The 217,809-nt window shown below is 44.3% G+C and overlaps 6 protein-coding genes across 16 annotated transcripts; 5 read left to right on the forward strand and 1 right to left on the reverse strand.

Annotated features, from left to right (window-relative positions):
- The first annotated feature begins 653 nt into the window (after positions 1–653).
- On the forward strand, positions 654–34,328 carry SPSB1 (splA/ryanodine receptor domain and SOCS box containing 1). Its single transcript, XM_052691782.1, has 3 exons — positions 654–751; positions 27,389–28,217; positions 32,209–34,328. The coding sequence occupies exons 2-3, from the start codon at positions 27,524–27,526 to the stop codon at positions 32,334–32,336; spliced, it is 822 nt and encodes a 273-aa protein (XP_052547742.1). The 5' UTR covers positions 654–751; positions 27,389–27,523; the 3' UTR covers positions 32,337–34,328.
- A 47,784-nt stretch (positions 34,329–82,112) lies between these two features.
- On the forward strand, positions 82,113–100,560 carry SLC25A33 (solute carrier family 25 member 33). Of its 2 annotated transcripts, none has more exons than XM_052691460.1 (7): positions 82,113–82,237; positions 90,575–90,754; positions 94,738–94,815; positions 95,697–95,797; positions 97,624–97,690; positions 99,033–99,316; positions 100,110–100,560. In XM_052691460.1, the coding sequence occupies exons 1-7, from the start codon at positions 82,188–82,190 to the stop codon at positions 100,310–100,312; spliced, it is 963 nt and encodes a 320-aa protein (XP_052547420.1). In that variant the 5' UTR covers positions 82,113–82,187; the 3' UTR covers positions 100,313–100,560. The 2 variants fall into 2 exon arrangements, with proteins under 2 accessions (XP_052547420.1, XP_052547421.1); XM_052691461.1 differs by lacking the exon at positions 82,113–82,237 and adding an exon at positions 83,100–83,158.
- Positions 100,561–104,866: 4,306 nt separating this feature from the next.
- TMEM201 (transmembrane protein 201) lies at positions 104,867–128,973 on the forward strand. The gene is made up of 11 exons (XM_052691457.1): positions 104,867–105,005; positions 109,892–110,012; positions 110,566–110,760; positions 111,280–111,456; positions 112,043–112,434; positions 112,899–113,102; positions 123,212–123,429; positions 123,714–123,785; positions 124,441–124,731; positions 125,180–125,311; positions 125,744–128,973. The coding sequence occupies exons 1-11, from the start codon at positions 104,902–104,904 to the stop codon at positions 125,839–125,841; spliced, it is 2,004 nt and encodes a 667-aa protein (XP_052547417.1). The 5' UTR covers positions 104,867–104,901; the 3' UTR covers positions 125,842–128,973.
- Positions 128,974–130,935: 1,962 nt separating this feature from the next.
- Positions 130,936–131,950, forward strand: LOC128084846 (forkhead box protein E3-like). Its single transcript, XM_052691468.1, has one exon. It carries the CDS (start codon positions 130,946–130,948, stop codon positions 131,675–131,677), a length of 732 nt encoding a protein of 243 aa, XP_052547428.1. The 5' UTR covers positions 130,936–130,945; the 3' UTR covers positions 131,678–131,950.
- A 1,373-nt stretch (positions 131,951–133,323) lies between these two features.
- Positions 133,324–176,339, forward strand: PIK3CD (phosphatidylinositol-4,5-bisphosphate 3-kinase catalytic subunit delta). Of its 6 annotated transcripts, XR_008208701.1 has the most exons (24): positions 148,179–148,264; positions 153,046–153,209; positions 154,566–154,794; positions 155,252–155,481; positions 156,116–156,295; positions 156,931–157,080; positions 157,399–157,488; positions 158,494–158,715; positions 161,931–162,027; positions 162,416–162,546; positions 163,416–163,475; positions 163,677–163,844; positions 164,348–164,469; positions 164,635–164,778; positions 165,479–165,578; positions 166,427–166,605; positions 166,845–166,954; positions 167,543–167,621; positions 168,638–168,805; positions 169,224–169,347; positions 170,498–170,643; positions 171,309–171,441; positions 172,004–172,400; positions 173,476–176,339. XR_008208701.1 is itself a non-coding variant. In XM_052691447.1 (23 exons), exons 2-23 carry the CDS (start codon positions 153,069–153,071, stop codon positions 172,139–172,141), a joined length of 3,141 nt encoding a protein of 1,046 aa, XP_052547407.1. In that variant the 5' UTR covers positions 133,324–133,455; positions 153,046–153,068; the 3' UTR covers positions 172,142–176,339. The 6 variants fall into 6 exon arrangements, 5 of the variants coding, with proteins under 5 accessions (XP_052547407.1, XP_052547409.1, XP_052547406.1 ...); XM_052691447.1 differs by lacking the exon at positions 148,179–148,264 and adding an exon at positions 133,324–133,455 and having other exon boundaries at positions 172,004–176,339; XM_052691449.1 differs by lacking the exon at positions 148,179–148,264 and adding an exon at positions 136,035–136,089 and having other exon boundaries at positions 172,004–176,339.
- Positions 175,985–211,022, reverse strand: CLSTN1 (calsyntenin 1). 5 transcript variants are annotated; one of them, XM_052691451.1, is made up of 19 exons: positions 210,773–211,022; positions 201,906–202,028; positions 196,343–196,372; positions 194,736–194,931; positions 192,290–192,498; positions 191,170–191,319; positions 190,889–191,074; positions 190,143–190,391; positions 189,499–189,620; positions 188,307–188,469; positions 186,346–186,396; positions 184,393–184,550; positions 183,614–183,762; positions 182,925–183,151; positions 182,374–182,544; positions 181,654–181,799; positions 180,056–180,191; positions 179,332–179,516; positions 175,985–178,616 (listed from the first exon to the last, which is right to left on the reverse strand). In XM_052691451.1, the coding sequence occupies exons 1-19, from the start codon at positions 210,840–210,842 to the stop codon at positions 178,422–178,424; spliced, it is 2,916 nt and encodes a 971-aa protein (XP_052547411.1). In that variant the 5' UTR covers positions 210,843–211,022; the 3' UTR covers positions 175,985–178,421. The 5 variants fall into 5 exon arrangements, with proteins under 5 accessions (XP_052547411.1, XP_052547415.1, XP_052547413.1 ...); XM_052691455.1 differs by lacking the exon at positions 210,773–211,022 and adding an exon at positions 206,496–206,523; XM_052691453.1 differs by lacking the exon at positions 186,346–186,396.
- Between the last annotated feature and the right edge of the window lie 6,787 nt (positions 211,023–217,809).

A 217,809-nucleotide genomic window follows, 5' to 3' on the forward strand; every position in this document is an offset into this window, starting at 1 on the left:
ACCCTGTGCTGCAAAGGAGCTTTGACAGGGACAAAAGCAAAGCACTGTGCAAGCAGGGACATGCAAATAAAGACACCCAGCTACATGGCTCACCTCATTTATGACAATTCACCCCTTTATAGCTGCAAGCTTTATCACTACAGACACCGAAAACACCGAAACTGCACCATCTCAGAGATGTTACCTGGCCATTTGCTTGTTGGAATGAACAGTCGTATTTCACTGATTCATATTTCTAAACAAATCAGTTTTAAAAAAGGGAACACATCTCCCGAGAGCTTTTGCAATGCAAATGTTGCAACGGTGCGTCCACCCATCAGGATGAAATTCATTGAACAGCGGCTAGACCGAGCAGCGCTCTTTTTCCCCACAAAGACCGAAACAGAGAGCGGACGAAAGGCGCCGTTTCGGTCATTCCTGGCGCAGAAAGGACAGGGCGGACTCCGACGAGCTTCCACCCCGACCCCACCGGGGCCACAGCGGAGCCCGCGGCCGCCCGCTGGGCAAACACGGCGGGGCCGCGGGCGGGGCGGCGGGCGGGGCGGTGCAAGGGGCGGGCGCGGCGCGGGCGCTCGCTGGGCCATGTGACGCGCGGCGCCCCACTCGCCGCGTCTGGCGCCGGGAGGAGCCGGGTGCTGCGGCTGCAGCCTGCCCGCCGTGGCGGGGGCGGAGGGACGGGCGCTCGGCGGGGCGGCCCGCGAGCGGGACCCGGCGCGGCCGCTGCCATGGGCCGGCGGGCGCCCTGGGAACGGTAGGAGCCGGCGGGGGCGGGCGGCGGGGGCTCGGTGGCCTTTCCCCGGGGCGGCGGCCGGCGAGCTCCGGGCTGCGGCGGCCTCTCTTTCCCCGCTTCCTTCTGCAGCGGCGCTTCTCTCGGCCGTGCGAGCTGCCAGAAATCCGCGCCGGCTCCGAGATGACAATAACTAGAAAAACGAACGAGCCGCCGGGCTGAGACCGGGTTTAGCCAGCCGGCGGTGCGGCTCGGGGGCTCTCGCAAGCTCGGCGCGCTTCTGGCACCGTCAGCCCCCGAGTTGACGTGGGGCCCGACCTGGGGCTGCCGGGGTGCGGGTGGGCTGCGGGAACGGCTGGCACGGCTGGCACGGCAGCGTGCGGGTTTGCAGGATAAACGCTGCTAGTGTCTCTTAGGCGATGACTTGAAGTAAGTTGGGCTCTTGAGGAAGTGGCGTTGTTTGTTCAGCGTCTGTGGTTGCAGCGCTGCGTTTGGTGGTCTCTGGAGCACGCCTTGCAGGGGTGAATTTACATGTCAGCTTCTTTAGGGTTTTTTTTTTTTTTTTTTTTTTACTGTTGGTATAATGGGAGCCTAGATAATCCTCTAGCTGAAGTACCTGGAGCGTTATTTTAAAGGGAGAGTAAAGCTGCCATAGCCTGGTGCAGATGTGGGATCTGTTGTGCCTGATGGAGAAGCAGGCAGGCTGTGACTGATGGGCACAAAGGCCGTGCCTGGTTGGAAATCTTCGCACTGAGCCATTGCTCCAGATAAGGAGGTTTACAGAATGGTTACAAAGATGAAAGCTGCTGCCTTAAAAAAAAGATTGATTTTTCTTTCACTGGAAGTGATGCAGGAGGAGTTTATGATCCTTTTGTCCCAGATGTGATCTTTTTCAGGTCTGGTTATAGAATCGACAGGGTCAAAGTACCTATTCTTAGCCTAGGAAGAAGGTTGTTTCTGCAGCGAGTCGGTCGGGAGGCAACTGGGAATGTGATGGAGCTGTGCTGCTGTTTACAAAGCAAGTGGCACGGTGAGAGGCACTTGACTGGCTTTGGAGCAGTCTTCCCTGGCCAACCGGCTGCTGGTGCGCCTGTCCCCTCCCCACTCATCAGCATGCCTGGCCCCCAGCCCTGGTGTGGCTCTCAGGGGTTCTGATGATGGATGCGCAAAGCTGCAATTTACTCTTCTCTCCTTAGTTCTATTGAGGACAAGGGATGAACTTCAGCAGCGTATTCCTCTGGGGGGCATTGTGTTGTTGCAGTACATCAGCAGAGAGCTTTCACAGCCCCTGTCCTGCTTTAGAGGTTACTGAATTGCACTGTGATGTGATTGGAGTTTGTTTGTAAACTCATGTTAGATGTTTCAGAGATGTGGTTTTGTGTTCCAGGAACTGGCTCGCTGAGATGTGCTGTGTTTGTGCGGAGTCAGATCCCTGCAGCTGGATACTGGATGTGGAAAATATGCTCTGCTTGCTGCTCTTCTCTCTCTCTGCCCCTCTATGTTTCCTTCCCTCAGAAAAAGTGACTGAAGTCTGCAAAGGCTGCTTGTCTCTTCTAATCTGTCTTGAGGGTTAATTAAAAAGTCATGGAAGTAGCCAAATTAAAAATCTGTCAACAGTGAGCCAGTCAGGATGTGGTGTATGCCGAGCTTTGTGAATGAGTGCAGACCACTGACAACCAATCTTCCAAGTTAGTGTTCTTGCAGAATGTAGGATGTGAAAGAGAGTATGCTCTGTGGCTCTGTGATGTTCATGTTTCAGTCACATCTCATGGCTGATGCTCCTGAATTGATGGAAGTGGTGTTTGAAGGCCAGTTGAGGCTGGCAAGATCTGATACACCCATATGAGCTGTGCGTACAGTTTTGGGATGAAGCCCCCCCCAATATATATATATATTTATTATTATTTATATATATACACACATAATACATACACTGATTCAGTCTGGAGTCAGAGCTTATGTTGACAGGAGAAAGGATTAGCTGGTGTTGGCAAGGGCTATCAATGAGCCCTCAGCAGGGCTATGCAGAAGTGCTCTGTTGATGCAGCTTATTTTGCTGTCATGTGGAGAGAAACTTCTGCTTGTATTATCTGGTAGAGTTATGGCAGCATTATAGCAGCACCTATATTAGACTCGCATGGATTATACTAACAAGCTCTTGACCAAAGGCTGATACACAAGGCTGGCTGTGAAACTTGCTGCTCTGCTCCTCCATATTTGCAGGCATGTGACAGGAGTTAGCAAACTAAGCTGCTGGTGCAAGATACAAGTAAGACACCAGTTGCTTTCAGGCAGAGATGTCTAATGCCTGCAGAATGCCAGTGAGTAAATGTCTGAGAACCAAGGTTGCCAAACTGCAGTCACCACTGCTTTGCTGGTGGTCACTGTAGGATGGGTTGATGTCAGGGTGCTGATTCACTTCCAATTACTACACAGCTCTGAACAACAGAGCTTCCCCTGAGTTTATACTCCATATGAGTAACTGTGACAGCTGCCAGTGTTTCAGTAAATAATTACTGGGAGTGAAGCCATCCTTGGTGAGGATGGGGTATATGCTGGAAGAAAAAGTCAAACACTTAGCAGAGTGAGGAAAACCTAGGTTAGTACTAACTTCCAAGTGTGTGGAGAGGAATACTAAGCAGCGTCACTTTTTCAAATAAAATAAAAATGGAGAAGGGATTGTTATCAATTCTGCACCGTAGGTAATGCTTTGGGAGCACCTGAGCTAGAATAAATCAGCATGCTGGGTTGAGCAGGAAATTCTCTTCTGGCTGATCACTGGGTTGGGTGAAGCAGGGCCATCCAGCTTTCTGGGTGGGAAGCTGAGTATCACAGGAGGCTGAAGGAAATTAATTATTGTGCATGGAAGGGTGCCTTCCTGAGGGAATTACAGTTTTACACTTAATGCCCTTCTTAATTTTCACTGAAGTCTAATGTATAAACGGTCAAAACAGGTTTTGGACTTGCTTTTTTAAAAACTAGAACCCTATCAAGTCCAGATGAAAGGTGCAGCACCAAGATCTAGAACTTCAGTCTGTCATAATGCTGTGCTGAGCCATAAAAGAACACCTGTTTCTGGCGCATGGGTAAGGGATGATCTTCAGCAGTTTAGCTTATTGATTTGTTCTAGGCAATCCCCAGCTGTGAGCTATTGCATTTTTTTGTTTAGTAAATGTGCAGATCTGTCTAGGGCTGTGGATTGTTTATTGTGGCTCGGGTTAAGAAGTGCTGGAACATTTGGGTGGCAACAAGACTGCTTGATATCACTGCAGGGTCCAAGAGAAGTCTTAATATTTATTCTTGTTTATAAAGATATCTGAAATTACCTCTGGCTCAAGCTGATGAGGTTTTTGACAGCTGTGTGTGCCTGTCTAGGCACACCAACTTGTTTCTGATAAAGACTCCGTCAAAGGGAAACTCTAAATCAAGAAGTCTCTCTACTCCAGCTCAGGCAGCCACTGGAGTCAGTCCTTGCCCATACAGATTCTGAAGTTTGAGACCCTCTTAGCTGTATCTCTGTTCTTAGTGTCTTGAACATTGGCATATTCAGTTTTGGGAGACACCAACTGCTTTGCTTCAGCTAAATAGTTTTATAGGGATTTAAAAACCAGTGACTTTCTGAATAGTGGTTTATCAGCTAGTCACTAAATCTGCCCCATCCCCCTGAAATGGAGCTGCAGTGTGATCTTGGAACAAACCTGCCTGAGAGCTCTGGAAGAAGCAGACTGAATTAGTGTGGCACTGATCCTGAAAGGGCTCAGGAGTTGCTGATGCTCCAGTGTTGCCCATCTGGAAACTGTGTGTGACTGAGGAATGTTCTTACACACAGATTGCGGCTTAAATCCCAACTCTGGGTGTTCTGTAGCTTTGGGGTGATGTGAGCTGCCTCAGCTCTGTAGCATTTGAGGGAAGGAAGTACAAGCAGACTTTCCCTGATAAGATGGATGTGATGTGAGCTGGATGCTATCTTGAGGTCCACCCCCTGCATACAGAGGGGGTGAGTAACAGTACCGAGAGAACATCAGCTGAGCTGTGATTAATGTCCTGCTGTCAAGTTGAAGTGGAGTAAAACTGACCTGGCTCTATGGACTGGTACTGCAGGCTGCCTTTTCCCCCTCTTTGGAAAGAGTATGGAGAGAAGAGCGGTTCTTTAGCTTGTTTACTGTGTTTGTGCTCTGGGCACAGACAATTGGCACAGACAGATTTTTATTTTTTTTTTGTGGCATGTTGCCATGCCTGGGATGGGGCTTAAAGGTCCAGAGCTTTCTAGGCCAGCTGGTGCTTGTAGCAGTCTGACAGTGTTGTGTGTGCCCCAGGGAGTGTGGTTCAGAGGGATGAGTGCACGGCTGTGAGCCAGGGACAGCTGTAGGCTAATCCTTTCTATACATCTGGCTTGATGTGTGGCCTTGCTTCAGTCTTCAGTTGCTCGGTGTTTTGCTTTAAGGCTTTCAGGAAAGGAGAAAATAAAGCGAACGTTTTTCTTATCTGATCACCTTTGGCAAGGATGGTTGCTAAAACCAGGTTTTGTTTAATGGTATCTACCCTGTGGCTCATCCAAGCAGTTGGAGTAGGAAAGATTTAGGATGCATGGATTTGTGAGAGTGGGATGGGGGTGACTCAAAATCTTTCCCTGTGCACAGCTTAGAAGCATCGCAGCTGAGAGGGTGCTGTGGGCTTTCTGTTTGATTCATATGCTAGAAGACTTGCCTGCTCCTGATTGCATTGTTTAAGCAGGAAGACTTTTTCAGAATGAGCTTCTTTCTGATCCTAATAGAAGCAGTCACCTGCCCTTGCCTTACCTGTTCTTCTTAACTCTGGAGAATCTTGTTCACTAACTTTCTCTTACCAACTGTAAGCTTTGCTGGTATTTTTCCTCTGCTAAAAAGAAAAGTGAAAATGGATTTGTGTGTGTGTGTGTGTGTGTGTGTGTGTGTTGAAGGAGTGTTGCTACTGTGTAACACTGAAGCTTTTAACCTGCAAAACCTCCCCTGGGAGCCAGAAGCTTTTAACATTTACAGAAAGCACAGCACACAAACATCTGCCTGATTTCAAAGCCGGAGCTTTTGACTTGAAGGAAGGTAGAGTCTGAATATGGAGTTACGAAACATGGGCTTTTTTTTCTTCAAGCCTAGGAGGGGAGTTTGATGAAGCTTGTAAGTTGGAGCAGCTGCGTAGATGTTAGTTTCAGAATGATTGTTTTTGGATCACCAGTATGTTATCACGTCAGGAATCTGTCCTGAGGAGACTGCAGATGGGACCTTGATACCATAAATGTACAAAGGCACTTGGATGCACAAAAGCTACAGAAATAACTTGATTCTAAAGAACATGAGCCACTGATGGTAAACAGCCAACAAAATCAAGCGAGGGCTAAGGCTGGGCTGCTCTCTACATGAGAAGACTGCATTGGTCTCAGATGTTTAGAAATCTTTAGTTTAAACTATTGGCAACTTCACTGTGGATAACTTCTGGTTTTAAGGACCTTTTGGAAGCTAAACCCTGCGTTAAGCAGCAGTGTGAAACACGTCTGGATTCCAGCTATGGTGTCTGAAGGCTTGAAGTGTCCTGGAGTTGGGCTGAGTGCATTTCTCACTTAGTCACTATGATTCTTTTTCATGTGGTGTTTAGGATCTTTGCATCTGCAGAATTGCAGCAGGGTGGGCTGTGTGGCAGGGAAGCAAGCAGAGGACTGCTTCTTAGTGTAAAGGATAACGACTCTTGAAATACTTCCAGACAGTAGTCTTGGTCTGCACTGTGGAGGAACTGGGACCTCAGGTACGTGGTATGGAGGGGCTGCTGCTGTGTTGTCAGCTGTTCTGCATGAGACTATTTCAAGTCAGTTTTTTCATGGTTACTTAAAAGGCTGAGCATACCATGTTATTGAACTTGGGTGATGAGGGAGGGATTGCTTTGTCCTATTCCAGTGCCAGGGCGCTGTGTGTTGGGACGTGAAGCTTCAGGTGGTGTCTGTGTGAAGAAACAACTGCTAGTTTGTGGAGCAGTTAGCTGCAGGGGAAGCTGAAACTGGAGGACCAGTACTGAGGAACGTGAGTAGTTGCAGAAGAAATCCACTGACACTTCTGCTGAAAAGAGATCTGTGGATTGTATAGATTCACAAAGAACCTGACTTGTCAAGGTATGGGCAGGCATTGCAGCTGCTTAGACTGTCTGTTCTGGGGCTACTGATAGCCCTGAGCTGCTGCAGGTTGATGTGCTGTGGTGTTACCTGATAGCTTGCTGTCACAGCTGTGTGCTAATGGCTTGAGGGCTTGACTTCCTTGCTGGGTGTCTCACAGTCTCACTAGTACTGGCGTGGGATGTTCCACTTGGCGTATTGTGCACTTCTAGCTGGAACAAACTGGAGGTGGGTGGTGGGAGTGAATCAACCTGAACATTTCTTCTTGTGTGAGCCAAGGCGTTGCTTTCCTCCCTACTATATCACAGCTGTGTCTCTCTTGCAGCAAGGATCAGATAGACATAAGTGGTTTCAGCCTCAGATTTGGCTCTGGTATTGATTCAGGCACATGCGTGTCTTAGATTTTGCTAGTGTAGCTTAGTTTGCAGCCTGAGAAGAAAAGGGCAGAAGGACTGCATGCATGGCGCTGATTCCAGCAGGATATTGCTGTGAGGTTAGGTATGTGGCATGCTGTCTTGCCAATGTTCAGCTGTTGCTAGCTTTTGTAGAAGTAGGAAAAAAAAAAAACAACTCAGTTAATCTGATGTGAAGTAGCTGTGAGTTTGGGTAATAGTGAAAATCCAGGGGAGTAGGGGCAAACCAACACAGTAATGTGCTACTGGTTGTCCAAGTTGTGGGTTTGATTTGTTGCATGTTGGCATTTGGGAGAGAGGAAAAAAGGGAAAAGTGTTACTCTCATGTTTCTTAATGCAAGCAAACTTAAGTGGCTAAGGTTCATCCTGGAATTTGGCAATGCTATCATCTTTTTATCTTTCTGAGTTTACCAGCTTCATGATACACTCGAGGACCAACAAACTGCAGAGCAGCTTAACTTTCTGAATTCTGTGCTTGCAAGAAGGTACTGAAGGAACTCTGCTCTCCAGGAAGGTTCACTCCACACATTTCCTTATGTGCTTTTGATCCTCTGGGAGAGATGTGTGCCATGTGACTGAAAGATGCTGCCTTCCAGTGAGATTGTTGGGAGGGGAGGTTCATGGGCCGGCACAGGCCGAATTCTGCGCTTCTGGCAGGAATCACATTAGAACTCCAGCTTGGTATCTGAGTAATCGGGTGGTTGCCCAGTATGCGGACCCTGAACTGGATTTGCAAGAGGCACAGCTTTGTGTCAACACTTTAAGTGGGAGGGGACATCAGATGAGAGTGAGCCTGGAAGGAGCAGTAGCCCACGTCTCCAGGCAGACGGATTGTGCAACTATCCTTGAGCTTGCTCCACAGCAAGAGCACTACATGGTTTAACTAGACTTAACTAAACTTGCCAAGTGCGCTGTCACTCCAGGATGGCAGGTATGTCCAGATGTTCACCTACAAAGAATTCCAGTGAATCTGCTGCATTAGTGACTTTGTCGGGCTCAGAAGAGAATTTTGCTATTAGGTGTACTTATCTGTATACTCGATGGTATTTTTTCTAAGGATTTCTTGCTGTTCACTTTTTTCCAGATATGGGTTTGGTTGCAACTCGTGAGGTGCCTTCAGTCTGCCCTTTGCTGTAGGGATGCTTTGATGTTCTCTCCCCAGACAGGGGACTCGGTACAAGGGATCAGCTTGCTGCTGTGGGCACTGTTACTGGTGTGGGCAAGCAGAAATTCCATCAACTAAACTTTGCTGTTGGGACGTACGCCGTGTCCTACTGACTTTAGTAGAGAGAAGCAGGTTTGGGCTTTATGCCAGAGAGGTGACTTGCTTTCTGTTAGGCATCTGGAAGCATACAAGAGTGAGTTACATGGCTTATCCTCAGCTGGACTCTTATGGGTTAAATGCAACAACACTTCTGTCAAGTTGGAGGATGACTGTTAATGGTTTTTCTGTGTCTGGGAAGAGACAAGAATTGAATGGCTCTTAGTTTTAAGTGGGAGGTAGTTTTCTGATGCAGGTAAAACCTTAGTTGGAGCACTGGGGAACTGAGTGAGCTGTAGATCATGCATTAAGAAGGATGATTAATCTTCCCTTTGTATTTGAGGTCGGAGAATTACTTTCTATCTAATGGTCATTAAGGTGAATGAGAAGTAGTGCAGGAGTACCTGTTTGGAGCAGTGTGCTCTTATGTTGTCAGAATTCGGCTCTTGTCAAACCTTCAGAAATAAAATTGCCAGCCAATCTCAGTTTTAAGACTGTTCTTGAAAGAACTCTTGGCCTCATGGGAATTTCTGTTTCAAGATGAAGTAGTCGAGCAGGAGGCCTGCCAGTGACTTCACTGCTGAAACAGCTTTTGTGCTAATGAAGTGTTCCACATACTGTTAAATCTTGTTTTAGCATGTCTAAACCACTCACAAAGCAAGCTGGTCATGGCAATCCAGTTTGATCCAGGGTTGTGGTGCTGAATGGGCATCAGGTGGAAGTCCTCAGCATCCCTGAGTAGACAGACAAAGCAGGTGGCCCAGCAGGTGGCAGGACAGCAGTGGTGAGGTGGCTTTTCAGTTTGCTGAATGTAACCCTTTTTGCCTTCAAGTTTGATAGAAAAGCTGGGCAGTGTAGTCAGCACCTTCTAGATGCCTTTAGCCAGCCTGAAGATTTCTGCACCAGTTTTAAGTCCTATGCTGGGTCCTGGGTGGTATCCCAGAGCATTGGGGTTATCAGCCAAGAATAGGTGTAGGATGAGTAAGTAGTTAATGCAATGAATTGACTGCAGAAACAATATAGCATGCTAAGTTTTGTCTGATGTGAGGCGTTTAAGGAATCAAATACGGTTGGGTGTGGTGGCTTTACTTGATATTCTAGGCTTCGGATATCCTGGACTGCATGTGCTTATTCCGTGTTTGGAAGGCTGTGGTGGACTGAACGGTGGGTGGCAGTGGCCGCCTTATTGCTTTTAAATTAGTGCTTGTATGCAGCAAATCTTGGCTAAGCTGTATGAACCAGCTGGCCTCCTCAAAAGGAGTCAGGACTTCAGTGGCAGCTGAAAAAGAGGTGAACGTACTTTGGCTGAGGCTGGCCAGCCTTAGACAGGAGAGAAGCTTAGAGAAGGGTTTAGTAGCTAGATAACTGTTTCTTAAGAATTCTCACTTGTTAAGCTGAAAATTCAAGGCGTCTCATCTTTTTCTCCTCGCTCCCAGGTATACTGCGTTTTAAGAACAGATCTCTTGTTTCTTCCTCTTTATATACACTTCTTAAGTTCTTTTCATGTACTTCAAACTCAGTTTCCTAATTGGAAACTTTCCACTGATGTCATGGGAGCTTTCTGTGGCCCACATCAAATAGTTGGGTTCACCAGGAATTAAGTGACTGTGCAAATGTTTGTATTAAACACTTATTTAGAAGACATGTTGATTTATGAGGACTTACGATGACTACGGTACGTTGGGAGGATAGGTTGACTGTACAGGCTCTTGTGTTGTCTTTGAACTGTAAAAAGTACCAGCAGCTGTTTAATGCTCAGATAAGACAACGGAGGGCTGCTTACATCTAATGCACTTGCTCCATCACTGACTCTTGCAGTGTTTCTTATCTCTCACACTGGAGAGCCTTTTGAACATGTAACCTTAATGGAAAAGACTCAGACAGCAATGTCTGGAATAGCCAGAGTAGAAAGCAGCCAGCTTAATTGCAGGTACTGGAATTTCTGTTCTTGAGAGGAAACCCACAGTTTAGTCTGCTGAGAATCCCTAGGGAAGGAAGTAGAAGATGGTGAACATCTATGTTCTTCAAACTGCGCTCACTCAGGCTTCTGTGGTGGTGTCAGGGCACTTGAAAAGTAGAAAGAAAAGGAATAAATACTATCTTGGAATTTCCCCCAGTACACCTCTGACATTGAGGACCACCATCTCTTTCCTTCCCTGAAGGTGATTGCGCTCCTTTAAAATTGAAAGGAAAGACCTCTGGAGAGCTGCTTGTGGTATGGAGCCTTCCTTATGAACGTATGTGCTAGTAGGAGTCTTCAATAAAGCCCAAACTGTGTTCAGTTACTTCACAGAGGGCAAAATACTTTTGAAAACTTAATGTTTTATCTGCATTACAGGAAGATTAAGATTAAGGCTGTAGGTATAGCTTTGGTTTCTGCCATTGAGCTTATTGGTGGGCAGAAACTTTTCAGGCAAAGCGTACATAGATGCTTTTCCTTACTCTTTCCAGTAGTTACAATACTGGACTGCTGTCAGACTGAACCAACTAAAAAGCCAAAAGCATCCATACATAAACTGAGACCTCTAGGATGTTACTCTGCCTTGAAAGCAGGCTAACTGCTTGATCCCTAAAGGGGATTCTATTCCCTTTACACACATTTTCCTTACAGTATCCTTTCTGTTGTAAAAGCTGTCATGGCTACTTCATTTTACAGAGCTTGCGCAAGTAGGACTGTTCAGGAATGTATTTTTGAGTTTGACCTGAGACTAAGGGACAAATTCCACTGCCAGCCTCTTGAATAGCCCCTCTGGACACTAACCAGTGTAGTGGAGCAGCTGTGCAGTGTTGTGGCTACACGTCTTAGTTGTGTTTTCATCCCCACTTGCTCTGTATTACTGAAACTGTTATTTCCAGGAAAAAGTTGCTTTTGGGTATCTGGCCACCTACAGAGCATATATATATATATATATATATATATATACATACATACATTCTTGTCACCACAGTTTGTGTGCTTCAGTCCATTTCACTTCTCTGGTTTTGAATTTGATTTGTCTTGTTGCACTTAAATGGGGACAAACCTTCAGACAGCCAGGCTGGAGCAGCTTTCAGAAGTTCTGCTGTTGTGTGAAGCCTTGTGCAATTCAGGGTGATGTAAGAACCCAGCTGAAGCTTTTGGTAACCCTGCTTATCTCAAACAGTTGTAGTGATTTCCAAGGACCCTATCGGGTAATGGTGAAAGCAAAACATTGCATCATGTTGAGACTGCCCAGCTGTAGCCTTCATTCAGATGTGCAGCGTCTCTTCCTAATTACGGTATGTCCCAGGTCAATTATATTTAAGCACAGTCTAACCATGCCCTTAATTTTTTTTTGGCTAATGACAAGGCAGAAATGTAGTGAGGCATCATCCCAGAATGCTGTGCTTTGGGGAGTTTGTGTAAGTTCCAGTAAAGCTGGCAGTGTGAGCTGTCTCTTGTGTAATCTGTCTGCCAGGAGTATCCTCTTAGCTCAGCACTTTATTGAGAGTGGTTGTGGGGTGGTTTGTTGCCTTTGAGCGTGCTGATGGAGTGGTTTGCTAAATGTTGACAAATATATCAGCACTAGTTTGCATATTTATCTGGTTATCTCTGTGAATTTTTGCTCACGTAAACAGTTTGAGTTGCATTGCTTCTGGTTGCTACTTCACGAGTGAGGTTAGCACGTCATTTCCAGAGGATGGCAATGAATTGGGTCAGGCTGAGTGCACTGTGTTGGTTTCTCTTTTTTGCTCAATTGTTTCAAACATTTTAAAGGTTAGATAGAAAGACAGGTTTCTGTGTTAGCTGTAGAAGTAACTAGTGAAAGGATGGAGATCATCAATGCCCTTGCAGAAATCCTTGGCTGAAATCAAAACAAATGTGTACACATGGTAGTTGAACGTGGGCAGCCAAAGCATACACACAGCATTTAGATTTTGTAAATCATATGGTGGATCCATGTTTTAGAGATAATTTTCATGCGAACTGCTTGCACTTTGTACTGTTGTTCTGACTGGTCCCTTATGGGTCCTTCCATCAGGGGGTCCTTCCATCAAGCCTTCATAGGTAAAACTTTCTGCTGCTTAAAAGGTAGAGGAAGAAAGACAAGGAAGCCTTTTCTCCACCAAAAATATCAGGATGGCAGGTTGTGAGTCTGTGTAAGAGGTGCTTGGAGGGACTTATCTCAAAGGTACTGAGGCCGGAAGAACAAGGTGTTTAGATATTCTTCTCCCTCTTTCAGTTGTGTGAGCAGAACATAAGCTCTCATTTGGTTACTTCCCAATGAAAGCCCATTGTACAGCACGAGGTGGCTGCACTTCCTCATAGCTTTTCGACGCTAGGAAGGTTGCTGTCCTCTGCCCTGTAAATCTGATTAAAGGTTATGGAGATGCAGAGCAGAGTTGTTGTACCCTTGATGCACTTCTGTGACAAACTTCAGTGCCTCTCTGTTGCTGTTACAGGTCTGGACTTGAGCACAGTATCTAAAAATTTGTATTATATAACAAACATGGTGATCCTGACTTGACTTTTTGCAGAGAACAGACAGTTCTAGGCAGACAAGAAATGCCAATGTTTTTTTCCTTTCTTCACTGGCTGTGTTGCAAACCATTTATGCCAAAACATTCTGGAGGCGTTCTGCCATGGTGTGACTCCGCTTCCTTTCTGCTGAGGGAGATCCCTAGGAAACTGCTTTCACTCTGGAGGCTTGGAAAGGAAGAGGGAATTGAAAGCTGTGGAGGGGGATGTTGTGGACTGAAGCAAGCCAAGGTGCTTGATTACACTGGGTAGCAGGTTTAGATTTATCTAGGTTCTTTACTTCAACTGGCTGTTGCAGTGGCTGGAGAAGAAAAATTGCATCTTCTGGCTATGTTGTTGGATTTAGAACGGGTTTTTCCATGGCTTTTATTATGTTTTAAGGCTTGTTGTTGTTCCCAGGTCAAACTTGAATAGAAAACATAAGACTGCTGCCAGCTTTCTGTCACTGACACCTTTTATCTTGCATTCATCTCTTCCAAGCAGATGCTGCTTTTACTTCTACTTCTTCCTACAGGACTGAAAGTAACAGCCCTTTGATGTAGAGGGAGAAATTGTATTTCAAAGCAAAGTACCTAGTGATCTTTGATAATAGAACTGTTTTTTGTATTGGAGTTAATTCTGCATTCCTGCTGTGAAATTAATCTGAATGGTGGAAGCTCCCGGTCCCTGTTTGCTCAGAGCTATCCATCCCTGCTTGGGGACATCATTGGCTGTTCTGTTTGGGTTAAGAGGTACAGATGGAGCTGGGCTCATCATCCTGGGGCTGCGCATGGCAAAGGCAGCCGCTGGTGTGATGCAGTGTCCCTGCAGATTGCTTTCTTCCCAGCTGATAAGGTGCAGTGCATGGTTTAGTATTGCAAGAGTGGCAGCCACGTAGCTCAAGGTGGAGCACAGCAGAAGAAAGGAGCTGAGGAGAAAAGTCTTCGGACACTTGGCTGTGGTAGTGAAGCAATCCATAGCCACTAGCCAGACAGCCTTCTTCCCAGTCCACCCTGCCCTCCTAGCCTTCCTGTCTTCAAAGACTCGCACTGAGCGTGAGGTTTGTGTGAACATCCAGCTTTTGGCTTTCATCTTTTCCACTTAAAAAGATGAGTTCTGTTCCTGTAAGGTGGAGCACTTCCTAAAGGGTGATGTGGCTGAACTGCATGCATGAGAGTATTGTTTCCAAGGGGTGTGCTAAGCCTCGCAGGGAGGGCCACTGATGGATAAGTGTGAGCCACAGGATTGTTCGTGGAGCAGGTGGCTCAGGGAAATGGAGAATTCCAAAATTTAAGCTCTGACTGGTTTGGCAAGCGGTCAGGATACAGAAGAAATGATTGGCTGCCTTTATATGGCATGTTACAGGAGCTATCTGATGCAGAGTAGGTGCATCCTAAGCATAGGTTACTCAAGAATAGAGGCTGGGGGGATAATCCAAAAGTCTCTGGAGATGAATTGTAAAAGGCATTAGTTTGCAAGTGAATGTGCTTTTTGCTGTCTTTTTGTTTGTCAGACTTACTGAAGGAGGCTGGAGAAAGCTTTTTTTCAGATAGTCAGATGCTGGAGGTATTAAAGAATCTGACCAGCTTTCAGGTTAGGAAGCCTGAACTTGATTTAAAGAGGCTGGGGTAATTGTGTGAACTTGTGCTTTGGATGCACGTGCAGGGGTGTTGATTTCTGAAAACATCCTTTGGCTAAGTGAATAGAACAGCTTTCTAAACAGTCTGTGAAAAAAGATCACTTCCTCAGTGACTCAACTGTCTCCTCTTGTGAGGTTTTTGTCTTCAGTAGCGACACCCTCAGTCTCCACAGACCTCAGGACAGGAAGGGCCTGAATTTATAGTCTGAGTAAGCTGGGAAAGATCTACTGGGTGTTCGTACATCAGGATGTGCCTTCATTCCTCTTTTTCAACATTTAACAAGCCCAGGATGAAGTGATCTGGGTAAATAGTGTAGGGAAAGGCTGAGTTTTTTCCATGTGACAAGGTAAGATGACAAAGACCTGTGAATACTTTAAATGTATGTTTAAATTGCTTAGTAATTCACTGTTGATTACAAAGGCTGTACTACATGTTCTAAGATTTATTTGACCTGAGGATTAACGCTAAGTGAAGCCTGAAACTAGCTGATTAAACTGGAATGACTTGAACGGAGAGGAGGATATATAATGCGAAGTGTAAAATTTCTCACCACAAAGAGAGCAAACGGTTGGAACAGTCTGTCCATGGGTTGTGCAGTCTCTGTTTGTGAAGGCTTATCAGAGTAAACCAGATAAAGCTCTGAGGAATCTTGTCCAACTCTGCTTTGAGGAAGAGACTGAACTAGAGATCTCCGGAGTTCCTTCTCACCCTGAATTATGTAACGATTCTATGTGAGCATCTTGCTGCAGTGCTGTCAGTTGATTTTTGTAAATGGGTGCTGTCTTATTAGCTGAGAGACAACAGGACTTAAATGTACTGCCAGGCTGTAACTTGTGGTTTTTTGGCTGCTTGTTTCCCAGAAGGAAGCTAGTCAAAAAACCTTTCATAATTGACTCCTGTCCTATAAATCCCACAAACACATGAATTACTTTTTTCAATTTCAGCATCACCTCTGCTTTTAATCTCTTATTAAAGACTTCTATGAACTGAAACTCTCTTGTCATCTTATCTCAATGCCACAAGTGAGCTGCAAATGAAAACTTGATGCTGATTTCACTTAAGCTGCTCCCATCCTACAGCACTGCACACGTAGTCATGGTGAGTCCTTTTGGCACTGATAGTACACATGGTGCTGGTTTTAGTGTCACTGAGTTTGCAGTTCTGTCCTCTTTTGTTTTGCAGCATTCTGTTTGTGGTGCATTAGGAACCTAAAGCACTGGTGGGAGGGAGCAGAGATCCACTGTTGGAATGGGCTGAGGTTTTTTTTCTCCTTTGTGGCCCAAATTTCAGTTTTCTGTAGTGCTGATGAGCAGCACCAGTCACTTGCACAACTTCCCCTTTAGTGTAGTTGTATTTGATGTAGATGTGTACTGTAACTTCAGACCCAGTAAGCCTATTTGAGGGCAGCAGGCTGAGTAATCCAGAGCTTGGCAGCTGGGGGGATTTTTGCTTTACTGCTAGCAGTGCTTGTGACATCTTTAAATGAAAAGAGGAAGGAGGAGGCTGTAGCTGGGCAACCTTAATATTGAAATAGCTCAAACTGCAGATGGTTTTCCTATGAGAAAAGAATCCTGCTGGCTTATGCATGGCTGCAGATTGAATTGACCGTGTTGCTTTAAGGAGTGGGACTTGAGACCCTTACTGTATCTTACATTTTTCAAGTTATGTATTTGAAAAGTGCTTTGTGGACTGGAATACTTGGGTATATGTGGTACGATACAGTGAGGTGTAACTTGTCAGCCTATGGCTGACAAGCCAAAGCAAGCTGGGATCCATGCTGCTTTCCCTGTTCCTTCAAACACCACATATTTGAGAAAGACTTTCTAAAAGTCTGCTTATAGGCCAAGGGTAGCTAGAATAGGAGGCTGACCTCCCCTGGACTTGGAGAGGATAGCACAAGATGCAGCTGTACAAGTTGATCTGTTCTTTCTTGCTGTTGCCTATGAAGGCAGGAGAAAGATGGGGAGTTCTGGTAAATGACTGCTGGGACTTTTAACATAGATCTCTTTTAACAGGATTGATGCTAGCATTAAACCACGATGTGATCCCTTATTTAACTCAGCTCAAAGGGGAAGGAGGGATTGTAACTGGATCGTTTGTCTTATTGCCTTGTTTTGTCCCATCTTGCAGTCTTTGCAGAAAAGAGCTTCTAGTACAAGAATGGATACTTTCAACAGAGGTGGAAACATCAAGTTTCGTTCTTCTGACTCACTGTTCTCTTCCACGTTTTCATTCCTTAGTATTTTCTTATCAGAAGATACGTAAATGGATGTGAGGGCTGGGCAGTGAGTTGTGCAGAGTGTAAACTAGTAAACAGAGAAGTAACTGCAAACATGGAGTTCTGCATGAGGAGGTGTGTCATTATGGATGAGATGGACTTCTTTAATGCAAATAGCTCTGTACATGAACATCTGCTGTCTATAACCAGTGGTCCAGTTGCGGAGGAAATGCTTTTCTAAATGCAGCTTATGTAGGGATGTTGCAGCTTCAGTGCCAGAGGGAAGGAGAAAGAAACAAGAGGCAGGAATGGCCACTTGGCCAGGTGCTTATTTTATACTTTGAATACCAGTGCTAAACAGTTGGTTGCTCCATCTATTGATTGTCTTCTGGAACGTAGTGCCAGCCTAAATAATTGTTGCTTGCTTTACTGGAGTTCATGATCAGTGGAAGTGAGACTTGGTTTGCGCAGCTATCTAACCTACAGGTCCTGAAGAGTTCTTAGGTATTTCCCTGCTGGTTGCATTACTACTTGGCTGTCTTGGAGCTGCTAAATTCTTAGTATGGTCTAAGGGTGATGTTATATGGTATCTGATCAGAAGCCTCGGTGAAATTCTTGGTTACAGAAGGGTTTTGCTGTTTTTGTCTTTTTGTTTGTTTGTTTTTTAAAAGAGGGGGGTGCTCTTTAATTTGATGACAATGTGGCAATAGAAAGGCAGCATGGAGTTGGTTGCTAAGGAAGAGGGAAGTTGTAAGACAAGTACTGTTAGACAGCGTGCTTGGTAGTTCAGTCCCACAAACTAGTCTTTCAAGTGCAGCTTGTTTATAAAACTGGGGCTTTCTGTGCTTGCTGTGTGCCAAACAGATTTCAGCCTCACTGGGATGGGAGGCATCCCCTGGAAACACCACTTGTTTACATGCAGAGTCTCAATAACATGAGAAAAAGTGCCTGAGGTGGTCAGACGGGTTCAAAAGTATAGGAAAGGTGATCCTTTGGGGGTGGTGAAAGAGTCATGTGGTCTGCCTTCCTGCTAGCTGTGTGACTGGTTTCCCATAGTCTGCAAACAGATCAGAGCTGTCTCTTGAGAGCATGCAAGGAAATTGAAGCTGTGAAAAGCCTGTGTGTTGTGCAGGTGATTTCTGCTGCTGGAATCTGTATGCTAGCTTAGCTTTTCTCCTTGGAGTAAGCTCTCCCAAAACTCCAAGACACTAGTGCTTTCCCTTAAGGCAGAGACTACACTGAACACTGCTTCCACATTGATTCAGTACAGCTCTACCAAAAAACGTTTATCTCAGTATAAGGGAATCCCATCCCCACAGAATGTATTCTTGACACAAGTAGAAGAATCATTTGTCTGACAGATCTTGGCTGAAGGTGATGCTAGGATGTCTAGTATCTGACCAGATGTGGCCAGTGAGATGATAACATGGTATGCAGGAATTGTCTTGCCTGGTCTGTGCCGTATTTGATCCTGTGCTTCTGTGTTCTTCAGATGGGTATCTGCATGCTGAAACACTGGAGGGCAAGATGCTCAGACAAGTGCCTCAGTGCTTCAGGTGGTAACAGCTTATGCTGCAGAATGACTGCTGATGGCTAACGTGTGCAAAGCTCTTTGAGCAGGAATTGGGCTGAGCATAAGAGCACAGTAATTGTAGTAATTCAGTAGTTTTTCTCCAGGCTTTCGTCTGTGTTAGCTCTGCTGCTTTGTGACCTTGCTGCCATTTGTCCCCTCTGCCTTTCTCAGAGGAATAAGGGGCTTGTGTGGGTTTTCCTACTTCTATAAAGACTATATGCAGGTGTTGTCCTCGCTCAGATATAACTGCCAAGCCACAGCTTTCTCGCTATTTCATCCAAAAGAATTGATCTCCAAAAGTGCAGTGCTGTGGCTCAAAGCTGAACTCGCTGTTTCTGATCTTAAGTAGCAGCAACATATCCCTCCTACAGCCTGTCCACATCATCAGTGTTTAAAGTGAGGAATGTCTGCAATGCACTTCCATGCATTGTTAACTTGAGAGCTGCAGAGAGAGAGTTGTTAGGCTGCTAGCTGAGCTGACCATCATCTGAGCATATGCCAATCTGTCCTGTAGCATCAAGCTTGGTTTACACATTGTTTAGATTAGTTCTACCTGGAACTGGAGTTCATCCAATCAGTTCCCCGTGTTTGTAACAGCTGTCTGTAAATACTTGCTGGAAACTGTAAGTTTGAAGCTGCTCCTGGAAAATAGCATTTCACCAGTTGGCTACAGACAGATCCTCTAGACCAGCAGGATGTTGGAGAAGAGCAAAGGGGAGAGGTGTAAGGAAGGTCACTTACTGCAGCTGCAGATGTGGGACATGGGAAGGGACTCTGGCTATGTTTCTCAGCCCTTGGCTAAGATGCAGAGCTGTCAGTTGTGTGGGATGGTGAACTCAGGACTCCATCCTGTTTTACAAAGGAAGAGCTCAAGTCACTGGCTTTCTGTTCTGTTCAGTCAGTCCCTGCTCACTGTGTATTTTACCCTGTCTTCTCTAAGGTCCCAAGATCAACTCAGCTGCACTTACTGTGCCATGTAGTGCTTATCCTGTCATGCAGGTGCTTGTATGCCTATGTGGCAGTGTTCTGCAAAGTGAGGGATGTTTGGAGTTGAGTTCTGCTGTGTACTTGCATGCTGGAAAACCACAGCAAATTGCCTGACTCCTTTTATCATGTCTGCTACAAGACCAATACACAAAGTATTTCTAGCCAAAGTCTCACTCTCATGAGTTTAGCACAGTGTTGGCTCTGTAACTGCCCCCGTCCATGAGTAAGAATGGAAAGGAAATGGACACAAGGTAAGACAAGGAGGTAAGAAGAAACTGCTGTAGTGTAATGCAGAGGTCTGCAGCCAGCTTTGCTACCTTTTATCCTTGAAGGAAAGGCAGATCTCCGGCCCAGTATGTGTTAAGAAACAGTGCTGTCTGCAATACACTGGAGTATGTTCAGGCATGTGGGGTGGATGAGAGGTTATAGATTGTGCTGGTGGGCAAAGTCATTATGTCAGTATACATGCTGATCGTAGCGCTGTGCCTGTGAGTACATGTTAGTCATAAATGGGAGAGGCTGTGGCAGAACACGTGTTCTGCTGTGGTTCTAAAAGCTCATTAAGGAAGAGTCTGTCACTAAGTGCATGGTTTGAGTGAAAAATAGAGCCCGACAACTGCAAGCCTTGTCTGTATTAAGACTTAATGCCTGCCAAAGATGGGATCACCAGAGTAGTCAGATGGTTCCGATCTGCCTCTGAGAAGCTGCTTTACAGAGCCTTGAAGAAACACCTTGTCTGCTCTGTGACTTGACATTGGCATTCACGAGCTATCTGGGAGCTGTAAAGAATCTGATGACTTTCCTGAAATACCTACTAAATTTCCTCTGTAAGGAAAACCATCTTGAGTTCAACTCAAAGAAATACCATAGTTTCTCTGAGAGGGGGGAAAAAGGAAGAATAGTTGTCATTTGTAGCTAGCATTCAACTGCTGGGACCTCTGGCAGAACTTTCTGCTTGAGCTCCTTCCATCATTACAAACACTTTGCAGAGTAACCTCTTTCAATGCTGCTAGATTAGGCAGCACTGCAGCTAGCAGGAGGTTGCTAGGTAGGTGGATAGTGGAAACTTTAGTTGGTTTCTAGTAGGTGGCTTACTTGAGGATGGGTTGTCCCTTTTTTCCCCCCAACTTTTACCTCACTCGGATGTACTGATTTCCAAGTAACTTTAGTGCTCTGGAGACCCAACCACTCCATATAGGGTGTAAGAGGTCATGTTGTCTTCATCACACTGCCTTTCAATGTTTCCAAAACAGCTAGAAAGCTTCTGCAGAAACATCTGATCCAAGGAGTGGATCACTGCATGGTACAAGCTGGTTCACAGCTGTAAGTGTTATTCAGTGACAGGCTTGTGGCTTTCTTCTTCAGCCTTTGCTGGTGCATCTCATGGTTATGCTAGCTGCTTAATGTACAAGACAGCAGAGCTCTTGGTGTCTAGGACCACAAAATGAGTTGCTTAGTAGCTGAATGAGCATGCTGCCTTAGCGATGTGGCTTGTTAGCTTTGTAGCCTAGGTAGGTCACTGCCAAATACTAAGCATCTTGTTCTCTCCATCCCTTGCATATCTTGTGCACAGATATTTGCCAAGAGCCTCATTTTACTGGAGGATTTTCCTGTTTGCTGGCACTTGTGCATCTTACGTTTACTTGCCCTACCTTTCACGGTCTTGGTGAAAGTTTCACTTTCTTGAAGAGCAAGCAGCCCTGCCAACAGCTGAACAAACTGAGCCAAGCTGCTTCTGCTCTTCAGTGGGTGAGGATGGGGAAGATGCCCCTGCAGCAATATCAGCCTTCTACACAGAATAAGACAGCAAGGTTTGTCAGTGCTGCCCAAACCGCTGCTCTGCAGTGAGGGTTGTCTGCTCAGCCCTGATCCAAGCGCAACTGCAACACTCAGACATGAGCTCCAGCCACATTGCTAGTAGAACTGTTCCTGCTGTCTGCTTTGTAGCTACTTGTTCTCTGCTAATGCAGCACTGCAAAACTTCCTTGGCATAGGTGAGCTTACTTCCTCTGCAAAGTTTTGATCAGCATTTTAGGGAGAGTGGGAAGGGTGTTCAAACTAGAGTGCTGCTGAAATGGTTGCATCAGGGCTGCAGGTGGGGGTGTCACAGCTATCTTGTGATCAGCTTCTGCAGTTGGCAGGAACACACAATTCAAGCAAGGCAGTAGATTTAATGCTAAGAATTAATGTCAAGAAAAAGAGGGAATCCTGATTCTTTGGGACAAAGGCTTGGATGCTGTTTACATTTGAGGTGTGCGAGTTCTTTTCCCCACCCAGTTAGTATGTTATGTAGCACTGATGATCCTGCTTGGCTTTATATGTTGGTGATGAAGAGACTTGTTCTTCTCAGCATATAGAGGAAAAACTCGTGCCTAAGCAGCTCCTGGAGTTCACAGCAAAGAAAGAGGACATTGGGGGAAGTTTGTCTGCAGGCAGCATGTCAGATAGCTGAAGAATTTGCTAAGGTGTGAATCTAGGTGAGCTGCTGTCAGCAAGCTAGCAGTAGCTCATATATGATTTTGTCTACTAGTTTGTGGGATGAATATTCAGCCCAAGAAAATTGACTATATATACTTAATGTTTTCTTAATGAAGTCATGGAAACCTGAGTGAAACTGCATTTGTTTTTGTGGTCTCATTTTACAGGGGCTGTCTCTTTTAGTTCAGCTTTCCAGAGGAGTAAGCAAGTAAATGATTGTGCAGAATGTTTTATCTCCTGCTGAGGCACTCTTGAGACTGAAAATCTTCGGGGTGTTGATTGACTCTCTGTAGACCATGCCGTGTGTTTAATGGTGTGGACTCTTCCCTGTAGAAGTTCTCTTCATAAATGTGGGGGAAGTTAGGCCACAGTAAACTTAATAGGAGAGTAAGCCTGAGTCGGAGATCAAGGAATTTCAGGGTCTTCATATAATCTTGTAACTGATGTTCCAGATGAATGTCCATGTTGAGCAGGGCTGAGATTTTTGCACTGTTACCAGACTTTTGTTACTGTCTGAAGTGCTTCTGGTCTTTCTTTCTAGTGAAGTTTGTAACTGAGTGAGAATGGCTTGCCAATACTTGACCTAATGAAAACATCTGTTTTCAGTGGCCGATTGAGTGCCTCACAGGTGCTTAAGCATCAGCATGAGCTTTCCACTAAGTGTTTTTTGCTTTTCATTGTTTTGGTTGGGCTACTTCTGGAACTCTGAATGCTCTTTTGGGTTTTGAGTTGTGAACATCCATGCTAAATGGAAACGTCAGCTCAGGGCTTGTTAATGGAACCAGCAGTGACAGTGAGTTTCGGAATGGCTGGTACAAATACTGGGGATGTGTGACTGGGACTTCAAGGGCTTTTGCTGCTAAGCTGCTTTCAAATATGAAAATATGCACACTACCTTGTTAAAATTCCTGTGTCACTTGGCGATACAGATACCTGAAATAGCCTCCTACTGTGTGATAAAACTTACAGGGGAGCAGTCTCGTGGCTTCAGATGAAACAGTGAGGGCAGCTTGGGTGAGTGTTCTTTGGCTTACATACAGCGCATCGATAGCCTAGATTGCGTTTGTTGTGTGCTTAGATGAGGTGAATGAGTTTGAGTGCTGACACAGATAGGAATGAAGTGAATTGACTTGAAATGTTAAGCAATGTTTTGAGTGTGGATGGCTTTTTTTAATCTAGCCATGTGAAATCATGTCTTGAGATTTTCCCCATGGGATCCGGGTGACATTCAGGAAGCAACTGAGGTTGATTTGATACCAGGAAACAATCTCCTGTTGTGGATATCAAAGGCTGCTGTCTGCATGGCGTCAGCATGATTGGGTTCTTGGTTGCATTTGGCCATCAGCTTAAGGGGCCATGGGCACAGCAGAGGATGTTTCTGCTTTATTGTACACAACATTTTGGTGAAGTGAAATGACTGCCTCGGTTTGGAGATGTCTGTAGTAGGTAAACACGTGGCCTGATTCGTGCAGATTGCTAAACAGAAGAAGCTGGAAACCAGCTCTGCGCTGACTACCGTGCGTGTTCATTTCTTTACAAAGCTCTGCAAAAAGCCATGTCTTTCCCATTGAGCTGCAAGGACTCTGACACTTTCAATTGAAATGGTTAATCTCCTACCGTGATCTGTTTCTGATAAGCAGATGCTCTGAAGCTTAGGATGTCTTTATAGTACAGCAGATCATCTTGCTGTGAATAGCTAAACTGAGGGGATGCCTAACTCCCTGAAATGAATAGTGAATGCTTTGCTCTGGGACCCTTTTGTAATTGTTCCAAAGCTTTTTAAGTCTAGAAGGCTTACAGAAAAACTGAAAATAGCATGGGAATAAAATAGTGCCATGGGAATGGGCATATATTTATAAAGCAGAGCAGAATTCCAGAGAGCCTGAGCTGTTGATGTGGTAGATAAAAGTCTCTGTGTTTGCATTTGTACTTAAACCTCTAGTGTTCAGAAGTTTTGGAGTAGCTGGATCCGTAATGTATCCTTTCATTTACGGCTGGCTGTATCTCATGTCAAGATAACCAGAGCATTAATCCATTAGTTAGGAAGGTCAGCATCTGTCTGTCCTGCAGTTGTAGGTCAGATTAGTGCCAGGACAGTGGAGCCAGCTCTGAACAGACATGGCTGTCTTCCCCTAATTAGGAGCTGTGTTGCACCTGAATTTTGGCACATGCTCAGTATCTGATCTGCTCAGTCTAGTTGACCTCTTTGTTGCAATCTCTTTCCCCCTTTATTTCTCTTTTTTCTAGCTACAGTCCATCTTGTTATTAGGTTATTTGGGGAAAGAGTCATAACTAAGGCAAGTGATGAATGCTTGAGTTCAGGAAAGGGTGCTTTCTTGAAGCAAGCAGTGAGGCATATTCTACCAAGTGTGTTTCAGTTGTCTGTGTTGTCTTTAACTGTGGTGATTCCCTTTGAGGTACAGCAGCCTTGAGAAAAATATGATAAAAGCTTATGTTGGCAGGAGGCAAAATAAATCGTAATGAATGAAGCATTGTTTTGCTAATGGAGAGTACTGAATTATATTCTCTTACTTCTCTTGAGCATTACGCTTCAAAATAGTCTGCAGCAATACTCCTGCAGTCTGGCAGCCTGCTTTGTTTTGCTTGTTGCTTCCTATACAGTGTTTTCACATGTACTGTACAGCTCTCAGGAAATCTCTGCCTCTTCTCCTCCTGCCAATGTTTTGTTCCTTTATCCTAATCAATGTTCCAACAGCTGAACTTGCCTGTAGGCTTCCAAGTGTGCTGTAGCCAACACCTTGTTGACAGCCTTTGTCCATGTGCCATAGGCCTTGGGAATGCCAGATAGTTCTTCTGGTTCTTTCTGCAGAACAACACATGAGTCATTTGCAGCAGCCTGATGGTTTTTCTCCCAGCCTAAGCAAATTAGTTGCACCGAAACTTTTTAATAACCGTAGCATCCAGTCAGCATTAATGTGCATCTCCTTGGAAAGGGAGAACTCCCAGCAGCGATTTCAGAAGCCTTATAATGGATTTGGTGTCAGCTTTGAGGTGTAAAACTGAGGATTTGAGCTCATACAAACATGTGGACTTAAAGACGGGACAGTGAGGACTGTCCCATCAGTGCCACTGCGCCTGAAGTCCATGAATAGTTTGCAATTAGCTATATTACAGCTTAGTAATGTTTGTTGGGGTGACACTTCTAAAGGATATCAAGGATTTTTCCTTTTTGCACTTCATGAATGATAAAGTAACAAGGAAAGGAAGAGGAATCTTCTTTCTTTTTAAGAATTACCAGATTTGAGCGTGCTGTTCCCACAGCATCCCCCACATTGCAGTAAGAAGCTGTAGGGAGGCTGATGAATTGATCCCTAACCTATGGCATACGTAAACCTTCCCTGTTACCTTCAAGCCGAAGCCTTGCTGCTTATGTCCAGTAACCTTATTTTTAAACCAGACCTGATTCATGCTCTATTTTCTATGCCAGATGAGGTCCTGGTTGTGAGTAAGTGTTGTGACTGTAGCTGGCAGCGGCCCCGAGTGATTGCCTCACTTCAGGAAATGTTAAAATAACACTTTTTTTCTTAGAAAGCTAGTTCGCTCCCCTCCCACTTTTAATTCTCCTAATAGCTGCCCCCAGTTTGGCAGCTGCCTGACAGAGGGTTGTTTGTGTTGCTGAGCGAGAGCAGAGCCACTCCAGTGGTTGCAGTGCTACAGTAGAGGCACGAGAAGTGAGCTAGGAGGCAAGCTGGCTTCAGCTCTTTAGAGGGTTCTCTGAAATCTGGAAGGAAAACTGCTAAACTGTGAGAAGAATCTTGTTCCTCCCTCTGCACTCTGCATCTCAGGCTGTGATTTTTATTTTTATTTTTCTCCTGGAGAAGAGGAGCTGAAGCTGCTTGCTTGAGATGGGCCATATGGAGGTGTAACTGCTCTTAGCACTACAGCAGTCCAGTGGAGTTAACAGTTGCTGGAATGGGTGTTGCCTGAGGCTGGATTCAGCAGGTTTCATCTGCTGTTTTGTACTTGCACAGTCAGGCCTTCAAGGTACTTTGCAAAGCTGGAGTGGGGCTAAGGAGAACTCTCCTCCACCCTGTATCCATGGCTGTTTGGTCAGCTGATCCAGGGAAGGTTTGTAATTCTTCAAGAGGATAAACTCTCATTTTATTGCCCAGCTCCTGCCTTGTTTGATCACTGTTCTGGTGAGATGGTTTGTGTTCAGTGCTGTTTTTATTTACCTTTTGGAACTGTTTGATTGCTGAGGGAGGAATAAAAGCTATTTATGGCTGGATAACCCTGCCTGGCAATCCCTGTGTTTGCATGTCTGGGGCATATAGCCTTAACTTTTGGGGATGCTTGCATTGTAGGGGTTCCCCAAGAACTTCCATTTACAAATGTTAGCCAGAAAAGCCCTGGCATCTGTCAGATCTGGAAGCACTGTGCAGGAAGCACTGGAGTACCTGCTAGGAGAATGCCAAGTGCTGATCCTGTGTGTTGTGTGAATAAGTTATTTCGGACCTGAAAAAAACATTGTAGGAACCAAGATTGTTTGCAATGCCTGTTCTACTTGCAAACCTTAACTGTGATCCTCTTCTTGAGTTGGAATGTGAATGTATCCATCCTGAAATGCACCCTGCTTTCCTTTTCCTGTAATGGAAACTGTATTGTGAGTGACTTGCTTTCTCCTGAAGGCCAGTTCCAGCACTAAAGCTGCAGAGAACTTTTTGCTGCTAGGGATGGCTCAGATCAAAGCTCTGCAGAGTAGTTTTCTGTATAAACCAGTCCCTTGTACTGGTCAGCTCTAGCAGGTTACTACGGGGCCCAAAAACACTAAACTCAGATGTATATTCTAGAAATTTACTAAAGCTGTTTGGATTCTTTTTCTGGGTATTAAATGCCTCGTGACTTCTTGCTCCTTCATGGAGCCTCAGCTTGGAGGACTTCTCTAAGGGGGTTGGAAGGAGGTGGAATAACATCAGTGGGCAGTCTGGTACTTCACTGAGAGGTTGTGCTCAGCCTGTCCTTGTTGTAGGAAGAGCTGGTAGAAAAGCAAAGACAGTCCAGGAGTGCTGTAATCTCAGGCATTACTGCTCTCAGTCTTCTGTTAGAGGAGAAATCCTTTGCTCAAATTCTCCAGCTTGGATAATGATGTAAAACCAGGGACAGCTGTACAGTCTGACCATAGATGAGCTCTCAAAGTTTAATAGTGTGGTAGTAAGGAGCAGTGCATTCACTGGAAGAAGATGAGCTCCAGTAGCTGAATCCATACCTCCTTTAGACAAGGGAGGAGGAATTCAAGTGCTTTTCTGAAGAGGACATGAGTGACTTGACTTAGCACAGTGCCTGTTTCATTTCTGTCTCTGCTTTGCAGGGTGCAGTGCTTAGGTGGTATGCGTTACCTTCGCTGATGGAAAGGAAGGATGGATTGATAAACAGGTCGATACTGTGCTCTGTAAATGTTGCATGCAAGGCTGTGTGGCAGTGTTTAACTTGTCTCTTGTTTTTCTTTCCATCCATTAGGCAATACTGACTAGTGGACATCTTGACAAGGTCTCCGAGCAACGTTTTCTGTAGAGCTGAATGAAAGCAGAAGCAGCTGGGTGAATTGATGAGCTTGCCTTGGGAGCCTCTAAGTAGGCAAAATTGGAACCCACGATGGGTCAAAAGGTCACAGGTGGGATAAAGACTGTGGATATGAGGGACCCGGTGTACAGACCGTTGAAGCAGGAGCTCCACAGACTTGACTACAGCAAACCCACGCGTCTGGACTTGCTACTGGACATGCCTCCTGTATCCTATGAAGTCCAGTTATTGCATTCATGGAACAATGATGATCGCTCGCTGAATGTATTTGTGAAGGAGGACGATAAACTCATATTTCACCGGCATCCGGTGGCTCAGAGCACAGACGCTATCAGAGGCAAAGTGGGATACACACGAGGACTGCATGTGTGGCAGATAACGTGGGCAATGCGGCAGCGAGGCACACATGCTGTGGTAGGGGTGGCAACAGCAGATGCCCCTTTGCATTCTGTAGGGTACACCACACTTGTAGGAAATAACCATGAATCGTGGGGATGGGACCTTGGGCGTAACAGACTGTACCACGATGGCAAGAACCAGCCGAGTAAAACCTATCCTGCCTTCCTAGAACCAGATGAAACTTTCATTGTGCCGGATTCCTTCCTGGTGGTTCTGGACATGGATGATGGGACACTGAGTTTCATTGTAGATGGGCAATATATGGGTGTTGCCTTTCGGGGACTTAAAGGGAAAAAGCTGTATCCAGTGGTCAGCGCAGTGTGGGGACACTGTGAAATAAGGATGCGCTACTTGAACGGACTTGACCGTGAGTATAACCTCTGTATTAGTTCTATCAGCCCAAATCTGTGTGCTGCTTACGTGCAAGTTTACTGCACTGCTGAGGGTTTTCACTTTTGTGGAAGAGATGAGCATTTCATGTCAGCAGTAGGATTTAATTTCTGAATGCTTAATGGCAATTGAAATAGAGCTTGTCTGACTAGGTAACATGTGCTGCTACTAATGCATTGCAGGGAGCAAGTGAAATTTAGGAAAGCAGTATAATGAGAGAGGGTAATGCCAGTTGTTTATCTGGACTGACAAGCCTTTTATACTGCTACCAAAATGTCAAGAAAAGGACATTCCTGATGACAGTTACAATGTTTGCAATGTAATCCTGGTGCTTCTTTACAGGGAGCAGTCTCTGAGGGACAATTCTGGTAATTCCTTATGGAAGGACTTTGAAAATTCCCTGCAGGAAGGAGTGGGAAGATTTGGTCCCTGTCTGAGGAAGTGGGAATGTCTCATCTTTGAAGAAAGTAGCTTGCCTCTTTCATGGCAGGCTGTTCTCATTTCTAGTGTGGGGGCTGGATATTGTAGCCAGGCCGACTTGCATGCTAGGTCTTTTAGTAATAATAACATCAATCCCTTGCTAAGCTTAGTAATAGGTTTGGCTGCCGACGTGTGCTGAAGTTTTATCTCTCATAAAGGTTTCCATTGGGCCAGATTGTGACTCTGGATAGGATCCTCTGGATAGGATGGAGAAGAGATGTGAAGGAAGTGGATGAAAATCTGGATGGTTGTTACTGAAATAAAAATCAGGTGGTAAATTGATAATAAAAAAGGTAGAGATTCCCTTGCATTTCAGAACAGTGCCTGTCCAAAGGCTGTGGCACACTTGGCTTTTATTTGTGCTCAGAATGTATTTGTTCTAATGCTGGGCCAGCAGTGGCAAGCTCCTAGTGCTGGTGATGTGAGGTGCAGCCAAGTGGCACTGGGCACCAGACTAACCAGAAAAGCCTTGTGAGGACATCGGTGTACAGTCCACAAGTACTTTCAGAAACATGCTAAAACTCAGACAAGGTACCAATACTGATACTTGCATACCTGATGTGCCCTGTCTTAATGTGGTTAGAAAGCAACACGTCCTGGTCAGACCAGGGAAAAAGGGCCATATAGCATCTCCTGCTGCTTCAATGCTCTGACCAACTATTTATTCAGTGGTACGATAGCTATTCACTAACACTTCAGAGGAAGTTACTTTAAGGAACTTCTGGAAGTCAAAGTAAACGCTTACTGTAGGGATGTTGAAAAACTCTCCTAATGCTCAGTAAAAGATGTATTCTTTCCATATTTTTTTTTTCCTTCCTACAGTCAGCCTTCTTTCCATCAGCATTTTAGTGGATGAGCTTTTAGAGCAGGAGAGGCTGAATAACCCAGGAGAATTGCAGTCTTTTGAACTGAGAGCTCCTGGCAAAGCATTTTCTCACCAACAAAAAGAAAGAACCTAGCTTATCCTGCCATGGCAGCAGCTCCAGTAACCAGGTTTTTGGTAGGGTCAAATCCAAAACTTGCAGCTCCTTTCAGAGCCAGCAAGCCTGTGGAGCTGTCTGTGCAGAACTGCACTTAATAGGGAAACAGCCACCTCCTGTATTGGATTTGGTTGTAATGTGCTCTCGGCATAGGAGTGAATCATGGGCATAAGGCCAGGAATGACAGGACGCTATTTTGGCACACGTAGAAAGGAGGTGTCTGGCTCTAACCACTTCTCAGCATTCAATAGCTGCACTGTGTCCAGTGATTGTAGTGCTTGTGAATGGAAGAAGGTCAGATATGTGTGTGCCTTTTCTTCCGGTCTATCTTTGCAAAGACTGGATTATCAGAGCAAACTAGGTGAGGACAAAGTTCTTTTTCTTAACCTCTGTGGGAAGGTGATCTTCTCAGCTTTTAAGACTGTTAAATGGGAATTATTTATTAAGTTGATGCCTGTAGCCTTTGAAAGTCCAGACCCCTTGTCCCCTATGGCCACTGTCCTCTGGCTAGACAATATCTGTCCAAGCTATCTCTGTACAGAGCAAGAGGAGCTGGGACAGATTTGGAATAGGGTGTATTTGTACTTCAGAGGGTACAGGTTTTAAGGGTAAGCTACACTGGCAAGTGCCAAAGGAATGTTGCCAGTAATAAGTTTCTCTGGTAGTATCACAGCCAGAACTGAGACGTGTAGTCCTGCTGTACAGAGAGACCTGTGCCTGCCAAGGAGGCAGCATGGATCTTGAAGTAGGTCATGAGCAGGCAAGAGCAGCAGTGCCTCGAGCTGAGTGTAGCTATGCTCTGCAGGAAGCACTGAGCAGCCCTGGGGCCACTCTCGGCACAGAACACGGGTGACAAATTGTAGGGCTTGGGAAGGAGCAGCAGTGCCCTGACAGATCTGTTTGATTGCTCTCCACCCACCAATTTCTGCTGAAGAGGTGTACTTACAGAGGCATGATGCCTCATTAATAATGCTCGAAGCACAAGGGCAACTCTGGAGAACTGCTGTAAACAAACAAACAAAAACATTGTGCTGCAGCTTCCTCTGCAGAAGGTGGTAGTTTGTGATACTTAGCAGGGGTTGACTGAGGGAAATAAGGCATTGGTCCAGCTCTCTGCTAACTAGAGGAGTTGGACCAATTTGAGTGCAACTCCTGTTACCAAGTCTCTCTTCAGCAAGCAAGTTCTCTTCAGAATTCTTGCCAAAAACCAGATAAATTGCTTTCTCTGTTGCTTATTTGAAATGTTTTGGTTTTTTTTAATGTGGAGCAGTGAGATTGTTTACTTTTTCCAAAGTAGAATCAGGAGTGGTCTGATCAGAGACTACTGACAGCACTTCTATCTGAGCTTTTTAGTGTTAGTTATTATCCTTGAGCCTGGAAGGAAGGGATTTGTGTCCACCTTATTGACAGAATGGCTTCTGTAAGAAATACAGTAATATGATCATGTGTAGAAAATAAGAGAGACTAGGAAAGCTTAAAGCAGCTGTATGAACAATCAGATTAATTTGGGTTGTAGTAGAAGCTGAAGCCGGTTGGCATCTATCAAAGTTTGTAAAAATTGCAGCTTCTCAACCAAACTTATCCACAAAAATGCAAGTCTTTAGGTGTGTTTGGTCTAAGATGTCTCTAATCTTTCTAATGATGCGTGCTGAGCATCGTTACTTGGCTCGAGATGCCTTTGTTTTAGCTGTCTCTTGGGGTAGGAAGAAACCCCCACCCCCTTGAGCAGTGTGCAGGTGAGCTTGGACAGACTTGGTTTCTCACAGCTTCTGTTGGTAATCTGTACATTCCTTCTGTGCAGCTGTAATGTGTTCACTCTGGCTCTGACCTCGATCTCTTATGCTACAAATGACTCTTCAGCAACAAAGGACCCCACATACCCTGCCTGAAAAACTAGTATCATCTTGTTCAATAAGCGTGTAAGATGCCAACATAGTAGCCAAAGGCTTGTATTTTTCCCAGGTTTTTGATGTATTGTGGCATTTCCCATCAGGGTATTTCTTCCTACGAGTAATGACATGAAGCTCTGACATACGGTTTTGCTTTCTTCTTGGGAAGTATGTAGCATAAATGAAAGGGGGGACAGTTGTTATCCTATTATGTAAAAAACACATCAGTACTTCCTGGGTACTTTTACCACATGATGCTATCAAACTGCAGTCTTTCATTTCAGTAAATCTTGTAAAGCTTTTTGGATTCTGCAGCAGAAGGCACAAACTAGACCTTGTGCTCTAACTTTAATGAATGGTATTGCAGAGTGTAAACTTTCTTCAGGGAATCTGAGTATCTTTTCCTTCACGCAGTTCTACAGTGCTGTCATGCTCTGCCTGCATGTTTGATGAGCTGAAGCTGCTGATTTGTGAATGCTGAATGGCTTGGGTTTTGTGAACAGGCCAGGCGTTGCTCATCCTGCTCAGTTTTTGTGGGGGGAGGGATTTTTAGAGTTAACAAAATGAATACGTAGCTTGTAGGTTGAGATGTTAATGTCTCGGGTCTTCTCTTTTCCAGCTGAACCACTGCCTCTGATGGACTTGTGTCGGCGAGCTGTGAGGCTTGCTCTGGGCAAGGAAAGACTGAATGAGATCCCTACCCTGCCACTGCCAGCCTCCCTCAAGAGTTACCTGCTCTACCAATGACCTTCATGTTGTGGGACAGAGAGTTGAAACCAAGGCAAAATGTCTGGAGCTGACCCACTGGGCAGTGGGTTCACCACCCTCGTGTCATTGCTACTGTTGGAAATCCTTGGCCAAAGTACTCCTGTTACTGCTAAAAATCTCCATGTGCCCTTAATGGCAAGCTCTCGAGTAGTCTTTATTTTGCGATGGAGTGTTTTGTTCTTTGGAAGTCACTTCCCCAGCACAGTTTAAAAAAGGAAACTTAACAGAAGCTCTGTGCTTCCCTGCTTCTCCTGATAAAAGGCTGTACTGCATCCTTGGGGTCACAGACCACTGGGAGTGAGCCCTTCTGTAACAGTTTAAGGGAAGAGCATAGCTGGGGGAAGGGAAGGCACTAGGAGTGATCTTAAGACTAGGTGCTAAGAATGGAAAGGCATGGGGTGGCCAGTGGAATTGGGAAGAGTCTGGAATACCAAGAGAAAATCATTGCTGAGTTCTTTAAAAACCAAAAAAAACCACAAAACCCTAACACCAAAACCAAGAACCCTTTCACCAGGATGCTTTATTGGAAGGAACTGGCTATATTGCTCATGTCTGTCTCTGCCAGGACCTCTCACCATGTTCTGATGTTACTTCATAAAAAGTGAATCTTGCTTTCCTGTTTATCACCATCACCTTCTCAGTTCTCCTGCTCCATTCTCTGTCCTGCAGCTTCTGAGTGGGTGTCAGCTGATTGAGCAGCCACCCCATGTCTTCTCCTGCCCTCTTCCTCTTGAATGAAAGCTGTAGGTTTTAGTTTGGGATTCCTTGCTGATGTGGGGACAAAGAAGGGGCAAATGTTTTCTGCAAAGCACTTCTTGGTGAGACAGGCTGGATGAGCTCTGACACTTGTGTCAGACAGCTGTAGGTCTTGCCATCTTAGGTCTGCTTTCTGTTTAGCCCGTTCCAGGCTAAAGCTGTAGAGAAACATAGTGGTTCTCTAATGACTTCCAGGAAATTTTCTTCCTGAATAGATCACTTAGTCACCCAAACCAGGCTTTCTTCTGCTGTAGACCATCAGCATGATCTCCACTTAGCTATGCAGCAGGAATAGTTCTGTTTCTTGCTTGGGGTTGGGGAAGTCATCCCAGAGAAGGCGGTAGCAACGTGACTACAGTAGTGCCATAGGAAGACCAGGAATGCAGAAAGTGGCTGCAGAATGTAACATGTGAGACTTTGGTGGGGTGTTCTTTAGCAAGGAGAGAACCTCCCCAGAGCTGGGGTTTGGCAGGGGAGATCTTCAATAAACAGGACTAGCAATTCAGGCAAAATCAGCACATCCCAAATAGATTCTTGCCTCAGTAGCCAGGTAAAGAGAGGATGACACTCCTTTACTAGCAGGAGCTGCTCTCTTGACCTCTCTGCAGGTTACTATGCTGCCTTTCTGAGGTTATTTTGCACATTTCTTTGTCTTGAAAAAATGTTTGTATGGTTGGTTTTTTTTTTTTTTTTTTTGCTCTTGAGTTATTCCCTCAGTTCTGTGTAGGTACAAATGAGTTTAGTTGTTGAAAATGTTAATATATATATTTGTGGTGTATGTATAAGAACATGTTTTAAACAGCTGCTGTAGGGTACCTTTTTAAAATTAAACTACTTGCATAGTATATTTTTAAAGCACAGAATTGGTGCCAAGACTGGGTGGGGTGTGATATGCCCCTTTCTTTTTTAAAACTAATATTTTATGATTTTTTTTTTAACATAGGGGTTTGTACTAGTTTCTGTTGCAGGGTGGGACACAAATTGCACAATAAAATACAGTGTGTATGGAACTCTACATGGTTGCCTTCAGCTGAACCAGTGTCTTCCCTAACTGCTGGGAAGCAGCTGTGTTCTCCCCACTTCTAATACTCTTACGCTCCTTTGTCTCCATCTCTTCTCACTTCTCCATTACATTTTGTACAGTTTTAAACTCTCACATCCTATTTTATGGCTGTAGATAATACTCAATAACCTAATAAACTTTATTAAATATTGCTTGATGATACATTTATTTGTATGAAGCGCTCAGTGTTTTCTGCCCCTAATGTCTGTGTGAATGGTGAGCTTCCTACTAAGAACCCAACCCCAACAGGAAGAACATCTCAAAGCTGGCACGTAAAAGTGATGTGGATGGCAAGGTGCAGCTAAGGTAGGGAGTGGGAACCTGAGATTATGAGTCTGCTCATAATAAAAGACAGCTATTCAAGGTGGAGCTGAAGAAAATTCATGACTCATTACTCCGCTCCTGTATGAGTGGATTCAATAGACTGGGGCTCCAGTTATCTTGTCAAACTTTATTCCTCTATTGCAGCAGACAAGCATTATTTTTCTTCCAGGAGAGAGGCTCATGTGGAACCAAGGCTCTAACCTACCGCTTCAGTTTGCCACCTGACTGCTCCTTTCCATCTTAGGAGGGGAGACAGTGAACAAAAGAAAGTAAAATAAAACGGATCCTCAAGCCAGTAGCACAGCATGCAAACTAGTGGAAGTGCTGTGGCGGGTCAAGCCAAGTGGTGGGAGCTGGCACTGGATCACATGCACTCAAGAAGTCTGACTTCAGTGCATTCTGGATACTCTCAGCTTACCAGCTTGATTTACTCAAGTCACCTGAGTCATTCCCTACCCACTGCTGTAAATTGTGGTCAATTTCAACAGATCTGTTTGCACAGGAGGCTTCATTCCTGGGCTGTGAAGTGTTGTGGATTATACTGTTTCTGGAGCAGAAACTGTCTCTTGCTTGCTCCTTCGGTCTTCAATGGCTTCCACTTTCAATCTGAGCAGTATATGGGTGCTCTCAAATTCTATCAGCAGCTCCAGCCAGACCAGAGCTGAGATGGCTTTGAACTTAACATCAGTTATGACAAAGGTTTTATTTCTGCTTCGTGTCCTCATACTTTTCCATCTTGCCTGCAGCTACTAACTTGCGAGTGAAAAGCAAATGATTTCATCAGTTCACATAAACACTACAAAATGTGAGGCTCAACTAAAGCTCAGAGGTATGCTTGTGAACTTCCTTATAAGGGTACTGGGTGAGAGAGATTTAAAAAAAAAAAAAAAAGTTGTTTCTTATCCATCTCCAATCATGGCAATAATTTTTTGGATTTTGGAAGTCTTCATCTTGTTTGTTTTTTCCATTCATAGAAGACAATTGTTTGTGGATCCTAAGTTAAGTAGCCAGCATGCTGAATAATTGCTGTTTTGTTCTGCTGTGAATAGTGGGTGACCTGAGTGAAACATGTTTCTTGCCAGCTTCAGGGTAAGGCTGCCTTTGCTTTGCTAAAGTGTGACTTGGAGGGTTGCTGGGAGCGCAGCAGGCTGGGGAGGGCCCGTAAGGTGGGGCAAGTGCAGAAGACTGAGAAATTAGTTCATGCTCGGCTCCAGACACCCAAACAGGCTTGTGTTCCAACTGCATGGAATATTTGAAATAAATGACCTGCTCCAGGCTGGGAGTTCGCAATGTTTATGTACAGCGCCATGGTGACAGCGGAGGAAGTCATGAGATGGGGATTGGGCCTGCTGGAATCAACAAATGATATCACAGATTAGCAAATCCTAATGAATCAGTGGCTTTCTGCTTCCCCTCCTATTGCCTGCATGTGGCAGGCAGGCCTGCTCCTTTGTATGAGCAACATTAAAAATTACAAGTCCTGGTTATACTGACTAGAGCCTCCTTGAAAACTAATGCTCTTCCACTGGCCAGCATCTCTTATCCCTCTGATGTTGCTGGCTAACCATATTTGTGCATGTGGAACTTAGCTTCATGTTTTATAGGTTTCTGGCTTTAGTAGTTTGATTGCTGTTGCCTTGCTGGTGATGCAGGAGAACTGTGACAATCCTGCAGAGAATCTGGCTGTCGTGTTGCTGCCATGGGTAAGCAGGAGCATAGCTTTTGTTCAAGCTGAGGCTTTGGTAAAAGTTATTTGAGTTTAGAAGTGTGAAGAGGAAGCTTTCTCTGGATGCCTTCAGTAGCTGATAAGGAAGTATGCCAGTACTGTAGCAGTCATGTCAAAATTCCTTTTAAAAATAAAGCTGTTCTTGGGTGCAGGTTAGCATGTAGCACGTCAGTGCCAGTAAGCATTCCTGCTGTAGGTCTTGGCCAAAGTTATGACAACGTAAACAAAACAAAATTGTGAGGAGGGGAAGGACAGTTGCTGATTTTCTCCTTTATCTGCAGCGCTGACGCACATTGCTAATGAAACGATTTCTCTGAGCTCAAGCAATCTCCTGAACAGAGCCCAGCTATCAGGCTCTACCTGTCACATTCCTACCCAATCTCTTCCAGACAGTCTTCCTGTTCCCTGTGCCTGAGATGTACAAACTAGAAGCATTTGCATTATGCATTTTTTTTTTAACATCACAGTTGCACTTTCTTGCCTGAAGAAGTTAATACAATCATGACAAACTTGCTAGCATGACTCTCCCATGTGCTTCCTATGCAGAGCTAATGCTGTTGATCTTCTGCCAACAACCATGTTGCAGTTGACTGGAGAGGGAAATACATAGTGATTTATTTAGTAAAGTTGATTAAAATTAAAAACCTAACCCAAAGCACTGCCTTTCTTGGCGTATGAAACAGTCCTGAAGGAAACAAAACCCATTCAATTCTTGCACAAAGCACACTGAGCATTGATCCTATCCTTGCACGTGTTTTGATTTGAGATTATTGCAGGCTTGTCTGCCCTTCAGACAGAGAACTATTTGAAGCGGCTGCCAGATGTTTTGTCTGACTTGTGTTTTACAGCTTGCTTACTGCTTAGCATTGCTCTTCCCATCGGCTGTTCATGCTGCCCTTGTGCATTCTGTTCCTGTGGCATCTCAGTGCCGGTTTCCTGCCCGTCGCACTGCTCACATCCACACGTAGCACAGGGAAGGTACAAGTCTGTGTGTTTTATTCATAGGCTCCGTATTGCACGTCTGCTGCCCAATCTGCTGGCCTCATCTGGGACCTTTTCTGGGACTAGCACAGACCAGCCACATTCCTTTGCTCACATGTTGCCGCAGTGTATAAAAGTTAAGGTGGTTTGCAGTCTCTTAAAAAAAGCAGCCGTGGCCTGCACAACCAACCTTATTTGTATTCAGACCGTTCTATACAACACTGACCAGCTGCACTTTCTTCATGGCTCGGGCTGCCTTTTGGGTTACTGTAACTTAGCTGAGCAGCAAAACTTTCCCTCTGTAAGTGAAGTGAGCAACAGATTCCCAAACGCAACGAAGCAGATCAAATGCCTCAGTATTTTTTCATAATTATGATACACTCGAGTCAAGCAGGAGATGTCCCAGCTCAGCAGGGATGCCTTCCTGTTTCCCTGGGCTCACCCAGTTCCAGCAGCATCCCAGCCAGTTACAGTTTGTGTAAAGCCACTTGGCTGGGAGCAATGCGATGTGCCTGCGGATGTCTGTGCTGCTGTTCCACTCACACATTCTTCCAAAGCCTCACGCAAATACAGTCTCTTAAGGCACAGAATGCATTTAATCTGTGTTTTTTCACTTTGCTCAGACTTGCATCTCATAGGAATCAGGGGGCTTCTCAGGTGCCTTGTGCTGTGTTTTCACATCTTGTATGATTGCTCCGCAGTCAGCAGCTCGTGTCCCAGAGAAGCCTTGTGGTAAGGTGGTACTGGGGGGCACAGGCCAAGAAAGAGATGCTACTTCTGGATAACCTTCTTGGTTGTCCTGGGAGTTCCAAAATACCTATTCTTATGGGCATCTATCCACGTTTCACCTCACTACCTCTTGCAGAGCCACTAACTATTATTTAGAAGGATCTAGCAGAATAGTACTGTCTGAAGCCTGCATACGAAAACATACCTTGCAACTTCCTACTACATGGGGCAAGTAAGAAGAGCAGGCAAGGAAAAAAAACACCTGCCTAAGATGGCATCAGGCCAGGATGCAGGTGTTACTTTTCTTTTTCCTCTTACAAAAAGTACTGCAGGTTTCCCACAGTTGAAGCTCTGACCAATTTGTTTGCTACCTTTTCCCAAAGCAGGCACCTTGGAAGGGCAGGACTTCCTTGTAGACTGACCAGGTGGTTCATTGATCTGAAAGGTGAAGTGCTGCCTACTGAATCAATAACTTAATTTCCTGCCACACACGAGATGTTTCCTTTGGAATTGGACCACCTAGCTTTGATAGGGTCTGTTCCTACTTAATTTGAGGTCCTACAAGAGGGAGACTTGAGGAGTAACAGCTGTAACCTCTGAATGCCATCTGTATTTTTCAAACTGTCTAGACATCTGGGTGGATTGCACACATTACCAGCAAAGCCAGTTGATCATGTCAAACTTTTTCTTTCTGTATAAGCCCCTTTTTGTTTTGTTTAATGAGCTATAAAGAAACCCAAGGGAAACTGACTTCAGTAGACAAGTGGGGAAATCTCATCGTTACTGCTGAGATTTTGACATTCTTCATTCTTACCTGGTGTACACAGTGCACAAATTCCAGGATTTCAGAAATTATTGGCTGCGGTGTTTGATAATGATACTCTGACCCACTGAGGCCTTGAAACAGGAAGATATATTTCTGCATGACATAGGCTCTGTGAAATGCTGTTACATGAAAAGATGACTGAAACAGTGCAGCACAGTAAGAAATTACAGCGCTGAAAATGAGATTTATGGAATGCTAAAAATGAAGTTTTAAATTGATTTAGTAAAGGAAAAGCTGGAAGAATGAGCACTCTTGACTCCTAACGAGGCATACTTCTTAGACAAATACAGAGGTTTTCAATTGTTCTTAACTGTTCTAAGAGATGCCAAGTATCTGTTCCAAAGTGATAAGATCATCATCATTAGAAAGCAGGTGACTTTTCATACACACTCTGATGCGCTAGTTTGAATTACAAAATAGCCTTTAAAAATGCAAATAATCTTGGGGTTAAATTGTAGACAGACATTTCTGGATAGGAAGCCATTCTGAGAAGATGCATCCTAAAGTTAGGACAGACTTCAGGTCGGTATGTAGATCTACGTGCAAGCAATGCCACACTACATGCCTAGCATTTAGCACTTGTGTTTTCTTGTTTTTATGTCTGTGTTTACTGTTTTTAAGACGTCGTAATCAAGACTTTAACCCTGACCTTCACAAATAAACCTGTTTTGTTCTTCAGGGCTGCCTGGCAGTAACACTGATCTCAAATACAGTTCAACAAAGACAAAGCATTTATGATTCTCAATAAAGAGTAATGCAAATAAAGTATATTACGGTCATACAGGTAGGATCTCTGCAATCTAAACAAGCTACAGAGCATTTCAAGTAAGTTTAACTTTGAGACTAGAAGGATCGGGTCCATCATTAAATACTGTCTCTTGAGATGTGTGTTAAACTGTGCTTTCTGGAAGGGGCAAACACTGGAAAAGCAGGTTTAGCTTCAGAAAAACCCAACATGCAAAGAGATTCTCGGTCAGAAAAAGACTTATTAATCTCTTAACAGATGCATCCGGCAAAGGCTCAGGATTGCCCCTGGGAAAATGAAGAAGAGGAAGGGATTTGGCCTGAGAGCTGGTTTGGTGCACATGGGCCCAGCTATTTGAAGAAGGTCAGTAGGTATAAGCTGGCAAGTGAAAATAGGCCTGTGACCTTGTGGCATTTGTGAAATGGCAGGCTGGGAACCTGATCAACATTTATGGTGTTTTTCTTTGGTTGTTTTCCCAATAGTCAGCTGCTCCAAATGGTGCTAGAAATAGAGTGAGAGATGCTGCAGGGCTGCTCTCCATTTCTAAACCTTCTCAGATATCTCTCTTGCCAAATTCTCTTGGAGGGAGATTGTGTAATCAAACCGAGTTGCATGTAAAAACACGCTTGTGTACGTCCAGGCATGCAGGGTATTGCCAAAGTGGACAGACTGTCCTACTTGTGCCTGCCAGAAAAGTTGTGTTTTGTCCAGCGGAAAAGAAAACATCCTTTTCTCTCTGCACTTTGGAATTTGCCTCTTCAGGCTCTGATCTCATTAGCATTTCCATACCATGACAAATTCGGCCATCTTGGGTCAGGACCATGGTTCAGCAAATTGAATCTTGCAACAGTAGCCAAAAGTCAACCCTTCCCCAGAAAGTGGCAGAGACATTCTCAGTATTGTGACTCAGGCTTCAAGGATGGCTGAGAGCGTGCAGAGGAAGGGAGCAGGCAATTGTGTTGTAACACACGCAGGCTCTTGTGCTGGTTGTTCTTTGTGCTTTAAAAGGAAGTCTCTGCCTATCAATAAAGTAGACAACAGTATAGAATAGTTCAGTTTCATGGCTAATATGTTCAATAGATCAATTTTGTAACTCAGAGAATTGAGATAACTTGCACAATGCTGTATGTGAGCTCTGTATCACAACTGGAATGCTCCAGGTGCACTCTGCAACCATCTTTCCTTGTAGGCTGCGCCATGCATCTGAAGAGGCTGATTTTTCAAGAACCTGATACCTAAATACAGCAAAGTTTTTGCTTTGTCATGATTTCAACACTGATCCTAATTCAACATTGACTTTTTGTTCCCTTCTTCACTGTTGCAGTGGATGGGCAGATTTCTTAAGGTTGTATTTAAACATCTTACTGACTCAACAGTGCCTGCGTGGTTTGAGCACTGTAGCGCTTCTCTAGCCAAGCAGTTATGCACAAAGTCCAATGGTTCACTTAAATTGATCTGAACTTTCTGTTTCAACAAGGAGCCACTGGTTCTCTGTAAAATGGGTAGATCTCGTACCTTACTGCACTTTGTCTCCAAAGTTCAGCAGCTGCTGTGTAAAATCATACTCGATCAAACTCTTTTTACACACTCTCATGGGTGATGGGACATGGCTCATTCAAGGGAAGAGAGCAGATGGAGCCCAGAACTTTGTTTTGCTCTTTTCCTGCTTAGTTTCACATCTGGAAACCTTCTATGCCTGCCAAACGGCAGTGAAAATGAGAGTGGTGTGAAGGCCATACAGATGAGGTGGTCAGATGAGCCATTCCAAATGCAGCAGGCACTGATCTTACCTGGCAGAGCCTCTGTGGAAGCAAAAGGAGGAGACAAAATTCCTGCTAGCTTGCTTTGATTATTTTGCTCCAAGCAGAAATGAACACATTGTCAGAGATGGCAACGTTATGTTTTGCTGCAACTGTGACAACCAGAGTCTCCCTGCACAAAAACATAGCAGCTCCCATCTCCCAGGATTCTCTTAGATGAGTAAGGGCTGCTCTTCCTATCCCTCTTTTCAGTTGGGTGAGTGACCAGTTTGTTTGGAAGATTCATTGTTTGCAGGCATATTGAAAGCAGCCAAACAAAGATGGGGAGAAAGCAAAAGATGTTTTCCTAAAGCCAAATTGTTGGGTTTCTTTTGTTTTGTTATGGTTTGGGTTTTTTTGGAGGGGGATGTATCTGAGAGATGGAAGTTGTTTTGTTTGGTTTTGAGAGAAAACATCTCCATGGCCAAGACAAATGCAGATGCCTGCTCTAGATCTTGTTACCTTTGGTCTCTTTGGGCCTCATGTCAGTTCCCAGATTACTTTTACGAACTGTTTAATCTCATGGCTTTTATTTCCCCTCTAAATAAATGGTATTTCAAATTCCAGGATAACTTCAGATACTAATACCAGCTGTCTAGACAAAGAGCAGCCCACAGACATGGTCATAAATAAAAACAGTCTTGGGGCTTTGGGCTTTTTTTCTTCCTTCTCTTGACAAACTAACTTGCAGACATGGAGTGGCAGGAGAGGCTGGCTGTGTGAAGGCAGACACAGCCCTCTGCCATCTCCTGGAGGAGATCAGATCTAGCTGGGGCCATGCCATGGGATGCTTGGCATCTCAGAAGCGTTTTGTTTCTCCACATGTAAATAGTTTTCAGATAAGGAACCAGCAGATAAAGCTCGCCCTTACACAGCACAGCTCCCAAGTTTCACAGAGCACAGCAGATGTTTTTATGCCTTCCATGGCTTCCACTATACACATCTTTCAGCTGGCTTGTCCTGCTGAACGGAGGGTTTCATACAGCTTCTGTTCCTCAGCACAGCAGTGCAGAGCCGCCGTGCAGCACGCTCCAGAACTCATCACCCTCAAGCTCTGAGAGGATACAGGAACGAACACTGTGCTAAGACCTACATTTGTTAATTGTGAAAATCAGCAACCTTTATAAAATGTGGACACGTAGCTCAGATTATCAAGAGAAATAGTGCATTTCTGACTTTTTGACAGCCTTTTTCTGTGCACCTGCAGACTTCTACTCAATCTACTGAGCAGCATCAATTGCCAGAAGTTTCTTTTGTAAGGTCTTTCAAAGCAAGTTGCAGTCAGTAAATACTTATTTTCCAGATTTAGCATCCAGTCTCACAAGATTGTTAGTAAGACCTGTTTTTTATGAAGTGGGAAAATTTTGGAAGAGAACAAATTATATGACTAATCTAAACAAAATCTCCAAGTCTGTGACAGAGAGATGAGTTGGACCAAGGACTGCTCTGCCTTTGCAGAGAAGATCTCTGATCTCAATAGTTGTCTTGTTAAATTTCCTTTTCTGATTCTACTTAACAAAGAGTGGATGCTCGTTTACCTAAGCATGCACAGATCTGCTTCTAACGGCTGAGCTGATGCCGAAGTGCACCAGGGGCTGAAGAAATAGATCATTTATTCCTGGAGTTATTCCACAGCTGATAATAGCACACTTTCACATTCTCCTTGGACCTGCCAATGGCTTCTCTGCAGGGCACACACAGCCTGTCACAGATGGATGGGGGCACGCACACTGAGACAGCTTTCAGGTGCTTGACCTACCTTTTGGTACCAAAATGCACGAGAAAGGAAGGCAGGAGGGAAAATATGGGCCATAAAGAATTGCAGAATTGTCTGATGGCTTGTTGGCCTGCACTGTGCTTGCTGCCACATGCCATTGCTGTAAGCATTTTGTTGCAGAAGAAAATTCTGTTTTTTTCCTCTTAACTGTGTGGTTTCTATTTTTAGGAAAACACAAACATTCGGAGCTGTCCCCATGTGTCCTACTTTTTGTGAGCCTGCTAGGAAGCTTTGGTGAACGCCTCCCAGGGGGAGCAGGCAGGGTGATGACTCTTGTGCTGCTAGGAACAGCTCACAGCCAGCTTCCTAAAAAAACATGCTATCCGGACATCTGATGTGAGAGTTCAGTGCTAACAGTCAACGGGAGGGCTGCCTGGAACAAAGATGCAGAGCTGGCAAGAGCAAAGCCTGTAGGAGAACATGCTACATAAATATTATCACAGAACAGTCATCTACAGTAACAGCTCCCACTGAAGTGCTGCCTGCATGTTAAAAAAAATGATGGCACTTAAAACGGAATAAGGAAAAAGAAACTAGGATTATACATGTCCTGATTATAGGAAATTCAAGATGCAGTACTGTAAGTTTCATACAGCAAATTCAGATTCCTGGCAAAAGAAGCACATACGTATGTGACATATCTTTTACAAACACACGTACAAGTTCACTCTCAGCTGTTCAACATTAAGAAATTGTATTTCTAGCTGCTTGGCAACAGAGTTGATTTATGCTCTTTGTTTCAAACTAGGGAGATATGCACAAGGCTGTGTGAGAAGTGGTGTCTAAATCAGCCCATTGATGTTCTTACCTTCTTTTTATTGGGCTCTGCTTTCTAGATATTACACCCCCGGCTCATTGGTGACCACCCAAGCTTCCTCACAGAAGGTATTGGCTCTCATGTGATTCTGAACCACTCTCTTAGCACTGGAAGGATTCTCCCACCTGCATGCATTTCTCCTCAGCAATCCCAGACACTGCCTCACCTCAGGAAGGCCTCTGCAGCAGCTGCCCTACAGCCCACCAGCCCAGCAGCAGAGAGGAGTCTAACCCCCTGCCATGATCCTGAAGTCGCTGTAAGAGAGGCACCCCATACTGATTCCCTTCCCATCTGCCCAAACAAGAGAGCTTAACTTCTGTTTGTATGAGTAAGAGAATTAAAAACACAACTGAAACTCCATTGTTTTTGGCTTTGTTTTTGTTGTTGTTGTGTTTCAGTGCAATCTGCAGCACCTCCCTGTGCTGGGCTCTGTGCAGTAAGCAGTTACCTATACTTCATGTGAAGGGGGTACAGATGGAAGGGAAGGAAACTGAAGCTGTTGCAGAAGAGGTATGATTAGCTGAGAATTCTACATATTTATATACTTTTCTTATCATTGTCAACACACTTATTAGCTTTAGTTGTTTAAAATAACCCCTCATTTTCCAGACAAGCACACTGTGCAAGTTAGTATTATACACACATTGCAAACAACTGCTCACTCGTTCCCCCAACACATCTGAATTTTCTATTACAATGCAAAGAAAACAATCAACTTCCTACCTATCAGTAGCATCTCCTTCTGTCCAAAAGTTTCATGGAAATAGTTAACATGAATTGAAAGAACTAACTTAGAGCCCTAAGCAAAGTCTTTTCAGATTTTCACAGGAGAAGGCATGATAGAGGCTGTCAGGACCCCGAGCAGTATGCCTCACCAGGGACCTGAACAGATCTTTCCAACAGGCCTCTTACAATAGGAATAGTTGAGCAGGAACCATTACAAAGGAACATCCGTCACTGTCCTCACTCCCAGTGATGACTCATGTGGCCTTTGCTAAGTTGTGTAGAAGGGACGGAATTTATTGCTTGACTCTGGAAGACAGGACTGAGGGACTCAGGAGAGGAGCTGGAACTGCCATGCTCTGAAGTAGACAAGATACTTGTGCACAACACACATGTCCTTCTGATCTGAAATAGCAGCTGTTCTTTACAAAGAACAGATGAGCAAGGCTACAGTGGCTACAGGCTACACAGGGCTTGTGCACTCACATAAACAGGAGATAATCGGCATACAACTGGACCCAGATATCTGGAAGACAAGGACTTGTTTTAAGGACTATTGTAATTAGGAACAGCCTTATGCTAAAGCCTACTGCTGTCAGTGGCAAAGCTAGATTAGCAGCCTCAGCCTTTGCCTTTCTTTGGCCTCAGCACAGGAACACACTTTTTCCAGATCTCAGTACACTGTCCAATTTAAACACTCACATAGGTGATGTCTGTAAAGAACACCTGAACTGGCTGTTACTGCCACCAGTTTAAAAGCAGTGCTCCTAAGAGAGTATAGGCAGGAAAAAAGACACACCAAGAGGATCAGAAAGCTTAAGGAGCTTTCTGGGGATTGCTTTCTTTTGACAAACAAGTAGGCAGTTATGTATTACAGGGCAAAAAAACACAAGGTTAAAACATTTATGTTCTCTTCTGTTTACATTTGAAGAATCATTCCCACACAATCGTATTCAACACAGATATTATTTCAAAAGAAGCAAAGTGATACAGCCTAATGGTTCCTGGCCAGAAAGAAATTCAGAACTCTCCTTTTGTGGGAAATGTCAACATTTCAACATTTTTTCCAATACTGCCGTTTTTAAGAAATCCCCAAATTCCTGCTGCTGACCAACCTTCCTGGCCAGCACTATGAGCCACAATGCCAAAACCCAGCAGAAAGGCTGCCTTTTCACAGTGCGCACGCACCATGTTTACAAAACCTGCACTCCGTTCTTAGCTGACTCTTCAGGAGGATCTACAATTTCCTCAGCATTTCATTCCCAAAGTTCTCCACAAGCACGGGGCATTCCGAGCCGGATGTGCACCAAGGCAACCATCAATCAACCCGACAAGAGGATCTCTTTTCCTCTGCGTTGCTTCCCCAGGACAACGTTCTGGGGAGCACAATGTCAGCACTGTGTATGCACCACTGGCCCCTGCAGGGTCCTTTCTTCAGGGTTGTGATCTCAAGTAGTTTTTAAATAACAGTTCTATGGAAAAGGCCTGTACACCACGTGTACCCATGGAGCCTGTTGTGGCACTGCTAAGGGAAATGGCATTGTGATGTGAGGGCACTGACAGACATGACAGAAAACTATTTTTGGCATCATTTCACTCATGATCTTAACAGGATGCAAAATCTAGATCTAGAGCTTTGTTCCAAATTGGACTGTCCAAAGGATAGGAATCCTTTGTCCTAGGAATATATGTGAGAATTTGCTGGAGCTGGAGCAAGGAAAAGATCTGAAATTCTTTTCCCAACTACAGTGAAAGACCTGAAAGGCCAGGGTGTTTTTTCCCTTCCTGTAGGAGACTGTCTGGCCCTCTTAGCCTTTCCAGAAGGTGTTGGCAGGTAATGGAAATAGTATGGAGATGAGGAAGAGAACACTTTTTCTATGGGCCAGTGTTGTTTCTAGACCGCTACACATCACTACAGGGCAGCATCTGGATGGTGATCCCACAACACAGATTTCTGTAGGCCAGGGAAGAACTCATAAGTAATGAAATGTGTCCTACCATGGGATGTGATGCTCCTGCCAAAAAGATGTTCTGTCTCATGGCTGCCGGGTGCTTCCTCCTCTGGGCATCGGATGAGATCTGCTTTTTTTCCTCTAGGAAGGTGAGGCGAGACTGGCCAGGAAGCTGGTGCCATTACAGCTGTCTCAGGAATTTCCCCATTCCCCAAGCAGCCAAGGCAGAGGAACAGGGAAAGGAGGGGGAACCCGCAGATGGATTTTCCAGGTAACACCTGGTGAAAGAGGGACGATACAGTCTCACTCAGAACAATGGATTTGTTTTGAGCTGCTGGTCAGGAACTGACCTCTTTCCCCTCTCATCCTCTAAGCAAGTGATCTTCGAGGTCCTTGTTTTCTGTCTGCCCTCCCTCTCTGAGATGACCCTTTCCTCTCACTCAAAGCAGTGACGCACACAGTGTCCATCAGATTCCTCTGACATCAGCAACTCTAGGCTAGTTTCTTCCCAGTGTCTCTCAGGGTGTTGAAAGGCTGAGGGTGGACGCTGCTTGCAGAGGTCAGGTTATAGTCAGTTCTCTCTTAAACTGTGCTCCAGCTGTCTCTTCTTGCAGACAACCCAAGGCTTTTGGCAGATAAGTTGCCAAGTGAGGGCAGACATGTTTAGTTCCTGCTGAGCGCTTTCTGCAGGGTACGTACACTTGGGAGATCAGTTGTCACTGGTGCTGCAAGGAGAGGTGCAGCACTTGTTTGTGCTGTGGAGAAGGAAAGTGCAAGTGCAAACCTGGTTGGGAGGATACAGCTGCATCCGCTTGAGTGTACAGGCTGTAGAGGATACGGCCCTCCCTGTCAGGGACCTATTGCAGTTCCACTGGCTGCTTTCTCCGGAAGCCATAGCTGTGATACACCCACTAGGAATGAATGCAGCTCACAATCACTGCAATTAAAATATTATCTGAGCCCACAGTTACAGCACATCCCCTACCCACAGCCCCTCTGCTGAAATCCCAGCCGAAGAAATGAAGCATGGCTAAGAGGCAAGGGAGCAAAATAAGGACAGGGCTCTGCTGCTCACAAGTGTGGTGGCTCTGTGAGTTGTGAGAAGGGTCCCAATGCTGCGTTTACCATCATGGCATCCACATGTCTGCCTCTTGCCTCTCAGTATGGATGTGCCCTCTGGGTGCCATAGGACACACAACACTGGCCCATTGCTGCTGTGGGATTTCAGCAGGTTGAGCTGTTATCACACAGACCTCGCTGTGCTGGCTGCTAGCCCAGGCTGTTGGATTAAGGCTGTAGTAGCACTCAATTTCACGAGTCCTGCAGCACAGTAACCACTGCCACACCAACACGATGCTGTTAGGTCCCAGAGACGTGCCAAACAGACTGCATCCAGTTTTACTGCTCCTCTCTACAGCTTGGGCATTGGCTGCGTGAGCAAAACGCCATCCCGGGCTTGCCTCCTCACATCCTTCATCACCTGAGCAGATCCCTCGTGCCTTCACTGCCTTCTTGTCTCTGGGGGAGCCGGATCCCTGCCCGGGCTGCAGCCTGCTCCCGTGAGAGCGCCGGCTCCGCACCGACCCCCTCAGCGCCCGCCCGGCTCTGTGAGGGCGGGAAGGAGCGGCGCGTGGCTGCGGTGCTCTGAAGGCGGGAAACACTGGCGCGCGACTGTGGGCTCTGAGGGCGGGAAGGGTCGGCGCGTGGCTGCGGGACGCGGAGGAGCCGCTACAGGGGAGTTGGGCGAAGCTCCACGTTCACCTTCCCACAGCAGGGGAGATGGGTCAGTTCGGAAGCACGGTGAGTGGGTTTAGCTGAGAGGCTGAATCACTGGAGCAGCATTCTGATGGCTGCCTGGCCTGTGCTGAGGGCAGGGGGGGCGTCCCCGTGGTCCTCGCTGGTTGAAGCCTGACACAGGTTGATTGAATCATTAGCCTCCCCCCTGCGCTCAGACCTCATGGCTGACAGCAATAGTGGGTTCTGGAAGCCCTCAGAGGAAGATGAGGGCTGCCATCACCTGACACTTGCCAAGTCTTGGTGCTCTTAGCCAGCCACAAAATGGCTGCGGTGCCTGGAGTGCCTGGTGAAGAAGGCCTGGGTGGGTGGGCAGAAGGATGTGAAGGTAGAGCTGCCTTGTAAATGGGAGTGGTGGAGGTCGTGCCTTCACACACATGGGAAATAAATTGCAGTGGAGTTTTTCAGGTAAGTTGTATGGTTGGTAGGGTCCTTGTCACAGGGAAGGGTATCAGCACTGTGTCACAGTGTGCTTCATCCTGCTTTACAGTAAAATATAAAAAGAAAGAAAATAAAAGAGAAAAAAGCCTGGTTGTGCTGTCTGTATGAAGTAAAGGTTTCTTCTTATTCTTTGTACAGAGAAATAAACCTGGGAATGCTACCAGCAGCCAAAATGAGAGCTGTTTCCCAGTTGTTGTGCTTCCCGGAGTTGGCTGTCAGCAGTTCCCACCACGCAGGCAGGAGAGCTGGGTACACCTGACTGAGCAAGGAAGTGACTGGAGCTTTCAGCTGTTCTTCATTGCTGAGGCCTGCCAGCATGGCCTCTGCGTAGAAATTCTCCTGGGAAGAGGCCAGAAAGGTAGTTTTCAGATTTTATGGTAACTGAAATCACAGAAAAAGGCACAAAGAAGGGAAAGAGGTTTTTTATCGTCTATATATTTTTATATTTTATTTTATTTTTTGTAAAACTTGGCTTGGTTCTAATTAGATGATGCAAATTCTTCAGATGAACTCTGGGTCTGAGGGGGATATAAGGTTTTACAGTGCCCGGCGTGAGGCTGTGTGTTTTGTACCTTGTCTCCTAGCAGCAAAAACCACATGGATGTGAGAGGCTGTTTTATGATCCGCCAGGGCTGTTGTTGGACAGGTTACAGTGAGCAGAGTTATTCCAGCCGCGTTGGAATTGCTGTTCCCTCCCTCCTCTCATTCACTCACTCTCCCTCTCTTTTCCCTTTCCACCTTTGCTTTCTTTTTTTCTTCTTTTTTTCTTCACCAAGCAAGTGTGAGAGAGGAGAGAGGATGGATGCTTTCATTCTCTCTGTGTCAGAACTCTCCCACTGGACTTGGCTTCAACCTCCATCTCATCTCCCTTTTCCCTTGCTGGCTAGAATTTCACCAGGAATTTCTAAAGAGACAGTAAACTATGTTGGTTATTCTTTCATTTATTCACTTCTTCAGTATCTCAAAAAAAAAAAACCAACCCAAAAAAACACAACAAAACAACTTTGTGCTCATGCTATGCAGCAACTTCTGTCAGAGGATTTCTAAACAGCTTGGCAAACGTTAATCAGTTGAGCCTCATAATGTCCCTGTGTAGGAGGGAAGAGCTGTCTATTCCACAGCTGGGGAAACTTGAGGTGTAAAGAAGCAAAAACATTTTGGGTACACAGCATCTAATTCTCCCTTGACCTGGTTGATTTCTTCCTGGTGCTTTAACCTGCTCAAATTCATTCACTTCTTACCCCTTACTCTCTGACTGCAGTTTTTCCTGTCACTCAGTCTGGTGGCTTTGCAAGTTGTGATTACAGAAACATCTTCCCACCTCTCTCTGCTATCCCACCCTCAGTCAGTGCTGCACAGACCTGCCACTGAACTACATGAATATTTCATTTTGTTAGTAAGGAGCTTTCAGAGAGAGTAGTTTGATCTTCATCAAAGCACCACAACAGCCTCCTGTATAGTTTGTTTCACACCATTTTCCTTATGCTGCCTTTGCTCTCCTATCTTCTGTTTGTTAGGCCAGAACTATATATTGACATTATCTTTGCATTTAGCACCAGTTCTGGTTGAGCCATTCAGTGTAAGGCACTACTGAATCGTTCCCCCTGGCTTTGGAAATATCACCTGCTCAATCTTTTCAGCTCACCTGAAGCTCAATCCAAAGAAAACTGAAAGCACTGTGACGGTTTCCATAGGCTTTAGAAGGCTTTTGGGTTGTAATCCAAGCCACATACTGAAAGATTTCAGAGGCTTTTGAGTAAGAACCTTCCCTACCCTTCTCTTGAATTCACAAGGCTTCATGACAGATAATTCCCAGCTTCTTCACTGTTCTGCAAAACATAGAGGAGAAAAGTCCCAACAGAGGAAATGCGATTGCAGTGTAACTTCCTCTCTGTGGAATGCTTTTGACCTGTTGGATCAGCTTTCACCCACGCTTCTGCACAAGACTGAAATAATTAGTCAGGACAGGAGGGAGCAGAGAGCTGGAGGCATGGGCTAGGAGGCGGATTCGTGATTGAAGATGAGATGCTGAGATGAGTGCTGTCTCCAGACAATTAGAGATGCAGATGCAGAACACAAATCATGGTTATGGATGAAGAGCTGATAACATCAGATATGAAGTGTGGGTGCCCCTCCAAAGACATGTGTGACCCAGCAGTGCAGTGATGAATGGTGTTGACTGCAGAGAGTAATTTTCATTACTTTTACCACTTCATTTAATTTAACCTGGATTTAGGCCCTTTGACCATCTGTCTTACCAAGCAGCTGTTAGCCCATTGCAGATGATTCTAACGAGAAGTTTTTATGTCTTTAAGTTCTTGCAAGTTTGATTGAAATGGCACCTGATCGAGGACAGAGCTCCTTGTTGTAAAAATCTCTGCTGGGAAAGAGTGGTTCAGTTCTCACCGGAAACTCTGGAATTAAATTTTGCTTCCAACAAAGGAGCTGCAGCTTTTTACACTTGAAAAGATCCCAATCATGAAATGTACATCCACAAGAAACAAGGCTTCAATTAGATCCTCTGCTAATACAGAGATATATTTACAAAGAACAGATCTGAAAGCTCTTGTAGACGAGGAATCGCTTGCTGCTTGTTATATAGAGAGAATTGATTTGATTTTCAGGCTAGCTTCTACATATCAGTTGACTTTTAAGTCTGTTGTGTTGCTGTATCCTGTAAGATGCGTAACCTGTGGTGTGACACAATTATTTAGTCTTTGAGGGTGCTAAGCACACTGCCTACCATGAAGCTACAGGGACTTAGGGTTGCTCAGCATCGCTGAAGCCTAAGCTAGAAATGCAAGCTCCCAGTCTTCTGCACATATCTTCCATCCAAAGATCTCTTGCACACAGTAAAGGGTGGGCAAAGAATTATCAGCCCTATTTTGCAGCTGAGGAAGCCGACACAGAAGGTCCCAAGATGAGCCAGATGTAAAGCTTGAAAGCAGTTCAGTGGGAATCTGACTGCATTCCAGCTTATGTGTTGGGCTTCACAAGTCAGTGTTAGTGGGCAGTTGAAATAGTGGTAAGGTGGCAGCTGCTCTGTCACACACCCGAAACTTGGCCATCTCTAACTCATCTATTGAGTAAGGGGGTAAATCAGGAGAAGGATCACAACATGCATGTAATCTACTTTGTATTATTTCCTTAAGTATGTTACTGACCACTGTCAAAGAAAGAGACTTATTAGAAAAACAGTCCCAATGTCTTTTGGGACTCCAATGGCATTTATTATGTCTTTATGAATCCTGGAGCAGGAAGAAAACAGAAATCAGCTTATCTCTTTCCTACTCTTTAGATGGGGAAACTCTGCGTGGTCCATGCCTTGTTGTAAGTGGAAACAGGCTGCTTACAGAAAGAAAGTCTGTTCTGAGATGAAACCATCTGGCTCAGATCAGTCTTATCCAGCACAGGCTGGGATTTGCACAAGTTGTTATTGGAATCCTCTGAGTGCTTGTTTCTATTCTGCCAAGGCTAGCACCAAGCTTTAATTCATAGTGGGGGTGTTATTCACAATATATATGTCTAGATGGGGGTAGGGAGGACTTGATTGATGGTGGTGATGGCTGATTGTAACAACAGCTACGTCCCATCATCAGTAAACTTACGGCCAGGCTACAACACATCCATGTCTCTCAGCATAAATACCAGAGATGCCCTTTCAGTCCTACGCACAAAGGATATGAAGGTGAGAACCCTGTAGGCTGAGCTCTTGCCTTCACTCCTTAGATGGTTTTGGACCAGGGGAAACATTTTCATTTGTAAATGTCCTGAATGTGAGGACACAGCTCTGCCTGGATGATTCCTGGACTGCAGTGAAAAGTGATGATACCACTTAAGTTCAGGGGCTCCTTGGCTCACTGGTGCTTGCTGGTGGTACGGAATTTGACAAGATTAATTTTCCGCTGCTGGAGGAAATATCCATTAGGAGCTGTTTTCCCTGCACAATCTGTTTACTATGTGTGAAACAAGTCAGGTCGCAAGTCAAGCAGAGTGAGAAGCTTCCGAAAGAAACAGACTCCAAAGGGTTTGACTGTTTTATTTGTGATCTTGAGGATACGTGATTCAGCATGTTAGAGACTGCAACCCAAAGCACTACTTAGGGATATTTTGAATACAGCTCTGCTCTTCTTCACACTGGTATAAGATGTTAGTTCCTTCCTGGCGATGATAGAAGTACAACTGGCTCTTTTGGGGCATGAATAAATCACCAGGGAAGTCAGCTGAGTGATGGGGACAATCAGCAAAGTTCTCTGTGGAGCAGAGCTGCTCCCTGTTTTCTGCCAGGGTAAGACTGCCAGATGTGCATATGATACCTGCACACAGCTGGTGGCCAAATGCCACCCAGACTAAGGATCAGAGAGAAAAAATAGCTTTGCTTAGGAAGAGAAGGACAAGCATAAGAAATCCCCCTAATTATTGCAAATTACAGCCAAAACCACTTGAAAGCAGAGTAGTTCATGCTGGTTAAGCAGACTTCATAGGTTGAAAATGTCATGTTTAATTAGTAAATCATTTTCTCAGAGTCACACAGACAGACTGGTGTAAACAACATATGGCCCCAGCAAGAGGTGCACGTCACGGTTGCTGGAAGCAAGCTGGATGTGCAGGAACCTCAGTGATGTGTTGTCTTAGGAGCCCTGTAACAGCTGGTGTTCTAGATTTAGGTAGAAGAGATGCTTCCAGGAGCAGAGTCGACACTTGGAAATGTTGGGAGCACAACTGGTATATTTGTAGGATCTCATCTAGCACGTAGAAGCATAGCTGGCTAAATTCATAGTGAATGGGCATCCACTACCCTTTTCTTAGCACATCCTCACTTCTTGAACAGTCTCCAACTGGAGGTCATCTAGAGTTTGTACTACAAACTATTCTTAGAACTCCGAATTATTCAGGATTGGAGGTCTGTGTTATGGGAATCCCTTGTTCTTTTTTAGGTTGGGTTCAGTCTCTGCCCTTCGGTGTAGGTGTTGCTCTGGAGCACAGTGTGGTTCCAGAGGGACAAGCAGCCATGGTTTGCAAGGCTTCCCTTCACCTCTGATTAAGTACAACAAATACCATGTGTATCTGCAACTAGCAACAAACATCCTTGTGATGTTCTGTATAGGAGAAACGTCTTTTGTGAGCCAGGGTCCCTGTTACATTCCTTTTGCATGGCTCCTGACCATCAGGGAGAAGAGAACAAAAGAGGTTACTTACTACATGCTGACTTCTTACCCATATCTCTAATTTTAAACGCTGGTAGAAGTTAGTGGGATGGATGGCACTGACTTCAGCAATCTCTTATGCTCACCTGCTCCAAAGTGAGAGGGCATAAGATGCAGTCAAATCCAACCGCATTGGAATGTCTGTCTGCTGACACAGATGAATTGATACCACAAGTGGAGTTGATCCAGCTCCTCAGACTGGTTCATCGCAACATCTTTGAAGTGATTCATGCTCATTTTTGATGTGATTTATACTAACAGCTGGAGTCACTTTTGCTGCCCTGCCCCCTTGCTTTTGTTCTTCCTTGCCTCTTTCCCACTTTATCCTCTTCCTCTCTGTGCAGGTCTCCCCTCTGCTGTCCTACTCTGCTTCCCTCCTTTTTCCACTGCAAGTGGGGAGGATGACATCCACCTCCTGCTACCTCGGAGCGCTCTGTGCTGGGAGCAGGAGGGCTTCCTGCCAGAGTAGGGGCCAGACAGGTCACTGCTTCAGTCCTGTCCTGGCTCTGCTTCAGAGAACTGAGGCAGACAGCATTGCGCGAGTGGTGCAGCCCACATGGCTTTGTGAAGACGCAAGAAATGGGCTGTAACTAATCAGGATTACACCACGATTAAATAAAAGGCAGGGAGAGAGAAGTGGTGCCCTGCGTAAAGGAGAGAAAGAATAGCTGCAAGGTCCCCGAGGCCCTGATCTGCACAGGGAAGTACTGCTGTGATATTCTGTGGTGCCTTTTAGCCCCAGACATTGCCCATATTTTCACTAAGACTGTTACTGCCATCCTTGTATACCTCAAGCAAAAAAATAAAATACGTTTTTCTACTTACTGGGTCAGAACTAACCTGGTCTATCGGGGCCATGTTACTATTTTAAAGAAATTGTGTTGTACTTCATGTTCAGATCCATGGGGACTCATCTGGCCTCTCTGTGTTGTTCTGGATTTCTAGCTCTGCTCTGCTCTCAGGAGACCTATGAGCAGTCATTAGCAGTTTGTATACATGCTGTCCCATCTCGTATTGTCTATCTATTCAGCAGTGGCTAAAATACACAGCACAGCTTGTCTTTCCACTTACAATGTCTTTTCAGTAGTAGGGACAGGTGCATTTATTTTTTGTGTTTGGTTCATGTGTAGGCAGTTCAAGGGAAACAGAGTGAGGAAACATGATCTAGTGCAGTGGTGTTTTCTAGACGTATGCCAACATGCTATGCCTGACACTGTATATAGTATATATACTGTATAGTTTTTTGAGTGCTCCCTAACACAGGACATGGCACCAATAGAAAACTTCCAAGCTTTTGAAGAAATGCTTCCGCATTGCTGTGCATTGTACCAAAGCTGATGCACTTCTTTTTTCTTTCGCTAAGAAGTAGTTTTTGCATTTGCCTGCATCACAAGAGCAGTGTATGCAGTAAAGCAAGACAGAAACAAGCCTGCTGTGGAGGGAGTGGGAGTGATTTCAGTTTCTCTACTGCCAGGAATATTTCATTTCTGTGTGAGGATATCACTTCTGTGTGAAATCCATTGGCCACCCACAAAGGCAGAGCCCTAAAGGCACCCTTCTGTTACATGATGTCTTTAAATCCTCTCAGTTCCACAGAGAGGAAAGCCGATGCGAGGCTTGCCAGTAGCATCTTCTGCACTAGTGTTCTCTAGCAGAGTGCATGAGGCTGGCCAGCTGGTACAGCTGCCAGACACATTTTATCTGCAGCTATTATGCAGTGTTGGCACCCACAACTGATACTAGCAAATAGGGCTGGTGTCCATTCCTGGCACTTCCTGGATTGCGTGGGAGAGTTTTCTGTAACTTACTGTCAGGGAAGAATGTGCTCGTTAATTACTGCAGATGCAGATAGAGGCCTGCACTGTCGTCTTCTGATTTTATAGCACCCTGCAAGTCTGGCATGTAAATCTTCTCTACCTAGGGAGGGAACTACTCAGACCACAAATGCGGCTCTCAGACTGCTGGGCTCTCATTGTACCCCTGCCACCAGACCCAGACAGATGCTCTGAGCCCACGTAGCCTCCATGGAGCTGCTTTAAAAATCATTTGCTCAGTGATCTCTCTTTGAGAGTTTCCTGTTCATTTCAGGAGGCAAATCATCGCCTGGTAAGACTGGCCATAATAACGAGGACAAGAGCCTTGTGCAGATCCTACATTAACACACTTTGTTGGCCTCACTTAGTCAACACTTCCTTAGTAGGATTAGGAAGAGCGGTGGATGATGTTTAACACGCGGAATTTTTCTACAGCTCTCTTTGTTTCATCCTCTTTACTTGTTGGAAGTAGACTGGATTTTATTCTTCTCTTTGCTATACTTAAATAGTAGTTTTTAAAGGAATCCATCCAAAAGACAGTTTCCAATCCAAACTCTGTTGATGTCAAGGAAGAATTTCTGTAATTTCGCAAGGAGAAAGTAGCTAACAGAATTAACTGCAACTCTAGCAGACCCTTCTCTTGGATTTCCTGCATAAATTGGTTAATTTTGATCACAGGGTCAACCTTTGCTTTTGCATAAAGTGTAGAATAACCTTATTACTGCCTTACAGAACTACTCTGTTTCCTACATGCAAGAGGGTGTGTATCTGATCTCATTTATTTCCAATTACGTCCACATGTGCCCATTTATCCTCACTCTTGCAGGAGACTTTCATGCACTGCTAATTTCACAGTGCATACAGAAGGTATTGTAATATCACCCTCAAATGCAATACGGCAACTGCTTTACTTTCCTCGTGCAGAAAGAGAAAAACCATTTTCTCTTCCGTAGTTCTTCTAAAATGTTTTTTATAGTGTTGTGCCTATGTATCTGAGATCTTGAAGGAGAAGCACCTTTCTCAATGGCAGCATCCTCAAAAAATGTGAGCCTAGCAGAAGCCAAACCTTATTTTGAGATAAACCTTGGGTTTGTCCAGGCCATCTGCTGTCAGGTGTTGCTGCAGATGATCAGCCACAGAGCTGGGGGAGTTTCCAATAAACATGGTTTCAGTCTCTCACATATAAGCTATGCACTAACCACAACCACAGGCTATGGCAACTGTGGCAGCAGCAGACAGGAAGCAAGGAACATCTGGCCTTTAACTTCCTTTAAAGAGATTTAGTTTTAAGTTGTTTTGTTTCATCTCTCTGTTGTCTTTACTGCTGTTCAGTAGGATCAAGCAGAAGACAGAATCTGAAACTGCATACCTTGAGGTGCCAGAAGAGACAGACACTAGGGTCAGCCCAGCTTCTGCTGTGCCTCCATGAAGCCATCACTGAGGGAGGGCTGGCTCCTGACATGGCCCTGTGAAGGCCCTCTTTACATACCCCTTCTTCTCCTCCCCAGCTAAAAGAGTTCATTTCTGTGCCATTTCCATTTTCCTATGCTCCTCAAATCAAACACAGCCTCATGGACACAATAACAGCTCTATTCACGAGATGCTTTTTGTGCAATTAGGAATTTGCTTGGGCAGGATGTCACCTAGCCAAATAAATCTCTTTGTCTGAAATGTTTTAATTTGTTTTTTTACTTCCTGACTGGTGAACTTGTGGTTCATTTACGTATTTGTATATATTTTTGCCTTTTATTCTCAGGAGAAATACAGGATCCTCTAGAAAGAACAAAGTCTATCAAGTGCATTGGGTACAGAGATCATGCTGAGGCTGAATCAGGCCAACCTGATCAGTGTTGAGGAGTAGACTCCCAAGATGCCTGTTACAGAAGGAAACTGAGGCACAGATCAATGAATTGACTCATTGAACAGCAGTGAAAAGGACAGTATAGAGTTAGGAACAGAGCCACAGTCCCTTGAACTCCTGCCCAGATCTTTTTTCACAGGGACACAGTGCTTCTGGGTTTGGATGTTGTAGTTTTTATGTTACTCTGTCTGCACAGGAAGCAGTTTACTCAAGTCATGAATAAACGTGAAAAGTGCTCAGCTTGATTTTTCTGTTTTCTTTCTAAACGGCAGTCTCCCAAAATAAATGTTCCCTTGAGTCGGTTCAACTTCTGGTAGGAAGAGTTTCCACAAAGACAAGACCTTTACCACTAGAAGGGTACAAATGAGTGAGTCAAAACTTAAAAGCAGAATAGCCTGCGATCATATAACATGCTATATTAAGAACTCTTGTAATCAAGTCTTCTGCTCAGTAACTTCTGAGAAAAGCTAGTACAGAGACTTCAGGGGAAGACAGCATATTGTCCTCCCTTTCACCTGCAGCTGGGTCTCCATAAAAGACAATTGTGTAAGACTAATTCCTCTGTAATTGAAGCTACATCCTTGGAACCGGCACTGCTACCTCCCAGCTTTTTTTCTGCTACCTAAAAACAGTCTGCTCTCAATTTTGGCTTCCTTGTCGAGGCTCCCATAGGCTGTGAGAAAAGGGCTACTTGACGTGCAGCACTGCCCTTTCCTCAGTGGGTTCACTGGTGCTTCTGGCATATCTGTTCCTGTTTGTCTTGAGCAGCTCAGTGTTGTGACTTTCCAGTCCTTACTCATTTATCTCTGCTATAAGTTGACATATTATCTCTACTATAACTCTGCTATGACTTGACTCTTTAATGAGCTCATCACTACTTTAATTACTGTCACAAGGGCAGCAGTAGTTAGGCACCTCTCAATTTTATCTCAGAATATGCTTTCCAAACCACGGTGTCAGAGAGAATCTCGATGGGCAGTGGTGTTGCTGTAGTGAGTGTCTGTGTGTCTCTCACCCTGTGACACTGAAATAAAGAAAGAGAATGGGAACTGGAAAGGAAGAAAACTTGGAAAGAGAGGTGTTAATACCCTGTGGTGCAGACACCTCTAGGAAGGAAGGAGAGAGTGAGACAGACTAAGAGTGGGAAATGCCATTTCCTGATAGGATAATGTTGGCTAACATGTTTGCTGTAGCACAGACTTAGTGACCCCTGTCTGATAGCTATTTATAACTTCTCAAACAATAATATTATCACGAGGCCACGGTCAATGTCTGCACACCAAGGGGGGGGGAACCAAACCAGAAGTGATGTTTTTGCAACAAGAATAAATGAATCACCAAGAACTCGATTCTCATTTGTGAGTGAGGCCATGGTTCAGCCAAATGCCTATCCTCAGAATCACAGAAAGGAACCCTGTGCTGCCAACATACTGAGCAAATGAAAGGAATTAAATGCAAGCAGTCTTTAATTATGATGGGAGTAGAGCGTAAGGTGAGAAGGTAGCCAGCAAATGTCTCACTAGGACATTGCTGCTCTGTTGTACGTCATCACTACATGTGGCTTGGAGTTCACAAGGGCTGGCTAAATAGGTAGATTGTGATGTTGAAAGGTGACCTTGCTTTACTGTGCAGTTTACTATCTGTATGTCTATGGAATGAGATAACCTCTAGCACTGAAAATGAGAATTGTACAAAGCATTAATGTTAAATTCCTAGAAAGACTGTGGGAGACAAAAGGGGGTTCTGGCCAGAGCCGTTGGTCTTTGTGTGTAATAAATCTAATGATGGCAGCAGTTAACCAAGAGCCTTTCCCGGCCCAGATGTCAGGACTGTAGCATGCAGAGGTGAGAAATCTGCTGTCTGGGAGGCATGGTGTGAAATGCACTAAAAGTCATAACTCCCAGCATAGTTCTGAAGTTGCTGCATTTTGAGTCAGAAGAAATCTGAAGATTTTTTTGCTTTTGTCCTTTCCAATTCTGTGCTCCACTATTAATTAAATGGGCACATTAAGAAACTTGCATCTTTCCATTAGCTGCCTGGTGAAAATGAGTGGAAAAACTGCATGTCCTTTGGTTAGTTGGTTGGTTCTGAGAATAGGCAAAGATTCTGCGCCAGCCAAAATCTGATTGGCAGCGTTGCAATACAAAATGCTGGGGCTGTTTCCATCCAGAGGAACAGAGGCTGGGTTTGGTCCATCACTATTTACCTCATGGATGATGTGATTCTATCAGCTGGAGTCTTAGCAGAAGAACTGAGTTGCACAGACCAGCCACAGCACCATCCAGTTCTCCATTGTCACACAGCTGTTTTGACCATCTGTAGTTTACTTCAGGGAGCTGCTCTGGTTGACAGGCATTATTATTTCATCTAAACAGTCCTAGGATCCAGAGTGATCCTCTTGCTCAGGGCTCAGGGTGACTGCTGCAGCTAGGGATGCAGGCACATGCTCTTGACTGCCCTCCTTCATTTGTCACAGTTTGAAAAACAAGCAAAGAGAGAATGGGAGAAAAGAAGCCATACTGGAGAGAGAAAAACAGCACAGCTGTCAGGAAAAAAATATATACAAACAAATGGGCTAGAAGGAACAGGAGAGAAATAAAGACCTCTCTGGTAGTCTCTCTAAGGCTGCTCTTCCCTCCTGGCAAAATACAGGAAGCACTTTCAATATTGGGCGTGGAGCATTGTTCAAACTAATAAGTGCTTCTGTGCTTTACATATTGGTCTCTGTTAGAATTTGTCCAGAGCTAGGAGCAATTAGGAGGTGAGGAGAAGGCAGCATGGAAGAACCAGGATGCAGGCTGGGATCCAGTAGTAAGGAGAAGATAACATCAGTGAGGCTTAGGTACCAGCCAAGATAGTACTCCCCAGAAATTGGGAGGGTACTGCTCACTTTTGCCAAACTTAGGTAGTGACAGAGTATGAGGAAATGTTGTCTTGCTGCAAAATGTAGCTTCTGCTCAGATAGCAACAGCACTTGACCCCATCAGTAGAGTAAGATTGTGGAACAAGAGTTTAATGTACACCAAGGAATTGAAGGAAAGGACTTGGTCAAGTTTTGCTGGCCCAGAGTGGGTAAGAGATGGCTGCAGTTCCACCAGGCTCCATCATTCCCAGTACCAGCTCAGTGCATGTGAGCCTGCTCACTCCCAGCCCTTGAGCATCTGCTGTTCTGGGAGGGGAAGGTGTTTTTGTTATTAAGCCAAACAGCTCTGCCTGTGTGGCAAGAGAATGACTCAAAAATGCCTTGGAAGTTGGTGTGGGTGATGACATCACTGGGCAAGCGCGTCACTACAGTGATCTCAGTGGGCTCATTAAAAGATAAATCTTAATAACGAGACAGGGAATACAATGATGCAAATCTCCAGCCGTGAGTGTGGAGAAGTGAGAGGGCTTTGGGAAGGGATAGAGGGAAAGCATGTTTGGGCACAAACAAGTTCTGGCTGTGATGCTCTTGGGCAAGCCTTGACTACTTTAGGCATGTCCTTCACATGAGCTGATGCCATTGAGGGATGGCCCTGGAGGGAGGACTCATTACTTTGCAGGTAAGGGTTTACCATTACAGTATATGCTGAAAGGGCATTTTACAGCTCAGAGAGATCTGATTTGTCACTGATTTTCTTAGAAGGGGGGTAAGGAAACCTGAGCACAGTTGCAAAGCCAAGTGGAGCCTGTATAGTTCAGTGCAGACCTCCCTGAAATTTATCTGATCATAGCATTATGGTCTTCTTCAGCTGCTAGGACTGTCTGTCCTAGCCAACTGTCTGTCCCCCCATGCAAAGAAGCTGGGTACTTTTATCAGTCTTATCATCTTCAAAGCCTTGAATTGTGTTTATACAGATGTGGCTTGCGTTCATGAAAGAGCTCAGGTGTCTTTGTCTCTACCTGTTTAACAACTTGCCCAGTTTGCTGGACAGAAAATATGTTTGACATGCTCCCAGACTTCCTGGACTCTTTTATACTGAGCTGTTCATCTGGTACTGATGGCAGAGTGGAACCAACATAGAAGCAGGTGTCCATTACTCGGGGTTTCCAGGGAAAACTTGGGATGCCCAAGTAATGGAGAAAGGGAAAGACTACAGCCAACTGGCTGGAAAATTTGTGTAATAGACAGCTGGAGGGAGGCTGCTGCAGCTTTGCCATCATATCCTTTATGTTCTTTAACTGTCTGCCTTCTGGCTTTCAGAGTACCCTTCTTTGAACTGGGAGGAGTCAAAGCTACAGGCTGGTCCAGAGAGAAATCCTCTTTCTAGCAAGACTGCCTGGTTCCCTCAACTGTGCAGCCTCTAGAGATGAGCTGCAGTACACAAAGCTGCCCATAGCTACCCAGCCCTCCTTACTAACGTAAGAGGAAAAAAAATGCATGAAAGAGCGTGACTTAGCATGACTGGACATGAGGAAGTATTACTTTTCAGAAAGGGTGGTCAGGCACTGGAATGGATGCCCAGAGAGGTGGTGGAGTCACCGACCCTGGGGGTGTTCAAGGAAAGGCTGGATGTTGTGTTGAGGGACATGATTTAGTAGGAGCTATTGGGAATAGGTGAACGGTTGGACTGGATGATCTTTTAGGTCTTTTCCAACCTTGGTGATTCTATGATTCTATGACTTTTCCTTGGCTATCTGGGCAGCCCTCTTGCCTTGTATTTCTAGAGGCCACTGAGCTCCACTCTGCCAGTTAAAAACAGGACAGACAAAGATCACTGCAAGACGAGGTGTTCGTTTCCTTGGCAGAGCAGGGAATTATGCTCAGCCATCCAGCAGGTCACTGTGGGTGCGATGGGCAGGAGTGAGGTGAGATAGGAGCGTGGAATTTTTGAGGGGTGACAGTTTGGAAATCTGGTATTTTGAGCAATTCTTTTTTAGTCCTTTTTAGTTCTTTTAGTCCCTTTAGTCCTCCTTAGTCCATTTAGTCCTCTTTTTTAGTCCTTTTCATCCCCCAAAAATAAAGGCAAAGTGGTGCATTTGCTGTTTTGCTAACTGTCACCGAGAAATATTTCACTGAGCAAATGAGCAAATGTGCCTTGCTTGTTGGAATCTTTCACCCAATCTGCTCCCTCCTTGGCTGTTTTTTTCTCTGTTTCTGAAGAGACCTGGATTCAGTCGCTTTCACCTTCATAGATGTTGTATCTGGCCTTACACAAATACCTTTGCTCTCTACATACACCTAGAAATGGTGCACTGGCTCACCTCACATAGGCACTACAAGTAAAATACTTGGACTCTCTGCTGCTATGGTGTTGCAGGCCACTTCGGTTTCTCAGATACTTTAAAACTGTTCTTGTAGTGGAAGAAATGAAAATGGAGCAGGACTGGACCACAGCTAAAGAGCTCAAAAGTGAATCCAAAAAAGAAACAGGAAAAAGGTTTCAGAAGTTGTAGAAACAGAGAAATGTATTTCAGCCTTCTACTTAACATGGCTGGGGCAAGGAAAACCCATTGCTGAAACCCAGAACCAGCAGAGGATGGAGAAAGCAGTAATTGCATTTGGAGGTTGCAGAGATATGGGAACACTGAAGAGAGCAAATGGAATTCCAGAGATTTTTCACGTGCAAATGGATATTTCCTTTGAGAGCCTCTAGACTAAATAATGCTCCCTGTGTCTCAATGGACAATATATCCTGCTGACCTGGCAGCATCCTCTTAGTCCAACACAAACCAAGTAGTTCCCTGCAGCTGCTTGAAAAGGATAGAAAAGGGGCAAGAGAGGAAGAAGAGAGGGTACGTGGATAATTGATCTCCTTCTTTATTGTTTCCCCTTGTCTCTGTCTCTCTCACATGTTTCTCTCTTTCCTATTTTTCATGCCTGCAAAGTCTCAGCGCTTTGATTTTACACTGGAAGTCAGAAAAGCAATGATCTGTGCCATACAGATGGCTGTGTCAGATAAAGGCAACAGTACTTTCTGACCGTCATGTGTAGAAGTACAGATGGGTTGTAGCTTGACTAGGACTCTCTCAGATGTTTGCAACTGCTTAGAGTTTCACACTGATGGAAAGTGGACACGTTGAATACAGTGAACTCATTCTCCCTCCTACATGATGTTAGTTTTGTATAAACTCAGAAGCAGTTGCTGGTTTAGGGTGGGGGGATATTCCCAAATATATCTGGCTTAATAGATATAGACGTAATACGATCTGGGCTGTAAGATGGGTTTTCAGTTTTAGACAGTATGCAAAATGTTATCCAAGCTGATGAATTTAAGGTCTTCACCAGCATTTTTTAACCTGAAATCCATAAATCTGTTATTTATTTCTGAGGCACCTGCCAGATGAGCTCAGAAGAAAAGATGACAGTTAGGAGGATTACTTCCACTTGTCAGGAGACAGTACATCCGCTGGGAAATCTTTAGGGCATCCTTAAAGCAAAAAAAATTGAAACGACTGATCTGTTTATTCATTGATGTGTTCATTTTAAGCAGCTGCTGTGTAATAACCAAATAAAAAAATCCCCCGTCTATTTCTTTCTGCTTATCTTTCCTTCTCTTTCTTTCTCCAGTAATTAAATATAACTAGAAGAAATGTTTCCGCTTGTTTGTCTGTCTATCCCACCTCAAAAGACTGAACCACACTGAGGTGTTTCACGCTCACATTCAAGTGGCAAAGCTCTGTCTTCATTCCCTGCTCTTTCAGGGAGTGCAGCAGCCTTTGGAGGTTAGACAGGAGTTATGCTGTACAGCGCTGGGCCGGCCTATGGAGTCAACCAGGCTTTAGCTTGCTGCTTCCTAAGGTTATGGGCCAGTGAGCTTTCACATGGGCCTGGCCAATGTTGGCACACAGTATATTTACAGCCAGTGCCCTGATGTGATGTGTGATCCTCTCTTCTGTCATTCATCCATCACATAACCGCCCCGCAATATGCCAAGAGTACTCTTGGCCTCCACATAAAACCCAGAAGAGGGAAGGAGTTCATGCAGCTTCCCTTGCACAGGTACAGGCAATTTGGCTGTAAGGGTTCACTGTCCTTTAGCCAGAATACATGCCAATACTCGCGTGCTGCATGGGGAAAGCACTGATTTTACTTGTAACCCTGTCTTCAGTAGCAGAGGTTACTGCTACAGCTGTATTGGTTTGGCTTTAACAGGAAGCTAATGCCTGTTTATTCTTCCTTTCCAGATTGATCTTTCAGCATTTCCCTGACCCAAGCCTCTGTCTGCTTTGCCAGCCCCAGCACAACCTCACCTCGGATCTGTCCATACTAGTGAAGGTGAGTCTGTGATGTTTCGGGCCTCTTGCACTCAATGGTGCATTGAAGCACATCAGGAAAGGATAAGATCAGGTATTTCCTTTGGGCTGAGTGCCCAGTAGCTTTGGAGCAGGGGGAGGGTTTCCAAGGCCCCTTCAGAAAGCAGCGCTAGTGCTGCTCTGGCATGGCAGAAGGAGAGAGTTCTCCTGCCAAGTCCACTCTGGACCCCTGATCAAACACATTGGGGCACCTTCTTTGTGCTAGCAGATGAAAATGCTCCTCTCATGAACTTGGGTACCCACTGCCAAGTTTAGATGCAGTCTAGACACAGTAGTTTATTTATAACCTTGGCGCATGACGTGACAGGCAGTGGGGTATAAACAGCATTCAGACATGATGAGAAGTGGAGTTATTTATACATCAGGGTGCTGAATGTAGGGTACCACAGCCCCAAGGGCAGAGGTCACAGCTGGCTTGAGGTAGGAAGCTGCCTGAATGGTAACAGTGGAGACTTTTGAGAATTGGACATAATCATTAAGATCACTGTCAAATCCCATACTTTCGCTTTAGCAAGACACAGACCAACCACAACTTGCTAATAATTTCGAGCTGCAATAGGTTTTTCCCGAAGAATAAATCCTCCTCCTATAAGAGACAAATGGGTGAGGAGGTTGTAAATGGCTCAGCCATCGCTTGAGATTTAGGCAAATGTCCATTCAGTCACAACAGCAAAAATGTCCAGGTTCAGTAGGTTATATGGACAAGGATACCCTGCTGACAGTTTGTCCAATAGATTGAGTAGCTGCAGCTCAACAAGTCCAAGAACTGATTAATTCATGGCAGTAGCAGAAATCAGCATCTATAGCACATCTTGAATATGAGAGAACATAAGTACAATGAACCTGTAGGCTGCTCAGGCTGTGAGGGAGTGAGGCATTACTGGCCGTACAGTCTTAGGAGCTCCTTACAATTAATTCAATTTTATGTTACATAGATCCAGTCAAGCGAGGTTTAAGTGACACAGCCCTGAGTAAAAATCTAGTTGAGAGGAGAGTGACAGAGTGATTCGTTCCAGAATTTTAGCCTAATAATGGATAAAAATGGATTGAATGGAAGGTTAATATCTGTGAACCTCTTTGGGCTCTTGGACTGAAATGGGATGGAAGCACAAATTGTAGTTATTTGCCCAGGAGTCTGAGTTTTCAGCCAGCTCTCTTGACTTCCTGTGGAACCTGCACCCTTTGAGCAAGTTCACAAGGTGCATCTTGGCTTCAATGCAGGAATCAGATAGAGGTTGAACCCCTTATACATTTCATCAGACAGTAGGTTTTGGGTATGTTGTGTAGTGTGGCTCAGTCATGTCTGAAGCCTCTCGGGACATGGAGACCCTATGAGACAGGCTGCCTGAGCAAGCCAGATAAAGTGACAGAATCAGTCAATGAATGAAAAGATGAATGAAGTCCCCATGTCAACTCTTCCTCAGGTTTTGCCCTTCAGGAGGAGTAGTGTCACATCAAGAGCTGGACATGACTGCTTTTTCCTCTCTTCATTTTGTTACAAAGAGATTTAGGTTACTGCCTCTAGGTGGGGAGAACCAGTTCTGCAGGTGATGGTGGGGAAGCAGAAGGGAAAGAGTGAGATTGCATTCATGTGGCAATAAATATCCAACTGTGTCCTGTGACTTGCATGTCATGAGACACCTCAACCTTCCATCCTGGAAAGAAACTTCACAGTCATAACTGGCTTTAATAATAGCTTGCACAAACGCAGTACTTTCCCCTGAAAATCCTGCACACTGGGCAAACATCTGTCAAGTCCTACAAACTTCTGCCCTCAGTGCAGACATGTCACTGTCACTCGTAGATGAAGACAGATTATCCAAGTGGAAAGTATATTGCTCAAATGTTAGCTCAACCTGCAAGTCAGAGAAAGATCAAAGAACTGAATCCTTTGGTGCTTTCACTACCAAAATGTCCCTTCTCCCCTGCAGGGTTTTAAGGAAGCTATTTTTCTATCCCATGAGATTAACCTTGCTTGATTTCTGTATAGCTTTAAAACTGGGCCTCTACTTCTCTGCAGTTAAACGCTTAGACAAAGTGGAGTACAAACAGCTCCTACTTAAAGCTGTAGTTTTTACGTCAGCTTTGCAAAGGTCCAAGTGAGAGGCCATCCTCCATTATATGCAGTAAGAAGAACTTCAGCAAGAGAAAATTTTCCCGTGCTGCACGAACACGCCAACTCCCCACGCTGAATCTGATTTCACACTGCTATGTTCCCCAGAGGATTCTGCTTTTCAGTATCTGCTGCCTTCTCAGTAATGCGAAGGGAGGTCTCAGCACAGATTGCTTCCTGCAGCATCTCGTCTTTGCAGGGAGAGAGGCAGACAACACAGTCCAGGAGCACTTGCAGATCTTGGAAGCTTCCTGGTGAGAAGCCTATTTATCAGCAGTCAGCACCGTGATTTGTCAGAATAGCGTGGTCCCTCTCCTGCTCATCTGAGCTGTGAGAAATGATGTCAGCCCAGGAAACTGAATTGGATTTAGACAGAGAAAGAAGTCGGTAGTGCAGCAAGCCACAGCATGTCTCAGTGGGCCAAATCCCACATCTGAGAGCCATAAATGCAACAGTGAGGGGGAAGTGTCAGCGTGAGAGTGCTGAATCATCTCATCCCAGAATAAGCCTTTGAGAGGTCACCCAGTTCATTCTCCTACACAAAGAGGGGAACAACTACCTCAACATCCTTCCTGGCAGCTTGTTCACTGCACCTTTTAAGCTACAAAGAACCAAGAACTCTCCCTCTGTTGACAAATATTTGCACCTTTATTTGCTACTATTGAGCACACTGGGCAAACATATTCTGAATGCTCCTGTGCTGCACCTTAACTGTGTGCTGTGTGGGCCAATGTGGCTCCCAACAGAGAAAGCAGGACTACTAATCAGTCTCTGAGAAGTCCCTGACAGAGTATTGGAAACAGTTAACCTTTTACAAACATCAGAAAGGTTAAGCAAGCATGCACCCATAATGGGGAGCACTGCTGCTCCTTGACTTAATGCCATATCACATCTACCTGGCATCTTGCATGGATCCAAACAAAGCCAACTTGTACTTTGCCATAGCAGAGGGATCCCCCTGTTGCTGCTGCTGCCTGCCTATGGTTGCTTAGGTATGAGGTTGTTTGGCTATCATCAGTAGGAAATAAGAGCAGATTCTGTCCCTGACGTGATGCATAGAGAAGACTGTGCAAAATTTAATTTACTTTTCAGCTCCAGCAGTTGAGCTTTCTGACAGCTTTTCTGGCTCCTTTTGTGTTGTTAAGTTGCAAAAGTTCCAGAGATCTTGACTCAGTGCTTCTTTTGCTTTTGGGAGGGAGAAAGAAAAAACAAAAACATGCATGAGAAATGTTCCCTTTCATGAAAAACTGCAGCACATACTGGTACTTTTCTTCCCCCACTGCGCATGTGCCCACAGAGCTTGCATGACTACTCTGAGATTAGTCTTAAAAAGCAAAGAAAAATCTGCTGCAAACTTGGTTGCCGTTGTACTGGCAAATATCACTCAGCTCTTCCATAATTCCCATTCATGGAGTCAAACATTCCCTCATAGCAAGAATCCCAGCAGGGGGACGGTAAAAAAAATTGAGTAACAGTTTAAAAAAGATATATTTTGGAACCCCACCATCATCTCACGGTATTCAAAACTTGAAGAATTCCCAGGGATTACTTTGCCAGTGCCTGACTGAGAGCAAGCATCCAAGCAGTAATTATTTCTGGTGGGGAAAGATTTCCATCCGTTCAGTACAAAAGGCCTCACCTTGGATTCCTGTGTACTTTTCTCCAAAGTAGCTGAGAGGAGCTTTTGATGCACAGGAGGTGTGAGATCTGGCACACATCAGATGTGATCTGTTACAGAAGTGTTACCACACAAAATTGCAGATCTCAGTGTGGCCGGGTGGCAAATCTTGATCTGATGTGGCTATCCTGTGGCCTTGCCTTGTCTGTAGGATGCCAGGGAGGAATGTTTCGAGTTACTGAGGGACTGATTGCTCACTTACTGGTGTGGGGTGCAGGGCAGGAGGAGTAGAATAAGAAAGAAAAGTTATTTGATGTGTTGGAAGTGCACAGCCAGCACACAACTGAACTGCAACAACACACACAGGCAGGAAGCATCTCTGTTTGCAGACACCAGTTAAAATGTGAGCTACAGTGCAACTACTGCCACAGAGATTACAAAAACCAAAAAGTGTCTGTATAGTTATGGGCATGGAAGAATTCATACTGCTAAAATGGCATGGTTTCCCTGTTTTGTTCTTGTTCCCTGTCCCCTATTCCATCAGTGATCACCAACACTAGGGGCACAACACCTAAGAGCCTCCTGCATGCTACTGCTTGTAACTTGACTTTCCTCGTGCATTAAGGCAGAAACCCACGCAAGGCCTCATCGCTTCAAGTCCCATTCACCCTCACTGTGCTCATGGTATACAAAGAAACATGCAAATGTTTTTAGTTCTGATAGCACGTTGAGCCCGTGACACTGCAAGAAGTGTTTTGACTTGGAAGCTGAGCACATTTGATAGGAAGGCTGCAGCAGGAACAGCAGGCTCGATGCAGTCTGGTTTATGCAGAGTATGTTCTGATGCCTCTGGCTCCAGTGAGTGAGCTGTCTGTGCTAGCAGTGAAGGATTGCTGAGTGCCTCCTACAGCTTTTATTCCAGCTTCTTTAACCCTTTGCATGGACTGGAAGGCTGTGTGTTCGAGTTCATCCATCTCAGTTCAGGCTGTAGCTCTGAAGGTTAGTGTATGTACTGCAGGATTATGGCTGGTGCATGTCAAATGACACGTACTTTCTAAAGGATTCATCATGGAGGCTGCCTCAGCAGGTAGGGGAGTGCTGAGAGCTGGACTGGGTTCGCCTTATGGACTTGTATGTGTTTGGGGAAACTGAAGGGTGTGGGGTGTGCTGTGGGTTTTGTGTCAGGCGCTGTGTGCTGAATGAGGTGCCTGCCCAGGAATCTGGCTGGGAATGTTTCTCCTCCAAGCTTTCCAATATTTTGGGATGTCCTGGGGAGGCTTCAGAGCTCATTTCCTCTGCGCCTGGCACTAAGTCTGCTTCCCAGCTCTCCAGCAGCCACGTGAAGCTGCAGGGAGGCCATGAGGTGAGGCATGTTTGAGCTGTTACCTGGGCAACAGCTAAACATTGACTTCAAATAATAATTGTAAAATAACTTAACGTTGGAGCGATGAGGCAGGGGAGAGGGGGCTGCCACTGCCCATTGTCCCAGGGAGCCCCATAAAATCCTCAGTGAAAACCTACTTGTACAAGCCAAATTGGCTGAAGCTCAACCTGTGCTCAGAGCTCTTGACAAACTACCCAGACAGAGGCACCATGGTGCCCTGGTCCTTTCAGATGGCCTTCTGCAGCATCACACCCAGCCACCTGCTCCTGACTGCCACATCTTTGTATTGTCTGTGGCTTTTACCAGGCTCCAGGAGGCTCCACAAAATACATGGAGGAGTAAAACTTTGCACACAGACTGTTTCCCAATTGTTCTGGAGGCAATAGAGCCTCTGAGCACACTGCTTCCAGTCTCTGAGCTGAAATCTGAGTCCCTTGCACCCAAGAGATTTGCAGAGCTTTAATCAGTGACAGGTTAGTTTTTGAGTTTATCCTTGAAATGAACAGCAAAAGAAATGGGAAGCGCTGGGGTAGGTTGCAAGTACCACATGTTGGTTTAGTGCTGTGCTTGGGGATGTAGGTATAAATGCTGGTAGCTAGAAACAGAGTACAACCTTCTGCATGGAAATAGCCTTGGTGCTACCAGGCATGGCTCTGTCATGGCTTGCGTTTGTATTTTCAGTGGCAAAAGTTTTAACTCAGAGGGGAAGCAAAAAGGCTGACCCTGGATTTTTAGATGCTGGAGAAATGAGAGGGAGAAAAGAGCAGCAGTCTGTGGGGGAGTGGCTGCTTCTCTTCCTTATCTTCTGTGCCTGTGTTCCAGGTAAAGAGAGACAGAAATCTTCTGGAGCCCTTCCCGCCCAGGTGATAATTGTGGTGTTAGCAGGGTTCATCAGATGCACAGGATGCAGCAGGTACTGCTGTGACCACTGCTGCAGTTTTCCCTGCCTGTCTGAACTGTGTTAGTTGAAGGTGTTACACACAAGCCAAACAGCAGATCTGAGGCAGATATCATCACTGGGGATCCAGGTCCCTGACTAGGTCTCAAGACACAAGAGCATTATCATGATGAATTAAGTTCTTCTGCAATGTGTTTAGAGTCGCATAATCTTGTTCCTAAGCACCCAGCCTTTCTGTATCACAGACATGTTACAGGGCAGGACTTTGTGTTTGCTTGCTGCTCCTAGATTTACTGGAAAATGACTTGGCCAAGGTAGATTGTATAACATATAGTATTAAAATTACCAGCACTGTTCTTTCTCTATAGTAAAGCTGGCCGTGGTGAAATGAGGACTTGCTTCCAGACAGATGGAGATGTAGCATTAGGTAGTCATGGAAGGGATTGGATTGTTTTTGACAAGCAGCATGATGTCACTTTCTTTCAGTCCCCTTTGGGTGGGATATATCAACAGGCTGCCATTTGCCTTGCATGCAGTGACTAATTTCTTTTTAAAACCCATTTATGCCGCTGCTGCTTCCCAGTTAACTCATTCTCCACTTTTGCCTTTTGTCACTGTTTCAGTCAGAGACAACAAAGAAGTATGAGCTGTATCAAATAATGGCATTTGCTGCGGGGTAACATTTTGCCAATGCGTGTTCTCACAACAGCCAACGTACCCTAAGATCAGACGCTGCCTGACAACTGCAGTCAGCCGATTGCCAGCTCCTCCCACACATCTCTTCCACCTATAATATAGGAATAATTATCTTCTTTTATATAATTCATCCCCTTAGGCTGTGAGCCACGTACATCATGGGCTGGGTACTCAAAGGGTACCCAGCACTGTGAGATTAAAATTGCGTTGGCAACCTGAGAGTCAGAAGAAAAGTTATCACAACTGTGGTGGCAGATAGAGCCCATCCAGCATTTCCGTTAGGGATTCTTGGCCAACATGTTAGAAAACAGCGTGGGCTGAAGGACCACATCTGGAGATGACAGGCGTGAGTTACAAGAAGAGGCTAGAGAACTCCCTAGTTTGCCGACAGGTCCACGTGCAGAATCCATTTATGGCAAGGTCTAAGATTAGCAAATGTGTGAGTGGTTCTGAGGGGAAACACCAGCAGGTTGTTACTTGCTAGGCCAACAAAAGCTGGGTGTTAGGATGGCAGTTAGCACAGTGCGGTGGACAGGTGGTTTGGTTTGGATAGCTGTGTCAAAACTGGAATGGCACCCAGCAGCACCAAGAGAAGTGGAAAATGCAAAATCCATTGTACAGTGAGATGCTAAAGAACATTCCCTCCATCTGCACCCAGCTTTGAGCTGTATTTGCCTAAGTAGCTCCTACAGACACACAAAGTCAAGATCAGGTTTGCTGCATGCCAGACAGCCATGGTAACAAAATCCAGCTCTCCTCCCAGAAGGGCTGGAACTGAAGTCTGACACAGCCCAGGGCTGATGGTGTATCTCATCAGCAGGTTGGAGAAGATGAGTATCAGCTGGTGTCACTCCCCACCCAGTGAGGCAGAGGACGCTGGGATAAACCCACCCCAGATTTCTGTCTCTGAACAAGATGTTCTGGACTTGTACTACTGCATGTTTAAAAAAAACCATGCCTATGCTGCTGTGTAAGTCAGGCAGGTGTTTTCACTCCTCTCTGTTCGGATGACTCCTGGAATTACACTGAGTCATTGTTTCTAATGAGGAGTGCTTGGGGTGGAGGTTGGAAGAGAGGAATAAAGCCTAGGTGATCTTGGAAGTTAATTGCTGCCTGTGACTTCTGTTGATAAGGAGGAAAGCTTCCCTTAAAGACTGTGCTTGCAATGACAGCATTGCAACTCCATGAGCATGTCAGAATGCTGTGCCTCTATGGAAAAGGGGATTCTTGAGCTGCACTTCTCTCAGAGAGTTTCTTTCTAGTGGCAAAACTAGAATAGCTGAAAATGCTGGAATTGAATCTTTGTTTATAAAACTTTCCTAAAAGTAATGAATAGCATATATACAGAGCTTTGAGCGGTCAGGTTCTGTTGAGGCATTAGAGACTCACTATGCAGAAAAGCTACTTAAATAAGTCAGTTCCAGGACAGAAGGAAATGTTCTGATGCTCTGCAGAAAACCTCAGTGGCAGCTGCATCAACCAGGGAGTGAATGTCTGCAAAGAGCTGTGAGCCCACTGAGCAGAGGAAGGCCCTGACTAAGCCCAGTTTGTTCTGTAAGCGGCTGTCTGTAGTGCTCTTCCACACCATCGCAGTAAGGACGCATCTGCATGCCTGGGGGCCTTGCTGCTGTTGCTGGGCTCCAGTCACCAGGGGTTTACCCTGGTGGTTAAGAAGTTCCAGCTCTTCTGCCCAAAGGCCTTTCCCCTCACTGGGCGCAGGCATGTCAGGATGCTGATAGGAGCGAGGTCCCTAAGCGGGAGGAATTAGAGAAATGCAGATGGCAGAGAGATGTTGGATTCCTCTATGTTTTGATTACTCACCAGAAGAGAATGCTGTGCTGTAGGCATAGAGACAAGGTATAAATGTGAAGTGTGGAGAAAAGGGGGGAGCCTCTCCCACCAAGAATATGTGCTTTGTACCCTATACTTCTCTGCTTTTCAGCCAGCCAGTAAAATGAAAAACATGTGAGGGGTGGAGCAGGAGGGCAGGGATTTATGGGTTGTTTTATAGGAGATGATATAAAATGCTTTTACTTCAAGTTCTCTATTGTGTTCATTTCCTCTCTCCTTCCCTTGCTTTTCTCTTAACCACATGCAGGACAGAGCTTGATCCAGGCTGTCTGCAGCCACGGCATAAATCTGCCGACAGAACCCCTGTGGTCCGTGGCAGCCCACCCATTCCATGTCATTTATTGTGGCTTATTGGCAAGGAGAAATGGAGCCAGGTGATGTCTCTGTGCTGTGGGCACCTCAGGCTTTGGTGGCTCACCAGCTCTTCCAATGTCTGTGCAGATGTGTGGAGTTGTAATAATGGTGTACATCATTAACATTCAAGAGCTCCAAAGTCTTGCAGGCACCACACACAACAGTGCAACCTCTCACTGATGGTGAGCAGAATCCCATCTCTCAGAGGGTGCCATAATCAGTAAAGATTAACAAGGTTGACTGTGCAAATATCACTACATGGAGGTGATGTGACTGAGGTGGCTCATTACAGCAGTGACACCAATGGAGCCCTTCAGCATCAGGACAAAGGGAAAAAAAAACCCTTTGGATTTTTTGGAAACTTTGGAAACTCATTGACCTGTATATTCTTCTTGGATTTGGTCTCAGGAGAAATCCTGAGATATTTCAGGGCATTACAACTTATTCTGGAGTTGGAAGGGGGATTTCTGAAAGGATCTGGTGATCAGCAGTGTCAGATTTATGGGAAAAGACACAAGGCTGATAAAGCTATAACAACAGGACACCCAGTCTTCGTGGGATTTATTGCTATACCCTAAGATCTGTATTGGCTCATTGCTCTTGTATCCACATTGTTACATTTCAGAGCATATTTAAATGAAAACCTTCATCCACTGAATAATAAAAAAGATGCAGGAAAACATATGTTCGAACCATAGCTCTCATTTCTATAAAACTTAATCCAAATCCTGGGCTATTAGTCCAAGGAAGAGGTAAAGGAAGGAGCCCTGGAATTACTCAAGGAACCTTGCATGGTAAGGCTTGGAAAATGCTTGTTTGCAAATTTGTTGCTTAATTCTGGAGTGAAGACAGCAAAAATCAAGAGACAGGAAAGGTTGGAAAGGATCATTTAAAGCTAAGCTAATGATAATAAAAAAGCATATGTGGAAGGTAATAAATCTGATGGGATGGGCAGCCATTTTGCTAGGCACTTTGCTGATGTTAGCTAATAAAACAGCAGAGTGTTTGGTAACTGAGGTCATCTCCTCTGTGCATTCCACCCTTACTTATATTATTTTTTTCCTCTCAAACCTTTTTATTTCTAAGGGAAAGATTCAATCAAGTGATGATGTGCAAATTCTGGGATGTGAGAGGTATTGTTGAGATGAAGCGTATTTTATTGCATTCTTATAAATATTTTGTTAGCTAAATTGCAGAGAAGCACAAACACAGGGAAAAAAAAGGATATGTAGATCACTGTCGTATTGGAAAGTTTCCCCACCTTGTGTCTGCTGTAATTCCACATTGAGAACAGAGAGAGCATGTAGGTGATGCAGTCTATCACCACGATGCTGTGGCCTGTTAAATCACATATTTAGCTGTATTTAATTTAATTGTAGAGTGCTGGGTTTGATAACAATTGTTTTGTATTTGGGTTGGACAAAAAGGATAAAATCCAAGGAGAAGGAAAGAGACGAAAAAAGATGGAGTGAAAAGGATGATGAAGGGTTTATTTGAAGGTAGTTGCTGTCCTCGGGGAGGAAGGAGAATCGGCCTCCAGCAAATTCTGTAGAGGAGTTGAACTTTACCCCCTAAACTCAGCCTCAGTTCCATGAAAGTTCAAGGGCGTTTGGTTTTGCTGTTGATTTGTTGCTTGCAGATTCACTCCATGGAAGCACCTTAAGGCTTCAGGGCTTGAGAATGGACTGGACTAGGACACCGGTGCCTTGGTGGCTCAGTATGAGTCCACCTTACACAGTTTGGGTAGGGAGGTAAAAGGAGAGATGTTGCCTGGAAGATGCTGTGCAGGGTTAGTGACTGTCACACTTTGCTGTGCTGGAGCTGGAAAGTTCCTCTCAGATTGGCGTGTTGCCCTGGGAGGGTGGGAATCACTGAATTAGAACCCTGTACCTTTTAATTCTCCCACCCAGCCCACTCCCCATTCATGAGATGTTTGATTGCTGAGCTCACTGCTGAATGGAGTCCAGGTAGCTCCTCAGTGGTTCAGCTGCTTGTCCTGGAGCCCTGGATCACAGGCTGTCCTCCCATATGTTTCCTATTAGGCCTAGTCTTGCCTGCAGAGATACTGACTATGGGGATGAAGGGAAGCGGGCTCTTAGAGAGTGATGATGTTCCTCTTTTCCTTTGCTCTCCATGTTATTTCCCCAGAATTCAGGATTCTTTCTGCCTTTATTTGGCTCTATTGGTTAAGTTTGCACTGCACCGCCATGGGTGGAGGAACTCTGTTCACCTACTGCATTTCTGTGAAGCTTGTTCTTGGGAAGAGGCTCTCGTGGTCTCCTGGTATGCCTCTAGGAATTTCATTTGGCCTTTAAATGGAAAATTTCTGAGGTGCTACGGGTTTTCCTCACCCACAACATAAGCGTAGCTACAAGACCCCAGGGATTCCCTTACGCTGATGGCAGACATGGAGGTGTTCCTCCCGCAGCCAGTGGCTGGCACTCTCCTCCAGCACTGAGCCAGGTGGTACACAGGAAGTCTTCCAGTAAACTCAGGATTCTCCCAGCCCTCAGTCACTCATTCCAGCCAATTAAACCTCCTATTCTTCCAGAGAGAGAAAACAAAAGACTGTAAATTCTTGGCTTCAGTGGCATCCTCTTACCACAAGCTCCTAAATCCAGTTCCATGTTATGTGGAAAAAAAATGGTTTTCTTTTGTCGTTTTTAATTTTACCCAGTTTCTCATTCTCTTGAATGCTCTTCTTGTTCCTGTGCTGACAGTCTGACGCTCCTGGTATTGGGTCAGCCCTGCAGTAGTTGCATGACAGTATTTAAAATGGTAGCAGCTGCTTCGAGTCTGTCTGTCCTCAGGGTCCTGAAAGTGGAACTAAGTCTGTCTTAGCAGTGACAAGATGTTTAGGAACAGCAGCCAAGACTTGCAGCAGCCCAGGCTTCTCTGTTTGTAGTGTCTAAGCACTGCTGACTGGAAAACACACGTTAAAACGGACAGCTGACCTTTGGGCAAGCCAGTCTGTGCCCTGGCCTCATCCCTGCTTGCTCACTTTGTGCTGGCTGCCTTTGTGTTTTAGCTTTCCCCACATAACACAAGAGCAACAATTGCATGATACAGCAGGTAGAAGGAATTCAAATTGTTTGTGTACACTTAAGGCCTTCAGGATGCTACTTAAATCACTCAAAAGACTCTTGACACAGTTTTGATGACAGAATGAATAGCCAGGTGAAATGTTTCTTTATTGTGTTTATAAAAATACATGTCCTGCATGCTCCTTCAGCCCTGGGCTTGGATACTCTTTTAGAAATATGCTTCTCCCAAAGCACCCCTCAAATTATGAGCAATGACCTCAGCCATTCCTAGGGCAGCTGAGTGCTATTACTGTCTTCATCACCACCAGAGGTATTTCTTTGATGGTGCTCCTGGCAGGGATGCACTTTGGAAAAGAGCGGAGTTTCAGATATGTGTCCGCCTTGTGATAGACACCCACTTACTGCACCCTTCCAGATTCCTTTCACCAGGTGCTCTGACAGCTTTAAGTTCAAACATTTAGTATCTTCAGGGAAGAAACATAATTCCTTGTGATCTTGCTCATCTGTGTTGCTGGTTTTAAACTGAATGCCAGAAAATAGCAAAATTGCAGGCGTCTATCTGTTGTGTTGGACTTTTTTAGCAGTGTTTCATCAGGCTGAGGACTTGAGACAAAACTGCTACAGAAATGTCTGACCCAGCTCCAGCTGCAGTCAGTGGAAAAAGAGTAAGTGACTGCAGTGGGAGCTGGATTAGAACCTAAAACAGTGAGTGCAGTGGTGCTGCGGTGTCTTTCATCTCAGAGCTGCTGGGTGGAATCCAGACTAGGCTGGTAATGGTTGGGAACCTGCCAGCTGCTAATGATGTGGAACAAGTTGGTGAGTCCTTGCTCCAGTTTGTAGGAAGCCACCAGACAAAACAAGTCCCGTGAACAGCCAGCTCAACCCTTTCCTGGTTGGGTTCATGCTGTACTGGCAAAAGAGTACTTCAGGAACTTACCCTGATGTGGCTCCTGTGGTGTCTGATTTGCTGAGGCCACAGTGTTTCTGTGCACATTTATCGTCATGAAATTCCCTAGAAATATTCTGCATGCTATAAAAACAGTGTCTGGAACACAGTGCTTTCCCACATCTCTCCTGCTGCTTTGATACAGTCATAGCATAACCACAAAACCGGTCTTCCTCCTTGGTTTCCCTGCATGTTGTCACAGCTCCTGGAGTGAATACCTGCATTCTGCAGCACTCTTTATTTCAGCTCCCATAGGTGAAAGGCTCTGTGTGATGAAAGAGCAGACACCTCTTAGTGTGCCAAAACCTCAAATTCAGCAGACTGCTGAACCAAGAAAGAGATTGACTTTCTAACAATATCCCACAGCATGTGAAACGGTGTGAGAGATTGGATGACATGCTCATAACAAGTAAATATTTCTCCCGTTTTCAGAGCTATTCTGTAAAATGATGAGAAGGAAGGAAAGCCAGCCCACTCACTTGGGGTGAGCAGATACAAGCCGACATACCTCTTCATTCCACCTAGAAAAGGAAAATGAGAGTAAAGGTGATGACAGCAAAAAAGCAAGTGATATTTTTACTGTCCAGCTTAAACCAGTGAGGTGCTCAAACAGTGTTGATGGCTTTATTTTCCTGAGCTTCAGAAAAAAAATTATTGCCACCTATGCTTTTTTAGAAATCATCTCTCCTTTGAGATGTGTTTCATGGACAGGAACAGGAGCCACAAGACAGGGTACTTTCAAAGTGTTCAGAGAGGTTGATATTCAAATTTAGGCAAAACAAGTTGCAGGCAGAAAAAATGTACAGGATCTGGTAAAGACCAATCTTACGTGCCCAGTGCCTCACTGCCCCAAGGTGGTTTTGCTTCTAACTTTGGTCTTACAGTGCTCTCTGCTGGGGAGCGAGAGGTAGAGAAAAGCACAGCTGCAAGTATTTCATCTAGAAGTCAGGCACCTCAGTGCAAATTTAGCTTATATATTTCTCCAGGAAATTTTTTCTACCTCCTCTGGCCCACTGGTATAAATGTGAATTAACAGTTCTCCAGGAATGTTTCTAACCGATGCAGAAACGTATGACAGAAATGTTTGGAGCCTTTAACCATGCTCAGTAAAGCAGCTGTTACATTGGGTGGCAGCAGTCTCCAGGCAAACAAGCTTCTCTTACATCTTTGTGCATATTCAGGTTGCTAGGTCAAGGCACCTGGCTGGAACTGTGTGTAACAAACTCGTCACTGAGCTTGACAGCGCAATTAGATTGGTCTTTTCTACCGCTTTGCTGCTGGCAATGGTAAACAGGGTAAGCAGTAAATTTCATAATGATAATTTGCCATCTAGTGGAATACCGTGCAATAGCATAAGTTGTTGCTCAATAAACTAGCAAAAGACCTGCTAAACTCAGATTAGATGCATGCAAGAGCTGAGTATTTTAAAAAGTCCTTTATAGGCCTGATAAATCTCACACAGAAGGTGAATGGGAGATGCTGTGAGGCTGGCTTCCCTTATGGATATTTTCTATAGCTGATTCTTTTAACATTTGTAAGATGTCATAGGATGCGAAGCACACTTTGGACCAAAGGCTATATACAGAATGAGGTTTGCTGACCTTTGTCTGTCCTACTTTAGCCTATCTCACACAGAGACAAAGGAAATGGAAATCTGTTCCTACAGCTTTAATATTAGGAGGTGCAACCTGATGTGCCTCCTGCATATGTAGCCCCACCATGCCAGTCAGTGAACCAACTCAGAAGCAGCTCAGCTCTGCACATACCCTTCCCCAGGTCTCAGGGCTCAGGCAGCCCTGCTAGAAGTCCTTGTCCAGGCAGTTTTCTGGGAAGCTGTTCAATGAGTGGCTGTCTTGAGCTACGCCTCCCTCACACCTCCCTGTGTGGGCTGCTGCCCAAGACAAAGAGCTCTGGCTCTTCCCTCCCGTCCCGCAGCTGCTCTTGCTCTTGTTTGGCCCTCTGCCTTGCAGACAGGCCCACTGCCCAGCTACCAAGTGACATTTGCATAACGTACACAGCATAAGGGCAGGGAAAGAAGAAAGGAACAGGAATAGCAACAGAAGAAAACAAGCTGAGGGAAAGGGCACCTATTGCACGCGCACATTCTGCAGGATCAGATTTCCCCATTTCTCTGTGCCTGTGAAACAGCTGACCAGACCTCTCATATGTCCCATTCACTGTTCTTCACAAACACTGATTTCCCTCTCCTTCCTCTTTGCCCCTTAAGTCAAACAGATTTTCTTCTGTCCCTCAGGTCTGGCTTCCTGTTTCCATGCTGTAAACCTGCTCAGGCTTAACCAACACATTTGATCTAGGAGCTGTTCTCCCAAGTGTGCTGGTGGGTTGGAAATAACCTCCTGCCACAGCACAACTCTCCACAGATGGGTGTGTGTGCACATGTGTGCACTGTGAGAAGGGCTGCTTTGTTTCTGTGGGACTGGGAACATAAAATTGCGGCTTGAGACTGGTTTTAATGCGGGGGGAGCTTTTCTTGGTTGGGCGTGTGGGGAAATGGTTGGCCAAGCTGTGTCCATGTGTATGTTTGTATGTGTGAGTGCTCCATGTGCGTGAATATGAGAGGCCAGTGCTCCCACAATTGCGCCTTTGACATTTATGGGTACACGTAAAGAAAACAACACCCCAGCTTTCACTGTGTGTATATGTGTGCTTATGTGACTCCTTAGTTATTTGCACGTGAATACACACCACTTCTGTTTGATAGGAAGCCTTAGCAAAGAAGTACACAGAGCCAGTTGTGGTGGCACTGATGTTTTCAGGTGCCATGGATATGTTGTCTTAATGTGTATGCCTACCTGCATGCTTTTGTCAGTGTGATGAGGTCAGTGGTTTTATTGGCTGGGAAAAGGCACTTCAGACTATGTGGACCTCCAAATATCATGTGGCAGCCAAATGAATACTTCCACCAAACAAAAGAGAGACGTTAATGGACTCATCTGCCTCCTGATGATCCTGCCAAGGTTGCCAGCTCTCTTCTGAATCATCTGCTTACCAGATTTTTCTATTCTTAGATGAATTTGCCTGATCTGCTGGGATTATACTTTAAAGAAAGCTCTTATCTCACCCTTTGACAGTCCTGGCTGCTTGAAATACTGACAGCAAATCCATGCCACTGTCTGGAGCTCTGGTCTATGTTCTACATTATCACAAAGAGTAGCTTTACAGGAGCTTGATGGCAGCTTAGGATCCCCAGGATTCCAGGTTGTGCCGGGGCCAGATATCCTGGGCAGTGACTTGGCTTCAGATGCTTAATGCTGTGTTCATTCCTTAGTCTCAGCAAACCCTTACTCAGCCCACTAGATTAATTCTACTTCAGTGTGCCGTCACCCTTCAGCCACCACACAAGATCTCAGAGGTAGATGTTCTTTTTGAGCACCTCGGTGTTCATCACCATCACCTCACAAAGACACAGGAAGGTCTGAAGGACTGTCTTTGGAGACTGGGGTCCTCCCGAAAAGCACTGCCCCCACTGTGGACTGTGGTCTGCTCCATCTCTTGGTTTTAAGCCGTTTTTTCCTCCGATTAGGAAAGCCTGAGGATGTGCACACAGAGACTTTGAACTCCTGCGTCGCTCAGCGTTGGGGCTGGAAGTTCAGTTTGTGCCAAGCCAGAGGCGTGAAGTTCATGTCTGGATCTCAATTGCAGTTAGGCAGTGCGTTCAGCTCGTTGTCACGGATAATAGAACATTTGTGTGTACGGAAAAATGTGCAGACTTGGGGTCTTTTTGTAGATCTTAATCTTTTCTCCAGGATTTTAGCTTTAATGTAAAAAGCCAGACATTCCTAAATGTCCTGGCTGTGAAATTCACCCATAGCACATAAATTGATGGCTCCTATAGAGGAGCATAAATCACTGCACTGGGCTGGAGTTCTTCCACTGACTGCAGGGAACGAGAATTGAAAAAGCCTTGTGTCGTGTGCCCTTGAGTGTGCTGACCATCACCGCCAGGGCACAAATAGCCCCGGATGGGATCCAGGTGTGCCAAGGGCTGTGTGAAGCTGCAGGTTTTGAACACGTAAGTGGAAGTCGCGGCGGTTTTCTGCTCTTGGATCAGTGAAGCGGCGGAGGTGTTTCCTATGTCCTCACTGACTGTAAAACCAGAAGAGCCGTTTGCATCAACGGCCGCCGCCGCCCCAGCTGCGCGCGCGCAGAGAGCGGCGTGGGGGCGCTGTGAAGAACCGCCTCGCGGTCGCCGGTAGGAGCTGTTTCCCGCCCGACGCGTCGCGCGCGCTCGTGTGACGCGTCGAGCGCCGCCCGCCGGCGTCACGTGCGCGCGCCGCGACCCGGCTCTGCTGGCAGCGGCCGGCCGGGCAGCCGGAGCCCGAGGCGGCGGCGCTATGGCGGGCGGCCCGCAGGAGAACACGCTGCTGCATCTCTTCGCCGGCGGGTGAGTGTGGAGGGCTGCTCCCGAGGGGAGCTCGGCGGCTGTAAGAACTCCCGGCGCGCTCTGAGGGCGCGGTGCCTCGGCGGTCGGCTGCTTTTAATTCAAAACCTCGCTGGGCTGCTGGGCTGCTCTGCCGGCAGCGGGCGGCGCGCCGTGATGCGCTGCGGGCGCTCGGATGGAGGGCTGGGTGAGGGAGCTGCGGCCCCTGGGCTCTGCCTTTTCCTGACCCGAAAAGGGCCCGTTCGGTGAGAAAGAATGAAAGAAAGAGATAGAGAAGGCCTCGGTGTTACTGCACGACGGACTTGGCGTGCCGGGATGCTGCTGCTGCTTTGTTTTTGCTCTTTCAAGGGGTTGTGAGTTTGGTGTGTCGAGAGCCTGGGATGGAATAGACAAAAAAACACCCTGTGAGATGGCCTATCACGGTAATTTTAGCCGAAGTCTAGTGAAATCGTTATGATGTGTAAATTAAAAATAAAAAAATCAAAAGTCCAGCAAGAAAATCCCACCCACCCACCTACTAGGAGTGTATGTAGTAGGTCTGTCCGTGTCAAAAATCTTTTTTTTAATGGTTTAGGCTCACTGAGCAGTGAGATAGCTGTAGTGTTTGCCAGCTGACGAAGTTCAGAAGCCCACATGAAGCCTATTGTTAATCTGCTTAATAGCAGACATTGCTGCTTCTGTTGCTAAATGGAGAGAGGAGGTTGGCTGTGAAGCAGTAAGTTCATTTAATACAAATATTAAAGCCAACAAAGCCAAGTTTTTCAGACACACAGCCCTTCTTCTGCTGGCTAAAATGGTTGCATTGTTGTAAGTACTCTCTCCCTGTTGTTTTTCCATTCTCTGCTGGATCCTGTGCCAGAAACTGAACCTGGATGTGCCCATGCAGCCATTTGGGACAGAAACAATGCCTCTGCAGAACTCCAGGTGTCCTCATGTAACTCCTTGCACAATAAATAAATTGGAATTGTAAACTCATTGGGGTTTTAAATTAGCACTGAATGTTCAACGTCTTCCTTATTTATTTTGTAACAGTCTCTGCTTTCCCTTAAGTTCTTAATAAACATTTTATGTGCTGTAGCTGGGAAATCATTAAGTTCAGACTGGTTTCAATAGAGCGTGGACGGAAAGAATAGAAGCACAACAGAGAATATCATCCTGGCCTCTTAGTTATAATAAGATTGATCCATTTTTAAGACAGTTCTGAAAGTGTGGCATGGAGGAGAGAGATGGTCTTTTGGGCATACAGGCCTTTACAGGTTAATTGGTGAGGCTGGTTCTTGTTCTGAATGTGCTCAGGAGGCGCAGAAAAATGCACCATCATTTGTTTGGCTGTGATGTTACAGAAAGGACAGTGAGATAGCAAATGTAGTTTTCCTTGTACATCAGCTGATGCTAAGGTGTTTGCACTGTGCAGATAAGGGTATGAGTGTCTGTGCCCACCTGCTATCCCAACACGGTTCTGATCGGTTGCCCACATTTAATAATGCTGTTACCTCTGCTGTTCGAGTCAGAAATACAGACTTCTTAGGGCTCACTGGATGGAACAACAAACTGAACGTCAGCTTCAAACTGTCATACAGAACCTGCAGAACCGGGTTCTCTATGACAGATAAAATTATCCCCTCCTGTAGAAGAAAGTGTTGGAAGCTCAGACTGCATTATAAGTTGTGCAAGATGCCGAGCTTTGTTCCATGGTAAAATACTTTTCTGCAGGTGAAGCTGGAGGAGCTCATTCACTTCAGTAATTTTGTTTGAGATTTACTGGTGGTATTACAGTAGCTTCTTGCAAAAATGAGTATGGGATGGTGTGTCAGATCTCAAGGAAATGCAGTGCAATTTCTTATGTGTGCACAAAAAAGGCAAGTCAGTGTACTTACAGATAGAAACAGTCATTGACTTCCTCTTGCTTGTTTTTCATTTTAAGATTTACAGTAATAACAGCAGGCCAAAAGCTCTTGGGATATTGATGGGAAGAGGACTGTGAGGGCAGAGAAGGTTTCAGAAGCAACAAACAGAATGATGCTTATGTTGTACAACAAATGCAAGCTGCTTTCAAGTCTGGGTTCTTCCTTCCCTGTTGAAGTCAGTGGAGTTCTTGCTTATTTTTGTTCAGGGAAAACTTTGGCTCAGGCTTCAGCAGAGGTGACTTCATTTTGTCTTTCCAGCTGCAATAATATTGTTTGCTACAGGGATTTGCTAAGAAGTGATTTTTAAAGGCAGAGCAAAAGCTGAAGGAACTCCTTACTGTGATTTATTTTGTACAGGTACTGAGTGGTGTCTATTCCTGAACCTCAAGAAGAGGTTTTTTTTACTGAAACTAAAGGAACTGTTTCTATGAATAAAATCACATTTGTGACTTTTTTTCTGTTTGCTGTTGAGGCTTAACTCTGTAACTCCTTCCTGCTACTGCTGTGAAAGGCAAACTGAGACACCAAGCAAAGCTTCCTTAAGCCACCTGGAAGGGACTGGAAGCGTACTTTGGGAAGGATTGTGAAGTGATTTGGTAAGGCTGACAATACCAGTAAATCTCAAACAAAATTACTGAAGTGAATGAGCTCCTCTAGCTTCACCTGCAAAAAAGTATTTTATCATGGAACAAAGCTCAGCATCTTGCACAACTTATAATATGTTTGTAGAATGGAGAGAAGCAACCTTGACCTGAAGCATGTATTTCTGTTATGCTGTGTATGTTATAGCCCTTAAGCTGATAATGAGATTTGCTGTCTTTCAGCCCCTTATCTAGTTTAGGTTCTCATCTGCTTGATGTAATTCAGTAACAGTGCATCACTGAGGAACACCAAGTGCAGGCAGCAATACACACACCTGATGACAGCTTTATTTGCTGGAGGTGCTGTGGATGCTTTATATCTCAAAACCATGAAGAACAGTCTATTGTTTTGAAGATGACTTTCCTATGGTTTCTGGGAATGCAGCACCTCACGTTTGCACTCTTGATGAAGCAGTACTGAATATCAAACATGCAGCCTGCTTCACTGCTTGTGCTGTGCGTTTCATGCTAGGCCATGTGGCACACGTCAGCAAAACAGAATGAAATCCCTATCACAAACAAAATCATGGGGAAAATGGCTCATCTCAGTTTGCCTTCAAGAAAAGCAGATGCACTGGTGCTTTGTGCTGTGCTTTGTGCTGATAGTGCCACTGAATTTAGCTGAACAGAGTCCTGCATCCATCAAAGGGGCCCAGTCAGTAGCACCAAATGCAATAATCTCTGCTCTTAATTAAGTTACTTGGCATCATCTATATCAGTTGTGCTAGTGGGTGCTGAGAGTTTATTTCAAATGCAAGTCATTGGTGTACTGGGGGTGGACTTTGTAAAAATAGAAAGCTGCCAGTGAGAGAAAAGTTCAAATTGAATTTTGAGATTTACATTCTTGGCGTGGCTTTTACACAGAATGTTTTCTTTTTATGGGGGGAAATAATTTTTCTGCAACTCATAATGCACAGCACATTGTATCTCCATAAGCACTCAGCCCTTGGCTTGAGGATATGAAACGTGCTCCTGTGTTTGGACGTCACAACTCAGAAATGTGTTTTACTGCTCCAATGGTAATGTATGCCTGGCTAATGTGTATCCAGAGGGAGTGTTTGTAGCCTGAAGTACAAACACTGTTTTTCTGGCAGTTTGCAATGGGCCCAAGCTGGTGCATTGTTGGGTGTCTCACACTGAAGGGATCTGTGTGTGTGATGCATGCAGAGCAGGGCTGGGAGCCCCTCATGTGCTTGCTGTGTGACTTGTCAAAGGTAGCGTGCCCTGCGTTTGTTTCTGAGCAGGTCTCTGTCTTTTGACTGAAGGCAGGTTTAGAGATTGTTGGCCTTTTAGCAAGAGAGTAATGGTGGTGAACACCGCTCACATCTCTGGAACTGCAGTTCTGCATGGTGTCTCATTAAAAACCTCATCCTGATCGGAATTAAGGCTTAAATCTGCAATCGAGGCAACACCTCCATCTTCCCAAATCAAATGGATTTGGCTGCATATTCACAGCAGAATCTTTCAGGGTTAGGGCTGTTTATGTAGCTGAGAGAGGCTGGTGGTTGTTTTTCCTTCCCAGATGAAGGTATTTGGAACACTGTGGGAATACAAAGTGTTTCTTTTATGCACAGCATGTTATTCAGCCATCTTTGTGGGAATAGAGCAACGCCAGGATTTAATGGAAACAAATTCCCATGTGGAGGAAAATCTGCTCATCTGAACAAGATGTCCAACACGTCACAGTCCCTAGCAGAACTGTCTGCTGCTTATTTATATTTGGGGCATGGTTTATGCATCCTATTGACATTCTGAGAATTGCTCCTTTAGATAATGCTTTTTTTCTTAAATGGCATGCAGGCAACATTCACTCTGATCTGTTAAAAGTGACGATGCAGATACTCATTCCCTGTGTTGAATACCAAGGGATTACATATACATTCCCAGAAGTACTCAAATATTCAAGTCTGCATAAATTAACTGGATTATCAGGCCAAAAGGATGAAATTCCAGAAGTGAGCCATGAAGAAAGAAGACAGCTGATGCAGGAGGGAACATGCCAGAGAGGCTCAAAAACGTTATGGCAAGATGTCACTGTAGTTTGAGCAGCTGGTGGGTCAGAAAAGGCAAATGGAATTTCAGTGTTGTGAATTTATGGGGTGTTACTATGAAAGTGTTGTTCTGGTGTTCATAAATGATGATAGAAAACACAGCAGCGTTGTGTTGGTAGATGAATTAGCTATTAAGGAAATGAAATTATTTTCATGGAACTCACTCAGACTTGCTGTTATTCGAGTGTTAATTAAATACATTTATGTACTGACTATATGTAGTGGGGAGAGTGGCGGCGTGGATCTGCAAGAGGAACTCTCAGAACACTTTGTCCTTGCATTTAAAGGTCTGAGCTCTGGGGACATGAAAGGTTTTGCTGGAGGAACCATTCCTGGCCTGTTCCTCCCAAATCTGGGCTGAGGCATGTGAGTGACATGAGAAGCATCTAAAAAGGCAGGAGAAACAGAAGTGACGCCCACCAACAAAAGGCTTGTGTCCAAGCTCTCCTTCAGTACACAGGACGATCAGAGATCCTGCGAGGTCTCTGTGAACAACGTCATTCTTGATCCCATGGCACACACCTAGTTCTGTAAACAACTCTGTGACTTTATTCAACCATCAAATCTTAGTGGTCTGAAAGAGATGAAGGCAAAGCTCTTTCTTACAGGATTTGTCACTCTGAATGTAAGGATTTTCTCAATTTGGTTACGTTTTCCCTCCCTTAATCAGGGAAGAGGAGGAAGCAAGTTTCTTTAAAGGAGAAACTCATTGAAGTATTGCTGTTAAATCAGATTGCCAGGCTTGGTCATGTCAGTTTATTCTTTTGGATAATTGTGTCTGAAATGCACAGTGCTTGGAATCCAGGAGCCTCAACAGTATTGGCCAACAATTGTTAGTGTTTAATATGAGGCATTGAGCAAGCACCAGGTAATGCCTTTGTAAACTGGTGTGTATTTTTTTGCTGCATTTTTTTTGCCAGTCTTTACCATTTTCATGCTTAAAAGTGTTTCTCCTGTTAAAGTAGTTCACATACAGGAAATACATGTTAGTACCTCTGTTAATGTCCTTTTGTAGTTCCCTGTTCCCAAACGTGCACCCAGAGTTCTTGCTACTCTAGCAAGGAATTCTTTACATGCAAATCAAAGGATGGGATTAGGTTTTTTCTTCCTTTCCCTCTCATGGAGAATTACTTAAATCACAAATTGACATTAACATCAAAGAAAATTAAGTTGTAGATTTGTGCTGCTTTCCAAGGGAAGTCTAAGCACAGGTTTTTGAAGGAATAACGTACTTAGATGCTTGTACAAACAAAGAAAATTCCTTGTCAATCTGTTCAGCTGTAGGAAATGCCTTTGGAAAAGAAAAAAACCAACAAAAACCTCTTAAGTCTTCCTAAATCCGAACGTGTTAGTTTAATAAAACTAAGTGTCCTTTTTAGTCATCCTCAGAATTATTTTTAGCTGTCAGGTTTCAAAGAAGAGGCATTCAAACATGATTGAGGAGCAGTGACAGAGCGAGGTGTTTGACCAGGAGCACTGATGAGAGTTGGGTGTTGTGCACTGCTGTGTTCCTGGTGTGCTTTTTGTGAGCCACGCTGCATTAAGATGAGCACGGCCTCTGCAGCAGAACAGGCAGCTCTAACGTGGCTCCCCAGGCTGTTGTAGCATAATATGAAGCTCAGTGTGTTGTTTTGGTGTAACAACCTTCATTCAGCCTGTTTGCTAGCTTAGGGAATTTCCAACTTTAGCTCCCGTTTCCTATTGCGTGGCAATAGTGATGAGCAGCAATTATATTCAGGACTAGTTTCATATTGGGGATTTTTATAGCTCTTTGATGCTTCTTTGGTATCACCTTTGATAGGTGATAGAAGTAATGGCTGCTGGTGGTTTTCCATCACTGTACTGGAACATTCAGATATCATCCCAGTCTCAGTAAGAAACTGATGTGTGATCCTCAGTGGCAACCTTAGCCTGCCCTCCTGGGAAAGGTGTAACAAGAGGGTTTGGAACCTTTTTTGTGCAGTGTGGTACAGAACATTGAATTCATTGTGTGAAGCTCTGCAGTAAAAAATAGTCGGCCCTGGGTAATGTAAAAAGAGTGTGTCTGGAAATCCTCAACCCTGATTCAGGTGTGTTTATTTCCTAATATGCCTTGAAATCTATTTTTTATGATAGAGCTCTGTGTCAGGAGTGTGAATTAGGTGAGTTTGTAGCAACAGATTGAAAAGCTTCCAGCCACCAGCAGTTTCTGTATTATTATCTGATTACAGAGAGAAATCATGGGTTAAAGAAAGGTGTTGAAAAAGCCCTAGAACAAGAAAAACAAGGAGTGAGACAGTGCTAAGAGCAGGATAACAACAGTTAAAAACTATATCACATTCTTTGGAAATGTGGGCAAACCGAGTTAAATGCCCTTATTAAAACCATAATTTGAATTGTTTCTGCCATCTACTGAGTTTATTTTCGGGTGGATACCTTTCAAGTAAGAGGACTTTATGCCAGGTGGGATTTTTTTTCTTTTCTTTTGTATATATAAAATAACGTGGATGTAGCACAGTGGCTCCCTGACCACCTTCTGTTCAAGGAAAATCTCCCTTGGAGTGGCCTCCATTCACTGACTCACAGGCTGCAGTCTCCAGGAGTGTGCTCAGTTCAGGTGTGTCACTGATACTGCCATCAACCAGCCTTGTAACTCCTCAGCATTAAGTTTCCAGCACAACAGCTGTTATCATAGGGCAGGCTGGGCAAGGTGGGTGTGATGCACTCCAGATCACTGGCCCTCCTTATCTTGGAGAAATTTGACCTTCCTTTCAGAAGTTGCCTTGGAAAATGCCTGGCTGCTGCTTAGAGTGCAGCCTGAGCCATCTCCTCTGCCTTCCCATCCCCTTGCCCAGAGACATCCTGGTTTCTCACTCAATTTCTCAGCTTGGATGTCTCAGAAAGAATGGGAGGTGCTGGAACAGGCTGCCCAGACAGGCGGTGGGGTCACCATCCCTGGAGGTGTTTAAGGAAAGGGCAGATCTGGCCCTGAGGGACCTGATGCAGTGGGCAGTATTGGTGGTAGGTGGCAGTTGGTCTTTTTCAACCTTAATGATTTTACGATTCTATAATCAGCGTGTAATCAGTGCATGTGTAATATTCCTGTGCTTCTGTTATCAGGCCATGGGAATTCTAATTAATTCTCTTTAGTAGCCTGAAGAATGGCAGCCTCCCCTGTTCCCACCCTCCCTCGCATCCTTGCAGCTTCCCCACACCAGAGAAGTTGATAGCCATTGTTTTTAAGAGAACCTAACTTGCAGTAGAGAGCTGTTGTAATCATAACTGTTGAAATGGTGGAGGATTATATTTGCTGCGTACAGTTTCTTAATTCCCAGTCGCTTGTTCTCAGCTGCCAGCTTCCTGCTTCCCATAGGAAGAATCCATCCAAGGATATGTCAGTATTAGGACAGCCACCTCTGAAACATGGGTGCCTCTGAAGTTTTTACAGGCAGGATTCCAGCAGATGATCAGCCATGGATTTTTGTTGGAGTTGGGAATTGTTTTTGCGTTTCACCCTTCCAACCTCATCACTACATGGGATCATCATAAGTGTTTCTCAGCCTTCTCTCCCCTCCCACAGGGCTTGGGAACAGTCTCCCTTGCCTGATGTGGAAACAGCTCTGCTTCTGTTAGGTTATCCACAGTGTGGAGCAATTGGAGTCAGTTATGCAGTTTTTTATTTATGCTCTGTGCTCTTGTGACTTGCTATATCTGTGCAGCTACATTTTACTGACTGCCTTCTATTTAAATTGTGTTTTACAGATGTGGAGGAACGGTTGGTGCCATCTTTACTTGTCCCTTAGAAGTAATAAAGACTAGGCTCCAATCTTCAAAACTGGCCTTTCGGACTGTCTATTACCCACAAGTCCAGCTGGGGACCATCAGTGGTGAAGGAATGGTCAGGCCAACATCTGTTTCACCTGGGCTCCTTAGCGTTCTTAAGTGAGTACTGTTCCTCTTGTCCTTCAGTGTTAATTGACACCAGTGATCTGAGTTTCAATTCCTCGGTTCAAACAAGGAATGCAGATTTTGCTCCAGGCTTGCACTGCAGGGATACATGTCAGTTAGGCAGTAGAAAGATAAATTATTCTTTTAAAAATGCATGAAGTTCCTGAGTGTTCCTTTAAGCTTCCACAGGATTTTATTGCTAGCACTCAGAAGCACATTGATTTGGGTAAGTGTCTGAGAGTATTATTTTTAATCTGCTTTTAAGATTTTTGTAGTTATTATATTCTAGGAGTCAATGCACACTGCATACTCCAAGCTTTGTGTTCAATGTGCTTTAGCTTGAAGGAGCTACCAGAAAATATTCTGGGGGAAAAAAGCCTTTTTTTTGTTTCCTTTTTCTTTTTTTTTTTTTTTTCTTTTTTTTTTCCAATAACAGGAAGACTTTGAGCAACAGAACAGGTAATCCTTTCTAGCTGAGGCCAATTCTTGGCACAGTGGTTGAAGGGCTGAATGAACTATGCACTCTGTCTTTCCTGGAGCCATTCCCAGTCTTCTCTGAGTAGCTGGAATGATACTTTTACTATTGCTGCCCATGCTATTTAACAGGTTGATGAAGTAAAGTTTTGATTTCTCTCTCTTTGGAGCCTCATTTAAAGGTGAGAGTCTGTAGCCTTTCCTCCTCCTTAATGGGCCAGTGTTGTAATGAGATTTCTGATTCTCTGTGTTTTGTGATGCATGTCAGTCACTGATCCATTTTCAAAATTGATTCTACTTGAGTGCTAATTTGAACTAGATGACCCCCAGAATTCTCTGATCCCTTATATTATTGGGAGGAGCTGTTGACTCCATTGAGAGTGGGGAGGCCTTGCTGAAATCAGAGAGCTGGGCAATCACCAACCACAGGAGGTTTAAAAGAGCGAGTGCTGGATTCAGCACATAAGAAGGGGCAGCTCTGTCTATACATACAGTATTGGAAGGCCACAGTGTGGTTTCTCTGGAGCCTTCTTTCTCCAGGCTGAAAAAGCCCTGCCTGTCTTTGTAGGAGAGGTGCTCCAGCCCTCTATAAAAAGATTGTATACATCTTTTTTTGTTCATAGGGCGCAGTACTTCAAACAGGGCCTCAAGGGTAGAGAAGGACAACCATCCCCCTCGACCTGTTGGGCACCCCTCTTGATGCAGCCCAGGAGTTGGCTGCATGCTGTAGTTGGCCTTCTGTGCCACAGTGCACGCTGCTGACTCGTGTTCAATTTATCATCTATCAGGAGCCCCAAGTCCTTTTTAGCAGGGCTGCTCAGAGAGTTCCCCTAGTTTGTATGCATATGTGGAATTGCCCTGACTCAAGTGCAGCACCTTGACTTCCTTGAACCTCATTAAGATCACAAGGATTCATCTCTTGAGCTTGCTCAGGTCCCTTTAGATGGAATGCCTTCCTTCTGTATCAGCTGTGCCTCTCAGCCTGGTGTCATCCACAAACCTGCTGAGGGTGCACTCAATCACATCATCTGTGTCTGATAAAGATGTTTAAAATACCGGTCCAAAGACAGACCCCAGGGGACAGCACTTGCCACCAGCCTCCACCTGGACCCAGAGCCATTGATCACATCCCAAAGTTATGGTTCAGACATCATGCAGCGCATCGAGTTTATTTGGATCATTGAGCACATCACAGGGTAATGCAGGATGGTCCTGCTTAGATCAGGTAATGGAAATGCCAAAGAAAATACTGACTAGCAAAACAAGTTGAATGATTTATGTAAGGCCAACACACTTGGCAGGTTGCCTGAGGAGAAGCTGCACAGTTATGTAACAGTACAGTGCTAACTCGAATTCTCTGCAGAGCTAGATGCTTAGAGTCATTCTGGGACTTGAGTTTCTGTTATAAACAGAGCTTCTTTCCCATGCCAAACACTTTGTATTCAGAGGTGAATCTACAGCAATTCGTGACCGAAAGTATAACTCAGTGCCAATTGCCTTCGGTTTTCTTCTTTCCCTTTCTGCTTTTTCACCTTGCAGCACTGGTCTAAAGACAGCTGTTACTAAAGGAAGTAATAACTTAAACTGTGGCTGTTAATTTATTTCCTTTTCCCATCTTTCTCTAAGATCTCCCTTATAGGGAAAGAAGAAATGGGTTAAAATTAGGTCAACCTTTTAATGTATTTATTAAGCTCATTAAATTTGGTTGACAAATCTTTATTTCATTTCACCCCAGAATTTCTGTGGTGACTATGATCTTGATTTCATTTTACTTGAGGAATTGCTCAGCTGCATGTATCACACCATGTTTTTGACCTATTTAGTCCAGAGGATTAAGAAGTGAGAATGAAATAATCATGCAGTCTGTCATTCCCTTGCTGACAGTGTCTGTGAAGCACAGATAATGCTATTGATTGTGATCTTTCTGATGAAACACAAACGTATGAAGAAAGAGGAGTAAGTTAGATCTCTTATATCCTTACACCCCTTTCTGAATCCTGACCATACATACATGGCTGAACTGGATGTGACTTGGATCCTGTTTTAGGAAAACTGTATGGCTGAGGAAGCAGCCCTTCAGAGCCCTGCACATAAAATCGTTCTAGAAGACTTAAAGATGCTGAATATGAAAGCTCCTTAGCTGCTGTAAATAGAAGAAAAGTAGGTACTCAGGAGGGCAGGTTAAGCCTGCTGCTGTATAGAAAGCACTCCAGAAGGTCGGGCTGTTTTTGTCTAATCCCTTTAAGATTCTCATGAGTCACCCCAGCTGGAAGCTGCAGTCGTGACTGCTAAATGACAAAGAAGGAGTAGTTGGTGGATCTGTCTCCTTGGAGACACTCAGCTCTGGAGTTTACACAGAAAGTTCTACTCCACTGCAGAAACAAAAAACATTTCAGGAGCTCCTATGTATCTTCAGCCTAATGAGCTTGTTTTTGGAATCCGCAGGGGACATTCCCAACAGTGCTAATGACCTAGAAAGCAAACGGAGAATTGGGCAGTACAAACAGATGCACGTGAACTTCCCCTGGGACCTGGTGTTATCTGGATTTTATTGCATGGTTTTCACGTGATGAGCCTTTATTTCAGTTGAGGTCTACTGCAGCAGACTGTGCACTCAGCCCCTGTGATTACTGGACCATATCTGGCTCTCGCTGGTGAATAGTTGGCTATTTACCAGTGTTTGGGTGTTAATTCAATCCTTCTGAATATGTGCTCTGTTAATAGGGCAAATAATTGTGTAAAAGTAAGTCTTTTTCACCTGAGCAAGCGTGGAACTTGACAGCTGGACTATCATAGAAGCTCTAGCTGAACATGCTTTCCAAGATGTGGGGAAAAATGGATGAAAATGGCTTTGGAAACTTGGGCTGTAGCAATTGCAAAACTACAGGAAAACATTATTGGATTATTATCCTGCTTTACACCTGGTCATGAAATCTAGTGACACACAAGGGTAGTTCTGTAGTTTGTGGCATCCTTTGGAGTCTTGCTATGAACTCTTTTGAATGCCCTCAAAACCAGAACAGTTACTCTGAACTACGTGGGGGAGCAGTAGAAGGGTGCAGCATTCAACTTCCACTGGGAAAAAGTGACTAATTGTGAAAGGGGAAAGAGTGCTGGTGGTTTTAAATTTTTCGTGCCTCTATTCAGGCAACCGACTCCTAAACTGCTTAAGTTTCCTGGATACAGAGAATGACAAAAGTATTCTTTGTTCTTCAGTCAATTAGAATTGGATTCTCTGTGAAACTATGAAGTTCAATTCCTTTCAGCTTTCAAAAATGGAAATTGTACCCTTCTGTCATACGACACGCATTCGCCTGCAGTGCACTGAAGTCTTACAGCACAGTGGTCTTTATTCAGCAGTGTATAATTCTGCTAATTTTCTTATAATTCTTTTGTGCCGTTGTGAACTTACTAGTTTTCAAACTAACTGATTGTCTGCCAGAATAAGAGTAACTTTTAACCTAAATACTACCTTTTTTTTCTCTGTTTGCTTTTATTTTAAGGTCAATTCTGGAAAAAGAAGGACCAAGGTCACTCTTCCGAGGTCTGGGTCCAAACTTGGTTGGAGTTGCACCATCGAGGTAAATAGTTAAGCTGTTGCCAAAAAGCACATTTAAAGCATCAACCCAAACATTGCAGCCCGTTTGCGATATAGAAGAATAGGTCATAAAATTATCCCATCCATAAACTGCTTTGCAAAGCATCAGACTGCATAGCTTTCATGTCAACAAATAATTCTAAAAATCATCCTTACACTTGTATAGCACTGACTTTCACTTACATGTATCAGTAACTAATGCATTTAGTACCTGTTTCTAGTCAATATTCATATTCTCTTCTTAAAAGGATGGAATACTATGAAAGTCAGTACTGTTTTTTCTAACAATGAAGCCTCAGTTTGTCATTTTTTGACTTCTGTAAACTTCTGTATGTGTGTCTTAGCTGGTTGTTGTGATCTGTGCTTTCTGTTATCAGTGGAACTTTGTTCATGATGCTATCCTCAAAAAAATAATTAGGAGGGGGGAATATTTTAATGTATTACTACAAGTGTGTGAAACTGCTTTTAGTTTAAGTCCAGGGTTAAGTGCTGCCAAGGCAACTATAGCTCTGACCAAATGTAGGGAAAACAGAGGCTCAGAGTGGGATGTTACAGTCCCAAGGGTACAAAATGTATTAAATGCCAGGGTTGGCATTAATATCCAGTCTAACTTGCTTTAACAAAACCACGTTGCTTCACATCACAGGCTTGGTATGAAAGTAAGATCTTTCTACCCTGTGGGTGTCGAGTCAGATAGTGGCACCTTAGAGCAAAAAAGCTTGTATTCCTGCAGATGGACACATCATACAGAGGCCCCTTTTTAGAGAGTCCTCTTTTTTCTAGAGGAGGTAATACTGTAATGTACCTAACTTGATGTCATGTGTATTATTGCTTTTCTTCTGTTCTTTCTTTGTTTTTCCACAGAGCTGTCTACTTTGCGTGCTACTCCAAAGCCAAAGAGCGATTTAATGGCATTTTTGTACCCAACAGCAACATTGTGCATGTCTGTTCTGCAGGTTCTGCAGGTACGTGTTTGCAGTTCACTTTCCATATAGTCTGCAGCAATACTCCAGCATTTGGTCCCTTAGCAGTACCTGCCATGCTTGTGTTGGTGTCTGCATGGCTCTGAGATGCACCTTAATTTTTTGAAGTATGTATTCCAAGCTGTTATCAATACAAGACTTGTTCTCAGTAGCTAGAAAATGAATGGAGGTTATCATTAAGATAGGGCCTGGACTTTCAGTCTGTCAGTACAGGCTAATAGATAATTCCTGACTGGGGTCTGTGAATAATTGTGACATCTGTACAAGTACAGGCTTATAGATCCAGAAAACATTGGTATAGAGGATCTACTTTCTAGGAAATATATCCAGCAATCATCTCCATACAAGGGTGAGATGAGGAGATGTAACTGAGAGTGTGGAACAACAGTATGTATAAGGTGTTCTTAATGAGCCAAAGTTCAGAGACTATAAATAAAATCTGTGAGTCTGGAAACATCTCGTTCTCTCACAAACAGACAGGAGTGCTTGGCAGGATTGCTTTGGAGACTGTTAAGGAACACTCTGAGGAGTTTAAATTGGTGTTTCATAACACTACTAAAAAGGGGTAAATTTGTTCTTCTTAGCACCTAGTTTGAATAACCACCTATCTCTGCTATCTAAAGTTTGTAGCAAAGTTGTTGCACGTGTTTGTGCCAACCCACCAATTGCCAATGCAGTCATACAGTCCTACTCTGTTGGCACAGTGCTTTCTGTAGGTAAAGTGTCCTTGTGAATAAGTTATGGCAGTGCTATTTATTGATTTAAACTTGTGTGGTTTGGCCAAGTTTAGCATTGAGGAAGGGTTTTAGGAATTGCTGGAGCCAATGAAACTGATAGAAACACATGCTTGAATGTCTTTCTGATTGAAGACTTTCAGTAAGAACATTGTAGAACCATGTGCCAGGTGCTACAGCTACAGAACTGTGAGTAGTGGCATGACCTGATGCTCACCTCTAAAGGACAGGGACCCTTTCAGTGCTAGTGAAATATTCTAACATCAGCTTTTGGGGGAAGCCAGAGATAGACTCCACAGAGCTCCATCCCAGAGTTTGCTAGCTCTTGGCTTACCTTGTTTGCAGAGGAGCTGTTTTAATGTTCGATGCTTCGTAATGTTTCTGAATTCTTCTTTGCAAGTGAGAATAAACTTTTATTCCAATCAAAATGCTATAAGAATATTTCTGAACAGTTTAAAGCAAAAGTTAATAGACATCAGCAAACCTTTGATACTGCTTTAGCCAAATTATTTTGACTTGTTGTATTTTTTTCCTCCCAGGATAAGGAAATAGCCTGTTCTTATTGGAAGAATACTGCAAAACAGCTCCACTAATTCAAGTGTCAGTCAGCAGAGTGATCATTAAAAATGTTTGCCAGACTGACCCCATAGCTGTGGGTGGATTCAGTTGATGAGGTAGCTCAGTGGCACCACCTAGAGCCTTGGGGAAAGCAAGACACTAATACATGCATGTTTTCCCTGTCTATTTTTGTAAAACCCAGTCAGTAAGTAAGCTGTCTTGCCTACAGCGTTGTTTAGAAACATGAAGTACGTAGGTGCAGAAAGAAAAGAGCCCTTAAGGCCATTGACTGATGCCTTCTGGAGCTTTCTTAACACAAGATAGTTCTCTGGCTGGAGACAGATTAGAAGCTACACACCTGTATGTTGTCTGAAACCCCTGCAGCTGGTAACTAGAACTGTCACTGCACAGTGTGTATAGTTCATTTAGATAGTTCATTTCATATAGTTCACTTGCTTGAATTGTGTGGACTGCCTGAATTCAGTTGTACTTCTGTTTTTCTTTCCACTTTTTCAGCCTTTATCACAAATACCCTGATGAATCCTATATGGATGGTGAAAACCAGAATGCAACTGGAACGGAAGTAAGTAACTGAAGGAGATGGGATGCTGCTAAATGGCTAAGGGAGCCTCTGGAAAACTCTGAACATCTTAGATGTTTTTTTCTGATAGCTGTTTAGACTTTGGTAGATCTTGCCTTATTTCCCCAGTTCTCACTTTCATCTTTGAAGCTACCATCCTGGTCATGCTGGATGTTTAGGTTTTGGGTGTTGGGTTAATCTGATTCACAGCTTCTATAGAGGGATGTGGAATTTGCCTCCAGCCTGTGTTAGATTCAGGTTTTGGTTCCACTGTAAAATTCCAGTAAATTTAGATACAGCATTAATTTGCCCTCAGATCCTGCTTTAAAAAGTCTTCTGAACCTCAGGGGTTGGTGTTGAGGCTCAATACATCAGTGACTGAAGTGCTCTGAATGAGCACTAATAGAGACTGCGGAAAGGTCAGGGGAGCCCACGTGGGGAGCCAAACGTGGCTCACAGTCCTTGTCCCACTTGGCAACACCCCTTGTGCTGGCCCTAGACCATACAGACACATGTATTACAGCTGCACACTGAGGCTGCTGATACACAGTTAAACAGCTCTAAGCAGAGTGATGTTTTTTAAATTCTAATGAAGCAGGATTTGTTTAATTTCATATAAAGTTCCAGAGGCAGCAAGAATCTGTTGCAGTGGTTTAATGTTCTCATACTCCCTTCAGCATTGTGTCACGGTTAACCATAGCTCCTGAAGGCAGAGGGGGAATTGGGCACTAATATCTTCCAGTTGGGTGATTCATGGTCACTGGTGGATATTGAAGCAATGAGGGATTCAGGTAATAAAGTGACTCGTTAGAATGGAAATTCTTTCCTGCAAGGATGTCTTATGTGAAATAAGCAAGATCCTTTAAGACACCATCACTTATAAATAATTTATAAGCCTCAATTCCAGCACTTCACAGGGTGTCACCTTTGAGCAGAATGCTGCCTTGTTAAAATGAAAGACTGTTTCTCGTGTGGGAGACTTATGTATCTTGGTCTGCTGAAGGTATCTTTAAGTGGAATTAGTAGTGTAATGTAAAACAGTGTCTCTTCAGTACTTATTGTCTTTTAAAGCACTGATGTGAACTGTCACAGACTAGTTAGAGCTGGAGCTGTAAGAATTATTACATGTATGTACGAATTTGCAGAGCCAAGTGTGGATTCTCAGCATAACAGTCCTGCTCCACACAGCTTTCTTAGAAGATTTTTGAAGTAAAACTTGTTAGAGAACCATTCTGTAGTTCTGAAAAGTATTGAAAGCCATCAGGTTTTTTTGTTGTTGTTTGTTTCAACCTTTATTCTCATTCTGGGCTCATTATATTTTCTGTGTTGTTGTTGTTGTTTGTAGAGTCAGAGGTTCAAAACCAATGAATGCTCTGCAGTGTGCTAGATACGTGTACCAGATGGAAGGTATCCGTGGTTTTTATAGAGGATTGACTGCCTCCTATGCTGGGATTTCTGAGACCATTATCTGCTTTGCTATTTATGAAAGTTTAAAAAAGCACTTAAAAGAAGTCCAGCTGCCCTCCTCTTCTTCTAACGGAACTGAAAGGAGCTCCACAAACTTCTTTGGACTGATGTTTGCTGCTGCTGTTTCCAAGGGCTGTGCCTCTTGTATTGCTTATCCACATGGTATGTTAACTTTTCCACTTGTGACTGCAGAACAGCTGTTGCCTCCAATGCAAGGCAAACAATTAGTTTTATGCTTGTGAAATTCCTGTCTGTTCAAACGGCCTGTGCGTGTTACTGTGGCATGTGCATGTGCACTGAGATTTTTAGTACTGTTCTTATTATTCCTGCCTAGCTATGTAGTCACTAGCATTTCCTCATTTCAAAGCTACTCCAAAAAAAGCTGAGTGCCTGTTGCATCCATTCTCACTAGTAGCCTCATTTATATGAGTCTCAACTGTTTTTAGAAGCTTTTTATACATTTAATTTATATGCAGACTGAATAATAGTGTTGTGTGGTATTTGGAAGTTATTAAGTATTTAGAAGAATAAATAGGTGAATAAATAAGTGAAGGTTTCTGATTATCTGAATTTGTATCTGAAGTAATACAGACTCAGAAGAGGGTGCATGCATGCAAATAGGGGGGTGGGAAGCACTCAGTGGGTAAAGAGTGGTGTTTCTGGAGAAACCAGTGAGTGTCATTGTGGTTTTATAGAGCAGTACTGGCTATGTGAGTATCAGTGAAGTGTTTCATTTTGTAGCAGCTTGACCAAGCAAATAATCCATTTTTTCTACATGGAAGGGCTCCCCTCTTTAACATTCTTCTTGCCTAAAGGACAAAGCAGGCGGGATTTCACGTCTGAAAGCCCTGGCTAGCAGGCAATGGGTGCAGGGAAGTTTTCTTTTTTGATCTTGGCACGTTTCAGGGATGTGTAAGTCTTGTTAACCTTGGGCTCTTGTTTTACTTTTCTGCAGAGGTCATACGGACACGGCTGCGAGAAGAAGGCACTAAGTACAAGGCCTTCATTCAGACAGCACGGCTGGTAGCACGTGAGGAAGGCTACCTCGCCTTCTACAGAGGACTTTTTGCCCAGCTCATCCGGCAGATACCAAACACAGCCATTGTGTTGTCCACTTACGAGTTAATTGTGTATCTGTTAGAAGACCGTGCAAAGTAGCAGAGCCAAGACTGCTGTTACTGACTGCAGACCAATTTCTTCGTTGAACAAACAGTCCTTAATGACTGACGCAGGTTGCATTGTTGGTGGAAGAACTGCAAGTCTGTGATCACCTGCTGAATGTTTTCCTTTTGGATTCATGCTTTCTGAAAGGTTTTGAGTCATTAACGTTAATAGTTAATTATAACTTTTTTTTAACTTAATGATAATTAAGCAGCTACTAAATTAAATTACACTATTTAATTTAAGTATATGTTTGTCCTTTTTCCTTAAGCACAGCCATTGTGGTCAAGGAATGTACCTCATACCATCAAGTGGTCTCTTGGACTGATGTTCATTAAACTGTATTAAAACTGAAGAACTGGCTTGGAATTTTGAAACTTAGTCTTCCTTCCACTACAGTCGTATCATCTTTTAGCACTAAAGTAAGCTTATGTCCAGATAACTTTGAGAGGTCTTCTAGTTTATTTGTGGTACATCACCTCTTGCTGTGCAAACATTCTGCAGCGTTCAAGAGGCACACCAGAATCTGTTAGAAAAGCCACTTACACTGGTAACATTTGCAAAATAAGATTTTGAAGTGGGAAGCTCTTCAGTTAAATGGCCTCAGTTACAGCACTGTGCATCTGTGCACCAGTGTTTGCAGACTGACCTGTCCTAACTGCTTTTAGACCTTGCTTTTGTGAATGGCTGAGAGCATAAGGACAGTCAGTGTTCGAGGCATGGCCACCCTGTAGAAATTCCATGAGATGTGCTACCTTGGTCGTGTATCCTGACCTCAGCCTTTTTCTACTGCGGAGCTGTTTTTTGTGCTCTTCAATGCTGGGGACCTGGAAAGTAGAAGAGAGGATAAGATAGGTCTTAAGTACGACAATCTTTGAATGCAGTTCTGGATTCTGCTTTACAGTAAGACATTCAGGAATAAATCCCTCTTTATTTGATGTCTTTGTAGAGCAGCAGTAGTGGAACTGAGATAGTCTGTTATCTCATGGTCATGTCGCTGGAGTTAGCACCAAAAAGCCACAAAGCCTGTGTAGATATTTTCTTTATCACTATTTGATTTCTTAGAGAATGAAATAAGAAGGATCTGCCAGACTTGTGCAACAGTGCTACGTTTCACATTAATACAGTATCTACCCATCCCCCTCCAAAAACACAATATTGAAGGGGAACTCTTCAACGCTACTCATGATACAGTTCTTACCTTTCGGTTATAAATAAAATATCCTAGAGTTGATCTGATTGGCCCTCTCATGAACATTAATTTCAGTAATTTAATTTCAGTAATACCTTTACTGCTTGTGTTGCAGTAGTAACTTGTGATTAAAAGATAGTCTGCATAATAATTCCCCAGACAGCAGGATAAAATATTTTAGAACTTAAATAAGATCTGTGTTTTGCTTTGGTTACTCTGTGCTCTCCTATTCATTAGTGTCATTTGCTTTGACAGCTGAAACAAACACTGCAGCATTTGAGCCCAGCTTCAGTCTTCCCTGCTGCTGAACAGAACAATAAGCTTCTCATGATCTGAGCAGGTGTTGAGCTCTTGAGCATAAGCAAATGTTCATGGACATCTTTGACTTCAAGGAGCACATACAGCAGAGATGTTTTTCGGACTTGGAAGGATCATGCAAAGCATTAAGAAACAGCCTGTTAGTGAGTAGGGTTGTCTTTTGTAAGAGAAAGCTTTCAGGTTAATATTTGATTGCAGAAATACAATGGATTCAAACCTAGCTGGTGACTGGTACTTGATGTCATATTTGACATCAGTGTGATGGAGGAGCACAGTACAAGTGATAGAATGTCTGTGTGCCTCATTATGAGGCAAAACAGTGCAAAAATAGCTGATTTCTATTATGTTTCACTGAAAAGAACATATCATGTTACCCTTAAGCTAAAATAAGAAACAGTTGAGTAACTAAAAACTGACATGGAGATGATGCCATCTTTAATGGAGATGATGAGCAGTGAAAGCTTTAGTCTCTCTCTAGATGTCAAAACTGTCACACAGTGCTGTTTCTATTTTTAAGAACCAGGACACTTGTGCTGCTGCTCTGAAACTTCTGAGGTTTGCTTTCTTGAATTAGTATTCCTGTGCAGGCACAGCACTCTGGCTCTCTCAGAGTTAGTCACATGTGTAGACTGCTATTATCCAAGAATGGGGGAACTAAATGATACTGCACAGGGGTTTGGGACTTAGAGAAAGTGAGTAGGATTTTGCTTCAGCTCGTTCTGGTGGGAAAAGAGGAATTCTGGATTTTTATAGTTGTTCTTTAAGCTGTACTGCTAGCTGTGACAAAATTAGTCTTAATTTGCTGGAGCAGAGCAGGCAACCAGGACTAAGTCAGTTCCTATTCATAAACGAGCAGTTAAATTGAAATTGAAAGCATGTTGCTGCAATAATGAGCTCCTCAGGTTGGTTATTTTAACTTTGGAAACATTCTTTTGTTTTTTGAAGCTGTAGACAATCTTCCCAAAAACCTAATGCTAAAAGACTTCGTGCCTTCCTTTGGCCAACCATGGTTGCCTGGACATTCCTCAGAATTATCTGTTTACTGACTGTTGTGATGCTTCTTGTATTGTGATTGTGCCCCTTGTCAGCATTTATAATTACTTTTGCAGAAGTTCTTATTAGTTCCTTTAAGAAGGAAACTTTTGGTAAACAATGCATCTATGGTTGGACTGATAATACAGATACAGTCAGTAGGAAGGGAGGGCCTTCTGCAGAAAGAATAGACAAGCCTTTGAGTGCAGAAGGCTTGGAGTTCCTGCAGAAAGACTTGATGTGCCAAATGACTGGGTTGCACTTCCTCCTTCATTTGGTCTTATAAAACAGTCCCTAAATAATTCAGCTAAACAATGGAAGAAAGATGAAAAAAATTGCATCCCTCTCCCATTTATCAAGAGGAAATAGTCACTGTTTATCCCATATTCCATATAATTAATTCCCATGCATAAGTGTGTGGAGATAGAAATGAGGTTAAGATCCCAACCACGCTTAAGCTTAGAAGCAGAGGTTATTTGCAGCATAGCATTTGTCTGTGATGAGCTTTTCCTTTGCAATTAAACAGCTGAACTCAGTTCTAAACTTCTGCTCAGTTTTAGCTTTTTAAAAACAGTGTTGGCACAACTTGGTTTGCCCACATTTTAAGCTTTTTTATTGGTTGCACTGAAGAGCTTTTTTGTTTGTTTTCTTTAACCAGGAAAACAGCTGTGCAGTCTGAGGCAGGATCAATCTCATACCTCTTACCTTCATGTAAAAGCAGGGCATGATTGTCAAGGCATCTTCTAGTTCTGTAAGAACAGTGACTCCCATCTGGATGTGCTGAGAGGGGCAGAGCTGAAACAGGTATGGGTTACTTTGCTTTCTAGGGGAGAGCTGGGTGAGCCTGACTGGAAAACTGCTCGCATCAGACTGAGGGTCTTCCCGTGAAGCCATAGTACCTGTCTAACAAGACAGAGGAAAGCCTACAGTAGCAGTTCTCAACTGCTGGCTTACAGGCAGCAAACTGCTTGCACAGCCCCTCCAGCTGCTGCTCGACTTGCCACAGTGTGCCTTGGCTGAAGGGATCTGTGATTTGCAGCGTGTTGCTTGCAGGGTAGCACGGAAGGGAGCTCAGATCGGCAAGAAGGGGAGAGAGTGGAAGGGCTTTGTGTTTTCCTGAAGGGGGCGGCTCCGTCTCGTAAAGAGCTTATTCACAGAACGGCCAGGGTTGGAAGGGACCTCAAAGATCACAAATCTCCAACCCCCTGCAACATGCAGGGCCACGAACCTCCCCGTTTCATACCAGCCCAGGCTGCCCAGGGCTCCATCCAACCTGGCCTTGAACACCTCCAGAGATGGACGGGGCATCCACAGCCTCTGTGGGCAGCTGTTCCAGCACCTCACTGTTCTCTGTCAAGAATTTCCCCCTGACATCCAACCTAAATCCTCCCTCCTTTAACTTAAAACCATTTCCCCTTGTCCTGCAGCTATCAACCCTTTCAATTTTTCTATCGGTTTCGCTTTCATAATTCTCTCAGCCACTATTTTACTTTCCTTGTCCCCCTCAAAACCACGTGTCGACGTAAATGGCAACGTTCCCGTAAGCTCCCTGCTTTCCACCGTGCGCGAGAGGCCCTGGGAGAGACGATCCTTCCTTTTGGAAGCCTTTCTCCAGGCCTGGGCCTGCAGCCGGGCCGAGCTGCTGCTGCCAGAGCCTCCCTGCAGAGGGTGCTCGCTGCGGCACGCCCGGCGCCTCGGCAGCACCGCGTGTCAACGTAGGAAGAGAAAAAAGAGCAGAGCGGGCAGCGCGCAGCCCTGGCGCAGGGCCAGGCACGACGGCCCCGCCGCCCCCCGGAACGGCCGGCAGCCCGGCGGCCGCCCCCGCCTCCGCGGCCACGATCTCGGCCTTTGCGGCGCTGACTCACGGCGCCGCCGCCGCACGACTCCGGCCTTTCACGCCGCGCCGTGAGTCACGGCTCCCGCCCCCGGGCGGCAAGGAGGGGCGGAGCGGCGGCGGCGGGGGGGCGGCCGAACCGCGTACAAAGCGGCGCCGCCGAGGTCACGGCGCCGGTGGTGGCGGCGGCGGCGGCGGCGGGGGAGCGGCATGGACGGAGCCGGGGCGCTGCTGGCCCGCTGCCCCGCCGCCGGGCTGGGCGTCACGGTGTGCGCCGCCGCCGCCGGGCTGCTGCTGTACCGCATAGCGCGGAGGTACGGGCCGGATCGGAGGGAGCGGCGGGCGGCGGCCGGATGAAGGCCCGGCGGCGGGAAGGATCCGCGCGGGGCGGCGGCGCGAGGGCCTCGTGGGCCGGGGAGGCGGCGGGAGGGGGAGCTGGGAAGAGGGAAAGAGGTTCCGCGTACCCGAGGCTCTGCCCGGTGAGGGGCTGGGCGTGTTTCCCGCGTTCCCGGGAATCGCTCCGTGTCTTTGTGTCCCAAGGAGTCGGCTGGGTGGGAGCCGCACTTTAAAAAATACTCCGAACGTCTTTCCTTCCTGCGGGACGTAGGATGTGTCGCAAGGATCGCCGGAGTCCCGGCGTTGGGTTTGGTTGTTAACGTGCTTCTTGGCGCTCGGGACGAGGAGAGCGGTTTGCTTCCTGTGGGAAGGTGTGATCGCTGTAGGGAGCAGAGCGCTGTGCCGTCCTGCGGGTTGGGAAGTCAGAATTATTTAGCGACCGCAGTTCTGTAGGCATTTTGTTCTGATATGCGTGCAGTGTTTCTGACCTTAGGACAAAATTAAACAGATCGGTTAAAGCCGAAGTTTGAAAAGCATCTGGAAGGAGTTCAGGGTGCGGGTTGCATGAAAGGTGTAGAGCTTAATTTTGCAGACTGTAATCTGGCACGGTCAGAATATGGGAATATACAGAACAAGAGGCATGTTAGACTGTAACAGAGCGGGCTGTTCATCAGCTGAGTGCTGGGGTAAAAGAAGGCCTCACAGGCTCGTGGTGTGTCAGGTTTATGCTTCAAAACAGAAGCATGCTTCTATATCCACAGCAAAACCCTTCAGGTCTGCTCCATTGTGTTTTCAGTTTATATGACCGCATACAGCATCAGTGCTCTGTCAGGCTGTACGCAGGTATTGGTGTATTTAGTAAAGAGTGGCCTAAAGCAATCCGAAGTGAAGCAGGTAGCTGGTTTTGAGCCTGTTGACTCTGATGTGCCTTCGAGGCAAGAGGTGGAATTTGTGCTTAAGTTTGTCAAAATGTCTCTGGAATGGGAAGCATTTCTTACCAGGTCCTTGTCGAGCTGTAAATAGTTCTGTCATGTGATGCTGATAATTCTTTAGGGCTCTGCATTTGTTTTTTCAATCCCATTCCAGAGTTACTTTTTTGCCTTAGTTAAACGAGTTCTCCAGAGTCAGTAAGGTAGCAGCTTAATAGGAGATGTGATGTTGCTTTTGCTGTTAGTGCAGTTTGGTTCCATTTTCAGAGCAAGTAAATACTATATAGGTAAGCACAAGGTGACTTTTCTGCAACTGCTTCTGCTCCCATAGAAAGGGAAATAAAATAAATCTGAACAGTTTAGTGCAAAGCAGTGCTGCCATAACTGTTAACATGTAGAGTTACACTGCGGTAACTGTGGCAGCATCCTACAGGGTTGCTTTTTTTACCAAGGCAGGAAAGGAGTTGATATATACTCAGATAAGCAGGGCAGCTCCTTAAGGTTTACAAGTTTGGGCCTGAAAGAAAAATTCTGATGTGTTTGTGGTCTTCCTTTGAGATCACAGCGTTGCTACTGGCTTCTTAGGGGTTCTTGGAAGTCCTTTGCTGAGTTCAGACCTGCAACTGTAGTCATTTTTCCTTCATTTTTTGTGCCCCTCCTGATTGTTGGCTACTGACTTATTGCCAGAACCAATAGAGAGTACCTTGTGAGGGACTCTTTTCTGGGACTGTTCTGGTCAGTGGTGGCAGAAGCTGCTCATAGGAACCATCACTAGGATGCCTGCTGGAATCCAGACAGCTGGGATGCTTTTTTCAGAAGGGGTCAGCCCTGGAAGACCCCTTTTGACAGCACAGATTGGAATTGCAGCAGGTCAGTGAGTGCCACCCAGAAGCTGAGCTTCCCTGAGTGAGCTGAACTCAGCATCAGGTTCATTGATGCAAAAACCCTATGCATAGAAAACAGTCCAAACCTGGCAATTTTTCCACCTTGTTAAGGTGTGTGTGCTACTAGATTTAAAGCTGGTACAGCAAACGTGCAGTAATTCAATTGCTGTTTGCAGCTCACATTTAACTTTGCAGGGTGGCTCTTTTGTCCAGGGAAGCTGATTCACATTAATGCAGTGTTAGAATATAAACTCCTTACAGGTGGTTTTCCTGCTGCTCTGTAAAAAATTGAGCACAGGTAGATTTTTATATAGGTTTTGCACTGCCTGTCTTCTCATAACGATGTCTGACTTCAGAAGCTCTGGTTTATGTTGTTCAGTGAAGGTGTGGGTAGTTGAACATCTTTCAGTCTGTATTTGAGAGTCGCGCTTTTTTTTTGTTGCTGTTGTTCAAGTCCTGCCCGGTTGCTAGAAAATTAGCACCCCACCTATGTGTTCTTGCCTCAGATGACCTTTTTTCTTCTTTCTGTAACCAGACTTTTAAAATTATTTTTATTTTTTTCCTCACGTTTCTATGGCAACAGATTACAGCCTTACAAAAGGAAGGATTATTGCTTTTTATCCTAAATAATCTAGGATGTAGCAACTTCTTTTGCATACGTTGTGTGAGTGAATGGCAGCTATTTAACCCTTGGTTGCACAACCTTAACTCCAAGCATGAGAAGAGGAATCCTCTTTGGTAAAGATGGAAGGGTCTTGAGTATATTAACAATTCAAATCCTGCTTTGCTACTTTTTTCTGCTTTCCACCTTTGTTATCCATGAATTTAGTGCTTCTGTCTGTTCCATCCTGTCACAGAAGAGGGAAGTAGAGGCTGAAGTACAGCATCTCTTCTTTTCACCAGTGCCAGAGGATGGATCAACAGAGAGGGACTGAGGCATTTTGCTCCAGTGCCTCTATTAGTTCAAGGAGCTGTGCTGTGACCTACATCTGAGGATGGAATTTAGGTTGTGCTTGTTGTCGAAGTCTATGCTCAAGGCACAGTAGGATTTGTACTAGGCTAGCATGCTAAATCCTTTGCATTATGCCTTGACAGCTTTTAACTTAAGGTAGTGGGATGAAACTGGCACCACGAGGTGTTGCAGTCCATCCATTGCCTGGCTTTTTTACCTGGATCTTCAGTAGTGACAGCTCAAGGGTAATGTGGACTAGCCACTTAATTTTCTGTGTTTCTTTTTTCTTCTTTCTCATGCCTGTCAGCTTCAGTGGTTGTATTTTTATCTCAGATTGCTTACTGTTTTGAACTCCCTTGGCAATCAAGCAAAAAATTAAGTGGAGAACATTGATCTTAGGAGGGGCGTGGGAGTGTACATCTATTTTGAGAAGAGAATCTGTCACCCTAGTAGCTCCAGCCATTTCCTTTCAGCATCTGGCAGGGAATCCTCTGTGCACTCTTTGTGACTTTGCAGGCTTCTTTTTGGTGCTTTGTTTCAAGTTTATCCTTGTAATTCATACTTAAACAGGATGCTCAAGGATTTGATGTTTTACAAACCAAATTTCAAGACGAGGTCTATGGAAATGGGAGCTGGGAAGAATCTTAATGATAGGCATCCAGCTGCAAGGGTGATTGCTGTGATAAAAGCCTGTGTAACTAAGGGAGAGCCACCTGCCTGTTTGGTTGCAGGGTTCCACATCACATTTCTTCAGCATTCAGGTGTTTCTGTACAGAACGCTGCAAGAGCAGGGAATGTTTTAGAGGGCAAAGAGAAAGGAAGCTACTCCCAACCTGGGCATTTCAGCTCCTGCTGTTTGCTGTCAAGGTTCTCACTGAGCTGCCTTGCTCTGCTGATTTCAGTGCTGCTCTAGATGTTTGATGTTTGCCAGCAGCCCTGTCCCTTTGGGCACAGATCACTGTGTGGGGTCCTGTTGGGTTTTTTTTCTGACTGGGCCAACTTTTAGCAAACATGCATCTGTCACAGCGGTGTATTTATGTATGTGCCCTATATGGACACTCTCCTGTAAAAGCTGTCTGGCTCTCACAGCTTCACAGAGCTGGGCAGCAAATGGGGCAGGCAGCAGCTGGACCTGTCTGTCTGCACGGCCACCAAGGCCAGTCCCTGCTTGGGCTCTGCCTGAGCAGCTGCCCTCTCTTGGAGGTGTGATTGTGGCAGATTATGATTAAGTCCAGACAGCTGAGCTGTGTTGATGTGAAGCTTCCCCTTGGATATTGCTCCAGACTTGAAGACAAATGCAGAGCTTCTCGAGCAGACAGGCTCAAGGGCCAACGTACTGAAGTTTTTTGTTCAAACATTTGTCAGAACCTCTAATGGCACCATGTCACAGCTGTTTCTCTTGCAGTAACTGTTTAAAAACAACAACAACAAAACAACAAAAATCAAAACAAGGGGTTTATGGTCCAGATGATTAGATTGATCTTCATCTTTTCAGTTCCAGAACGTAAAAACTGGGGAAGGCCTGATGATTCCTCATTCCTTCTTTTTAGCTTGAGCTGTTAGAAGAAACAGCTAATTACAGTGCCTGCACCTTGGGCTAATTTGATAAGCACTTGTCCTTGAAAAATTCCATCACAATCAAGGCAGGTAGCACCGTAGCAGTGAGCTCACTTCCTAGGTTTCTGAATACCATCATACACAGTTTTTATGTGTATGATGTTCCCAGGATCTTGTATGTTGAGCAGATACTCTACTGAGCTCTTTGTGAATATGACTGCTGGTGATTATGAACATGACTTCTATTCCCAAATGTACCTCTGGAAAAGCTAGTGAAGTGGTTTATTCACAAGGTTGTTATTAAAGTTCTGGCATGTCCACCGTACTAGCACAAAGAGATATTAGCATCAGGCAGGAATTTATTTCTACTCTAATTGTTCTTTTCATTGCTAAAATAACTACTGTGAGTCAGACAGTCAAACATACTGTATAGGAAGGTTGGCTGTTATTCCAGGCTCTCTTACAGTTCCCTGTTTGAAAGCCTTTGCTTTCCTTCACATCAGATCTGATGCTGATACCTGACACGTTTCTGTTCCTAACAGGAAGAAGCCCACACATGTGACAGTGAACTGCTGGTTTTGTAATCAGGACACGGTGGTGCCATATGGGAATCGCAACTGCTGGGACTGCCCCAACTGCGAGCAGTACAACGGCTTCCAGGAGGTACAGTGATGAGCTGCCTGGAGGGTGGCTGGGGAGGTGCTCTTGGCTGAGTATCCAGCAGATTGGCAGCTGGTGGCTCTGTGCTGAGCACCTACAATCAGCTGCTCAGTACACTTGTTCACATTTGAGAGAGCATCTGTGTGCACGGGGATGTGCTGACGTGGAGTGGTGATGGCAAGGCTTTTTGCCTTTTGAAGCAGGGCAAAAAAGTTTGTCATTTTCACCAGTATCTCTGAAGATTTTTTTTTATTTTTTTTTTAATATGGAATGATTATTCTTTTGTATTTTGGAATAGATGAATTGTGTCACATAGGGTGTTAAATTACAAGGCCTTTCTTAAACCAAAAGCCAACAGCTGCTTACATTGGATGTATAGAACAGTGGATGAGGAGAAGATCTGAAGCATTTTTATCTCTTTTTCACTTTTATTTTTGTTACTTAGTTATGGAGTACAGAGCTTGGAGGATTTTGTTGTCAGCTAGAGAACACCTAGCTTTGTTTTGTACGATCTCACTTTTGTTTTTTCTCCTGGTTTCTTCTTGATTCTTTTCAGAATGGAGACTACAACAAGCCCATCCCTGCTCAGTACATGGAACACCTTAACCATGTTGTTTCAGGTGCTACAACTTTCTGTGATCCCACCAAACCACAGCAGTGGGTGAGCAGCCAAATTCTGCTTTGCAAGAAATGCAACAACCATCAAACTACGAAGATCAAACAGCTCGCTTCATTCTCACCGAGGGAGGAGGTGAGTCTTGGTTAGGGACTGGCATCATGGAAGAACGTTCATCCTTTGCTTTCCACGTGGCAGGGCCGTGTGTCTTTTGTGGCCCTTCATCTACAGAGTCATAGAGTGGCTTGGGTTGGAAGGGACCCAAAGGACCATCCAGTTCCAGCCCCTCTGCCATGTGCTTTGCTGGGGGCAAAGGCTAGTCTAGTTTTCTGTCTTATCATCTGTGTTCATGAGATGTGAACAAAAACAGCAGAACTGGCTATAGAAAAATTGGCCACAAATTGGGGATTCCCATAAGAACAACAGAAGCTTTCTGTGAGTGCTGTATGTGTCTCTTCTGATATATGGAGGCTTGGTGAGCTATGTGGGAAGCTGATTGTATGGCTTGCCTCCAGCTTAGTCATTCTTCAGATCTAGTTTCAGGACTTTTTCTGGAGTCTGGAAGCATGCCTCATTCATGTGTCACAAGTGAGCATAATGACTGATAAGGGATCTGCAGCGCTCACCTACCTGTTTGTTTTTTCCTATCATCAGGGCAAATATGATGAGGAGATTGAGGTGTATAAGCACCATCTGGAGCAGACCTACAAACTGTGTCGTCCATGCCAGGCTGCTGTGGAATATTACATAAAGCATCAGAATCGGCAGCTGCGGGCTCTGCTGCTCAGCCACCACTTCAAACGCCGTGAGACAGACAAGACCTATACTCAGGTATGTTGCAGGAGAGAGGAGGGAATTTAGGGGAAAGTACAGAAAAATGAGTGCCTCTGCACCTAAACTTATAGCTGGGGGATGTATCAGTGCTGGTGGCTGCCATGGGACTTTCTAAATTGGACCATGGGTGCTTAGCAGAAGTTTAGAAAGATGTGGAATAGTCTGCACAGATACTCCCTGTTGTTAATTTGATCTTTCTGTCTTGTTGGTGTCATTTAGGAGATTGCCTGAAATGCAATCATGAAAGAGTGGAATTGGAACGGTGGGACAGGCAGAAAAGGGGAGATAGGGAAGCTAAGTCATGAGTACAGTGCAGGAAACTACAGAATTCAGGAAAAAAGAAATAAGTATGATGGAAGGTGATCTATGACCTCTTTGGCTCAGTGCCCAGCAGACCTTGGCTTCTGCTTGTAGTTCTGTACTTTGCTACCCTACCACGTCCCATCCAGCATCAGTCCAGTACAGAGATGGACAAGGACAGAACTGTTCAGTAAACCATACAGTCTAAGTAAAGCACCATTTCAAAACCTTACTGCAATTTTTTTTTCAGCTTCTAACAAGAAGTTTTTCCCTTCCTCTGCAGAATTTGTGTTCATCTTCCTCCACTACTTCCATAACTACACCAGCTCAGGTGATATTTCTGCGGTTCTTGGCCTTCCTCAGCTGTGCATTCCTGGTTCTGTTGGCCTTGTATGGATCAGGCGACCCCTTCTCGCTCAATGCTGCAGTCCCTGCTCCTGTCTCTTCTAGTCCAGCATCTGTTCAGAACAGGACTGGCACCAGCTCACATGCAGACTTGGGAAATGACACTTCCATAACGGTGGCAGGCTGGCAGGAGCTGCTCCACATGCTCCCAGAACAGATGGTGGAGAACCTGAGCGCTGCATGGGATTACGGGAAGAATCATCAGATGGCAGTTGCTGTTCTTGGGTTGTTCACCTGCCTGCTAGCAATGTTCTTGGCTGGGCGGATCAGGTGGGTGTGCTCTTTACTTCTGTTCCAACTCAAGAAAAACTGCATTGGCAGTTTTGTCTTGACTCAGTGAGACATGGGGCAGCCCCAGAATGGCAAACGTAGCAATAGTACTGGTTGGCACTGTTCTCTGTGTTCTTCTTTGGGTTCTAGCAAGTTTAACAGCAGAGCTTACTTCTTTTCTATGCCTTGATTCGTTCCATTTAAGCTGGAATTACAGTGAATGGAAAGTTCCCAGTGCAACTGTGTCATCTGTTGGAGAGCAAAATCTGGTGGGGGTATTTAGCACAGCAGTGGGAAAGGCTGGTGGTGATACATCCCACAGCACATGGCCTGCTCAGCCTTTGAACTTTCCCCAGCTTCTCCTTTCCCACCCCTTCCTCACAGCTATGGGATGGGATTTGTTGAAGTTTCAGCTCTTACCTTGTATCTTCACTGCTTGTTTTTGTTTTTTTTTGACATTGCAGGCTCCGAAGAATTGATGCATTTGCTTCAGTCTTGTGGTTCATAGTGATGAGCCTGCATTTAGCTGAGAGGTACCTGAAGATGGAAACACCCAGCTGGCTAGATACGGCCAAATTTGGCACCACGTCCCTATGCTGCTTGGTGGGCTTCACTGCAGCAGTGGCAACGCGGAAATCAACGGGCCAGCGGAGATACCGGCCCCGAAGGTCAGAGCCAGAGCAGTGACCCTGGGGGAAGGAGGAAAAAAGCCTTATGAACTCTGTGCGACTGGTGCTTCTCTCTCCTCCTTTTATTTTCTCTCCCTTTTATTATTATTTTTTTTAACTAGAAAAGCAGTGAAGATCTTTCCTTCTTTTATATATTTATATATATATTTTTTCCTGCCATCCTTGCTTCCTGTGTTAGCTTCTTGGAGCATTCCCACTGCTGGTGCTAGCCAAGGAAGCTTCTCCTGCTGCATCCCTTCTCCCTTCCTTCTGAATCCTACGTCAGCAGTGCAAATATCCAACCTTCCCAAAGCCAGTTCTTCCAGCAACTGCTTCACAAACTGCTCCATAAATGCAGACTCCTTCCCATCCTGCTTCTCCAGCCAAAGAGATTCTGGCTTCTCCTGTCCTTCTGGTTCTTCTCACTGCCTGTCCATCCTTAGCCAGTCACAGAGGAATCCTCTTCCTTGATACTCAATGAGGCCTGGGCCACATTCAATTTCTCATGGTGCTGGTCGCTTTAATTTCAAACTGATGGAAACTTGCCTCTGGATTCTGAGTCCTCCTGGCGTGTGCTGTAGTAACGCTGCATGGTGTGTGGGCATGCAAGGAGGGGACATGTAGTCCATAACATTGTTCTTCTTGCCTTCCACTGTGTAGCATCACTTAACTGCATGCTGTCTTGCTCTGCCATTCTTCTAGGATTCCTATCTTAAATAAAAAGGAGTCCTGAAGTCCTTTTGACTGGAACTCCAATAATTTATTTTAAAGGGTGCTTTAAAAGGTTATGTAGCTCAGAGTGTCTTGGTTAGATATCTGAAAATATTTTAGGCTTAATTTTCAGCTCTACCAGTGGCTGTTGTTTTCTGTGCTAGTCTTCTTTGTTTGGGTTGTTTTCTTTTTTGTAAGAGGAGCCTCTGTGTAAAAGCACAACTGGATGAAGCTGTGCTCCTCTACTCCTGTAGCCTTAGGAAGAGAAGGTATACAGTATTGCAACGCTGTGCTGTGCTATATGGCTGACTTCTGCTGTATGTCACTGCTTATCCAGTTAATGTAATCCAGTTAACTTAAAAGTAACGCACAGTTCTTGAGAACACAGGAGGATATGGTGTAGTAAAGGGGGGGGAGCTTCTGCTGCAGGACCCGTAGCAATAGAAATGGATTATGTTTGTTACTGGAGGGAATGTGGGGTGTCTTAGTGGAAGTTGGCATTGGTACTAATGCACCGAAAGAACGGGGCCTGGAAATTGTAACTTCTGAATTGAGAGCCTAGCAGTCCTCTGCTGAAAGCTTGGATGGCTGGGTTACTGCATTCACAGAATGAAGCTTGAGCTTGTTGGGTCCTTGATGGGTAAGCAGTCTGATTATCTTGTGCATTTTTTTGTAAGGCACTCCACTGATTTTTCCCATCTGAATTCAGGTCTTGCAGTTGCAGGTGGGCTTTCTAGAGAAAACAGCATTGTCCCAGGAAATCTGCTATTATATTCAGAATAGCAGGCAGGACATGCCATGGTGATAGTCTGATGTGTTAGCTGGATGTCTTGATCTTCCTATGCATAAACTCTAAAATAATCAGAATGGAGCTCTCACTGTGAAGTTTCTGCATCTCCCACTGAAAGATCCAGATGCTCCTGGATACTGGAGATGCAGGTGAAATGCTAAGAACACTATTTAAGGAAACAAAATATGTTTCATAGCTTTCATAGTTATTGTTCTTCAAGCCAATATTCACTGTGAAAGCACAAATGTAGCACTAACAAAAGACTCTGTAGAGATCCGTTGGCAGTAAGCCAGGTGAGCTGAGTGTGTCATGGGCAGGTACAGCTCCTGGATGAAAGCCTTTGTGCCTGTAACATAGCAGCTGGCATTGGAAGGGGACACGGGAACCTATTTCCCATGTGTGCTCTCCTTTAGAAATAGTTTTAATGGTGCCTTCAAACAACTGCTGTATCCACCTCCAAGCCAGCACAACACCTTTCTCCATTCTGGTGCTCACAAACGATGCTGTTCAGGTGGCTGCTTATTTACATGTGCACAAAAGGGAACCAACATCTTCGGAGCCTGGTTCTGCCCTTCTGTTTCCTGGTGCTTTGCAATCCCCACCCAAAGGCTTTGTCTTCCAACTCCAAACTCTGGTTTTCCTTGTTCCAGTCTCAGGCTTCTAAAATGCTAAATAACAACTACTGTGTCTTATTTTCCATGAGGGCAATGGATATTTATTGAGTTTAGAGTTCCTCTAAAGTAAGTACTTACAAGGAGCCACGGGAGTTCATCAAAGCAGGAAAAAAAGCCTGAAATATGCACAGTCCTTAGTACTGACTTAGACTTCTGTAGTCGCTCTGGCTCCTTTTTCTCACTATTAGGAGATTTAGTAGGAAGTGTGCCTTAAAAATCTGGTGTCTGTACCAGACCACAGGCTCCTCTGTCCTGTCAGCTGGTGGAAGAAGGGAGCAGTATTAATAAAGACAGCAGTAGGCTGGTGAAAAGATAGGAATAGCAAACAACTGCATATATTTTTGTAGATAGATGGTTTACCTCTGTCTGCTCAGCCTTCCCTCCAGTGCAGAGATCACTGCAATGTTTTCAGACCTTGAAAAGTCCTTACTGCAACTGTCCTTCCAACACAATTTTCCTGCAGTCATCTTCTCTTCTGAGAGTCTCTTCAGGTGGACAAATCCACCTAATGAAATGGATGGTGGAACCAAATCCAGTGCCAGCTCTGTCATTCTCTAAACTACCTGCATGAAAGACCTAGATGACCTTATGTCCATTACTGAAATAAGACCTCTGGCCTTTTTTCTGCTCCCTTCTTTGTCTTCACTATTTCCAGTTTTTAAAATGAAATGTGGGAAGGTACTCATTTATATTAAGTTGTGATCATCTTGTGTGTTTGCATATACAACTTGAAGGTTCCTTCTAGCATGTGAGATTGCAAGCAGCTGGTCTGGCAGAGGTCAACAGTTTCCCCTTGCTGCTCTGCTGCTGGGTATATCCAAATAGTGGGAGGAACCATGCTTTTAGAAGAGGAGAAAAGGGTGAGGTGAGGGAAAGTAGCTGACAAGTTGTTGAGGTATGTGGGAATGGTCTCACTAACATCATGCCTGGTTTCTAATGGCAAGGTCCTTTTCTTTAGAAGGAATAAAATTAATCTGAATCTTCTTGCAGGGAAACTTGGTGGCAGCACCCAAAGGTGCTGGTCAGGCTCTTCAGAAATTTTACTTTCAGGGCTGTGTCAGGTCCTATTTCTTGTGGCCCATAAGTCTGAGAAGCTGTTCTCTTCTTTTTAGCAGAATGTTATTTTTTTCTTTCAATTTAAATATGCTCTGTATTTGCGCTCTGAGCTCTGGCACTTTTTACACTTATTCTGTTGTTTTACATCATTCTTCTGTGCCTGATCCTTTCTCTTACTCTCTTGCCTTTTTTCCCATGCAGTGGTATGATGGAATGGGGGGGAGCTGTGCCCAAAATCTCTTGAGCAGGCAGTAGAACTGGGGGAAGGAGTGGGGTTTATACCGTGAAGCCCAAATAATATTACTAAAAGAATATTTGAGGCAAGAACTCTTTGTCTTCACTTTATTCAAATTAATACAAGTGAAGTATGCTTACAGGTTGCAGTAATGTTGCATATCAGAACACCAGAAAACTGCTTCGTTCTGTGGCCAGCCTGTACAACTGAAGCCTTGGTCTCTGCGGTGCTTTCTTCACCTTACAATTGAAGAATTTTTGGACTCTTAATTGGAAAAACTTTTAAAGCAAAACAAAATAACAAAGCAGATGTTGGAGTGTGACTCCTCATGCCAAAGAAGCTGTCTTTGCTTCAGACTTGAGCTTATTTTCCCAGTATTTGGTGCCTGAGCAAGTTGGTGCAGCTGCTGCTTCTAAAAACGAAAAACCTCAAAGCGTTAGGAACAAATATGCAGCAATTGCATTTCTGGTCTCTTAGAAGTTCTCTTTTTGCCTTGCTTACATGTTTTGTTGGGCTGATGGAATAGGAGGAGAGGGAAGCAAGAAAGAAAAGGATGTTTGTTTTCCCAGTGGCTTATAAACTGCTAATATTAGATCTGTACCAGTTGTGTCCTTGGAGCTCCTCCTTAGACATTTAGGTCTGAAGAAGATGATTTTCAGTTATCAGTGTTTTACTGTTGACTCTTTCTGGAAAAAATAGAACTCTAGTTAAGGAAACTTGCTGCCTTTTCTGACACTGTTTCTACAGTACCTGATTTCAATGCCAAATAGACTCTTGTAAACAATATGCCATGCTGTAGCTTCTGTAAGGAAGGTGCTTTACCAATCTCATGTCCTGGCCTTGGGGTTCAGTTAAGAAATAGCTCAGCAGTTAGATATGCCATCTGACTGTGGGAGATTTCTTTCCCCTTCAGGCTCCAGCTGAAGGAAGTGCATGCCAGCAGCTCAGTCATTCTGGTGCAAGCCCCACATCTGAGCATGGTGTCACTGTCCTTGCAAGTCTGAGATGTTGATTTGCATGACACATTTCCTTCTGCTGAGGGAAATAATAGCTACCAAAGGGCTGGTAACATACAAAGAAACCACTGATAAGAAATCATCCAGAACCACTTGGTTGGTGCTTTGAGCCTCTTGTGTTCACTTGGAGGTATTTATATTTCGAGCTACAGAGAAACAGGTGGTAAGTAACCTGTGGTCACCAGATACAGCTCTGTTGCCTAAGGGTTCTCCCAGCCTTGCAGGCTAGAGGATGCCAACACCATATCTCAGCAGAATCAGAGGGTATTGGGCCCCCAAAGCCTCTCATTTTAGGTGCTGCTTTTTGACCCTGGCCTTATGCTGTTGTCTGAACCAGAGGATGGGGACTACAGAGTGGAGCTGAGCTGGTGAGGAACTCTTAGTACGTGCCTCACTTAAAATCAAGCCTGCTCCAGCCCAACATCGCTGACTCTCTTAGCTCGTATGGCGGCCGTGCCTGGCCTTCCAGCTCCAAAACACCTCGTGCCCTGCTCAGCAGAGTGAGATGCATAAAGGGCTCAAGGTGATTTCATTAAGTGCCTTTCTCTGGATGAACTTTCTGACAACACTACATTGCTCTGCTTCAGTGGAACTGTTGCAGCTGCAGCTTGGGACAGCAGTGCCTGCACGTCTGGCAGGCTCGTGCTTTTGTCCTGCATTTACCACCAGTGAGTGTGGGTGGGAATATGAGGGTACTTGGACTCTTGGATTTTCATTGACTCTGCAGACACTATGAGGGTTGAAGTGAGAACCCAAAGCTAGCACCTGAGTAAGTATCTCTGCTGCTGCTGCTTTTGGTCTTCCTGAAGCCCCCCCTGATATCTGTGCATGCCAACTGACCTCTTCCTGACCTTTTACAGTTTTAGGTACCCTATATTTATATTCCTTTCTTTCTAATGACTTCTCCTTTCCTACGTCTGTGTTTTGCATGCCCTAGTGAACTGAGCTTGGGTGTGTCAAAGGGTGAGGACAGGAGAGGAATGTAGAAATGGTGTAGTAGTGTTTTATTTTAACTTCAGTATTTTTTGAGTAAGCTGAAATGATGTGAAGCTAATAATCATGCTTAAATACTGTAGAAGTCATGTATGGATGTATTGTGGTCAAATTATTTATACTTATATAAACTGATCAAATTAATAGCTGGTTTCATTACTCCAGACTGACTCTGCTTGTGAAAGTGGGGAGCTGCAGAACATGGCTTTCAGTTTTTAAATAGCTGCCGTTGAACTTGTGTGATCTCATGTGTAAACTTGTCAGTTCTTTCAGGGTGTGCCATCACCTGCATGTGCACCTAAAGCTCCTTTGAGACTCAGCAAATGCTCTCACGTGAACGGGGCAGTACTCAGTCCTGAAGCATACCAGGAGTACCCTGTAAAGCCTCATATGGGACCAAACCTATCGAGTACGCAGGCAGGGAAGAGGTCCTCTGAACCTTCTAATTTTGCCAATGTCTGTGTTTTGCAGACATGGAATGTGCACACACCTTCGTGCCACCAGATTGGGGGGGGCTCAAATTGATGCCAAACATCACATCTGTATTCCAAAAGGTATCAGTGCAGGACCTGGCAGCTGGAGCCTTTTCAGCTGCAGTTCATCCCTCCCTTTTCACCTAAAGCAGAGTGACAAGTAGGAGGAAACAATTCTTAGACTGAGCAGTTGAAATTCCTAGCTCTGTTCTGGCATCAAAATCTTAATGTATTTGGGACCTGTGCTTTCTCAACATTATTGTCCCTGCGTGCCTGTTTTTTATTTGCCATATCGCTCTTTACTCCTGATTCTATCACTTTGACCGGAGGCACAGGATATGGAACTGGCTGGTGGCCTGATGTAATGCAGCAGAACAGACAAGTGGCTGTGCATCAGCTTACAGAAACTTGCTTGTTTTGCAGCTAGCAATGAGCAAGGCAGCAGTGAGCTGCTTCTGCAGTCTGTGCAGCAGCAGTCTTGCTGTCTGCAGTACGTAGTGCATTTACACAGGGACAGCTTGTAGGTAAATTATGGTGGGAACTTGATTCCAAAGGAAACATTTTACCTAATGATTGACAAGTGGTACCCTGACTGATTCCAGGCAGACCAGCCTGGATACATACAGCAAGCTGCCTGACTCTTCACGTTACCTGTTAGCATGAAGGGACCCATTTATAGTCTGTAGTCTGACCTGACCCATGCTCTCTCCCTGTCTCTCTCTCTATCCTGTGGGTGGTGCAGCATATCTGCAGTTAAAATGTGAATTAAAAACACATGCTAACTTTGGTAGGAGGGGGAGATACTGGGAGAGAGGAGGCTGTACGGGCAGGAGGTGCTTCTTCAGGACAGTGTACTGTCCCATGCCATGTAATGCACTTCTTTAATTTTCTGTTGTTTTTTTTCTTTTTCTCAAGTATCTGTGTAGAGGAATTGTGCCCAACTGTCTAGTAACGCTGTGATCATTGTAAACACTAATTAAGATACCGATTTTTGATGTTCTCAATACTAAGTTCTGAAATAAATGGCTTCCGGGCCCTATTTCCACAAATCATCTGACTCCAGAGCCTTTTTTTTCCCCCCTCTTCCTTTCTTGGTTACTTTTTCCACTTGCCAGAGCCACTTTTATCATGTACACAAATGGCTTGGAGAAATGCAGTCATCTGAGAGCAAAAGACTGTGATCTGACTGTTCCTGCCTTATTGACCCTCTTCATTTTCTTGCTTTATTCCATTTGCTTCTGGAAGTTTTAGTTCTCCTGACCAATCTCATCCATCCCATGACAGCACCCCTGCCTCTTAGCAGCATCTAGTTCTCTTGGCACAACAGTAGCAAACACTAGAGAAGAGTGCATAGAGAAGGATGAGAGTTTTGTGCCTGTTGCAGGAATTTATTCAGAGTAGAGCTACACGTAAGCCATTCGTGGTCAGCCTTTAATCCTAAGGTATTGTGCTATCCTTAAGATTGTCCAACTCTTCCTTGGTAAATAGAAAAGTAGTTTTCTGGATGATTAATTGGCTGCCCAGAGGATTGGACGGCACTAACGTGTTGAGGTTGAGATTTGGGGTTGTTGAGTAGAAGAGGCTTTGGAAGTCCAATCCAAAAAAGTAAAAATGCTACTGACAAGATTGTAGTTGGAAGTGATGAAAGACTGTAATGTATCCCACTCTCTTTCAGTGAAAAGCAGCCAAAAGTCAGTAAGTCAGAAATGCTGTTCTTCTGTGCAGCAAGGAGCTGTGTAAAGTCGGATCCTTTTGCACAAGAGTAGGAAAGGCACAAAGTTAGGAAAAAAGAGTGATGTTCACAAGTGATGCTCTGATTTGGCCTTTCATAGACACTGTGAGTGGCAGATATTGCTGAGATGAGCTGTGTCCGTTCTGACCTGCACTTCTTATTTCCTTTCAAATCTGCTTTCCCTCTTGGAGGTCAGTATGTCCATTTGCTGTTCATGTCTGTGTGTGTGGTGAGGCAAATGTCTCTGGATGTGCACCCAAGGACTCTCTGCACATTTGTGAAGCATGACACCCTTCCCAGGTCCTCTGGAACCTGAAGAGCTTGGGCACTTTCTGCTGCAAGATTGACGAGTTCCTAACTGCTGTTAAAGGCATGGCCTGCTTGCAAGCACCAGAGGCTGATTGGCTCAGATGTTGTTCAGCCTGATTAAGCTGGTCGGGATTGTTGATGTCTGCCTCATATTAGCAGATAAGTAGTTTTATAAGGTATTTTAAATTACGATCTTAAATCTGAAGTGCTTCTGCGTGCACTAGCACTGTGTGACATCGCTGCATCACATCTCTCATCTCCATGAGAGTGGCACGTGCGTAAATCATCTGACAGCACTGAGATGTATTCCTCCACTCCCTGTCTTACTACTGGCTTTTCTCTGACAGATGAAAAACCAGGTTTCTATTCTCATCTGTCTCAGTGTTTTCATCAGAAGTGAGATTAAACCTCCAAATGTTGCTGTTTGATTACAGGCTGCAAAGTCTGGTACCTCCATTTAAAAATGTACCTGTATATTCCCTTCATATTCTGTTAGTACTTCGTCATTGCTTATTTGACAAGAGTATTGCCTGTTTCTAATTAAAGAACCTCAAGGGGAGGTTCTTTTTCATGTATGTCACTCAGTTGTTAAAAAGTAAAACAAAGTTCCCATGCTTTCAGCATTTCACCCTTCTTAAAACAATAATTTAGAGGCTATGAGAACACAAGTGAGACTCCAAAGCAGATTCTGCTGGGGTGATGTGATGAATGGAACCACACTCGTGGGTACTGATGTGTCTGCGAGGAGGAATGGGAAGAAGGTAGAAATTGGTGTCATTTTGTGAGATGGTTCACTTTGGGCTGATCCTTAAATCGTGAACCGCCGCAAAGGTACAGCACGAAATCTGAGTATCAGAAGTTAATTGCAAATTTATTTGCATGTTAACTATATGCTGTGGCAGTCTGACTGCAACAACTGCATAAAATGCCCGGTCCTGTCAGATGGTTGTATTACCAGTAGAAGTTAGTGGTACTTAAAAACCAAGCTAACTGATGCAGGTATCTTTAAGTGCATTTTGTCAGTTCTCTCTCATCTTGTGTTCTCAGGTTGGTATCACTGTTTTACAGCTCCCTCCTTTCACTTGCAAAGAACCTATTGGAAACAAAGATCTACGAATACAGTTGCCATTACTATTGCCAATTTGAAATTTCTCAAGAGGCTGTGATAGAGATGGTGTTTTGTACATTAGAAGTGAGACACTGTCTGGAGAGTGTGCTGCAGGAGCACGGTTCCCTCTGCATGACTATAATGGTACATATTAGTGGTTAATTATGATATGTGAAGAAAGGAAAATGTAATGGCTTTGGCCTCAGTTTAGGGTTGAGAAAGCCAGGTTTGTGTCTCTGTTCTATTGTAGGGTTTTTGTGTGACCCTGGACAAGTTCCTTAGCTTCTTTTTGCTTCTTCCTATCTGTAAGATGATGGTGATGAGTCCAACAGAAATATAACAAAGGCAATTGTATCAAAGGGGCCTGAATGCTGGCTTTAAAATGGAAATGTGCCTAAATCTTTATCTAACTGTTCATAAAAACACTCTCCTCTGTGCTGGCATCAGAGGTAAGATACTGATTCTGGTTTGTAAAGACAAGCAGATAACTGCTTGTTTCCCACAGACACAAGATTTCTAAGTATGTACTTTACGTATGCATATAGCAAATATCAAGTACACTCTGTTATTGGTGTTCTGTGCATTAGGACTTTGTAAAACACTCTGATGATTTATATCAGGGTGATCTTCTCAGGGGAGAAGTCTAAGGACTGAGATGCTAAACTGTCCCACCATTTATTCCAGCCTGTATTGCAGAACAGGTCGGTGCACAATTTAAGTAAGGTTGAGCATTTCTTCCTTCCCCAGTTGCAAGGGTATAGAAATGTGCCCATAAACTCAAAGCATTCTGTATCTTGTACTCCTGCACTGAAAAATTAATGCAAACTTAGGAACACACCCAAGTTTTCCTAGGCTAGAATACAACCACCATTGTAGTTCTGGTCCAAAAAAATCCCACAAATTCTTTTCTGTTCTATTTAGGTTGTTGCATTCTGGGTCTCCTGGCTGTAACAGAGAGGGAGTTACTGGAACCTATCCATTCCTAAATGCTTGTCATGCCTGTCATTTACAGGTACTTCTCTGGGGATTCATTCACTCTGTTTCCCAATGGCACTGGGGCTGGCTTCCCTTCCTCTACTACGCCTCTCTTTGTCCCAACACCACCCAGTATTCTCCAGCTGACAAACCAGCAGCTCTTCAGGTCTCCACGCAGAACTTCTTCTTCCTCTCTTCCTGGACGTCTCAACAGAGCACTCTCTCTGGGTACCATCCCCTCCTTGGCCAGAGCAGGTAAGGCAAGGGAAAGAAGGAACCCATTACATTTAGATTCTTTTCATTCTAAATATTCTGGGGGAGGGTCACTTATTTTATTTTTAGAGACTGTTGGGCAGATCTGTTCCACTGCAGCTGGGAGAAGGTCATTATTCTGACTCTGGTATTTATTTTTTCTTGCCTAAGCTTAAAACCCCTCCCCTTCTGAGGTTGATGACAAGATGAAGCAGTTACCTTTTTCAAGGATAGACCCCTGGTAGCTGAGCCATGTAGGTTCAAGCTATTTTGTTTTTGCTTTTTAGATTCTGGCTACTTGTTCAGTGGAAGTCGACCGGCCTCACAGTCATCTCAGTCCAAGGAATCTCCCACATCAGGTAATGCACTGAGGCTTCTGAACAAGCATCTCTGCAGGATTTGCAGTGCATGGATTGAAACATGGGATCCCAGTTTAATTCTTTCCTCCCTGCTCACATCCCGGTGAAAGCACTGATGAAAATACTGCAGAGATAGTTCCTACTGAGATTGAGATTCCATTAAAGTAAGACCTGGCTATTCTTCTCCCTTGGGAGAGCTCACACTGAAATCAGTGAGACGAAGCAAGGATCCCTTTTCTACTCTATATGTAGCTGAGATTGCTTTGAAATGAGACTTAAAATTATTCTTAGGGGAACTCTTCTGTTTTGCTTTCCTTCCCTAGCCCACAGAGTTGGTAATTTAGCTACGCTGTCTGCTCTGCCCTTTTGAACCTGTCTGTTGCACTCATGATCCCAGATGGATCATGGGCTGTTAGTGCTGCTGCAAATGCAGCAAACTAGTATACCTTATCCTTGATGTACCAAATGTGTGTGGAATTTCTCTGTGTTTTGCAATGTGTGAGAGAGAGAAACTGAATGAATTATGAATTTTAGTACAAGGTTTGTTGGTTGTTTGCGATTCCTGTTCTCTCTTCTTTAACAGTTGTTAAAGAAAACTGTGCCTCTTTTATCGGACTTGTGATCTCTTTTCTCTTCTGGGGTATTTCCATTTCAGAGCACTTCTCCCTGCTGTCAGCCAGCTGTGCTCCCTCACGCATCCCCTCTCCAGCACCATCAGTGGCTGGCTCTGTGACTTCCAGCTCAGGTTCCTTGCGGTACCGCCGGCCACTCATCAGCCCTGCCCGACTGAACCTGAAAGGACAGAAGCTGCTGCTTTTCCCATCTCAGAATGAGGCCCTGCTCACCCCGACCAGCTCAGAGGCGCACACCCACTCAGACAGCAACATCTTGACAACCGAGCTGTCCTCGTTTCCGAAAAAGAACCTCAGCGAGCGGGGAATGCATGGTATGCTGGCAGCCTGCTTTACTCCTGGAAATGCATTTGTAGGATAGAGTTGGATTGCAAATAAAGTCGTGCATCATCTAGGCCGTACGGTAGATGGGAAACCTTTAGGGAAGACTCAGGTGGTGATGATTATTAGGCTACCAAAGCTCCCTTATGAATTCACTGGCCTGGAGAACCACTATTCTGCCAGAGCAGATGTCCTGTTCTCACTGAGTCGTGCCACAGGAATACCCTGCCACTGCCCTCAGCCTTGTTTGGTAAGTCCTTTAACCACGGTTCTGGTGATGCTGACATGGACAACTTAAGAAACAAATTTGGCCTTTGTTTCCAGCTCCAATCCTCAATCTTTTCATGATTTTACCAGGCAAGCGTTCATTACTCACAACCACCTTTAGGCTGCTAAATTGTGCTGCTTTTGCCTTCTGAATTTTTATATCTCTTTTTGCAGATATGAGATCTGCCATGGAAGGAGGCAGTATTTGCAGCAATAATTCCATCAGAAAGGAGGATCACTCATCACACTCATCTACCTGTGTGGTAGATACAACTACCAAAGGGGAAGATTTGGTGGGCTGGAGAGGTAAGTGCAAGTCTCATGGGCGCTTCACTGTGCCTATGAGGGCAACTGAGATCTTTCCTGTGGTAGTGATCTGATCTTAAGGTGAAAGAAATAAGCAGCAAAAGCAGTTCCTCTCTGCTATTTTAAGCCCTTAACAAGATTTTTCCCATTCTTTGGGCCGTTTGAAGAGTAGTGACAGCCAGAGTGTTCAACTGGGACAGAGGGCAAGGGGTGGGGATGTGGGTGTTCAGAAGAGGGACAAGATGAAAATAGAGCTAAGGAGTGCAGTGGAATCTTTCCTAACAGGAAAAGTGCTTCAGAAATTTCTGCTTACAACGAAAACACTGGGCAAAGAGAGAATGCCGCATGTGTTCTCTGTTATTTATCTCATCAGTTTTTTAACACCTCCTCCTACTGTTCCTTTCTCTCTTTGTATTCTCCTTTTCCACCAAGGCCATTTTGGTAACTCCGCTCTCCGAGGTCTGCTGGCAGTGAGTCTGACTCTCAATGCTATCTTCACATCAGCCTATGTCTACCGGAGCCTGCGCTGATTTGTGCCAGCACTTCCTTTCTTACTGGTCCCACCTGCTTCCAAGAAGACTCCTTGACCAGATGAATTCAACCACGGTTTCATCTCTAATGGCCGTGCCACTGGTGCATGCTGTTGGTTTTCTTTGTTTTGTGTTTTTATAACGACTGTTTAGTCAGCTGTCATGACAAGGAACCCTACTGGCTGCTGCCATCACTTCCAGGATTGTCCCTGGAGGTGAGCAGAACTCTCAGAAAGCCCTAGTTCAAAGCCAGAGGCTATTCAAATGTTCCATACTCTTTCTTTCAAATGAACTGATCTGAGACATGAGCCTGAAAAGGTGTAAGCTGCACTGTAAGGAATGTCCCCCCAGCTCTTTGTCCTGACATACTAACCTCATGCTGACGGTGCTGTTAAAACTAGAATTAGAACAAATGAGCTGAGGAGGACACGGCATAGTAGTTGGTGCTGGGCTTTGTCTACAGTAACAGCATTCTCCGCCTCTTTGGTCAGTGGTTCCTCTTTTCCCTTTCCTTTGACACTCTCTTCTCAATTATCCATGAACTTTTCTTTGGTTGTCTTAAGCTTGCCTGATCACACTGGTTACCCTGACTGCTCTGTCATATTTCTTGCATCTTATATGACCGTGTGCTTCCAGCCAGGCTCTGCCCTGAGGCTACTCTCACCAACTCCCATTCTGATCTTATTGGTTCCCAGAAACTTCTCTGGTGCATACCTCCAACCAGTGCTGTTGTAGGGATGTACAAATCCAAAACAGGCATCCTTTTGTGGTCTGCATTAGAAAGACAAAACCTAAATTTTATTTTATGTAGGAGACATTAATTCTGTTGTAATAAGAAGGGATCCCCACTTAAGGGCTTTAGCTCCCAACTCCAGCTGTGATGTTTTCACTGAAGCAGGAGTTGCATAGCTTGTTCTTGCTGTAAATTGCATGTATCTGCTGGGAGGTACTTGAGGAGCTGTCTGACTGTATGTGTTGTGTTAAACTGGCTCCTCTATCTGATACTGGGATTTGCAAAGTAATTATTTAAGATATTTCATAAATAAATACCAAGGTGCTCTTAGTGAGAGATGCCAGAGCTGCTTCTGGACAGTACAGCTTTCTGGAAAGATAGTTTTTCTAACCCAAAGAAAGCAGCGTTAGGTTCTCAAAAGCAGCTTGTAATTTGAGTGCTTCCACTTCTGGGTGAGTCATCAGCATGGCTTAGAGTTCAGGGGCCATGTAGAGCATCATGCTGAGCACTCAAAATTGTTTAATACAAAAAAAACACAAAAAAAACAATTTTTATGCCTTGATTCTTAAATCCCAAATACAGAGAGGGGAACTACCAACATGCCAAGGATACCTGGTGAAAAGAGAGCAAACTGGCATATTAGCTGTGTATTTTCTGAAACAGGACTCACACTGTTAAGAGGTTTGTTTTTATTGTCTCTTCCTTTGGTCTCCTTTACCTCAAATATCCTTTCCTTTCTCTTCATCCCATTGTCCTGTGTTTGCATCTTGAATTACAGTTAACCTTCCTGTGTCTTCCTCTTGGTCCTGATTTTGTTCCCTTTATTGCACTCTTGCACGTGCACAGAAACACAGCATCTCTCTGCTGATAATTCTCTGCCCTACCCTGAAATTCACACCCTGGAGTGATGATCACCCTTCCTTTCACTTAATTTTTTTACTTGCATGTTTTATTGAGATCCTACCACAGCCTCACTTAGTCCCTCACATGAGCCAGGCCCTTACCATGTAACAGAGTGAGCAGGGCTTTACTGCTGCTGATTGAAGCTCTGCAAAATTAAATCTCTCTTTGTCTCTTCCATTTCTTCCTGCACTGTTTTAGCAGCCCACTTCCAGCCACTGCTCCCCATCCTCCCTTGTTAGTGAGGCCAGTTGCTGCCTACTCTGCATCTTACATGCAGAGGACAGACCTCTGGCCATGCACTCGTTGAGAGACTGCAGAGACCTGAGTGCCAGCACCCCTGTGCAGAGGTGTAGATCCAGGATGAATACCTGCAGCACAAATAACTGGATGTGCTGCGGGTTGATGGTTAATTCTTTTGTAACTTGCATGAATTGTTACTTATAGCTGAACCTGACCCACAGCGTTGCTGTTACGAGCTTTTTATCCCCTTTATAGACTTGTGCAGGCTCACACAAGCATGTGTATAGGAAAGATGCTAGCAAACCAACATAGAAGCTTCTCCTTAGACCTGTGCTGTTTGCATTTGATGTTGTCCAGGTGTAATGTGTGACATCCCATTTGTGGATCCTTGTCCTGACTTCCAGCATACCCAGGGGCTGCCTATGCAGAGACAAGCCTGCCAGAAAATACAGTGGTTTTGCTTTTTATTATGCTGACAGAAGTGCACTGTGACTTCATGTATGCAAACTTCCTACTTTCACCTCCCAGTCTGCGCTGAGTTCATTTACCATCACACTCACCTGGGGCCCAAGTTGGTCTCTGTCTCTACCAGATTGCAATATAGAAATTCCCCTCCTTTCCAGCAACGAAGGAGCTGCACCCTCTGAATGCACCTCTTGTTGCCCAGAGCAGCAACGCTTTAAGCTGTTACTGCACTTCTGAATCCACTCACTGAAGCTGTTCTTAGATGAGCATTTGGAGACCTTGTCCAAAGCAATATAAAGACTTTGGATTTTATTGCTGAAGAGGGAAGACAACCAACTTTCTCATTCTGGTGCTAGAATACTCTCCAGTGGTGCTTTCACAGATGTGAAGCCTTTGCTTGAGTAGTACACAAGAGTATATGTGTGTATGTGTGTGTGTGCATATGTATGACAACATTTGGAGGGTTTCTTCATTTTGAAAGATCTGAACCCACGTTTGTCTTTATATTGTTGGCCTTAATCTAGCTCCTAGATACTGTGTCTATCTTGCTGCTGTTTTCTGTATGAAGCTGGTTTGGAGGAGAGGAAAGATCATCTGGTTCCCCTGTAAAATATTGTTGACTGGTGATGCTGATCTTCATACAGTGTTGTTTGGGGGTGAAATTTTATTTTTCTAATGTTTTTCCTACTGTAAAAAACTGTTGGAGTGTTTGGAACTGAAAAGATCGTTATGAAATGGACTGTCTGATAAAGATTTTAGTGCTACTTAATAAAAACCACAATCACTCTTAAGGTGGAACATAAATGAGCTCCATTTCCATTCTCTGCCTTCCTCGGAACATTGTACTCCTTTGGGTGTGGGCTTGTTAGTTATGTTATGAGACTTGGCGAAGACTTTTAATGATTTTGTTGTTCTGAATTAGGAAGGATTTGGATTCTAGAACCTTGTTCCAGTTCTGCAGCCTGGGTTTGGTTTGGCAGATGCCATAGATGTTATACACACACCTATTTGATGGGATGGATGGAACGAGTTGCTGATTTCTGAAAGTCATCACATCTTTTACCTAAAAGCTTAGACATGAAGTTGGTCACTGTGGCAATGTGGTAAAACTTATTGCTGGCATCCATAGGCCAGATTCACTGGAATTTTGCCTGTCTGCTCAAGCAACAAATTCAGCTTCTGAATGTTTTGTTCTCACTCTCTTCTTGGGTAGTGGGAACATCTTTAAATGCTGCTGAACTGCCTGGGTTCCTTTAAACAAGGCAGCTGAAATGGAGGGCTTGCGTTGCCTGTGGATGCTGCTATGTTCTTTTTCTTCCAAGTACCATTCCAGGAAATAACTGTGGTCTTAACCTCTATCACACACATCTGTTAGAAGGCTACAAAGGGCCAGTTTGGCCAATGAGAGTTAAATTTTAATTATATATATATATACATACACACACACGTGTGTGTATATATATATGTACGTGAATATATGCACATTGCAACAGAGAGTAATCATCACTGTTTTGAATGGAATTGGTATCTAGAGAGGGTGTGGAGGACAATTTTGAGTCCTAAACTTTATTTCCTGTGACAGAAACGCTGTATGTCTTGTATGTGTACTTGTTTGGGGAGCTCTGACACTGTACAGTTTAGTTAAATTGTACTCCAGGGGGAGAAACTGTTCCTCGGAGGTTTTTAGTTCATACTTTGTGTTCAAAGAGGAATATTTTTCTTTAAAAAATAAAAATGGAAAAAATTTTCACCTTACAATGATTTTATTTCTTGGGGAGCTGAGTGTTTTTTTTGGGGGCAAGGAGATGCTACTTGGGCTCGTGTGTGTGTCTGTGGTCAGATTAGCTTTGATCTCTTTGCTCTGATGAGATCTGAAATGAAAAGTGTTACACTTTGAAAGCTTTCCTTCAGCTAAAGCAAAGTCATCTCCTGCTGTAACTTCTCAGGTGCTGCTGCACCTCTGTAAGGCGTTGCTGTCTTGAGCTCACAGAGGACAGGGACTGCCTTTAGTGTTCCTGTTTCCTTGGAGCCCTGATCTTGACCGATGGCTGTAGGGTGGCCTGGTATCATCTCACACAAAACCACACAGCATTTCCTGTATTTTGGCAGACAGAGGGTGGAATAAAGGGACTCTGAATGCAGGTGCTTTGTCCTGCTCCAGTCATCCTCCAAACACGTACAATCAGTGAGAAACCCAAGAGGAACGTTCGTATGCATGTAAGCTGAGAATGACAGACTGAGCATTTTCCTTCTCTTCCTCAGCTCTGTGCTACAACTTTTGGAGAAGAGGAATTGGTGCCACCCAGACCAGTGAGCAGTGAGTTCGTTTATCCATTTATTAACAGCGAGCAAAGAAAGGAGGGCTTATTAACCAGTAATCACTGGCTAAGGCAGGGAACTGCCGTCCAACCGGGAGTTCTTTACAGACACACCTGGACGCATCGGGGTTCCGGCGGAGGCAGCGCTGCGCTCTGCTCAGCTGCTGCGGGTGGCGAACGGACCCGGCGTGGATCTGAATCCACGAATCCTGGCGTGCGGCTCGATGGCCCCGAAGTGCCCGGAGGTGAACGGCCCCAGCCCCGCGTTCCCCCCTGTGACCCCGCGCTGCTCGCCGCACCTGCCGCCCTCGCCCTCTGCCGCGCTTGGGTTTGCCGACGGAACGCGCCGTCCTGACCCGCCCGCGACCCCCAGCCGCTCCGGGGATGGGGCGGGGAGGGAAGGAAAAGGGCTCGGGGGAGCGCGAGGGACAGAAGCGGCGGTGCCATGGGGGACGAGGTGCAGCTCCCCTCGGGCAGCCCGGCCCTGCAGAAGCCGCCTTACACCTACGCGGCTCTCATCGCCATGGCCATCCGGGCCAGCCCCGAGCAGCGCCTGCCGCTCAGCGGCATCTACAGCTACGTCTCGGGCCGCTTTCCCTATTACCGCCGCGGCCCTAAGGGCTGGCAGAACGGCATCCGCCACAACCTCAGCATCAACCCCTGCTTCCTCCGCCTGCCCCGCCGCTCCGGCGCCCCGCACCGCGGCGGCGAATGGGCTCTGGATCCTGCTTTCCAGGACGCGTTCCCGGGGGGCGATCGCCGCCGCCGCCGCCGTTCGATCCAACCTTCGCCGCCGCTCCCCTGCTGTCCGTGCGCTGCCCGCTCCGCTCTGCCCCGCGGCTGCCGCTGCTCCGAGCCACCCGCCTGGAGCCCGCCCTGCCGCTCCGGTGCCCGACAAGCGCTGCTCACCTGGAGCCCGTCCTGCTTCCCGGGCTGCCAACGAGGGCCGCCCGCCTGGAGCACGCCCTGCTGCCCGCCCTGCTGCCCGGAGTCCCCGCAAGCGCTGCCCGCCTGGATCCCGGGGCCGAGCCCAGCGCTGCCCGCCGGTAGCTCGGCTTCGTCCCCGCTGCAGCCCGCCTGGCCGCTGTCCGGCGTCGCCTCTGCTGCTGTCCAATGCCCTCCCGAGCCGGGCTCCCACCGCCCTCTGGCTGCCAGCAGGGCCCCGGTGCTGCCCTGAGGCTTCCAGGTTCCGTCCTGCCCATTTTCGTGGTGATGCGACTTATAGAGGCCCCATCCGTCAGAAGATTGGTCTGGAAGATCCTTGTTGGTTGAGCAGAGCCCCGTTGCGTTGCAGTGGCTGAGATGTGCTGCCGTGTTTCACGGAGCTGTCTGTGAGATATCTGCACTACAGCCATTTGTCAGTTCAGATTTATTGGTGTTTGAGCCTTAGGACCACCCTAAAGGGGGCTGCAGAGCTTTGGCAGGCTCACCTGTGTGTTGTCTTCTTGAATCTGGAAGTATACAGAAGCCAAGGGATGCCAGTCCTTGTGCAAGTGAAATTTGGCTTTGCTACAGGCACGATATTTTTGCAAGTGTCCTTAAACTCATTAAGTCATTCTTGAGCTTTCATTTCAAGCTTTTGTATATGCATATACAAATGGTATATGCACTTTTCAGTTTGATAGAGAAAAAAAATAACCAACCCACAAAGATCTTTGAAGTAATGCCAGGAATCTGATTGCTTTGTAGTTGAAGCAGAGCAATATGAGGTTTTGTATACAGCCAGGGTTTATTTTATATTGCTGCTTCTTACAGATGCTTGCACACATTTGTTCTTAACATTTTCCTTCTAAGTGATGCTCTGTTTTATGAGGATGTTTTCCCCTTTTAATTTCAGAGTCATTTCTGTGCTTCCCCCTAAAAATAAGGCTCAGGGACAAAGTATGCTTCCAGTAAGGGTTGTATTTCAGTTTGTTAAGGAAAAGTTCAAATACAGTTTGTGCAGAGCCAGCACTTTGTCATACTGATGTTTTATGAACTGTTCAATACTCCTTGTAGGAGCTCATGGTTTCAGCAAGCAGTTGGAACTGATTTTTTGTTCATCCTTAGAGAAGTTGGGGTTTAAACCCAGATTTGCAGTTTGTATTTTGCATTTTCTTGTACTTGAGAAATTATTCCGGACGTTGCCTTTAAATGAAGGCAATGAAACAACTGTTGCATGTTGAAGCTGGCAGTCACTCTGTATGTAAGGACAGCAAAGACCTCTAGAGTTTTGTTCTGGAGAAGCGTTTTGGTCCCTGTTGTGGTTGAGGTCATATATGAATAATGCACATTTGCAGCGTTTGGGGTATGAAGTTTGACCTCTGGACAGTCATTAATTCCACTGTGCACAATTACGAAAATAAGAAGAGTTTCTGAAAGTTGGTGTTTGTGTGTGTGCTTCTCACCTTGTTTTTCCAGCTGAGTTGTGTTTCCTTGCCACTTGGCATGACTTCACATCGCTGGTTGCCATGCTGGGAGAAAAGGAGGAGGAGCAGCCCTTTCCCCCTCCTTGTCAGGGCTCCCCTAAGTTGTCCTGAGGGCTTTTGTCTGCTCCTTGCTTGCTGGCACCTGTGGGCCATGGGCTGAGCCACCTCTGTCATGCAGTTGTGCACAGAAGCTGCAGGGCTGGGACTGAAGAGAGACCTCCTGAGCAGAGTGCCTGCACACACAAGAAAGGAGAACAAGAGCTGATTGCATTTCTGGAGGAGCTGTGCGTGTTTTCCCCAGCTCGCTGCTGCCAAGCACAGGTGTCAGCAGCCCTGCTCAGGCCCTGGCAGCTGCAGTCCATCCACACTAACGAGGCCCAGAAGCTTCTATGGGGGGTGTGGGTGGAGGAGCTCCTGTGTTTTATGCTTTCTGTTCCCCTCTACAGAGGTCTACCCCTGTCTTTTTGGATTTATCTTTTGGATTTGGGATTGCTTTTGGAGCACAGCTCTACATGGTCCAGTGGTTACCTGGCAGGGCATGGATTGGGTAAGTGATGGTTATTTCTCCTCTCCATCAGGGGCTGCTCTCTGCCTTCTCTGTTGTGAGTGCTGTCTCCTGTGTGTGCCCACCAAACACATGGATAAGGCTGGATTTGTAAAGCTTCCTCTTTCCCTATTGCTCCTCTTGAAGCAAGAGATAGTTAGTGCATGAAGTGGATTGTATAGGCTCAGTGCTGGTGGTTCTTTGGAGGCTCTGTGCCCACTCATGAGGTGCTCAGCAGCTCTCAAATCTCAAGTGTGAGAGATGGAGTCACACACCTGCAGTATATGGCATGCTGTGTCAAGATGGTGGGTTCAGAGTGATCTTCTGCCCTCGTGCCTGCTGCTAGGGCCTGGGGGCTCTTAAAGGGATTGGATTTCTAGCAACCTGTTCACGTTGCTAGGAGTTATATTCGTGCTTTATTGGTTCTACAGCTTTCCCGTTTGTGTTTGCCACTAGATGGTGCGTTTGTACCAGCACACCAAGGCTGGGGACTGCTGTCAGTGAGGCTGCAATGGTCTTCAGTGGTGATGACTGCATCTCTTTCTCTTCTAGAAAATGAAACGGGGAGGATGTGTAGGAGGGGTATGAAAGGGAGATAGGAATGGATGTTCAGCTGCAGTGGTTCGTTCCCAGCAGCATTCCCTGTTATCTTGGGCTTGGTTCATTTTTCTTAAAGTGATGGCCCTTATGGATGAATTCAAACAGATGTAGGCAGAACGTACTGCATTCCTTGTGAGAACAGTAGGGCACAGATATCTGTTGACCAATTATTAGGATTGCAGACGACTGCATTGGTAGGGACTTTGTGCTTTCTCCCTTTCACACTCCTTATTTCTCCTGTTTTGTCATTTGAGGCAACTGTGAATAAAAGAGGCACATTTCCACTGGCAAAGTTAGGTCTCTTGCAGGAATGTGTTGGTGTGATTGCCACAGAGTGAATCATCTGTTCTAGCAGGCTCCTTTCTCCAGAGATCCTTCAACTGTAAGCAGGGATGGTCTCTTCCAAGGGATGATTCAGACCGTTTAGATGAAGTCCCTGCTCTGAATCACTCTTTGTAGGAGCTCCTCTTCTCATTAGTAATTTGAAAATTCAGAACAAACAGTCTAAGAGCACAGGAAGAGTTGGTGCCAGCACAGTGAGGTGCTGGGAATCTCCCTCAGTCTTGTTCAGGCACTCGTGCACAGCCTTCTTGCTTCTGTGGTTGGAATAGAAAGCTACAGCTCTGACTGCATTTAAATCAGGGAGATTGTTCATGGTTTGCATGGCTTTTCTAGCAGCTCTGAAGTACTGGGGCCTCTCCTGTGTTTTGCATCCCACTCGTAGTGAAAGATCTTACTGGTGAGCTCCTTTCTCTTGAGTTTGTGACTGTGTTTAGAAAACTCAACCTCTGCTTATTTTTCTTCAAGTTTCTTCTTCGGTCAACATTCTTATTGGTTTTATAAATAAACCACAGCACAGCGTATCCCTTTGCAAGCAATACAAAGTCTTTGAGAATGGCTATGAAAATACTACATTCCCCTTTCCCACCAGTGGGTATCAGACTGTTACATTCCTTTCCATTATATCATCTCACATCTGTCTTCGCTTCTTTCCCTTATTGATTTTGAGCAACTGAAATAGCAGTTCTATATACCACCAGCAGTGGAAAAGAAAGGCAGTTCGTCCATGCACTGTGCTGAATTAGTGCACGTGTAGGAGAATTAATTGTCAGAATCCAAGCCAAGTGCAGAGTAGAAAGATGCTGTGCCAGTGTCCTAGTGTTAAGTGCCATATCTGACCCTGAGCTGTCATGCAGTATGGGATTGTTGGGTTATTTCATGGCTTCTTATTGTGAACTGTTACCTGCTATGGCTCAGATTGTGCATGTTTATCCCACCTGCATTTACTGAAATGTTGAGCATCAGTCTTCAGAAATGCTGGTCCAGGTGGTTCTTGGCTATATTTGTTTACTTTCCCATCTTTGCAGCAGCAGGATTCTTGTGACATTGCTTCTTTTCCTTTTATCCACTAAATTGATTGGCATAAAAATAGAAGGCGTTATGTGCAGAGATAACATTGAAAATACCTTGTATGATGTGGAAGCCACAGCATTTACTTGTTTGTCAGGGGTTTGCTTGGCATTTCTCTCCCCTGCTGCTGTATTTTTGCCTCTCACTGATGTTTTCTCATCCTCACCATTTTCATCTCTCAGCCTGAAATGATACGGGTGCGGGCAATGAAGGCTCCAATAAAAGAGGAACCCGTTGATAGAAGCTGCCAACAGAGGGTGGGTAGACTGGGGAAGCCATGAATGCAGAGCCACTAACAAACTGACCCACTGCTCCTCTGCAATAGCAGATTGCGTGCAGTCCTGCCTTTTCTGCCACGACAGCAGATGCCAGGACTTGAGCTGACAGCAAAGTGTAGCAGTCTTACTGGAGGTCTCTGATACTCCACAACCTGTGGGTTTATTCTGCCTGTCTCGGTATCAGCCACACTCCCATCTCCTTCCCCAAACCTGCAGAATCAAGTGAGAAGCACTTCCTTCACGCTGCTGGATTTCCCCTCCTACAGTGGCTCTCTGGCCATGCAGCTCCGTAACCAGTTTCCCGTCAAGAGCAAAAGTACAGTGTTTCTCACCAAAAACGTGGCCTGTGGTAAGGGGGTGGGAAGGGAGGAGGAGGTGGGGTGCGTGCCGGGGGAGCTGTTGCTGCTGCAGTTTCATGCCTCTATCTGTATTCTTTCTCTTTTCTGCATGGCTTCCTGTTTTTTCACACCACTGCTCTTTGAAACAACAAGCTGCAAGGGAGGACAGGGGTGGAGGTTAGAAGGCTGGAAGAAGCCTCTGGCAAGGCTTGAGAAACATTGGTGCTGGCTCTGGAAAAGGTAGCACGTGTTCATGTGTTTCTCTGGGTGAGATCCTGCTGCTGTGCATCAGAGAAGTGGCTCTCTGAGAGGTGATGCTGTGGTATGCGCGTGGGCTCAAATGTGTGTTGCACAATGCTGTGAGATTGCAACAGAACTACTCATCACTTTCCCACTTGGCAATTGTCTTCCTGGGCTGCTCTTGAATGGACAGAATTAGAATTATTAGCTTAGGCATGCAGCTATAGGAGTCAGATGTAGTCCGTGTCAGGATAGAGCTGAAAAACAAATCGCCGCTTCTGGTTCCCGCAGCATTTCTGTAAGGTGAGCAACCATCTTGGCCAAAGGGGAACGTTTATGTGTTGCCTTACCTTACCTTACCATGACCTTGGGCAGTTAGCAACTTATACAGAGGCTGGACAACAGTGATTTTCTCAGAGAAGTCGTTCCCAAACTGTGAGCCAGGCAGCAATTGCTAACATTTTGCAAATATTACTGACAATTCTGACAAGCCCTGACTTCTGGTTTCCAGGTACCTGGCAGCATTCATAGAAAACCAAGAAGCACTAGGAACTTTGCTGTCGGTGTAGTTCCTCTGTTTGCTTTCCTCTTTATTGTGAGAGGGGGAAATGGTATGTTGAATCATCATTGAAGACAGAATGTGAAGAAAGATACCTCTAGGACATCACTTGGATGAAGGAGCTGCACTAGGGGATGTCTTGCTTGAATCAACCCGAACAGAATTTTGTTAGCAATGTTGTTTGAAAACATTTATTCCCATTTCTCATGGATCTATCATCTATAACACTCTGCTCCCTTTGGTTAAATCTAAAATTCGCCTCCATTAGACGGATAACCTGCAGGTTGAGGGAGCTGTTCTACCATACAGGTCTACTAATACCATATTCACTTTGGTATCAGAAATGTGTTCTTGCTCAGCCCTGTGTGCTTTGGAGAAAGGCACAAGAAGGCCTGTGCTTAAGGTCACTATGACTGGTGCAGAACGAGAGATTGATTTTCTTATGAAATCAGTATTGCTGCTTTGCCTGGCAGTGAGTCAAAAGATAAATTCTTTTGAAGCAAAAAGATCTTGAGGAGTGATGGCTGCAGATAGATTTGTTCCAGTTTGACACGAGTGTTTCCCAGACACTACTTTTACTCATTTATTGGTTTGCTAACATGTTGCTAAGTGACTTGAAAAGCACCTCTTCTTGACTGCAGGGTCCGGAGGAAGGTAAATAGAGGATTGAGTTGCAAAGGCTGGTTCTGGCAATGGCTCCTCTCTGCAAGAGGCAGATGGGCAGCCGGCAGAACACAGCTGCTCTTGGAGTTCCTCATTTGCCAGACAGTGCTGCAGGAAGAAGATGAAAAATGGGAAAGATTGCATCAATTATTGAGCCTTGTAAAAAAATAATTAGTGAGACAACAGCAGGCAAATGGGCAGGGAGGAGGAGGGAAGCAGCTGCCAAAGCATGGAAAGATAGGACTGGGTTGGAGATAGAAAAGGAAGGGGAGTTGGGTAAGATGCCCCTTTAATCAGCCACTGGGGAGAGACGTAGGAAATTAATGTATGAGCTTTGCACGTGGATTAGAACAGGGCAAGGACAGAGGGGACATTGCCTTTGAATTGTCCTTTCTTTGCTGTCGTCAGATTCCTGCAGATAAAGCCTTTTTCATTGCTTGTTCTCAGCTGATGTTACTGGTGGTACCTGATCTGATCAGTGGTATCAGGAGAGGCAGGAACAGCTCTGGCAAAGGTTTGCTAAGTAGCAGAGGAGTTGTCTGTCTTTTTGGTAGCTAGTCTGTCACCAGAACTGTAAATGAACTGGACAGACTGCTGCTTGGTGCTGGTTACCAACTGACAGGAGCGAGCTTCCATTAGGATTTAATTACCTTCTTCATTCTACAGCTCCCCCAGAGGCACCAGCGACATATGAATGATTTTTGCACTGTAATGCTGTGGTCTCTGCTTTGTGGGCAGGGCTGTTTACGGTGACACAAGCATGCAGTCAGTAAGATTTAGCAATGACTCTGCTGTGTGCTGAATGTGACTTTGCCACTGCTGATTTCATGGTGATGCTCATTCAGATCCTCCAGATCAATTCCTGGAGTCACTGTGTTCCTCGATTTGCTTCTTGCTACTTGTCTTCCAGGCACATCTGTCTAGGATTTAGCAGATGCTCTCTTTGTCCTCCTGGAAAGCTGCATCTGATTGGCCTCCTACCTGCCTCTCTGCAATCTCTTTTCTACATTACCTAAGCAGTTGTTTTGTTTTTGTAAATGTGTACAATGCTTGCAGGTAGCATAAAAACCACAGCTTTAAAGGAAGCAGCCCATCAGATGGCTATTCCCAATTCTCCCAGCAGAACATTGCTCTTGACTTGGGGTGATCAACCAGAAAGGGTAGAAGGGCATTTTAGGGTCAAGGCCCATTGCAGCCAGGTGACTTATGAGCCCTTGTAATCTGGAGAACTACTGATGTGCTCCCTTCCTTCAGGGAGAGTCAACTGCACATAGGCAGCAGAGGGTGATTCAGTCACCTGTGATAAGATCTAACAGATGTATCTTCACCAAAGTAAATAAACAAGTATCAGCAGAAAAGCAATGGCTGTCTTTACTAGAGCTCTGTAGCCTCTCTGCAATGGAAAGTTTCAGGGAAACTTTGGGGGAATTTGGACACATGCAATCAGAGCTGCTGGCTCCTTGTTCACAGCAAAGAAACACATGCTCACAGTCAGTTCTGCTGTGCTTTTTTTCCCCCCTTTTTGTCACCTTTCTCTATTTTTCTGTGACATGAGAATCAATGTGACTGGTTTTAATTTTCTTGAAGACCGATCCCAAGGCAGTAAGCAGGGAGTATAGCTGGGCAGCTTATCCTTCTGTGTCTTCTCCTGGTGCTGCCAGCATGGAGTGGTCTGTAAGTGGGTGCTCTGGTGAAAGGTTGTAATGGCACAGCAGTAAAAGCCTGCATGGCATCATCAGGAGCTCAGTGTTAGGACACGTCCAGTGTGAGAGCTGGTGTGAGTGTGACAGGCTGGGAAATGGCTCAGAAAGAGAAATGCTTCTGTAAAAGGAGAAGTCTGAGGAGGAGGAAGGAGGTATTTTTAGTGCCACAGGGCTTGTGAATTTATTTTGCTTTTGCCACAAAAGAAATCACGTGTGTAGTAGCTAAGGTACATTTTTGCTGGGGGCTTTTGGGGTTGGGGAGGAGATGTCTTTAAAGGCCTGTTTTCTTTGCAAGTTTTCTTTAGAGAATTGAGGGAGCATCTTGGCTCCCCAGAGCATCCCAAAGAAACCTGGTCAGCAAACAGTGGCATGTGGTCATGGCAGAGGTAGGTGGGAAATGCTACCATCAGGGATTCCTTGGGGCTTGGTGACCTGCTGGGCATCTATCTGGTGAGCCACGCTTCTACCAAGTAGATAACACAGAGCCAATGATGCCTTTTGTTGTGGTTACCTTCTGTCCTCTCCTGCAGCCTGCTTTGTTCAGCAATTGCTGGTGCAGTATTGCAAGTCACAGGCATCTGAACTGTAGGAGACAGTCTTTGTACTACAGGCAAGTCAGCACCATTGAGCTTGTTGGACTGTGTGGAAGCCAGTGCTTCCCAGAGAAACCTCCCAAGTCCTGGCATCTCTGGCTCTTCAGAGCAAAACAAGCAGAGCTCCCTGCTGTTCACATGAGAGCTGCTATTTGGCTGAGAATACAACAGTCCGAGATGGTGGAGAGAAGCTCATGTCTGACACTAATATAAACAGAATAGCTCTCTTTTCTGGTGCTTTGTTCCTGCTAATTCTTTCAAAACTCTGCTTCCTAGGTTTTCATTGACAGGGCATTAGAAACAAGCTACATCCTCTAGTGCAGTACTCTAGCAAATGACTGTGTTTGGTCCATGTTTTCAAGTGATTTCCACCACCGCTATCTTCAACTGAAACTCCATTTCATTCTTAGAGTCACACTAAGCAATGTGGTGTGGCAGCACGCTATGGCAATATTTCAGTGCTGCACATGGTATGTGCCTATGAGGTTGGTAGGGAAGAGGCTGCACAAATTAATCCTTTTTTTTTATTTTTTTATTTAACCATTAAATTTCCAAGTCTGATTTTGAAAGCTTAAGCCTCGTCTTGCCCCAGTTGCCAATGATCTCATGGAACCATCCATCTCCTGGGCAGCCAGGCAACATGCCTCTTGCTGCTTGGGAGCTCTGCTAACCATACATTCCTGTCACTGTCCTCTTACCCCTGACATGCCCTCATTTTATCAGGGAGGATTTGTCTGTGTCTTTCCACCTGTGGCCTTACAAATAGCAGATTGAAAATCTGGCTCCTTACTGTAACCATTTATCGCAGCTGCTCAAAACATCACCCAGCAAGTGGGCAGGAGGAAGGAAATGAGAGGTTGAGTTTTTTCCTGTTGCAAGTTACCAGGAAATAAAATAGGAAATTCAATGCAACGTTACCATCTCACGGAGCCCCACTGGCACCACGGGCTGCAGGTGCTGTTCTGCAGCTTCCATCTGATAATCTGTTCCTCTTGGTGTCAGGGCAAAGCTTATGGTCTTGGTGGTAGTGCAGAGATGGGTTAGAAGAGGAACTTCCAGGCAGCCTAGATAAGACAAATGTTTTATCTTTCCTGTTGAAAAAAGATGAGTGTAGGGGGGTGTGAGTTGCTGTGCCCTTGTCATGCTAACGCAGAAGCTGGCTGTCGAGGACCATGTGAAAGTGAAAACTATCAAATTCAGACTGATATCTTTACAGTTCTCTAACCGAATAATGACTCGTTGGCTATGTGAAGGTGTATGGGCTGAGGGTAATCTGTGTTATGTTGTATTTCACCTGGGAAAATGGAGAAGTTGCTTAGGTGCTTTGTTTCTCAGAACTACGCGAAATATGAATACGAAAGTAGACTGCAAACCCTCCTTAGTGAGAAATTAAGACTGTCTGCTTGTGGAAACTACCATCACTTGGGTATCACTATGATCATTCAATTGATTTAATAAATGAACTGACAATCAATGTCACTGACCAGTATGGAAGGTTTTCTTGTCAGTTTAGGAGTAGATTATCTGCTAGACTGCGAGATTTTCTTCTCTTCTTAATTTTCAATTAATTTCTTAATTTACCTCAAATTAGACCTTGACATCTTTGCAGCGTGATCCTGAAACCTGAAGGAAATGGTGTTTTGGGTGTTGAAGGAAGTTGAGTTCCCAGAGTGAGGTGTTTTGGCTTTGAAAGGCAGTACCTGGGATGAGGCCATGCACAACCTATGCTCAGAAAGAAGAAAAACCCAGTGATGCACAATTTTCGTGGAACAATCTGCCTTTTTTTGTTTCCTTTTATTGCAATCGATGAAGTCCCAGAGAAAAGAAGCAAACTCTGCAACTATTGATGATAAAAAAAAATTCCAGACAACCCAAAAGGATGTGGTATAAGAGTGGGAGTGAGTTGGGTTTTTTGTCAATAATGCAGATGCAACACTTATCTAAAACTCACTTTGTGTGTCTTGCTGTGCTGTTTTGCATGCTGTTCATCTCTCTGTGCATGCACAGTGCCACATGCGTGCTCTTGGGCAGCACCTTTCCACCCAGCACAGCAGTGTGCAGCTAACTGTTGTCTTGTGGATCTGGGTAGGGATGAATGGGGGGAGCTGCCAACCATGTGCTGAGGGACCCTGGCAGAAAAGTGTGAAATTCAGCTTTAACTCCATGGAAACTTAACCATGACTGTTTTTTCACTGGCCCAAGCTCATAGTATCAGTCTCTGCGTCACTGGGCAGGTGATCTGTGAGTATCATATAAAACAGACAGGTGGGGCATCATGTTATAATTTGTGCATCAGAAATGCTAATCTCGTAACTGACTTGATGCTCAGCATCGCTGCTCCTTCTCTTTTCTGGGAGTGAAACCAAGGCTGCAGCATGGCCATGGTATGGAAAAGAGCAGGGTGAGGTGTGCACGAGTCCTTGGAGGCAGCAAACTGAGCTGCAGAAGTGCAGCCTGGTGATGTGAGGGGACCCCAGCTTGCCTCAAATCCCCGTCAGAATAAACAGTGAAGCACTTTATTTTATTTTGAGAGCCACTCACCCCTGTAGCACAGAGTGTAAGTGCTTAATGTAATTAATGGCTGTCCAGTACGGTTTCCCAGTTCTGTTTAGGCTGGCTGGACTGTTGGCTTCTGTGAAACACATCTTTTCTTTGTAAGTAGTTTTAAGACTTAATAAAAACAAACATGATCTATTTTTGGACCAGAATTGGAGGACAGAAAAATGTTGCACCTTCCTGCTACCAAAAGATACCATTTTTCCTTCAGAGCCTTTCCCAGGGTGAAAGTTGTAGCTTTACCTCCAGCTGTGTAAATGATGCTTCATTAGTTTGCTTCAGGTGGAAATTCCCCTTTTCACAAATGGAAATTTTACTCTGCTTATGGTTTTAAAAAAAAAAAAAAAAGAGAGAGAGAGAATTTTCTTTCAGCCAAAGCCAAGCTGTCGCTTTTGGAGGAAAAAGAGAAAATAAAATTCTCCCTGGACATTCCTTCTCTCCTTGCTGCTGACTGTGACTCATGCAATGGCCTCTGCCACTCAGTTCTGACTCTTAAGTGATTTTTCAGGTGGCTGTTAAAATTCTTGCAGCATTTGTCACTGGCATCTGCCTCGTTTTGTAATGTGATACACACACTGTTTATTGTGGAGAGAGTGCATTTGGGTTGTGAATACTGCTTAATTTTGAATATACGCCCCACGCATCAAATAAAACTAAACAAACAAAAACCACCCAAACATAGCAAACCCATGAGCTTGTGCAAAATATTGGGTGCAGGCACCTGCATCTGCCTTCAGTGTGCAGACAGCCACCCACACAGGGCCTGTGAGATCCGGTCTGACTGGAAACAGTTGTTAAGGACCCCCAAGATCCCAAAACTCGGAAGGTGATGGACTTATTTTTAATGTTCTGAGGTGATCACTGAAGAGCAATTCTGTATTTTTTGGACACCTGGCACTGGTGTGAACTTAAAGTGGACTTGTGAGTGTAGGGAGAGTGGGTGCTGCCTTTCTTTTGACAGCAAAGCATCCAGAATCCCCCAGCAGTAATCTCGAGATGAAACAGTGTGGTTTAGTTAAGCAGGCAGTTACAGCTCAGAATGGAAATTTGTGGTTTTATAGGTCTCTTATTTGCTGCTACAAGAAATGCTCCCGAGAAAATGAGTTGCAAAACAAAAAGAGGAAAGTTGTTTGTCCCTTGTGAAGGACTGATTGTGAGAAAAGAGACGTACTGCGCTTTTGTTGGACTCGTTTTGTTTCTGTATTTTCAGCAGCAGTAAAAGGCATTCCTTGCGTAGGGGAGAAATGTGCGTGCAGATGCAATTCTATTTCAAAGCAGTAAAGAAATAAATATCTTGTGTTGACACAGATGCTTTGAACCTCTGTAGCACCACCAGTTAAAGACCTCAGATGAGATGTACAACAACAAAGCTTTGCAAAATGCCCCGTGAGGGGCGGAAGTTGTGTTATCTGTATTCTGCATGCAGAGAAACAGGTGAAACAACTTATTAAAGACCACAGCACCAGTGCCAGTAAGAGTTAGGATGTGGGCACCTGACGCCAGGTCCTGCGCTTGAAAGCAGTAAGTCTTGGGGTTTTGAAGCAGCGTGTGTAATTCTGGGGTGATTTCTTTAGTGGTGTTGATTTGCTTTTGTGTCATGTTGTTTTGTTTTTTCCCCAAACTATTTTCATGCATCTCTGCAGTCAGAAACCCAAACCGGTCCCCGGCGTCTCACAGAACTGGGTCAGCAGCATCTCCCCCAGACTAGCATTTGACTAATACCTTCCCCTGTGTTCTCTGGGATGTTGTGCTTCTTGCACCACCACCAATTATGTGAACTCACTTTTTCCTCCATGCAGTGTTTCAGCAGGCGTTGAAGTTGTTTGTTCATTAGAATTTCAAAGTTACAACCAAGGAGGTATCAAGCCTGGTCTCCTGGTTCACTTTATAGCCTCCTAAGGAGAGTGCCTCCAGGTATTTTTCTCCTTCAGAAGTCCTGAACTTTTGCTGATGATCAAGATAGGAAGCTTAGCTGCTTGTTGCAACTAAACTCAGGTTTAGGTCAGTTATTTCCTCTGCATATGAGGAAGTGTGCATTGTTTTCAAGACCACGATGCCCTTCATTGAAATGCGTAGTCACGCAAACCAAACATTGTTTTCACCTGGGCAAGGATGCCAGCACATTCCTGCTGAGGGCTGCAATGTGGGTTCCCTCTGTCACTCAGGCAGACCCAGGCTTTAACACTGCTTGAACAAACAGGCTGCTCAATTCCTCGAATCCTATCCCTAATAATTCACCATCAGCTTCTGTACGGCTCATGGGAAGACCTTACTTCATGGATTATTTGTTTGATGTCCATCAAATGAAGAGAAAAACGTGCAGAGGCTTTGTTGTGGTTTTCCGCTCCAAAATAGTTCTCTTGTGTCAATAACAACAAGCAAACTATGGCCTTGTTTTTGAAAGAAAAACAATTCATATTAAAACCACCATGTGGTCAGCTGCCCCAAAGCCCAAGCAACGAAATAACTGCTGTGTTTTTCTCGAAAGAGATATCAGAGATATCCCTGTGCTGGGAGGGTTCCTTCAGTGAAGATGAGGACTGGGAAAAAAGCAGCAGCTGTTCCAGGGTTGGTTTAGGATGCATGGGTCAGGATGTGGGGTTCGTGATGCGAGGAGCTGGGCATTCAGCAAGCCCTTCACCTCTGTTAGTGGGATTCCCCAGCCCATACTTGGTAAAGGACAGCAAATGTGCTTGTGACCCCTTGTTTTGTTCTCTGCTTTGTGCCGAGCTGAGGATGTGCTGTTTTGGTGGGACTTGAGCTGTGGGAATGTGGAACATGAAACGTGTGATAATGACCTTGAGAGAGGTGCTGGTGGTTTTAGTCCTCATTTTAAGAAGGCGTGCTGGTGAATTTCTCCTCTCTGTTTTATTCAACACAGCCTTTTGCTGATTTCTGTTCTCTCTGGAGACCATCGTGAGGGGTTACCAGCCCATGGTCCTTGTGGTGAATCTGTTTCCTAATCTCTGCTCTTCCACAGGGAAATCTTCCATGTCCTCTCCTTTCTAATCATCTCCCTGAACTCCCATCCATCAGGGTTCCAGTGCACATCACCTCCCAACCTGCCTGAATTATCCTGTACCAAACCGTTAGCTTCAGTAACCATTTCATCCACTTTTCTTCTCCTCTCTGGGGAGGGATAAAAATTACAAGTAAATGTACATTATCCTAATAGAACAAGTCTTTTGGTAAGGACACTAGAGATCTAATCTGATTTTTATTTTTATTTTTTTTACACTATCTTCCTATGTAATTTTAGGCAATTCATTTCTGCATCTCAGTTTTTTCAAACGTCAAGGATAAAGGAGGAAAAGCCTGGGTGTGCAGAGGTTATGGTACCATTCCACCTAGAGCCTTGTTAAGCAGTACAAATGAGTTGTATGTATTCTGAATGCATTAATAATGAAAAGCAGAGGTGGTTAGCAGTGCTGTATTGCCTTCAAATAGCAATTTGTCAGAGCTGGTGCTGCTGTGCTTCCAGTGCTAGTTGGGAGCCTGCTTTCCTGGGATGGATGTTTGCTCCATAATGCTGATGAGCAAGCTGTGCACACTACCTCCAGTGTCGTACCACAGCAGGGATTGCTGTATGAATCATAGACAGCTTGACATTAAAATGGTGGATTCACATCTGAATTTCACCAACAAAGTTGAGTGTTGGATCTGCAGTTGGTTTGGATTAGTCAGTGCTTTCCTGAGAGCACTGGCACTGATTTGCAAAGCGAGGAAAGTCTGTTCTTCCTCTTTTGGCCTGCTTGGGCCGACATCTGTAAGATACAGAGGTATTGCAGCGTTTATGAAGTTCATTATAATTAATGAAGCCTTCAGCTCTCCTCCCTTCCACTCGGTGTGCACACTGCTAGCTTCAAGAGAGCCCAGGGCCTGGCATATATGGGTTCCAAGAAACCCCCACAGAGAACGAGAAGCCAGCATTGAGCTTTGTGGGAGAAGCAAAAAGAAATGGTGGTCCTCAGTGTGTGCTCTTGGTGTGACCGTGGGCTTCTCTTTGCTCTTATTGGTGAGGCTGCTGCTCTCCTCCTGCAGCCGGCGGGGATCGCTGCTGTACACTTCTTGTGGCCGTGAGCTTATTTTGTATCCTGTGGCCAAGAAAACTTCTTTTGACTTTTAAATAAGAGCAAGTTACCTGCCATATTTACAGACCAACTGCATAGCTGATGCAAAAACGCGGTTGCCCGCCTGTTTGGTAGTGTTAACCACATGGAGCAAATAGTTTCAACTCTCCTAAAACTGCTCTGGCTTCCTGTTTGCTTTGTGGTGTAATTAAATGTGGCTTCTTTCTTTCTTTCTCATTTATTTATTTTGAGTAAGTGGAGGATAAGAGGCTAGAAATCCTCGCTTCTCTGCCTGCAGAAGCAGTGAATACCTATGTGCTGTTAGTTGCCAACATCCAGGTGGTTCAGGAGCTGCAGGCTGGCACAGTGCTTTTCTCTCCAGGTGCCCACAGGCAGTGCTGTAAACACAAGGTGCCATGGTGATGTGATTTGCTTGTTGTCATCCTCTTCCTCCCTCTGTTCCCTTCCCCTGTAGAAGCCAGCCAGCTGCTCCATCCAGGCAACAGCCAGCAGCAATGTTCTTGTGCACCAAAGAGCAGGATTAGGAAGGGAGATGTTTAGGAGCCTTGCACTTGATGTTTCCAGCCACATCCACTGTGCAAAGGGATGCACCTGGAGCAGAGAAGAAACAACCTGCAAAGTGATGTGCGGACAAATGCCAAGAGAAGGAGCTATGCAAGACTGGTAACTAAGGGCATGGAGATGGTGTGCTGGTTTAACACCAGTGCGTGCCTCGTGTTGGACGCGCTGGCAATGCCACACGGATACCTCTGTCTGCTTTTTTCCCTTCAAACCCCATAGCTCTTTTCTCTCAATAACTCAGAGGAAAGCAGGAACCTGCCTTCCATTCCTGGGCATCTCCCATCCTTACCCTGGTGCACTGCAACTGCTTTCTGACTTTCGGTTCCCTTTCCCCCTCCCTGCAGCGTGTTGTCCAATGCCTTGCAGGCAGATGTCCTGCAGTGCTGTGCCGCGTGTGGGTCTGGGAGCTGCTGAGCAGAAAAGCTGTTGAAAGAGAAGAAAAAAAAGAGCGGAACAGAAACCAGAATTCCAGTAAACAGTCTGTTAAAAATATCCGCAGCACATGTCAGGGGTAACAATTTAAAATAGGCAGTTTCTGAGCTTTGAAAGGTCACACTAAGACGTGGTGGATTCAAACAGAGCTGAGAACGAACATTTTGACAGTCACAGTTTGTACTGATGCTGAGCTATCCACATTGCCAACTGCTAATGTTCAGGGAACCAAATGAGTCAGATCGTGAAAATAATGAGCTTTCCTTGGATTGTAACATGGAAAAAACCTGAGCTTATACCTTAATGGTGTGCCATGCAAGCTTTAGGGAAAATGGTCATTTCGGGGCTTGTAAAAATGCTTGTTTCCATGCGTGGGGCTGAGGCGATCCGGGCACAGCTCCGCGCTCACAGATCCGCTCTCTGCCCCACAGCACGCGCCGACATCTCTGAAACGAGCAGATCCCCTTTCGGTACCGAACTGCTGCTAAAAGCGTAAGGAGGCACAGAGCGGCCCGCGGAGCTGAGGCCTCGGGGCTGCACGCGTAACGTGCTCAAACCCTTCGGGCTGCAGCCGTGCTGGCGATGGCGGCAACTCCGGGCCGGCGGGAGCGGCCGCCGCTGCGGGCATCGCGTCTCCGTCGCGCCTTTTGTGCACGCGAGCTGCGCGCGCCGTTTGCAGCCGGTGCCCGACGGGGCGGCGCTTTGCAGACGGTGCCCGAGCGCGGGGCGGGGCGGGGCCGGCAGCGGGGCCGGGCCGGGAGCCCGGCGGGCACGGGAGTGCGGAGCAGGTGAGCGGGATGGGGGTGCAGGGGGGGTCAGCTCAGCCATCCCCCTTGGGGCGCCTCAGCGCGGGGTGTTTGGCGTTCTCCGCGGGGAATAAAGCCCCGCTCAGCGCTGCGCGTGCTGCTCGGCATCCCGTAGCAGATCCTGAGGAAAATCGGTTCTGTTGTACGAGGATGCGATATTTCCGGGCTGCGGGTTCGGGATGTGCGGAGTGAGCTCACGCAGCCGGCACCTCGGGCGGCGGTGCTGAGCCTGGCCTCGTCCTGCAGCCCTGCGGGTTCGGTCCCCACCGTGCCGTGCCATGCTGTGCCGTGCCGTGCCATGCTGTGCAATACCGTGCCTGCCAGCGGCTCTTCGCTCCCTTGGCACCTCTGTGCCGTTCGTATCTCGGACGGGAGCCCAGCAGTGTGAGGTTGGATGTGTGGAGCTCAAGGGTCAGTAGGCACATACGGCTTGTTTGTGTCTGCGAGATGCATCTGGGTGTCTGGTGTTGTCAGCTGCAAAAAGGCTAATTTCAGCGAGCTGCTCTCGTTATCACTACTTCCTCCATCTCCCGGACTGTGCCCGTGCTGGCAGTAGCAATAGCAGTGGCAGCAGCCCTGCAGCACAGCCCGCCGCTCGGCAGCATCCTTTGCATGGTCCGCCTGTGCACGTGAGGGAACCGAAACGCAGAGGAGTCGGTTGTTCAAAGTCATGCATCAAACGACTGCCGGGCTTGGGAATGGAACTTTGCAAGCTGCTGGGTTTTGAGCTCTTGCTTTAACCGCTAAATGTGCCGTTTTCCACTAGATGCTTCCTCAGACAACAACCGAAAATATAGCGGGTTGACTCTGACTTGCCTGAAAGGCTGCTTAAAGTTTCCAGCAGGGCACGGCTCTGGAGCCCTCCCTTCAGGTGCTTTCCGTGCTCCCTGCCGTTCTCTGCCTCTCTCTAGCAGTGCCGGTTTCCTCCCAGACGAGGTATGGCTTTACATTTCTGTTTCTCTTGAGCTGCTTTATCAGCGCTGCTCTCTCCCCCCTCTGGCTATTCCTTGCAGTTGGGCTGGAGGTCCTGCTAAGCCTGAGTGATGCATATTGCTCTGATGCTCTTTGCTGAGTTGCTCTGCAGCTGGGAGCCCCCCAGAACTGCGGCCTGTTGTTATCACCGTGTGTACATTCTGCTTTCCTATCTCTCTCCTTGCTGACAACCGCTTTCATCATCGGTCCTGCACACAAATGAGGTTAGCTCCAGTTTGGATTGCATTAGTGTAATTCTGCTTCCTGTTGCTTTTCTTTGTGAGCCTGTTTGATGGGCATGTGTATGTGTAAGGCAGGCACTGAGCACAGTAAGTGCTCAAAACGTGGGTGTGTTTATTTCAGAAAGGGAAGGGCACAAGCCAAGAGAATCTTTGGATATAGTGGTTGTTCAAGGCCTGCTCCCTGTGTGTTTTGTGTAGATAGAGTAGCTGTGCTCTATGGAAAGGTCATTGTTCTCTGCTGACATCTCTGTATGCTGAAGGTGCTGACTGTGCTCTAAATGGTGGTTTGTTTGCTCTTGGGTAGGAAGGGGATGCTCTGCAGTGTTTCGGAGGCCTGAAACATTGGGCTGTGTGATTTCATCCCTTGCCTGATTATCCTGAACAGATTCCATTATAGGTCTGATTCAGCCTAATGTTTGTGTAAGCAAAATAATGAGTAGATGGGATTAATCAGGGGCTTAGAATTCTCTAATAAAAGGCATCGTAGAAACAGTGCAACTGTGGAACTGGAGGAACAGCAAAGGACCACTGAGACATCATGAATCAGTGTGCGGAATTGTGTGGCAGGATCAATCTGTTAAGCAAAAACTGATAATATGAAAAATCTTTATTTGATTTTTATATTGGGCAGAGGTAGAAGTTTTATTATGGTAAACCAAGTAGAGGTTATGATAGTCTAAATTATGGTTTGAGGAATTGAACCCTGAGCATAGAAAAGCTTCAATGTCAGGTGGTGCTAAGTGCTCGCATGCTTCTCTCCACCTTCTCAAGGGCTCCTGGTATTTTTCCTGCTGAGTTTGTGGTCCAAGTGTTAGCCTGTGTGTGTGTTGGAGGAAGCAGGGGCAGAGCTGTGTTGCAACTCAAGTCTGTGTTGAAGGTGCAGCACTGTCCCAGGAACTGAAAGAAGGCAGAGATGTCTCAGCTGGGATGCTGATGTGTATTTCAGAGTGTACTAAATGGAAATTATAAAGGAAACACTTTTTTGACGTGTGAGAGCACAGGAGTTTTTGTGTCAAATCTGTTCTATGAAGGTTTTCTCTGGAATGGATGATGATTGCAAGGCAGCAAAGCTGTTCTTGTGGTGGAAAGGGCTGCAGCCAGTTGGATGTGGCAGAAGGCGACTGGGAGTCCTCTGTCCTGCTGGCTCTGCTCTGAGCTGCGGCCTTGAATGGGGCAGCACAGCAGGCTCTTACACTCTGCAAACAAGCAGGTGTTTTAGCACCTTTTACCACACGTGTGTTTGTTCTCAGGTGGATAAACAGGTTGTCAATACTTATCAGCAAGCAGGGCTGCTAAGGCCAGTCCCACCATGAGCATCTATTGGTTGCATCCACATCCTGGGAGTTATTACATTAGGCCATGAGGTTAAGCAGATTCAGCACGTTGTTTCTGTCTCATTAATCTGGGTGACTGCTACTTGGGTGCAGGTATCCAGCTAGCTCTGCCCCCCCAGTGCTCCTTCCTCCCATCATGGTGGGACTTGCTTGCACACCTGGGGCCATGCTGACACGCTCTGAGAATTTTCCCAGTCTGTTCTTTAAGGGAAACTTGTGGCTTACTTTTGTAAGTCCATCAGTGCTCGAATAACTTGCCTTTCCCCACAGTGTGCAGTATTTTACCCCGTGACCGCCACCAAAAAAACCAAGCCTGAGCTTAGACACCTTCAGAAGGTTCACTGACTGCATCTGTGAGAACATAGGGTTGATTCACCTCTGCTACATGTGTTGATTGTGTGCTAAAAACCTGCCATACACGTGTGTACATAGAATTTCCCGTGGTCTCCTCTCCCTGCAGTTGATGCCTGCAATGAAAGCAGTTTCCTGCTGTCTCCCACACTGCACCCATCACCTGTAAGCTCCACACCACTCATTTCTTATAAACTTGAAAGGTATTTTTTGTAGTCCCAAGGTTTAGTAATTCTGTCATCTGCTTGTAGGCGTTCGAGCTTCCGTGGCTGTGTAAGGCAGCAGCCTCACAGAGGTTTGTGGAACACTGCTCCCTTTGTGATCTGATCGCCTGTTGCTTTTTTTTTTCCCCTCTTTCAATAGCAGTTCTACTTTGTAAACACCACAGTTGTACTTCATGCATTTTTTATAGGAGATGTGTTAGAGTGTTTTATGGTGGCTGCTGCCTTGTTAAATGCCGACCAGGTAATTTCACATGTGTCTGTTACACTCTGCACAGATTTGATTTTCATTGCAACTCCGCTTTCCTTTGGAATATCCACCTCATCTTCTGTTGGCCAAATCTCTGTACATCCCAAGTTACGTGTGATTCTTTGGAAAGACAAGGTCCTGAGGGATCGGAACTTGGCCTCGTAATGCCACAGCCTCAGGCGCGGTGCTTCATGTCTGATGGGACGTTGCATCAGGCTGAAATCCTCAGCAGGACGAAGCAGCTTTGGCTGTTATTGTGCCTTCTGTCTCTGGTTGTCAGCAGGGTGATGGCAGTTTGCTGCTTTTGTTACTATTGGGCTGAGGCAGCAGATATTGTACAAATGTGCTGGTTTTATTGTTAATGAGCAGAGGACTAGGCAAGCTTGTTTTGCTTTATTCAAACTTGTAGACTTTGCCTCCTCCCTCTTTTACTTCCCTCCCTTTTAAGGCACATGGGTGGTTTTGTGGTCTCTGTATCCGGTCTCTGTGTGATACAGCATGTGTGCTGAGGAAGCAGGACAGATAAAACATAGCTCTTATTTCTGGGAATCCTTACCTCACTGCTGGTGGGGAAGTGTTGTTCTCCCAGGCGCTGTAGATAAGATGCTGGGCTCCTTGTCATGCTGAAGCACGGGGCTGGCTCACGAGGAGCTGCCAGCAGTACTTCATATTTGGGAGACCCAAATCCTCAGCAGCATGTTGCTTGGTGTCTAAGTTTGTGCACCAGTTGACAGCTGCAAAGCCATGTTTCAAGTTGTGAAGTTAGCAGTTTTTGTACTGCTTTCATAGGTTGAAGATGAGTGACAGAATTGCTCAGGACGTGTGCAGGGATGAATGTAGAACTAGCAAAGAGCTGGAGGAAACAGGGTTCTGTATTGCTATAGTATTTTGTGCATGGACAAATGGATGGAGCCTGGGGGTTCCTCTGACTTTGACATTACGTGCCTTTAAGAGAGAAACCATATGATGGGCTTCTGCTGAACACCTTCTGTTTTAGTCATTCACGTGTGCATTTATTCGTATTTGTAACTGAAAGTGGAAAATGAATGGATGCAGATGGAATTAACAAACTTGCTGTGGTTGCCTTGGCCTTAGATTTCACTTTTCCTATACTTTCAGAGGTGGGTTATGCAGTGGAATATTATTTGGTTTTGTTTTAAGGATGATGCGTGCAGACTCAGAACCAGCAGCAAGAATATTCCTGTGGCTTAAAGGCTCTGGACTGGAAGTTTAACTAAGGTGCCAATTTTCCTGAGCTGTGGAAGATCTGATAACCTTCCTTTCTTTGGGTCCTTTTGGGTATTTGTGCAAAGCCCAGCGCAGGTTTGCACTGTGCCCTGAGGAGGTGTTACATAGTTGGAAGCTGCAGTCTTTTTTTTCCCTTCTCTTGCAGGTTGTAGCTAAGCAGTGAGCAGGATGCCCCCGGGCATTTACTGCCCTATGGAATTCTGGTCCAAGGGGGAAAACCAAAACATCCAGGTGGACTTTCTGCTGCCAACAGGCATATACTTGAATCTCTCTGTGCCCTGCAATGCCAGCTTGGGCACCATCAAACAGGTAACAGCTTTGGTCACTCTCATCTGCAGCTTCCTGCAACAATGAATCTGTTCTTGGGAGCTGTGAGCTGCTGTGTTGGGTCTTAATGCAAGCTGGGTTTCTGATACATTGCTCTGAGGCAGCTTCTTGTGAGAGCCTCTGCAACCCACCAAATGCACATCTAGCTGCTGAGGCTGCCAGCAACAGGGTTCTGATGGTGCTGCCAACGTGTTGGGCTTTATTCACTGGGCACTGAGGTGTGAATTAGTTTTTGAGTGGCTGCAGGATGAGTGCAGACACGAGCTGGCAGCACAGGGCTTGGGTAGCATTTTTGATGCTGCTTCCCTAAGCCAGCCAGTCACCAACACTGGATCTTTTGTTAGCAGTGCTCTTGTCTATGCAGATTCAAGGAAGAGAGGTCGCTCCAAATAGACAAATTAAGGTGCTGGACTGTTCAGCCTGTCAGCCCTGCCATCTCTCGCATCACAGAAACTGAACAGTGAAAACTGAGAAGTGACAGAGAGAATTTAATTTGAGGAATGAAATGCTGTTGCGAAACCATGCGTTAAAGAAATGATACTTTCTTATTTCCCTGGGCAGAAAGTGTGGTTAGGGGAGAGTGAAGGCAATTAGAATTGGAGAAGGTTTTTTCTGCAGCAGCAACCTGGCCTAGATGAGTCACAGATCACAAGGGACAGAAGCACAGTGCCAGATTATTCCCGGTTTTCTCATACTGCAGTTTTCAGGCCCAAAAATAAGTAAATAAATAAAAAAAAGGCAAGTGGAGCTGATTGGTTCCAGCTGTTAAGTTGCAGGTCTGTGTTTTTTGGGTCATCTGGAGGCCCATCAGCTGCAGGGCTGCTTCTCCTACAGCGTGTGCTTAGGAAGGGAGCAAAGGAGTGGAATATCAGTAGTGGTGTGGAAGTGTCACCCACTGGGAGCACTTGATGGAGTTCAGAAGACTTGGGAAAAGTTCTTGGCTCTGTCACAGATTCCGTGTTACTGGAGGTGAATTACTTAACCTGCTTTTCCCTCCATTTCACAAGGCTCTCAGTCAGCAGGCGCTTAGTGCCAGGTATTCAGATGGGAGTTATTTAAATACGGAGGTCAAGAGATTTTTAGGGCTTGGAACAAAGGGCAAGCACAGAAGAGAAAAGCAAGTCGGTTAAAAGCAATTGCAAATAAATCTAGCCAGATTTATTACCCAAATCTTCAGCAGAAGTTGGAGTTGCCAGACTTGGCTGAAAATACTGCCTGTGATTGCAGGTGCAGGGATGTTGAGAGAAGGTGGAGAGTGAGGCTGTGGGATGGCAGGAGGAGGAAGACAAGGTTCTGGCAGCGCAGCAGTAGTTTCACTGTGCTGTTGGTCTGTCCCAGGTGGTGTGGAAGCACGCTCAGTATGAGCCACTCTACCATATGCTCAGTGATCCCGAGGCCTACGTCTTCACGTGCATCAACCAGACAGCTGAACAGCAAGAGCTGGAGGATGAGCAGCGGCGCCTTTGTGACATCCAACCCTTCCTGCCCGTCCTGCGGCTCGTGGCTCGAGAAGGTGACAGAGTCAAGAAGCTTATTAACTCCCAAATCAGCCTGCTTATTGGGAAAGGTCAGTTCCCTCATCACAGGTCTCACCAGGAGCGTGGCAGGGCTGCTGGCCATGGGTGATATGCGCCTCTGTCCCAGATGGCATTATTATTTATGGAATAGCAATGGAATCTCACTGACATGGTAGATGAAATAAGCAAGACTTTAAGCAGGACTTCTCTGTAGTGCTTGTAGTAAGGGAATGGTGTGTATGGAAATGCAAGAAGGGCAGTTTTTCCTTCTGACAGGGTGACATAGTATTGTGTCTTTACTCCACAATAGCAGTTGTTATTTACTCCCTGCAATTGTGCAGAGTAAAGGAGCAATTACTAGCAGCTTGGCTGACTTGACTGTTTTTTAAACAAATATTAAGTATGTGTTTAGGAAGGTTGTTTCACAGTCATTTGATTTATCACCAGCTTAATCCTCCAAGGGGTACAAGTGCTTATTTCATCTTTTTTTTCTTAACCTCCACACAGGTTTGCACGAATTTGACTCTGTGCAGGATCCAGAGGTGAATGATTTCCGCACCAAAATGTGCCAATTCTGTGAGGAGAGAGCAGCAAAGCGGCAGCAGCTCAGCTGGGCAGCTTGGATGGAGTACAACTTTCCCTTGCAGCTTGAACCCATGGCCAAAGGCCTTGGAACTGGACTCTTGCACACACCCACCAAGAACATTTTTGTCAACGTCAAGTTTCAGTCTGGCGGGGTAAAGCACCAATTTTTCTGTGGCATTGTTTGACTTGTGTTTCCCCTCGGGTACCAATTAGCTGGTGACTGAAGCTGCTGTATGCACACATGATGGAAAGCTTTTTGCTTATGGATCAGAGAGAAACCCAGAAGCCAGCTCAGCATAGACTGCTTGCAGGCGTTGATCTGTGGTGCCTATGGGGCCCTGTTCTTGCCTGCTGCCCTTGGTTAATGTGAGTTTTGCATGTTGTGCCTGGGCATGAAGCAAGAGCCACCTCTAGGAGAGAATAGCTTGAGCACAATGACCTCAGCCACTGTCTGCTTTGCTGGTGGAATAGCAGTGGGAAGATTTTATTTTATTGTTTGGTAACTACCAGCTACATGTACTGGTGGTCGTGTTTATACTGGACTTAAAGTTATTAATTTGCAGCCCTGTGCTTGCACTGCTGAAACATATTCCTGCCCAGTTTGGCAAACATCCCTACTTATTTGCTTCGGGGGTGGGAGGAGGAATACTTTGGCCTCACTTTCCTTCCCTTTATTGTCAGTAATGGGAATCTTGTTACCTCCCAGTTGAGCTATTGCTGCTGCTTGTGCTGATTTCAGCTCTTTGCTGGCATTTGACAGTCCATGCTGTGTTGTTGGGGTTGTAGGAGAGCTTCACTTTCCAGATCTCCCCAAATGAGTTCCCCATCACATTAATGAGCTACGCTGTCAAGAAGCAGGCTACTGTCTTCCGCCACGAGACAATGGAGAACCCAGAGGACTACACCCTGCAGGTGAATGGGAAGTATGAATATCTCTATGGGAACTACCCCCTCTACCAGTTCCAGGTGAGCCTTTTGTCTTGCTCTGATAAAAGAAAGTCTGTTCCCCTTTGTACTCTTTTTAGTGGGAGGTTGGGTTGAGACATGTCCTCCATCGAGGAGACATTGCTGTTTACAGGAATGCAGCACACTGATGGTGCTGCTTAGGGCAAGGGGTACTTGTAGCAACTGACAAGTCCTTATGGTTTTGGAAGATAGTGATCTAAGCCTGTCACGGGGTGCCAAGAGTGGTGTAAATATCTCTATAGCTTATAGTTCTTGTTTTCATGGTGGACTAGAGGTTTGCCCTTTGAAAGCTGAACAAGTAATTCCTTACTCTGCATTCCCCTGGCAGGGCAAAGTGTGGCTGCGAGTGCTGAATCCCCAGCAGTTTTCCCCAGTGCAGCCTTTTGAGTCAGTTGATGAAATGTCAGGTGCAAGGCATGTCACGTTCTTGGCTATGGCAGTGTGAGACCAGGGAGATGCTGGTTTAAAAAAACAAGAGGCTTTAAAAAACAACATTAAAATGGAATTTTGGTTGTTGCTGTGTCTTTTCCATAATTTCTTGTCACCTATTTCTGCTTCAACAGTTCTGATTTGCTCGGCTTCTCATGCCTGCCTGGCTCTGTTTCATCCATGCTGACTCTCTCCTCTCTTTGCAGTACATTCGTAGCTGCCTGCACCGAGGCTTAACACCACACCTGACTATGGTACACTCATCCACTATTATTGCCATGAGAGACGAGCAGGTCAACAGTATTGCCAACCCCCCAAAGATGGCAGTGAAGCCTCCCCCACTTCCTAAGAAAAAGGTAAAAGGGCTCAGTGAGTGAGCCAGGTCCCTGTTAACTGATTTATTGATGGAGATGCTAATATTGGTCTTGGAATGGCAGCTGGTTCTCCCCACTGCTCTCGGGACAGGTTATTCTCCAGGGTTTAAGGGCTGAGGGCTCCAGTCAGCCTTCCAGATCCCCACATACCTGCCTTAGTTGTGACAGAATACTGCTCGCCTGCAGTGTGGTGCTCTTGTGTGTTGGGATCGAAAGCATGTGATGATGAGTGATGAGAACTGCTGCTGGCTTGAGAAGCCTTTGCATCTATTTCTAATCAGAACCCTTTCCTCCTCCTAGCCAAACTACGGTTCTCTCTGGTCCTTGGAGCAGTCTTTCTACATTGAACTAGTGCAAGGCAGCAAGGTCAATGCGGATGAGAGAATGAAGGTAGGTACAGCAGTTCTGGGTTTTTGTTTTGTGTTTTGGCTTTTTTGCTTTCCCAGTTGCATCTGTTTGTGGTGAGGAAAGCAGAGGCTGACAGCTTGATCTCACGGGAGCCTCCATTATGCTTCATTCAGCCCGTGGGTAGTTCCTAAGATGCAGTGCAACAGGAAGGGGAAGGGAACTTGCTAGGCAGCAGCTCAGCAGCAGAGAAACACATTCCCTTGCAAGAGTTTGTGAGTAACAAACAGCTGCTCCTCTGCAGTGATGCTGCTTGGCAGAGGTGTGGAGATGCAGGGAAGTTTGCAAAAATGGAGGAGGGGAAATCCAGCTCTAAGAAGAGAATGATGGGAGATGTTGTGACTGCTAGAGTTAAAGCACAGTGCACAATGCAGGGAGCTTTTCCTGGGGAGTGTCCTGTGATTTGGGTTAGCTAGCAGTGCTGCAAGAGGAGGTCCTGCTGGGGATGAGCCTGGCCTGTCAGCTGTACCATAGTCTGGCAGGCTGCAGGAGCAGTGCAGGTTGCAGACACAAATGTGCTGGCATCGCACTGCAGGCCTGCTCTGACAAACCAGTGTTTGGGTGCCCTGTGCTGCTAATTTTTCACTTTGGTATATGCACTGGCCAGCTCCTGGTGCCTGCCTTGCTTTTGCAGCGTGACAGGTTCCTGAGGTTTTGCAGCAGCTCAGAGGATGAGGTTTTCTGAATAGTTATATTGCTTGGTTTCACAGGATGAAACGTATTATTCTTACCAATTAATTACCCAAGCATTTTGCAATGCTTTTGCAAATTTACATGAAGTGAAAAGATAACAGCACTCTTACTAAAGTGGAGTAAAACTGGGTATTGAGGGGCTTAGTGTCTTGGTAAATCAGAGGGAAGAAACAGGAGTAGGGCATCCTGTTTTCAGGAGTGGACTCCCTGTCCCATTCTGCTTCTAAGTCATGGGTTTTTGCAGACAGGTCAAATCCCAGTGGATTCATGCTATTCTCTCATTTCTTCTGCCCTCAGCTGGTGGTGCAGGCAGGTCTCTTTCATGGCAATGAGATGCTGTGCAAAATGGTGTCAAGCTCTGAAGTGAACGTGTGCTCAGAGCCAGTGTGGAAGCAGAGGCTGGATTTTGATATTAATATCTGTGATCTCCCTCGTATGGCACGGCTCTGCTTTGCACTCTATGCTGTCATCGAGAAGGCAAAGAAAGCACGATCCACCAAGAAGAAGTCCAAGAAAGCTGTAAGTAAAGCCAGTGTGAGGTTGAGCCAGAGCTGCAGGGCACAGGACACCATTCTGAGCCTAGTGCCCATTGCTTTCAGATGACTGCGAATAAAAGAGCTTACAGAATGATCACCAGTAGCTTCCTCAGCAGGAACAGAAAGCTGAGGAGTGGCTGCCCATGGGGAAGGATGCTTTAACTGTAATTTCTTCTTCAGAAAAGCTATTAAGAAATATATTCAACATCAGAATGCACACAAAGAGGAATCGTTTGTTAGTTTTGCTGTTTTGCTGTTCCACAACTTCCTTGTTTTGCAGTCGAGGTTAAAGCCTTACTCTATGCTACATCCTCTTTTATTAGAAAGGTCTTTTATGCAAGTCCCTGTGGAGCAAGTTAACAGCTAAGAATGGGGAAGAACACGAGTAATGTAAGCACTGGTTGCAGCAGAGCTCTAGGTGAGGTAAAAGAAAAGTGTAGGACTTTGAAGGCTGTTGTTCAGGTGCTGCAAACTGCAGATGGAAAGTGTCCTGTCACTTTGGCTGCTCCTGTGCTGAGTTTCTGAATTAGAGAGGCAGTGATATTTCTCACTTTGCCTCTGTTTCAAAATGTCTAGCCCATTAATAACAGTAATTCAATAAGAGAAGATCTAAGTGGAATGGAATTGCTGGTTTTCCAGCATCATACCTTAAGTAAGCATGATACCTCAGGCTCTTTGTACGTGAGTTTTCTTTGTGAGCAACAGATGTGTCTATTCCTCTGTAAATGAATGTTTCTGCAGCCATAAAAACACAGTTGCCATGCTTTAAACGGAGGATTTAGTCATGGTAACTTTACTGGAGTGCAGAGAAATGAGGGACCGACAAATGCAATCACAGAAGATTTTATGAAGCCTCGGTTCTCCCAGCTCCTCTCCACGGCTGGCAGTTTGGTGAGCCCCACTGTGTTGACATCAGAAAGGCTCTCAGGGTTATGGTGCTTTACTGTCTGGGGAGCAACAGGTGACCCACGAGTCCTATTTGCACGGAGCAGTTTCCAGGTTGGAGGCTTCAGACTGGTAACATCTCGAGGCTAAGATCAGAACCAACCTTTTCACTTCATTATTGTTTTCTTTTTGTGTGTTAGTTTGCTTTTTAAAAAAAAAAAAAAACAACTGAAGAATAGCAGATCTCCAGTTCCTGCTGGAGGCTTGCCTTGATCAGGATGTCTCATTCATCCACAGGCCGCATTTTTGTGGTCACACAGGAGCAATTCTCAGTTTTGAGGCAGTCAGAAGGAAATTTTACTGCTCTGATTGATAAAACAAGACCAGCTCAGTTAGCTGGGTTGTTAAGAGGAGTAGTTCGTATGTGTTCTGTAATGGGGAAAAGTGGTGCCTTCTGCTGATTTTTTATTGTAAAGTCATGGTATTTCCTGGAGCTGAGCTTTGCAGAAGTGGAGCTGATCACATGTTTGGGCTGCAGCTCTGAGTGGGGTGCCCAGATCTCATTTAGAACCATTGGTGACTGGAGGTTCCAGTCAAAGCATGCCCTGATTTTTGTTAGATCATTTTTTTGCTTGCTTTGCTTCAAAGTACTCGGAGGTTAATGCATGCATGTTGTTGGTCTGTGTGGACTGTGCAGAGCAGATAGGTGGGACTAAGTCATTTATTATCACAAAAACAGGCGAGCCTGCCGACAGGCTGCCATGAGTCAGAGCTTTAATGTCACTGCTTGGCTTTCAGTGTTTCTGTAAGTCATGCAGGAGATATTTCTGTCCTTATGATGCTGAATCGTTTCTTTGCTGGACTTTATCCACCCAAAATCTTGCCTTGCTCTCTGGCAGGCTTTGTGCTGTGGTTTGATGTCATACAAAGTCTGTTAGACAAGGTTATTGCTGGTGGTGGTGTGTGTAGCTTTTCCCTGCAGTCTGAAAGCTGATGTCTCAAATAAGATTTTACAGAAGATGATTAGTTTAATCAAGTCAACACCAGAGGTTTGTGAGAGGCCGCTTGGAAGTGATTCATTTTGTTTCGTTAGGGAGAAATGCTGACACAGCATAACTCCACCAAGGCTGGTGCACCTTCTGGGCAAGCCTGATGTATTCTCTAGCATATCTCAGTGGAACAAGATGCCTCCACGTGAGTCCCTTCAAATGTTACACAGTTTGTGTGTGTCTCACTACAGTTTGGTCTCGCAGTCTCTTTGCAAGTCAGTTTCTGTGCTGGTTACACTCAAGCCTTGTTTTCTGAGCAGCCAAGTGAAATGCTGGTTTTGCTGAACTGTTACATGAAGTAAACTGTTCCATTTGAGGAACCTGAGCACAGGAAATCTTAGGTCACTTGTGGAACACGTCTGTTTGCTCTGGTCTGTTTGCTCTGGTGGCAGGGAGATGGTTTCTCTTTCTTGGCCATGTCCCAGTCACTTTACTTGCTGGAGTCCTGCACCTCCCAAATGAGGCTTGTGTGACTGGGTTGGGCTTTTGGGTGTTGCTTTTTTTGTTTGTTTAGTTGGGTGATTTTGGTGGGGTGCTGGTGGTGTTGTTTTGTTTCTTCTTGTTGGGAGGAGGGTGAAAGGGTTGGGTTGGGATTGGCAGCATAAAGTTTGTCATCTGTAGGTAGGTAGTGTTCACTGTTGCACAAAAGGAGCCAACGTTTTTTCTTCCTGTTATCAGATATACTCTGCATTCTCTACCTGGTGTTCTGAGGGCATATTAACTCACTTTCCTGTTTCAAAATTGAGGCTCTTCTCTCTCCCTTCAAGCCTTGAAATACATAAAGGATATAAGATGTGGCTCCTTCAAATATCACTGAGTATAGAATTTAAGGCTATATTGGAAACTTAGAGAATCTTCAGCTTGCAAAATATTGGGTGATGAAGCTTCAGACGTTTGTAGGGTGTGTTTGGTGCCATTCAACCACTAGAATTTAGTATCTGAATTTGATGCTATCCTGTGCTCGGGATATGTTTTAGAATGTCAAAGGTTGGCAGCAGACATGACTGCTTGGGGGGGTGAGTTCTTTCCAGCATCTCTTTGAGGGGATGCCTAGATGCTCTCGAATGGAAAGTTACCCACCTGCTGTACTCTGTATAGCAATTTGCAGACTTGGAAGAAATTAAGGAGATAATATAACTTTTTAGTCCTGGCTATTGTGAGGGATTTGCTTTGCATAGAGATATCTCATATTCTTTTGCTGCTCTTTCCTTCCCTCAATGTTCCAAATACAGCACTCACATAAGCTTTTCTCTCTGCTTTCCAGGACTGCCCCATTGCCTGGGTGAATGTCATGCTCTTTGATTACAAGGACCAGCTGAAAACAGGGGAGTGCTGCTTGCACATGTGGTCATCCTTCCCAGGTATGTCAGGAGCTAATGCTGCTGTGTGTTTCTGTCTCTAGCTTCTGCCACAAAGATGGGATCTGCCCTGCATTCTCCATTGCTGTCCAGTAGGTTGCAGGAGTGGCATGCTGGTGCTGCATTAACTCTGTGCTAGCAGTCCCAGTACCTTTACAGCTCTTTATAGCCATGCCAAGGCCTTGTTTTACTTGGCATTGCACATGTGACTTAGAGGCTGCTGCAGTGCTAAAGATGCCATGTATACTTCAGTGCTTTGAGAGACTGGAAAAATGAAGTGATCTGCTTCCTGTTCTGACCAGTGACAGAGTTGGAAGCAATCCTATGCGCTGCTTTCTGGACCAAAGCCTCAACAGATAGGACTGATGGATTTATGTGCTTTGCTTTTCAGATGAGAAAGGTGAACTTCTGAACCCCATGGGCACGGTGCAGTGTAACCCCAACACAGAAAGTGCAGCAGCTTTAGTCATCTGCTTCCCCAACATTGCATCGCATCCTGTGTATTATCCATCATTTGAGCAGGTAGGGAACACAAATGTTTTCTTGAGAGGCAAACATTAGCTTTTTAGTGCAGGAGCACACACTTTTGGGCAACTGTCTGCAGAGACCAGATACAAACAAACTTGATTAATGGATAGAAAATAGAAAAAATGGCCTTTTCTGTTAACTAGTAATGGATCTTTGAATGAATGGTTTTGCATGCTCTGAATTCCTAAAGTAAGACTGCTCTCATCCATGGGCATTTGTTTGCAAATGGATTTAACTGAGCTGCCTTTAAACTGCAGGCAGCACTGGGCTCTATAGAATGGAAAAGAAATAAGGGGTAGATGAGTGAAAAGAGAGAGCTCCCTGCCTTTCAGCACAGGATGATAACATGCTGTGTGGTATGAGAATTTTCCATCTGTCACTACAGCTGGCCACACTTCTGAAGTGGAAGAAGAAACGAACCCATTGCAGGAAAGGAAGGAGATGTGCTCTGCCAGGGACTCATCCATGATGCATCTTCTGGCTTAGCAGCTATAACAGATTGCTAGCATGCAAGGTTCCTTGGGCAGTGCTGGCTGTTTGGAAAGCACACCCTGGTTGTAGGAACCTGGAGTGGTTCCTGTTAACTTGCAGTTTAGAGAGCCAATGCTCCGTGCATGGTCCATGTGGGTGTGCAGATGTGCTTTACTTGGGAGGAAGGACCTTGATTCTCATCACTGCTGGGTAAAGGGGCATCATGTGCAGTTGGGTTTTCCCTTTACTTCCTACATCAGGGCTGTGAGAGGTGCAATTCCTATCTTCAGATGTGGCGAGTCTCTAGTGCAGCATGGATGCCTGAAATGATAGCAGGCTGGAAGTGCAAAGGAAATGAGGTGCCTTTCTCAGAGTCTATATTTGTGTTCCAGCTGCTGGAGTTGGGGAGGAATGGAGAACAACCCCGCTCTGCACCAGAAGATCCAGAGGAGGTGAGTCTTTGGCATCAGCTTTGCTGCTGTGTGCAGGCTGTGGTGCAAGCCTGGCTTCCTAGATTAAGTCATATCTCCATCTTACCCCCAGCCAGCATTTTTCACTATACCCCAGTCTTACTGCATCTCTCTGGGCTGAGCAAGGCCTTTGGGTTGAGGCTGAGCCCTCTGTATGCTCTTTGCTGTGATTCCCATGAGCAGAAGCTGCAACTGAAGGAAATATTGGAGCGGAGGAGCCACACTGAGCTCTATGAGCACGAGAAAGATCTGGTGTGGAAGATGAGATATGATATCCGTGACCAATACCCACAAGCTTTGGCAAAGCTGCTTACCATCACCAAATGGAACAAGCATGAAGATGTGGCCCAGGTGAGGATGCTGGAGTTGGCAGCAGGGCACATCTTTAATGAATTTTTCTGTGTTTATACCCCTGTTATGTCTGAAAGGCCAGCCTAACCAGAGGTGGTTGGCAGTGCCCCTGTGCAGGTGGGTTTGGCATCATTGGGCTCAGCAAAATTTTCCATTCTCTCCCAGTTGCTGTTGAACACCTTTGTATGCTGAGTTGCACCCAGTCAAGCTGAGGTTTGGCTCTGTGTGCTGTCTCAGCCCCACTGCTTGTCAGTTAGGGGCAGTGTCCATCTGTACTCACTGCCAGAGCTTTAACAGGAACCTCTAAAAGTCCCCTTCTAGTCTACACTGTTATGCTACAGAACAGTGCTTTTTCCACAGACTGGTGTTTGACATGATGTCTGCAAACTGACTCTGAGGCACCTGTAGTGACTAGGATAGTTTCCCACCATGCAAAGGATCTGCTCTTCCAGCAGTAGAACTTTTGATCAGTCTTAATTTTTCCTTTTTCTTCTTAATTACAGATGATTTCCCTGCTTCAGACCTGGCCAGAGTTGCCTGTCCTGAATGCCTTGGAGCTGTTGGATTTTAGCTTCCCTGACCGTTACGTTGGCTCCTTTGCTATCAACTCATTAAAGAAGCTGACGTAAGTGTTCATCACAAGGGATTTGCAGAAGCCCCTTTCTGTGTATGCTCAGGGCTGAGGAGGAGGACTGCGAATGAGGCTGACAGCCTTCTCTATGCTGTTCTTGTAAGCACAGTCCTTGCAGTGCAGATGAGGTTATCTTTCATTTTTCCCCTCTGTCCACAGAGATCATGAATTGTTCCAATATCTGCTGCAGCTTGTCCAGGTGCTCAAGTATGAATCCTACTTAGACTGTGAATTAACCAAGTTCCTGCTGGACAGGGCTCTATCCAACCGTAAGATCGGCCACTTCTTGTTCTGGCACCTCAGGTGAGTGCAGATGTTTTGGGCTAATTCTTAATAGTCAAATGAGACCAGGGTTCACTGGATTCCTCACTGCACTGTGAAATGGGATAGCAAGCACTTTGGCACACATGGATGCCAAGGTATTTATCTAAGGGCAGTTGGCTGGCATCTTTCACCAGAGCACTGATGGGACTTTGCTGACATGGTTACCAAACCCCAGGAGCTGCTGTTTGCTATTTGAAAGACTGAATAACACAGAATTTTTTTGGTTGATTGGTTTTTGATTGTTTGTTTTTGTTCTTCCCAGAACAGAGAGGTGGCAGAGAGGGGAGTTGTGTTGGTTGGATTAAGGTTCTGTTTTTGGAACTTTTGTCTATATACCCAGAGTAGAAAATCACTTTGGACATCCCTAGCCACTTGCCAGTTCAAAGCCACAGGCTCAGAATCATCCTTACTCCTTAAATAATCTTCTCAATTAAGTGGTTAGCATTTTAATGACAAAGATGTCTCACAACTTCAAGAAGTCTTTTTCCTATAGCACCTTCTGGGGTGGGTGGGTTTTTTTTTTTTTCCCCTCTCTTCTAGATGCATAGAATCTAAACAGCAGCTAACATCTCCTACAACCCCCCCCACACACACATACATGCTTTGTGCTGGCATGAATGGGAGAGTTAAGTACTTGCTGTGGTACTCAGGTTTGCTTCAACCTCCCTCCTTCCTCTAGGTCAGAAATGCACGTCCCTGCAGTTGCCTTGAGGTTTGGCTTGATCCTGGAAGCATACTGCAGAGGCAGCACCCACCATATGAAGGTTTTGATGAAACAGGTAAGAATTGCTTTTATCTATAAGATTGTCATCCCTGTTGCTTGGAGCTGGTTCTCAGCTCTTTGATTTTTCAATTTCATGTTATCAGTAATACGGAAGGAGCCTTGCAGCTGCTATATTGTTTTTGGCATATCCTATTAAGAGCCTGGAGTTCCCCATCATGTGTGACTTTGCTCATCTCTTACTCACCCCCACACGTCCCAAACTGCCAGATTTGTCTAGGATGGCTTGAAATGCTCAGACTGCTGTTATTAGATGAATAGAATGAATTGCCGTTTAGTAGGATATCATTACAATTCACTGCCTGATTTGGAGCAGTGCATTCTTTCTTTCAGTTGCCATGTGGAGGTAATCTTGTTCATTACTGACTAACCCTTTATTTGTCAGGATCACAGTTGCTATTTCAGACGTGGGGGACTGCATATGTGAAGTCAGAGCTAAGATGTGCCTACAAACTAATGCTGTGCCTGTTTTTAGGACAGTGGTGCTTTGGGATAACCAGAACTCCATAGGGCAGGGGCTATAGAACTCATCCTTATGCTTGTAGCCAGTGCAGTTCACATCTCCCTCTGGTGCTTGACACGGTTCATTATTCCTGGTCTTTAGGACTGTAATCATTACCTTGCAATGCATTTGTGTCCAGCAAAATACCCACAACTGATTATGAACCTCTCTAAAGCAGAAAGTTTAGATTTGTTCTGTTGCAATTCATGAAATTGCCACATGTTGAGGAGTAAATAAGAGATACAAGCAATTCCTGCATTTCACAGTGGATTTTTCTAATTCTTGCATTTTCTTCAGGCATTTCCTATTTATTAACCCTACTCTATTCATCCATTTCTTTGCAGGGAGAAGCACTCAGCAAGATGAAAGCTCTGAATGAGTTTGTTAAATTGAGTTCTCCAAAGGCCACCAAGCCTCAAGCCAAGGAGATGATGCATGTGTGCATGAAGCAGGAAACTTACCTCGAAGCACTTTCCCACCTCCAGTCCCCTCTGAACCCCAGCATTATCCTCACTGAAGTTTGGTAAGTAATATAGCTGCATCTCTTCCTCCTTCTGTGCTGCAGGTTTTGCTCAGCAGTAGAGCCAGGTTTCTGGTTACTCTGAAGCCCTCTTTTCTCATGGTAGTTGGTTCTCACCTCTTAGACTTCCCAATTTAATGTTTTGTCTGTCCATTAGCAATTCTGGATGCCGTTGAAATTGCAGCTTAGATGCAAACATTTCTAATAGGTAGAAACACTGATAGTATTTTTGTTTCCCGTAGTGTGGATCAGTGCACATTTATGGATTCCAAAATGAAGCCCTTATGGATTGTTTTTAATAATGAAGAGACGGGTGGAGGTGGAGTGGGTATCATTTTTAAAAATGGAGATGGTAAGTCTTTAAGGATACGCTTTCTAGGCGTAATCTCAAGTATTTATTGTGATGAATGGGCCTAAGTTTGGACCTTTAAGATGTCATGTCAGCAAGCACTGTCAGTGTGTTGGAGATGTTTGACAGAAAGCTGGAGGTGTAGTAAATTCTGGTCTGCATTTTACTTGCTGTCATCTTCAGTAAAATATTTTAACACAGCTGTACCAGTCACTGAGAACTGGATACTCCCACACACAGTGAAAAGGAACCCGCTGTGAGGGCCTTGTAGGGCTGCTGTTGGTACTGCTCCTGTTGTGGCCAGAGATTATTTCTAGGGAAGTGCTACACTGCCTGCTATGGTAAGAGCTGTGGCAAAGTGAAGCAGCATTTATCTCCATTAGATAGATCAACTCAGACAGAAGTAGCAGTGACTTTACGCTGGTGCTGAGCTATTCAACTGTGAAAACATTCTTTGCTTGCAAGACAGAGGTGGCAAAGGCCCTTCTAGCATCATGCTGCAAGGGCAGAACAAGTTTAGCATGCAAGAGAACAGGAGGGGAAAATAGGGAGGTACTTAAAGAACCTTTCTTCCTTTGTAACACTGCACAGATCTTCGTCAGGACATGCTGACTCTGCAGATGATCCAGCTGATGGATGTCCTGTGGAAGCAGGAGGGCCTGGACCTGAGGTGAGTAATGTACCTACAGATGTCTGGCTGCAATGATAGATCATGTGGGTACAGCTGTTTTGCTTGCAAGCTGCTTTTGTCTCTGCCAGGTCCATCCAGTATTCTGAGATAGTCAGGTTTGAAGGTGCTGAGGGGTAGAAATGCAGTGAAGAAGGGAGGAGGAAGAGTTGGGACACAGGAAATTCCCAACTAAATGCACTGTGAGGGAGAAGGGATGCAGGCAGTTTAAGATAGAACTCTGCAGCTGCTTCCACACAGCATGGTTTAGGGAAGGATGAAGTATGGAGGACAAAACTAAAATACAGTCCAGCAGCAGAGGCTGTGGAAATTCACTGGCAGCAAGCAGAAGTTGGTGATGTGTACTGTTACATGGCTGGTGCTAGAGCCAGGGCTGCACACCTGTTAAGTTGGGATATAAGTTGTATTGGGCTTAAATCAGACTCACAGAATCACAGAATGGCCAGGGTTGGAAAGGACCTCAAGGATCATGAATCTCCCACCCCCCCCTTGCCACATGCAGGGCCACCAACCTCCACATTTAATACCAGACCAGGCTGCCCAGCTGGCCTTGAACATTTCCAGGGACAGAGCATCCATGGCCTCCCTGGGCAGCTGTTCCAGCACCTCACCACTCTCTCTGACTCTTCTACTGATTTCCTGCTAAGCCATAGTTATGCTGCATTTTTGTCCATGTGAAGAATAAATCAGTGCTTGATATCTGGCTTAGACAAGCTGCCAGATGGAAGATCCTCTGTCTCCTGTGCATCCCAACTGTCCTTCATGCTTCTGAAGCACAGGAGGTGAAGGTAGTTGGGTGTTCAGTGATGCGGTTCCATCTTCTGTCTCAAAACACTGAAGAACTGAATTGCAGGATTTTCCTTGGTTCCCATTTGAAGCTTAGGCCAAAAGGACAGTTTTTCTCTACCAATTTGCTCTTGATGTGGCAGACAAGGGAAAATCGAGGCAGCTCACTTACCGGCACTATTTCAGCAGAAGGGTTTCTTTCGTCTCTGCAGGATGACTCCTTATGGCTGCCTCTCCACAGGAGACAAGACTGGGCTGATAGAAGTAGTCATGCATTCTGATACCATCGCTAACATCCAGCTGAACAAGAGCAACATGGCTGCCACTGCAGCCTTCAACAAGGATGCACTGCTAAACTGGCTGAAATCCAAGAACCCAGGGTATGTGGACTTAGCTTTTACTCAGTGCTGCTTTGCTACTTCCTTCCAGTGAGAGACAAATTTCTTTTCTGCTTTCCTCAATGTTTTCCTTCAGTAATGCACGTTTCCAACCTGTCCTGTGAGATCTCTGGCAGCTCTGCAACCTAGCAGAGTAAGAGGGCTCTGAGTTAATACTGAGCTAGTTGAGTTAAGATTGGGGACAGAATTATAACCATGACCTCTCTAATTATGGATAGTTTTTACTCCAGCTGCTTCTTGTATAGCAGATGACTGGAAAATGCTACAGAAAGTGATTCAGGCATGTAATTCTTACCTTCTGCAGGTCTCAAGGGTGGGAGAGATCTTTAAAAACAGCCTTCCCAGCTGTGAAGCACTGGTGTTCAAAGCAAAACTCCCTTTTCATCCTTTTTTTCTTTAGTGATGCTTTAGAACAAGCTATAGAGGAGTTCACTCTTTCCTGTGCGGGGTACTGCGTGGCAACCTATGTGCTGGGGATCGGCGACCGGCACAGCGACAACATCATGATCCGGGAAACTGGCCAGGTATGGGGCTTGAGTGCTGCTGTTGAATACTGGGAGAGGTGCATGAAAGCTGCTCAGCAATAGTTGGAAATATCCCAGTGCAATTCTACCGCTAAGGGATGCAGCTTCCAGCAGAGGCAGACTTGGACAAATATTCTCAATAGCTTCCATGATGGAGAAGGTAAATACAGCTTCAGAATTTGAATATTCTTCTCTGAATAAGTGTCACTGCTACCAGCTGTCAAAGTAATCTCTTGTCTGGCTGCTGTTAGTTTTGAAATTACAGCCTCAGACCTAAAATCGCTTGCAGGTACAAACCTGAGCACTATACTTAGCAGGCTGAAGACTTACTTGGCTTCAGCAGAATTACAGATTGCTTGTAGTTGCAAGGTAAGAACCTCAGTTACTTGTCCAAGATTTTTATAGCTTTCCTAGGAAAAAGACTTAAAAATGATTGCATGTGATCAGTATGGCTATAATTGCACACTGGTACTGCAAGGACTGCAGAGCCACTGTGTCATTCACTAACAAGACAGTAACCTCCCTTCCTGGGCTACGGTTAGCAGCAGCCCTTATGGACGATTGGCTCTTCTGACAACATAAAAAACAGTGCTGGAGAAGCCTCTGCAGCTTTCTTCAGAGCAGGGATGCTCAGTGATTTGTCCACCTGGGGGAGCTGGTGCTCTGCTGTATGCAGGCTCGGGGTTTGTGTATGTTTTGGGTTTTACAGCAGCTCTGCAAAAGGTTCATGACTGCGCTGCGACCTTCCTTCCCATCACTGTACTGGCAATGAGAATGCTTCACTTGCTTTATAGTTGTTTGTTTGGTTTTTTGGGGGGGAAGCTGTACCTGAAGAAGTAACGTTTGGTAGCAACTTCAAAACAGATCTTATTTTCACGTGCTGTCTGCGACTCCAGACTGCACTGCTAGGATAAGACAGCATTAAAAATAACACTTTTTTTTTCCAGCTATACCAAGTCCTGAAGAGGCAGGTACCTCTCAATTACAGTAGAGAATATTTTGGCAAGTAAACATTGTCACTCCTCCCAAGGAGTGCCAGGGGACAGGATGATTTTCTCCCTCCCAAAATGCTATGGTCCGTATCTTTCGAATGCAGTAACTGGGAGGAGCAGTACTACTCTGAAACCAATTTTTTCTTCCTTTTTTCCAGTTGTTCCACATTGATTTTGGTCACTTTCTGGGGAACTTCAAGACCAAATTTGGTATTAATAGAGAACGAGTTCCTTTCATCTTAACCTATGATTTTGTGCACGTCATCCAGCAAGGAAAAACAAACAACAGTGAGAAGTTTGAAAGGTAAGGGTTAGCAGTTCAATCTGATGTAAGATTTTTAAGGTCTGAGTTCTCTGAAGTTAATTCCTCTATTTCCACCATTGGAGCTGCCTACAAAGCATAACAACAATTCTGGAATACAGAAGTTAGTATAAAATGAACATAAAGTGCTCCTTATTCATTTTGGAAGCATTTGTTATACTCTTGCTTGTGGTAACAAAACCCCTCTGTAGTCTTCCATAATTCTGTATACTGTTGCCTTCTGATGCTCAATATTTGGGGTATAGAAGGCTTTTACAAAGGACTGATGCTGTGTGGAGTCCAACTCCTTATACTGCAGTTGTCAGAACTCGTTATGCAGCAGAAAGCCAAAAGAGAGAGAATGCAGCACTTGTGCCTGTGCCTCTTGTAGTGTCCCTTGTCCGCATTCTTGGAACTACAGCTTCAAATTAGTGGCTGTGGAGATCCCTAGACTCGACAGTCCAATAGTCATGTATTCCATTAGCTCTTGTGAAATGGAATAACTGGATAACTTAAAAACATTAGTTAGTCCATTTCAATATATACAAAGTAAAACAAATAAATGATTGTGTTTTGGAGCAAGTGAAAAGGCCTCACTATTTTATAAAGCAAGATGTTAGTCAGTGTTGCAGCCTTCAGTTATTTGCCTCATCTTCCTTTCTCAACAGATTCAGGGGTTATTGTGAAAAGGCCTACATGATTCTGAGGCGCCATGGTCCTCTCTTCCTGCACCTGTTTGCACTGATGAAAGCTGCTGGCCTGCCAGAGCTCAGCTGCTCTAAGGACATCCAGTACCTGAAGGTAAGAAAAGCAGAACCAAGAAGCGGCTGAAACTTACTACCTGGTTGTGTAGGGCAGGGAGAAGAAGGTGGAAAGTTCTTCAACTTTCTGAACAGCAAAAGACGAGTAAATGTCCATGGCTCCCATGTAGGATGTCAGAAATGGCAGGTACTGGTGCTTAGGGAAGAAGTCCATCAGATTCTTCACTGCAGCATAAAGCATTTTGTAGAGCCAGCTTGCATGAAAGGATGCAGCTCTTTGGTTGAGCACGGACTCCTTTTCCCAGCTTGCATCCTTAAATTTAATAACCTAGCTCTGTCCATCTGAAAGAGAGTAGCTTTGAACAAGGGCACCAGGAAACCTAATGCTTCCTTACTCCTAAATTACAAGTAGGACAGATGTATTACAATGAAAAATCTTGTGCAACTTCAGTAACTGTTTAAAACAATTAACCACTATTTGTCTCCTATTTAGTGTCCTTTTCAATACTTAATTTCTGAAGTCAATATTTTAGTAGTTTAGCAGTGACTTGTTCAGGCGTACTTCAAGTGAGGCTATACTGAATTCTGCCTCTTACCCTCAGGATTCCCTGGCTCTTGGTAAAACGGATGAAGAGGCACTGAAACACTTCAGACTCAAGTTTAATGAAGCCCTGCGAGAGAGCTGGAAAACCAAAGTGAACTGGCTGGCACACAATGTATCCAAAGATAACAGACAGTAGAGGGATGGAGTCAGTCAGCCTGCACACTTGCTCCAAGAGAATGTACAACTACTTGCACTGAATCCAACGATTGTAGACTGGTTGTAGAAGACTGATGAATGTTGCCGTGTTTAGGATCCCTCACCTGTGGTTCCAGAGATCACATCTTTCTGCCTAACTGAAAGTTGGACTGTCATCAACTGCATAATCATGCCTTCAGCAGATCTTTGGGTGGCAAGGGAGAGGCACGAGGCAATAAAATTACTGCAAACAGTGAAAGGTAGGTAGGACCGTATCCTTAACAACTCGTTAAGTTTCAAATACATCTTCTAATGGAAGAGTTCAGGCAGTTTCAATATACTTTGAAGTCAGTAAGTGTGCTAACATGTCTATTTTTATTTTCTGGACAATTCAGCTAAACACTGAACAGCTACACAGCTGTAGCTCTTATAGCACAGCTGTTGTAGGCCTCTACCATTACAGCTCAGGCTTTAACTCACTACGTCCTACCCTGTTTCAGTGTACACCCAGGTATGTCAGCCTAAATCTCCTCTGAAACCAACTTGTACAAACTTTTTATTCTGCACTGTAGCGATTAAAAAGTAAATCCATACTATCACATTACTGCCTCTCTGCTGCAGAGGCCAGAGAGCTCTGAGATGATGCCTAAAATCTCACATCTCGAGAAGAGGTGCTTGGGTTGGCCTAACTTGAGTTAGGTATGTTTGTTTGCTTTCTTAAAGCAGACCTTAGGTTAAACTCAGCCAGCTTCTTGTTTTCTACATTTGTTCTGTTTGTAAGACTGAAAACATTAAAATTGCATTGTGCCATTGGTTGCTGAATGTACCTCCTGGTGGGGCATTACAGCCAGTTTGCCACCTTGGTTGCAAGAGAAGCAAACATGGAGGGCACTGGCCTGCACTTACGTACTTACTGCGATACACCACTGTAACCCAGTGTCACATGGGACATATGGTACCACTCTGTGCTTAAGTTATTTGGCCAGTCTGCTTTCCTGTGTAAAGATAGAGGAGTGCCAGATGAGTGGGTTTAGTACTGAAAAATTGCATCTCAGTTCATCTGAAAAGTTTGTTCCCTGCTCTCTTCAGCCATATGCTCTCAGCTGAGGCACGCAGCTCTGTTTGTTAGTACAGCTGGGGTGCATAGATTGGGAGTGGGGAGGTCAGCCAAAGAACAAGGTGCAGTCATCTGTGCTGGTACCTACACTGGACAAACTGTTCCAGCCTTCTGTTGCCACAGCTGCCTTTGTCTCTTTACCAAGGAAATCTGTCCCCTGTCCCACAAGGTGCTGTTAATCATGTATTTCTACTCCTGTGTTGCATTTTTGTCTCCAGCTAATGTCCTCACCTGGTGGGCAGTTCTGAGCACTGGTGTTGTACAGGGACAGATGAACAGGAGCCACTGCTGTCCCTCAGTGCCTCCCATGAGCAAATTGAGGTGCATCAAACAGGCTGCAGCCTATGGGTCATGCTGGAAGATAAGCAGTCTGGTTAGTATCTGCTTCCTTTAGCAGTTCCCTGGGGTGCTTCCCTTCCATTCCCTGTGTTCTTCACACCATCGTGTTCCTCAAGAGGTGCTACCGTTTCTGTCTTTTAAGGAATGACTGTCAGATTTTCCTGACATCCCTGAAGTTGAATTAGTTGATTTGTATGGCCTGACCTGGGTTGAATTTACAAGACTCTACAAAGAAACAAAGGCACTTCCTATCCTTTTTTCCAAGCAACAAGAAACATGGCAAATGGTGGACTACTCTCATGTAAATTTAAGCTTTTGTGCCTAGTTTGAGTTAATTTTGCCAAAATTTCCTCAAAAATAGCTTGCTTAGGACAGATGCTGAACTTGCCTATTTTTTCCCAATACATCTTCCCTGTTATGGGGTAAATTTCATTTGTTTTTGCAACCGGGGTTTAAATATAACTCATTCTTGATTTTTAGCTCTTTTTATTCCATTAAAATGAGGTGCCCTGTACTTCAGAGAAAACAAATGAAAAAACAGCATCCCTATACTGCAGGGTAAACGCAGTGCTTTTTACAAAAGCACGAGTTCAAATAGATTTGTTCATCAGCTGTGCAGCTAAGTTAAAACTGCCTCAAAGTAACTCCTACCTCTGTAGAAAGTAACAGTAGACATTATATTTGTCAGTGAATGGAGCAGCACAGCATAATTACTTTCTCTGATATGTTTGTTTCCTATGTCTGTGATATAATTCATGGTTCGCTTGAATTGAACAGCAGTCAGTGATTGATCTCAAGTTTCAAACCCATATTTGTAACTACAATTGCAAATCACAAATTTGTTCGTACAAATTATGAGAGCAATCCACCTGAGATGTTCTTTCAGTACATAGTATTATAGTATTGTAAGGATAACTTATTTGCAGTGCCAGTTGATGCCAACTACTCTAATTCTTCAGTGCTTTTTTATTTTGCTAAGACTCAGATTTGTGAGACTGAGCATTCTGCACTTCATCTGACTGGAATAATACAGAAAACGTGCCACAGTCACAGCATACAGTAAGGTAGGAAGAGATCCTAATTAATGACTACATAGGAAATGCAAAAGCAATCTCTTTCAGTTGCTTTGCTACTAGAAACAAATACTGTAGAATTTAGAGCTCTTTGAATACTAATCTGACAATGAGAAAACAATATTGCATGCACTTAAGTTACTGCTTCCTCAGTAGGGAGGAAAGTTATAAAACCACAACACACACGTTTACATTCTGTGCTCCCTCCTTTGGGGTGGTGTGCATGGACTCTCCTTGCAGCGGTGCCTGTGGCCACACAACTTTGCTGTATCTAAAGGAACTAGATAAGTATTGCTGTTTCCTTATTAAATTAACTCATGGTGCAAACAGCATGCAGAAATATTAGGCCACAAGCAAGCTGAGAGGCAGTGCAACCACAGTAATCTTATGGGAGGGAAGAAACATGCTACAAAACTGTAAATATAAACACAATTACCTTACACTGCTGGAAGCAGGGAAGCCAGGATCCCGTGTCATACTGCAGCAAGGCAGTCTGACCCAGCAGGTTCCTTGGGTGTGCTCAGGTACTTTGATCACAGCTCACAGCAGTTCCTACCTGCTTACAGAAGTACAAAGCAGCAGTGGCTCCTGTCGTCTGTCCTTCCATTGTAAAAGTGCAATAAAACAAAGCTGTATCAGCATCAACTGCTAGAGCTGAGCCATTCCAAAGGCGTCTCAATTCAGCACAGTTTTACAGCTAAGTGACAACATCAACAAAGCTGACTTCCCTACAAGCAGTAAAAATGTTGATGAGTCATTGAGTGGATTTCCTCCCTTGTACACCCCTGGGACAGCATCTTGATGGAGCTCTGATGGCTGCACCAGGCAGCAAAGAGCTGCTGTCCCCAGCTTTACACAATAGCTCACCTGATGCTTTCCAGAGAGTTGAACTGTACTAAAGATGAAAACTAAAATCATTTTCAAAGATATTATGTTTCACTGTAAATAAGTATCTTCTGCTTTATAAATATGCTCCGTGATCCTCCTTTCTATTTATTTGTGATTTTAACTGTATAAACTGATTGTTCGTATTTTGTTGCCTTTGAAAAAGAAAAGTATTTTTTTAAGACAAACCACGGTTCTGTAACAAGATGTGCTCTCACGTTTAACTTTTTGGTTGCTCTAGGTACGTGTTTTGTAAATAAATAAAAAAGGATTAAATTGCACACCAATGGATGCTCCAATAGACCCAGTGCTCCTACATGTCACAGATCAACAAAAATAAAACCAAACTCTACTTCTAGGCCAATAAATACAACTCTATTCCAATAAATACAACTCTATTCCATTCAGGAAGAAATAAATGCAAGCAACCTTTAGAACCAGAAATTTATTGTAGCTTATAGACTTTCCAAACTGACCTTTACCAATATATGCATCTGAAGAGTTATACCCACAGTGGCTACTAACTGCATCAGGACGTTCACAACCTCTCAGTATTACCATTAACTCATGATCAGCTTTAGTCTAAAATACAGCAGCTACAGTGACAGTATATGGAAGGATAAGTCTTCTACACATTAACACAAGACAACTGTCAGACATAAGTTAAAAGTTTCCCAGTTAACTTAAAACTAGCAGTTATATTACCACGTAAGTAGTCAAAACCATTTCCCATTTTAGAAATCTAAAATTTTACATTAAAAAAAAAAAAAAACAACAGAAAAAAACCAGTAAGCTCGTTGGGTGGGTTCTCCTCCTGCTTCCAGGTCCATCTAGTATTGTAAAAGGCACTCCACAGAGTCAAATCTGTTACCCCAGCTAAAACCCACCATTAGATCCCATTACATCCATCAGGAGGCAAGATGCGTGCTAGAGAAGAGGTCTGCTCTGAAAACCAAAACTACAAACATCTGAACCAACCTTTATCTTTTTGAGTTATGACCCTTTTCCTCCCACTCCTTTCCCACCATTTGGCTTGCTCCTCTAGCAGGCTTATCCAGTGCAACGTTTCCCTGCTGGGTACTGCTGGCCACTAAGGAGCCTGCCGTGACATGGGCTGTGTGCACCTGGAACATGGGCAGATTACATATAAGAAAAAACAAATGTAACTTTGCTTACCGTGCTGGGGAGTGAATGGAGTCCTAGTTTCCTGTTACAAGCAAAACAAGTTACTCTTTAATCCACCTCCAAACATAAAAAAAACAAATCAAGTAAGCAGGTATCCATTATTCGAGGCTCTGCATAGGACAAATAAAGTTAAATGGACAAGTCCTGCCTTTCAGAACACTAGCACTCTCCACCATGGGGTCATAACTCACTTTTCGTACCTTTCAGTCATTTTTTAAAAAGTCCTTTGCAATTCCAAGTTCAAACTTTCATCAGAAACAACCAAAATCAGCCATGACTTGGAATAGTATTAATGTGATTCCCAAGGTTTTCTGGTTGGATAATTTATTCTATAGTTTCACCAGCAGGAAAACACAATTACTAAGTGTAAACAAAGGCTTAATACACCAACAGTCCAAGTTACTGTACAAGGAGCTACAGGGAATGAGCAGGAGTGCGTTAATAGAAATGGTATCAGCTATGCCCCAAACCCTCCCATTCCCAAATGAGACAAACTGAACAGTCAAAAAAACCCTCATACCTATCTATGTAGACTGGTAGCCAAGGTGTGCAGGTACACAGGTCGCAGGCTTTCCAGCTTCAGTCACCAGTGGGACAACCAACCAACTGAACAAAATGCACTCAACCAGCAGCTCCAACAGACCATCGCTGCACCACAGGCAGCCCTGCTGTAAGCAGGTGCTGTGACAGCACTCCACAGCCTGATTTGCCCACCATCCACGTAGTGTTCTTCTCCCAATAACTTAAACAGTGCTTATGCTAAAACTTCACTGGAAAATTTCTTAAAAAAAAGATAAAACGACAAGAAAACGAACCAACAAACTGTTAGGCAGGGCAGTTGAACCTCTGCAGAAGTTCCTAAAAGCCTTTACAGTTTCTCATAAGCTTGTCTGTTCCCTCTGCAAATATAAAGGAAATCAGAGACCAACAAAAAAAAGAATAACCAGAGTGGGGCATGAGTGAACATGGCAGTCAAGGCCAAGGACACTGCATTACTGACACATCTACACTAGATAACTGTGCCCGTGCTCCTGCTGCAGCAGTATGAGACTTGTATTATTTCATGCTTCATGATTTTTTACTTTAGCATGTTTTAAACCCCAATCCCTGTTTTCACTACCACAAATGACATAATTACATAATTCCAATATATTTACAAAATATTAAAAAGTCTGTTAATCTTCTACGTATTAACCTCATTCTGCCACTTTACACATGCACTAACTTGGGAAAAAAAATTAAAAGAAATCAACAGGCTGAAATGAGCAGCTTTACCCTTTGTCAACAAGCAATCTTTGCATCTTTCAGAAAGACAAAAAGGAACAAAGCTGGAATTGTTTCACAGAGCAAAAAAAAAGGTTCAGAAATTCATGTGCAATGGCTACAGATCTGCAGTCACTTAGCTGAGATGACATGAAGAAAAAGTGCAGGGTGGTTCCTCACATAGTGTAAAAAAATCCAGTCACTGAGGCATGGCTGAAGGAAAAGAGGTGCTAACTACAACTCTAGAAACAGCATCAGGAACTAGCTGACAGAACACAAACACTGGGATGTGTGTTGGTTGAATCTACTGGCCAGAATGATTTTTTTTTTTTTTAAACACCATGAATCCTTGGGAACAATGGAGTGCATTACAGTGGAGTCTTCTAGAGCAGAAACAGAGACAAAGGGAACAGCTAGAATCAATAACTGAGGGTAGAGTCATCCCATTCCAGCTGTTGCTGTCTATTAACATTCTGTTGGTCCTCCTCCTGCTCGCCTTCTTCTTCCTCACTGCTTTCAGACTCTGCACTAGTGATGTCATCCTCTTCTCCATCTTCGCTTTCCTCTTCCTCTTCCTCCTCCTCTTCTTCACTGCTGTGCTGATCTTCATAAGTCTGTTAAGACAGAAATCAGCTGCTGATACCATTCTGGCCAAAATTCCTTTAATTCTTTTGAATTTGAGCACAAGGCACTCCTACTGAAAAAGAACTATTAATTTCTTATTGTTTGAAAAGTTCAGCAGTAATTAGGCAACTAGAAAATAAAAAGTTAAATAAGCTCATTAAAATAGTTTTGATTCTGCACCATTCCTATCACTCCTGTCACACTAAGCAAACTCACTCTTAAGTACAAACCAGTACTTCAAATTCTACCTGAAAAGGATCTTTCAGTATGTTACGTGAGTAACATTAAGTTTTTCTTGTGATGTTCTAAAAATTCAGATGTCAACCATGGCAGACAGAAACATCAATACCATAAGTACAGATGGTGCTTCAACACTTCTGCACTTTGGGAAAAAAGCTGATGGTGATGAGGGCTGCATACAGCACGGAGAGATCAGTGTTAGTCACTGACCTGTAACACCTGATGCTGGAGTCCAGTGATTCCTGCCCCATTCCGTATCACAAAGCTACAAGGCATGCCCCAAACATAACTGCTCCTCTTATTTGTCACTTTGGAGCATCAGTTAAAAACTCACAGTGCTAACATCTGTCCTCTCTGTGTTCTATGGTTGCTTTTGCTCTACTTTCTGTCCATGTACAGTCATACCAGTTAAAACTGGAAGAGGGCTTTTTTTGTGAACTTTTTTTGCTGAGAAACCAGTCTTACTTCCATAGGATTCACAGTGATGGTCAATGCAGAGTCATCCCAGTCCATCTCATTTTCCTTTCCAGTGTCCTGGTCACGCATTGTTCGCTGATGTGCGGCTCGGATTCTGAACACTCCCAGAATGATCATAAAGACCAGGAAACTCACACAAACTACAATCACAACAGTGGCTGTACTTGGAACAACTGCAACAACAGAAAAGGAGTTTCTTAGATGATACTGATGCACAATTTTTACATAATGACAATAATTAATTCTGCGTTCCCATCACCTACAAGAGGGAAATGGCATTATGAAAATATTATAGGTGGCTTCACAGAGGCAGTTTGCATCAGGCCACTGAAAAGTCTGTAGAACTCACTGAGGAAATAACTGCAATTCTTTCCTTGTGCTGTTTGTAAGAAATAACGTCCGTGTTCCTCACAGTTCTTTATTTAGGTCTTACAGACTCTGTTAAGAACAGCACACCTCCTGTTTTCCAACGTGTGCACCAGCAGAGCTGCCCTCCTAGCAGGGAGATATTTCATAGATCTCTAGCAATCTGCTGCTCTTTGTTTGGGCAACAGCAGAATAGGATCAAGAAGCTGCTTACATTTATTAGTCCAACACACTGATTTAACTCTGGGGGGTGGGGGGAAAGTCTCCCTGCAACAAGAAGCCTCCGCATCAGTTTAACACCAGGAAAAAAAAAACCAGCAGAACTTCTACGACTGAGAATTCTTACCTGAAAATGGATGAGGGTTAGCTAGGTTGTGACCAGACAGATCAACAAACGTGTGGTGCACCGGATGTACAAACTGTGGTTGTGCAGCTATGTGATTAGCGTGTTCAATGGGGTTAGCTGTGTGGATAACATTCACCTGAGTACAAAAGGAAACAGTTAAACTCCAGAAATACAAGTTGACCTTTCAAGAGACAAAAAAAAAAAGGGGGGGAGGGGTGGGCAGAGAAGAAAGATTTCTTAATTTGCCTGAGTAATCATCTAATTCTCAATGACTACAGCTATGATTTGACACTGAGAACAAGCATTCCAACCAGTAGTTCCTCCTATGTTAGCTTCATGTCATATAATTCTGCAGTTCTGAGCTTTCAAGTCTGTTTTAGCTGGTCTTGCAAAGTTTTTGCAGAGACATCAGTATTTGAGAATAACCCAGGTAAAGCCAGCTCATTATCTAATTCAGTAGCCAGCCATTTTAATTCTGAAATAACAGTATATAAAAATGTATGACACATTAATTACACTCTCTTCCTTCCCATCTTTTCTTATTCTGTCGTTCATCTTCAGCTAACAGCAAAGAGAAAATCTGTATTACAGACCAAGGATTAAGGTAAAACTTCTCTTTACAGTTTAACCCATGCTTAGCATCGCTGGCTTTTGACAATTACAAACTCATTGTCACACAGCATATTTCATGTTTCCTTGGCAAACACACAGAGCTAAATATACCTCTGCTTTGGGAGACTGTTGTGATACAGGGTACCTGACCAGCTGCACTACAGGAAGAGAGCAAGTTCAGTACAGAAAAAGCATTTGCAGTTCAATAGTTTGGGAAGATCCCAACTCAAGCTCAGAGAATTTCCTCAGGAAACCAAACCACATTAATTAGTTAGGCTCTGCAACCTAACTTCCCAGCCCATCATATCCACTCAACTAATGGTAAACACAGCTGTTAAGTTTCACTGTCACCCTTTTGGTCACATTTAAAAAACAGGAATTCAAGCTCAGAGCTGAAAGATGCAGAGGTACATGACAGTTCCAGTCAACATAATTTCACATTCCAGAAGCTGAAATAATTAGCTTCTGTTCTACCTGCAGAAGAAATGCAATTCTAGCCTATGCTTTTACATAAGTGCTTACTATCAGTGTTTGAAGGATCACACAATCTAAAAAGTAAAGGGCCCAATAAATCCATTTACAGAAACCTGGGAGTTATACATGAAAGCTACTCAAGTCTCTGGTCAGCACGGCATTTCTAATAGTTCCTTCACATTTCTTTTCCCCCAAAATTTATATGCTGTCTTTCAAATTCAATGTTTCTGCCTTCATGCTTCCGTCAGCCATATTACTTCTGCTACAACACAACAGTTTCCACAATTGCTTCACCTCTGCTTAGGCTGCCTCACTTAAAGATGAAATGTAGGATTAAGAGACACATATATATAACATAAAATACTGCTTGAGATGCACAAGTTTATTAATATCTACAGGACAAAAATCTTAATAATTTATTCATCAATAATCCATCAGTTGAGGCAACAACTACCATCCACCCATCCCTCCAGACTCTACACCTCCCAGAGCAATCAGAAGAGCTCACATACCTCTACTTTAAACTCATTGCTGACATAGCGCCCGTTAAGCTCAGAACAAACCAATTTGAACTTCCTGTCAAAAAGAGAAACGGTGTGCCAGTTTCTGTAGCGTATCAAATGCAAAACTTCCTCGTAGCTAGCCATAGTATCAACTCCTGCAGAGAGAGAAACAAGAAAAACAATTACTTTGCAAAAGCCTGCTGCAACACCATCTACTCTACATCACGCTCCCTTTCTTTGAAGAAGTTTTCTTGGCAGATAGATTCTCAGTCAGCAGAATCAAAAGTAACACTGTTATGGCAGATGGACACACGTGGCTTTACTGAAATTTGTGGTTTTACTTTGTGGTAAGATCTGAGATTCACATAGCCTGTAATCTCTTTTCTTTTGAATATAGAACAGACTCTGAAAACAAGAAGAAAGCAATGATGCACACTCCACATCACTGGATTATTTGTGCAAGAAGAAAGCCTTTTCTAGGGGGCAAAGTATACTTCATTTCCACAGTTAAGAAGTAACCTGCAATTTATAGGACAACAAGTGTCCAAAGAAAGGAGATTCTAGAATAACCTATGTTGTAGAATCAGTTTTCCACAGAACAGTGCAAACACCTCTGAGCCTGAAATTCCAGAAAAAAAAATGATCTATTTGGAGTAAGGTGTGACAAGCCATCTATTGAGCACACTGATTTCAGACCTTTCCTGCATGAGCAAAAGAACAAAGTCCCACCTGTGATGATCATGCCAAGGTTGGAACTACTCATCTCAATGCCTTTCTGTTGTAATCGTGTCATGTCAACCTCCAGGCTTTCTTGATCTTGATTTAGTTCTTCTCCCACCACCGTCACCTCACATGTATCCAGGTTATGCATAATTTCTTCAGAAACCAAAGACTCTTGTACTAAAAAGTAGAGGAACCACCAAGGAGATGAGCAGAAACAAAGATAAGAGTCCACACACTATAAAATATCCCATGCAAACAGAACTTTTCTTCAAATCAAACATTAAGATCTGGGCCTGAAGTAAAGAGACCAACTATTCAAGGTCTAATGATAAATAAGGAATTATTTGCATGGCCTGGACTTACTACCATTTCCAGGAAAATTTCTGTTAGCTCAGAGCAGAATACCTGTACTTTTTCCCAAGCAATACACATCTTGTTTCCCCTACTAGATTCTTACAGCAGGAGAAATCCATGCTGCTCTGCAAGAGGAAGATCCTCCAACGCAATCAGAGAATAGAATAAGGGTAAGCAAGAGCTAAGAGCAGAAATGATGTTACCTGTAGGATCTTCATCCCCATCTCCATCTGGCTCCACCTCCCGTGTAATGGTGCTGATTATGCGAAGCTCAGGGAAGAGGGAAATGCCCTCAGAACTCTCAAACTCTGAAGCAGATCGGGCAAAATGGTTGATGCCACTCAGGCTGATTTTTGGTTCCTCTGGTTGCAAGACCATTACATATCCCTCCACAGAAGGAATAGAGACGCAGGCCTCTTCGTTGAAACACCTATGAGATACAGACACACATCCAAAGCAGCTATTTGAAAGGGAGGCACAATTACGCACAGTAATTACTTAATAAATTAAAACAGCTCTATCTCAGACCCAGGAGTCTCAGATAAATTCATCAACGTGGTGGAAGAATTCCCCAGCAAGGGAACAGTCTTGCAACTAATTTTTACTTACATTTAACATTTCGCCCCATTTTTTATGCTATGACTAACAGTACAGATAACAACTTTACTGAAGCTCGTGACACTGGGTATGTCCTCTCACTGATAAATCATCTCTTACATCTTCCTTACTACATTCTTAGGAAGAAAAGAGCAGTACTGGGAATAGCTCCATATTCAGATGTGACAGTAGATACAGTAGAAGTCTTTCATGTAGCAGAACTGAGATATGTCAGCATTTTTTCAGGCCTCAATATCACCATGCAGAGAAGCATTATTTCAGCACTAGAACATACTTGACAGTACTGGTGATTTTAAGCCTCCGGATTCCAGGTGTGGGGAACTGGCGAGAATTCAGATAGGAAATGTGCTGCATGGCCTTATCAACTCTGTCAATGTCATCCCCTTCTACGGTCACTGCTGACTGACTAGGGTTCATGTGGATCTGAAATTATAGAAGAGAGGAAAAAAAGGGAAACAGAAAAACGATCAGGTAATTAAAACAGAAGTTCAGCCCTGTTTACTCAGGTAAGCGCTGGGATAGTTACATCTATATTCAAAGCAGTAAGGACATAATTGATGGGCTTCACTTCCTTCTTCCAGTCAAATACGCTGAGTATTTTCTCCTTCAGGAAGGAAAATCTAGGCACTTGTATCAATTCTGATGTGAAGTAGTAAGACAGACAGCTAACATGAAAGATAAATTTAGCTTTGTTCATGAAACCTTACTATGAAAAATAATAACAATTTAAAATAAAAGATATCTTTGTTGGATTAATTCTACTAAGCTGCTTGGTAAGAATCTCTATCTGGTGTAGCTGGTGAAACAGAGGCTTTCAAATACCCAATTTCTTTCCTCAAGTTCCAGAGGACACCATAACTTCTGCTTTTAAACTCTGCTATGATCATATCTATACTAGAAAGATTTGCTAGTTTTCATGTAATTTTAATGCAACATCCCACAATTAAACAAGCGTATTTTAGTTAGAATGCCCCTAATTAACTACTTGCAAAATGTGCATCTATTATCAGCAGAGTAACATGCATAGTCCCCTTCATTAACAGGTGACTTTACCTTCACACCTTTGCCAACACCATCAGCAATTTGCAAATCCAGTCCCTCCTTGCAGGTATACAGGCAATCTATCACTTTCTTGTTCTCCAGTTTACCAGAACGAATCATCAAACCTGCCAGATTGCCTCGGAAGAACTGAGCCATGCGGAGCTCCCCACCTTCAGAAAGAAAGAAAGGAAAAATCTTTAAACATGTTGATTTTTTTTTTCTTTTCCATTTTTCTTTTGTAAAATAACAAATTTGCTTTGTGCTTTACAGCACATTATAGACATGCATGTTAGTTTTTCATCCATTCCGGGTGTTAACCTTGTCATTACGTTCAAGCAGAAAGAAAGAATTAAACAGTTCACCATGCACATGGCCTTCAAAACATGACGGTGTGACCATCTTGAACTGTTATTTCCATAACAAAAATTTCTTTTGCTCATACAGCGAGGTGGTGTTCAGAACCAAATAAATGAACCGAATCCTGAATTCTCACAATGAGCTGCCAACTCCAACTAGAGTTTTCCCTATAAAAGCAGCAGTGCCTACCATGTAGGAGCCAACAGCATCAGTCCTCTAGCTGTTAACTCTCTAGACTAAGCCAATCATTTCAGGCTCTATTTACACTCAGAGGAGAGAAATAAACTTCATAGCATCACTCAGGGTGTGAGGCAGTGGTACAGGCTGCCCAGAGAAGCAGTGGGTGCCCTGCTCTTAGAAACACCCAGGGTCAGGCTGGACTTGGCTCCGAGCACCTGACTGAGCTGCAGGTATCCCTCTTCATTGCAGTTGAACCAGATGGCCTCTAAGGGTCCCTTCCAACTCAAACAATTCTATGATTCAGCTCATGCTGTAGGACATATCTAAGAGTTAATGAATCCTCTCTAACCAAGCCTTCTTCTCTGCATGGAATTAAAGCAAGGAGTTTGAACTCAAGTCACTTTGTTTTACACATCTACATTAATTGCAGTCATCCAAGCATCTGACATATTTGATTTTTTTGATTACAACAAATGATCACCAAGTGAACTGGTAACCGGCAGCCATTGGACTCCACCTGGAAATTCGTACTTCAGAGTCATCACTTGGTAAGCTAAGAGATTTTTATAAAGGCGTCTGAGCTTGTTTTCAAGATTCTGGGCGATGAAAGATCCCTGACGTAACTCAGAAGTTTTCAGTAGTTAATTGCTGTGTTACAAATCTTAGTTCCAGTTAAGACTTGCACAGCTCCAGAATCTAGCTCCTGGATTCAATTACATCCTTGCCAAAAACATGATGCACAGCTAGAAATCTCATCTCAGTTTTCTTTAGACCATTTCAGGATATTTAAACCATACAGAACAAACTTGCCTCAACTCAAGACAAAAAATCCACTGAACTATAAATGTCTAATAGAATAAAACCCTGAAGCCAACCAGACCAAACTGGGAGCAGGTTTTTCTCATCAAACGAGTATCCAATCCACCGTCAATTATGAGAGGGAATTGTTTATATATCAGCAATCTGATGTAAATATGAAATTGTTTGAGTAAGAAGCAGGACTATCCAATTTCAAAGATCCTTCCCAAACTACAGAATGACTCTATGCACAAACATACCTTCATGCATATATGTACACACATATAGGATGAGGTGTATTTCTATTTTAACAAAACTGGATTAAATGAATTGTAGCTAGATAAATTTTGCATCAGCAACTTATTTTACACCACTTCACTGCAATCAAATGGTGGCAAATTTGTACATGGGTGTGCAAGTGGTTGGGGAAAAAAAAAAAGAAACAATGAAAAAAAAAAATCAGCTGGTAAAGCTCTGGAAATAAAGGCACAATGAAGAAACAAGCCTAGAAGAGGATTATGTGAAGGTCAATGGCCCAAACGCAATGCCTGCATTTCATGCTGTGTGTGAGATGAAGCAATGTCTTGGCTTAAAAATGAAATAAAACAGTAGGGAAAAAACTCCAGCAACCTGCAGAGGTCTCAGGCAGGGTTTCATTGTCATTTTCATTTCCTGTATATTCTGTAGAAGAGCAAGACAAAGAATAGGACAAGAGGGAAGTGACCAGGTCGTTAACAGTTTGGCAAATTCTCTCTTGGGTCACAGAAAATACACACCACCACTGCTCCTCAGAAGCAGCATTCATGACAAGACAATTTACTACTGATCACCAATGAGATGCAGCTCTAACAACTGACACAGCTTTCCTCCAATAATAATAATATTATCCTATGTACTGACCAGTCAATTTATCAGATGGAAGTGTGCAAAAAAAACCCAAACAAACAAACAAACAAAAACCAACAACCAAACACCAACAAACCAAAACAGAAAAAACCCCACCCCCAAAACAGCTTTTAACCTTCTTAAATAAATGTTAAGAGCACACAATTTCTCCCCACCTAGAGGTGTGCTGTATAGATAAGTTTGGGCAGCCTGACTTATTTAACAATGTTTGTAAGGCAAAGTTCATGGCCTCGTGCTCTAACTTCACTCTTTTGTCAAATCTCTTTTTCTTTTTGTGTTTAATTCCCTACAAATCAGACCTTTGGTGGAACCTTTAAAAAGGCAGACCAAAGAATTTTTGTCTTCCAGACTTTTAGTGCTCCTGTTTCAATCTGTTGTTATTAAAAAGTAGAGTGAAGTCAGAAGAAATTAAAGAATCATATCATGTTGCCAGTATGAAAGCACAGAAGTTTGTAAATTAAATGCTTTTGTTATGATGCAGAGTATGTAGAAGCCACTACACAATCTATCCACTCAGCTAGAACTTGGCTCCCAGTCTCATGAAAACCAGCCACTCTAATTTCCCCAGGAGCTAGAACAGATAGTTGGAAAGTTACAAACAGAATACGAGATGAATGATGGGGAAAATAACTGACTCAAAGTGACCACAAAATGAATTCAACACTAAAGTGACATCAATGCTGGAAGATAGAGAACTTCCCACAAATATTGTTCAATGGAGAAAATATTTTGATAATTTAACCTCCATTCACACTTCAAACCTTTAACATTCAAAAAAAAAAAAAAAAAAAAAAGAGTTATTATAAAACCTGAGACCATTCATTTAATGCAAATGTCCCAAGTTTTCCATTTGTCAGTCACTCACAAGCTATTTCTCTGCACTATGGCAGACTGCAACTACAGTCTACACTCTGAACTACAATAAAACAGGAATGACTCAGCACTGCTCTGACCCAGAAGATGAATTCATGGCACTGAGGATGTAATTTAGTCAGCAAGCCAAACATTTGACTGCAAAATAAGAGCTTTGTTACAGGGCTCTCCAGCAATCAGCTATCAGTGCTCCACAGTCAGATGCCTGCTACCTTTTTTCCTCAAGGGTTGCAGATTAGATTTCACAAGAACTAGAGAACATGAATCAGCATTTTACAGCTTGCAGAATTTTGTCATTTAACCAGAGTCTGTACGTAATAAAGCAGATGCTGCTTATATTTCTGTAAGCAACTGATAAAATACTCAAGAGACAGCACCACTGTGTTGCTTTTAGCTGAATTGTCTACTGGCTCCACTTCGATTTATGAGACCACTTCTTCTAAAACGTGCCACTCAACCTGCATGAAATTAGCATTCTCCATAAAAAGACCTCACAACTGTTCTTAAGGAGAAGTTACCTATCTGCATCCTCACACATACCAGAGGAACTTCTTCAGTGTAATGCTACCTGGTGAGTAGCTTTGTCATTCATACACACACTCAGCCAGTAAACAAACAAACCAGCTTGTGGAAAAAATGACTAAGAAGAACTATCAGATAACAAAAATCATATCCAAAAATATTCAGCAAGAAACATTAGAAGTTATCTTTCATGCAACAGAAAGATTAGCTATGTATTGCTAGGCTAACCACAAAGATCTCATTTAAAAAAACCCAACTAATTAAATGTATTAACAATTGTGAGCAGTTACCTTGCCAGCATGCCCCAACTACTAGCTGAGTTTCTATTTTCGAAGGATGAAGCGGATAATCTTCAGTCACTGGGAAAGGATCATATGAAACACCATCTACATACAGAGTCACTGCAGGAAATTCAACATTGAGGACATAATGGTGCCATTCTTTGTCACAAACCTAAATAAAGAAAGTATTAAAAATTCTTTTAATGTTAAAAAAAAAAGAAGGATTGCAGTTGAATAACCAGATCTGATGCACATTTTGCAAATGTCCACATGTGGACATTTACATTAAAACAACACACATTGCCCTGTACAGAACACAGTAGGATATTTCATGCTATCTTACAATGCAACCTATGTCAGGTAGCTGATGAGACCCAGCAGGCTGAAAAAGCACATAAAATATCCAGTCTCTTTTCTATCATTCTTCATGATCACAATATCCTTAATTCACAGAAATAAACTCTGCAAATGGTAATAATACCAAAGAAAAGACTTGGTATTATAGCACCTGCTTTCAAATGTAAAATAATTAAGATTAGATGAACGGGAAGAACACAAACAACTTTCATCCCAAACAGGAAGAAAGTACCTGCATCCCTAAGATGTGTATTACTTTATTTCTGTGGAGTAAATACCTAATTATGCAAATTGTCCCATAGCTATTTACAACATGTGTATCTACTGCTGGCAATGTGTAACATGTTACAGACTTTATGCCAGTGTGAAGAAGTATTAAGAAGTTCTTCTGTGATGCCATTAAACACTTTGATCTGCAACAGTGCTGCAAGCTCAGAAGTAATTGTTACAAACTGGAATGCTCATGTCCCCTGTTTCCATACGCATTGTGTTATTGTGTATTTAGTGAAGATAACTGACAAGACAGCTGAAGTTGGGCATTTTATTTTCATGCAAAAATCCACACTTCACTGCCTTTCAGGACAATGGCTTGGACTTTATTTCATGAGCATCCCACTGGACTGAATGAAAGCACTAGAGTAGCAAGTCAAAATTAAGTTGAACAGGTATAGCTGCATCTGTCCCTGACACTCACCACAAAGCAAACACCACTGGGTGCTACAGAACTCGGTATCAGGAGTCTGGAGTTGTAAAAAATACTTGTTAATAATTATGTTATTAGAGAGTTTAGGCTCCCATGTTTTTTCACTGCATTCTATCATTTTACCAGGCATTCCAAACTTACTTGATTTAGCTTCCAATGGAATTCTGCAGGCTTGTATGTCTTTCCCTCTGAAGGATCTTGTCGGAAGAGGAAAACAAGGCGGCAGTTGTGCAGGTACAGGGTGTAGTGGTGTCGATTCATATCTGCACAAGAGTTTCAAGTATTGTCATTGTCTCCTTTAAGTATTAGGCACTCAAGAAATAACTCACCAGTTCAGAATATTCCTTTGTAAACGCGCCAGTAATTGATAAACAAATGCACAAGCAAATCAGACATGTTAAGAGAGACAGCATCTCCACCTAGAAAAAATACATACTGCAGCCAATGCTGTCACTAAAGCTGATATGTGTATCTTAAGGATTTTTGGCAATATCAAGAATAAGGCTATTTGTGGATTGCTGGAGTAATACACCTACCACGACAAAACGAAATGCATAACATAAATAAAGTTAGAAAAACAAGCCTGACTCATTTCAGCTGAGGCTAGATAATTTATGTGCACATCTCTACAGGTAAGTACAGCGAAGAACAGCTTTGCAGCCCACTTCCTTTCACTTCCAAGAAAAACCTAGAGAAATCCACTTCAGGTTTCCACATATGCTACCACAGCACATAAAAACAAGACTCAACCAATTAGACTGTTCGTACTTGATGTACTGACAAACCTGTCTTGTCTGAATTGCAAAGAATTGTCTCTTTCTCTTTGGTTCCAGGCCCATGCCTCATCCACACTGAAATCATGAAGGGTTCTTTCAGATTGACTGTGACAACACCATCTGGAATCTTCACAGCCTGTGTGCCATTAAACTCAAAGACTTGGTCGCTGTCGTGACCATTATCAGTAGGAAGTCCTACGGTCCAGTTTGCAGCACTACTTGGAGAAGGAAGCAGTTCAGCTGTGCCAGAAGCAGCACCTGCAGTAAAAATGCTCACATGAAAACAAGGTAGTGACTAGAAAGATCACAGCTAGCTTCATATCAAACAGCTTCTAATGAGCATTAGTTTTGCAGTGCCAACTGTCAGTATTATGCATTACCATCACATATCAGGCAATTCTCCTATTGAATAATATGGCACTAACATTAGACATATCCAATATTACAATGTCTTCCATATGCTTAATTTCTGGGTAGCTTACTGATCTCACTAAAAATGCAGAACTTGACTTTGCCCTTATCTCAGGAACCATTACACTAACATCATTTGTCCCTCACACCCATGAAAATAATGCCTTTTTCTTGTCACTATGGTAACTGTAAGATCAATATCCACCCAGCTGAAGAGGTCTGCATAAGAACACCAGGCTGAAGCCAAGCATCCCCTCTCAGATCACCGACCAGTAAGACTGCACGTCTTTTAACATAATGTTCAGCCTATAATAAGCACTTTATCATAACAGAAGCATTCTTACCACAGAGTCTGTGAATGGATTTCTCAGAATAGGTGTCTCTATCGCAGCCTTTCCCAATATGATTGGTTTCTAGTTCAACTGTTGCCTGAATTGAGGTTATTGGTTCATCACATGTTTCCAAACGCATACTTGGGAAGAGTGCTAAAGAACCAGTACCAGGCTCATATTCTATTCTTTTGCTCCAACCTGTATAAATATTTGAAGAAACAACATTAAAAAAAACTCACCTTCTGTTTAACTGAAGGCACTGGCAAAGCAGATAGGAAGGAGCTCAAACTAACCTTGCCAGCCAGGCTTGCATGTAGGCTTAATGCTAATTTTAACCAATACATCCTCAGCAGCTCTCTTCTTCCCACAGTCATATGCAGTTACTGTCAGTTTATACTGATGCTCTTTGCCATAGCTCAACTTTTCTGTGTTTTTTATATAACCTGGCAACAAAAAAAAAAAGTGATATTCCAGAAATGAATATTTCAGGGTCACTGCTGTGTTAAATCCATACAGGTACCATCTGTGTACTTCAGACTGGTAACAAGACTTTAGAAGCCAAACAGATAAATGAATTAGACTTTCACTACCTGTGCTTTCAATGCTAGGCATGAGGTCCAGATATTTTAAAATTACACACATCCAGAAGATAAGTACAAATACACAGAGCAACAAGCATATACTGATCAGGCTCATCATAGTATATTACACTGCATTACATAATATATGTATATATGTATAATAATTAATAATATTGTATTACTCCAGAACAAACTATTCACAAGTGGAAACTGGTAAACAAACTTTATCAGATTAGCTGTTTCATCTGCAAAGCTTTAGAAATGTGAATACCCCCCAAAAATTCAAACTAAAGCCCAATTAAAACTGTCTTGTTTTGCTTAGTCAGGCTCCTTGGACCTCTGGAAACAGTCCACAGATCACAGACTGAATGGAAATGACCTAAACAAAACACTACACTTCAAACCCAATACCCACAGCACTGTAAACTTCAGAGCCACAAGTAAGCATCTGAAATGGAAAAAGCACGCTAACAGACTCCTATTTTTGAAAGCTGTTTAGCAAAAGAAAATTACAGGAAAAAAAAAAAAAAAAAAGGAAAAAAAAAGCTTACTAAGAGCTGGTTTAAAATGTAATATAGTTCTCTTTGTTTGTTTTGAAAAGTATTTTATAGGAAACAAAAGGTGCAAACTACCTGCTCCTTACATCAGTAGACAGTGACTATACTATGTACTGAAAGACATCTCACTTTTTATTATAAACATGTCCATTTAACTGCATCATAGGAAAGGGTTAAAGCAGGGTTGCTGCAGTTTTGTGCTGATCAATTTGAAGCCCTATGCCTAAGGCAGTGAATGACAGTAATTCCCCCTCTGTATTGCATCACATTCTTACCATCTTTGTCAATAGCAAAAGGAACATCCGGAGTTACAATTTCGTAGTTGCAGATCTGGCTGAACTGAGGTGAGCAATCTGCATCCACCGCTTCCACTTTCAGGATGTTGTCATACCTCTTCCCTTCAATAACTGTTGCCTTGTACGATTTCTCTTTGAACACTGGAGAATACTCATTAACATCATTCACCTGAATGTGTACTGTTGCTCTGGAAACAAAACACCAAAGTCAGTTTTCTTTACAGTGCAGATCTCCCATTGTTGTGTGGAGTCTGAAAGAACTCTCATTTACAGATGAAACTACTCTAAAATTTAAGCTCCCTGAGGGATGTCACCAATTACTAACAAGACTAAAAATCTAACTGGAAAAGCAGTGACTATTTTCCCCATGTGTTGCTATGTCATTCTGTTTAGTTCCAAGTTGTTGTTTACTATTGCTGTTTAAAATTAGATAACCAATATTGCAACTGATAAGCTGCTGCCACTTTCCAGAAATATAACAAAGTGCAGCTGTGACAAAACAGGCATTTAGTTCTGATAGCAGTACAATTCTTTCAGCTCTCTTCTGCTGTCAGAGTAGGTGATATAAACATCTAATTTCTATTTCATGTGAGTAAAAATGACAGACATGACTAGTCTTAGACTAAGAGCTCAGTCAAGTGCCTTTGATTAGCTTTCTTTTCATAATGAGGCTCTGGGTGCTGTATGTCAGTGAAAACTGATTTATTTCCAGGATATAGGAGTGATAGATTAGACAATTTAAATGAAAAAAAACTGCAGTAGCAAGATGCACTGTAACACATATACAGTAAGCTAAATAATCCTAACCAGGTTGGGTCAAGAAAAGGTGAAGAGTGGCAAGTATCTGAAATGTAAATAAAGAGCCCAATCTCACAGTCCTTGTGTAAAAGCAAAAGACTTAAAACGCTTATGTTAAAAAAGTATCTTTAAGGTTTTCTTTTATCCTGCATACCCAACTAATTGCACCAACAGAAGGCTTTCTGTAGCAAACACTGCTTGTATTCCTGACTACAGGAGCAGCCACAAGGCAGGAAACAGCAACAGTGGTTTACAGGTACAGGTTTTAGGAACCCATTATTCTTCCATGGCAAAAGAAAAACTGCAGAACACAGTCCTGGATCACAGAGCAACGCTGTGATTGACAGCTTCACCAACCTCAGCTGTCTTAGCTCACTACAGAGAGAAATCTGCACAGCCATAACACTGCATCACCTGGCAACCACACACATCACATCTCTACCAAGGAAGCTGTGTTTTACCTGCTCAGAAAGGCAGAAGATTGGCCACTTGTGTGCCAGACAGTTCAACTATTTATTTATCATTCATGCACTTACATGAGATGCCTAAGATAAGGTATTTCTGAATATTTACCAAAGAGATTGAATGGCTGCCTTTTTATTAGGAACTTTCCCAATTCTACTTTTGTTACCTTTTCTCTAGCCTACATAATTTGATAAAACTCATATTTTAGATTTATACATATTGTTCTGGATCTATCAAGATGGAAGTTTACATCTCAACCAACCTGTGCACAGGCACAAAAATACATTCCAGCTGTACAGTGAGAAGGAACTGTACTACAACACTGAACTGAGCAATTCCAGCCAACTAAACAAAATGATAACTGCCATCTTTTTGTTTCAGATCTTTCTTCAAAAGTAAAATTGAGTCAAATAGAAATTCAACAGGAATACCTATTTTCCACCAGTATAACCCTTAACAAGATAACCTTCTGCTGTGTATTTGAAGTAGCTTTATCTATACAGCTATAGAATAACAACTGTATTTGTCAGCAAGATGACTGCTGGTAAACCAGTCCTCATCCTGTTTGTGTCCTCCTTGCTTTGCACTGACAATAATCTTCCACATGCCTGGCAGATGTTGACACCAGGGTGTTGTTATACAGTTACTTGCAAGTCAATTGAGAGCAATTAAATTGTGGTTTATTCTTTGGATGAAGATTGCTTTGTTCCCATCCTTTAATCTAGGCAGAGAAGAACCTTATGCTATTGATCTTGCTTTTTAGGGTGAGGCCAGCTGGAAACAATAGCAGTATGCATTCTCTTCCACTTTGTCATGGCTTATTGAACAAGATTTGTTGTCTTAAAAACTGAATTCTCAAACAATGTCCATAGCTGGTATCCCATGTGGAGTCTTTATATCAACTCAAGTCAGATATTAAATATTTCAAGAGCTCTGAAGAGCCTTCAGAGATGTGGAGGGCAAGGCAGTATCATTGAGAATACAGTTAGAGATATCAAAACAGTTCATTTCCATTTTGCTACTATTTATGTTGCCATAATACGAAAGTCTTCCACTACTAACACTTGGTTTGCATTACTCCGAACGCACAGGACATAAATCACCGGGAACAGGAGACCAGTTGAAACCAAACTTCCCCTCAGCCAACCACAGATTCACTTACTTGTGGGATTTTTTTGCATTTGCTCCATCTGGTCCCTTCCCACAGTCATAGGCCTGTATGGTGAACGTGTAGTCCTTCTGCAGTTCACAGTCGAGTTTTTCTTTGGAGCGTATTATTCCCTCACCAGTGGATTTATCCACTACCACTGCTTCAAAGGGGACATTTTGCCCATGAATTTTAAATCCACAAATCTCACCTACAGATTCAAAGCAACAGAGGTTAGAACTGGTCAACATCACTACGCTTTTTTTCTTTTTTTAAATGAATGACCAAATAGTTTGCAGCCAAGGGTTTGTGAGGGTCTGTGGACAAAGCAAGAGCACTGTGCTTTAAAATGGGTGATTTCTGGGAAACTTTAGTAAAAAGAAGCATATGTCTGCCTTCCAAGCAACTCGTTTACTTGCATCCATTCATGCAGGAGTACAAAAGAGAAAAAGAGAAATGTAGACAGGCATTTCACAGGAGTACTTGAGATAGCTCTAGGGTAAGAGTAGAACTTATGAGAGCACACAGCCAAGGCCACTTGTAATCTCTTCTATGCCAAGCTACTGGGAATAGCTGGGCAGCTTGTTTATTTTGACCAGAGCAAAAGGTTAAAATGCACAGTTACAAGTCAAGGGATGAGAAAGCTTCAAGGACAGGTTCAGCACCTTAATTACAGAAATTCTGTCAACAGATCAATGAACAAAGTCTTCCTGTGCAATGTACCTGACTAAAATTAGGGAATCAAAATAAACTACTGAATGAGAAAGGTAGAAATACCAACTTCTCAGGCATCCATTTCAACAGCTATCTACTAACAGACCAAACTTCTTAATCGAGAAAGCTCTCATAAGGGACAATTCGGTAGGCTTTCCTTTCCATTCAATCTCTTCATCCTAATGCACTTGAAGTGAAGCTCCTTGTCCATCATTCTAAAACATGTCTGAGCTTGAGATTACGTTACAAGTCACCTTGCTGGCGCAGATGGGTCAATCTGTCAGCAGGTAATGAGGACTGAGCCCTTGCTGATCCAGCTGCACTGACAAATCCACTCAACCTTTGATCAGCTGTGCTGTGTTTTTACCTGTATAACTTGTTACAAAAGGGATTCTCTTATACCAACATAAAATACTAGTTTATTATAACTGCAGTGGTATCACTGTACCAAGAAGACATTCCTACCATAGAGACACCTACAATCATTTTAAAAATGCACTCGATTCAGATTTTAAGCTATTGAAATACATACTAGAAGCAGCATACTGCACACAAGGTGGTAATAATGCTTTGGCAGCAATATATTTTACCAAGCATATGAAAAAATAATGTCCAAAGAAAGTAAACTATCAGTGAAAACATCAGAAAATGTTCATTTTCCCCAAATCATCAGTGCCCACATAATGTACCCCAATGGTTCAAATGGATGTCTGATGTACAGATATTTCTAACCGAGGGTTTGGTTACATAACAGTTCTTATCAATATATTTTAAATTAGAAAAGAACGGGGAGAATAAATGGGACAAAGAGCATGACAGGATCTTCTGTTTAAGTGCTGATTCCCCATTTCATAACCAAAGTTAGTGGGTTAATATTCATAAAAGGGATAGAAAGAACCCTTTATCACCTTCTTTGGTGACTGTCACCTCAAAACTCTCTAAAGGGAGAAAAGATAAACCCAAGTCAGTAATACAGGAGAGGCTGAAAAGGGAACAAATAAGGAAAAGGCAAAGATGCACACATTACACAGAAAAACTTTGGAAAAAAAAAATCTTTTACAATTGCAGTGGTGATTTGTTGTAACTGTTACCATTTTAGAGTTTTAGTTCTGTTAAATATGATTTAACCTTTTATCTCCAGATTATCATTCGTAGAATTCTCAAGTTAGAGGTTTAAATTGCAGGCTTATCTGCAAGCTTCTTGTTTTTTAAAGAATTCAGCTGCTAAACAAGAAATGTTCCAAATTTCACGTTGAGAAATTATCCATAAAGTTGAATTTTCATCAAAATTTATCACTACTCTTCTATTTAAAGACAGGGTCGATACTTTAAACAAACTTTTAGCTATTCTACTGAAACCTCCATGTCGCTGAAAGTAAAACCACTCCGTATTCCTGTTTTGATCTCCAGTAATTTAAAAATAAGAATAAACAGCCATTGGATGTTTGTGCTTCCAAACCATATTTTATCAGTACAGGCTGCAGCATTTGCAAAGTTTAAATACTGCATAAACTCAACATGAAGGAGCTGCAACAGCTCTGAATTAAACATGGACACGCTCAAGTTTGACCCTAATGATGGTAAAAGCTTTAACTGAAGACATTTGGGCAAGTAGGAGGAATTTGTACATTTTCTTAGCAGTGCATTTCTTTTCCAGGTTCAACAACCAACCAACACTTTCTACCATTTGACTGGTGTAAGATGACCGCACGAGGCCCCCTGAAGGGCTTCACAATTTTAATGAAGATATAATTAACCACGTTCTTCACTCCACTGTCAGTTATGATTTTGTTCAAACCCCCTACAACCACCTTTTACAGATCATCTAACACACTAATTATTTTTTTCCTGACTACCTGAATTGCAACATAGCACAGCAAATTTGTACCCATAAAATCACCTTGGGCAAAAGTCCTTTTAATTCTCACATGTTTCCAACAACTTGCAGCTTTCCAGTTCTCTGTTCCAGAGCGTCCTCAGAAAGAGATGGAGCACTAGAACTGCACAGAAGTGGTTTTTCTTGAAAGGCAACTTTCTAGTAAAAATACCATTAACAAAAAAATACAATGAATCCTGATTGGTAGCCCTTCTTTTCCAAAGGAGCCAGTTTCTGAAGCAGCTCTTGTTAAGCCCTCCCTGAAGTCCACATCAGGTAGCCCCTGGATTTATAATCAGCTCTTTATCTCAATGCACACATATACTGTCTCTCTGAGACATCCTCACAGTTTAATTCTGTCTATTTCTACATAGGATATAAATACAACCCTGGATTTTAATATGGCAATAGAGTCATTCATGAACATCTTACGCTTCAATGTGTGGCTGGCACCACTGGTTAATGATAACTGCCAATCCACCTGCAAGAAATCTCCTGTGCATTCCAGGATTTCTAACCTCGAGAAGCACACATTGGGTATGAAACATGAAGGTTACTGAAAAAATATATGAAGGGAACACGAAAGCAGAAAGCCTGGTATGGGAGGAACAGGGAGAAGCATGTTAATGTAGCAGTTACCCATCTGGGACAAAGGGAGGCTGGTTAACTACTGGTCACTTCATAACAACCTGTAGTGGCCTTCAAGCTCAGGCACCAACTCCAGTTTTGGCTGTTAAGACATTCAGGCATCCAGGCTTCCAAGCAAAGACATAAATAAGCTTTTCAGTTAATATCCATGTGTCTCCAGATGCTTTTTAGGGCACAAAGCTTTTGTTCAAGGTGTACTAGAGATCAATGCCTTCCAGGTATTTCCCAGAACAACAACTGACCCAACATAATTGTATTTTCTGCTTCACGCTAATGAGATTAACAAAAATCCCTTTTATTACTGCATGGGCAAAGTACTTCAAACTGTACAAGTTACAGTGCCTAAGAGCTACAGGGTTACCTATGGTAAAAGTGCACTAAAGAAGCAAATGCACAGCTCCCATCTCTTTTCTCCAAAATGTCACACACTGATTTAGAACTGTTTCAAGACAAATAAGACAACTTACAGATGAATACTCCCATACATGGATGATATTCCTTTTTCATTTCAGTTACGAAATGCATATATTTATGTGGTAGAAGTGAAGATTTTCTATGATAATAGAATTTTTACAGTGATTTTTTTTTCCATTGAACAAGCTCAGTCCCACGCACGGTATTTGGTGGCAAACGTGCTCCCTAAGGTTCCATGCTATGTCACATATACACGTCACTTGTTCTGGTTTCACCTTGAAGCTGAGATTCACTGCTGAAATGAATTTCTCTCTTCTCATTCGTAAAGAGAATAAAGATAGACCTGTAATTGGATTTTTATTTGATACATTGGGAACCGTTCAGCTGAACGCCATGTCAGTGGGATAGAACTTTCACAGTTTTCTGACTCAGCTGTACTTACAGTTGAAAAATTATCTATCTCACTTCACAGATACGGCTGCACACCGCATTTGATGTGCATTTGTTGAATTACTCCTTGGATGTGACAAGATCAAATCCACAGATTACACAGTGGCATTCATCTTCTCCACATATTGTTTCCTTACAGCCACCATCCAGCTGAGCACTGCATTCACGTCGGCCTGCTGCAGACAGGATGTCAGCACAGCTCCCTGCCCTAACCAAACAAGGGCTGGCAGCACGGCATGGAAATGTGGTGCTCACCCACCAGCCCACTGCACTGCACATCACCAGGGAAAGGCAGACAAAAGGTTCGGTGGATTTCATTTGATTTTAAAAGAGCAAATTCAGATTCTGCAAAACCATTTTCAAAGCTCTATTTGTATTCATGCTCTAAGTTAAAAACTCCTAACCCCCATAAAAATAATTCTTGCGTCCCAGAACAGTAAGAGCAAACTGTGTATTGTAACGTGTTTTTCTCCAGGTTTTGGAAGGCAGGGGAATCAGAACCTTATGACAGGTGCACCAACAACTCAAGAAACTTTTCCTTCCCCAAAGGAAACACTTCAAACCTTTGGCTAGTAAGTAAGACCCTCAGCAATATACACTCAGCTACATGAAGACATTCAGATGCAACAGCTTGCTTCAAATGCAATACAAAGTCAGTTCCATTTTGCATGGTGAATAGAAAATCCGTACTAAGAGTTTCTAACATTAAACTGACTTTAGACATGAATTATGTTAACATACAATAAAAAATGTTGTTGCCCTTTGTTTTATGATCAAATTCCAGCATGACTCAATTTGTAACATAGAGCAGTTTCAGTGAAGAGCTAGAAAGGTCATCATCTTCCCAGGCAGATCCATAACAAATACAAAAGACTGATGCCAGAGGGTCTCTGTGAATTGCACAGATCCAGCACATCTAAAATCAAATTCTGCCTTCAAAAGTGTATTGTTTCAGATGCAAAAGCTTACCAAGTTATTCTAGAAGTAGATGTCTAAACAACAGTGTTTTTGCATACCTAGGTGTAAGGATCCTACCCACAGCAGAGTGAAGCAATAAGATATTCCTCCTCCTTGCCCCACAGTTCATGTACTACAGAGCATTTGATGAACTGTTTTCAAGATGTTTTGACATGCTCAAATTTGAAGTGAAGCAAAAGATTACTTCAAATATTTTAAAGCTACAGACAGTTCAGAAGGGTTGAGAGCTCAATTAGGAGGCATAGTTAATTAAAATATCCAACCTTCTGAAGCGTGAACAAATCTGATTTGCAACACCCATATACTACTTAGGGCTGAAATAGGCATTTAATCCTGAAAATGCTTTGTTTTGCTGTGAGAACATGCTGTCACTAACCTAATGGGTTTCTCACACGTAAACACCCACATAGATGCTGCTGGACAATAACAACACTATTCTCCATCCTAGGACGTGGCTACCACACCACCAACTAAAATTGGTAATGCTGATTCAACACCACTCCCACATCTGGCTCCTCAAAGACAGATTCAAGTATTGTTCCATTTCATGGCAGACATAAAAAATATTTATTTAACCAACTAATCTGCAAGTATAGAGTTTAAGCCTGTGTTGACCACTACAATTAACTTAAATACCTGCAGATGCTGGATAGAGCTTCTCAAACGTGGTTTTCTACTATTTTGTCAAACCATGGGAACAGCCTTCCATAATAATGGATCCAGTTAATGAATATTCTTGCATGGTAGATTCCAGAAAAAAAAAGCCACCATTGAACAACAAACACTACAGCAGAATTTTGTAAGAGAACTGCTGGCTGTCAGTCCCATGTCAAAAGCGAAAAGTTAGCATACACTTGGCAAATGGCTTTTGCATCATCTCCTCTATGCTTTGTTAGAGAAAAAAGCCTTCAAACAGCTCTACACCACTGAGGTATATAGGAGATAGAAGACTTGGATTCATCATTTCCAAGCAAACAAACAATCCTATCTGTGCTTTAGTGCTCTGATCTGAATCAGAAAAAAACAAAGCAAAAGGAATGATGTTTCATCTGCATCATTCAAGCTGCAAATCTCAGTCCAGAGATGCTCTGCTCATGTAGCTGAACAGCACCTACAAGAAAAGACCTCTTCAACTCTACTCCACTAATCTAACAAGAGACTGTAAGATTATGAACAGTCAGCTTACTTCCACATCTCCTCAGGCAGTATTAAGCCAGTACCAGTGAAAGACTCCATTAACAGAGAAGATACTGAAGATATCCGTGCAAGACGAGCTCAAACCCACTTCACAACATTCAGACTCTTCCCAGATGCAGGAACCTGCTTCCATTTAGGAAAACTTCAAAAGAGCTGAGCTTCCCTCCACAATTCCTCCCAGAATTAAACAGAGGTCAGATTTCCAGCACTATCTCCTAGCTAAAGGAACCTCAGCCATAAGACACATTACATCATTAAATAAGTCTCAAGCTTCACAATTCTGAAATTAAAAAAAAAAAGTGCTGAGAATAATGTTCTCTTATGTCACCTCCGCTCTGACACTGACCAAGCTGTGAAATATCAGTGATTCTTTGAGTAGAAGAGGTTTTCCTCTTCTTCACATTTTCTAAAATTCCAAAATGCTACACAAACTTATCACAGAAGGCCTGAATTTTAACAGAAACTTCCAAAAAAGTTCAAATGCTGCAGAAAGGAAATGCAATCTTAATTCTACTAATGTCTTCTCAGTCTACTAAGACGAATGCTCTAGGAGAACTCAAAACTGTTTGGAATGAGAAGGAAATGTGCATTTCAGAACTCCAAACAATGCTGCGAAATGTGGAATCTGGAGGACTGAAGAAAAGGTTAGATGCTATGCAAAGGAATTCAGAAAAAGTAACACAGGTGCAATTGAAAGAGTATCTACAATATGCACTATTCTCCACTTGGGTATGTGAATATGGCTGTAAATATCAAATAAAACCATGGTCCATGCATGGGTGTTTCCTAGGATCTATAAGCTACAAACATGACACTGCTGTTGGGAAAATACGCTCAGTAACACACAGTATTTGCAATCAAGACAGCATTCCCACTTCTTAAAAAATAAAACTAGATAATTTATTTACCTGCAAAACGCAGAGGTGCATCTTTGTCCAGGGCTATTAAAGGGGGGTCCAAGAGAACTGTGTTGTCATTTTCTGTGATTATCCCATGATACGTCGTTTCAATCCATGGCTTATGCTTGTTAACTGAAAGGGGGAAAAAAAATAATCCAGGTTAGCATTTTTGAAACCAAGGACTTCTAAAACAAACTCCTTATAACACTGCCTTCATTTCTGTTTTCTGAATCTGAAGCAGTATTTTACTAAATTCAAACATCTGAGACAAAATCCTGGCCAGGTACCTTCAGAAGAGCCCACGGTCCCTGCAGGCTTCCCAAAAGTAACTCAGATCTAAATTAGTTCCTTTTAAATATGCTGGGATTTAAGATGGCCCTGAAGTGCAATTCAAAATCCTTTTAACAGCGATGGGGAGCTGCTCTCAGCAGTGCCAAACATCACACCAGAAAAAACCATATTCAGCAGCAGACAAGAAAAGACTGGCCAACAGGAGACACCAGGGGGCTGCTGAAACTCTGCTTCCCTCCAGCCTGGAAAACTTGGCATCTGGTTGGTGGATTATTCTTCAGAGAACAGGAACTAATAATCAACACTTTGCATGGTTTCAGCATTTTTTTGCGTGTGTGTTTATTATTATTATTACTAAGAGAGCAGATAGAGATCAAAAGGAGAGCTGCAGGAACTCTGCTGAAGCTGTGGAGCTATGTCAGTGCAAGGAAACTACAGGAGAGGCTACAGAAAAGGGCAAGGTGCAAGTACAGCACTTCCATATCTGTGCTGCAGAGGTGCAAAGCAGATGATCTGTGCCCCTCTGCTTTTGCAGGACTTGCACCTTAGTTTTCTTTAATCTAGCATACAATTACTGCAGATTGCAAACATCTGCATGGAACCATAACCTCTGGCCCATTTTGATATCTTACAGGATGCCCTGAAATCTGAGCAGCACCCAACCTGCTGTATCACCTATTTAGCTTGAGGAGACAGTGAAGCTCCTCCCAAGCACTGCCTATAGAAGCATTCTTCAGATCTGCACACAACAATCTGTAAAGCAATGGCCAGAGTGTGTTTAAGACAACAGGTCTTCCTCTGCTGTTAGCTTTCCTTATCAGCTTGAAAAAAGTTTTTGTAGAATATCATGAAAGATATGAGACAAAATCATACGTTACCTACCAGGTCCTCAGCTCCTATGCAACAACCCATGAGAGAAAGCCTTTGTTATTAATTATCTTTACAAAAGACTTGCTAAATACAGCGCATAGAAACAGGGCATGTGGTTATCAACTACCTTTTCCTGACATCTGAATATATTCTTTTTGGTCTGGTTCTCTTCATGCTGAGTTCCCACATGCACCAGTTCTACCAGTTCTGTTTTGGGCAATGTGTATTTGTCACTTCATAAAACCTCTCAGGCTATCATGCACTCTTCTTGCTTATTGAATTAACACTATTTCCCCCCAGATCTAATTCTGGAAGGCTCTAGAAAACACTCACTTGGAGGCCAAAACCATGCCAGCATCAGCAGATGATGCAGCCATGCATAAGAAAAGCCTTGTTTTTTGTATGTTAGAACATCTAACATGTCATTACTGATAGCATCCAGATTTTGGTCTTTATGAGATACAATACTTACAACCTCTAAAATAAGAGCCTGTGCAATCACAACCAAGTCTGCATGACATTGCTGTGCAGTTCAGCCCTGCTGCCTCACCCTGCAGAATTACACAAGTGGACTGTCAAAGTGGCAGAGACACAATGCTAACCTAGACTGCAGTGCATTCAAGATGCCTGTCATGCACTTACCCTGAGAAATTTAAAGAAAGAGAGATAAAAGGACACTGAGATGATTAAACATAGATGCAGGGAACTCATACAGGAAACCATAACGTTCTCTTGATCCACTTTCATCTGCCATCTTTTACTGGTTAGCAGCAACAAACTGATGGAGAGTAAAACCTCTTCATACACAACGATGCAGCAAGAGAGAATTTGCAATGAACTACTTTAACACAAAGAGTGCTTAATTACTGCCTTGTGGTTTTACTCAATATGGCAGCACTATTTTTATTGCCTCAATGCACTCACACGGGCACGATTTCAAGATTCAGCACAGCACACATTCAGCTCCAAGTCAGCTCACCCAGAAGTACACTGCAGCACCCTCCAAGGAACTTGGTGTTTTAAACCAAACTTCTTCACATTCAAAGGGTCCAACACATCATTCTGCCCTGGGTGGGAAGGCACCCATGTCTGTTACAGTGTAAGTCTCTCACTGAAGCACACCTCCTCATCCAAACCTGCTCTAAAACAAAAGTGCTTTGCTCATACAGCTCTGGCAGTCAGAAACACAATGAGGATGCAGCTGTGTATTTCTGTTGGTGGCGTAGCTCTGGCTGTTATTACCTAGCTGAACATCTCATATGACTGAGTTCTCTTCTGCTCATCTTCACCTTCTCAAGACCTAGCATAAAAATACCAGCACAGATCTCTGTCAGAAAAAAAAAAAATAATAAAAAAATTTAAAAAAGCATCTTCATTCTAATGCTTCTAAACATAGATAATATATATTCTTTAAAGCCTTGACAAAACTTCTCCTAATTTAGCAAGTGATGATAAATCCCATTACGGTCGGATAGGGAGTTCTACAAAAGCTTAAAGTACCATAACCACATGTGAACACAATTATGATGAGTATGCTAAGCATCTGCAAAGCCTGGTGAACCTTCAAACAGGCCCAGTTAAAAGCAAAGTCATGTCATTTTATTGTGCTGCAGACAATCAAATCATAAAGCTTAAACCCCTTTGTGTTTAGGAAGGCTAAAACGTCGCTGGATTTTAAAGCATAAAGCTTAAATCCCTCTGTGTTTATGAAGGCTAAACATCACAGGATTTTAAATCGCACACTGAACTAATTGCTGAATATCCAGGAAAGGCCCCTTATCTGCACTTGCGATCTCCTGACTCCAGCACAACCACGCAGTGTAAGAAATTCTCAAGCTAGCATTTGAAAGATGAAGCCAAGCTTATGAGTAATTCATTAATGCTTCTCTTGAAACAACTGCAGAATTGAAGCAAGAACGATTCTGATGTCAGTTGGCTTCAGTAACGTTAAATGCTGGACTGACAACTACCCTCCCACTTTTTTTTTCCTCTGAAAACATTACAAAACTCCTGAAATCTGCAGAGAAAGTTGTCCACAGCCACACTGTTAACTTCAAACTGAAACACTCAGTCTGTTCCTAAGCTTGACACTTAGTGCCCTGAGCTGTTAATCTCCTGCCATGTAAGTGGGATAAACTACGCTGCTTCCCTTGAAATACAATATTCACACTATTTGTGAGTGCCTCCATTGGAATCTGCTGTAAATCCCAACCAGCACTGAATGCAGTCAAGTGGAGGAAGCCTCCTGGCACACCACGGCAAGCTGCCTTCTACTTAGCGGTCAGTGACCAAATATCTTTCAGAACAGACAGCCTACCTCCTTTTCCCCAGCAGCAAACTGAGCAGCACATCTCACATTAGAGCTTTTATTGCTGCCAGACAAAGGCAGAATGTGCATCTGCAAGGTGAGCACGAGCAGCACGGCCAACTTAGACCTGAAGATAATTGCTGCTAAGCTAGAGGAGGAAAGAGAAAGAATACCACTACTGAACCTGGGGTTTTTAAATACCATTCACTCCAAGGGAATGCACTCGGTTTCTCATGATACCAAAGAGACCAACTTCCTCCAATATCAACTATCAACTAATATCAACAACTCCTGGCTGTTCTCAGAAAGATGTTTCTTAAAGGAAGGATGTTCCTCCAACAGCTGGCTGATGCTACAGAACGCAATCCATCAGATCAATTAGCAGCATTTTCTCCTGCTGCTTAGAATTAACGAACGCAAATTTATGTGTTGATAAGACAGTGGAGTTCAGGGCTAGCCTGGAAACTTCAGGCAAAAGCTCCAGTCTTAAACTAACCAAATGAATTCAGTTCTACTATTTGAATGCAAACATATTCAATGCACTTCTCCAAGTCTCTTCGGAGGCCTTCAGTTATCTCCTTATAAGTGGTCAAAAGTTCATTTGACTTAAGTGGGATCTGGCATCTACGTAACTGCAGATTTAGAGGCACCTCAACCAAAAAGAACTGCAGCTGACAGTATTTGTTTTTTCTACTGGATAATTATTTCAAGTATATGGTGCTGCTGAGGCATGCTACATAACTTCAGAATCATATCAAGATGATGTCAAAACAAGTTTGTGTGAATTAACTGATAAAACACATTTGAACAAACTCAATAACAACTATTAGAGTTAGACAGCGACATCTACATCCACTCTCATCATCTGTTGACAGTGGATAAACTTAAAACATTTGCTTTTAAAATCCAGCTCACTTCATGAAAATTCCAGAAGCGCATAAGAAGAGAAAGATATTCTGTCAATTCAGATGAATTGCCCTCAGTGAACTGAGTAAGCAGTCCTTGATTCCTGCCCTGAAGGGCTGACAAAAATCTTGATTACTGAGCATCTTCTGCACAACTGCCTGCCTCCTGGTGCAAGAGAACACAAGCATGCCTTTCAGAGACAATGAAACCTCCACAGGCCTTACCTTGAATATGCATCAGTCAGTACTGCTATGATGAAACTGCAAGTAACATCAGTAAGAGAACAGGGTTGTGCAGTAGGTAACCAGAGGAAAAAACAGCTCTGCCAGGGAGAAAAGGATGTAGAAAGGAAAACACACTTTCTCCACCCTGAAAGCAAAGTTTAAAGGGTGTAGCATGGTCTGATTGCGGTGTGTTCCATTCCTGCCTAGTGTCTCCAGCCTGCAATTCACAGCTGTGCCTCCATTTTCTATCAGAAAAGGATGAGGATTAACCTTGCATATAAACAACTTGAAATACATCAGTGATAATGAAAAGATTTCTTTCTTTAAGTAGGTCTTATCATAGCTAGACTTTTACCAAAACTCATCTCGCAGTCACATATAAACAATGGGATAAAACTGAACACGAGTGCAGCTAAACCACAAATCTATAGCATGGGTTTGAAAGACAAACTACAATTTCTGTTCCTGGGACATAAAAGCTGTAGGCTGTAACTGCGGGATGCACTGTGGCTGGGAAAGGGCAGGGATGGGCACTCACTGACATTAACCTCTAAGATTCTCAGCTGAAGGAAAAGCAGGGGGTGGGAATTCATCCCACAATTTCAGATCTCTGTCTCAGATGCTTACAAGGAGCCCTTGTGATTTATGCTCCAGGGGCTGAACTGTCACACATTGGGTGCATGAGGTAACTAACCTTTATAAATTATCAGTGCTTATGGCTGAAATCCACACAATTAACAACAATCCTCCTACATTCATAACCAAGGGCTCTAAGAGCAGAAAATATAAGCCTCTAACCATAACCATTACCTTAATGCCACGTTCTCTTAAACGTTGCCAGTTACAGAGCAGGCACAGAAAGCACTTTCTGTGGTCGTATTTTCCAACTTCACTCTTGAAAGGTAATCTTATTTACCAATAATAAACATCACCTCAGTACAGCCTGCACTTCTGGCTCTACTTGTCCACTCCTTTTAGCAGCAACTTGTTTTCAATCTGAATACAAAGCGAGCAAGATGAGGCCCAATACTCCAAACAAAGGACAGAAGGACAGATCTTCCAAGGCACTGAGGCTTCCAATAATCCATTCTTAAGGCTCCTAAGGAGGTTTAGTTCCTACTGAAGCCAATGGGAGTCAAGCAGCATGAGTCAAAGGAACCAGGAGTGCAAAACAAGATGTAAGACCAAGGCTTCCCACTTACTGAACTCACTCGTGTTTAAAGATATCACTTCTGTCTTTGACAATAACGATAATGCAACAAGATGGATGCTCCTTAATATCACAAACAATATTTCATACAGACCTCTCTGAATACAACTTAATAGAATGAGAGATAAGGGTCAGAAAAACTATGTAAGTGCTTTTGTTCACAAAAGTCAATGACTACTTCAGTTTTTTTCCTACCCTGCAAAACAGCTTCAGAGCTACGAGCCACCGAGCTATTAGATATTTACATCTCCACAGTACAAAGAGCTGTTTTAACCCAAATACCAGAATTCTAACAATCCTTTTGGGATGAGGTGATCACATTATGCTGTCCTGAGGCCTGGCCTGGGTTTAACGTCAGGCCTGCTAACTTCCATGAGAAATAGAAGTCCTGGAGCCTAGCTTCTGTCCTTCTCTAAATAGACAGATGGATCTTTCCAGTGATCTGAAAAAGGTGGTTTAAAGTCTACAAAAACATGGAGATCTCTAACCAAAGCCATAACTAAGAGTCTGGCCAGGTTTCTGTTGATAAATTTTCCTGATAACTTGGCAGACAGCACAGCTTGCAGCCCAACGATCTGGGAGAAGACAACTGGCACACCAGCATTCCAAACACGCAGTACATTACGCTAGCTCAGAACACCACATCTCCTCCATTCCAATTTCCATAGCAGAGTTATATTTTATACATAATATGAGTGAAGAAACAGATGAATTTTCCTGCTCGTTACTTGATCCAAACAGATGATTATCTGCCATGCCCTCCTAAGAACCATGCATCACATGAAGGTTTAGCATTGGTTACTTCTGCCTCTTCTCAGTGTTTTTTTGACTTAATAAAAGCTTAGGGGGGAAAAAAACCAACATCCTCCCCAGCTGTCTTTTCATTATGCTTTTCTGTATTCTTACCTCTAAAAGGGAGAAGGAAACCTCCCCACCAGCCCCACATTACACAGGCTGTTACCGTGCCAAAGAAACATCTGCAGTAAAGCAGCGGTAGCAACAATGTGGTTTGTGGTTTGGATTTAAGACTTTCATAGCACCAAGTAACTTCCTGAAGAAAAAAAAAAGTCATAACATAGCAAAGCTTCCTTGAGATACTGTTACTTTGATTAATAAATACTCTGCCTAAATGACCGTAAGGCAGATGGGGTCCAAGCAGCACAGAGGAATAATACTCGAACTGATCTCTAACTATGGAAGAAGCAGACACATCAGAGGCACTGCCTTCTCTGCACAGCCACACCACGCCAATTCTTATTCAGTTCTGTTGATAAATTACTCCACTTTGATAGAAAATACCTCAATGTCCTGCTAACTACTGCTTCAAACTACTCTGAAATATTTGGGTCTACCAGACCAATTACCAGATGAATTCAGCTGAATTAAACGTTTTGCATCAACTAGAAAGAAATATGCTTTAAAACTGGTTCACACCACTTAAAGCTCACACCTAACTTTTGTGCAAGATCACAATCCACCAAAAGCTGTTTCTGTTCCTTTCCTTTATCACAAAAGGAAATGGTTTTCATCACTTTGCTCTACCCACAGGAATACACAGGCTTGAGAATGAAACCCACCGCTCTGATCCAGTATTTCTACTCCATTTCTGCTCGCTACCAGGCCAAGCACAACTCTCTTTCTACCATGCAGAATAAATCTGAATTCTCTCATTTCCAAGGACTTCTAAGATTATAAATAGAGGGAGCTCTGCTTGAAGGAAATGGAACTGACCATAAAGCACAAAACTGGAAGCTTACTATAAATGCTTCCAAACAAACATTTCTCCTAACAACAGAGAAACGAAAGCAAGAAGCCCTAGCAGCTCTCCCTCACGTAAGTATTCTCCAGAGTTCCCTTGCCATTTGACAGAGCTTCACATAACACTTCTTACAGACCTACCAAAACGTTGCAGAATGAAGGCAATGGTGTGCATCGGGCCAAACCTGGGCTCATTGGGTAACTCAGGTTTGTGGGATGGAGTTTAACAATACAAGACACGCAGAGCAGCCCTGGGTGAGCTGCAGAAGGGCCAATGCCCAGCACTGCTCCCTTAACTCATCCTTCACCTTTAGGTACATCGAGATTTCTTCGGAGCAGTTTTTGAGCTTGGTTTTTCAAATGGTGGCAAAGCCCATTAATGCAATGCCATGTTTCCACAACGGGGTGGTAATAAATAAATAAATAAATAAATAAAAATCTGTCTCTAAGAAGAGTGGCGAATAAACAGGCTGTACTTAAAGAGATGTTGTGCGGGTTAATTATGGCCACATTTACACAGCTGGCAGCCTCCTTCATTACAGGCGCAGCTTCTCGATCCTCCGCGGGGAAACTGCAGCAAGATGCATCCCTAGCGACTTGTCTTTAACACCAAGAACTTCCCCTCCATCCACTCGCAAGCCATTTTAAAGCCAGCCACGCTCCTAATCTGCATTCAAACCAAACGCCGGCTCTCAGCTCCGCCACACGATCGGGCGGTCCCGGGATAACCTTCAGGTGCGCGAGCGGCGCGCAGCCCTGCAATGCGTATCTGCGGCTCCGCTTCGCCGCGCCGATCGATGGCCGCGGGGCCACCGCCAACGACCTCGGGCCGGCCGCTATCGCCCACCGCCGCGCAGCGTGCTTTACGTAAGCCTCAAGGTTGGGCTCCGCGGGGGCTCAAGCCAGAACCCCGGCACGGCTTCAAACCGACGCCTTCCAAAAGCTCTGAGAGAGAGCGAGCGAGCGATGCTCGCAGCAAGGCACGACCCCGGCACGGGACGGGCGCGCCGCTTCACCTTCCCCGCAACAAGTGCCGACCTCAGCCCAGGGTGCTGCTGAGGCGGCGTTACGTAAGGGCCCGGCCCGCCAGCACCGAACGACCTCCGGGCTGCGGGCGCGCAGGTGAACCCCGCCGCCGCCCCTCCGTCACGGCGCCGCAGGTGCGGCCCCCCCCAGCGGGGCTCGTCCCACGCGAAGGGCGCGGAGGACACTGCGCTCCCCCCGCCTCCCTCAGCCCCGCAGCCCGCACCCTTCGCCCTCCCCTTCCCCGCGGTGCCGCGCAGCCTCGCCCGCCAGCGGCTCTGTTTACCTCGAGCGGCCGCGGCTCCTCCGCAGAGCAGCGCGGCCAGCAGCAGCAGGCGGCGGGCGGGGAGCGGCATGGCAGCGCGGAGCGGTGAGGGGCAGCGCGCAGCCCCGGCTGCGGGGAGGCTGCGGCGCCCCCGCTGGTCCGGGCTCCGCTCTGCGTGCGCCGGGCGGAGGGCTCCGCTCGGCCCCGAGGAGGAGGAGGAGGAGGAAGGGGAGGGAGGAGAAGCGCTGCGCTACCCCGCTCCGCTCGGCTTTTCTCTCCTCCCCTCCCCTCCCGCCCGCCCTCGCTGCTGCGCGGCGCCCCGCGAGCGGCACCTAAAATGGCGGCCGCTCCCCCCCCCGCGCCGCGCGCCGTTACCAAGCGGAGGGAGCGAACCAACGGCGCGGGCGGGGGGCGCGGGAGAAGCCATGTGAGGGCGGGGGAGGGGCGGGAGGAGCCCCGCCGGGCGCGACGGGGACGCGGGCGCAGCTGCGGGGCGAGGGGTGCGGCGATGGGTTTTTTGCGCAGCTCAGGAGGCGGCTGGTTGTCCGCAGCCGAGCTGCGCACGGACTGTAGAGAAGAGCACCGCTGCGGCAAGAGTTAAAGCCCCGATGGAGCCATTTAAATATGCTGTTAGTGCTCTTCTTGCACCAAAAAAAAAAATTAAAAAAAAATAAAAGCTGAGGTTTTACTAACCCAAACCAGCGAGGGCAGCAGAGGGGCACGGAGCAACCTGCAGGCACCTGCTGGACCCAGTCCCGCACCCTGCTGGGATGCACAGCTACCACCGGCAGCAGCTCCACCTGAACGCTCCGCGCTGTGGGAAACCCTCCATGCCACACTTCTGCCAAGGGCTGCAAGTTCTGACTGGGAAAATCTGCAAGTGCAACCAAAAAATATCAGTGAATAGGAATAAATCACATCAAACCTGTGCTGTAATAGAAAAGCTCTTGGCGTTCCGGTCAAGGGTTGCAATTAGAAGGTGCTTAATGAGAAGAAGAAATGCCATAGTCAGAGTTTTGACGGAGAAAAAGCACCCAAGGCGTTTTATACTTAGATAGGGCTGCTCGTGTTTCGTACCTATTAGCCATTCCACTCCCACGGGGAAATAAAAATAAAATCCAGAACATTCAAGATCCCAGAGATGAGGTGTGTATTCCAAAGCACAGTAACTTCAATATCAAGACACTGTTTGCAGCAAGAGGTCAAACTGGCAAGATGATACTTGTGGATATTCCAGAGGCTGCTCTGCCCCCACCAAGGCTTTTCCATCCATAAACCAGCCAACCTTACGTAAGTTTGCCAGCACGATGATGTACAGAGAAGAGGAATTTCAAGAGAAATACATCATGGTCCACTACAACAAATGGTGCTCCAGTTTCTGTCCTGTGCTATGGAACCATTCCCTCACCAAGCAACCAAGCAGTCACGTTCATTCCATTGACTGCATGCTGTAAGGCCACCTGCTCAGCAGCAGCTAAGACATTTTCTTTTTTTAAAGGTAAAGCCTCAGTCTAAACCCCCTTGGTTTCTCAGCCTAACATATGCTGGATGGCAGATCGTGTCAGAAGAAGCCTGTAGCCCATCTGTTGCCAGATAGCTGAGTCCTTACATTCTGCCAACGCAGCTTCAGCTGACAGCATGCTACATCATCTAATTTTCTTTTGTATGAAGAGTAGAAGGGCTGTCCAGCTCAGCACGTCTCTCTCACTGACTTAATGCATGGAGAGCCACCCCATGAGTATGGATCTGCAAGGCGAGAGGTTAAGGTGATTGCCATTGGTGTAAGCATGATCTAAACAATCTTTTGCGTGACTATTCACTTTGAGTTAGGAGTATAATGGAGTTTGAATACCAATAAAAAGGTATCTGAAGAGGGCTTGGAAATCAGTGGCCAACTGGCATGCAGGTATATACAAGCCCATAATCGAACACAATTTCTGCAAAATAATACATTTTTACCTTTAAACTGCAGATCAGTCCAGGTTCATTCATCTTGGCAAGGAAAGAACAGAATTTGTCCCATAGTCCACTCAGTATAACACATTAACATAGGGAAGAACGCTCCACATTTAGAATCATAAAGGTTGGGAAAGATTACCAAGAGCATCCAGCACAACCCCAGCCCATCTCCATCCCCTCCATCCCTCAGCACCATGCAGTTACCCTTCTGAAAACCTCCAAGGACCTCTGACCACAGTGAGAAGGGACTTCGGTGTTACCATCCTGACTCATCTGAATGATTCCAAAGAAAAGAGGCATTGTTAAGACAAGAAATGCTGTGTCCAGGTTAAGCTTCATTTATCGCACGGTGACACTGTCAGCTCAGAGAAATTCATCAGCTGAATCAGTCATGACGAAACTGGGCAAATTCCAAGGCAGGAGAAGGCATTGATTGCATCTTCCTCTGAGCAAAACTCCTCCGAAGCAGCTGTGACTAAGGCACTGATTCAGTAAAGCCAACAGGCCATATTTTAAGCTCAGCTAGATGATTTTGCTTGGCTAGGTGACTAACTGGTTTGAACTGGCACGTCAGTAGTTGAGGAACTGGTGATATGGGAGCACTCCATCCTCAGCAGAGAAATTAAAAGCGATCCGTGTCACCATGGATGTTCCACTGGCACTTAATCCAGAAGCGCAGCAAATAAAATATGCTCTCAATGCCTTTCATATAACAGAACTGGATTTAAATTGCCCAACGTGAAGCTATGCACCAGTCCTATTTGCTGTTAAACAGCCACTGTGCTGCTTGCCAGAGGTAGCTGCCTTTCACAAGCTGCCAGAGATTCTCACTTGCTCTGAAATGCCACATGCCATTATTTCAAAGAAACTCGCAGCACCAACTTCAGCACCTTCATTTTTACCACCTATCTCCCTCCTACTCTCCGACCTGCTTCTCAAGCTCAAAAAACACATTGATTTTGATTTTATTAGTAAGCAACAAAACTGGAACAAATGGCTCCTGGCAGAACATGCTTTCTGTTACAGCTGAAAAACTATCAGACTGATGCCCTTGAAATGCACAGTGTGACTAATGCCCAGCTTGCAAGGACCCAGGGGGACACATATTTATTGCACTTTTCAGAATGGAGCTGAGCAGCCAGAAATGAAAAGATAAGGTGATAGGTAAAGATGAATGTGGTAGCCTGCTTGCTGCTCAAAGGAAGATGGTGCATGTTATACATAGAGAGGGATGTGAGGCACATTGAATGAAGTAACCAGCAAATCTGTGTCTGATTGTTACATCTCAGGCTCATAATTGATTTTGAATGCACTCAGAATGTGCGCTGTATCTAGATAGCAACTCTGGACCCTTGTTCCAAAGGAGAGCTGAGGGGAAAGGGTTCAGGCTTCAAATAGTCTGGAAGAGGGTTGAGAAAATGGTCTGGTCTTTATTTAAAGAGAATACAACTGGCCTTGGTTTTGATTTTTGTCTCAGTCCTTCAATTAATGTATGCATATTAGCTTACCTCCCAAATATGATTGCTTTTAAAGAGAAGTCAAACCCAGAACCCAGCTGCATCTCATCTACGGAGCATTTGCTTTATCACAGCTGCCCTGAAACCAGTGCTGAAAGGAGACCAATTGCCATAGTGACTATGCTGTAAAGTAATTAAGCTCATGATAGAGTTGCATGCACAGCCAAGCAAAATATTACATGAAGACAACAGAGCAGTTTCTGAGAAGCTGTATTTCAGCTCCACTCCAGGTTCCTCCACTCCCACCTACATCTTTTCTAGCCTTGCTATCCCTAAATACACAGAGTTGCAATCTTCTCAACATAAAGAGGCATTAAAGCATTTTTAAATTTGGTGGAAGATAATTTTGTCTTTTTTAATGCTTTGGAACCTGAGTGTATGTATTAGAGGGGAAAGAATTAGGGGGCTGGTTTTCCCTGCACTTGAGCATTTCTAGAAGTGCTTTGATCATGTGTGAGAATTGATTTAGGCAATGCAAATGAAGGCCCTGGCAATCTGAAGCAGCAAATCTTCTCCCCTGACATTTCTGAACATTCAGAGAATTCTCAACAAGCCACTGAAGTATGGGTTTATCAGAGAGACAAAAAGAAAATGGAATAAGCAAAGAAGCACTGCTTCCTCAACAAAAGCACCGGCATTAGTAATCCTTCCACCTTGTTCATTACTTTTTTCCCATTCAGAATTACCTCCTCCTGCAAAACATGCTTCCAGAAGCATGAAAGCAATGAAGGAAGGATGCAAGTCTTTCTGCTGTAAGAGATAGGCTGCATATTCTGCAACAGAATGATAATATTTTGCAACTCATTAGCACCTACCATCCTAGGATCTCCAAGCATTTTACAAGCGTTAATTAATGCACTCTCATGAGGCTTCTGAGGAGCAGAAAGGCAGGTGTCTGTGATGACAGGTGCGTTGCAGCAGAGTAAGGCCATTTCTAGCTTTCCATTTGCATTTTTAGGAAAGCAGAAAGGCTGTAACACCCTGAAACACCTTGAACCATGTGCACAAACAAGACTTTAGATTAAAAAAAAAAAACACAGACTTAGGGACCTCAGGTCTGTCTTTCCATCTGGTACCACAATAGCTATCGTATGCTGGAGGAGATGAATCAGAGTGGAGCCTGAATGAAACGGGACTGATTCCTTATAAGATTGATTTCCTTATTCCAAGGAGCACTGGGGCCTCCTAAATCCCCGAAATCACTGCAGCCTCCAAACAGCATTCAATCAATTATTTATAAAGCTCAGTAAGACACTGCTGAAGACAAAGAGGGAGAGAGTACAGCAAGAGAAACAGGCAGCAGAAAAGCGATCGTGCTAATCACCCACTAACACAATAAAAGAATTAAAGTCAGGTATACTCCAGACAAGCCATTCCAGAATGCATGTCCATGGAAAACAAAGACTCCTATGGCTCTGTGCTGCTGTACTGTGCAAACCTGTTCTGAAGAGCAGCACAGCAAGCCTTGGCCATGTTAACAACTGCTTTAACTTCCTCATTTATGCATGGAACTGAACAAGTGACTTACGTTGTGTTAAAAAAAAAAAACAACAAAAAAAGCAGCCTTGGGTTGCCTTTCATGTTCTGTCCTAAGTTCTCCCCCTGGGTCATGGACTAATCCTTTCCTTACATATTTATCTGAAAACATAATGGAGTCACATACAGCACATAAAATAATGGATAGACAAACTTACATCTGTAGAAACACTTCCAATGTTTGCACCAAATAGGGTGACAACGTTTAAAACATTCAGCATGCAATTTAATTTCATATTTAGGATCATGGTATTCATTGGACTTCTGGTCACACAATGACATTTCCTCTTCTCTCTGCTTGCTTTGCTGTGAGGAAGAGCAGAGCTACGAGCATTAGCACTGCCATCCCTGAGAGCCATACAGGAATGTAAAGGCATTCTCTGAATTCATTACTGTGCCCCACAATATGATTCTGTCTTTGTGAGAGCAAGAAAATGGATGTTAATTTATTCCTCACTGCTAATTTGAAAAGGAGCACAAACACAAGAGTTCCATTGCAGAGACTTCTACCAAGGGTATAGTTTAGGTCCAATTATGTGCTATTAGTACATTTGCTCTTTGTTCCTTTGGCATATTAATTACATGTCTGGTATTTTGGTAATTAACACATTTATGCTCTTTATTTTCCCCTTCGGTTAGACAATATTCTTGCATTTTATTTAGATAAGTAATTTTATGTAGGTAAAAGGAGCCAGATTACTACATATTAGTGAAATCTAGCAATAGGTTTTTGAGAGAGCTTTACAGAGAAGGTTCAGCAGTGCTCTTCAGCAAGAAGAAAAGCAGATGCTCTCCTGTTGGGCTGCAGTCTCAAAGGCTTCTAAAGGGAAACCAAATTACAAGCCTCCAGTTGTACAAGCAGCACTATAATCACTGCTGCAGCAGCAGGGCTGTGCGGATGGGGCCAGCACTTCCACACACTGCTCTATCTGCAGTGTTATCATGGCCCACTGTTAGCAAGATCTCTCATCTCCCACTGACAGCCATTAAAATCAATGACATTTCAGAACAAGAGAGAAAAGTTAACACAAAGAGTCAGCCAAGATGGTTTACAATTTACAAATGAACACTCAGCAGGGAGGATGTTCCTAAGAAGCATTCAGGAACAAAAAATGCTTGCTTACCACCATAAGACAACAGAGTGAGTAGCTTCCTTTGACTCAATTAAATAGTTACAGGTGTGCTCCACAAACACCTACAAGAGATTTCTTTCCATTAAGACTAATTCCTTTCTGTATGTGCTTATTTGGAGAAGGAGGAAAAGGATGATCAAAATATTCTGTATTCCTGCAACAGGCAGAAAATTAACAGCATACTGTCTGGCACCATCCCTCCTCCCCAGGTCCCCCAGGTCCAGATTTCCAGTGCAGGAAGCAGAGGTGTCACCCAGCAGAATGAATGTCACTCATTCATTCCCAGAGACAGCAGCGGACATTCACTATTTACTGTTATCTGGGGCAAGTCTTACCAAAAAGGAAATCTGAGGATTGTTTATAATGGCAAAATGCCTCAAACCGTGCCTGCTTCAACTGCTGTTTTTATTTCATCTTTTTTTTTTTTTTTTTTTTTCTTTTCTTTCTTCCCCCCCGATTGCACTGCATTGCCTTCGAGTCCCTTGGGGAAGAAGAGAAATAAAACCTCAGTAGACAAGCATCAGTGTTGAAAAAGCTTGCTCTGCCTTTCCTGAAAACACCATCTGGAATACTTTTTATTTTGAAGGTTGACTAGTAGACCAAAATTATCTACAAGGGCTCTCTGAAGGACTGCTGTCATCATTATTTCCTATACAGACCAAAAAAGAACCCAGCACCACCAGAACCACCCCAAGCTGATCTCAGTACCCAACTGTACCAACCCCATTCAGACAGCTCTTGCTGTAGATATGCACAAAAGGAAGGTTTGAGAAGGGAGACAGGGCTGCTGTGCTGTTCCTTACAGTACCACTGACTGATTCTACCCACAGACAAGTCCTTTAATCTCCCTATGCCTCATTTATCCTCTCAATTTAATGCCAGTTGCCTATTCCACATGGATGTAGCAAGACTT

This window comes from Tympanuchus pallidicinctus, unplaced genomic scaffold, assembly GCF_026119805.1.
Source record: "Tympanuchus pallidicinctus isolate F22 unplaced genomic scaffold, pur_lepc_1.0 scaffold29, whole genome shotgun sequence".
Classification (NCBI taxonomy): domain Eukaryota; kingdom Metazoa; phylum Chordata; class Aves; order Galliformes; family Phasianidae; genus Tympanuchus; species Tympanuchus pallidicinctus.

Excerpts from the sequence above, each read along its gene's own strand:
- SPSB1 (XM_052691782.1), top strand. The coding sequence starts at position 27,524 with ATGGGTCAAAAGGTCACAGGTGGGATAAAGACTGTGGATATGAGGGAC. Across the intron at positions 28,218-32,208 it reads CTACTTGAACGGACTTGACC|CTGAACCACTGCCTCTGATG; the intron begins GTGAGTATAACC and ends TCTCTTTTCCAG.
- SLC25A33 (XM_052691460.1), top strand. The coding sequence starts at position 82,188 with ATGGCGGGCGGCCCGCAGGAGAACACGCTGCTGCATCTCTTCGCCGGC. Across the intron at positions 82,238-90,574 it reads CTGCATCTCTTCGCCGGCGG|ATGTGGAGGAACGGTTGGTG; the intron begins GTGAGTGTGGAG and ends TGTGTTTTACAG. Across the intron at positions 94,816-95,696 it reads GTTGGAGTTGCACCATCGAG|AGCTGTCTACTTTGCGTGCT; the intron begins GTAAATAGTTAA and ends GTTTTTCCACAG.
- TMEM201 (XM_052691457.1), top strand. The coding sequence starts at position 104,902 with ATGGACGGAGCCGGGGCGCTGCTGGCCCGCTGCCCCGCCGCCGGGCTG. Across the intron at positions 123,786-124,440 it reads CAAGGAATCTCCCACATCAG|AGCACTTCTCCCTGCTGTCA; the intron begins GTAATGCACTGA and ends TTTCCATTTCAG. Across the intron at positions 124,732-125,179 it reads CAGCGAGCGGGGAATGCATG|ATATGAGATCTGCCATGGAA; the intron begins GTATGCTGGCAG and ends CTCTTTTTGCAG.
- LOC128084846 (XM_052691468.1), top strand. The coding sequence starts at position 130,946 with ATGGGGGACGAGGTGCAGCTCCCCTCGGGCAGCCCGGCCCTGCAGAAG.
- PIK3CD (XM_052691447.1), top strand. The coding sequence starts at position 153,069 with ATGCCCCCGGGCATTTACTGCCCTATGGAATTCTGGTCCAAGGGGGAA. Across the intron at positions 164,470-164,634 it reads AACTCATTAAAGAAGCTGAC|AGATCATGAATTGTTCCAAT; the intron begins GTAAGTGTTCAT and ends CTCTGTCCACAG. Across the intron at positions 168,806-169,223 it reads CTGAAATCCAAGAACCCAGG|TGATGCTTTAGAACAAGCTA; the intron begins GTATGTGGACTT and ends TTTTTTCTTTAG.
- CLSTN1 (XM_052691451.1), bottom strand. The coding sequence starts at position 210,842 with ATGCCGCTCCCCGCCCGCCGCCTGCTGCTGCTGGCCGCGCTGCTCTGC. Across the intron at positions 192,499-194,735 it reads AATGCAAAAAAATCCCACAA|AGCAACAGTACACATTCAGG; the intron begins GTAAGTGAATCT and ends TTTTGTTTCCAG. Across the intron at positions 189,621-190,142 it reads TTGCAATTCAGACAAGACAG|ATATGAATCGACACCACTAC; the intron begins GTTTGTCAGTAC and ends ACTCTTGTGCAG.